The sequence below is a fragment of the Sorex araneus genome, chromosome 6, assembly GCF_027595985.1.
Source record: "Sorex araneus isolate mSorAra2 chromosome 6, mSorAra2.pri, whole genome shotgun sequence".
NCBI lineage: Eukaryota > Metazoa > Chordata > Mammalia > Eulipotyphla > Soricidae > Sorex > Sorex araneus.
In genome coordinates this window covers 147,706,389-147,985,020 of record NC_073307.1, presented here as the reverse complement: position 1 = coordinate 147,985,020, position 278,632 = coordinate 147,706,389, and the positions used below count along the sequence as shown (strand labels likewise).

The 278,632-nt window shown below is 48.1% G+C and overlaps 5 protein-coding genes, 1 non-coding gene and 1 pseudogene across 12 annotated transcripts; 4 read left to right on the top strand and 3 right to left on the bottom strand.

Moving 5' to 3' along the window:
* Positions 1-8,116: 8,116 nt before the first annotated feature.
* Positions 8,117-75,955, top strand: LRP4 (LDL receptor related protein 4). Its single transcript, XM_055142161.1, has 38 exons — positions 8,117-8,340; positions 24,595-24,741; positions 26,580-26,696; positions 26,858-26,971; positions 27,364-27,480; positions 29,054-29,182; positions 29,418-29,537; positions 30,100-30,225; positions 30,781-30,906; positions 31,099-31,233; positions 31,976-32,101; positions 32,370-32,600; positions 35,181-35,337; positions 40,306-40,523; positions 40,876-41,052; positions 41,605-41,727; positions 45,477-45,685; positions 45,869-45,950; positions 46,894-46,999; positions 48,957-49,158; positions 50,168-50,357; positions 50,459-50,590; positions 52,230-52,370; positions 53,702-53,788; positions 53,893-54,064; positions 55,361-55,523; positions 55,654-55,879; positions 56,788-57,091; positions 60,057-60,275; positions 60,442-60,576; positions 61,852-61,960; positions 63,519-63,663; positions 64,086-64,199; positions 64,797-64,926; positions 66,875-66,942; positions 68,204-68,291; positions 70,242-70,383; positions 73,558-75,955. The coding sequence occupies exons 1-38, from the start codon at positions 8,277-8,279 to the stop codon at positions 73,888-73,890; spliced, it is 5,724 nt and encodes a 1,907-aa protein (XP_054998136.1). The 5' UTR covers positions 8,117-8,276; the 3' UTR covers positions 73,891-75,955.
* Positions 75,956-90,618: 14,663 nt separating this feature from the next.
* CKAP5 (cytoskeleton associated protein 5) lies at positions 90,619-208,714 on the top strand. 7 transcript variants are annotated; one of them, XM_055142283.1, is made up of 45 exons: positions 90,619-90,707; positions 121,349-121,442; positions 121,885-122,078; positions 124,729-124,935; positions 130,939-131,110; positions 132,056-132,188; positions 133,042-133,142; positions 135,080-135,193; positions 143,717-143,821; positions 149,579-149,668; positions 149,779-149,943; positions 150,849-150,977; positions 151,614-151,793; positions 155,305-155,418; positions 155,601-155,711; positions 157,174-157,266; positions 160,363-160,548; positions 163,229-163,323; positions 166,143-166,200; positions 166,288-166,413; positions 168,062-168,201; positions 168,330-168,504; positions 170,422-170,535; positions 171,470-171,598; positions 178,487-178,681; positions 179,021-179,156; positions 179,681-179,769; positions 184,197-184,322; positions 185,183-185,332; positions 186,149-186,352; positions 187,977-188,112; positions 188,676-188,869; positions 191,671-191,843; positions 192,071-192,094; positions 193,825-193,998; positions 194,195-194,315; positions 198,965-199,144; positions 199,566-199,753; positions 200,688-200,763; positions 201,469-201,657; positions 201,750-201,887; positions 202,507-202,590; positions 202,679-202,838; positions 207,798-207,904; positions 208,001-208,714. In XM_055142283.1, exons 2-45 carry the CDS (start codon positions 121,386-121,388, stop codon positions 208,238-208,240), a joined length of 6,072 nt encoding a protein of 2,023 aa, XP_054998258.1. In that variant the 5' UTR covers positions 90,619-90,707; positions 121,349-121,385; the 3' UTR covers positions 208,241-208,714. The 7 variants fall into 7 exon arrangements, with proteins under 7 accessions (XP_054998258.1, XP_054998259.1, XP_054998257.1 ...); XM_055142282.1 differs by having other exon boundaries at positions 90,622-90,707; positions 207,998-208,714; XM_055142279.1 differs by having other exon boundaries at positions 90,622-90,707; positions 207,753-207,904.
* On the top strand, positions 188,375-188,484 carry LOC129406372 (small nucleolar RNA SNORD67). The gene has a single exon (XR_008630972.1). It is a non-coding gene; the product is annotated as a small nucleolar RNA SNORD67 (small nucleolar RNA).
* Positions 208,715-210,442: 1,728 nt separating the features above from the next.
* On the bottom strand, positions 210,443-222,503 carry F2 (coagulation factor II, thrombin). Its single transcript, XM_004619072.2, has 14 exons — positions 222,421-222,503; positions 221,946-222,109; positions 221,580-221,604; positions 221,320-221,370; positions 219,791-219,896; positions 219,573-219,709; positions 218,230-218,544; positions 217,878-218,009; positions 217,679-217,805; positions 216,363-216,530; positions 215,690-215,863; positions 215,044-215,225; positions 210,804-210,874; positions 210,443-210,696 (listed from the first exon to the last, which is right to left on the bottom strand). The coding sequence occupies exons 1-14, from the start codon at positions 222,497-222,499 to the stop codon at positions 210,556-210,558; spliced, it is 1,872 nt and encodes a 623-aa protein (XP_004619129.1). The 5' UTR covers positions 222,500-222,503; the 3' UTR covers positions 210,443-210,555.
* Positions 222,504-231,961: 9,458 nt separating this feature from the next.
* On the bottom strand, positions 231,962-249,406 carry ZNF408 (zinc finger protein 408). Its single transcript, XM_055143689.1, is given in 5 exon segments — positions 231,962-232,087; positions 245,398-245,708; positions 245,711-246,841; positions 248,154-248,388; positions 248,609-249,406. Coding segments are annotated over 4 exon segments (1,695 nt in total). The 5' UTR covers positions 248,281-248,388; positions 248,609-249,406.
* Positions 249,407-250,639: 1,233 nt separating this feature from the next.
* On the top strand, positions 250,640-276,519 carry ARHGAP1 (Rho GTPase activating protein 1). Its single transcript, XM_004619071.2, has 13 exons — positions 250,640-250,828; positions 257,165-257,343; positions 257,497-257,592; positions 263,900-263,987; positions 272,357-272,488; positions 272,699-272,785; positions 272,894-272,992; positions 273,224-273,331; positions 273,408-273,484; positions 273,595-273,672; positions 274,616-274,744; positions 274,827-274,930; positions 275,024-276,519. Exons 2-13 carry the CDS (start codon positions 257,211-257,213, stop codon positions 275,210-275,212), a joined length of 1,320 nt encoding a protein of 439 aa, XP_004619128.1. The 5' UTR covers positions 250,640-250,828; positions 257,165-257,210; the 3' UTR covers positions 275,213-276,519.
* On the bottom strand, positions 269,273-270,599 carry LOC105943362 (protein lin-28 homolog A-like; annotated as a pseudogene).
* Positions 276,520-278,632: the final 2,113 nt, after the last annotated feature.

The window sequence follows — 278,632 nt, the reverse complement described above, 5'->3', positions numbered from 1 at the left end:
CAATTTTCTATTCCTACCCACAAACATGTATCAGAGTTCCTTTTGCTCAACATCCTCACTGACACTTTGTTTCTGATCTTTGATGCAGGCCATTTGCACAGAATAAGAAAGGAAGTTAGTTTTTTGTTTTTGATTTTTTTTTAACCTTTCTTGGTAGTCTTCCCCAAATCATCTGTGCCTTTGTTTCTCTTAGAGCATGCGCCTTACAGTATGGGAGAGCGTTTACCTTGCACGTGTGAGGTTTTCAGTTCAATCCCCAGCACAGCAACAAAGACAAGTTATTTGCAGTGTATGACTCTTAGTAAGCATGCGTGTCATTCTGAAACATTTCACCTGCACTCCTGCTTGACTCTGAGCTCTTTGCAAGCATCGACTTTGGTTATCATCTATAAATGTCCAGGTTCAATGCCTGAAGAAAAAAATGCCTGGGTTCTGTTTGGTTGGTTGGTTAGTTGTTAGATTTGGGAACAACATCCAGCTGTGCTCAGAGCTTACTCCTGACTCTGTGCTCAGGGGACCATGTGGGGTGTCAGGGAGTGAATCACGATGACTCTGGGCAAGGCAAACACCTGACTCCTGTCTTCTCTCTACAGCCCAATAGCTGGTTAAAGAGTTTTTCTCATCCCCTCACCCCCCGCAAGAAATGAGGATCCCCTGATCCAGAGGACTTAATGGTTGCCTCAGGAATCAAACGTAAAACAGATTCATGAAACAAAAAGTCATAAAAACGTCAGGTATCATTTAGAAAGGAACTGGGAATGTGTCAGAAATCATTGACTTAGTCTATCCCCACCAAAATACTGTTTGTGACATGTTTGTATATCCTAAGGGATTCTCAGGGTAAAAACCAATAGTGTCAACAAAAGCCAGAGAGGCAACACTGCTTGTACTGAAGAGAATAGTTCAAGAGGGTGAGGCGGAATATACTAGAAAGCATGAGATAGTTTAGGATATGAAATGAAAGTTTGTGAATTTTAGAATATTAAGCAACAAGCTTCCATCTCTTTGTCTATTTTGTCTTAGCCATTCTCTATGTCTTTTTTTTGGGGGGAGGGTAGTTTGGGGGGCCAGACCCACCAGTTCTCAGGGCTTGCTCCTGACTGCGCTTAGGAAGGCACCATAGGGAGTTCAAGGAACCAATCCCAGGCTGGCTCTGTGCAAGGAAATGCCCTACCTGCTGTACTCTCTCTCCAGCTCCCTCCTTTACATTATTTTAAAGAGTTTATCACTTTGGGCTGGAGAGATAGAGCTTAAGTAGCTAGCCCAACTCTGGTTTGATTCCTAGCACTTCCTAGGTTTTTTTTTTTTCTTTTTGGGTCACACCCAGCGATGCACAGGGTTACTCCTGGCTTTGCATTCAGGAATTACTCCTGGTGGTGCTCAGGGGATCATATGGGATACTGGGAATAGAGCCCGGATTGGCCGCATGCAAGGCAAACGTCCTACCCTGTGTACTATCACTCCAGCCCCACTTCCTAGTTTTTAATTTTATTGTTCTACAATTCAAATGTGATCACATTTCTTCCTTACTTAAAAAGAGCTAGTGTGGCAGGTGGCATGGTCCTTGTCTTTCATACAGCTAACCCAAGCTTGATCTTCAGTATTGCATATGTTACCTCAAGCCCCACCAGGAGTGATCCCTGAGTACAGAGCAAAGAGTAATCTCTGAGCACAACCAGGTGTGGCCCCCCCCACATACACACAAAAACCAGCAAAGATGTTGCTGACTCATCAAGTTCTAGCATGAAGCAAAATTGAAGTCAAATTCCCTAACATGAGACTTATCTATCTCTTCAGCCTAGCTCCCACCTACATTCCCAGTGACCTGGCCAATCCCTCTTTCCTCCAATCAGAACTTGGTACTCGACAGACCCAAATATTCCAAGCTCTGTTGCACCTCACTTATTTATGCATGAACCCTTCTCTCTACCTAAAATTCTCTCTGATATTTTCTAATCAGTAAACTCTTACACACCTTCTAGGACCTAAGCTAAATTATAATGTCACCTCTATGAAAACTTACTCAGTTTGCAAAATAAAGTAGAGTACAGGCAGTGAGAGAACCTGACAATGCTATGGGGAAGGACGAGGCTTCTTACAGACCATTACAAGATGCTGAGCTGAGCCCAGCAATAAAAGGGCCTAGGAAAACAGCTAAGAAGAAAGAGACAACACACCAAGTTCTCAAACAGACGATGGACGGACAGACGTGCTAGCATGTCGCAGCATTGAAAGCAAGTCAGGGTGGCCAGAGCAGAATGAGTTAAAAATCTAGGCAGAGGTCAGACGCAAAGGCCTTGGGTGAATTACATTACATGAAGGCTCATGTAAGAATTATGGATCTTCTAAGTGCAATAGGAAGCCATTGCAAGATTTTAAAGTGACTAATGACATGATTTAATTTATGTTTTCTGAGGGGTCATTCTGATTGCTATATAGAGACTGACTTATAAAGGGGCAAGAACGGAAACAGAGAAACCATTTATAAAGATGCTTGCTCCATGCTTGTTATTAAATGGGTGTTTATTTGTCCACCCTTCTAAATATATCTTTGCTACTGAAATAAACATACCGAGATAGGTGCTGGACAGATTCTATTTCTACATGCCAGGTGTGGGAATAACAAGTTTTTCAGAGGGGAAAAAATGGTACTAGAAAGACCCACTTTTCCCCCAAGATAGGCCAGGGGAATGGATTAGCCTTGGACTCCGGAGCTTCACAGGAGTAATACTGCTAAACTGGAACGTGAGATGGTGGTGTGGAGAGTTTGCAATTAAAGAGAGCAGAGAAATGCAAATCACATTCTTCCCAGTACTCTCCACCCAGCCCCCCTTGCCTCCCCTGGACCCAGATAAAAGCACTCATTGCTAAAAGTTAATGACACTTTTCCATAAATCCTAAGGACTCTTTCTTGGCTCAGGGCCTTGGCAAATACTGTTCTTTCTGCCTAGGAGGCCCTCCCCATCCACTCTGAGCCCTGATGACTTACTCAACTACATGTCAGGGTTCCTGAAATTTCTTCCTTGACCCTGCCAAATCTAAATCAAACTTCTCCTCCTTTCATGGAACCCTGTATTTTTCCTTGAATGCCCCTATTATTGTTAGTTTCAAATTCATGGGTGGGATTATTCTTTTAATGCTTCTACATAGCGGTGACCTCCCCTTTACCACCATATCCCCATCAAACTGTCAGTTCCAGGGACCCTGTATATCTGATGACCACCGCCCCTTCACAGCCTGGCATGAATAAATCCTGCTAGAAGGAATCCTGAAAGCAGGCTTCCCTGCATGTCACACTCTTTGAGCAGCCTTTGCTCTTGTCTTCCTTTCTACAATTTAAGTAAGTATTTTTCCTCCACTCACAGTTGTCTTAAACCAAAAGTGATTTTAGAGAAAAGATGGAACCGTCTTTGCAGACTCGTGATCTTTTTCTTTGGCGGGGAGGACACACCCGCCTGTGTCAGGGCTTACCTCTGGCTCCGTGCTCAGGGATCACTTCTGACGGTGCTCAAGGGATTATATGCAGTGCCAGGGATCCAATCCAAGGCAAGTGCCTTACCCCTATACTATCTCCATAGCCCCCAAATTCATGTTCTTCAATTTAGAGCAGGGCCTCTCAACTTTAGTACTTAACATTTTGGATTTGGGCAATTTATTGTTGTAGTAAAGGGTACCCTGCTCATTGGAGGGTGTTTAACTTCATCCTTAACCTGTATCCATTTTCCCTGTTTGCAAAGTCACTATTTATTGAGAACTACTATTTGGGCCGAAGGGGTAGGATCGGGTAAAGTCACTTGCCTTGCATGCAGCCAGCCCTATCTCAATTTCAGCACTAGACACTATCACCTGAGCACTGACAGAAGTAACTCCTGAGTACAGAGCCAGGAATAGCCCCTGAGCACTGCCAAGTGTGGTCCAGCCCCAACCACTGTTTATTATTATTTTGAATTGTAATTGTAAACATTGTAATAAGAATTACAATGTTTAATTCTTTCTTTTTTTAATTTTTAAAAATTTTTACATGAATCACCATGAGGTACAGTTACAGACACAAACTTTTGTGGTTACGTTTCAGTCATACAATGATCTAGTACCCATCCCTCCACCAGTGTGCATTCTCCACCACCAATGATCCCAGTATCCCTCCCAACTTCCCCCCTTCCCCCCCCACCCCATCTCTGTGGCAGGGCATTCCCTTTTGCTCTCTCTCTCTTCTTTCGGGTGTTGTGCCAACCACTGTTTTATTTCTTTAAAATTTTTTTTTTGAGTTTTGGACCACACCCAGTGGCAATAAGGGCTTATCCCTGTGCTTAGAGATTATTCCTGGTGTGACTAAGGGCACCACTTAGGGTACCAGGGATTGAACCTGGGTCAGCATATGCAAGGCAAGAGCTCTACCTGATGCACTCTCTCTCTCTCTCCAACCTCAAGAACTGTTTTAAAGTGTGAAGCATAAGAACTTTGACTCTTTACAAAGAATCATGTTTAGAAATTCAGATTGTTGAATGGGACCCGGGTTATGAGAGCATTCTACCGACCCAACCAACTGCATCAAAATAGTGCCCATTTCAATTTTGCTGCTATAGCATCCCCTGTGTTTGCTTTGAAAGGACCATTAGTGATGGTCTAATTCAGGGCAATATTCTGATCTTGGAAATTCAGTTCCCCCGGATTGTCCTAGAAGGATGGGGAAGAGGGGTGGTGTTTCTGAGGAAACCAGTGCCTCTGAGACCCCTCTGGAATTGGCAGTTCCCTACAACTTTTCTGGGGGCATGTCCCAGAGGACAATAACAAGGGAGACAAACAGCCCATTCTGGCATGCTTTTCAGGATCTCTCACTCCAAACAAGAAAGTCTGAGAGGCCTGGTAAAAATAAATATGGCTTAGCACTCCTGGCACAAGAGCGGTTTCTGACAGCCAAGACTTAACTCACCCTAGGGGGTGACCCAGGCAAGGATTCGTTTCTACCCATTGATATTCCCAGTGACTCACAGCAGCCAGGGATGGCTCTGTGCACCAGAACTGAGCTGAACCATGGAGGAGGAGGCCTTGGGATGCACACAGCAAACACAGTCTCTCGAGCCTGAGTCAGACAGGGCCAGCCAGCCTCCCCCCTGCTTCCACAACCCCAGAAAAACAACACAAATCATGCTTTCTGGAAAGGGACCTGTCTGTCCTCTGCATACAGAGTGGAAACTGTTTCTAACTTCTTAATCCCCTGACATTGAAAGTATGGTGACCGCCTGTCCTGGATTTTTTGGACAAATGGATTCATTCTACCACATGTCTCTAGTTTTCATGTGGAACAAAATATGGTCTCCAGAATCAGATCTTTCTCAACAGGTTTAAAGGCAAGTCAGCAACTTATATTGAAACCCAGAGACCAAGACTGCATCAAAAAACATCTTAAGATGGGTGGGGGGACGGAGGGGCGAAGGGGGGCCGGAATGATAGCACAGTGGATAGGATGTTTACCATGCTCACAGCAGACCCAGGTTCGATCCCTGACATCCCATATGGTCCCAGAGCACTTCTAGAAGTTATTCCTGAGTGCAGAGCCAGGAGTAACCGCTGAGCATCGCTGAGTGTGGACCAAAAACAAACAAACAAAAAATGTTAGGTGGGATTGTGGGACGGACAGAACTGAACTTGTAGTGGCATACGCATATATATGTTGATTTGAACACGCATGATTTCACCACTGAACACATCTAAATATAAGCAGATCTGAAATTTTTATGATGTTGCAACGAAATTTCACTTAATTTTTTTTTCTTTTTGGGTCACATTTGGCGATGCACAGGGGTTACTCCTGGCTCTGCACTCAGGAATTACTCCTGGTGGTGCTCAGGGGACCATATGGGATGCTGGGAATCGAACCCGGGTCGGCCGCATACAAGGCAAATGCCCTACCCGCTGTGCTATGGCTCCAGCCCCTCACTTTAATTTTTTAAAAAAATCTGACAATTCTTTTTTTCCTTGGATTTCAGATTATGTGCAAGCTATTGAAGGCCTTCAGTCTCTCCTACCAGTAAAATCATGTAAACCTGACCTGACTCTACTGCCCCCTTCAGTCAGCAAGAAGAACTACACATATTCTGCAAAGTTCTCAGAAAAAGTTACCATGGAGATGCTTGTTCAACCACATTTCATTTGGGTGAAAATTTTCAGGCAAAACAGCATAGGAAAAGTATTGGCTAAGAAGGAGTTAACCACTTCATGGAGGGGAATGTTGCTTTTTTCAAATTAATGTTAGCTTTAATCAAAAATGGTTATTTCAAAGGGTTTGAAAACAAGCAAAGAAGAGTTTTCAACCTAACCTACCCTTTGGCAATATCTCCTAATATCTCTGCTTTGCACTATGCCAAGTTACATTTCTTTCAGCTAAATGAGGGTGTTTGGGTCTTCCACTTACATTTACTAGTAAGTGGAGGTGTTGGAAAGAAGCTTCAGGTTATCTGAAGCCAAGAAATTTTGACATACCAGCAGGGAAGCAGAGCTGATAGAATAGGATCCTTAAGGATGTACTTGGTAAAAAAGAAACATGACAGAGATCTGGGGAGATGGCTCAAAGGGATGATGGCATGCAGGAAGGGCAGGGTTTCATGCCCGGCTTGCGTATCTCAAAAGCATGATCCCCTGAGCACAGCAGGGTGTGGTCCTAAATTAAAAAGGAAAAAAAAAGTGACAAGACAAGATTCCAACTAGAAAATGGAAGATTCAACCTACAAAAGCAATCCACATGGTTATTTTGAGTTTCAGGCCATGCCTGGATGTACTCAAGGCTTAACTCCTGACTCTGGGCTGGTGGATGACTTCTGGAAGTGCTCAGGACCGGATGAGGTACTGGTTAGCTATGCGTCAGGCAACTGCCTTAACCTTTGCACTGACTCTCTGGACTAATCCAAATTATTAATGTGTTCCGGGAGACTCAGGCACCAAAGGTGTAAGAGGCATTTATAACTTCGTGTAGCACTGTAGCACGTCTTCCCGTTGTTCATTGATTTGCTCCAGCGGGCACCAGTAACATCTCCATTGTGAGACTTGTTACTGTTTTTGGTATATTGAATACACCTAAGGCTAGCTTGCCAGGCTCTGCCATGTGGGCGAAATAGTCTCCGGAGCTTGCAGGGCTTTCCTAGAGGGGCAGAGGAATTGAACCCAGGTCTGCTGCGTGCAAGGCAAACGCCCTACCCACTGTGCGATGGCTCATGTAGTAACCCTCAAATTCAATCTTGCCTGGAGGTCGATAGACTGAAACTAGGAGAAGGCTGATGTTTCAGGGACAAGTTCCAAACTGCAAGAAAGAACTTTTTGCCTTACTTCCCGGGAGGGGGGGGGTATTTTTTTTTTCTCTAAACGATGGAGAGACTATCAAGACTGATTTACCAAGACAGCAAGGAGGAACTTAATCTGTCTGGGCCAATTCTGGATGTCTGTGCTGGGGCCACTGGACGCAGACAACCACCTCAGGAAATGAGTAGATGAAAAGAAAGAAGGTCGTGGCGAGTGTGAGCCCTGGCCAGCGGGGGTGGGCGGGGAGAGGGGACTGAAACTCTCAAAGAGGGAATTCGGACGGTGAGAACGCTAGTTAAGAGACAGCCCCCCCGGACCCCCTGTCGCCCCTTGTTTGATGTCAGTAAAGACCAAGAGGATTATGCATTAGTCAGCCTTGCGTATTCCGACACATCAATAAAGTCTGCACTTGAGGCCGCTAGGGGGGCTGGGGTCACGTCCAGGCAACTTGGGTCAGGCCGGGTGCTCCCCCCCACTCCGCCCACGAGTTAGGTTAAGGGAGCAGGGCCCGAGAGGGGCCCCTTGGATTGATTTTTTTCTTTTTTTTAACTCGGGACACTGAAGCAGCCGCGATGGGGACGGGTAAGGGGCCCTTCTCTGGAGGGCGAGGAACGCAGGAGGGGCGGCGGAGAGCCGCAGAGCGGCGGGAGCGCTGCAGGCGCGGGCGGGTGGGGTCCGGGCCGGGGGGCGGGGGCCGAGGGCGGGAAGGGGCCGGGCCGGCGCGGGGGGCGGGCCCAGGCTCGGTGGCGGTGGCGGGGGCCGCGGCGCGGGGGGCGGGGCGGCGGGGCCCGGGACACCCCCCCCTGCTGGTCCCCTGGCGGGGCGGCCTCGGCGCGGGCGGCACTGCGGGCAGCGGCGGCGGGAGGGCGAGTGTCGGGGCGCGCGGCGCCGTGTCCCCGGGAACTTCCCCCGCTCGGGGCCCGTGCAACGACTCCCCGCGACGCGGGACCCCCGGGCCGGCCGCGGGTGGCCGCGGCACCATGAGGCGGCCGAGGGGCGCGCTGCTGCCGCCGCTGCTGCTGGGCGCCCTGCTCCTCGCGCACGGTAAGCGACCCGCCCGCCAAGTTTGTCCGGGGCTCCCCCGCCGCTTTGCGGGACGCCGGCTGGCCGGCCGGGGGACCCCCGAGGCCACCCCCTTCGCCTCCCCCCCAAAGGAAAGCGTGCGGGGAGGGAAACTTGCAGCGCCCCCCGGCCCCTCCGGGACGCGCGGCTGGGCCGGGCTGGAGCTCGCTCTCCTCGCCGTGGGGCTCTTGGAGGAGCCGGGGGCGGGGGGCGGCTTCCCTGTGGGGTTAAGACGGGGTCTGTGTGTCCTCGGTGCAAAGGAAGGCGTGCAAAGAAAAGGGGCGCGGGAGAGGACGGTGGCGAAGGCGGAGAGCGTGCACTCGGCTAGCCCGGCTTCCAGGCTCTCTCTCGCGCGGCGGAATCGGAATGCTTGAACTCTGGGGGGTGGGGGCTCCTCGGCTCCGGGAATAGTGCCCGGCACCCCAGACCTTGCTCCCACCCGAGGGTCTCGGGGGGCACTGCTTGGTCGCAGCATCTCCGCTTAGTGGTGTATTTGGGTTCCCTCTCTTGACCGCGGCCAATCAGCTACCTGCCCTGAGTCCTTACCGGAGGGGGTAAGGTGTGGGGGGGGGGGGTGGGGGAGAGAGAGGTTGGGGGGAGAAAAAGAGGGCAGAGAAGGGGAGAAACTGCTGGAAGGCGCCGCGGACCGTCCTGGAGGGGGGAGGCGGGTGTCCCCCGGCCGCGCGGTGACCCTCGGGGAGCCGCACGCATGGCAGCCGCACGGCGGCTTCATCTGCTCCTTGTTAATCTCGTGTTCGGTGCCCGGCGTCGCCGCGGGTGCGGACGGCGCCCGTGGGGATCTGTCTCCCCCGCGCCCCGGGCTGGCGTGCTGCACCCCGCGATTGTAGTAGCAGCTGCTCCTGCGTCTCGTCCCTGCCCCAAGATCACAGAACTTTGATCTTTGCACCCCAACGCAACCTGGTTGCGACTCTGCAGGCTGCTCGCCTCCGGGGATGAGTGGGAAGTGGGGTTCAGAATGGAGCCCCCCTCCCCAATCCCTACCCCACCCCCACCGGTCCAGCCTGGCCCTTCACCGGTTCTTTCTTTTCGGGGAGGAGAACGCCCGCCGCCGCCGCCGCCGCCGCCGCTGCCGCGCCGTGCACATTTCGGGGACTTGCCTAGCTGGGGCGTGGAGATGCCTGGGCACTTGTTTTAGAGATTGGTTCATCTCCCAGATCCCCCCCAGCAGCCCTCGTAGCCGTTACTGAAACTACCCGCGGGGTTTTAAATGACTTTTTTTTTTTTTCCACGCCGAAGTTGCTCTTTTCTCTCCAGTCTTCGCTGCAGCTTCCCCAGCCCTGGCCTGGCCGACCCACGTTCGTCTGTCTGCGCGCTGTGCTCTTCTTCCCCTCCTGTGCTCTCTCCTGCAAGGTTATTTGTAGCCTCTTCGGCGTGTTGGGACAGCGGCCCTACTGGGGTAGGAATGTGGCTGCTCTTCCCAACACATGGGCCCCTTAAAGGGACAGCTATTCATTTTGGGGGGTTTCCCCCTTCGGGCTGCAAGGGAAGACGATGGAACTTTCCTCTCGGCCCCCTGGAGGAAGTTTTGAAAAAGATCAAGGGAAATGGCATGGCACTAAGGAAAAAAAAAAAAGAAAGAAAGAAAGAAAAGGACTAAAACGGATACCAACAAAGCCAGAGAGGGGGAATTGTCGCCTCCCGCCCTAGGGAAGGAGGAACGGGTGGAAGGTTCTGGGCTGAGACTGGCCCAGAGGATTTCATGGCTCCAGAGCCTCCGGTCCCAAAAGCCAGCGCTGTATCTGCACTGAGAGTGAGAGCAGAGATTTGTGTGTATTGAGTGCTGCACATTAAAAATAATAAAAAAGGATAAAAGGGTTCTTGAGAACTCTTTTGGGTTCATTTTAAGGACAAATGCTTAATAGAACCTTCTAAACATGGGTGGCTGTGAGTGCCCGGGAAGAACAATGGACCAGTCCTGAAGGTCTGGCTTTCACCTGACCTGATTCTGGGCCATCCTTGGAGGATTCACGGCACCAGTGGAACTGAGCAGGGGCTTGAACCAAACATTCTCCCATGAGGATTCCCAACCCTGTTTTTTCAGGAGCTCAGGGAGAAGACTGGGGTGGTGGATCACAGCCCAGTTAAGCAGGCCTGACTTCTACTTGGAGGGAATTTAAGACCCCAACGTCTAAGACATTTGCTTAGATACTGCCAGGATGGACTTTTCTGGAATCCTCTAGCCTGAGCGTCACCAACCTTAAAGATTTGGGATGAGGGCCAGAGAGATAGTACAGTGGGTAGGGCACTTAACTTGCACATGTTGACTGGGTTCTAACCCCAGCACCCCACAGGGTCCCCTGAGCCCCACCAGGAGTAATCCTGGAGTGTACAGCCAAGAGTAGGCCCTGAACATGGCCAGTTGTAGCCCCAAAGCAAAAGCTTTGGGAAGAGAATGTAATTGCTGGTATTCGCCATGGATCCCTTCCTCTGGAGGGGGGAGGTGAGGCCTCAGATCATCTTAGCACCATTTTTTTTTTTTTTTTGCTTTTTGGGTCACACCCGGCGATGCATAAGGGTTACTCCTGGCTCTGCACTCAGGAATTACTCCTGGCGGTCCTCAGGGGGACCATATGGGATACTGGGGATCGAACCCGGGTCGGCCGCATGCAAGGCAAACGCCCTACTCTATCGCTCCAGCCCCACATCTTAGCACCATTTGTAGAGGGGAAAGCTTGCCTTGGAATGAAGGTTGGGAATTCCACCCTGGAGCGCTCAGGTTGAAAACGAGTGTTTTCTCAGGATGATCACAAATAGTGGGGCTGAGATGGGGACCCCTTTCCCTCAGGTTTTGTAAGGTTACCGGGTTGACCTTGTCCCAGATCTTATTGGGCTTGGGAAAGACGGCTTGGCTTGTCACTGATTTTGGACTTCCTCTTCTGGCCCCCACGGGATATCAGATGACATCTTTGGGACTTGCACATGGCATTAAGAGTGACAGGTGCAAGGGAACCAAGCCTGAACATGACCCACACAGAGCACGTTGGGCATGTGCATTTTCTGGGCCAGTAGGGAACATGGGAGGTTACGGAGCACCGGGTATTATGTAGGTCTTTGCTCACCCTTTCCACAAATTGACTCACTAATCCTGACCCATGAAAAGAAAATAGTGGGAGGGAAAACAAGACTTTGTTGCCTCAAAGAGAAGTTCAATACCAGGAGTTTCCTGAAGAGGAACAGGTTTGCGTTAAGGGGGCACCCTCTTTGTGTCTTTTCGGACTGGGCACATCTCATGATTAGCAGGCATGGTAGCCGGTTTCCGCCACAGCCTGTCCACATTCCTTGATGCCGTTTAGCCATGAGTTTTGTCACAGTTGCCTGGGCTTGGGGCATCTGGGCCCCAGACTTGGCTGGACTGCCAACTCATCGCCGGCATCAGGAGCCCTCCTCAGCCTGGTGGGATGCGGTGTTGAGGGGGAGACTTTGAGCTGCTGTGTTGGCCGCCACTGTCCCAGTGTGGCACTATAAATAGCTCGGGTGAATGTCTGTGCTTGCTGAGCTCCCAGTGTGTAGAGCTGGCAGGACCGGTGTGTGAGTGTGTGTGTGTGTGTGTGTGTGTGTGTGTGTGTGTGTGTGTGTGTGTGTGTGTGTGTGTGTTCCTCTCTGACCACGCCGGAGCATTCCAGACCTGGGGCTCTGCACCCATTCATTGGCTCATTCATTCAGCAGGCTCACATTTGTCAGGCTGTGATCTAATCACTTCTCGCAGAGCTCCGGGATTTGGAAGCATATGCAGGCGGGCCTGGGTTTAAATCCGGTTTTCGGCATTTCATCGTGACCCTGTGCAAAATACTTCATCGCCCTGAACTTCTGGGGCTCTCGTCTGTGAATGGAGCCATACTAAATGATTGACGGTAAAGGATCACCCGAGACTCTTGGGAGAAGTAAAGGAGAATAATATGTTCAGAGCGTTCAGGGCAGAGCCTAACAACTCCTGTGTTGCTATAGGCCTGAATAAATATTAGCTGTTTGTTAGCAAGCTTGTATAAGTGGATTAGGGGTAGTTCTTGCCCTTTTAGGATCTAGGTAAACACTAAATTATACTAGAGTGGCAGGGGTTAAAATGGAACCCGAAATTTTCATTCAACTTTTTTTCCCTGTTCTCTTTTGAAGACCTTGCAAGCATCCCCCCATTCCCGGCTGCCCCATATCTCGTGAAACCTAAGCAGAGTTCTCTCCTGTTTCAGAAAACTGTCACAAAGGAGGGCTCTTAAGCCAGCAACAGGTGAGCCTGAGGAGCCGTCTCTGCTCTAGTTGGTCTGGGCGAGGTCCAGGGTGAGGCCCTGGGAGTTGGCCCCCCGCTGAGCAGGTAGCAGTTGTCTCAATGCAGGGGGCTGGGTGCTGCCTTCAGCAGTCTGCGCACAGGGATAATTGATGTGGGTCTCAAGTCCCCAACTGACCCTCAACCCCAGCCCCTCCACCCCAGAAGCTTGACCCCTGGTGTCTCTTTGTTTCTTCCTTTTAAGTCCATGCCAATGATGTGATGTTTGGGAGGGGTGGGGGTAGGGGGTTCAGAAAGTGCCCGGTCACCCAGAACAGCCAGGAAAATAAGCTTGAGTTTCTTGGCAGCCTATGGACTCCAATTTTGGTTCTGCTTTTGTGATTTAGCAAGAAGCAAACAGCCCAGGTGCCCTTGGGCACCTCTTCCGTCCTTGCGAGCAAACTCCTTTCTTTTATGGCACGTAGGCTGTGCCATCCGGGTTCACGGCTGAGTGGACGGGGCGTGAGCCGGCCTCACGCCCCGCTGTGCCGGCTCTGGTTAGGAGGGGGAGAGAGGCGCTGCCCGTGCCCCCGCTGGGAGAGTCTGGCCATGACTGCAAGCCCCGACTTGGCCTTCTGATTTCCCCCCTCACCTCTGTGCAAAGCTGGGGATAAGAACTACCAGCCAAGCCGGAAACAAAAGACAGGGAGCAAACCCTCCCACCTGGCTGAGAGTGCGCTCACAAAGGTGGCGCTGCATAATTTATCACGCCAGGGTTTCTGGGGGGCAGAAAGCTCAGGGGTGTGTCCAAGGGAGAGTCTCCCCTGCCCCGTGGAGAGTCAGGCAGGTACAGAGGAGGGTCTTGGGGGGAGACGCCTTATTAGCAAGCGGAATGAGGGGGTGTGGGGGTCATATGTGGAGAAAGGAAAGGGGGTGTTTCCCGGTTTCTTCCATGACCCCGGCTTTGGGAACCCTGTCACCTCCACTGACCACTGACCATGCCATTGACGGTTTCCTTTGGCAAACCAGAGGGGAGAGGCAGGTTCTGATGTGCATGGGCCTTGAAGTCAGAAAGGGGGCGCTCTGCTCCTCCTTCCACATCCCCACCCCTTGCAGCTCAAACAAGTTTCAAGGAAGAGTCAGGGTGGGAGTGAAAGCAAATGACCCTCAAAGGTGTCACCCCCAAAGGAGTGCTTTAGCTCCTCTGGGAGTGAGACATTGGCCAGGGGGGACACCCTGGGGCCTGTAGTCTGTCACCTGTGCCCACCCGGCTGCTGGCATGTTCCGTCTCTCTCCATTCCCTGGCACCGTGGCAAGTCGCATGTGTGAACTATTCTATGTGGCAGCCTTCTGAGTAGTAGACGCTCTCAGCCTCTCCTCTTTTTTTCCCCTAAATGTTCTTTGTGGGGTCTCCCACGAGGCACTCTGCAGGCCTGGGGGCTTCTGGTGATTCTGAGTCACCCGGGCTGGCTGTCTGACGTGAAGGTCTGAGGATGCTGGCCGCTCAGGCTCTGGGTGCCAGGGATTCCCCAGGCCACCTGTGCTGATGCTCAGAGTGAGTACCGTGGGTGGCAGGGATCCAAACGGGGTTGGCCATGCAAGGTAAGCGCCTTGACCCCTGGACTATGTCTCCGGCCCCTGTCGGGTGCCTGTCTTACTCGTGGGAAGCTAAGTGTCAGCACTGTCCGCTCTCACTCGTGTGAGAGGACTGGAGCCCCGAGCCTAAACTGAGCCCAGGCTCCCTTGGAGAGAAAATATTTTCTATCCAAGCTGTCCCAGGAGCGCACGAGCGGAAACTCTGGGTTTCCTCTTCGAGGAATCTCTCCCCCCTTGGTTTTCAGTTATCCTCGGGGAAATCCAGGGCAGGAAGAACTCACTTGTCAGGTGCCTTTTGATGTAGGGAGGCTTTCCGAAGCTCCCCTCCGGGAGAAGGGCTTTGTGGCTCCCTGAATCCAGGTGTTCTGAGGGGTGGGGGAGAGGAGAGCAGTGTTTGAGTCACCCTTCCTCGAACGCCTCACGATCCATCTGACTTCTGTTGAATCTGTGAAAGTGGGGGGCGGGAGGAGGGGTGCGGTGTTTTATTTTAGTGGAGTTTGGGGGCTACACCTAGCAGAGCTCAGGGGCTTCTCCGGGGACTGTATGCAGTGCTGGGAGTCGAACTGAGGTCGGCCACTTGCAAGGCAACACCTTAACCCCTGGACGATCTCACTGGCCCCTGGATCTGTGACATGTTGACAGAGCCTCTGGGTAGGGTAAATCAAATTTTGAGGACTCGTACGAAGACGCCTAGTGTCAGAGCTCCTTGTTGAGAGAAAGGACACACTGAGATAAAACTGATGAGTTTCGTCTCATCAATAATACAAATGATTGCATTAATAATTTCATAATATCATCATCATCATTCACACACACATAGTGAATGACGATAAGAGTTGGCCTGGTTGGGGATAGGGAATACCGTGTGCTTTGGAGCAGGCGAGCAGGTCTCTTTGCTGTGGTATTTTCTCTTTATAGGGTCATTTATGCCACCATTAAACCCAGGGAGTGCCACTGCGCTTGGCCCACAGGAGGGGTTTTGGACATCTCAGCTCTGCCACAGAAGGTCTTAATCATTAACCCAACTGTCCTAACGTCTGGATAAGACAATTCATAGTGAATCTGTTTTAGTATAGCAATGGCAAGAACTTCAGTCCATAGAGAGTGGAGGATGTGCTAAATGCTTTTTTTTTAAGTCAACTCATTTAAAGCTCACGATCTTCATAAATTTCATGGCTTTGAGGCCCCACAACATCTTATAGCCTAGTTCTCTCTTGGAGAAACTGGCAAGCTATCAAGAGTTTCCTGCCTGCACGGGAGAGCCTGGCAAGCTCCCCGTGGAGTATTCATATGCCAAATACAGTAATAATGATGGGTCTCATTCTCCTGACCCTGAAAGAACCTCCAATGTGGCACCATTGGGAAGGACGAGTAAAGAGAGGCTGCTAAAATCTCAGAGCTAGGACAAATGGAGACATTACTGGGCCCACTCAAGCAAATCGACAATCAATGGGGATGATCTTCCTATGAGGCGAGGAGCTCTTACCTCCTGGAAAACTAAGGCCAAAAGAAATTCAGGAACGGGAGACCGCTCAGCAGGCCAGAGCTTGTGCTTTGCAAGAAGGAGGCACTGGGTCTGATCCCAACACAAGTCTCCCTCCCCGCACTCCAGCACCACTGGGAGTGGCCCCAGATCTCTGAGCCAGGAGTAACTCCCGAGCCCTGGCAGCTATGGCCCCAAAACAACCAAGGGAAAAAAGAGATTTGATAACTTGTCTAGGCTCTGACAACTAGGCATTAGATTAGTTTTGCTCCCATTTCGGGGGGGGGGGTTGTTTTGTGGGGCTGGCATGAGGGCTGTTTGGTTGGTTTTGATTTGGGGCCATACCTGGCAGTGCTCAGGGCTTAGTCCTGGCTTTGTGCTCAGGGACCACGCCAGGCAGGCTCAGGGGACCATAGGAGGTGCCAGGGATTGAATCTTGGTCAGGTGTGTGCAAGGCACGCGCCCTCCCCGCTACACTATTGCTTCTGCCCTGTTCCCATGTTCTTAACACAATCTCTTTTTTCTGCCTCCTAATGCGGGGGGCAGACCAACAAGAACTTCTTTTCTGTGTTGAAGAATAACAGGAGAGGACTGAAGTTGCTGTGGCCAGCAGTGGTGCATCTGCTGTTCCCATAGAGAAGGCCCTCCAGCGGAGGGCTTCGCCAGGTCCATTTCGGACCACCTAGGGAGAAATCAGTAGGTTCATCTGTATCACAGACTGATAATTTGGCTAGCGAAAAAGAACTCTTTGCTTGTGTGTGTGCATGTGTGTGTGTGTGTGTGTGTGTGTGTGTGTGTGTGTGTGTGTGTGGTGGAGGGGGTGCAGTCCTGGTGATGGTGTATGTTGGGGCATGCAGACCTGGGGATCAAACCCAGGGTTCCCTCATGTAAAGCATGTGCTTAGCCCATTGAGCCATCTCCCCCTCCCTTAAGGACAAAGAAAATGGACTTAACCTGGATGGAATGGACTAAGAAACTAAGAAACTGCCTTAAAAAAGATTTCTGGGGTCCAGAGAGATAGCTCATGGCTGACTCTATGCTTTGTCTCCTATAAAGGATACAGGCTTTTGATCCCTGGCATTACATGATCCCTTGAGCACTGCTGGGAGTGACCCACGAGTACTGAGCCAGGAGTAGGGAGTAGTCCCCAGTCACCACTTGGTGTAACCTCCTATTCAACCTCAGAAGAGGCAAAAATTAAAATTAATTTCCTAAAATTAAGACTTTTTTTTTTTTGCTTTTTGGGTCACACCTGGCGGTGCACAGGGGTTACTCCTGGCTTTGCACTCAGGAATTGCTCCTGGTGGTGCTCAGGGGACCCTATGGGATGCTGGGAATCGAACCCAGGTCGGCCTCGTGCAAGGCAAATGCCCTACCCACTGTGTTATCACTCCAGCCCCCAAATTAAGAAATTTCTGGGGCTGAAGAGGCAGTATAGCAGGGAAAGCATTTGCCTTGCATGCAGTGGACCCATTCACAGCACCCCATAGGGTTCCCTGAGTACTGCCAGGAGTGATCCCTTAACACAGAGCCAAGCTTAAGCCCTGAGCACCTCCCGGTATGGTCCCCAACCCCCTCCCCATCCCTCCCCCCAGGAAACAAATTAAAATATTTCTGTTTTCTTGAGTACAGGTTAAGCAAAAAAGATTTTTTTTTTTTTTTGCTTTTTGGGTCACACCCAGCGATGCTCAGGGGTTACTCCTGGCTTTGCACTCAGGAACCACTCCTGCACTCCTGGCGGTGCTTGGGGGACCATATGGGATGCCGGGGATCGAACCCAGGTCGGTCGCGTGCAAGGCAAACGCCCTACCCGCTGTGCTATCGCTCCGCCCCCCCAAAAAGATATTTTTATTATTGCGATTCACTCTTTCCATGGACTCCAGCTCTCACAGAGCTCTAGAGAAACAGCATTTGTCCATCCACTCACGTTACAGTTTTGTATTAATCATCTTCATTTCAAGCATTACATTATGCGCCGTGAATACAGAGACAAAGCCTTGCTCTCATATAATTCCTACTGCTGAGAAGCTTCTAGTCAGTGAGCAGTGATCCCAGAGTGGGTTAAGGAAAGGAGGTGTGGGGGTGGGACGGGGTGGGGGGCAGGAGCTCTGGCTCGGGGGACCTTCAGTCTAGCTCCTGGCGCCAGGTGGGCAGCGTCAGCTGAGAGTTCACTTCCTGGCCGCCTCCTGCTACCAAGCCTTTCCCTTTTTTGGTGTTCATTCTGTTCTTTCCTCTGCTAGCGCTGTCCTCTTCAGCAGGGTCTGTTTATGATACAGTTTCCAGGTACCTCCGGGATGAGCCAGCCCCCCACCCAGCCCTTCCTCTCCACATATCCATTGCGTCTTCCTCCACCATCCCTCCCCGCCCTTCAGAGCAAGTAGCTTTCTGAATGGGTCCAGGGATAGGTCCTTTGATTGGTGTGGACATAGCTGGGGAGGTCATTTCCTAGAACTCCCGAAGTAAGATTTATCTCCTCACCATTGCGGCCAGTGGACTGGAGCAGAGAGATCTTTTGCTTAAGGGAAATATCCTCTGCAACCAGAGAGGTAAGTCAGCGGGCAGGAGCACAGGCTGTGGATGCAGGAGTCTGGGCTTCCGGCCCTGGCACCACGTGCTCCCTGAGCATCCATCCGGCTGAAAGGAGTCCCTGAGAAGCTGGTTGTGGGCCAAAACCAGGCCCTAACAATAGAGGCCAGAGAGATGGCACAGGAGGTGAGGCGCTGGTCCTGTGTGCTGCAGTGGCAGCGGAGACCCTGATTGGAATCCATGGCATCATGTGGGGTCCCCTGAGCACCACGGGGGTGGGGGGATTACTCCTGAGCACAGAGCCGGGATAGCCACCACTCCGCCCCAAATCAAATAGCACTTAAGAACTTTAAGAGTGGAGCCGGGAGGCTGGAGCGATAGCACAGCGGGTAGGGCATTTGCCTTGCACGTGGTTGACCCGGGTTCAATTCCCAGCATCCTATATGGTCCCCTGAGTGCAGAACCAGGAGTAACCCCTGAGCATCACTGGGTGTGACCCAAACAAAAGCAAAAAGGAAAAAAAAAAGAACTTTAAGAGTGTATATATACAGGACCAGAGAGATAGTACAGCAGGTAAGGCGCTTGCCTTGTACGCGGCCAACCCAGATTTGACCCCCGGCACCATCTAGGGGCCCCCAAGACCTGCTAGGAGTGATTCCTGAGCACTGCTAACTGTGACCACAGAAAGTAGATAAACAAAAACGAATATATCCTCTACTTATCTGAGGATTGATTTTCTTTTCCTTTTCTGGGGTAATTCCTTCCACACTGGGGTGGACAGCATACCCCACACTCATTGGCTGCTTCTTCCTTAAAACCCCCCACCTTTGGGTTTTCTTTTGTTTTTAGTTTCAAGTCACAGTAGGCTGTATTCAGGGCTTCCTCCCGGCTCTGTGCTGAGGGATTCCTCCTGGCAGGTATCAGGGGGACCATATGTAGTTGTGGGGAGGAATCGAACCGAGGTTGGTTGCCTGCAAACGCTTTAATGCTCGGACTCTCTCCAGCCCCTGCCTTCTCACCTTAGGTTCAGCTTGAAGAAAAGCTGGTCTGGGACTAGAGAGATAGTTCAGCAGGGAGGGCACTTGCCTTGCATGTGGCTGACCCAGATTCAATCTTTGGCATCCCAAAGGGTCTCCACGCCCCTTCAAGAGTGACCCTTGAGCTCAGAGCCTGGGGTAAACCCTTGAGCATCACCCTGTGTGGTCCCCCAAAACAAAAACAAAACAAAAATAGCTGATCTGTAGCAGTGTGTGGTCACTGTCCCCTTCGGGCCTCCAGACTGCATCTCAGCAGTCTATAGATGATGGGGAGCAATGCCTCTCGAGCTTGGGGGGGTTGTCAGTGTTCCCTGGGAAGCTCGGGGCCAGTCTGGATTCGGAGTTTCTGCGTTCAGAGGAGAACACTGGTCTGAGGGTCAGATCATGGCAGCCATCCTAGCATCCTAGGTCTCCAGGAGCCTGCAAGTGAAGAGACCCATTCACTGTGCCCTAGAAAAATGACTCACGTAGGAAAGCATCCTACGAGAATACAGTGGGTGTGCAAAAGTGGCCTGCACACTGTCAAGAGAGTCTGCAAAATAGTAGTGACCATAGAGAATCCTGACTCGATCAATAGTATGGAAGCCCAGACCTACTCTGGACCAAGACATCATGGAGGCACTGGGTCAAAGGGTGTGCCTGGAGATGGCCTGTCCACTCCACACCCCACCCCCACCCCATCATGGACCTGCAGGCCTGGGAAACTGGTGTTGGGACTTAGCAGTGACTGGAACGAGACGTCACTGTTTGAGACACAAACTTGCCATCTGTTGCTAAAGGAAGCCTGTTGCAGAAAGGAAAGGAGCCAAGAGACTTTTCTAGATCTCTCTTTTCTGCCTCTCAGGGCTGGGGGAATTCTCATAGTCATGGTACCTTTTCCAGGGAGGCAGTGCAGTGAACAGGTCTAGAGCAGAGGCTCCGGGCTATGTGTGGACACTGCCCCCAACCTTCAGTACCTTAGATGGAAGGACAGATGTCCCCTGCACATCCCAGCGTCCTCAGCTGCCAGCTCCCAGCACGGTGGTGCAGACTTGATGACTGGCATGTGGAAGTGCTTGGAGTTCCCCTGGACCTCCAGAAGCAAGAGTGTGTTACTAAGAGGCTTTTTCTGTGAGCCAGCCCTGGGCTGAGCCATTTACCTGGATTATTTCATTCAGTCTTTAAAAAAATCCCTTAGGGGTGCTGGAGCCATAGTAGAGTGCGTAGGGCGCTTGCCTTGCATGCAGCAGACTCAGGTTTGATCCCGACATACCCCCTAGGATCCCCTGTGCACCCCCAGGAGTAACTCATGGGTGTGTAGAGCCAGGAGTAAATTCTGAGCATCGCTAGGTGTGGCCCAGAAACAAAAACAAAACTCTTGGCGGTGCAGTTTTCTTTCCTCCCATTATACAAATGAGCAAAGGGAGGCTTGAGAGATGCGGTTTGTGGCAAAACCAGGCTTTGATCTGGAATCTGCTCTCTGTTGCCATGGTCCCCTGAGTCCGGTGCCCCGTCAGGATGGTGCCCACCTTTGCCTCTCAGGGAAGGCAGTGACAAGTCATTGGGTGAGTGGTTGAGGTTGGGGAGCACCTGTACCCTTAACACCGGATGACTTGATGGTCGAGAATAATGAACACATTGAGGAGAGCGCTCTCCAGGTTGAATCGAATTAAGCCAAAGGTCTGGGCCCGTCTGCCGTGTGCTTGGCAAGCAGCCTGCGAGGCGGGAGCAGAGCCGAGCTCGCTAACTTCGCTCTTGGCTCACGGAAGACCAGTGTCCCACCCACAGCCGGTTGTTTCTATTCTTCCCTCTCCTTTCTTTTAGTTTGAAGAGGGTTAAAAAGCTGCCCTTTCTGATCACAGCCAGGATTGGAGTGAAAAGGCTGAATTCCACCTCCAGGGCTCCCAGAGGGGAGGTCACTCTGGGGAATCTAATGAGACTGTCGGTGGATGAAGGCTCCAGCTCAGGTTCTGTCCGACCTCACGGGCTGATACTCAGATGCTGCAGAACGGGCAGGAAGTCCTGACTCCTTAGCTGCCTGCACCGGACTCATGCCCACCCCAAGGAATGCTTTGTTCTTGGAATCTGCCAGGGGAAACCTGAACTTCTGTCATCACTCTGTCCAAAGCAGGGGAGGGCCGGGGCAAATGTCTTAAAAGACCCAGAGGGCCTTTGCATGCGGTACCTGGATGCTTCGTGCTCTCACGGTCCTAGGCCTTGGATTCCACTCAGGGGAGGGGGCCACTCCTGCCAGTGTTTGGGGGACTGTGTGGTGCCAGGGATTGGACCTAGGGCTCCCACATGCAAAGTACGTATTCCAGCCCTTTGAGCTATCTCCTGACCCTGGTAATTGTGTTTTTCATAGAGGTGACTTGGGGGAACTTGGGGTCACACCGGTAGTATGTAGGGCTTATTCCTGGCCTCCAGGGATACTCCTAGCGGTGGTGGAGAGGGGACCATATGGACTGCTAGTGACCAAACTGGGATTGGCCACGTGCAAGGCAAGCGCCTTAATCCCTGCACCGTCTCTCCCTGGCCCCAGTGCTTATGGTCTTCAAGCCAAGGTCTTCTGAAAAATGTCTTCCCCACTTCCTTATACCCGGCCCCCACTCCTGTCCTGCGTGTATCAAATACCTTCCGGATGCCAGGGCCTGGGTTAGTTTCTCCCCCATCCTGGGGACCTTTCACAAATGGGGAAACGGAGCCTTAGGGAGCCTGTGACTTACCTGAGGTGGCCCGCGGGTGTGGAACCCCATCTGGGTGCTCCAGACCCAGGGCTATCCCCTCTCCCCCTCCCCCGCCCCACTCCCTCCCCCAGGGCACTCTCACCCCAGTTACTCGGTGCCTCCTCACCCATCCCCGCTCCCTTCCGCCCACAGCAGCCCTCCGGAGACATCTGGGGCTGGGATCCCTGAGCTGGGACTGTGCTGGGCCCCGTGGGTTGTTGGGCAACTCCTGGCCCCTTCCCATGAGACTGGGAGGCAAACCCTCCCCTGATGGAGAGCGCCTGAGCTGGCCGTGCTCACCCTCCCCGCACAGAAACCACATGCGTGGAGGCTTTGGGGCTCCTGGTTCCGGCCTGTTGAACCCTGCGAGAGTGCCCTCCAGTCGATGCTCTGCACACTGCCAGGCAAGGCTGGGTGCCACCCAGGCTGAGCTGGCCACAGGACATTAGTGCTTCAGCTCTGGTACTAGGGTCTGGGTGGAGCAAAGCCCCCTCCCTTCTCAGGACAGGCCTGAGAGGCAGATGTGGGGCAGCCCAGGGGGTCTCGGGGAGGGGGGGGCTTGTGCTCCCTGGAGGAGGCTCCTGTGCCTGGTCGCCGCCTTCTTGAAGGTCCTCGGATGCCATGTCTCCGACAGCTTCCTCAGCTTCTCCAGGAAATCCCGCTCTTCCCGAGGGCAGCTGGAATCCTTTGCATGTGGAGGGGCGGGCAGGGCCTCAGTTCAGAGTCTGCTAGAAGATCTGGTCCTTTGTTCTAGAAATGTGCATTTTGCCAGTAGTCTCAGGGGTTTACTATCTAAAAGTCTATCCATTGGTCCATCTTTCCATCCATCCATCTGTCCACCCAACCATCTACTCACCCATCCATCCATCTGTTCATCCTCCCATTGGTCCATCCATCTTTCATCCACCCATGAATATGTCCATCCATTTTTCCATCCATCCATTTCTTCCTCTTCTTTTCCTCCCTCCCTCCCTCCCTCCCTTCCTTCCTTCCTTCCTTCCTTCCTTCCTTCCTTCCTTCCTTCCTTCCTTCCTTCCTTCCTTCCTTCCTTCCTTCCTTCTCTATTCCTTCTTCCGTCCTCTTCCTTCCGTCCTCCCTTCTCCCTTCTCTCTCTTTCTCTCTCTCTCTGTCTGTCTCTCTCTGTGTCTCTCTGTATCTGTCTCTGTTTGTCTGTCTGTCTGTCTGTCTGTCTCTCTCCCTTTTCCTTTCTTGTTCAGGAATCAATTCTGATTGACTCAGGGAACCATATGTGACTGTGATCGAACCCAAGGTGGCTGTGTGCAAGACAAGCATCCTACTGGGGTTGTCCTGTCCCTCTGGCCCAATCCATCCCTTTTCCTCCCTCCTCCCTCAGCTGCAGTTAGGAACCCCTGCCTCTGCTGACACTTCCCCTTGGGGTTGAAGTGCAGATGGCAGCATCTAGGACAATCCCCACTTTTTTTTTTTTTTTGGCTTTTTGGGTCACACCTGGTGATGCATAGGGGTTACTCCTGGCTCATGCACTCAGGAATCACTTCTGGCGGTGCTCAGGGGACCATAAGGGATGCTGGGGATCGAACCTTGGTCGGCCACGTGCAAGGCAAATGCCCTACCCGCTGTGCTATCGCTCCAGCCCTGCCATCCCTGCTTTTGGAGGGGTCAGCCACACCCTTTCCTCCTGGGCCTGTGCACTAAGTTGGGTTGTGCCGGAAGCTGAGGATTTACATGAGGGAGGGGGTCCAGAGAGTCTGGCCTGGGCCCAGAGAGGGGGAGAGGACCTGACTTTCCCCAGCCAGAGGGAGAGGCAAGGAGAGGACTAGGGGTGGTAGAGATGAGCTGCTTTCCCAGCTGCAGCTGCCCAGCGGGTTAGATGAATGCGGGCAGGGGGCAATGACCTGGCAGAACCCTTTGTTCCAGCTGAGGCTGGAGCCAGGGCACCGAGCCATTCACACGCCATCCTGGGGCACCCTGCTGGGCATGCTAGGCCCCGGGGCACAGCCGCTGGTCATGGGACTTGGCCTGGCAGGTCGCCGGGGCGCTCACCGGGACTCCCAGCTGCGCTGCAGAGGCGGGGCCTGTGCCCCCCCACACACAGGATGGCCTCAGGGGCCCCCCTCCTCCGGGTCATCCTTCTCAAATGCATCCTAAGGAGCCTTCTGAGCCGCCTGCACTTCCTGCCCCCGCCTCGTCTTGGAAGTGGCTCCGACCTTTCCTTTCCTATTTCTTGCCCTCTGTCCCCCGGACCCGGGCCCACTCAGCGCCAACCATGCCCTCATCACCCCTTAGTTGGAGAGAGAAGGAAACGGAGGCCTCCCGGCCACAATCCAGATGTCCCCTGCACCCCTCCCCCCAAGACCTCTGAGCCTCCCAGCTGGCCTCGTTTTCCTCTGGGCCTTTGGGGAGGGTGCCATTCCCGAAAGTTCTGTCCTAGTGGGAGACCCAGACTGTGAGCGTGGGGTCAGAGGAGGGTCTTCCTGCCCCGGGCATGAGCGTTTCCTGGGCCGCCACAGGGCCCCTCTCCCTGCTGCAGTGGCTCTGCTGGGGCGGGAGTGGAGCCCTCCTGGGTTTGTCTTTATTTTATTTTTCTCTGCCGTGCCGGGAATCGAACCTGGGGCCTCACGTTCCAGGGCAGGTGCTCACTGCACCACAGAACCCCGGCCCCAGCCTCACTGGCTCTGTCGCCCCACCTAGGCCATGCGGGCAGCCCTGAATGCGCTTGTGGCCGGAGCCACTTCACGTGCGCGGTGAGCGCCCTCGGCGAGTGTACCTGCATCCCCGCCCAGTGGCAGTGTGACGGAGACAACGACTGTGGCGACCACAGCGACGAGGACGGATGCAGTAAGAGCCTCTCAGAGCAAGGGGGGGGGGGGAGTGGGAGTGGGTCCAAGGCAGGCCCTGGGGTGTGGGCAAGGATGCTCTGACCTGGGGTCCTTCTGGGCTTCAGGTGGGTGAAGGGGAGGGAGGGAGGGGGACTCGCCAGCCAGAGCAGCCGGGGTTCATAGCCTGCTCGGCTCCCATCCTCCCGAAGTTCCCACATCCTGGGCACTACCTGTAGCTCGTCTCTTCACCAGACCTCTGTGTGTTTGTGAGGGGGTGTGTGTGTTTGACCTGGGGAGTTGTGCATCTGTGTGAGGTGCCGGGGAGCCAGCCTAGGGCCTCCCACCTGCAAAGCCTGTGATCTTCCCTAGACGCTCATCCCTGGCCCTATTTGTGCTGGGGTTTTTTTTGTTTGTTTTTTTTTTCTTTTTTGGGTCACACCCGGCGATGCACAGGGGTTACTCCTGGCTCTGCACTCAGGAATTACTCCTGGCCGTGCTCAGGGAACCATATGGGATGCTGGGATTTGAACCCGGGTCGGCCGCGTGCAAGGCAAACGCCCTACCCGCTGTGCTATCTCTCCAGCCCCTATTTGTGCTGTTTTTGAATGGTTTTTTTTTTTAGGGGGAAGGGGCCACATCCAGCTGTGGTCAGGGGCTACTCCTTCCTCTGTGCTCAGTGACTCCTGGCATTGCTCGGGGACTCTGTGTGGTAGGGGATGTAGACCAGGGCAAGTGCCGTAACCCCTGTACTACCTCTCCAGCCCTTGCATTTTTTGTTAAGTTTTGTAGCCACTCCCGCCCACACAGCAGAGCCTGGCAAGCTACCCGTGGTGTGTATTCGATATGCCAAAAACAGTAACAACAAGCCTCATAATGGAGATGTTACTGGTGCCCACTCGAGCAAATCAATGAACAATGGGACGACAGTGCTACAGTGCTTTGTTACCACACCCAGCAGTGCTCAAGGCTTATCCCCAGCTCTGTGCTCAGGGATCACTCCTGGCAGGCTCAGGGGACCATATGGGATGCCTGGGATCAAACCCGGGCCGGCCGTGTGCAGGGCAAGCGCCCTCCCCTCTGTACAATCACTCCAGCCCCTGCCGTGGGCGTTTTTAAAAACATGCTTCCTAGACCCAGACGCCTCTTATTTCTGTGTCTCTCACAGGGATACTCGGGTCACATTTTTGAAGCCGTAAGCTTTGCAAGAAATCTTATATCCCCTCCCAGTCTCCCCGGCCCCGAGTGGAATGCCGCAGGCCTGGTGGCCGTGGCTGCCCTGACTGGGCTCTGTAGAAAGATTTTTGCACTCGTCGTCTGGGTACAGGGGTGCAGCCTCCAACTTGCAGCACCTGTGTCTGAGGGTGGCTAATTAGTCTAATAATAAGAATGAAGCTACTCGGCCTGATTAACCCTAACCAACCGAGCTAATTGTGATGATGGTGAATGCCTGGCTTTCATGTAGCCCTTTCATACACATTATCTCCAAAGACCTCCCGCTGCCGAGTGCAATTATCCCATTGTCCTGAGAACCTCCGGCACAGAGCAGGTAACTGCCTCGCTGGCCATGATAAGTAGTAATGAGGTCTAGTGCGGGTGCCCGCACCCAGAGGTGCCCGCCATCATTCAGGGAAGAGAGTGAATGCTCTTCCTCTCACTTCTCCTGCTCTCTCTGTGGGTTCAGGTTCTTTGTTCCTCTCTCAGTGGGAGCAAGAGGAGGGGGGTCCGGGACCCAGCTCTGGTGGGGGCAGGAAGGTCCTTGGCACCAGGGGTGCTGGGAAAGGGTGTCTGAGCCTGGGGGTCCCCGCCTGAGGAAGGATCCCAGCCCAACGCCCTTTGCCCTTCCTCTCCTGGGGCCAGTGCTGCCCACCTGCTCCCCGCTCGACTTCCACTGCGACAACGGCAAGTGCATCCGCCGTTCCTGGGTGTGTGATGGGGACAACGACTGTGAGGATGACTCAGACGAGCAGGACTGCCGTGAGTGTCCGAGGGGCAGGCGTGGTGGGAGGGTCAGCCCCTGGGCCGTGGGCTGCTGGCGAGGCCTCTGTTGGGGAGATGAGCCCCCACTGGTGGGGGTTCTGTGGGGCTCCCTCCCCTGGCGTCCCCGGCCTGCAGCGGCCTCTCGGCTCTGCCCACAGCCCCCCGGGAGTGCGAGGAGGATGAGTTCCCCTGTCAGAACGGCTACTGCATCCGGAGCCTGTGGCACTGTGACGGTGACAATGACTGTGGGGACAACAGTGACGAGCAGTGCGGTGAGTGGGTGTGGGTGTGGAGTGGGGGGTTGCCAGAAGCCTGTCTGCAGGCTGGAGTCACAGGAAAGCGGGACAGGCATCTGCCTCATGTGCAGCAGACCCAGGTCTGAGCCCCGGCACCACGTTGGTTCTTCCGAGCCCTGCCAGGAGTAACCCTGGGCATCACCAGGGGTGACCCAGACACCAGCACAAATCTGCTGAGCTGCCCAGGAATGAGGGAGCAGCCGGGCAGAGCCCCCGACCCAGGCTCTGCTCGCCCCTGACCCTGGGGGGGGTCTTTGCAGGGGGTCGGGGCCAACCTGGAGACCCAATGGCTGGGATAGGGGAGAATGGGAGCACGGTGGCCTGTGGGGCTCCCTCAGGAGCGCGCCCCTGTCCCTCCTCCCCGCCAGACATGCGCAAGTGCTCAGACAAGGAGTTCCGCTGCAGCGACGGCAGCTGCATCGCCGGCCACTGGTACTGCGACGGGGACACAGACTGCAAGGACGGCTCCGACGAGGAGAGCTGCCGTGAGTGCCCGCTGAGGGCCGCTGAGCTCCTGGGGGCGGGGGAGGGCAGGGGCCAGGGGCACCTCCCCCAGCCTTTCTGGGGACTGTAGCAACAGCGATGGGGGAGGAGGTGGCACCCCCTGACAACGAGGCTTACACACGGGGTTCCAGGTCACTTGTTCCGGGGGCTGGCACGCATGTGGGACTAGAGCTCGCTGGGGGAGCACAGGGGTGTCTTGGGGCCAGCCCAGGTGGTGCTGGGGATGGAACCTCCACATGTGCAGAGCTGGGCCCCGTCCTGTGTGTCTCCCCATCGGCAGCAGGTCCTCAGAGGCTAAGCCAGACTTGTAACTGCTTCCCAGGTGGAAGTGGGGGGTCTCCCTTTGGTCCTCCTGGACAGGGCTGCTGGACCTTTTTCCATGTGTGACCCCATTCATTGCACCTGAGAAACTTTTTTTTTTTTTTTTGCTTATTTTGGGTCTCACCCGGCCATGCTCAGAGGTTACTCCTGCTCTGCACTGAGGAATTACTCCTGGTGGTGCTTGGGGGACCATATGGGATGCTGGGAATCGAACCCGGGTTGGCCGCGTGCAAGGCAAACGCCCTACCCGCTGTGCTATCTATCACTCCAGCTTCAACACCTGAGAAACTTTTATGCCACCCCAGAGCTGTGTAAGATAGGGGCCGGAGAGCGGTGCTGGCAGTGAGCCCCTTGCCTTGCATGTGGCTGCGTCGGCCACATATGGTCCCCCTCATGCAGAGCCCTGAGAACCAGGGGATGCGGGGTGCTCTCCCCCACATCAGAACAGCACTTGTTTCTCTTTTTGTCTTTTTTTTTTTTTTTTTTTTGCTTTTTGGGTCACACCCGGCAATGCTTAGGGGTTACTCCTGACTCATGCACTCAGGAATTACTCCTGGCGGTGCTCGGGGGACCATATGGGATGCTGGGAATCGAACCGGGGTCGGCTGCGTGCAAGGCAAACGCCCTACCTGCTGTGCTATTGCTCCAGCCCCCTGTTTCTCTTTTTTTTCTTCTTCTTTTTGTAATTATTGAATCACTGTGATACAGTTACAAAGCTTTCATGTTTGAGTTTCAGTCCATACAATGATCGAACACCCATCCCTCCACCAGTGCACATTTTCCACCACCAAATGTCCCCAGTATCCCCCTCCCTCCATCCCAACCCTCCCCCTGCCTCGATGGCAGACGATTTCCCCCATACTCTCCACTCTTGGGCATTATGGTTAATAGCGCTTATTTCAAGACCATTTTTCTCTACCCACCCCCATTCAATGACACACCCCCATAGGGGCTCAGAACCCCCAGTCAGAGTAGTCGGGCTCCTGGGGGCCTAGGGGTAGTAGAATGACCAGGGTGCTGGTGCTGGCCTTGCACGGGCCTCGAGCTAAGCTTTACCAAGAGCGATCCCTAAGCACGAAACCAGGAGTACGTCCTGAACACCACCAGGTGTGGCCGAGCTCCTGGATAGGGGCCGTCTCCTCTAAACCCCCACCCTCCCTGCACCAGAGGCCATCTCACTGGTGTGGGTGCTCCCCGCACCCGGTGCTGAGCGCATGCCCGATTGCCCTGCAGCCTCGGCGGTGCCGGCGCCCCCCTGCAACCTGGAGGAGTTCCAGTGCGCCTATGGCCGCTGCATCCTGGATATCTACCACTGCGACGGGGACGACGACTGCGGAGACTGGTCGGACGAGTCTGACTGCTGTGAGCACTCGGGGCGGCCGGCGGAGGCGAGGCAGGGAGGGAGGTCAGGCAGGAGGGACTCCCGGGGGGCACAGGGCACGCTGCCAGCTGGGGCAGGAGCTCAAGGGCCAAGTTTCCGGGGGGCCCTTGGTCCCTCTTGGGCTGAGAGGGAGGAGCCGGGAGGCCCTGGGCTGGCTGGGCCCTTTGGCCTGCCGGGGATCCCTGTGTGCAGCCGTTGCTCGCTGTGTTTCTCCAGCCTCCCATCAGCCCTGCCGCTCCGGGGAGTTCATGTGTGACAGTGGCCTGTGCATCAATGCGGGCTGGCGCTGTGACGGAGACGCAGACTGTGACGACCAGTCGGATGAGCGCAACTGCAGTGAGTGGGGACAGCCCCCCCCCCAGGGCTAGGGAGGTGGGGTGCGGGCTGTGGAGTGAGAGAGGGCACCTCCCCGGAGGATACGGCTCAGCACAGAGTGGGCAGTGGCCCCCCACGGGCAGTTGTGGTCCGCAGAGAGATGCTCTGGCCCGAGGCTTGCTGGTCACATGAGGCCGTTTCTCTGCTACAGCCACAAAGAGGCATCTGTGCGCCTCTGGACCGCTTTCCAGCAGGTGGCACTCCAGTGTCTCCCGGAAAGGCCAGCTTTCAGACAAAGGTGCCCGTCTAAGGGCTGGAGAGCAAGTCTAGCGGGTAAGGCGCTGGCCTTGCACACCCTCACCTGGATTCCATCCCCAGCTGCTCCCCCGAGCCCAGGCGTGGTCCCTGAGCACAGAGTCAGGAGTCAGCCCTCAGCCCTGCCAAGTGCGGCCCCCAACAAACAAACAAACAAACAAACAAAACCAGGAATTTCGTGGGTGCTGGTCGTGCAGCTTTGGGCGACAGGTTGGAGCTTCGCCCTGGGAAGGGACCCGCCTCTCACTCGCCCTGTGCTTTGTCTCAGCCACCTCCATGTGCACGGCCGAACAGTTCCGCTGCCGGTCGGGCCGCTGTGTCCGCCTGTCCTGGCGCTGTGACGGGGAGGACGACTGTGCCGACAACAGCGATGAAGAGAACTGTGAGAACACAGGTATGGCCCCGGGGCCGCCCCCTACCCCTGCCCCCCAGCCTTGAGTGGGGGTGGCAAAGAAGGGGTTAAGTGCAATGTCACCTGTGGGCTAAGGCGCTGTTCCTCCCCCGTCCGCCCCCCCACTGTCTCTCTGACCCATGACCCCACCCCTATCTCTGTGGAGGACAATTTTGGTTGGGTCTGGGAATTTCAGTGCTGCACAGAACTCTCAGACAGCTGTGGTGGCAGCCATCACGGCCAGGCTAGGACTGGCCCCCCCACCCCCCACCCCAACCTCCACTCCTCAGCATCGCCCTTCACTGGACGCACGTCTGCACCCCATCCTCCGTCCCCTGTTCCTCCCCCTCCCGCTGTGGCACCCTGGGGAGAAGCCGGGAAAGCAGACCTGGGGCCAGCCCTGTCTGAGCTGTTTCCTGCCCGGGACCCCAGTCCTCCCACCTTGCGTGTCAACCCTGTCCAGCTCGCCCGGGTAATGACAGGCTCCTGTCCCGGTGCTGACCCCAGCCCGGCCCCCCCCACCGTGCCCTGACTCTCCCGCCCGCCTTCCCTCCCCAGGGAGCCCCCAGTGTGCCTCCGACCAGTTCCTGTGCTGGAACGGGCGCTGCATTGGGCAGAGGAAGCTGTGCAACGGGGTGAATGACTGCGGTGACAACAGTGACGAAAGCCCGCCGCAGAACTGCCGTGAGTGTCCCTGCGGGCGGGCCGGCCCGTGGTCGGCGGCTGCACCCCACCCAGAGGGTTCAAAGAGAGTTCCTCCCCGGGGCCTCCGACAGCCCGGGGGAGCTGTTCTTCGTGGTCCAGGTGGAATGCCAAGTTGGCGGTCTGGGGGCAGGATTCTGGGCTCAGCTCCCATCTCTGCTTTGGCTGGCACAGGGCCGCGGACGGGCGAGGAGAACTGTGGCGTTAACAACGGTGGTTGTGCCCAGAAGTGCCAGATGGTGCGGGGGGCGGTGCAGTGTACCTGCCACACGGGCTACCGGCTGTCCGAGGATGGGCGCACCTGCCAGGGTGAGTGTGGGGCAGCGCTGGTCTCTGCGTCCCTACCCCAACCCTCGCCTCCTACTTTTCTCAGTAACTCTGGGAGGTGGGGGCCGGCCCTCCCATTTCACAGCTGGGGAAACTGATGCTCACTTTTTCTTTTTGGGTCACACCCAGCAATGCACAGGGTTACTCCTGGCTTTACACTCAAGGATTACTCCTGGTGGTGCTCAGGGGACCCTGTGGGATGCTGGAAATCAAACCTGGGTCGGCTGCGTGCAAGGCAAACGCCCTACCCACTGTACTATCGCTCCAGACCCAACCCACTTATATTTTTTTCTCCAGCTTCATACCAACTTCTTTATTTTTTTGGGGGAGAGGGGGGGTCACACCCAGTGATGTTCAGAGCTTATTAGTCCTGGCTGTGCACTCAGAAATTACTCCTGGAAGTGCTCAGGGATCATATGTGATACCAGGAGAAATCCCTGATCAGCCACGTGCAAGGCAAACGCCCCACTTGCTGTATTATCTCCCCAGTCCCTGGAGGCAGGTCCCTTCCTAAAGGCCACAGAGCGGGGTGGGGCGGAGCAGAGTTGGGATTCCCGCTCAGACTGGGCATGATCTCGGAGCCCTTGGCCACTTGATGGTCAGGCAGTTTTCCCACGAGGTCAGGAGGGGAGCAGCACCTGACCGGGTTTGGAGGAAGGGCAGGAGAGCCGTTCGCCCTCCTGGCCGCCGGGGGGCGCTGTCCTGACCACCTGCCCCCCTGCAGATGTGAATGAGTGCGCCGAGGAGGGCTACTGCAGCCAAGGCTGCACCAACAGCGAAGGCGGCTTCCAGTGCTGGTGCGAAGCCGGCTACGAGCTCCGGCCCGATCGGCGCAGCTGCAAGGCCCTGGGTAAGGGTATGACTGTAGGAGGTGGGGGTCAGACCGTGGAGACCCCTGGGCAGGGTGAAGCTGGGGGCGTTGGTGCCTTGGGGGAGTGGGAGGGGCCTGGGAGGATGAGGGCGGGGTCCTTGGGAGGCTCCCCCTTTTTTCGGATCCAGAGGCTGGTGGCTCAGGTCAGGCCCTAGTGAGCAAGGGGCCCCACCTGTCAGTCAGGGATCTGGGAGGTGCCAGCTCTGGAGTCCAGCGGGTCCCCCCCCGTTTCTGTGCCGTGCCCCAGGGCCGGAGCCGGTGCTACTGTTCGCCAATCGCATCGACATCCGGCAGGTGCTGCCGCACCGCTCCGAGTACACGCTGCTGCTCAACGACCTGGAGAACGCCATCGCCCTGGATTTCCACCACCGGCGCGAGCTGGTCTTCTGGTCCGACGTCACCCTGGACCGCATCCTCCGGGCCAACCTCAACGGCAGCAACGTGGAGGAGGTGGTGTCCACGGGGCTGGAGAGTCCAGGTAGGGAGGGTGGGCAGGCGGGCCCTGTTCCTTCCCCCTGGACAGAGGGGCGGGGGAGGGAACGGCGGGGCGTTTGCAGACCTCATGCAGCCGCCCGGCCTGTGCTCCCAGGCTGAGAGGCGGGTACTGGAAAGTCCGTACATTTCATAAGGCTCAGATTTCTCATGGTGGCTCTGGAGTGAGCTCAACAGGGGAGGATCGTGAGACCCTTGTGATGGAGGTAGCAACTCAGAACCAGAGACCTGTGGGCGATGGTTTCCGTTCTCCAGCATCTAGTTTTAAAATAAACAAATAAATAATGGGGGCTGGAGCGATAGCACAGCGGGTAAGGGCATTTGCCTTGCACGCAGCTGACCCAGGTTCGATTCCCAGCATCTTATTTGGTCCCCTGAGCACCGCCAGGAGTAATTCCTGAGTGCAGAGCAGGAGTAATCCCTGTGCCTCAGCAGGTGTGACTGAAAAAGCCAAAATAAATAAATAAATATTAGGGGCTGGAATGATAGTACAGCAGGTAAGGCATTTGCTTTGCATGCAGCCCACCTGGGTTTGAGTCCTAGCTCCCCATATATAGGTCCCCTGAACCAGTAGTGATCCCTGAGCACAAAGCCAGGAGTAAGCCCTGAGCATCATCAGGTGTGATCTAAAATCCAAAAATGTTTTTTATAAGGGCCCCATGCAGTGGTGGTTGGGGCGCCCAGGGATTCTCGCCCAGTGGTGCGTACCTGGTCAAAGTGCCACCAGCGATGCTCAGGGCAGTGTTTCAGGGCCTCCCAGGCCCAGCCAGGGGGCGCTCAGAGAACCGTTTGAGACGAAAACCACAACCTCGTACAGACTAGGTGCGTGTCCATCACTTAAGTCAGGACCCCAGGCCCAGTTTCATTTGGAGTTTGGTTTTTCATTGCTTACTATTAAGAAGATTCAGACTGGGGCCAGAGTGATAGTACAGCGTGTAAGGCGCTCACCTTGCGTGTGGCAGATCTGGGTTCAGTCCTTCGCACCCCACATGGTCTCCCAAGCCACCAGGGGCCACCCTGCATGTAGAGCCAGGAGTAAGCCCTGAGCACAGCCTAAGGTGGCCAGGAATAAGCAAACTAAAAGAATGTTTAGATTGGGGCTGGAGAGAGCACGTGTTCAGCAGAAGGACTGGATTTGATCCCCAGCACTGCCTGATATGACCCCCTTCACCCTCCCAAAAAAAAATCAGATTGACCCCACTAAATAACTCCATATGTTTACAGATTCAAACCCCACAACTCACCCTGCCATCTCAGGCCATTTAACAGTGGGTAGTATGAGTCAGAAGTTGATCCGAGGATATACAGTAGGGGGTAGGGGGTGGGGGCGGGGGGTATACTGGGGTTTCTGGTGGTGGAATATGGGCACTGGTGAAGGGATGGGTGTTTGAATATTGTATAACTGACATATAAACCTGAGAACTTTGTAACTTTCCACATGGTGATTTAATAAAAATTAAAAAAAAAAAAAAAAAGAAGTTGATCCGAGGAGCCAGAGAGGTAGTACAGCCGAGTGACGGACTGGGGAGATAGAACAGCGGGTGGGGTGTTTGCCTTGCACGTGGCTGATCAGGGATTGATCCCAGCATCCTGTATGGTCCCTGAGCACCGCCAGGAGTAATTCCTGAGTGCACAGCCAGGACTAATAAGCGGACTAGAGCAATAGCACAGCAGGTAGGGTGTTTGCCTTGCATGCAGCCGACCTGGGTTCGATTTTCAGTCTTTCTTGGAGAGCCCGGCAAGCTACCAAGAGTATCCCGCCTGCACAGCAGAGCCTGGCAACCAACCCATGGCATATTCAGTATGCCAAAAACAGTAACAACAGGTCTCACAATGGAGACATTACTGGTGTCCGCTAGAGCAAATAGATGAACAACAGGACTACAGTGCTACAACAGTGATCATCACTGGGTGTGACACCCCCCCCCCCAAAAAAAAAAATACACTACCAAAAAAAGTTGGTATGAGGCTGGAGAAAGAATATAAAGGGGTTGGGGCTGGAGTGGGTAGGGCCGACCCAGGTTTGATTCCCAGCATCCCATATGGTCCCCTGAGCACCGCCAGGAGTAATTCCTGACTGCAAAGCCAGGAGTAACCCCTGTGCATTGCTAGGTGTGACCCCAAAAAGCAATATATATGGGGGGTAACGCACTTGCCTTGCATCCTACCAACCCTAGTTCCGTTCCCTCGAGCACCTCCAGGGGTTCCTCATGAGCACAGAGCCAGGAATAGCACCTGCTCACCCCAAGGTCTGGCCCCAAATTTAGCGTAGAGAACAGGGGTGCAGACACGGGGGGTAGCCTCAGAAGTGCCTCTGTCAAGCCCCCCGCTGCTCTTTCCATGGCTGGGCCTGTGCTCAGAAAAGCTCGGCGCGCAGGCCCTGGAGCACATGTGGTCCACAGTGGCTGTGCTGACTCGTGGGCCTGGCTTTCTGCAGGACCCTGGGACCAGTAGTGTTCAGCGGCACGAGTGAGGCCGCTGGGGCCAGCGGGGCTGCAGGAATCATGGCTGCGGTCCCCACCCGGAGGAGTCCTGCGGAGTCTCTGACCAGGTGTCTCTCCCCCAGGAGGCCTCGCTGTGGACTGGGTCCACGACAAGCTCTATTGGACCGACTCAGGGACATCAAGGATCGAGGTGGCCAACCTGGATGGAGCCCACCGGAAAGTACTTCTGTGGCAGAATCTGGAGAAGCCCCGAGCCATTGCCTTGCATCCGATGGAGGGGTGAGTAAACCGGGTCCCGGGCAGCCAGGCCTTTCGGCCACCTCCGGGCTCGTTTGAAGGTTCTCCGCCCCACCCCACCCCCGACAGCTGGCTTGACTGTCGCAGGTGGGAAGCCCACACAGCCTGGATACGGAGTCGACTCCCGCTGTAACTGGCAGTGTGGGCCGGGCTAGTCCTCTCCCTGCCTCCCTTTACTCGTGTCTACTTGGCGATTACAAGAAATTTAAAAAAAAACCCTGGTCTCAGAGCTGCTGAAGATCAGATGAGACTCATCTTGGAAATTGAGGTGTAATTGACGTAGAGCATTACTTTAGTTTCAGATGTGCAGTAGGAGGGGCTGGTATTTGTACAGGCAGGTAGTCCGGACTCAGAAATGGTGCGAGTCCATTCCAGACCACCCCAGCTAAAAGCACCCAGTGCGTTTTTTTAAAAAATCGCATTTCTGGACAGGGGAGAGAGCGCGCAGGCTGCAGTGCACGCTTTGTACGCTTGTATTTTGGTCTCCACTGGATCCTCGGAACACGGCTGGGAGCAGCCCCTGAGCGCTGCTGGGTGTGGCCCAAACCCTCCTCCCCCAAATTATGTTTACTGGGATTGAGGATGTGGAATGCCACCACCCCTCTAAAAATACCGGGTGTAGCCCCCCAACAACTTAAATAGCATGTTTATACTCCATTGTGGTCTATTAAAAGGGCAACAAGGGGCAAACAGCATCATGTTTAAAAACAATGTACTTGGGGGCTGGCACAGTGGTAAGCGGGGAGGGCACTTACGTTGCATGAGGCCAACCCATGTCTGATCCCCCACAACCCAGAAGGTCGCACCAGGCGTAGTAGATCCTGAACACCACTGGGCATGCCCTCCCAAAACACACAAACAATGGACACACCTTATAAATGTGACACAGCCGTACCAGGCGGGCGAGGCTGCTGGGACAGGGGGCTGATGTACTTGGGGTTCCACTTTTTGCAATTTGCAAAAGCAAAAACGCATTCTCTCCGAAGCAAAAGCAAGCTGAGCACAAGGAAAGGAGGCTTGTCCCTATTGCCAAATGATCAGTTTAGCAGACACGCATCGGTATGGGAGCAAGGCGCAGACCGCCTGACTCAAACAAGTTAGTTTGATCCCGGCTACCACGTATGACCACCCACGCATGACCAGGAGTGCTCCCTGAGTGCAGAGCCAGGTGTAGCCCCTGAGCACTACGACTGGGTGTGGGTCCCCACCCCCACCACTGCTAAAAGACACACACAAAAAAGCCAAAGTCACACATCAGCATGCCTTACATTCTTTCCCTTGTGGCGAGAACTTCGGAGGCAGAAGCCTGCTGTGCAGTGCTTGGGGCTCTTTTGCGCCCAGGGCCACTCCCTCTGACACTCCACTCAGCTGGCAGGATGTTTCGGTGCTCAGGCCGGCGACGTGGCACTGCTAAGGCCCTGCCGTGTCCGAGGACACAGGGCCTCACGTGGGAGGGGGGCAAGCCGTGCCAAGGATCAAAGCTGAGGCCTTGTGTGTACCAGGCACTCCAGCCCGATGATAGGAATGTGCAAACGCTAGAGAGGCTCTTAAAGGAGTGAAGAAGGGCCAGAGAGAGCATTTAAGAGGCTTGGTTGGAACATAGCTGACCCAGTTCACCATAGGGGCACCACGATGGTCCCTCTGGCACCACCAGGAGTGAACTCCTAATACGAAGCCAGGAATAACCTTTGCAAAACTAAGCAAAATAGGGGGCTGGAGCAATAGCACAGCGGGTAGGGCGTTTGCCTTGCATGCGGCCGACCCGGGTTCAAATCCCAACATCCCATATGGTCCCCTGAGCACCGCCAGGAGTAATTCCTCAGTGCAGAGCCAGGAGTAACCCCTGTGTATAGTCAGGTATGACCCAAAAAGCAAAAAAAATAAATAAAATAAAACTAAGCAAAACAGATAAACAAGAAAAAAACATTGTCAGCTGAAAAAAAGTAAAAGTCCACTTTGCACACCTTTGTTTTGGTGGGGGTGGTGGGGTGGCCATGCCTGACTGTGCTCAGGGCTTACCCTTGTCTCTACACTCAGAAATCACTCCTGGATTGCACTTGGGGGACCATATGGGATGCTGGGGATCAAACCCAGGTCAGCTGCGTGGTCCAAGGCCAGCACCTGGCCTGCTGTCCTGTCTCTCTGGACACAGCACTTGGCACAGCCTTTTAATAGGTAGCACAGCATTATTGTCTGCAGTCTCCAGGCTTGAAGTGACTTCTCAGGTCAAGTTTACTTTATTGTTACAAGTTTGTACTTCATGAGCTATTTACTGACCCTTACATGAAATGCATTTTAAGTGGCTTACTTCCAGGAGTGTTGTTTTATAGTCTCTGGATGTTGGCCGTTGATGGAATTACACAGCACTGGGGGCAGTTTGTGGATGTGGCTGCCAAGCTACTGGAAAATGGAGGGTCTGGGTGAAGGAGGCCCAGTCCCGATCCGAGCAGGCTTGGAGATCTCAGCCCCAGGTCCCACACACCTGGGTTCCTCTGCCAGTTCCTTCATGCATGAAGCTCGTTTGAACTTGTGGAGAGGGGCCTAGAGCATGGCTGTGGCTGGGTTCCGGAGGTCTTCAGCTGCTGGGGCTCTGCTCAGGGCAGGGAGGGAAACCCAACCTGCCCTGCTCCAAGGGGCCCCAGTGAAGGCAGCCAGGCGTGGGGGCAAGAGACTACCTCTTATAGCCTAGTTTTCCCTCTCAGAAAACCTGGCAAGGTACCGAGAGTATCCTGCCCGCATGGCAGAGCCTAGCAAGCTCTCCGTGGTGTATTCGAAATGCCAAATACAGTAACAATGATGGGTCTCATTTCCCTGATCCTGAAAGAGCCTCCAATGTGGCACCACTGGGAAGAACGAGTAAAGAGAGGCTGCTGTGGGGCTGGAGAGATAGCACAGCGGGTAGGGCGTTTGCCTTGCACGCGGCCGACCCGGGTTCAAATCCCAGCATCCCATATGGTCCCTGAGCACAGCCAGGGGTAATTCCTGAGTGCAGAGCCAGGAGTAACCCCTGTGCATTGCCAGGTGTGACCCAAAAAGCAAAAAAAAAAAAAAAAAGAGGCTGCTGAAATCTCAGGGCTAGGACGAATGGAGATGTTACTGGCACCTGCTCAAGCAAATCGATGATCAATGGGATGACAGTGGTACAGTGATACAATGATAATACAGATTAGAAACATCGCAGGTGTTTAATATTTTTAATTTTAGCACATTTGGTTGAGCTGATTGTCAAAAAGTGATCATTTTCCCCCTTTCCTTTGTTGTTACTTAGATGACTGGGGCTCGGACACTAGCTCATGGGACTCACACACACTTAGCCATGGCCAGTGTGCTTTTCGTGGTGGCACGGGGAACCCGGAGGGCAGTGACACCTAGGTCACTCGTGATATGTGGGGTGACGCCAGGGATCAAACGCTTGGCTTCATGCCTGCAAATCAGGCGCTCTTCTGCTGTGCCACATTCCTGGGCCCGAATAGTAATTCATAATAGAAAAAAAAATATCCTGGGGCCAGAGCAATAGTTCAGTGGGTAGTGTGCTTGCCTTGAACGCGACTGACCCAGGTTCGATCCTGGCGTCTTGTATGGTCCCCTGAGCACCTCCTGGAATGATTCCAGGATGCAGAGCTAGGAGTAATACCCCTGAGCATTGCCAAGTGTGGCCTAAAACCAACCCCCCCACGCTCCAAAAAAGAAAAAAATATCCTGAAGTGGAAATCCTTTTAAAGATCTGCTTTTGGGGACTGGAGAGATAGAGTACATGGGATAAAGCATGTGCTGACCCTGGTTCAATCCTCTGCATCACATATGGTCCCCCAAAATCTAGCACTTCTGGGTGTGACCCCCAAAAAACAACATCAACAAAATAGGTAAATAGAAATCCACTTTGGGTTTGGGTTTGTTGTTTGGTTTTTGGTTTTTAGGGTTTTTTGTTTTGTTTTGTTTGTTTTTCTGGTGGTCGGGTGGGGCACACCTGGTGGTACTCAGGGCTTACTCCTATTTCTGTGCTCAGGGATCATTCATGACTGGGTTCAAGGGAATCATATGCGGTGCCAGGGATTGAATCTGAGCCAATTGCCTGAAAGACAAGTGCCCTACCTATTGTACTATTGCTCCAAACCAAAATTCCTTTTTTTTTTTAAAAAAAAAGGAAAGGTATGTCCTTTAAAATTCTGTGATAGGGGCTGGAGCGATAGCACACAATAGGACATTTGCCTTGCATGCAGCTGAACTGGGTTCGATTCCCAGCATCCCATATGGTACCTGAGCACCACCAGGAGTAATTCCTGAGTGTATGAGCCAGGAGTAACCCCTGTGCATCACCGGATGTGACCCAAAAAGCAAAATAAATTTAAAAAATAAAATTAAATTCTGTGATAGTGGGTCTGCTATTTTAGAAACCGCGTGTGAGGGCTGGAGTGATTGCACAGCAAGTAGGGCAGTTGCCTTGCATGTGGTATAGAGCCAAGACTAAGCCCTGAGCACAGCCAGGTGTGGGGGAGAGAGGGTTGGGGAGAGAGGGAGAGAGAGAGAGGGAATAAGTGGGAGGGAGAGAGGGGAGAGGGAGAGGGAGAAGGGAAGAGAGGGAGAGGGGGATAGAGGAGAGAGATTGTATCTGTATCCAGAGCACATGCCCAGCCCTTAGCAGACTCAGGTTCCATCCCCAGCATCCAGTATGGTTCACAAGCACCACCCGGAGTAATTCCTGAGTGCGGAGTCAGGAGTAACCCCTGAACACCGCCAGTCCCCAAACAAACAAAAATATCCCAAAGTGTGTTAGATGAATTAATTCCCTGCCTAGAGACACTTAAGTTCATGCATTTTCTAAAGCATTCTGGACACCACTGTGTCTCTTACCAGTTAGGTTAAATAGGTAACAGCCCCCTGCCTGATTTCTACCTTGTCACCTACTCAATGCTTCTTGGCCTGCCTCAGTTTCCTCTCCTCTCTTTCTAGGACCATCTACTGGACAGATTGGGGTAACACACCTCGCATCGAGGCCTCCAGCATGGATGGTTCCAGGCGCCGCATTATCGCTGATACCCATCTCTTCTGGCCCAACGGCCTTACCATAGACTATGCCGGGCACCGCATGTACTGGGTAGATGCCAAACACCACGTCATCGAGAGGGCCAATCTGGATGGGAGTCACCGAAAGGCTGTCATTAGCCAGGGTGAGGCCCTTCTTCATCTTTCATTTTGCTTCCACTGACCCCACCTCCCCAGCAGGCTTGGCCAGGGGTGAGATTTGGAATTTTTTTGGGTTCTTCTGTTTTTGTTTGTTTTGGGGCCACATCCAGCCATGCTCAGGCCACATCCTGCCTCTGCATTCCTGGAATTACTCCTGCCAGTGCTCGGGGACCATATAGGGTTCAGGGGCTCAAACTCGGGGCAGCCATACGCAAGGCAAATACCTGTACTATCTATCACTCTGGCCCCCAGTGGTGAGATTTGAGCAGTTGCCAGGGTTAGACCCAGCAGCTGCGTCAGGCTGGCAGGACTAAGCCTTTCCTGGACTCTCCCCAGGCCTTCCGCACCCCTTTGCCATCACGGTATTTGAAGACAGCCTCTACTGGACGGACTGGCATACCAAGAGCATTAATAGTGCCAACAAATTTACCGGCAAGAACCAAGAGATCATTCGCAACAAGCTCCACTTCCCCATGGACATCCACACCCTGCACCCTCAGCGCCAGCCTGCAGGTAAAAATAAGTGCCTCCAACCCCCTGGTGCACCTCGGGGCTCCTCAAACCTTCCTGGCATCTGTCTAGGTCTTGGCTGTGGTTTCTGGTGGGGAAAATGTGAAAGTTCAATGACATGGGCTCATTCCGCCCTCTGCTGGCCATCTAGGGTGGTGCACCCTCTGAACTGAAGGACTCATTTCTCTTGTGGGTACCCCCCATCCAACCCGCACAGCCTTTATGGGTCCTGTCCCCCCGGGCAGGCATTCCCTGTTGGGGTGATACAAAATCAGGCTAAATCCCAGGCTGCAGCTAATCCCTGCTCAGTAGTCTTGGGCTGCCTTAGTCAACCTTGGGTCTTAACCTCAACGTTTCTCAACCGTCACTCCCTCCTCACCTGGTTTCCCTCCTCTGCCCCCACCCCCCACCTTACTCGCTGGTCCCCTAGTCTGATTCCATGTCTCCCCAGTTTTTCACCTGTGGTTCCCTTGGCCCTGGGGGGATGCTTCCGAGAGGAGCTCCAGTTGAGAACTGCTGTTCATGTCTCCCTCTTGCTCTGGACTCTCTGAGCAGGCAAGAACCGCTGTGGGGACAACAACGGAGGCTGCTCGCATCTGTGCCTTCCCAGCGGCCAGAACTACACGTGTGCCTGCCCCACGGGCTTCCGCAAGATCAGCAGCCACGCCTGTGCCCAGAGTAAGTGGGTCCGGGGCTGTGGCCGCCGTGGGGGGCGGGGGGGAGGAGCAAGGGAGAGGAGTTGAGGGGATTTCCTGAAGGTGGCCCAGTGGTCCAGCACTGGCCTTGTCCGAGGGAGGCCCTGGCTTCTTCCATCTCTGACACTTAGAAGAAAATGCCTCGGGCTGGACACACAGTGCTGGGGTTAAATTGCTCACGCCTGACGTGCGGCTGACCCTGGTTCCATCCCTGACACCACGTGGGGTTCCCCCAAGTACCAGTGATCCCTGAGCACAGAGTAAGGGGTCAACCCTGAACACGGCCGGGTATGGCTCCCCCAAATAAAGCAAAACACAAAGCAAGTGTTTCCGTTCCCAGCACCACCACCCTCACCTCCTGCCCGAGAGAAAGCCGGGACTGGAGAAATAGCTCTGCCGGCTGGGTACTTGCTTTGCTGGCAGGAGGCCCAGGTTTGGTCCCCATTTCTGCGTGGGCTCTAGAGCAGCGCTGGAAATGGCCCGACAGTCCCCGAGCACTGAACCAGAAGTGAAGCCTAGGACCAATGGAAATAGCCCCCAAACCCCCATTCGCAGACACACGCACCCGCACGCGCACCCGCACATGCGCACACATACAGCAAGAGGCTGAGGGTTCATTGATCAGAGCTGAGAGCTGAGAACTCGGCGGCAGTATCTGAGGCTCCATGGCAGGGCCACACCTGGACGCCAGACACAGGCTTTTCTGCACTAGAGAGGGTGCTTTCATTAGAGGCCACACGAGGGCTGCCGACCCTTCTAGAATGGAGGCAGTGGCTTCCTGCCTCTTTGCCTTCAGCCCTACTGTGAAGCAGAAAGACTTTCGGCTCAAGAAGCAGAGAGCTGGGCTGGGCCGGAGCGATAGCACAGCGGGTAGGGCGTTTGCCTTGCACGCGGCCGACCCAAGCACCGCCAGGAGTAGTTCCTGAGTGCAAAGCCAGGAGTAACCCCTGAGCATCGCTGGGTGTGACCCAAAAAGCAAAAAAAAAAAAAAAAAAGAAGCAGAGAGCTGGGGCTGGAGCAATAGTATAGTGGGTAGGGCGTTTGCCTTACACTGGCCAACCCGGGTTCGATTCCCAGCATCCCATATGGTCCCCTGAGCACCGCCAGGGGTAATTTCTGAGTGCAGAGCCAGGAGTCACCCCTGTTCATCACCCCTGTTGTGACCCAAAAAACGGAAAAATAAATAAATAAATAAATAAATAAATAAATAAATAAATAAATAAGGAAAAAAGGATAAAAAAAAAAAAGCAGAGAGCAAGGAGAAGGTTCTGACAGCTGTGCACAGCAGCCCCGCATAAATTGGCCTCTAACTGCAGAAGAGGTCAATGATGACTCCGGAACTACTCTGTTGGCTTCCTTTGTGCCTGCAAGAGTGGCCTTGACCAGTTCAGAGCCATCGGGGGCCCTTCCTGAGAGTCTAGAGGGGAGCCGGCAGGCATGGGCCGCTCATTCCTCCAGGGCTGGGGCCTTCATTCCGCGCACACACTGCCACCCACCACTCCTAATCTTTCATTAAAAGCAGACTTCTGGGGGCTAGAGCGATAGCACAGCGGGTAGGGCATTTGCCTTGCATGCAGCCAACCTGGGTTCCATCCCCAGCATCCCATATGGTTCCCCGAGCACCGCCAGGAGTAATTCCTGAGTGCAGAGCCAGGAGTAAGCCCTGTGCATCACTGGGTATGATCCAAAAAAGGAAAAAAAAAAGATTTTTGGGATAAACAGAATCAGAATTTTTCCTTATTGGAAGCGGAGAGGGGGGCCACATCTGGCAGTGCTCGGGGTCACTCCTGAAGACACTCAGGGGACGGTGAGAGTAGAGGATTGAGCCGGGGTTGGCTGTAGTTAAGGTGAGCACCTTAACCCCTGTACTATCTCTCAGGCTCCAGCTCAGATTTCCGCTGGGACCTTTGCAGACAGTGAGGCGAGGGGCAGGATTCAGTCTGCGCCCACTGACTCCCCACATTCGTTTCTCTACGTTCTTGGTGCCCAGCTCTTCCCATATTGTCAGATGCAACAAGTTTCCTCCCGAGCTTCCTCTTGCGTGGAGAGTAGGGACTCTCTGGCCCAGAGACCTCAGAAAGCCCATGAAATCGCATGGTCTGGAGCATGACAGCACAGACACATATGCTTTGGGTCGGCTGCCTGTATTGTGTGGCCCAAGAGGGACATTGTCAATATCCAGATGCCCCTAACAGGAAGGAGCTGCCTCACCCCTGCCTCCAGGGGGTCTCAGAGGTTTAAAGAGAAAGAGCTGGGCTGGAGCCATAGTACACAGTGGAGAAGGCGTTTGCATCCCCAGCATCCCATATGACCACCCCCCCCCAGCACCTCCAGAGGTAATTCTTGAGTGCAGAGCCCGGAGGAACCCCTGAGCATCTCCAGGTGGACCCAACAAGCAAAATAATAAAAATAATTTTTTTTTTTAAATAAAAGAGAAAAGGTTGGTAAAACCAGGCAAGAAAGTGTCCTGGGACATCCTGCAACAGGCCACAAGAGGCGAGAAGTGGAGAACCAGCAGGAAGGAGGGGCGTGAGCAGAGCCTCTCCCTGCTATGAGACCCAAATTCAAGTCCAGGTGCTCTGATGCTTTATAGCTAAGGTGCTGGGCCTTGGCCTCTGTTGGCCTCAGCGTTGCTCATATAGAAAAGTAAGAATAACGGGAGCGGAGGCCAGAGCAATAGGACAGCGGGGAAGGTGTTTCCTTGCACAACGACAGTCCGGGTTTGATCCCTGCCATCCCTTATGGTCCCCTGAGCACCGCCGGGAGGAATTCCTGAGCACTAGAGCCGGGAGGAACCCCTGAGCACTGCTGGGCGTGGGCCCAAAATCAATAATAAAAATAATAATAAAGCATGATGGGGCTGGAGCCATAGTACAGTAGTAGGGTGCTTGCCTCTCATGCTGCTGACCTGAGTTCCATCCCCTACCCACCAGGAGTGACCCCCAAGCACAGAGCAAGTCCTGAGCATCACCAGGTGTGGTCCAAAAACAAAAAACAAAATAAGGGGCTAGAGCAATAGCACAGCGGGTAGGGCGTTTGCCTTGCACGCAGCCGACCCCGGTTCGATTCCCAGCATCCCATATGGTCCCCCAAGCACCGCCAGGAGTAATTCCTGAGTGCATGAGTCAGGAGTAACCCCTAAGCATTGCCGGGTGTGACCCAAAAAAGCAAAATAATAATAATAATAATAATAATAATAATAATAATAATAATAATGACAGGGTGGCTATGAGAATCAAGGAGATGAGGCCAATGAAGCAAGGAGCACTACTCCTGGCAAGGGGTCTCCTTTCCTATAAAACTCTCTAAAAAGAGAAATTCTGTCGAATACAGAAGGGCGAAAGGAGGGGCTCTTGAAGGCAGAGGGGCGCAGCCGAAGCCCTGAAGTCAGAGAGATCTGGGGGGGCTGGGAGTTACCCTGCTGGGGCACAGGACAGATTAAGCAGGAGCGGTGGGGAAAGCTGGGGTGCGCCCATCCAAACGCATCCAGGCTGCCTCTCTGGGCTCCAAATAGAGTCGGTTTCTGCCGAACCCTCAAAACTGATTGGCGGGGTTGCCCCGCGCTCCCAGGGGTCAGAGGATGGAGGCGGGGCACGCCGAGGTGTGACACAGAGGGAGAGGCAGATCCCAGGAGCTGTGACTGAGCCGATGCCCCCGCAGGCGAGCGTCTGTGTCTGTCACTCTTGCCGGATTTAGAGCATTAAAAGGAGACCCCTTTCGGCCTTTGATCAGGTCTTGACAAGTTCCTGCTTTTTGCCCGAAGGATGGACATCCGTCGGATCAGCTTCGACACCGAGGACCTGTCCGACGACGTCATCCCACTGGCTGACGTGCGCAGTGCTGTGGCCCTCGACTGGGACTCCCGGGACGACCACGTGTACTGGACCGATGTCAGCACCGACACCATCAGCAGGGCCAAGTGGGATGGAACCGGGCAGGAGGTACGGCCCAGCAGGGGTGCTGAGGCCGGCCCCCTCCCTACACACACACACACACACACACACACACACACACACACACACACACACACACACACACCCTTCTTGTGCCTTTGCTAACCTGCAAATTGCACCCACTGATGGGTGCAAAGTCCAAGTCCTAACACGGCTTTGCTTCCTGCCCAGGTGGTGGTGGACACCAGCTTAGAGAGCCCCGCAGGCCTGGCCATCGATTGGGTCACCAATAAGCTGTACTGGACGGATGCAGGTATGTACAGGGCACTTACAGGCCGTGGCCCGGCCTCCTGGCAGGCCTTATGTTTGAGATCCGGCCCCCTTCCGGGAAGGTCGTTTCTGTCCTCTGCTGCGCCCTTGGTAGCTCAGCTGTGGGGGGTCTGCCATAGAGAGGATGCTGGAAGGGGGCATCTGGGAGGCACTTGAGGATTTGGTGTTTCCCAATCCAATGGCGAGCACACCTAACCCACGGCTGGTGCTTGAGACTGTTTTGAGGCATTTCCGGTAAGGAAGCTCTGCCCTGGGAGTTCCCTTCCATCCCTGTCTTAGAAGCATCGACTTTACCAAAGTTTGGAGAGGCCAAACCAGGGGAAACCTTTCCACTAGAGCCACTCAAAGTGTTGCCCCCGGAGCCACATGTCAGCTCTCTCTCTCTGGGAGCTTGCAGAAATGTGGCTTCTTAGGGGCTACAGAAATAGGACAACAGGTGGGGGGCTTGCCTTGCACTCAGCCAACCCAGGTTCAATCCCCAGTACTCCATATGGTCTCCCGAGCCCTCCGGGAGTGACCCCTATGTGTAGAACCAGGAGTAAACCCTGAGCACAGCCTGGTGTGGCTCAAGAAAAAAAAAAAAAAGAGTAACTTCCTGGGTTTCTCCCAGACCTACAGAAGTAGCATCTCCAGTGGTTAGGCTGCACCGTCTGTGCTCTGACAGGCTCTCCTGGTGTTTCCGCACATGTAATCCTTGCTCAGAGGATGGAGTAGGTTGCTGGGGTTGAAATAGGTTTGTTCTTCCAAGAGCAGAACTGGTCACTTCCCGGCCTTGCTTCTCAGAATGCAGTTCACTCAATGTTCCACGCTTGTCTACGACAAAATAGCTCGGAGCACTAACTGTGGGCCTGGCTCTGATCGGGGTATGGGGAGTCGAGTGAATGACCGAGACTAGAGTTGATGCCATGACCCCTGCTTTCTGCTAGGGACAGACCGGATCGAAGTGGCCAACACGGACGGCAGCATGAGGACAGTGCTCATTTGGGAGAACCTGGATCGGCCCCGGGACATCGTGGTGGAACCCATGGGCGGGTGAGCCCCTGCCCCTGTGGTCAGACCCACCTCTCCGGCCCTAGACCTAGTTGGGGGATCCTGAGGATGGTGGGCAGGACCGGCAATTATTGGGACCCCCAGGAAGCAGGTGCAGCTGGAATATCAGAGAGTGGCCTCCCCCCTCTGGACAAGGAGCCATTTAGGATATTTTCAGAGCAGGGAGATAGTTTCAGAGCTGAAGGCCTGGGGGATGCCCAGGTTTGATCCTGGCACTGCCTCGTCCTCCCTCTTCTATCACCACTGCCAGGAAGAGGCCCTGAACCCCACTAGATATGACCCCCAAACAAAAATTAGGGTGCTGGGGATTACCTAGACTACCAAGTCATATCGGGGGCCTTTAGGTATACACCCAGTAATGCTCAGGGGAATGTATGTACCAGGCTTAGAACTAGCAGAGTTGACAGAGTACAAGGCATGTGCCCCAACCTCTGTTACAATCCCCCTGGCCATGGGCATGTCTGCTTATTTAGGCAACAAATATGCTTGTTTGGGTTATTTATTTTACTGTAATTATTTAACCCGACCAGAAAAGGAAACAGCTCTTTTTCCCCTTCCATGCTGCCTCCCTTTTCTTACTCCCAAATGTTCCTAAGGACACTCCTTGGGCCACTGGCACTGGTGCCTCAAGGTACCTTTCTAAAAAAAAAAGAAAACAACCTTTTTTTTTCTTATTGAATTAATGTGAGATACACAGTTACAGAGTTGTTCATGATTGGACACAGTTACAGAGTTGTTCATGATTGAGTTTTGTTCCAACACTCTTCCCTTCACCAGTATATGTTTCCACCACCAATGTCCCTAGTTTCCCTCTAACCATCCCCCTTCGAAACCTGCCCTGCCCCTCCTTCCTGCTCTCTCTTTCTCTCCCCTGCCCCCCTCTCGGGCACTGTGGTTTACAATACAGGTGCCGAAAGGTTATCATATAATGTATATCCCTTTACTTCCTTTTATCACTCAGTCCTTTTATTTTATTATTATTATTATTATTATTATTATTTTTGCTTTTTGGGTCACACCCGGCGATGCTCAGAGGTTACTCCTGGCTCTGTACTCAGGAATTACTCCTGGCGGTGCTCGGGGGACCATTTGGGATGCTGGGAATCGAACCTGGGTCGGCCACGTGCAAGGCAAACGCCCTACCCACTGTGCTATTGCTCCAGCCCCTCCTTTTATTTTTTTTCCCCGTTTTTTTGTATCACACCCAGTTATACTCAGGGGTCACTCCTGGCTCTGCACTCAGGAATCACTCCTGGCAGTGCTCGGGGCCATACGGGATGCCGGGGATCAAACCAGGGTCTGCTGCGTGCAGGGCAAACGCCCTACCCACTGTACTATGGCTCCGGCCCCATCACTCAGTTCTTGTCCAGAGTGATCATGATCATTTCCAGCTGTCATTGTCTCAGTGGTCCTTTCTCTGTTCTAACTGCCCTCCCTCTGCCCGCCCCCCACCCCAACACTGTGGCAGCTTCTAACCATGGGCCAGTCCTCCTGACCGTCCTTTCGTCTGTCTTGGGCTATTTAGTTTCATACTATGTATTTGTTTCATATCCCACAAATGAGTGCAGTCATTTTGTGTCTGTCTGGAGGTACCTTTGGAGAGTGAATCCAAGACTTCAGAGCCAGCTCTGAGCCCAGGACAGACCTGAAACTGAGTCAGAAAACTTGTACTTTGTTTTTTCTTTTGTGAAGCAAAATAATTTTTATTGAGAGAAATTTACTTAGACATGAGAAGGGGAGAGGAAGAGAGGAATACATGTTCAAGAGAGAGCATGGGCTTCTCCAGAGAGAGAGAGAGAGAGAGAGAGAGACAGACAGACAGACATGTTCAGCTGAGAACCTGGGCCTGAGAAAAGCAAACCCAGGGCAACTATTGGTACCTGAGATGATCGGGCCCCTGAGCCCCCCTGGGGCTAACACCCACCTCGCCTGTGCCCAGGAATATGTACTGGACCGACTGGGGTGCCAGCCCCAAGATTGAGCGTGCGGGCATGGATGCCTCGGACCGCCAGGTCATCATCTCCTCCAACCTGACCTGGCCCAACGGCTTGGCCATCGACTACAGCTCCCAGCGGCTGTACTGGGCTGACGCGGGCATGAAGACCATCGAATTCGCCGGGCTGGATGGCAGCAAGAGGAAGGTAAAGGGGTCCTGCTTTATCCTCTGTCGCCCCTGCTCCCGCCCCTACAGGCAGCTCACAGGAGTTGGGGGGAGTTCTGCATTCAGAAGTTACTCATGGTGGTGTTCGGGGGACCCAATGGGATGCTGGGGATTGAACTCGGGTCATCTACATGCAAGGCAGGTGCCCTACCCACTGCACTATCTGGCCCCACAATAGGTGATCTTCTGTTATCCTCACCCAGCCCTGAGAGCCAGGCCTCGTGGCCTCTCAGCACAGCGTGGAACACCAGACTGAGAGGTTTTTGTTTTTTTTTTTTTTTTTGTGGGCACATACCCAAGAGTGCTTGGGGGCAACTCTCAGCTCTGTGCTGGGGCGGGAGATGGGGGGAGTCATTCCCAAGTGGTGTTGGGACCATATATGGTGCTGGGGATCTGGGGTCTGCAGTGTGCCAGACACATGCCCTAACCCCTGAGCCATCCCTCCAGACCAGAATCCGAGCTTTTGAAACTTGAGTTTCACAATGGGGGTAGCTCAGTTGTACTTTTTTTTTTTTTCAAGTTTTTGGGTCACATCCAGTGATGCTCAGGGGTTACTCCTAGCTCTGCACTCAGGACTAAATCCTGGTGGTGCTCAGGGTATCATATGAAATGCTGGAGATCGAACCCTGGTCTTGGCAAAGGCAGGCACTTACCCCTATACAATAGATCTGGCCCCTGCATTGTATTCTGACTTAGTCTTTTTTTTTTTTTTTGCTTATTTTATTATTATTATTATTATTTGCTTTTTGAGTCATATCCAGCAATGCACAGGGGTTGCTCCTGGCTCTGCACTCAGGAATTACTCCTGGCAGTGCTCTGGGGACCATATAGGATGCCAGGGATCAAACCCGGTTCGGCCACGTGCAAGGCAAACTCCCTCCCCACTCTGCTATCGCTCCAGCCCCCTGACTCAGTCTTGATAGCGCTGCTCTGTATGGACAGACTTGGTGTGGGGGGTGTGTGTGACACGAATGTTGGGGTGCTGGCAGGTGCTGATTGGAAGCCAGCTCCCCCACCCGTTCGGGCTGACCCTCTACGGGGAACGCATCTATTGGACCGACTGGCAGACCAAGAGTATCCAGAGCGCTGACCGGCTCACGGGGCTCGACCGAGAGACGCTCCAGGAGAACTTGGAGAACCTCATGGATATTCACGTCTTCCATCGCCAGCGGCCCCCCGGTGAGCAGAGCGCGCCCCGCCCCGGGAGGCCCTGGGCACCTCCTAAGCCCGCCTCTGCCCTCATCCTCCCTCTTGAACCCCTCCTCCCTCTCCCTGCCCAGTGTCCACACCCTGCACCGTGGGGAATGGCGGCTGCAGCCACCTGTGCCTTCGATCCCCCAAACCAAGCGGCTTCAGCTGTACCTGCCCCACGGGCATCAACCTGAGGCCTGATGGCAAGACCTGCTCCCCAGGTGAGTCTCAGCGCCACGCTCCCCGAGGCCACTCTCTTCCGTCCCTGCAGATGGCTCCTCCCGTGCGCTGAGAAACAACGAGTCTTGGGGCTTCTAGAAGCTTCAGGGACCACACAAAGATCTCAGCAGAGAGGAGAGACCCAGGGGAGCAGGTGGGCAGGATGAGAGAGTTTCCAGCTAATTCTTGTGGAATCTTTGGTTAGGAAAAGAGGCCCTTCCCTGAACGCTTTATCTGTTAGAAGACTATGAAAATAAACTGGGGTCGCTGGAGGGGGCCAGAGAGATAGCACTGTGGGGAGGGCCCTTGCCTTGCACACGGCAGACCCAGGTTCGATCCCCGGCATCCCAGGTAGTCCCCTGAGCACCACCAGGAGTGATTCCTGAATGCAGAGCCAGGAGGAACCCCTGAGCTTTGCTGGGTGTGGCCCCCAAACAAAACAAAACGAAAACCACTGTCGTGGCTGGAGAGATAGTACAGGGCACTTGCCTTGCACTCACTGGGTTCAACCCCCGACACCCCGTATGGTCCTCAAGGCTCCTGAGTGATCCCCGAGTGCAGAGCTGGGACTCGACACTGAGCACTGCCAGGTGTGCCCCGCCACCAGAAATAACGCAATAATGAATAAAGTGCAGTCTTTGGTTAGCACACAGAGCCCTTCAGATCCATCATTTTGTTTGCCCAAACTTGGTCTAACTGAAAAAAAAAAGAGACCTCTTTAGTGCAGTGGCACCTCTCTTCACTGTGACACTGTCGTGAGGGCACATCCAACGCGACAGCTGGAATGGGGGATCAGCATGGCTCCCTGGGGCTCCTCTGAGGCCAGCTCTAGGAAATTTGAGGGAGGGAGGAACTGTAGTAATAGCTCCTTGCTTGGGGCAATGCCATCTGTAAGTGGCGTGAACTGTATGGTCCAGCAACCTCCTCACAGTCAGGTTTCTGTGCTTTTAATTTGGTGGGCAGGGGGAGGGCTTCAGGGGGGAGGTTGGGCCACACACAACTGTGCTTACTCCTGGCTCTGCACCACTCAGGGATCACTCCTGGTGGGCTCTGGGGATCAACTGGGGTGTCAGGTGTGGAACTTGAGTCAGCCACATTCAAGGCAAGTATCACACCTGCTGTATTGCCTCTCCTGCTTGTCAGGGAGATCAGTCATAGTCATTCTGATTGAGCCAGATGCCGTGCTCTGTCCTTGACCCTTGCTATTGTCCCCATTTTACAGAGCTGAAAACTGAGGCCAGGGGCAAGAGTAGGGCATTACAGTGGGTAGGGCGTTTTCTCTTGAACGCAGCGAGTTCGACCCCCTGCATCCCATATGGTCCCCAGGGCAAGCACCGTCAGGAGTAATTCCTGAGTGTAGAGCCAGGAGTAACCCCAAGCATCATCGGGTATGACCCAAAAAGCAAAAAAAAATTAAAATTAAAATTTAAAAAAGGAAAAAGAAAACTGAGGCCTAAATCACTTGTCCAGAGTCATGGCACTAGCAGCAAAGGGAGCAGGGCAGGAGCATCTGTCACACACATGCGCGCACAGACACACAGACACACACAGACACACACACACACACACACACACACACACGCCATCTCCTCTGTGGCCGCATTGGTGTGACCGTGTTGTCCCTTCTCTCCCGCTGGGCAGGCATGAACAGTTTCCTCATCTTCGCCAGGAGGATCGACGTCCGCATGGTCTCCTTGGACATCCCTTACTTTGCCGACGTGGTGGTGCCGATCAACATTACCATGAAGAACACCATTGCCGTCGGAGTGGACCCCCAGGAAGGTGTGAGGGGCACCCCCTTCCCGCCTCCCCCCTCCCTGCACGCAGACACTGCTCTTCTTCCTGGGCTGCCACTCTGCCCTGACTCTGCCCCGGGGACTCGAGCCCTCTCCTCGGACACCCCTGTTTCTCTAGTGCATTCTTTTTTTTTTTTGCTTTTTGGGTCACACCTGGCGATGCACAGGGGTTACTCCTGGCTCTGCACTCAGGAATTACTCCTGGCGGTGCTCGGGGGACCATATGGGATGCTGGGAATCAAACCTGGGTCGGCCGTGTGCAAGGCAAACGCCCTACCCGCTGTGCCATCGCTCCAGCCCCTTTAGTACGTTCTTTTTGGCTGTCGGGGCATGGCTAGGGGTCTTCCCTCCCTCTGCTGACAACTACTCTGTTCTTGTTTGTGGAAGAGTTTAGGGTGGCAGGGGGCAGCTGGGGTGGGGGCTAAGCCACACTTGGTGGTGCTCAGGGACTGTTCCTGGCTCCACATTTGGGGATCGCTCCTGGCAGGGCTTGAGAGACCATGTGGCTGGCGCTAGGAATCGAACCCAGGGCCCCTGTATGCAAAGCCTGTGCCCCTTTGAGCCAACTCCTGGGACCCAGAACAATCCTGGGGTTTTTTTTGTTTGTTTGGTTTTGGGGGTGTCACATGTAGCAGTGCTCAGGACCTACTCCTCGCTCTGGACTCAGGGATCACTCCTGGTGGTGCTCAGGGAGCCCTATGGGGTGTCGGGGACGCATGGCCTATATGTCAGGCAAGCGCCCTCCCCGCTGTACTGTCTCTGGCCCCCAACTAATACTTTTTTTTTATTTGTTTGTCTATATATTTTTTTATTCTTTTTTTTTTTTTTTTTTTGCTTTTTGGGTCATACCTGGCGATGCCTAGGAGCTACTCCTGACTTTGCACTCAGGAATTACTCCTGGCAGTGCTTGGGGGACCGTATGGGATATTGGGAATCGAACCCGGGTCGGCCACGTGCAAGGCAAACACCCTACCCGCTGTGCTATCGCTCCAGCCCCCAAATAATACTGTTTTGATAGTTGTACATTCCCCTTGGTTTCTTTTTTTTTTTTTCCTTTTTGGGTCATACCTGGCGATGCTCAGTGGTTACTCCTGGCTCTGCACTCAGCAATCACTCCTGGCAGTGCTCAGGGGACCCTATGGGATGCCAGAGTTTGAACTGGGTCGGCCGTGTGTGCAAGGCAAACACCCTACCCGCTGTACTATTGCTCCGGCCCCCCTCCCTTTGGTTTCTTCCCCAACAGGGCACGGGCTCTGCAGCGGGGCGGGCCCCTGCCGGGGAGGTGTGGGTCCAGGCTGAGCCGCCTTCCCTCTGCAGGGAAAGTGTACTGGTCAGACAGCACGCTGCACCGGATCAGCCGCGCGAGTCTGGACGGCTCCCAGCACGAGGACCTCATCACGACAGGTGGGCCCTGCCCCCCCCAACCCCGGGCCTGCACCTCAGGCCGCCGAGCAGGCGCTGGCCCTGTGCATGAAGGCACAGGTGCATGCTCTCCTGGCTTCCTGCAGGCCTGCAGACCACAGACGGGCTTGCCGTGGATGCCATCGGCCGGAAAATCTACTGGACGGACACGGGCACCAACAGGATTGAAGTGGGCAACCTGGATGGGTCCATGCGGAAAGTGCTGGTGTGGCAGAACCTTGACAGTCCCCGGGCCATCGTGTTATACCACGAGATGGGGTGAGCCCCGGCGCTGGGGTGCTGGGCGGCAGGATGGGCAGTGGGTGTGGGGAGGGCGGGCCGTGGAGGAGAAACAGAACAACCGGCCAGAACACTCTGGCTGTTGCACCCCCTTGTTTCAGGGACTCCGATTGTGGAGAGGCCGGAAGTCAGGAGCCCCAGAGTTAGAAAGCCAGGAATTCCTCCCGCCTTTTCGAGTTGTGTCTGTCACATTGGGGCCTTTACTTATTGTGTTTGGGGTTTTTTTCGTTGTTTTGTTTCTGTTTTGGGGCCACATGTAGCAATGCTCAGTGGTTACTCCCGGCTCTGCCCTTGGGAATTACTCCTGATGGGTTCCGTGAGACATAGGGGATGCCGGGAATTGAGCCCTGGTTGGCCACATGTAAAGGCAAGTGCTCTCCCTGCTGTACTATCTCTCCAGCCCCATGGGCCCGTTATTTAAACCTAGTGACCTCGCCTGTGAAGTGAAAGTGATGGTGAATTGACTTCCCTCTGGGTCTCCAGTGAGGAATAAGAGAGATCAGGCACGGAAAGAATTACTTGCTTTTGGGGCTGGAGCAATAGCATAGCGGGTAGGGTGTTTGCCTTGCACACGGCCGACCTGGGTTTGATTCCCAGCATCCCATATGGTCCCCTGAGCACCGCCAGGAGTAATTCCTGAGTGAGTGCAGAGCCAGGAGTCACCCCTGTTCATTGCCGGGTGTGACCCAAAAAGCAAAATAAAACAAACAAAAAAACAATACTTGCTTTGTCTTGTTGTTTGTTTGTTTGGGGCTACACCTGGCAGGACTCAGAGGCTATTTTAACTCACGGCTCAGGGATTGCTGCCAGTGTACCAGGGACCATGTGGTGCTGGGGATCAAACCCAAAGTGGTCGTGTGTGCAGAGCGCATGCTCCAGCCCCTTGTTCCATCCCCTCAGCTGCATGCAAGCCAGCACATTGCTTCTTTGCCATCTCCCTGGGCCAGCTTTAGTAGTTTCAAGTGTCTTCGTGTTATTGTGGAAAAGAGCTCGAGAACTTTCTCACCCTGTTATGTCTGAAAATGCTATACCAGTACACAGCTCTGCCTTTTTGCTCATCACAGACTTTAACTTTAGGGGCTGCAGAGATAACACAGTGAGTAGGGCACTTGCACAGTCTCAACTTTGATTCGATATAGTCCCCCAAGCACTGCCAGGAATGATCTCTGAGCATCACCAGATGTGACCCAAAAAAAAGACTGTTGGGTATCATGTTCGTTCTCATGGCACACTGTTGCTATGGAAATGACCTGCTGGTTATCCATCCGCGTTCAGGTTCATGTACTGGACGGACTGGGGGGAGAACGCCAAGTTGGAGAGATCTGGAATGGACGGCTCCGACCGGACTGTTCTCATCAGCAACAACCTTGGCTGGCCCAATGGACTTACCGTGGACAAGGCCGGCGCCCAGCTGCTCTGGGCTGATGCCCATACTGAGGTGGGCCTCCTGCTCCTGCCACATCCCTGCAGCCTGGGGAGACGGGAGACGCCCGTCTTGGCTGCCCCCTGGGGCCTCCCCAGGGCTGACTGCACCCCCTGAGGACCCCCACCCTGCCCTTCCTCTACAGCGCATTGAGGCTGCAGATCTGAATGGAGCCAATCGGCACACGCTGGTGTCCCCCGTCCAGCACCCGTACGGCCTCACCCTGCTGGGCTCCTATATCTACTGGACGGACTGGCAGACCCGCAGCATCCACCGTGCTGACAAGGGCACCGGCGGCAACGTCATCCTGGTGCGATCCAACCTGCCGGGCCTCATGGACATCCAGGCTGTGGACCGCACTCAGCCACTGGGTGAGGAGATATCCTTGGCTCGGGAGCCTCCAGGGTCAGGAACCTTCTGGAGCACAGAGGCCGCTGAGCCCCGGCCGGAGAGCGGGTCCCCTTTCCAGGCTCCAGCCACATTCCTCAGGGTCGGGCGGCCATGGCACCTGTTTTCAGATAACTCCTGTGAGTTGTCCCTGCACCTTTTGCTCCATCCCTGTGAGCCACAGCGTTCTCTCCTGAAAAGCAGGCGCCAGGCTCAGCCATGCGGCTCCACGGGGGCAGCTCCAGCACTGGTGTTGGGTGTGACCCTGGTGGGCCCCTGTGCACTGGGGTAGCCCCCTCATTTTTTTTTTTTGCTTTTTGGGTCACACCCGGCGATGCACAGGGGTTACTCCTGGCTCTGCACTCAGGAATCACCCCTGGCGGTGCTCAGGGGACCATATGGGATGCTGGGATTCGAACCTGGGTCAGCCGCGTGCAAGGCAAATGCCTAACCACTGTGCTGTTCCTCCAGCCCCAGCCCCCTCATTTTTAAGGTGAGGGTTGAGCCCCACACCCAATGGTGCTTAGGGCTTGCTCCCTGCTCTGTGCTCAAGGGAAACTGTTGGCGGGCGCTCAGGGGACCATATATGATGCCGGGGACCAAACATGGGTTGTCTACATGCAAAGCAAGTGCCCTACCTGCTGTCCTCTCTCTCAGCCCCCATCGAAAGAGATTTCTGGTTATCTCTGGGCAGCAGGGATATCGCTCAGGGTTTGAGCTCCTGCCTTGCCTAGGTGAAGCTCTGGGTTCAATATATCCCCAGTCCTGCAACAATAAGTAAATGAAAAAGCAGCGGGTGGTCCGTCCCCCCGAGATGACAGCCTTTGTAAGATCCAGACAGGATTTGAGACTGGGCACCAGCACTTGAGCTTTTATCCTCCCCCATCCTCAGGCTTGAACAAGTGTGGCTCCAGGAATGGCGGCTGCTCCCACCTCTGCCTGCCTCGGCCCTCCGGCTTCTCCTGTGCCTGCCCCACCGGCATCCAGCTTCGGGGTGATCGGAAGACCTGCGACCCCTCCCCTGAGGCCTACCTGCTCTTCTCCAGCCGGGGCTCCATCCGGCGGATCTCGCTGGACACCAGTGACCACACCGACGTGCACCTGCCCATCCCTGAGCTCAACAACGTCATCTCCCTGGACTACGACAGCGGGGAGGGGAAAGTCTATTACACCGACGTGTTCCTGGATGTGATCAGGTATGAGGTCCCCTGAAGACTGCGAAGGACCCATCCAGGCCTGCTTGTGTCGCTATCCGGGGCAGGGGTCTGGGGCTGGGGATCTGTGCAGATTTCTTCCTGCTCTGAGCTACTCAGCGACCTAGACAGTCACTTAGAAGCCAGCTCAGCCACTTGGAGGTGTCATCATAGCAGCATCCCAGACATTGGGATGTTTATTTCATTAAAGACCCTGGGATGGAATGAATGTACTCATTTGTTGGGATATGGAAAACTCAGGATGAGACTAATACCCAAGGACAGTAGAAACAAGGGCCAGGAGGACTGGTTCTGTCCCCACAAGACAATGGCCTTTGGAAGCTTATCACAAGTGGGTGGGGAGACAGTTAGGACAGAGAAGGGACCGCTTTGACAATGATAGTTGGAAATTATCACTCTGGACAAGAACTGGGTGCTGAAAGTAGGGGAAGGGAAGTACACGATAACCTTTCAGTACCCATATTACCAACCATAATGCCGAAAGGAGGGCTGGAGCAATAGCACAGCGGGTAATGCGTTTGCCTTGCACTCGGCCGACCCGAGTTCAATTCCCAGCATCCCATATGGTCCTCTGAGCACCACCAGGGGTAGTTCCTGAGTGCAGAGCCAGGAGTAACCCCTGTGCAACGCCGGGTGTGACAAAAAAAAAAGCAAAAAACAAAAATGCCGAAAGGAGAGAGAGGTGGGGGAGAGAGAGGAGGGAGATAGAGAGGAGACAGGCTGGGAGGGATGGGGGCGGGAGGTGGAGGGGGGAGATAGGGAGAGGGAGGGAAACTGGGGACGTTGGTGATGGGAAATGTATACTGGTGAAAGAACATTACATGACTGAAACCCAATCATGAACAACTTTGTAACTGTATATCTCACTGTGATTCAGTTTTTAAAAAGAGAGAGAGGGGAAAAAAGACCCATGGAAGCTCAGCCAGTTGAGATACACAAACAAAACCAGAAAGAGTCAGGCTGGGGACCTGGAGCCTCCTCTCTCTTTCCCCTGGGGCCCGCGGGAGCTCTCGGCATCCCAGCATCCCCAAAGACTCAGGGGAAAGACGCCAGCACTCAATCTTTTATCTGTAATGTCAGCCACAGCTCATGGTGGCTCCCAGGGCTGAGGGGTTCTTGCTTTTTAATTTTTTTAAAAATATATATAGTTTTCATTTTTTTCTTGTTTGTTTGTTTTATTTTGAGGACACACTAGAAAATAAACACTCAGGGGTTACTCAAGGGTTACTCCTGACACTGCACTCACGAATTACTCCTGACACTGCTCTGGGGGCCATATAAGATGCCTGGGTGGGCCATGTATAAGGCTTATTCACTGTACTATCTCCCTGCCCCCCCCAAAATAGTTGTTTTGATAACAAGTTAACAATAGTATCAACATTTATGGTTTTGATATGCAGTAACTGCACAGCACCATCACCAAAGTACCCATGTCCCTTCTCTCCTTTCTACAGCTCGGTAGTCTCGGCTGCAGTCACAGACCTAGGGCTTGACCTGGTTCATCACTGTCTATTCTCCATTTGTTTCTCTCTAGACCACAGATGAGTGAACTCACCCGGGTTTCGTCTTGCTCCCTTTGACTTATTGACTTAACATGATACCCTCTAGTTCCATCCAAGTTGCAGCAAACTGCAAGATTTCTTCTTTTCTTATGGCTGCATAGTATTCCGATGAGATTTTTTTTTCTTTTTAATTCTTCTTAATTTTTCCCCCCACCAGTGAGGAAGGGGATGCTCCGCCAGCAGTCAAGAGGTTGGCGGAACCTCTCACACAGAAGAGCCTCTGGGATGTAGAATAGTTTAGAGATGTCCCCACTTGCTTGTGCCAGGCCCCAGGCTGCGGGTGAACAATCTGGTTTAGGGATTCTGTAAAAATTCAAGGTGTGGCTGGAGAGATAGTATTGCATGTAGAGCACTTACCTTGTATGCAGCTGACCTGGGTTCAATCCCCAGAGTCACACATGGACCATATGTGCACCATGTATGGGTTCCAGTTTTGACTGAGCCCCACCAGGAGTGATCCCTGAGCACAGAACCAGGAATTGCCTCTGAGATTTTGACAGATATTTCTTTTCTTTGGGGGGGGAGGGGAATTCCTAAAACTGTTCTCAGGGGGATCTGGAGACTATATCCCACAACACTTGGCCGTTTGGGTGAGACAGTGGATACTGCAGTGCCACTCTGCTCCAAGAGTGCTCGGGGCCAGGGGCTGGAGCGATAGCATAACGGGTAGGGCGTTTGCCTTGCATGCGACCGACCCGGGTTCGATTCCCAGCATCCGATATGGTTTCCTGAGTGCAGAGCCAGGAGTGACCCCTGTGCATCGCCAGGTCTGACCCAAAAAGCAAAAAATAAATAAATAAATAATTTTTTTTTTTTAAAAAAAAGAGTGCTCAGGACCAGGCAGGACCAGGGATTGAGCTTGGGTCTTATGCATGTCAGGCGTGCACTGCTGACCTCTGTGCTGTCTCCCCTGCCCTCATTTTTTTTTCTTTTAACCTTTGCACTGCACCAGATTCCCTGCTCAGTCCTGGGGTGCTCCTGCTGGTGCTCTGGGGATGATGCAGTGCTGAAGATGATGCGGTCCCACGTGCAAAGCATTCTAGCCCCCCGAGCCATCGTAATACGTCTCTCTTATAATCACCAGCCACAACCCTTGTCTCTTCCCTAGGTGTCAGGGGAATTATTAACCTGATTTCTGGCAAGACAAGAGTCCAATCTGTTCATAGCAGGAAACACTGACCTCCTGAGGATTTGTTCATTAATCGTGCACATGTTTTGCGGACCTCCGCTGTCCCCAGTGCTCAGTGCTGAAGAATGTGCCTGCAGTCTTGTCGCTGCGTGCGGGGAGCCTGTTGGGTTCCAGTTATGGCTGCAGGGATTAAAGGGGACTGAGTCTACCCTGGTCTGTCAGGGTCACTCATCTAACCCCTTGGTGCTTCTTCCAGGCGAGCGGATCTGAATGGCAGCAATATGGAGACGGTGATCGGCCGTGGGCTGAAGACCACAGATGGGCTGGCAGTGGACTGGGTGGCCAGGAACCTGTACTGGACAGACACAGGCCGAAACACCATCGAAGCCTCGAGACTGGACGGCTCCTGCCGCAAAGTGCTAATTAACAACAGCCTGGATGAGCCACGAGCCATTGCTGTCTTCCCCAGGAAGGGGTAAGCTCAGGCCAGCCGAAAGGGGACCCAGGGAAGAGGGATGTGGCAGAGAGGTCCTGGCACGCTGCCTCGGAGAACGGTCTCTGGGCGTCTGCTGTGTATGCTCAGCCTTGGGGTGTCATCCTCTCCTGCCCTGGGGATGACATCGGGGTCTGTCACCCCTCAGGTATCTCTTCTGGACCGACTGGGGTCATATCGCCAAGATCGAGCGGGCGAACCTGGATGGCTCCGAGCGGAAGGTCCTCATCAACACAGACCTGGGCTGGCCCAATGGCCTTACCCTGGACTATGACACCCGCAGGTGGGATCCCTGTCCCCGCAGCCTTCTGGACACCAGGCAGGGATTAGAGAGGCTGATGGAGATCCAAGCAGTGAATCCAAACAGGAGGTTCCCTGGGGGGTGGGGAAGAGAAAGGGTCAGAAGGATGAGCGAATGCGGTTCCTGAATCCAACCCGAGGTGGGTTTTGCTTTTCAGGCTCATAGATTTTTTTGGGGGGTGCAAGGGCCAGTGCACAGACATCAGTGCCTAGGGTTGCTCTCAGTGATACCTTGATTGAACCTGGGACTCCCGCACGTTGAGGTGCCCTGTAGCCCCTGAGCTATCTCTCCAGCTTGCTGTACATGGTTTGTATTATTTTTGTTTATCTGATTGATTGGTTTTTATGTTTCTGTGGGGTTTGAGCTGAGGGCCTTCCCTGGCACTGCGTAGGGGTTACTTCCAGCTTTTTGCTCAGGGTTCACTCTCGGTATTGTTCTGGAGACCATGTGGTACTAGAAGTCAAACCCGGGGCCTCCCAGATGCACACCCCGTGTCTCACCTATTTCTCCGTTAATTAGAATGTCATTAGCAAAGCATGTAGCGTGGCTGGTCACACTACCTCCAACCACTTAAGGGTGGATTCTTGTCCTCTCCTGATCTCATCAGACACTGAATTGGCAACTGCTGATAAAGTGCAATTTGGGTGCTGGAGTGATAGTAAGCCAATAGGGCACTTGCCTTGCAAGCAACTGACCCGGATTCCTTCCCTGACACCCATATGGCCCTCTGAGGCCCACCAGGAGTAAGCCCTGAGCACTACCAGGGATGACCCCAAACCCAAAGAAATAAAAATCAAGTGTCATTCCTAACTTTGGGGGCGGGTCACAAATCTGTCTACCTCAGAGCAACCCACATCTCCCCACTGGACTCCCCAGCTACTCTCCAACTCCTCATCAACACGTTTTCTTTTCCTGACTTTTTTTTTTTTGGTGGGGTGCAGGGAGGGCGGTGCTCCAAGAACTCAGGATTCATTGAGCTTCTTGTCAGTGGATGAGGGAACCATGGTAGATGTTAGAACCTGAGAGGTGAATAAAACACGGACCCAAAGGTAGTACAGTGGCTAGGGCACTTGCCTCACACATGGCCAACTGGGTTCGATCAACAGCATCCCACAGGTGGTACTGAGAGTCCAAGGAGTGCTGGTGGTCGAACCAGGACCTTAATCTAATGTGGCTTCTTAAGTGCTCAGGGAGAGACAGACGGCTCCGGGATTCCCGGGGGTTCCTAGAGCTACCCTTCCCTCTTTTCCTTCCCAGGATCTACTGGGTGGACGCGCATCTGGACCGGATAGAGAGCGCTGACCTCAACGGGAAGCTCCGGCAGGTCCTGGTCAGCCACGTGTCGCATCCCTTTGCTCTGACTCAGGTACTGGCTCAGGAGAGAGGCAACAAAGCTTGCGTGATGGTCAGTTTCCTGGGGGTCCCCAGCAGCAGCCTCAGCCCTCATCACTAATGACTGAGCCTGCTAGGGTGGCAGCTGTGCACTAAAGCCTTGCTGTCCTGGGTCCGGTCACACCTCTCCTCCTCGTCCCCCCACCCCCCCCCCACACACACTTGTGGCTAGCATTCGAGGCAGTGGCTCTTGCAGAATCAGCAGAGGTGCTTGTGAAAGTTACAGTGTAGCCTCCTGGGTCCTGGAGATAAGGAATCGGTTTTGCGGGGCTTGGGCCCAGTGATGCACATTCTTTCATAAAGTCAGTCTTGAGGGGCTGGAAAGATAGTACAGTGGGTAGGGTGCTTGCCTCACATAGGGTTGAATCAGTAGCATCCCACATGGTCCCCCAAGTTCGGCTAGGGGTGATTCCTGAGTGCGGAGCCAGGAGTAACCCCTGAGCATAAATGAGTGTGATCCCCAAACAAAATGAATAAACAAACATCAGTCTTGAGTTAGCTTGTTGGTGCTTATTGAGCCCCTCGAAAAAGGCTTGCTAAGTGGATGCAAGTTCTGCCTGTGACCTTAAGCTTTGGAGGAGACACTGAATGGCTCAAAACTGCACTTACTGTGAGATAAATGTGTTGAATGACAGCGTCTTCCTCGAGTCCACACAAAGCATTCACAGTAGCTAACTTTCTATGCACATCATTCCTACCATGTGAATTATTCTTAGACCTGACTTTAGAGCTTTTGAGCCCTGTCAAATAGTTAGGGAAAGAGAAGAAGATTTACCTAGCCTGAGACCCAAACAGAGATTCTTAATCATTCAAAAATCACTGTTCCTTTGGGACAAACGCGCATTCTTATTTCCTGCGTTGTAACCTACTGGCCAGGTTTTGTCTGACTTTACTCAATGACAGCCTTGCCCCCAGCCCCCAGCCTCCAAATGTAAAACCATAAAATAATAGTGAATATGGATTTCCCATCTACCAGTTACCCCTGGACTGTCTAATGTGTTTCCCAAGGGATATACCACTTTCACTGGTCCTCTGGTTGAGAATCTCAGGATTACTGCCGTCCACATAAGACATCATATCAGAAGAAGAGAGTTTGGTCCAGGGTTCTGGGGAAAGTTCCAGAAGAACAGACACTGTAGAAGGAACTTCCAGTTGGCTCCTATTTGCTAGATAAAAGAACTCATGGATTTATTGAGCTTCTTGTCAGTGGATGAGGGAAATATAGGAGGTGTTAGAACCTGAGAGGTTCTTGTCCTTGGGGCACTTCTTTTGGCTTAGACAGACATTAGCAATGGATGTTTCAACCCACTGGTTGAGGCAAGGGCCAGGCACAGAGCAGCCCAGAGTGGAGACAGGCTGTGTCCTTATGGTCTGGGGGCGATCTAGACAGAGCCCTAGGTGGGGGTGGATAAGAGCAGCAGAAGATCCCAGCAGAGGGAAGGCACGTGCTGAGGTATAGAAGCTGCACGGTTTGACTGGTGAATCAGATTTCCCTTTTTTGATTTTTCTTTCGGATCACTCTGTTTGAGCAGCAGGACCGGTGGATCTACTGGACAGACTGGCAGACCAAGTCGATCCAGCGTGTTGACAAATACTCAGGGCGGAGCAAGGAGACAGTGCTGGCCAATGTGGAAGGACTCATGGATATCATCGTGGTCTCACCTCAGCGGCAGACAGGTGGGCTCCCGGTGCCTGCGCCAGCTTCCTTACTCTGACTGGGGGTGGCCTGTCACCCCAGGACCATTCATGATCAAGACAGCTAGAGGGGCCAGAGCCATACTACCACAGATAGGGCATTTGCTTTGCATGCGGCCGACCTGGCATCCCATAGTGTCCCCCAAGCACCGCCAGGGATAGTTCCTGAGCACAAAGCCAGGAGTAATCCCTGAGAATCGCTGGGTGTGACCCAAAAAGAAACAAAAAAGACAGCTGAAGCTGTCGACATCCTTTTGGTGCACATTCCAGGCTCTGATGCCTTGGCAGCCACCAGTCACCTCCTCTGCCATCACCGGGTGGTGGGTAACCCCTTGGATCTCTTATTTCATTTGAGAAGCATCAGACTGTGAGATCAGACACTCATCCTGCTTTGCTCTCCCCAGGAACCAACGCCTGTGGTGTGAACAATGGTGGCTGCACCCACCTCTGCTTTGCCAGGGCCTCCGATTTTGTGTGTGCCTGCCCTGATGAGCCCGATGGCCGTCCCTGCTCCCTAGGTGAGCTGCGCAGAACTGCCTCCTGGGACAGCAAAGCCCCTGGAGGGACAGGGGATCCGCAGCTTCAGCTGTGTCCTTCCGGATGGCATTTCCCTTGGGGTCCTTTGGGATAATAACTGGGATAATGAGTGGGGTTTCGAATGGCACAGTTCTGCATTGGTCTGGAACTTTCTAGAATGGACCGCAGGTCTCCTAATTTCCTGATCCCCGCCGCTGCCTGTGCATTAGTCATTATTCTTCCTGACCTTTGTGGGCTGGCCAGCCCATCCAGGGCTATCAATATTGGACCCAAATGCTCGTTATTGATGGGATGAAGAAGTACCTCTAATGAGGGTGCTAGGATCAGGGGGCAGAAAGGGTGCTTGGGGGCTGGGGCAATAGCATAGTGGATAGGGCGTTTGCCTTGCACGTGACCAACCCAGGTTCGATACCCAGCATCCCATATGGTCCCCTGAGCATCACCGGGTGTGACCCAAAAAGAAAAAGAAAAAAAAAGGGCATTTAGTCAAGTTCTCCACCGTGACTCCTGGGGGCCGTCCATAGAGATATTAGACTCCAATAGCCCACAGCAGTTGTTGTTTATTTTTTCCTGTCCAGTTCCTGGCCTAGTGCCCCCAGCTCCCAGAGTTACAAGCATGAGTGACAGGAATCCTGTGCTACCCAACACACTCCCTACCACCCTGCACTCCGAGACCAGCCAGACCCACACATCCCTGGAGGAAGGAAGGTAAGTGGGTTCCACTTGTGACTGAAGGTCCTTTCATTCATATCCTCTGCCAGCAGAAAGCCTGAGTTTGGGCTTAATAACTCTTACTATGTATGTGTGTGTTTGTGTGTGTGTGTGTGTGTGAGTGTGTGTGTGTTGCGTGCACTCCAGGGATGGAACCCAGAGCCCTACACATGCATGGCAAGCACTCGACCTCTGAACCCCATCTCTGGCCTGTCACTTTATAATTCTTGATAATATCGGCTGGGGGGAGTTAGATCACAGCGTGAGTCAGCAGCCCTGCCTCATTGGATTGGGAGATAATACTTTTTAGGGGTGAGGAAGGGATGGGGTTGGGCCACAACTAGTGGAGTTTGGGAGAACGTGTGATGCCAGGGGTCAAACCCATGCAAAGCATGCTTTCTGTCCCTTGAGCCATCTCTCTGGCTCCCATGGAGATGCCATTTAGATTTGTAGATTGTCACGTGTGGTAGACTTTTAGCCCTGTGGGCAGGAGACTTTAAGGGCAGCATTATTGTGGGGCAAGGGTCACACCTTGAGGTGCTCAGGGCCTGTTCCTGGCTCTGTGCTCAGGAGTGATCTTGAGAGTACTCAGGTGACCAGATGCAGTGCTGGGATCAACCTGGGATTGGCTGTGTTCATAGCAACTACCTTAACCCCTGTTCTATCCCTGTCCTCAGAGATGCCTGCTCATCAAGTATCCCCTTGAAGTTACTTACCTTCCTGTCATTTCAAATTAGTTCTGTGAACCCTCCCTCTGGGTGTCTTGCATATTCTCTTGTGAAAGAATGAAGGGGATTAAAAACATTTTTGGGGGGGGGCCGGAGCGATAGCACAGCGGGTAGGGCGTTTGCCTTGCACGCGGCCGACCCGGGTTCGATCCCCGGCATCCCATATGGTCCCCCAAGCACCGCCAGGAGTAATTCCTGAGTGCAAAGCCAGAAGTAACCCCTGAGCATCGCTGGGTGTGACCCAAAAAGCAAAAAAATAAAAAATAAAAAATAAATAAAATAAAAACATTTTTTGGGGGGTGTCACACCCTGCGATGCACAGGGGTTACTCCTGGCTCATGCACTCAGGAATTACTCCTGGTGGTGCACGGGGGACCATATGGGATGCTGGGAATCGAACCCAGCCCTACACGCTGTTTGGCTCCAGCCCCAAACATTTTTTTTTTTAGGTCATTAGACCATGTAATAATCTTTATACAATCAGCTTGGCTGGTAGCTTTTTCAAACTATTCCTGGTAGTTCAATAACGTTTATTAATGATACTCTTAGCATTCTTTCACCTCCCAGTCCTCTCACTTCTCAGAGGAATTCCAGAGCACAATTTTGATTTTTGTTGTTGCTTTTTTGGGGGGAGGCGGGGCTGGGGAGCTATGGGGAGGCACACCTGTGGTGCTCAGGGCTTACTCCTAACTTCTGCCAGGTCTCTGGGGGCCATATGTGGGGCTGAGGATCAAACCTGGGTCAAGTGAGTGCAAAGCAAGTGCCTTATATGCTATAAGAGTACGTATTTTAAAACACATTTATCCACGCTAGAGTGTCTTGAACAGATGAATCACAGTGGTTTCTCTATTTTTGTTTTTTTGTTGTTTTGGAGCCATGCTTGGCACTCAGGGGTTACTCCTATCTATGCACTCAGGAATTACTTCTGGCAGTGCTTAGGAGACCATATGAGATGCCAGGAATCGAACCCCGATCGGCCGTATACAAGGCAAATGCCCTACCCGCTGTCCTGTTACTTCAACCCCTCAGTGGTTTCTCTGCATCTCCTGTCCTGCCCCCTCCATGCGGCTACTTTCTCCCACCTGCTGCGTATTCCACATGGAAGCCCACCCCTAGACCTTTCCCCCTGTCCTCCACAGGACTCTTCCCCCTTCTCGGAGGAGGACAAAGTCTTGAGGGAATACAGAGGCTTCACCTTCAGTTTCTCTGCCCCACAGATGCTCGGAAAAGGATGCCCGGCTGGGCCTCTGTGCACATTCCAATGAGGCCATACCTGCTGCTCCAGGTAAGTCGAGGGCTCGCCTATTTGGAAAAGATGATATAAGAAAACCAAGTCTCCTCTCCCAGAGACCTTCTGGAAGTTTCACTGGGACTCCTGGGATGGATGAACCCCGCTCTTAGATTAAACACAGAGAAAGTGAGTCATAACAGCACACTGATACTGGCATTTTAAGTCATACATGTATGCACATGCACACGCGTGTGTCTGTGTATATCTTTTAACCTCCACTAGTCCCTGTATTTGTGTTTTAATGGAATTTATTATTGATATGTAAGTAATGAGAAAATATAGGTTTAGAAGTTAAGTGACTTGAGGCTGGAGCAATAGTACAGCAAGGAGAGCACTTGCCTCTTACGCAGCTGACCCAAGTTCAATTCCCGGCACTGCATATGACCCCCTGAGTCCACCAGGCATGGCCCCTAAGCACAGAGCCAGAGGTAACCCCTGAGCATCACCAGGTGTGTCCTAGAAACAAGGTTAACCAAGGGCCTGGAGGGAAGTCAAAGAGGTAGGGCTCTTGCCTTACATGAGGCTGACCACAGTCTGTCCCACCCTTGTGTAGTCTTGGAACACTACAGGTGTGATCCCTGAGCACAGAGCTAGGAAGAAGTGTCTTGTCTTTTTCCTTTTTTTTTTTTTGGCAGGAAGGGGAATGTCACACTCTGGCAGTGTTCAGACTCCCCTGTGTGGCATCAGGGACTAAAGCAAGGTTACCAACCTTAACCCTTGTACTATCTCCCTGTCCCTTGAATGTCTTTCCTTCAGTTCCATAACTAGTCAGTGGTGGAACTGGGGTTGGAGATGCTGGGCTGGAGAGAGAGGGCAGTAGGTAAGGTGCCCATCCTGCTCACAGCTGACTCAGATTTAATCCCTGGTGCTACAAAAAAGAAAAGAAAGGGGCTGGAGCGATAGCACAGCGGGTAAAGTGTTTGCCTTGCATGCGGCTGACCCGGGTTCGATTCCCAGCATCCCATATGGTCCCCCGACCACCGCCAGGAATAATTTCTGAGTGCATGAGTTAGGAGTAACCCCTATGCATTGCCGGATGTGACCCAAAAAGCCAAAAAAGAAAGAAAGAAAAGAAAAAAGGTACCAACAGTGAGAGGTTTCCTCTCAGCACCCAGAGAAGGAGTCCCCTACCCACCCTGGGATGATTTGAGATCCACCAGCCAACAAAGGAGTCTCCATATTCCCCTGCACCCCTCTTAATACTGACCAGAAGATCTTGGGTGGCCCCCACTTATTGTTTCCCTGTTTTCTACAGGGGAAGGACTTCACGTCAGCTATATAATCGGAGGACTCCTCATTATCCTGCTGATTCTGGTGGTGATAGCTGCTTTGATGCTGTACAGGTAACTCAGTCTTTGGGCTTCCCTCACACTCAGGGGACCCCTGACACCCTAATTGTTTGCTGATCTTCCCTCTAACCAACCTTATTTCAAGGCTGGGTCCCCACTCCGAGCAGAAGGGCAGGGCCGATTGCTGAGTTCTGTCTTCCTCCCCGGTCACAACCCAAGGGGTTTCCCCGTTTTCTGATAACGGCCACCCTTGGGATGTTCTTCAGAGACTGAGATGCGGGCACCCAGGAGGTTGCCTTGTGCACTCAGCAAGAAACAAAACTGTTTGTTCTGTCTTCACATTTTTCCACCACCCACACTACCTCAAACCACCGGAAGCTAGAACTGATTTTCTTTTCACATAAACATACCCTTCGCTATAACATAGATTGATATATCATGTCTCGGCAGGGAACATCCTGGGCAGGGAGAATGTGTATTTTCCAATTTAGAATCTTTTTATATCTCTCTTTCTCCAATTTTCTTGTTTGTTTTGCGCCACACCCAGCAGTGCTCAGGGCTTGCTCCTGGCTCTGTGTTCAGAGATGGTATCACTCCTGGCATGCTCAGGGGACCATATGGGGTGCTGGGATCAAAACCAGGTCAGCCGCATGCACGGCAAATACTTTAGCTGCTATGCTGTCTCTCTGGCCTCATCTTTCTCTAATATTTTAACTACAGATTTTAACCGCAAAATATTTGTGGTTTGCAGCAAAAGTAGAAGGATTTTGCTGCTGCCACTATGGTTCTGGCTAATAATCACAACAAAAACATTCATCTAGTGAATATGTATCAATGCCAAAACAACCTTGTAATGTGGTGATATTATTCCTCACTTCCTAGCTGAGGCTCTGAAGGTCAGATAATAACAGTTAGCTTATGTCCACCAAGAACCCAGCCAGTGGGACTAGAGAGACAGTACAGGAGGTAAGGTGCTTGCTTTGCAAGCAAGCAGCCAACCCTGGTTCAGTCCCTGGCACTAAATATGAGTCACACCAGGAGTATCTCTTGAGTGCAGAGCCAGGAATTAGCCCTGAGTACAACCAGCAACCAGATGTGGCCACAAAACAAAACAAAATCCTAGAAAGTAAATGGCAAAAATGGGATTGAAGCATTGTCTTTCTGCGGTAGAGGGTCAGGGGTTTGGCCCAAACCCCCATAGTGCTCAGGGGTTACTCCTAGCACTGCACTCAGGAATTAATCCTGTTGGTACTCAGGAGACCATATGGGATGCCGGGGATAGAACCCGGGTTGGCTGCCCTACCCCACTTAACTATCACTCGCGTCCCTGAAACATTGTCTTATCTGAAATTAGATAAATATCTGTTACTTCTAACAAATGATACCCAAACGTAGCAACTTACAGTGACAACTTCTATTCTCTCACAGTTGCAGGGGGTCAGAAATCTCAGTGCCACTGGGTTGGGTGCCTCTTGTCAAGTTCTCCAGGGTGGGGGGTGGGGGATAGGGGGCAGAAAGTTCAGTCTTAGCAGGGGCTGCAAGCAGCTTTGCCTGAAGGTGCATAGGAGGCCAGGATTCCCTGCCAAGCACACTCGCATCCTGCTGGCAGGAGTGAGTTCCTCCCAGGCTGCAGGCCTGGTGGCCTCAGCTCCTTGCTGCTTGTTGTCTGGAGGTCCCCTCAACGCAGGGCAGTTACAAAACAGAAGGCAACTTGAAAAAGAGCGATTTGCTTCCCCCTAGAATTAGAAATAAGGGAGGGAGGGCAATCTGAGACGAAAGTTCGTTTCCTTAGAATCGAATCTAGGGCGAATGACTTCTGTATATTCTATTAGTGGCCATTGCATCCCACACTCAAAAGGCAGTTCAGAAGGTGCGAGAAACAGAAGTGTAGGGTAGGGGGTCACTGATGGAGTGATGGAGTCATCCATCCCACAGGCTGCACCTTCCCTAGATCTTATCCCTGTAACCATCTGAACTCATTTCTCGTTACCTTTTCTCCTCAAGACACAAAAAATCCAAGTTAACCGATCCTGGAATGGGGAACTTGACTTACAGCAACCCCTCCTACCGAACTTCCACCCAGGAAGTGAAAATCGAAACAATCCCGAAGCCTGCCATGTACAATCAACTGTGCTACAAGAAAGAGGTAAAACTTCAAATTTGTATTCAAGGCTGTTTGGGGGGGTGAGAGGGAGGTAGATGAGTCTAGATTGTTCTATTCTAATTACCAAACCCACTAGTATGTGTTGATAAGCAATCCTATGTTCCATTTTGGAAAGGATAATGACCAAATGTGACTTGGGTTTTTGGAAAGACCTAGAATCTCAGCTAGAGAGATTGAAAGTGGGTCCCAGAAGTTTTAGGTCTGAAAGGTTGTAGGTACGTGGGCACTTTGCTGCTGGGAGATGGTTCCCAGGCTCCTAGTTCTTGGGGTTGTCATTCCCCTAAAGTGGAGGTTTTGCTCCACTGAAAAGCCACAAAACTTGAGCTCCAAGACTCACTTTTTTTTCCCTTTCTTTCTTTCTTTTTTTTTTTTTTTGAGGGAGGGAGAGGGTCATACCTGGCCGTGCTGAGAACTGACCCCTGGCTCTGTGCTCAGGGATCTCTCCTGCCATGACTCAGATCATATGGGGTGCCAAGGAGCAAACCTGGGTCGGCTGGGTGCAGGAAAAGCTCCTTACCTGCTACACTATTAGACCAACCCAGGAACTCAATTTTTCTAACGTCTGATGCAAGCTCTGGCACTGATGGCTGGAATAGATGGTTTTTGTGATTTGTAGTTATGCTTGTTTATTTATTTTTTGGCTCTCCTATCTTTTTTTCTCAGTTTTAAAGGATATCTCTAGAATTCAGTGGGTTTGTGTGCTTTCTGTTATTTTAATTTCTACCATTGCTTCAATGAAAAATGGTTAAATGTTTAGATACAAAAGTAGTCCCATTTCCACAGGGATCTAGGCATGGTATTTCACATTTTCACAGCCTGATGGCTTTTTTTTCCCCCCTCTCTCTCTAAAAAATCTGTAATTGGAAGTTACCTCTTATGAACTCACTCGCTCTCTTGGCCTGTCTAGCACAGTCAAAATCAGCACTCACACCTTCAGACTCCTAGGCTTAATAAATGCCCTATAATGAGTGTATTAATACACTTTACACAATCATCATGTGCTTTCTGGAACCATGCTTTCCCATATTTAAAACATCCCACGAACTGAGGAGATAGTAGTGGGCTGAACAGGGTTTAATTCTCAATCTCTCTAGGAGTAATTCCTGAGCACAGAGCCAGGACTAACCCCTGAGTGTCACCACATGTGACCTAAAAACCTAAAAATAAATAAATAAAAGCATTTTCACTATAAGCCAGAACAGAACCTTCAAGAGTAGACTTCAGTTTAGGGATGATAGACTCCTTAGATTTTTTGTTTGTTTGTTTTTTGAGCTAAGCCTGGTGGTGCTCAGGGCTTAGTCCTGGCTCTGTGCTCAGGAATCACTCCTGGTATTGCTCAGGGGACTATATGGGGTACGAAGGATCGAATTTGGGTTAGCCGCTGCAAGGCAAGTGCCCGACCCACTGTATCATCTCTCCAGCCCCATATTTTTTAAGAAAAAGATTCTTAGGTTCTGCAGTATTTTTTTTTTCTTTTTGGGTCACACCCAGCGATGCACAGGGGTTACTCCTGGCTTTTGCACTCAGGAATTACTCCTAGCGTTGCTCAGGGGACCGTATGGGATGCTGGGAATCAAACCTGGGTTGGCCACCTGCAAGGCAAACGCCCTACCTGCTGTGCTATAGCTCCAGACCCTGGTTCTGAAGAAGGGACTTAGGTTAGCACCGAAAATTATATGACTTCTTTCTTCTGTGTATGCTTTTTTTCCTCAGCAGCTCTTTCATCCTTCCGATAGTCTTTCGCCCTTTCTCTTCTGATCTCCTGATTTCAGGTACCTGTTGTGTGCTTGTACAGGAAATGGTTTCCTCCAGATTGCTAGCACCATAACCCCCGCTTCTCCCTAACTTCACTGATGTGTCTCTGTATTAAAGGCAACGAGTGGCCCGCCTCACCTTGCACTCATTTCAACTTGTAGGGTGCCTGTTTGTGTGCGTGTGAGCATGTGTGTTTATGCACTGTCTCTGTCTCTCTCTCTGCTCGATGGAGGGAACTGTCACTCAGAGGATTGCAGCGTGACTCTTTAGATTGTGAGTCATCAAAGTCTCCTGCTTCCTGCAGGGGCTCAGTCCGGATAGGTGGTGTTGAGTTGCTACTGAAATAGAGCAGCAGTGGTAGGGCGCTTGGCCGGAGCACTCTCCCAGGGACGCAATCCAAGCCACGGCCCATTTTCTCCTGGCAGCGACGGCATCTGGCTTGGTTTCCCCCAGAAACCGGGATTGAGGCTACCCTTTGAGGAATGCACAAAGGGAGAAGCCCGAGTGGAACTGAAGGCTGCCCTTGGAACTATCCCAGCTTGCTTGGGAATAGCCCCAAGGGTCGTGGGATCAGAGCTCCAGTAAACCCCGCAGAAGTGTTGTAAGTTACAGGAATCCAGGGAGCTCATATTTAGAACCCACAGAAGAGCATGTTCAAGATTCCCTCCTGCCTGGGTCAGGGAGCTAGACTGATCCACCCCTGAGAGATCCCCTGAACCTCCTGTGTTCTGCCCAGCATCTCCAGAGGTCACTCCCGAGCACAGAGCCAGGAATAGCCCCTCAGCGCTGGCTGGAATGGCTTGAATTCTCCCCCTACACCTCCCCCCCACGCAAAGAACAAGGAAAACAAACAAAAGCGCCCCCTTCTATCTAAGCTCCCCCAAAGTTTCTTCCTTAATAAAACTAGAAGAGAATTAAGAATAAAACAGCACAACCTTCATTAAAATCCTGAATAAAGACGTCCATTCTGTCTGTTACTCTTGGGCATGTGCATTGGCGTGTTGTCCCACTGACAAACCACAGTGACAGTCTGACCACAGTTCACATGTTTTCCTGTGTTTCTGTGTGGCATGCACACAACTAATTGTCTCCTAGGCATTAATCCTTTTCCCCCTCACAGCAGATGGTGGCGGGAACTGGAGATGTTAAATAACGAGGCCAAGGTGCCTTAGTCCGTGAGCCGCGCCAGCAGGATCCCAGCAGAGCTACTGGTCTTCCTCCCCGGAAATTCCAGGAACAGTCCCCAGAGCGGTGTCTCTCATGCACTGCATCCCGAGTTTCCTGATAGTTATCAGGATGTTGGTGCCCTTCACACCCCTTCTTCCCCACTTCCTTCCCCAGCTCGCCAGGGGATCCTTCCCGGAGCACCAACTGACCGTGTCTCCCCGCTCTCCATCCTAGGGTGGGCCGGACCATAACTACACGAAGGAGAAGATCAAGATCGTGGAGGGAATCTGCCTCTTGTCCGGGGACGACGCCGAGTGGGATGACCTCAAGCAGCTACGCAGCTCCCGGGGAGGCCTTCTCCGGGATCACGTGTGCATGAAGACAGACACCGTGTCCATCCAGGCCAGCTCCGGCTCCCTGGATGACACGGAGACAGAGCAGCTGCTGCAGGAAGAGCAGTCGGAGTGCAGCAGCGTCCACACCGCAGCCACGCCCGAGAGACGGGGTTCTCTGCCCGACACGGGCTGGAAACACGAACGCAAACTCTCCTCCGAGAGCCAGGTCTAGAAGCCTGTGTTCCCTGCCCTCCCTGCCCGTTTCTTTTCCTTCGTGGACTTCCGGTCCTTGTGCTCGCTTAGCAGCAGGCCCCTCCCCGGGTGTCCGCACTGCGCGCCTCCTCCCACCCATAGCTGCTCCCAAGCCCTCCTGGGGAGCCGTCCGCGGCCAGGTCCATAACTAGCTGTACACGAGAGGAGGTGGCACCTCCGAGAATTCTGGGTTTTACCATGAACCTCACCTCTTGCACCCAGACTGAGCATCCTCTGCTCCCACAAACTAGGCTCAATAATGTTCCCTCATCAGTGCAGCGGTCCACTTTCCCTCTTGGGACCCTCAGAACATGCCCCCACAAGAGCTGATGACCCGACACTGTGCAGTTTCCCCCTCAGAGGCGGCCTGACAACTTCCCTGAGAAAACTTGTTCAATTGGCTGGGATTGTGACAAAAAAAGAGAGATGAAGGGTAGAGGCTGAGAGGAGGAATCAGCCCAGCTGGTATGGGCATTTGGGGAGCCCTTCAGCCTCAAGTGTTGGTAATCTGAGTGGGCTTTTGAAGGTCGCTGGTGGACCTAGTGGTCCCGCCCATTGCTGGTGATGGCTTATTATTCTCACTCCAAGTGTTGCTATTTCCTCAGATCTGGGAGTGGCAGGGGACGGTCTCCCACCTATTAAAATGTCTGGAGCCTTGTTCACCTTCAGATGACCGGAGACCCCTCTCACATGGTTGCTGGCTCACAGGATGCCTGGAGCCACCACGGGCCAGTAACTTTTCTGTCTTCAACATGAAATAACTTGTGAGCCAGTAGCTTGAATGAACATGGGGCCCCGAGGGCTGAGTCTGCAATGGCTCAGAAGTGCCACCCAGTCCCAACACAGCATTTCCTCTGAACTTGAACGTTCTGTCACTCTCGTCCTCCTCACTCTCTGGATGCTAAGCGCAGAGAGCCCGAGAAAGCTGTTGAAAGCAGGGCCAGGTGTTTTCTTAAACAACCAACATGATTGGTTTAGATGTGGGGCTCCCAGGGCCTAAAGGGAGATATCCAAGAGGTTGAACCCCCTGTGTTTTCTCTCAAGTGCTCAGGGATCTAAGTGGCTAGACAGAGAGCCTGTGACAAAGGGGAGGCGAAGTTCCCAGTCCGACTCTTCTTCCCAGCTAAGTGACCCACTCACATTCCACCTGTCATTGGATTCGTGCTCGTTCACAGAAGGAACTTGCATCTCACATTGGTATCAAGACAATTGAGAACCCCCCCCACACACACACACACACAGATACATACAAGTAGTCTCGGCTCTGCCTGACTTGCTTTTTCTACGGTGAGGAGGCCTATACAAGATGCAAAGTGGTGCGCCAGACATGACTGAGGGATGCCCTGCCACCCCGGGGTACAGACTGAGGGGAGGGGAGGGCTCCTGGGGGGAGTTTCTCGGGTGTGAAACATCCTTTTGGGTTTAGATATTGAGGACTCAGCTGCCAGCTGTGGCAGTGAAGAGGGAGGGCAATAGTCACCCTTTTTTGGCCTGTTCCCAGAGTCCTGGAGTCTCTGCCAAGCCCTGAGGTCTGCTCTCAGTAGCCTGGCTGGGGCCCGCACAGGGCAAACAAGCCAGGCCAAGGAGATTCTTCTAGACACAGAATGAGAATGGTGCCATTTACACCGGGAGAAAAGGGGCACATTACAAACTTGATTGGGGGGGCGCTCCAGGGGCTGGGGGTGGGCAGTGAAAGAAGGAGCACTTTCTTCCCCTCCCTTCAGGGTCCTGGTTGGGAAAGCGGAGAATGTGGAAAAGTGGCGTTTGCTCACTGGGCATGGGGGACGAATCTGATTGCACTTGGGCTGTTCAGAATGTAGAAAGGACATATTTGAAGAAATATCTATTTGAGCACTGATTTACTATGTAAAAAAAAAAAGCAAAATCTCTCTGTCCTAAACTAATGGAAGTGATTCTCCCCGCGCTCATGTGTAATGGTTTTAACGTTACTCACTGGAGAGATTGGACTTTCTGGAGTTATTTAACCACTATGTTCAGTATTTTAGGACTTTATGATAATTTAATATAAATTTAGCTTTTCTTAATCATCTTGCCTGGCTTGAGTCATGACTGATCACGGTAACTGCTCTTTCTCACAGACTCAGACTGTGGGAATCCTGTTTGCACACATTACCCTTAAGTCTCTAGGGCATGTGGGGGATAATAAGGAAAAATACAAGGTATGGGATTCCTGGCTGAAGCTTCAGCTCATCTGCAGAAGATAGACCATGACCAGTGTTCACTGACTTATAAAATTCCATTTCCAGGCCAAAGAGTTGGTACAGCAGTAGGATTCTTGCTACTAGCCAACACCGGTTCAATCCCTGGCACCCCTTATGTCCCCCAAGTCCTGCCAAGAGTGATTCCTGAGTGCAGAGCCAGGAGTAACCCCTGAGCACTGCCAAGTATGGCCCCAAGACAAAAAACAAAACAAATTCTTTTTTTTTCTGGAAGTTGGCAACTGGCTTACTCTTTCTTTTTTTTTTTAAATTGAATCACCGTGAGATGCAGTTACAAAGCATTCATGTTTGAGTTTAAGTCATACAATGATCAAACACCCATCCCTCCACCAGTGCACATTTTCTACCACCAATGTCCCCAGTGTTCCTCCCCACCCCGCACCAGTCCCATACCTCCCCCTACCTCAATGGCAGACAATTTCCCTCTTTCTCTCTACTTTAGGTCATTATGTTTTGCAATATAGATACTAAGAGGCCATCATGATTGGTTCTTTATCTACTTTCAGCACACATCTCTCATTCTTAGCAATCCCTCCAAACATCATTGATTTAGTGATTCTCTTCTCTATCCCAGTTGCTAACCCCACCAGCTCATGAGGCAGGCTTCCAACCATGGAGCAAATTTCCTGGCCCTTGTCTCTATTGTCCTTGAGTGTTAGTCTCATATTATGTTATTTTATATTCCACAAATGAGTGCAGTCATTCTATGTCTGTCCCTCTCTTTCTGACTCATTTTACTTAGCATGATACTCTCCATGTTCATCCACTTATAAGCAAATTTCATGACTTCATCTTTTCTAATAGCTGCATAGTATTCCATTGTGTAGATGTACCAAAGTTTCTCTAACCAGTCATCTGTTCTTGGGCACTCAGGTTGTTTCCAGATTCTGGCTACTGTGAACAGTGCTGCAATGAACGTACAGGTGCAGATATCATATGCTTTTTTGCACCCCCAGGATATATTCCCAGAAGTGGTATTGCTAGGTCATAAGGAAGTTCAGTTTCTAGTTGGACCAGTTGGCATTCCCACCAACAATGAAAGAGAGTCCCTTTCTTCCCACATCACAAATAAGCTTCTTCTTGAGTGTCAACTCTGATTGGTTGGTGATAGCTGTCCATATTAAATGGGAAAAGTCTCATGATCATTAATGACATCTTCAGGCATGGACATAGACATGGATAAGGACATGCCATGTGTAACCACCTGTCTTGTTTCTGCTGTAAATCACTGAGGACTTCATATCACAGAACTTGACTTTGCCTTGCCATGATTATCCCTGGCAAGGCTGCTCAGTACAAGAAAAGGATTGAACTGATACAGGAGGGCTAATTTCAGTCTCTGCTCTGCCACTAGCTCTGTCTGATCTTCCTCAAGTTTCAAGGTTATTCTGAGAAAGGATCAAGTGAACACTAAGTTTCCTTTTATTTTTAACCAGCTCTCTTCTCATAGCTCATCACTATATTTTAAGGCTAGAATAAAGACTGAGGAAGCCCTTCTTGGGTTCTTTGGACATGGTGCCTTTCAGGGAAGATTGGGAAGCATGGAAGTCTCAATGTCACAAAAAAGCAGAATTGGATGGTAAGGCTCAATTGTTAATTTTCTAAACCACAATCCATTCACAAGAATAATGCTCCTATTTATCCATTCATCTCCCACTGAGGGCCAGGCACTGCCCAAGCCTGACCAAGACAGACAGAGTCTCACAGAGCTGTAACACATACACACCCTGAAATCCCAAAATGCAAGAAAGATGAAAAACCTCCTGCTTAAGTAACAAGAGATCTGAGTATAAACATAGCACATAAGTCTGCCCACTTTACTGTATTGCAGCAAAACAAGTTGAAAGCCATCTTTTGGTCCACATTTTTTTGTTTGTTTTTTGGGTCACACCCAGCAATGCTTACTTCTGGCTCTGTACTCAGGAATTACTCTATATGGGGCAGGCTTGGAAGATCAGATGGAATGCCATGGATTAAACCTGGGTTGGCCACATGCAAGCAACTGCCCTACCCCTTAACCACTATATCTCTTGGCCCCCATTCTACTGTTCTTTTTCTAAATGTGGGTGGGGGCAGAGTTGGCAATGTTCAGGGATTACTCCTAGCTCTGTGCTCAGGGGACCATATGCAGTGCTGAGAATCCAACCAGTGTTGATCACATGTAAGGCAAGTGCTTTAAACTCTATACTAGGGGTCAGAGTCTCTTGTCCCCATGCCTGGCTGTCTTTACCAGGGCCCCCCAGAGGGGGTGGTTGAGTTTCCCTCCCCGCCCCGAGCAGAGCCCCGGCAGCCAAAGACCTGCGGAACAGCCACAACCATGCTCAAGGCCCCTCTCCACACATTGGACAAGCCTCACGCATGAAGGAACTGGCAGAGGAACCCAGGTGTGCATGTGTGGGACCCAGGGCTGAGATCTCCAAGCCTGCTTGGATCAGGACTGGGCCTCTTCCACCCAGATCCCCATTTTCCAGTAGCTAGGCGGTCACACCCAGAAACTGCCCCCAGTGCCGTGTAATCCCATCAACGGCCAACATCCAGAGACTATAAAACCAAGCTCCCGGAAGACATCTTATAGCCTAGTTCTCCCTCTCGGAGAACCTGGCAAGCTACCAAGAGTTTCCTGTCTGCATGGGAGAACCTGGCAAGCTCCCTGTGACATATTCATATGCCAAAACCAGTAATGATGGGTCTCATTCCCCTGACTCTGGAAGAGCCTCCAATATGGCACCTTTGGGAAGGACGAGTAAAGAGAGGCTTCTAAAATCTCAGGGCTAGGACGAATGGAGACGTTACTGAGACTGCTCGAGGAAAATCAATGATTAACGGGATGATGATGATGATGATGATGATGATGATGATGGTGATGATGATGATGATGATGGTGATGATGGTGATGATGATGACGACGACTAGGGGCCAAAGCAATAGTACAGCAGATAGGGCATTTGCCGCATACAGGCCAACCCAGGTTTCATCCGCAGCATCCCATATGGTTCCCCAAGCACTGCCAGGAGTAATTCCTGAGCACAGGGCAAGAAGTAACCCCTGAGCATCTCTGGGTGTGGCCCCAAAAGCCAATAAACAAAAATAAATTTGGGGCGGAGTGATAGCACAGTGGGTAGGGTGTTTGCCTTGCACACGGCCGACCCGGGTTCAATCCCCGGCATCCCATATGGTCCCCCAAGCACTGCCAGGAGTAATTCCTGAGTTCAAAGCCAGGAGTAACCCCTGAGCACCACTGGGTGTGACCCAAAAAGCAAAAATAAATAAATAAAAAAATAAAAATAGATTCTATGCTATCTTTCTGGCCCCTCTACCATGTTTTTTTTTTTTTTGCTTTTTTGGGTCACACCTGGCGATGCACAGGGGTTATCCCTGGCTCTGCACTCAGGAATTACCCCTGGCGGTGCTCAGGGGACCATATGGGATGCTGGGATTTGAACCCGGGTCGGCCGCGTGCAAGGCAAACGCCCTACCCGCTGTGCTATCTCTCCAGCCCCTCTACCATGTTTTGAAAACAACAACACAACACACACAAGAGAAAAAGGTTTTATAATCAGACAAAGCACAAGCAAAGTACTTTCTCCTCAATCCAGGATCTGAGTAGTGATCACTCATACTTTGAACACATCAAGAACTTTTCAGGTGGCAAGGCAAAATTTAACTCATAATTCAGCTAGAGTGATAGTACAGCAGGTAGGGCGTTTACCTACTGGGTTTGATTCCCAGCATCCCATATGGTCCTCCGAGCACCACCAGGAGTAATTCCTGAGTGCAAAGCCAGGAGGTAACCCCTGTGCATTGCCGGGTGTGACCCAAAAAGAAAAAAAAAATTGACTCATAAGCACATAACATTTGCTTGGAAAACTGAAGATCTCTTTGGGAGAACAGAGTTTAGTGAACACATTTTGCCACCTTATGACCATGCCAGCCAATGCCATCAGGTTTTTGGCACTATCTGCATCTTGGAAGTCCCACTGACCTGTGACTGTCCAGGATACAGGAAAAGGGAGATGAAGCTGGTTGATGACCCACTCTTAGCAAGAAATTGCCTATTGTCAAGTGAAAATTTAGTACCAAAATCATGGATGAGCACCTTATTTGAGCTTTTATTTTTTTTTATTTTTTAAAAATTTATTTTATTGAATCACCATGTGGAAAGTTACAAAGTTCTCAGGCTTATGTCTCAATTATACAATACTCAAACACCCATCCCTTCACCAGTGCCCATATTCCACCACCAAAAACTCCAGTATACATCCCACCCCCTGCCCCCCACCCTCGCCTGCGTAACTGATAAATTTCACTTCATTTTCTCTTTACCTTGATTACATTCCATATTTCAACACAAAACTCACTATTGTTGTTGGAGTTTCCCCCCAAAAAAGACAGCCCTACTGCCAAGGAAGCATTTGATAATTAGTTTTCCATTGCTGAGAATGAAGAGATATGAAGTCCCGCTGTTCCAAGTACATAACTCTTTTTTTTTTCTCCTTCCCGCGCCACCAAGTTTGTGCATGCTTAATAGTCCTCACAATATGGCTGACGCCATGCCGCCTGACAAGGGAAAAAACCGAGAAAGAAGAATATTTCCCGTCCTCGGCCGGTGTGAGGCTATGGCTTAGTTCACAGTCTAGAGACATGGCTGCAAGCAGTTTCTGGAACCAAAAGTAGTCTAGTTGGCCTCCAGATCCTGGTTGATCAGCAGCAAAGCAGGCGCACAAAAGTGTGGCCACCCGGGTCGAATCTCGGCGGAGCGTGCGCTGGTATCGGCCCCGGCCCAAGACTGCCCAAGCATCCCGCTGTTCCAAGTTCATAACTTTTTTTTCCCCTTCCGGCGACACCAAGTTCGTGCCTGCTTAATAGACCTCATAATATGGCGGACGCCATGCCATGTTTCTCCCCGAAAAGGGAAAAGAACCGAGAGAGAAGATATTTCCTCTCCTCGGCCGGCATGGGACTATGGCTTAGTTCACAGTCTACAGAAATAGCTGCTACTTTGATTACCTTCAATATTTCAACAAAACTCACTATTATTGTTTGGAGTTTCCCCCCAAAGGCAGACCTGCTAAAAAGGAACCATTTCACATTGCTGACAATTAAGAGATATTAGGTTTTGGATTTCTATATAAAGTACAGGGAAAGTTCTGCCAGAAATTGCATCACTGCAAGCTTTTACTTCCCTTTTGTAGTGCTCATAAGATGGAAAAGCCTGGAGAGAGAAACACTTCCCCACTGGCGCCACATGGGGCAGTGGCTCAGTTCACAGTCTGGAGGCATTTCTGTGAGCTGCTCGTGTCCAAAGTAGTTCAGTTGGCCTTCGGGATCGTGCTCGTGCAGCAGCGTAAGGACCTTATTTGAGCTTTTAAAAACCCACTGGCTCTTCACTTCCTGCTCAATAAAATGAAAATGTTAAAACCAAGGACTGGAGCGATAGTACAGAGGGTAGGGAGTTTGCCTTGCATGCAGCCAACCCAGGTTCGATTCCTCTGCCCCTCTCGGAGAGCCCGGCAAGCTACCAAGAGTATCCCGCCCACACGGCAGAGCCTGGCAAAGTACCCATGGCATATTCGATATGCTAAAAACAGTAACAAGTCTCACAATGGAGACGTTATTGGTGCCCGCTCGAGCAAATAGATGAACAACGGGATGACAGTGCTACAGTTAAAACCAAATGGTTGCTAATCCATTTCAGGCCTAAACGTTGTGTTTATGTACCTTTTAGGAAATCTCAGGAATGAAACAAGAATTGAGAATTCCTTAACTTGTCCTCTATACATAAACTATGAAATGGACAAGTAAGAAGAGAGTGAATCAAATTCTAACTGGACATATTTTTGAAATTATAATTCCTGGCCTTCTTTTTATATTGTCTGAACTGTAGATTATTTTTTAATTTTTTAAAAATTGCATAAAGTAGTTCACAGTATTTGATTACATTTAATATTCAAACACCAATTCCACCACCATTGCACCTTCCCACCACCATATTTCAGGTGTTTCGATCCTGAACTCCAATTCCTGCCCCAAAGCAGAACCAAAATAATATAATATTTCCCTCTAAGGTTGTTTTCCTCCTACTTTGAATCCTATCAAATGTGGTGCGGTACTCTTGGAGTATGGGTAGGGTGTGTCCTGTGAAATGTCACGTGACTGCATGGTTCATAAAAGGTTCACTCATGGGTGAGGCTTGGCCCGAGCATGTGGAAGGTGGCCATGAGCAGTGTGGCAGTTGAGTTCTGGAGGTTTTCGGCTGCCAGGGCTGGGTCCCTTGGGGTGGGGAGGGATCTCACTTACCCCCCTCTGGGGCGACCTTAGTGGAACAGCCTGGCACAGGGTCTGGTGGCATGGTTATGGGCAAGCATCATGTTGCTCCCTTCCAGGAGAGAAGGATGTGTGATCTGGATGGTGGCCGATGATGAGTCTATCAAACTGTAGATTCTTAAGATGAAGAAATATGACTTTAATAGAGAGGTTTCCAAGGAATGAACTGAAGACTTCACCAAACCTGGTCTGAAGTAAACAATGCTGTGGTCCAGGGGCCGAGGTGATTGTAGAGCAGGTAGGGCACAGGCCTTGCATGCTGTTGACTGAAGTTCAATCTTCATGCAGTGCCCTAAGCACCACCAGGAGTGATCCCTGAGTACAGGGCCAGGTGTAAGCCTTCCGAGTACTGCCAGGTATTACTCAGAAAACCTAAAAAATATAAATAAATAACTGAAGGAAACACAGTGCTGCATAGGAACATAAGAACAGCATCCATAAAAGCTGAGACTATACAAGAATGTAAGTGTAAAGCACTACATTCCAGGGCATCCTTGGATGTAAGCTTTGGGTTTTTTCTACTAGGGACCTCTTTTTTTTTATTCTTTTATTGAATCACCATGTGGAAAGTTACAAAGCTTTCAGGTTTAGGTCTCAGTTATACAATGCTTGAACACCCATCCCTTCACCAGTGCACATATTCCACCACCAAGAATCACAGTATACCTCCCCCCCTGCCCTTCCACCTCCCTAGTCCCCCACCCCGCCTGTGTAACTGATAAATTTCACTTTACTTTCACTTTGCTTTTATTACATTCAATATTTCAACAAAAAACCCCTCACTATTATTATTTGGAGTTTCTCCCCCTCTACTAGGGACCTCTTAAGGAAACAAATGATCCAGCCCTTTTTGGGGCAAGAAGTTTGTTCGTTATTTTTTTTCCCCTCAAACGTGAAGACAGCTCTGGATCCAGTTAATAAGGATATATATTTAAGGATGTCATGGGCAGCTTTTGTTTTTGAAATATTCCTTCACTTGCTCATTTATTTTTCTCTCCAGACCATCTCCCATTAATCAGCTGGCTAAGCAGAGCTCAACAGAGAGACAGAGTTTCCAGTCAAGGCTCCAAAGCATAAGTCTAGTTTCCTTAATATGATGTTAAAGCAGATCCAGACAGTCTAATTAAGGGTCCAAGCTTAAGACTCAAGACTGAATAAAAGTAGCCCCAAGCTACACATCTGCTTATTTCATTTTACAAGACACAAAGAGCCCAAAACTCTCAAGTATCCGGCCCTTGTCAGTGGTTTTCCTTCTGGCCCTAGAAGCTTGATGTCAGCCTACTAACAAATTTCCTATCTCTCCTTTCTGTCCCCTTCCTTTGGGGCTAGGCTGATGTTTCTGTGGTCAGAGTTCTTCATTAGCCTACGTTAGATGGCTTTGGAGAAAGGGGCTATGAAAAGAAGGTAAAAAGAGAGACAAAAAAGAGAGACGATTCATTCCTTCATTCAACCAGCATCTATTAAATGCAAACAAGTGCAAGCTAGGATAGGCTTTATAGTTTGGGAGGATGAGCAAGGCACTAAAATCCATAGTGATATCTATATCAAATCCATTTGATATCTCTGTTAATATCTCCACTGCTAGATCCAGGGACTAATTCAGGTAAAGTCGAAAAAATTTCAACTACTGAAATAGCGTTTCTGAGGCTAGACATACAGACCTGTGTCTCAAGGTGAAATATTTTAACCAGAAATGTAGGGATGTTTCCAGATGTTGACCAGAATGTAGCTTGTGATTATGATGCAATGAACATTGTTTTAAACAACCCTGGCAGGCTTTTCAGGAATGGCTAGGAAACTTCTTCAGCAGATATATTTGGCAGTTGTTTCTCTGTTTCCAGTTGCAATTCTATAATGGGACAAGGGTTTTACTACAAATTAGTAATGCCCTTCTTAAGAACTATGAAGATGCCCCTGGAATAAAGGACATATTAACTAATAAATACATAGACAACTGCAAGTTGATGATTATCCTGGACACCAAAAGATTGAGCTACCATCTATTAAATCAATCTGGAAAAGGTATCGTATGAGATTTCCACAGGCCCTGTAGCATTGGCCCCATTCCTCCCTATATATCTGTCAAACCTCATCTATTACCGCCTATTAACTGCTCTGCTCAAGTAATACTGGCCTCTAAGTTTCTCAAACTGTCAGGTCTATTCCTAATTTAGGAGCTTTGCCTCCATGTTCCCAATAACTGGCACATTCTTCCTCTATCGACATCCATGGTTAACCCCTTCACTGCCTTCCATCTTGGCTCAGATGTTATCTTCATGGAACTGCTTTGACCTCCCTTTATAAAATTTTCAGCTGACTTCCTAATAAATATTTAAAAAAACATTTATTTATTATATGCTCAAGGCCACTCTCCACATGTTTGGATGAGCCTCACACATGAAGGGACCGGCAGAGGAACTCAGGTGTGCGGCCCGCAGGGCTGAGATCCCCAAGTCTGCTTGGATTGGGACTGGGCCTTCTCCACCCAGACTCCCCATTTTCCAGTAGTTTGGCAGCCACACCCACAAACATCCCTGGTGCCGTCGGGAATGGCCAACATCCAGAGACTATAAGACTAAGCTCCTGGAAGTGTTTGGTCTAATCATCTAATACCTTGTTCTCCCTCTTGGAGAATCTGACAAGCTACTAAGAGTCTATTGCCCACACGAGAGAGCCTTGCAAGCTCTCCATGGCATATTCATATCCCAAATACAGTAAAAGATATAAACATTCCTCTCAGAGAGCCCGGCAAGCTACTGAGTATCCCGCCCGCACAGAGGTGCCTGGCAAGCTCACCGTGGCATATTTGATATGCCAAAAATAGTAATGATAGGTCTCATTCCCCTGACCCTGAAAGAGCCCCCAAGTAAGGAGAGGCTGCTAAAATCTCAGGGCTGAGTGTAATAGTGACGTTACTGGTGCCCGCTCAAGTAAATCAACAAACAACAAACAGGGATGACAATGATATAGTGATTTATTTTTTGCTTTTTTGGGTCAAACCTGGCAATGCTCAGGGGTTACTCCTGGCTCTGCACTCAGGAATTACTCCTGGCGGTGCTCGGGGGACCATATGGAATGCTGTGAATTGAACCCAGGTTGGCTGAATGCAAGGCAAATGCCCTACCCACTGTGCTATTGCTCCAGCCCCACATTTCCTAATAACTTTTACCACTTATCTTTTTCATTTGCTCATAATATGTATTATCTAATAATATACTTCATAATTTATATATGATCTGTATTTCCTATTATGTGAGTTTTCTTTTTTTTTGGGGGGGGGTCACACCTGGCGATGTACAGGGGTTACTCCTGGCTCTTCACTCAGGAATTATTCCTGGAGGTGCTCAGGGGACCATATGGGATGCTGGGAATCGAACCTGGGTCGGCCGCATGCAAGGCAAACACCCTACCCGCTGTGCTATTGCTCCAGCCCCTATGTGAGTTTTCTGAGAGGAGGAATTTTTCTTATTGTCTACTTTGTTCTTTTTTTTTTATGGGTGGGCACACTCAGCGGTGCTCATGGATCCATGGATCACTCCTGCAAGCTCAGGGGACCATATAGAGTGCAGGAGATCAAACCCAGATTGAGCATGTACAAGGCAAGAGCCTTACCCACTATACTATCACTCTGGCTCCATTATTGTCTATTTTGTTCACTGATTATCCCAAATGTTTAGAATGGTCCCTGCACATACTAGATGCTTAGTAAATACCAGTTGAATGAATAATAAAATCAGACATCTAATGCCTGCTTTTTAGTAGGTCTACATCTAACTTAAGACAAAAGGATTTGCCATCTTTTGGGAGGAAGTAGGTTGTAGGGAGCTCACAGGGCTCATTCACAGTCCTCAGGAGCCCCTGGAGCCCCGTCAGCAAGTCTCAGCCAACTGGGCCTCACAGTTCAATGCAAGGGTTAGAGGATGTGATGCTACTTATTTTCCGTGGTGCTGGGGATTACATTGGCCATCCCAGTGGGCTGCATCCAACAATGCTCAGGAGACTATGTGGTCCCAGGAATTGAACTAAATCAGGCTTATGCTAGACATGTGCCTTAACTGCTAAACTACCTCTTGGCCCAATTTTGCTATTTTGATATAAAATTCTCCAGAACCCAGAAAACATTTGCAAGCAAATTACAGATCGCCATCACCCTTTCCTTAAATGTGACTTTTCATTTATTTCCTAAAATATGAATATACCAATGGCTAATGACTAAAGACTGTTTCCTAATTCACTCTCAAAGGCTACTGTAATAAGCTCTGTTAGATTCCTCTCTCCTTCCCTACCTATCCTATGTCCCTCAAATCCTATTTATCCCACATCTCTGCAAGGTCTCATTCACTCCCATCTTTCCACTCTATGGAGGTGATCCCCAAATCTATATCCCTTGAGTTCTAGTTTCTTCTCTCAGTTTTCTATTTCCAACACCTACTTAGATGAGTCTTAAATGTCCATTGTTATCTAAAAATAAATATGCCTAGGGCTGGAGCGATACTACCAGTTTAAGGCACTTGCCTTGCATACAGCTGAGCCAGGTTCAATCCTCATCACTGCATATGGTCCCCAAATATTGCCAGGAATAGCTCGTGTACAACATTGGGTATTGATCCCAGTCCAAAATAAGCAAAATAAAAATTGAAAAAAATAGTCTAAAGCACCCTGCCTCAGTTAGGGAAGTGGCTCAGAGGATAGAACACATGTATTTCATGTATAAGACCCCTTTAAGTAATGCTGGGTGTAGCCCTGTGGCACTTACGAGGAGTGGCCCCTATAAAAAGTTTACAAAACACTATTCCTTCCTTTGAGACTGGTTTCTCTGGACTTTCTACTTCCACTTGGGCAATCACCACTTCCCAGTCCCTAGGCTCAAGTGACACTTTTTTTTTCTTTTTGGGTCACACCCGGCGATGCACAGGGGTTACTCCTGGCTCTGCACTCAGGAATTACTCCTAGCGGTGCTCAGGGATTCTGGGATGCTGGGATTCGAACCCGGGTCGGCCGCGTGCAAGGCAAACGCCCTACCCGCAGTCCCTCAAGTGACAGTTTTTTGAATCTTCTTCCTAACTGGGTCCCACCCTTGCATCAATTCTAATATGTTCCCAAATCTACTCCATTCTCAGCATTTCCACCACTCATGTCAGGCAGGTACTTACTAGGTTCCCAATTCTAACCCACTTTTTACAGTCAAACTAATTATTGTTCCTAAATGGAATTCTGGGACTGCAGAGAGCTCAGTAAGCTAAGTGCAAGCTTCATATGGTCCCTGAGCACTGCTGGCTCTGACTTGCAAACCCAAAAATAAATGAAGTAAAATACAATCCTGATTTTCTTATACCCTTGCTCAGAAACCTTCGATAGTTTCCACATTCCTACTTAATAACAGATACATATTCCTTAGGGCTTCTCAACATCGAATCAATTTGTTAGAAAACCAAAACTACAGGGGCTGGAGCGATAGCATAGCGGGTAGGGCGTTTGCCTTGCACATGGCCAACCCGGGTTCGAATCCCAGCATCCCATATGGTCCCCTGAGCACCGCCAGGAGCAATTCCTGAGTGCAAAGCCAGGAGGAACCCCTGTGCATCGCCAGGTGTGACCCAAAAAGAAAAAAAAAAAAGAAAACCAAAACTACAGTCAAATTCATATCAATGATGCCCATTCTAGGCAGTGTCCTCACTACAGCTTTTCTCAATAAAAAGAAAAATCAGCATGTGAAAGGTGAAAAATAATTCCTTTGTCTCCCCACCAAGGCCCTCTATTGAATAGCCTCCTAAAATCCCAGGCATGTTTTTTCTCAGGCATACACACAATTTTCACATACACACATACATTTCCCATGGACATGTTTTCCAGGTTTTGTATAACACCTCCCTCACATGTTAAGCAATGCTGCAGTAATTTTCTCTATATATTTTTTCTTTGCATATTTTTTTCTTTGTATATGCGTGTGTGTGTTTTGTTTTTGTTTGGGGGCCACACCTGGGCTTATTTCTGGCTCATTTATGGCCGACTAGTGTGGTGCCATGGATTGAACCAGGGTCAACCGTGTGCAAGACAAGCACCCTACCTGCTGTACTATTGTTCAAGCCCCAGTGATATTAGCTATTACTAGGCTGGCGATTATACACATTTTACCTTCTATTTTGTCAACAATAATAATAAAATTATTTTATTATTATTAAATAGGGAGAGGTAGGTGTTTGGGCCACACCCCCAATACTCCACACACTTAGGGCTTACTCTTGGTTCTAAGCTCAAAGGTCACTTCTGGGAGTTCTAGGAGACCATATGTGGTGCTGGGAACCAAGTTAGAGTTTGCTGCTTTGGTCCCCCTACATTTTACATTTAGAAAACTGCTTAATTGTCCTCATGAAGCTTGCAACTTTTGTGCTTACTTAACGTGTGTTTACCTGTTTATCAATTTTTTTTTGACAACTATGAGAAGTTAAACTTTTTTTCACCTTGGCCAATTTGATTTCTTTGAAAAAGAAATTTAAAAAAGACTTTAAAAAGTGGGTTTCTCTTTTACCTATCCTCCCCATTAAAAAAAAATTTTTTTGGGGTCACACCTGGCGATGCACAGGGGTTACTTCTGGCTTTGCATTCAGGAATTACTCCTAGCAGTGCTCAGGGAACCATATGGGATGCTGGGAATCGAATCCTGGTCAGCTGCGTGCAGGGCAAATGCCCTACCCGCTGTGCTATCGCTCCAGCCCGTGTTTTATTCTTTTTTTTGAGGGGGCCACACCTACCAGTGCTCAGGGCTTACTCCTGGCTCTGTGCTCAGAGATCACTTGTAGCGGTGCTCAGGCACCATATGGAGTGCCAGGGATGGAACCCCATTCTGCAGCGTGCAAGGCAAACGCCCCACTCTCTGTAGTATCTCTCCGATCCCACCTACTCCCGTTTTATTTTTGTTTTTAGCATGCTGGCTATTATATATCCCTTAAATCCCAGTGTAAAAGTCCAGTGCTTGGTGGAAGACTAGGACAGAAAGAAGGCACTCGCCTTGCATGCTTCTGACCTGGGTTTGATCCCGGGCACCACAGTTGGTCCCCCAAGCCCCTCCGGGCAAGATCTCTGAGAATAATGCTAGGAATAAGCCCTGGACACAGTTGAATGTGTCTCAAATACGGAAAAGGAAAGAAAAGAAACAAAAGCAAGAAGTATTGTTTCGTGATGGAAATGTGAAACACCAGACCTGAAAAAGACAGGAAGGTGGGTGCGGAGAGATGGCAGAGAGGTTAAGTCACGCAGCCGACCCTGCGTGCAGCCAGCCTCTAGTTCTATGCCTGGCACCAGGAGCGATCCCCGAACACAAAGCCAGGGGTAAGCGCTGCGCGCATTCGGGCGCGGTCCAACCAACCAAACCTAAAAATAGAACTCCGGCCCCATCCGCTTCATCCTCATCAAATCTCCCTTCTCTTGCCATCAACAGCTTTTCTTCCCCGACTTCTCACATGTCTTGGCACCTCAGTGAAGAAACCTGTGCTTTTTTCCCCCCTCGGACCACCGGTCCGCACAGTCCTAGGCGGTCTGGACCTAGGTTGGTTCTTCACGGGAGCACGGATCGCCCAGTGGGTGGAGACGCAGTCTAGAGACTCGCCGAACCACGCCTGTGCTGCTGGCTGTGCCCGAATGACAGGCGGGGCGGGCGTCGGCCGCGCGCGGGGCGGTCAGTAATCGGATTCAGCGACTGCCCCACGCCCGTGTGCAAGGACAACGTTCTTGTCTTGTTGGGCCGGCGAGGAAGCACCGGTGCACCGGAGGAAAGCGGCTGGTTCGGACCGGCAGCCGGCGTCCGGGCTCCCTTCGCGGCGCCTTCCAGCCGAACACACCCCACCCTCCTCTCCCGCACGCCCTCAGCCGTTTTTGGGAAACGAAATGGCTTTTCAAATTTGGCAGGTGATGACAGCCACTTGGCCATCCCGTAGGCAAAAACACGCCGACGGCTGCGGACGCACGGTTCTCCACACGCCTTTTCGCTCCTACTCTCCAGAGACGCTCAAGCCCAGAGAGCCCAGGACGCCGGCTCCTGAGAGGAAACATGGCTGCGCACGGCCCCTTTAAGGCTGCGGCCGGCGCGTGCCCACTCGCCTTTCAAACGGACCAATCGGCGGACAGGGGGCGGTGCGTCCGGGACCAATAGGCAGCGAGGACACTGCGGGGTGTGCGGCGGCCCAAGCGGTTTCAAACGGCTTGGAGCAGGCCCCTCGGTTCTGACCCGGCGGAGGTGAGTGGGTAGCGGGTCCGAGGCACCCGTTCTGGCCCGGCGGATCCGGACGTCTCGCGGCGCCGAAGGGTCCTGAAGCCCGGGCGGGCGGGGCGGGGTCGCTCGCGGGCGCGCGCCTCCCTCGCCTCGAGACCCCGGCGCGTCTGAGGCGGTGAAGCGGGGCGGAGGCCCGGGCCGCCGCGGGAGTGGGGGGGCGTGGGCGCTGGTGTGCGGCGGCTGAGACCCGCGCTGGGATCCGTGGAACCCGGGGCGCGCCGCGGCGGGCGGCGGCCTCCGTCACGGGGGAAGGACGGGGCGCGGGGCCGCGCCGTGCTGGGTGGCTGAGGGTTGTTCCGGGGCGCGGCGGGTGCCCGGCGAGCCGGCCCTGCCACCCTGCCCCTCACGTGACGGTGAAATGAATGAATGAGTGAATGAGTGAGGTGGAGGCCGTCAGAGCGCTGCGCGCGGTGGGGCAAGGGCTGGGTGGCCCCCGAGGAGGGGACCGTCCGGCACGCCGGGGCCGGGGCCTGTCCGCGCACCTGAGGTCCCGCCACCCGCTTTTTTTTTTTTTTTTTTTTTTGGAATTGCGCATCTTTTCGAACCCTTCGCTTCGGCTCGGCAAGCTCCGCCCTGGCGCCTGGCTCGCTCTCTCCAAAGGGGTCAGTAGCGTACCGTTCCGGCCCCGGAGGTTTGGGGGGGCACCACAATAGGTCCGAGCAGGCCTGAGGACCTGAAAGGCGGGGCGGCGCGGCCAGCCCGAGGCTCCTTTCCAGCCCTTTTGCCGCCCGCTTGGCTGCGCGTCCGAGCAGCCCGGCCGCCACCGCGGGTCTGTCCCTGCCGCGCCGAGATCCACCGCTCCTCGGGTCGTTTCTTGGAGCAGAAAGGATAAAGAAGCGATGTGGCCGGAGCAGCCACGGCGAGTTGAGGGGAAAAGAAATATGCGTGTCGATGATTCGATTTTTTTTTTTTTTTATTTTATGCAGCGTCAGTAAGAGGGTGAAGTGGGTTCTCTGCAGAACTTGCCCCTAATTTATGCACGGCTCTTGATTTAATTCTCGTGGGAGCCGAGGCACAGAATCTTGGCCCAGAAATCCTGCCGGGCTGCTTTTGTGCATAATTACAGTAATTGGAAAACACTTTTTTTTTTTTTTTTTTTTACCCTCCTCGAGAGGTGAACGCCTCATTTTCGCCATCACCCTTCAGATCCCTTCTTTGACCTAAAGAGCCGGTGAGTTAAGCTAACAGTCTCGGGAAACTTTCAAGAAGTCGGAAAGGGTGTGTGCTTTTCGTGCGTGACTGGACAAATGACAGCTCTCTCCTTCAACCATAAGTTGTACGATAAATTTTGTGATCTGGAGAAAAGCGAAATCAGTTCTGTTCGTGGGGGATTAAACCTTGTTGGTAAATTCCCGAGGAAGATTTTTCAGCACAGCCGTCTGAATTAGGTTTACTGCTGTTGAAACTCTGCTGCTGAAAAGGAACTGTGGGTTACAGAAGGCTTTAGTGGTTGATACAAAGTGATCAAAACTTTAAAAGTAGTTGCACTGGAGAGTTAGTACAGCGAGTAGTGCCTTTGCCCTGTATGTGGTGACCCAGGTTTCAATCCTCAGCATCCCATGTGGTCCCCCCTAGTGCTGCCAGGAGTAACTACTGAGCATCACTGGGTGTCCCCGCACCTGCCCCCCCCCCCCAGAGAAAGAACAATGTAAATAAAAAAACTTTAAAATTAGTATAGAAGTGAGTAGTAAAGTGGGTTAGGTGCTTGCCTTGCATGCAGGCGACCCTGGTTCTATCACTGGCATCCCTTATGGTTTCCTGAGCCCACCACGAGTGGTTCCTGAGTGCAGGACCAAGAGTAACCCCATGTGACCTAGAAACAAAAGCAAAAGTAGTAACTTCCCACGAGATTAGATAGCAGGTAGAGCTCAAGTTTTGCACTCTAGGGTGATTACAGAACATAGAGCCAGGAGTAAGCGCTGAGCACTGCTGGATGTGGCCCCAAACCCTCTCCCCCCCCCCAAAAAAAAGTAATAAGACATAAAGCATATTGACTTGGAATACTTTTCCTTGCCACTACCTGAGTAAAGAGACTTTTTTTTTTTTCTTTTTGGGTCACACCTGGCGATGCACAGGGGTTACTCCTGGCTCATGCACTCAGGAATTACTCCTGGTGGTGCTCGGGGACCATGTGGGATGCTGGGTTTCGAACCTGGTTCGGCCACGTGCAAGGCAAACGCCTTACCTGCTGTGCTATCGCTCCAGCCCCTAAAGAGACTTTTTAAGTGTACCTTGAGGTTATGAACACTTGAAGCTTGGAAGAGGCTATTAAAAACCATAAACAGAGGCCAGAGCAATGGTACAGCAGGTAGGGAGGGCATTTGCCTTGCATGTGGCTGATCTGGGGTCTATCCCTGACACCCCATGGTCTCTCCCACACCCCCCAGAGCCAGAAATAACCCCTGAGCATTGCTGGATGTGACCCCAAAAAACCAAAATAGATAAAAACCGTAATCAGCTTTAACAATAACTTGGAATATTGTTACATTTTGATGGGAAAGAACAACTTTTATTCCTATTAGAGTAAAGCCAAGTTCTCCTAGGATCCTTTGCCTTCATGGAGCCTCTTTCACATTCATTTGACCAGTTTGGGATTGATGCCTCTGTGTGTTAAACATTGTTCTAGATCCTGGAACTGGCTGCTGAATCTCTGAAAAAGATCCTCTGACCAAAGGGAGTTTGACAATTTGCAACTTGTTTTTGTAATCACTCAGACAGAGCTCTGGTCCTTAACAAAATAAAAGTCCAAATAGTTTTGTTAGCATTAACTAATGTTTATTGAAAACACAATTGTTTACAGTATGTAGAGTCATTCTTTTTTTTCTTTTTTTTTGCTTTTTGGGTCACACCCGGCGATGCACAGGGGGTTACTCCTGACTCTGCACTCAGGAATTACCCCTCGCGGTGCTCAGGGGACCATATGGGATGCTGAGAATCGAACACGGGTTGGCTGCATGCAAGGCAAGCACCCTACCTGCTGTACTATCGCTCCAGCCCCTGTAGAGTCATTCTTAAAAAAAGTTGCTAAAAATCATACAACTGATAGAGATTGAATTTGAGCCCAAGTTAATCTGTGTCCAGAGATTTTGCTACTTATTTTTAAATTTTCATTAGTAGGGGGGCTATTCCTCACTTGGTACTTGGAGAACCCTGTGATGTTAAGGATCAAACCCAGGCCTTCTGTTTGCAAAGCATGAGCTCCAGGCCTCCGAGCTGTCTCTCTGACCCTTATTCTAATGTTTGATTGAGCTATATGAATTAATATAAATCTGTTAGGAAGAACCCAGGACCATTTTCTGGTAGTTTCACTGATTTTTTTTTTTTGGTTTGGTGTTGGTTGGCTCCAGGAAATGAACTTAGGACCTTATGCAAAATGCTTGGCACGCACTCTTACTGCTTCAATTGTCTCCCTGGCCCTATAATATCTTTTTTCCCCAAATATTTCGTATCAAAGACATAATAAAATATGAATAATAGTTGTGGTTTTTAAAGAGAAAACATGGGACAGTTCAAAACAATATTTACAGTGTAGGAGATGGACCCTTTGAATGGGCTAACAAGAAGATAGAAACTAAGATCTTAATGTGATTATGCTTGATTGATTCCTAGTAGTGTAGGAGAGAGATTTGAGATTTGGGGAGGTCCTTTATTTGGGGTGCCACACTGCATGTGTTTGGGAATTACTCTTGGCAGGGCTCACAGGACCATATGGGATGCTAGGAATTGAATCTGAGTGGGCTGCTTGCAAGGCAATTGCTTTACGTGCAGTACTATCTCTCTGGCTCTTGGTTTGGGATTCTTAAATCTCAGAATATTATTTAGCTCATTTCTGTTAGGGCAGTTGCACTGTCTGCTTAATATATCTCAGAAACATTTAGCTTATTTGTTCTGGCCTTTGTGTTTGTTCTCTGCTGGGAACTTCCCACTCTACTCTAGCCAGTACCTCAAGCCTGTCTTTGTGTTACAAGCTCCATCAGGTTTCAACTCAAATGTCATCTCCTTAAAGAGACTTTTCTAAGCTCTTAATTAATGTAGTTTTGTAGGTCACATCTAACTCACTTTCCTTTTCTGTTTGCTTAAAGAATATTTATTGCTATCTGACAAATCACTTATTGTTTACTTGTATATTGTCTAATTTCCTCAGAAGTGAAATATGAATGTTGATTTTCCTCCGTGAGGTTATCTCAGAGCCTCAAATAATTCTTGAAACAAAGTAGTCTAAAATATTGTTGGACAAAATTGGCCAAAACTTTTGTTTTCTTCTCTATGTGATAAAGTGTTGAACATAAGTATGTAACCAGTTGGCTGCGTGTCTTTGAATGTTGACAGGGCTGGGGAAATGACCTATGGGGCTAGAGTGCATGCTTTCACATTGGAGCCCTGAGTTCAGTCCACACTACATGGTCCCATGAGCACCTCTGGGAGTAGTCCTCAAGCACAGACAAGCAAGTATGGCCAAAACCCAAAAGATGTGAACAGTATTTTAACATACAAATTGATCTGGTTTGGGGGTCATACCTGGTGGTGTTCAGGGGTCACTCTTGGCAGTGCTCAGAGGACCATATGTGTTGTCAGGGATAAACTTGAGTTTACCATATTTAAGGTAATTGTCTATTCATGATACATGATACTATTTCTCCAACCGGAAGGAAACACACTAACCTTGAAGGTTTTTTTTTTTTTGCTTTTTGGGTCCACCCGGCGATGTACAGGGATTACTCCTGGCTCATGCACTCAGGAATTACTCCTGGCAGTGCTCAGGGGACCATATGGGATGCTGGGAATTGAACCCGGGTCGGCCGCGTGCAAGGCAAACGCCCTACCCGCTGTGCTATTGCTCCAGCCCCTAACCTTGAAGTTTTTAACTAAGAAAATTGGGGGGGATGATAGGGTTCAAATTTGTGTTAACAGGGACAAATTTCCCCTTCCAATATAAAAAAAACTTTCAACTCTAAAAATTTTAGAGGTATAATGATCAAAAGTATATTGTAGATATCATTGTTGGAATTTGTCGGATACCTTGTGTTTAAAGGTTTTCTTGTGAAAGATGGTGATAAAATGCTGTCTTCATCATATTAAGGTACACATTATCACTTAGCTAAATTAGTGCTTGTTAGTTTCTCTATTGTAAAATTACTTACCTTTTAGTTTTTAGACTTAAGCCCCTGTAGTGCTCAGGGCTTATTGCTGACTCTCCTCAGGGATCATAAAGATATTATATATGGGTGTGTTTTTTTTTTGTGGTGCCAGAATTAAACCTAGAAACTTATGCATGTGAGACAGATACTCTGCCTCTGAGTACATCCCTGACCCTCAGTGACTATATTAAGTAAAACAAAAGTTCTTTCTGATGTCTCCCAATTTGAATCCATTGCAGATAGATTATTCTAGGCACCTTCCCTTGCTGATCTGTAACTTTCCAATTCAACAGTGAGAAACCTGGTTTCTACTACTGAAATCATTTACTTAATTGTTCAATTCCAGTATTCATGTAAAGTAGTATCAGAATTATTAACTTGTATTCCCATGGGAAATAGCTTAATCAGCTAGAATATAGATAATGCTTATGTGCAGTTCCTTTCATCTTTATTTAGTTTGGTATTTGGGCCACATCTGGCTGTGCTTAGGGCTTACTCCTGGCTCGGAACTCAGGGATCATTCCGACGGGCTCAGGGGATCATATGTTGTGCCAGAGATCGAACCCGGGTCAGCCATATGCAAGGCCTTACCCCACTGTACTATCACTTTGGTCCCATGTCTTTAGTTTTTTCCATTCATTTATTCGTGAAGTTTCTTAGAATAGCACCTTTTCTCCTCTCCACTTCAATAACATGCTTTCGCATTATTTCTAATGCAACTCGATTCTCTTGTCATGGTCTGCATTCTTTTCTAGGGTTTTCTTCAACCTATATAAATGACTTTTTAAAATTATTTTATTATTTTTTGGGGGGAGAAGATTAGGCCTCACTGGTGATACTGGGGACTACTCTCAGCTCTGTGCTTAGGGTTTGCTATCAGCACAGCTCAGGGGATTGTGGTGCCAGGAATGAAATCTGGGTTGTCTGCATGCAACACAAGCATCTTGTCCTTTATCTCTGTCATTGTAATTTTTTAACTTATTTTGTTTTGGGGGCTGCATCTGGCAATACTTAGGCTGTACCCCTGGTTCTGCCTTCAGGGATCACTCCTGGCAGTGCTCAGGGGACCGACCATATGGGGTGCCAGGGATCAAACCTGAGTTGGCCACATGCAGGGCAAATGCCCTACCACTTGGTCTGCTATTACTCTGGCCCCAGTGATTTTCATTTTTATTATAATTTAGATAAATGATTATAATAGTTTAGTATTTATGATTTTGATGTACAAAGTTACTACACTCTCACAACTAAGACCTCCCAGGTACATCACTTTTAGTCCTCCTCTTCTACTTTTGCCATTGCTTGGTAGTACTCTTTATGTTGTAAAGTGATTATGATAATACATAGGTTTTGGGCAGTGCATAATGTAATTAATACACCATTACGATATCATTGAGATTAGTTTCTCTGCTCTGAAATGCTCCTATATTTCCTCCTTCGCCATCCCCTAGCAACTACTGATGTTTTTTACGATCAGCACAGTTTTTCCTCTTCCAGAATGTCATGTAATTGGATTCATACAATTGAGGGATATATCTTGGTCTCTTCTATATAATTGTCACTTTACAACTATAAACAAATGTGAAGGCTATGAACATTGATGTGCACACTTTCATGTATACATAAATTTCAATTCAAAACAAAACAACAACAAAAAAGAAGAAACACTACCGTTAGGTCCATTGTTGGTCTTTACTTAGGACCGAGTAAGACAAGTTCTCACTGGCTGAAACAAAGAGCTTTTTTGGGGCTGAAGAGATAGTTCAGCAATTGAGCACTTGCATTGTATAAGGCTGACCTGGATTTGATCCCCAACTCCCCATATGGTCCCCTGAGCCCTACCAGGAGTGATCTCTGAGTGCAGAGTCAGGAGTTAGCTCCGGGCCACACACAGTGATGCTTACGGGTTGGTTACTCCTGGTGGTCCTCAGGGTAATGATATCTGAAGATTGAACCTAGGTCAGCTGCAAGCAAGGCAAGTGCCCTTCTGGCTGTACTGTATCTCCAGCCCCAATAGTACTGTTCTTATATCAGAAGACTGAAATTTGGGTTGTAAGTCAGATTTCAATCTAAAAATACCTGAGTGATTCTGATGATGCTTATAATAACAGCACAATCACGATAACTACTGTTTACCGGGTGCCTGGTGTTTGCCAGCCAATCTTAATTGCATTGCACCTTGTATAAAGTCACTGAGTTTGTATGATCTCACCTTTCCAGCCATCACCCTCCCCCCTTAACTGTGTTCTAACTGCATGAGCTAATTTCATTCTTTACTCTTACTTTCAAGCTTTCACAAGTGTGCCTGCAGTTGTTTTTGTTACCCCTTCTCACGGACAAGAGCAATAGCACAGCGGATAGGGCATTTGCCTTGCACACAGCTGACCCGGGTTTAATTCCTCCGTCCCTCTCGGAGAGCCTGGCAAGCTACCGAGAGTATCCTGCCCGCATAGCAGAGCCTGGCAAGCTACTCATGGCGTATTCAATATGCTAAAAACAGTAACAACAAGTATTACAATGGAGACACAAAATGTGTAAATCTGTAACTGTACCCTCAAGGTGATTCACTAAATTAATAATAAATAAATAAATAAATAAATAAAAAGAATGTCTAGGAAATACAGAAAAGGAAAGCCTGTTGTACTGGCCCAAAAAAAGGAAGTGAGACTTTGGCTACTAAATTTTAGAAAGTGAAAAAAAATTGGGGTGTGGGTAGCTCGATCGTAGAGTGTGTGCTACGTGTATGGGTCACATGAGTAGCTATTAAAGTGTTAAGTTCTTTGGCTCATCCTTAAGACACATTTCTTAGAAGGTAACCATAATTTTTAAAAATATGTTTTGGGACCAGAGAGATAGTACAGCTTGTAGGCCATTTGTCTTGCACAAGATCTAACAAGGTTTTCTATTGGGCACCCCATATGAACCCCCCCCAGCACTTTTTGCCTTCAGGGTACTCTGCCACTGAGCCACCTTACCAGTCCTTTCACCCATTTAAAAAATTAGTTTATTTGGGGTTTTATTAAATGATTTCTACATATTTTTTGCTTATTAACTCTTTATCAATTATATAGTTTGCAAGTATTTTTTCGCCATTCTTTCAGTTGGCCTTTTTACTCTGTGTTCTGTGATGTACAGATGTTTTAAAGTTTTATGTCTTCCCTTATGCCCTTTTTGCTTTGTGACCTGTGCTTTTGGTGTTATATCCAAGAAATAATGGGCAGATACAATCTTGTGATGCTAATTCCCCTGTACTTTCTTCTAGGGGTTTTATAATTTTAGATCTTACATTCTGATCTTCAGTGCATTTTTTTTTCTTTTTGGGTCACACCCAGAGATGCTCAGGGGTTACTCCTGGCTCTGCACTCAGGAATTACTCCTGCCAGTGCTTGGAGTACTGTATGGGATGCTGGGAATTGAACCCAGATTGGCGGCATGCAAGGCAAACACCCTATCCACTGTACTATTGCTCCAGCTCTTGAATGCATTTTGAGTTAATTTTTGTACATGGTACATGGTATATCTGCATTCTTTTGCATGTGGATATCCAGTTGACCTAGCACCATTTGTTGAAGAAACTGTCTTTTCCGCATTAAGTGATCTTGTCTCCCTCCCCCCCTCCCACCCCACTGTGAAGGATAATTAGTCTGTGTATGTGAGAATTTATTTTTGAATTTTTTCTTAAAAGATAGTCTATTTATCTTTATTCTAGTATCACACTGTTTTGATTACTCTAACTTTGTAATGCATTTTGAAATCAGTAAGTGTGACTCTTCCAGCTTTGTTTATTTTCAAAATCATTTTGGTTGTGCAGGGCTCTTGGGTATTCTGTATAAACTTTAGAATAAATGTTTCTATTTCTGCACAAAGTGCTGTTGGGATTTTGATAGGGATATTACTGACTTTGTAGATCATTTAGAGTAGTACACATATCTTAATACTTGGTCTTGCACACCATAGATATAGGCTATTTTATTATTAGTGTGTCTTTAATTTCTTTCAAGTTTATAATTTTCAGTGTCAACTCTTTCATCCTGGTTAGATTTTTTTAATGTAATTTGTTCTTTTTAATGCTATTGTTAATTTAATTGCTATCTTAACCTCCTCAGATTATTGATTATTGGTTTGTAGAAGTGCAGCTGAGGTTTTTATGGTTTTTTAGCCTGCAGTTCTGCTGAATTAATTTTAATGATTTTCTTTTGTGGAATAACTAGGATTTCTACACACAAGGTCATTATCTGTGACCAGAGATAATTTTACTCTTCTGTTCTAATTTAGGTTCCCCTTTTCCCCCTTTTTCTTGCCTAATTGCTCTGGCTGAGACTTACAGTACTTTAGTGAAGAGGATTAACTATCATGACTAGTAATGGTTAGCTTCCTGCCTTGCTCCTGATCTTAGAGGAAAAGATTTTATCATTGAGCATGCTCTTGACTGTGGACTTTTCTGTTCTCTTTTTATCCTGTTTGAAACTTTATTTAAATACCATGATTTACAGAATTGTTCATAATACAGCCATCTCAGGTATTCAGTATTCCAACACCAATCTCACCACTAATGTCCCAAGTTTCCGACCCCTTCCCTCCTGCCCCCATGCCCAGTCTATCCCTTTAACAGGCAGAAAATAATTTTTGTATAATTTATATTACCTGCTATAGCACATATCTCATAATAGTGTTACTAAGGTTATTGTGAGAGGATTTGCTAAGCTCTTAAGTGCTATTGGTTAGTTGTTAGTTGAGCCTTCTGTGCTATTTTCTCTAATTGAGCTTAGTGGGCTTCTTCCTGCTGGGCTGTAAGACACTCTTGCCACTCGTGTTCGGTGCTCTTGAGCCGATGTATATGGACTGGATTGGGATGGCTCCTCCTTGTGCTCTGTTTCTTTGTGTGCCGCTGTGCTCTCTTCTGTCTGTCTATCTCTGTCTCCGTCTCTGTAGTCTCTCCTATGGTCTCTTCCAATCTCTCTCTGGAGTCCTTCTGCTTCAGTCTCACTCACTTTTGCTTCTGACTCTGACTCTGATTCTTCCTCAGTTTGTGCTCTTTCTTTTCCCTGCTGCTGGCTCCGATGACTCCCTGATTCTCTTTCACTCTGTGCTCCACTTCTGTGTCTTCTCTCTACTTCTGTGTCTTCTCTCTCCATTTGTGCTCTGCTTCTGTGTCTTTTCTCTTCTGTGTCTTCTCTGCTGCTTCTGTGTCTTCTCTGCTGCCTTCCCCCTCTCCACTTCTCTTTCAGTCTTAGTTTATATAGCAATCACATAGGGTGGTGACACAAAGGTGGGTTGAACATTAACAAATCAACAAAGAGGGATAAGACCACTCCTCCAGGAGATTAACAAAATCTCATCTAAAGAGATTACTCCAGATTACTACTCATAGTAATCCGTTCGAGGGCGGGATCCCATCCCGGGTGTGTTATTTTCTTCTTTCTTCAGCCAGTAATCCACTTAAATAGTTATAGTAAATTTACTTCTAATATTTCTGCAATGTCATTCTGTATGAGCACAGTAAGAGATATATCAAACTTAAAGTTTGGTTCTTTCTGAGGATATCTCACTACATATTCCAGACCACAGTCCTCAGGCCAGGTTAGTCTTTCTAACCCCAGCAGGGTCCTAGTCTTGCCGTTACTTTTGGATCATGACAGCATTTGTCTATGAGCATGCTCTCAATTTATAGTTGAGTATTGTGGCGCTTTGGCCTAGCCCATTTCAGTGCCAGGGTAGCTCACAGCTTGCCCTGGGTCCATGCTGTCTCTCATCGGGACCCTGCTTTTGGGGTGCTAGGAACTAAGGGCAACTGAGTCGAGATAGCAGATGCCCAGGAGTAACTGATTGGAGTCAATCAGCTCCAAAGTTACAAAGCATAATATTAACTGTCTTCCTGTGTCCATACAGAAAGGACATTGCTTTAAGGTAAACTAAGTTCCGTGTGGCAAGGCTAAAAGGACAAACCCAGTGTTATCCTACACACTCGCACTGCTGTGTCACTAGGATTATTCAGTACCATGGCTTTTTGGGCCTACAAGGTTTGAAGCTTGGCAGATTCTCTCCAAGATTGGTCATGAGGCCAGACTGTTGAAATGCCAGTGAGGGAGCCAGTGTGAGTGGGTGGAGTGCTGAGCCCTCCAACAGGGCAGGGACTCAGCCTGCACAGTCCTGAGATAGCTCCAGTGATCTGGGCCTGGAAACCAAGCATACGAGGTTCTGTGCAGCAGCACCAGTGGCTTTTCTCCACTTGTGGGCTTTTTTTTTTTTTTCTTTTTGGGTCACACGTAGCAATGCACAGGGGTCACTCCTGGCTCATGCACTCAGGAATCACCCCTGGCAGTGCTCAGGAGACCATATGGGATGCTGGGATTTAAACCCGGGTCGGCCGCTTGCAAGGCAAATGCCCTACCCGCTGTGCTATCACTCCAGCCCCTTGTGGGCTTTTCTTAAGTGACTTTTATTACAAGTAACTTTCAGTATCTTTTATTCAGTAGTCTTTTTGGTTGGTTGGTTTTTTAACTATCTGTATCTATCCTCCTGTGCTCAAGGATCACTCCTGACCAGGATCGGGGACCATATGTGGTGCCTTGATTGAACTCTCTGGCCCCTGTTCAGTGTTTTCATCAATGGAGGGTATTTAAACTTGCCAAATGCTTTTTCTGCATCAGTTGAGATGATGTGGCTTTTGACCTTTCTATTAATGAGAGACAATATTATGGTGTGCTATGCTGATTTTGGTATAGTTGAACCACCCTCACATTCCACGGAATAAATTCCACATGGTTGTGGTGTATCACCAAATTAATAAATGTCATTTGCCAATGTTTTGTTGAGGATTTTTGCATCAATATTTATCAGCAGTATTCATCTTGTCGTGTCTTTGGCCTTGTTATCAGGACAACATTGGCCTCATATAAATTGGAAATATTCCCTTTTTTTTCTTTTTGGGAAGAATTTCAGGAGAATTGGTGTTAATTATTTAGGTGTGTGGTAGAGTTTCTCACTGAAGCCATCTGGTCCTGGACTTTTTTTTTTTTTTTTCTTTTTGGGTCACACCCAGCGATGCTCAGGGGTTACTCCTGGCTTTGTACTCAGGAATGACTCCTGGCGGTGCTTGGGGGACCATATGGGATGCCGGGGATCGAACCCAGGTCAGCCGTGTGCAAGGCAAACGCCCTACCCACTGTGCTATCGCTCCGGCCCCTGGTCCTGGACTTTTTTTTTTTTTTTTTTTTTGCTTTTTGGGTCACACCCAGCAATGCACAGGGGTCACTCCTGGCTCATGCACTCAGGAATCACCCCTGGCGGCGCTCAGGGGACCATATGGGATGCTGGGATTTGAACCCGGGTCAGCCGCGTGCAAGGCAAACGCCCTACCCGCTGTGCTATCACTCCAGCCCCTGGTCCTGGACTTTTAATGTACCACTTTTAAATCCTTTTCCAGTAATAGTTGATAGATGTGGAGTGTCCTGAGTACAGGCCTTAGGAAGCTCTGCTTTGAAGGTGATACTACACTTGTTCTTGATACCACAAATTGTGCTAAATATGAGTAGATATCTTGGAAGTTCTCATTCTTGGCTTATATTATAGAAAAGGGAAATCAGTTCTTATTTCTGACTTCTTAATCAGTGTTTTTACCTCTTACCACATATTTTCCCTTGTCAGGTATAAGAAACTGATCATTAAAACTTTGCATTTTGAGAGGCCTTTATCTCCCTACCCTACCCTAACATTTTTGTTGGGTTTTAGTTTTCGTCTATTTCTGGCTTGGTGCTTAGAGTACTTAGCAATTTTTAGGGATCAGACTCAAACCTATATGCAAATTGTGTGCTCCAGTCTCATGAGGTAATTCTGTTCCCTGAATAACTACTTTTTGAATAAAGTAGTATTATTTTAGTATTATTTTAGTGTAGTGTCATCTTTTTGAATAACTAAGAATGGCGGATTAATGTCTTTAAAAGTAAAATGATAGTTCAGCGGATAGGGCATTTGCCTTGCACGCAGCTGACCCAGGTTCCGTCCCAGGCATCTCATATGGTTCCCCTGAGCACTGTCAGGTGAGGTAGAGTTAATTTTTGTGCTAACTGGTTTTTCAGTAATTACTACATTTTCCTCCCTAACTACATAAAGCAACTACCATTCTTTTGTGATAATTTCATCCAGAACCAATAAGAATGTGGCTGTGCCACTTTTGTCACTAAAGTAGATGCACTTCCAAAACATTTAATATTAACTGCAGATCTTAATACTAAAAAACTTGGGATTGCAAGTATGCTGTTTATTAGATATAATTAGTTATAGAACAGTTTCCTTAAATTTTAAGGATGGGAGAAGTGTTTAATATAAACCTCTCATTTCATATATGGGGATGCTAAAGCCTCCTTAATATTAGATGATTGAGGTCTCAGTCCATGGCAGATCAGGGATTTGAGGGTGTAAATTTCTTTCTCCTCTCAGATTAAAAACGAAGATTGCTTTACATTTCTGCTTGAAGATTATAGTAGATTTATAATCTAGTTGATGGTGGAGTTTTATACATACATATATATATATATATATATATATATATATATATATATATATATATACTTTTTAAGTAGCCAGTTGGTTTTTTGTTCTGTTTTTGTTTTGGACCACACCTGCTGGGGTTTGAGGCATCATATAGAGTGTAGAGAATTGAATCTGGGTCATCTAAATACAAGGCAAATACCCTATCTCTTATACTGTCTCTCCAGCCTCCCTTTATGTTCTTACCATTAGATTAAGAAATGGATTTTTCAGTCCTCTTTGATTGTAATTAGGATTGTGTTCCCTGCCATTTTCTATCCTTTCCTTACCTGCATTTTCAGTATAATATTTATTCCGTGAATTTCCCATAGCTTTGTTTGTTCATTCTGCTTTCAGTGGACTTTTTAATTATAATTTACATATCGTAGTATATATCCCTTTGAGGCATTCAATTCTATGTTTTGTTGTTGTTGTTGTTGTTTGTTTGTCTGTTTGTTTTTTGCATTTTGGGACACACCTGGCAATGCTCAGGGGTTACTCCTGGCTCTGTACTCAGGAATTACTCTTGGCGGTGCTCAGAGAACCATATGCTCTGGCTCTGTACTCAGAAATTACTCTTGGCTCAGAGAACCAAATGGGATGCTGGGAATCAACCTGGGTTGGCCGTGTGCAAGGCAAACGCCCTACCCGCTGTGCTATTGCTCCAACCCCTCTATGTTTTTTTTTTTTTTTTTTTTTAATAAAATAAAATGGTTGTACAAAGTTTGTACAACCATCACCACTAATCCTGGAACATTTTCATCTCCCCTAAAAGAGACTTCATACCCACTAGTACACTAGTACTTTTTTTTTTTTTTTTTTGCATTTTGCTTTTTTGGGTTACACCCGGTGATGCTCAGGGGTTACTCCTGGCTCTGAGACTGAGGAATTACTCTTGGCATTGCTCAGGGAACTATATGGGATGCTGAGGATCGAACTCATGTTGGCAGCGTGCAAGGCAAATGTCCTCCCTGCTCTACCTGCTGTACTATTGTGTGGCCTGCCACTAGTAATCTTTTCTCATTTTCTCATAGTGGCCTGCCACTAGTAACCCTTTCCTTTTTCTGCGTATACCTTACCTCCTATTCCTGGCAACCATATCCACTACCTGTTGATTTTCCTAATCTGAGCATTTTATACCAATAGAGTCATATAATTTATGGTGTTTCCTGGATTCTTTTACTTAAATTATTGTTTTCAGGGTTAACCCAATTTGTAGCTTTATGAGCACTTTTCTTCTTATTGTAGCTAAATAATATTCCGTTATATGGGTAGGATACCATTTACCCATGTAAACAAAATACATTTTGTTTACACTTTCTTATGTTAGTGAACACTCAGGTTGTTTCTTCTTTGGAACTATTATGACGTTATTAATATTTATGTACAAAATTTTTAGTGGACTCACACTTTGAATTCTTTGGGTTGGATCAATATCTTGCTTTCCTAAATGAATTTATTGGTTTATATGCTCAGCAACAATGTTCAGAAGTTCCAAAACCTCACCCCCCCCCCTTTTTTTTTTTTTTTTTTTTTTTTTGCTTTTTGGGTCACACCCAGTGGTGTTCAGGGGCTACTCCTGGCTCTGCTACTCAGGAATTATTTCTGGCAGTGCTTGGGTTGACCATATGGGATGGCAGGGATTGAACTGGGTTGGCCACATGCAAGGCAAACACCTGCCCACTGTACTATGGCTCTGACTCCCAAGTCCCCTTTAAAAAGCAGGTTTTTTGTTGTATTAGATATAGTATTTATAAATTTCTTAATATTTTCCTCTGCCATCTTGTTTCCTAATCAAAAGTTATAATTTGATTTTTTTTTTAATTTCACAAGTACAGTGTGTGTGTTGGGGGGTGCTCCACATGATTACTTGGTTTATGGGCCATACTTGGCAGTGCTCAGGTTTACTCCTGTCAGGGCTTGGGAACTCTTGGTGATATCAAGGATCAAACCCAGTTGGCCAGGTTCAAGGCACCACCCTACCCCACTGTACTTTCTCTCCAGCCTCCTCCCAGCTATTCTTTTTTTTTTTTCTTTTTATTGAATCACTGTGAGATCGTTACAAGTTTTCATGTTTGGGTTACAATCACACAATGATCAAACACCCATCCCACCACCAATATCCCCAGTATACCCCCCTTACCCACCCTCCCCCTGCCTCTATGGCAGAAAATATGCCCTATACTCCCTCTATACTTTTGGCCATTATGGCTTGTAACACAGACACTGAGAGGCTCCCAGCGATTCTTGACTGACTACCAAGCCAGTGGATTAATGCGAGAGACCGAGAATGCCAGTGCTTCAAAGTCCAGCAGTGCCAGGGATTACCCAGGCTACTGTGGCAGTGCTGGGGGGCCTCCAGGCTTGGATACTGACATGCTTACATCTTGTGGTGCTAGGAATCAAGCTGGGATCATTCATGTAACTCATACTATGTTCCTCCAAACCTGGATAAATATTTTCACATGACTTCCAATGTAAAAAATGATACTAGTCTGATGGATGTGTAATATATGATTTGATTTGTTCTTACTAGACTAATTTGTATTGATTCGTATAGTTTGTTGATTGAGACAAAATGACCCTGGTTTAATTATCCCATGAATGAAATTTTGAAGTGATATTTTCATTGATAGTTTCCTTTGAAAGTGGTAGAAAAACTAGATCTAAGATTCATAATGAGGGGCTGGAGCAGTAGCACAGCGGGTAGGATGTTGCCTTGCACGCGGCTGACCTGGTTCAATCCCCAGCATCCCATATGGTCCCCTGAGCATTGCCAGGAATAATTCCTGAGTGCAGAGCCAGAAGTATCCCCTGTGCATCGCTGGGTATGAGCCAAACAAACAAACAAACAAAAAGATTCATAATGATCAGTGACTTTTTAAACTAGAGTACATTATGGAGTGGGCTGGAGCAATAGCACAGCTATTGGGTGGTCGCCTTTCACGTGGCCGACCCGAGTTCTATTCCTCCACCCCTCTCGGAGAGCCCGGCAAGCTACCGAGAGTACCGAGCCCTCTCGGCAGAGCCTGACAAGCTACCTGTGCATATTGGATATGCCAAAAACAGTAACAATAAGTCTCTCAATGAGAGACGTTACTGGTGCCCGCTCCAACAATATGGAGTACTATTAATACTAAATTGAAGAAAGAACTGGTAGGGTTTTTTTCTATGTGTTTGTTTTGGGGCCACAATCATCAGTGCTTGGTGACTACACCCAGGTAGGTGCTTAGAGATTGCTCCTGTTGGTGCCCAGGGGACCTGGCAGTGCTGGGAATCAAGTCTAGCCCCTGGTATGCAAAACACAGATGCAGACCTTTCAGCTCTCTCCCTACCTAGGCCAGAACTGATTTTTTTTTAAATAGAGCTCTTGATGGCAGTGCTGGACAGTGCCCTGGGGACCACTTCCATAGTGCCAGCCTGACTGTTTAGAGCTGTGATGATGAAATGCTGCTTAGACCTAGCAGTGCTGGAAGCCACCAGAGTCATCCCAGAGCCATGACAGGCAGCTACTGCTGCTATGCCCGGAGGGGAGGTGGCACGCAGTGCCAGGGATTGAATATGGAGCTTCATGCGTATGCAAGGCATGTGTCTGTCCTTTGAGCCATCTCCAGAACTGACTTTAACTCACAGGAATAAAAATACAGATCTATACTGGAAATAAGTGTTTAGAAATACAGTTACACTTCAGTTTGCATTCCATTTGTGGTGGAGGAGATGTGCAAAATTGTTCATACTGCCACTTTGGAAAACAGTTTGACAGTTATTTATAAAATTAAACATACACCACCTAGCATTCCTACTCCTGGGTGTTTTCCTGGAGTAATGAAGTTTATATTTATACAAAAACCTGTAGCGATAGCATTTTCCCTAAGTGCTTAAAAATTTTGTGTGGGCAGGGCTGTGGGTAGGGTGTTTGCCTTGCACGTAGCCGACCCGGGTTTGATTCCCAGCATCCTATATAGTCCCCGAGCACTGCCAGGAGTAATTCCTGAGTGCAGAGCCAGGAGTAACACCTGTGTATTGCTGGGTTTGACCCAAAAAGGAAAAAAAATTTTTTTGTGTGGGAATTGCCTTACTCCTAGCTGTGTTCTGGGATCATTCCTGATGATGTTCAGAGGACCATATGCAATGCCGGAATCCAACTGGGGTTAGCCACAATGCAAGGCAAGTGCTTTCTTTATTCTTGCTCTTCAGCTTCGGTAACTGCTAAAAACTTAACCCACATATCCTTCAAGAAATATATTGATGAAGGGGCTGGAGCGACAGCACAGCGGGTAGGGCGTTTGCCTTGCACATGGCCGACCCGGGTTCGATTCCCAGCATCCCATATGGTCCCCTGAGCATTGCCAGGGGTAATTCCTGAGTGCAGAGCCAGGAGTAACCCCTGTGCATCGCCGGGTGTGACTAAAAAAAAATATATTGATGAAAAAACTGTATTAAGACAAAAATGGGATAGTACTCAGCAATAAAATTGAACAGAATATTGATATGAACCAACTGTATAGAGTATCTAAATTGTATTATACTATGAAAAAAAAGCTCAGAAACCAACACTCTATCATTCTTTCTTTTTCTTTTTCTGCTTTTTGGGTCACACCTGGTGGCAATGCACAGGAGTTACTCCTGGCTCTGCACTCAGGAATTACTCCCCTGATGGTGCTCAGAGGACCATATGGGATGCTGGGAATCGAACCTGAGTCGGCCTCATACAAAGCAAATGCCCTATCCGCTGTGCTATTGCTCCAGCCCCCTCTATCGTTCTTTTTATATGACACTGTGGATAGGTAAAAGTAGGAGAAGTATATAGATCAAGTGGCTGCCCTGTGGAAGAGAAGTAGTTGATTATCAAAGGACAAAAGGAAATTTTTTTTGTCTAGTGGAGATGTATTTTTTGTTGTTGTTAATTTTGGTTTGTATGTTTGTTTGGAGACTACACCTGACTGGGCTCAGGGACCATGCACAGAGGTGCTTGGGAGACCGAATTGGATGCCAGGGATCAAACCTGATTAATTGCTTGCAAGGCAAACACTCTATCTGTGCACTTTCAGACCTTCACCTCAGATGTTTTTGATTGTGACAGTCGATGCATGAGTGTGTTTGTCAAATATCGCTATGTATCAAAAGGAATGAATTTTAATGAATGTAAGTTATACCTCAGTAAATCTCACTTAAAAGCTTTTAGGCTGGGAACCTGCGCTCTCTCTCTCTCTCTCTCTCTCTCTCTCTCTCTCTCTCTCTCTCTCTCTCTCTCTCTCCCCCCCCCCCCACCCCATTCTCTCTCTCCTCCATTAATAGTGTTTCTATCTACTGTGAACAGGGAGCTGGTTACAGGGGGAGCTAGTGTAGGTGGTAGAAGGGGGAGGTGTATTTGCTTCTTTATTTTATTATTGGGGCCACACCTGGAAGTTCTTGGGAGTACTCACAGCTCCATGCTTAGGGAAAAATGAGTTGCTGCAGATCATATCTATGCCTTTCATATGCAAAGCATGTGCTCATTCTTTCAGCTTTTTTCTGGCCCTGCTTTTTAGTTTTAAAAGGAGTAATATAGGGGCATTTGTCTTACACCGTACACACCAGGGTCTGATACCCAGCATCCCATATGGTCCCCCGAGCATCTCCAGGAATAATTCCTGAGTGCAGTTCCCAGAGCATCTGAGCATCCCCAGGTGTATTTCAAAAAAACAGAAAATAACATAAAAGGACTGGGGTTGGACCGATAGTACAGGGGGTAGGGCTTTTGCCTTACACAGCTGACCTGGGTTCGATCCCGGCACCTATATGGTTCCCCAAGCACCAACAGGAGTAATTCCTGAGTGCAGGGTCAGGAGTAACCCCTGAGCATTGTCAGATATGACCCCAAAAGAAAAAAAAAGTATAAAAATAAAAGGACTAAGACAGGGAGCAGAGATGTAACTCAATAGTTAAGCATACCCAGGTCTCACCTGGGTTTTATCTATGGTACCTACAAAAAATAAAAATATGTAGGACTATTGTAAGACAGTATTTGTTGAAAATTGTATATTTTATGAGGTTAACTAAAGGGAGGACTTTATTCTGAACAATGTTCTAGGTGTTTCACAAATATAGTAAACATAACTTATTTCATTCTATTAACCTAGCGAGGTAGTTACTATTATATCTCCCATTTTACAAATAGAAAACAGAGACCTTGAGAGTTAGGAATTTATCCAAGTCCAAATAGCTAACAAGTAGAAAAACCAGGATTTGAATCAAGCATTCTAATTCCAGACTACATATTCTTAATTGCTAACTTGGCTTCTTTCCTTCATTGAATATAATCTAATAAAGAATTCCAGTTAATGCTTAAAACTTCCCTTTGTCTCTTTGGCTATAAGTGCATTCAGTGTATTTTTTTAGTTGAATTTGTTGTAGAAAATCATTACAATGAAGAAATGTGATTTGGTCTTCTTTCCAAAAAGTGCTACCTCTCAAATAACAGGAATTGCTATTGTTTTTTCATTTTTTTTACCCCATTTTTGTCTTAAATACACATAATAATTAGTAAATCTTTTCTAAACAGTCATTACTTTACTATATTAAGGAGAGTATTGTTGGATAACATTGGTTTGTCCTTCTAACACAGGGAGTTTAAGTTTATTGAGTTACTCCCACCACAGTGCTCCTGAGGCACATCTAATTTCATCAGGCACTAATAATCCTTGCTATTCTCTTTCCTTTAGGCCCTTTGAATAGTTTAACAATGTCCTTTTTGTATAGACACAGGAAGACAGTTGATGCTATACTTTTGTGACATGGGAGTTAATTGACTTCTGAATAATATTTGCTCCTGGGCATCCATCATATTTACATGACTTAAGTCTCAATTGCCCTTACTTCCTAACACTCCCAAAAGGGAGAATCCAGGTGAGGGATTGGATGGATCCAGGGCAAGCTGTAGTCTACCCTGGCATCAGAAAGGGACAAGCTAAGCATCATAAGAAATATAATAAGTTAAGAGCACAGTCATGGAACAAACTCTTGTCATGACCCAAAAAGAAGTAACTGAATAAAGACCCTACTGGGGTTAAAAGACTAACCTGGCCTGAGAACTGTAGTCTGGGATATATAGCGAGATATCACCAGGAAGAGCCGCACTTTATTAAGCTTAATATATCTCTTCCTGGGTGTATACAAAATGACTAGAAATATTAGTATTCAATATGATTATTTAAATGGATTACTAAGGAAAGGAGAAAGCAATATGCCTTTAGATGGAATCCCATCCTTGAACAGATCTGCTAATAATCTTGAGTACTGAACCCCCAATGAGATTTTTTTTTTTTTTTGCTTTTTGGGTCACACCTGACGATGCACAGGGGTTACTCCTGGCTCTGTACTCAGGAATTACTCCTGGCGGTGCTCAGGGGACCATATGGGATGCTGGGGATCGAACCTGGATCAGCCGCGTGCAAGGCAAACGCCCTACCCACTGTGCTATCGCTCTAGCCCCCCCCCCCATGAGATTTTGTCCTTGAGTTAATCTAGAAGAACGTCCCCTGAAGGAGGGGCTTTACATTTGCTTATTGTTATGATGTTCAACCCCACCGATGTGTACCCTCACCCTTTCTGATTTCTATATAACTACACTGTAAGAGAAGTGGGGAGAAGAAATAGGGGTCACTGATTACCTACCAGCCTGGGACCTTTTTCCTCTGTCCCTTATTCCTTCGTCTGTTGCCGTCTGGCTGGTTAGGAGAATGGTTTTCGGCCACTGAACGCAGTTGTCACATGTCCACACATTTTTTTTTTTTAAATTCTTTTATTGATTCACCATGTGGAAAGTTACAAAGCTTTCAGGTTAAAGTCTCAGTTATACAATGCTCAAACACCCATCCCTTCACCAGTGCACATATTCCACCACCAAGAATCACGATATACCTCCCCCACCTCCCCAGCCCCCTACCCCGCATATGTAACTGGTAAATTTCACTTTACTTTCACTTTACTTTGATTACATTCAATATTTAAACAAAAAAATTCACTATTATTGATTTGGAGTTTCTCCCCCCTAAAGTCGATCTGCTGAAAAGAAAGCATTTGGTAATTTGTTTTCCATTGCTGAGAATGAAGAGATAAGAGGTCAGGAGGCCGCACTAGCAGCAGCATAGTTTTGGATTTCTGTATTTTAGTATTTTAGTAACTAAGTCCAGAGAAATGTCTGCCAGGAATCGCAACATTGTAAGCTTGTACCTCTCAGCTACTTTATATTCCACATATGAGTGCCACCTTTCTATGTCTGTCTCTTTCTTTCTGACTCATTTCACTCAGCATGACACTTTCCATGTTGATCCACTTACATGCAAATTTCATGACTTCATGTTTTCTGACAGCTACGTAGTATTCCATTGTGTAAATATACCAGAGTTTCTTTAGCCAATCATCTGTTTTCGGGCACTCTGGTTTTTTCCATATTGTGGCTATTGTAAACAGAGCGGCAATGAACATGGAAATGCAGATGTCATCTCTACTATACCTTTTTGCCTCTCCGGGATATATTTCCAGGAGTGATATTGCTGGGTCAAATGGGAGCTCAATTTCTTTTTTTTTTGGGGGGGGGGGGCCTCAATTTCTAACTTTTTGAGAATCGTCCATATTGTTTTCCAAAAGGGCTGAACCAGTCGGCATTCCCACCAGCAGTGAAGGAGATTCCCTTTCTCCCCGAATCCACTCCAACACCAGTTGCTTTTGCTTTTTGGGATGTGGGCCAGTCTCTGTGGTGTGAGATAATATCTCATTGTTGTTTTGATCTGCATCTCTCTGATAATTAGTGATGTTGAACATTTTCTCATGTGCCTCTCAGCCATTCGGATTTCTTCTTTGGAAAAGTTTCTGTTCATTTCATCACCCCATTTTTTGATTGGGTTGGCAGTTTTCTTCTTGTGGAGTTCAACCAGTGCATTGTATATCCTTGTTATCAACCCTTTATCGGATGGGTACTGCATAAATATCCTTTCCCATTCTGTAGATTGTCTTTGTATTTTGGTCACTGTTTCTTTTGAGTTGCAGAAGCTTCTTAGTTTGAGATAGTCCCATTTATTTATCTTTGTTTTCACTTGCTTGGCCAGTGGCGTGTCCACACATTTTGAACTCACAGTGTACTACTGCTTGGTAATTTGAAGTATGAAGTAATGAAAGTATGACTGTTGTACATGTCCAATTTAGTCTCTTCATGCTGTTATAAAAGGAAGCAATAACCCAGATAAGATGGGCTGTCTTTGGACTTTATATTTGGTAAGATATCTAAAAATCATATGTGAGAATGAATGTATGTTTCTGATAAATGTTAGAAATCCCTAGAATAGTAATTGATCTTTGATGTCAGACTGAGCTGGACAATCAGTGGATCTTTTTCTCTAACTTTTAAATCACTAATAAACACAGCACTGGGTATTTTCCATTTGTGTGAGTATACGTGTATACTCATTGCACTATACTTATAGACATTACTTGGACTCTGCTGAAGAAACTGCTGGTCATATTCTTAGCGGTATTTGTTCACTATTGTTTTATGAAATTACAATGTGAAAAACAAAGATGATTTAGATGCATTCAACCCTTATCCTTGGGCTGCTCAATCTAATACGAAGGCTAATCTGCAACTATTACCTTCAGAGCTGTGATAAACTTGATGGGGATAGAATATAAGGAAAGTATTAATTCAAAAAGTTAATTCAAAAATATTATTTCATTAAATACAGTTTAGAATGAGATTTTTCTTGACGGTTCAAAAGGATACTTCAATTTGAATCAGTGTCTCTTAGTTTCAGCCTTCGCTTCCAATTTTTTAATTTATTTTTGCCTAGGGCTATACCCAATGCAACTCAGAGCTTCTGGCTGTGCTCAGGGGACCATATGGGTCCCTGGAATCCCACCAGGGATCAAACCTGGCTACATCTTGTGCAAGGCAAAGGCTCTACATATTATACTATGTATATCTCTAGCTTCTAAAATTCTTTAAATCATTCAGAATAGGGTAATCTGGGTCTGTACCCTAGAAGAGTAGTCTTAATTGCATGTCCTTTAGACTGAATTTCTTTTTGAACCTGCTGATCAGGAGAGAAGCTGCTATAACCCTTATAAGTGCTCTTAGCATCACTAAATTGCTTCCCATACTAGTCTGATGATGGTTTTAGGCATTAGTAAAATATACTTATTCATCTCACTTAGATGGAAGAATGCAGCTCAGTAATTTATTTCTCTCTTGAAAATATGGACACAAAATGTAATCAAACCTTTGAAATTAATGACAAATTTATCTTCGTAGCACTGTCACTGTCATCCCGTTGTCCATTGATTTGCTCGAGCAGGCACCAGTAACGTCTCCATTGTGAGACTTGTTGTTACTGTTTTTGACATATTTATCTTATGAAAAGAAAATTAAAACTCAGTGTTATCCATGAAGAGCCCAGAAACCATTGTTTAATTCCATGAGCTTTTAATTCAGTTTTGGTTATTTTTCTCGACCTCCTCATAAAAATAAATCTTTACATCACAGTTGTATTTGAATGCAAGATTTCTTTACCCACAGAGACGTGGGGTGAGTTCCTGGCCAATTTTTCAATCGTGTATTTTATTCATAAATAGTAGTAATGTTGCTGTTTTGTTTCACTATTACTTCACTACCCTGTCTATCATTTTCTGGGATTCCTTGTGTTGAGGGAGAAAGAAGTGAGCAAAAGAGCCAGGTGAAGCAATGCAAGCTGCCAGAATTTTTTTCTTGGTCTTAGAATTGCCATCTAAAGAACACAATCAGCTCAAGATAATGAAATAAGCATCCTTACATAATGGAATCTATATATTCACCCAAATGCTTTGACTATTTCATGTAGCAGTTTTTTTCATGCCTGGAGATATTTGGATTTTTATGGCAGGGACTGGACATCTCCTTTGTTTCTGGGTCTGTGTTGCCACACAAAAAGTTGTCCACCTAAACCACGGTGGAATTAATAGTTCTTCATTTGCATCCATCCTATTTTCAAACCATGGGCTACAAAGGAACATCCTGGAATCCTGTAGTCCCCAGACGCCGGTACGCATTGGCCCCTTTAAACCGGCAATGTGCGCTGGTTACTGGGCGGAGGTGGGGCGGGCTGTGGGGCGGGCGCTCTGACAGAGAGATTTGGTCCCCGCCCTCGGAGGAGGCGTTTCCCGGCCCTAGCACCAATGCCGCTGCCGCCTGCTCTGTATTCCTGCTGATTCTCCTCGGACCTTAGGGCCCCCGACCTCTCCCTGCTTGGGAGCGTAAGTGTCAAACAGCAGGTGAGGGTCAGGCATCCCTTGCCCATGCCGGAAGTCGTGGTAGACAGTACTAGGGACTTTACCGGCCTATCAGAGGCTCAGGCTGTAGAAGAGCGTAAACAATGCCGGCTGCAGTGAGCTAAAGCCTAGGGCATCTGTCCCACTTCTGGGTGGTGACATCGGCTCCAGGGTGCTCGCTGGATATGCAGTGGTTAAGCGGTGCCCACAAGCTGGTTTTGCCTCAGCATAGTTCCGTCTTGGGGTGAGGAGAGGATTTCTTTGACCAGAGTAAAACCCAGTTGTGCTTGATGGGTGGAGCTGAATCTAGTGCCCTGGGCCTTGGGACTTTAGCCTGGGATTTGGAGACCTGGGTAGCTTCAAGATGAGTAAGCATTAGGTTTTCAGCACTATGGTACCATTGAGCAGACTCTCAGAGTTGACCTAATTAATGTATGGTGAGAGTTTTCTCCTCAAAGATCGTTTATATTTATTACTCCCGCCCCCACATATTGATAGTAATCATCCAGGGAAAGTCTAGTTAACCTTTCCTGCTAATATGAATAGGGTGAAGTTAAATAGCTTTTTACCCTTCCCTCTCCCTGAAGGAATTTATGAGACGCCACCGTCCCAGGACTAGGGCAGCAAGAGTACCCAAATTTGTTGAGTTTACCTGCTAGAGAAAGCAGTTCAGATTGCTGGCTACCAAATAATGCAAAATAATACCCTAGTTAAAGAATATATTTGTTCTTAATAATGTGAATTGCCTAGAGGCAGGGTGTTTCTGTTTTTTTGTTTTTACCACCTCTCCCCCCCACACACACCAGTGGTGCTTGGGATCATATGGGGTGCCAGGGATCCAGATGAGGTCAGCTGAATGCAAGGCAAGTGCCCTGTCTACTATACCATCTCCAGCCCATGGAGTTGTGTGTGGAGTTGGGTTTTTTTTTCTTTTTCTTTTTCTTTTTCTTTTTTTTTTTTTTATAGTGAAAGACTTCCCTTTTTTTTTTTTTTAAATTTTATTTATTTTTAATTAGAGAATCACCGTGAGGGTACAGTTACAGATTTATACACTTTTGTGCTTATACTTCCCTCATACAAAGTTCGGGAACCCATCCCTTCACCAGTGCCCATTCTCCACCACCCGTAAACCCAGCGTCCCTCCCACCCTCCCCAATCCCATCTCCCCCCCACCCCACCCTGCCACTGTGGCAAGGCATTCCCTTCTGTTCTCTCTCTCTAATTAGCTGTTGTGGTTTGCAATAAACGTGTTGAGTGGCCGCTGTGCTCAGTCTCTAGCCCTCATTCAGCCCGCAACTCCCTTCCCCCATATGGCCTTCGACTACAATGTAGTTGGTGATCGCTTCTCTGAGTTGACCTTTCCCCGGAACGTGAGGCCAGCCTCGAAGCCATGGAGTCAACCTCCTGGTACTTATTTCTACAGTTCTTGGGTGATAGTCTCCCACTCTGTTATTCTATATACCATAGATGAGTGCAATCTTTCTATGTCTGTCTCTCTCTTCCTGACTCATTTCACTCAGCATGAAACTTTTCATGCCCATCCACTTAACTACAAAATTCTTGACCTCCTTTTTTCTAACAGCTGCATAGTATTCCATTGTATAGATGTACCAAAGTTTCCTCAACCAGTCATCCGTTCTGGGGCATTCGGGTTTTTTCCAGATTCTGGCTATTGTAAACAGTGCTGCGATAAACATACATGTGCAGATGTTGTTTCGATTGTACTTTTTTGCCTCTCTGGGATATATTCCCAGCAGTGGTATTGCTGGGTCAAATGGGAATTCAATATCTAATTTTTTGAGAGTCGTCCAAATTGTTTTCCAGAAGGGCTGAACCAGTCGGCATTCCCACCAGCAGTGAAGAAGGGTCCCTTTCTCCCCACATCCTCTCCAACAGCGGTTGCTTTTGTTCTTTTGGATGTGTGCTAAGGACTTCCCATTTTTGTTACTGAGAGAAAAGATTTTGTCTGGCTTAATCAAATAATAAAAGTCTTAAATTTTCTGTGACAATTTCATAATTCAGTTGTCTTTTAATTCTTTAAATTATTTAATTAAGCTTCTTCAGTTGTCCTTCTTAGATTTGGTTGATTAAATGTATCTGGGCATGTATGTATATCCTATTTTATCGATGTGGGTTTTTTTTTTTTTTATTTTAGTCGGTACCTTTTTCATCATCCAAAGAAAGCTACTTTTTGAGTGGACAAAAATGTTTTCTCACGCTTTCTTAAGACTCATCTCATCATATGCTTCTACAGTAGCATTTCCCTAGTCAAAAGTGAGTCTGTGAATAATAAACAATCAGATTCAGATTTCTTGTGTTGTGATGGCAAAGAACTTTCATAGTTCAAGAGCTTGGGAATTATACCTAAAATTGTATTGCAGTTACTTTTTTTCAAGTGGAAAGCTAAAACAATCTGTTTAGTAGCTGCATAATTCTTATCGAGATGGTCATGGCATAGGAATTTAAAATAAAAGGATGCTGTATCTGGACCCATGGGTGGAGCAGTGATGGACTGAGAAATAGGGGGCATGGATTCTTGATATAGATAGGTTCCTCTTTGAACTGTCCTCATGACTTAATCTTGGTGTCTTTTGGTTGTCTGATGAATAAGAAAATGCATAGATATCTGTGGTCTTATATTTTGATAGTACAGATGATATACTTGATAGGCATTCAATTAAATGCCAAACTGAAAAGAATTGTATTCTAACTTCTGCCTTTATATATGACCTTAAAGTTATATATTTTTTTAAATCTGTGGTATGATATAATCGATTACATTTAAACTTTTTTAAAAGATACTACCAGTGGTATAAGAGAGCTGATCTCCTTGCCCTCGCCTCTGTTATATTGTTTTCATTTTATTTTTTTATTGAATCACCATGAGATACACAGTTAAAAAGTTGTCATGTTTGGGTTTCAGTTATACAGTATTCCAACACCCATCCCTCCACCATGGTACGTTTCCCACCACCAGTGTCCCAGTTTCCCTCCCACCACTTCCCCCCAAACCCTTTGTCTCTGTTTTAAGCTAGAATAAAATCTTCAAGGCCTTGACTAGAAACTTCTGAATATTTGTAGCATGGCTGGATTGAGGAAATCTTAGCAAATATATATTTCAAATTAATTTTATTAATGCTTCCCTTATTTGGCAATTTTATCCACTCATCTTCAAAACATTATAGTTTTTCATTTATATATACACTTATAAACAGAAAGTTCATCCCTGGTGTCATGTTTCTGGCTTTGTTGCTGTTGTTTTTAGTTTATGGGCCCCACCCAGTGATGCTCAGAGGTTATTTCTGGCTCTGCACTCAGGAATGACTCCTGACTATGCTCAGGAACCATATGGGATGCTGAGGATTGAACCCAGGTTGACCGTGAACAAGGCAAGCACCCTACCCACTGTACTCTATCTCCAGCCCGTTTCTAACTTATTGAAGATCGTATTTCTCATATCTAAAACCAAATTCATCATCTTCTCCATCTTGCCTCTCTGCTCCTTAAAAAATCGAGAATAGCCCAGAACTACTTTGGAGCAATAGCACAGCGGGTAGGGCATTTGTATTGCACGAGGCCGACCCGGGTTCGATTCCCAGCATCCCATATGGTCCCCTGAGCACCGGCAGGAGTGATTCCTGAGTACAGAGCCAGGAGTAACCCTTGAGCATCGCCAGGTGTGCCCCAAAACACAAATAAACAAACAAATAAAGATAAAAGTAATACATGTATCTAAATGAATGGTGTAAGTTGTTAAAGGTTGTTGACTATAAATCTCACTAGAAGTAGTTTGGAACAGGAAAGATAGTATAATAGTCAGGGACTGTATGAGGGAACCTGGGTTCAATCCTTAGCACCCCTTATGGCCCCCAGTACATTCAGGAGTGATCTTTGAGCACATCATCATCATCATCATCATCATCATCATCATCATCATCATCATCATCATCATCATCATCATCCCGTTGATCGTCGATTTTCTCTAGGGGTCTCAGTACCATCTCCATTCGTCCTAACCCTGAGATTTTAGCAGCCTGTCTTTACTTATCCTTCCCAAAGGTGCTGCATTGGAGGTTCTTTCAGGGTCAGGGGAATGATACCCATCATTATTACTTGTTTTGGCATATGAATACACCACGAGGAGCTTGCCAGGCTCTCCCATGCGGGCTGGAAACTCTTGGTAGCTTGCCAGGTTCTATGTATTTCAGAAGAATAGGTGATTTTTTTTTTCAGAAATATGCCTATCTTCTATAATGAAAACAATCTATCCAAAATACCCATCCTTGAACCAGCAGAACTTTCCTAATCTAGCCACAAGACCCAGCTTTCAGTATTCCCCTGTAAGAAATACAATTGTTTACTCTTCTGTAGAAAAGGAAAATGGCCAGGTGACAGGGTAGCTAACAGGTCATCTTCAGAAAAGGAAAAGTGGCCAAGAGTAAGAAGCAGAGCATGGCAGAGCCTTGAGTCAAGGGAATCCCCATGAAAACATAAAGGCTTCACTGTGTTCTAACAGATCTCAGGGACACTTTTCAAGGTGTGCCGTGAAGATCACTGGCTCCAAACTGCATTACTCTTCAAAGGGTAACTTCCAAAATCTTACTTGACTTTGAGCACACACCAATAAATAATAAAACTAAAATGGTTTAAGTTTAGGCAGATTCTCTATCTTAGAGATTAGTCTGCATCTTAACCTGATATTTGTACTCTCTAGAAAAGCTCTTATTTTTTTCTCTTTTCTCCCCCCATGAATCTCCTTTGTCTGTCATGGTCCCCTTTCCCCCTCTTTCTCCCCGCCACTCTCCTCAATTTCTCGAAATCAAATTTTTAGTTCACAAACAATTTGGTTTAAGTTTATAAAGGAATAATTCATTCAGTGATTAATTCTTATTTGTTTATTTAAATATTAATAGTTGAAATTGAGTAGAGTGCTGGCTAGCATCAAGATTTTAATATACTGATTTTTTTGTTTGTTTTGTTTTGGGGCCATGCCCAGTGGTGTTCAAAGGTTACTACTTAATCTTTGTTTAGGCATCATTCCAGGTATTGCTCAGGGAACCATATGAGATGCTGGGGATTGAACCCGGGTCTGCCACATGCAAGGCAAATGCCTTACCTGCTGTACTATTATAGCATCAGCCCTTATACTGATTATTTTCTATAAAGAATTTTAGGGTACAGTTGAGTTGGAACTTTTCTTTTTCTTTCTTTTTTTTTTTTTTTTTTTTTTTTGCATTTTGGTTTACACTTGGTGATGCACAGGAGTTACTCCTGGCTCTGCACTCAGGAATTACCCCTGGCGGTGCTCAAGGGATCCTATGGGATGCTAGAAATCGAACCCAGGTCGTCTGCGTGCAAGTAAACGCCCTACCCGCTGTGCTATCACTCCAGCCCAGAGTTGGAACTTTTGTTGCTTTTCACAAAACTCAGTTGTTCAGCTTCTCAGTTTTTATCTCATTTTGCCATATACTTAAAATTTTCATATTTGAGAAGATGCATCAACATTGTTTTTAAAAAATTGTGTGTGTGATAACCAAGGAATAAGCACGCAACATTTGTTATTGCATGCATGTTAACAGTAATGATCTCAGAAAAGTAATTTTGTTTTGAGACTTCTTGATTGCTGGACTTAATGGTTCTTGATTTTAATCTAACCAGGAGATACTCTTAATCCCAGAGAGAAACTGGAAGCACAATGGGAGATGACAGTGAGTGGTTGAAACTGCCGGTTGATCAGAAATGTGAACACAAGGTAAGATTTTTAAGATGCAGATTTCAGTGTTGGCTTGTTTAGATAATAGGAATATTGTATAGTTATAAAGTTGCCTAATGATCACACAGTAATACTGAAACACAACATATTTGGGAGACTGTTTCAGCAGGATGATTTTCTTAAGTTTAAATTGTTACATTCAAAATTATCTTGTAAAAAAAGTAATAACTAATACTTGGAAACAAAGTGAGACATTTATAGTGGCCTATTGGAAATTCTGTAAGGCCTTGTAAAAAAATATAAATATGAAACACTTTTCTCATTAAGGTATTGGAATTTCTTATGGGTCCTTTTTTTGTTACTGATCATGGACTCCTTTGTTTACTTGGTATAAGTAAACACACCCCCCCCACAACTCTCAATTAACAATAGATGATAATATCATTAAATTTTGTTTTATTTCAAAATATGTTTCATTTAGCTATGGAAAGCAAGATTAAGTGGTTATGAAGAAGCCCTGAAGATCTTCCAGAAAATAAAGGATGAAAAAAGTCCAGAATGGTCCAAATATTTAGGATTAATAAAAAAATTTGTGACAGATTCCAATGCAGTGGTTCAACTGAAAGGATTAGAAGCTGCACTTGTTTATGTTGAAAATGCTCATGTCGCAGGAAAGTAAGTAGTTTCCAGTTATTCTGGTTTTAAAAAACACACACACAGCACTGGTGCTATATAGATTATGTATATTTGTAGTTCATTGTCCCTAGTTCTAACACTTTCAGAAGAGATTCTTATTTTCATAGCTGCTTGATTCTTTTTTTTTTTTTTTTTTTTTTTTTTTTTTTTTTTTTTTGCTTTTTGGGTCACACCCGGCGATGCACAGGGGTCACTCCTGGCTCTGCACTCAGGAATCACCCCTGGCGGTGCTCAGGGGACCATATGGGATGCTGGGATTCGAACCTGGGTCGGTTGCGTGCAAGGCAAACGCCCTACCCGCTGTGCTATCACTCCAGCCCTTCTGCTTGATTCTTAATTATCATTTACTGTTCTGTTCTAAGAAGTCTAATATATTTAGACTTTTAATATGTTTAGAACAAATAATGTATTCTGTAAAGAACAAATTAAAAATCAGATCCTTATTTGTTAACTTAAAATTTGATGAGCAATTTGTTTTCCTTATAAAGCTTTTGTCTGGGATTACTCAAGTAAGAGGGAGGATCTTTACAAAATTTTAGAAGAAACTGAGGTTGTCAGCAAAGGAATTACCATCTGTTTTCACTGAAAACATTCAGGCATTACAAAAAATTTTTTTACAAAGATTCTCAACTTTGAAATCTTAGAATAACAGCCCTATTCCCTTCCCATCCCTCCTCCCTCTCCCTCACCTAGCCCCCTTCCAAGTTAGGTGTTTTTATCTTAGCAGTAATGCTGATCAGACATCCTCTGAAACCCAGCCTGTTGACATCAGCTCCAGGTGGTAGAGGCATTTGGGCACCCAACTGTCCATACCTCTTAAAAACTTGGGGAGGGGAGGTGATGAGGGCACACCAGGTGGTGCTCAGGAGTTATTCCTGGCTCCTCTGCTCTCTGGGATCACTTCCAACAGGCTCAGGGAACCATATGAAAAACCAGGGATTGAATTGGGTTGGATGCGTGCAAGGCAAGCTCCCTATCTGCTGTACTACTTCTCCAGTCCCAAACCTGTTTTTTTGAACTGTAATCTGTGTTTAATAGAAAAGAACCTTCCATTCTCCATTTTAGAAAAGGATCAGGGAATGTGGCTCAGTGGTAGCTACACTCATACCTCACTTGGGGAAAGCCCTGGGTTCAATCTCCTGACACCTTGAAAAAAGGAAAATTAAAAAATGAGAGGCCAGAACAGTAGGTCAGCATATAGGGCACTTGCCTTGCACACAGCCAATTCTGGTTCAGTCCCTGGCACCACAAATGGTCCCCTGAGCCCACCAGGAGTTATTCTGAGCACAGAGCAAAGTTTAAACCCTGAGTACATGGCTAGGTGTGGCCCAGAGACCCAAAATAAATGAAATAAACTTAATTTTCACATCAAATAAATATTTATTTCAAAGATTATACCAATGAGGACACTTGTTAACTTGAGAGTTTTGTTAGCATTGTGGAGTTGTCTTGCCACTAGTGAAATCATTGCTTTTTTAAATTCATTTTTCTTCCAGTACCAGAAACTTTTGACAAATGGTGCATGTAATCCCAATTTACTCAGTTATTCTTCATCTCCAGTAGTCCAAGTTTTATGCATTCCATAGGGGTCTCTTGTGTATACCAGAATATTACAAGGGGTCACAGGTGAAAATCATATAATTGGAGGCCACAGCATAAGACTTGGAAGCCAACCAACGTGGGGGTGGCACTGGAAGGAAACAAGGTAGGAAGGGGGTCACAGCTGGAAAAAGGTTGAGAAACATTCCTCTAAAGTTTGGCCAAGGCATTTTGGCCTCTCACTATTAAGGGTACATATATATTTTGTCTGGGAAGAAATTAGCTTCTTCTAATAAGTGCTTATAGTGACCTAAAATTTTCAAAAAAGCAAGAACTCTTACTATTTTTCTAAAATCTGTCCATATCTTTTTTTTGTGTGGGGATGCCACACCTGGCAGTGATCATGGGCAGTGATCATAACCATACAGTATCAGTGATTACCTGAGACTCCTCACAGCCCTTTGTGACACCTTCAGGCTCCTTTTTAAAATCTGTTATCTGTCCACATAGGACAGTGTAAAAGAGAGATTCCTAAACTTACTTGGGCTCCCTCTCTCTCTTTATTTGGAGGGAAAAAAAATTACTTTATACTCCCTTGGAAACCTATCTTTAAGTACCTAAGGCTACCACTCCACTTGATTGTTGGAGCACCACCAGTTCAGCAATATCAGACTAATAAAAGTAGTTTCTCTGTCTATAGGGATTTCAAGGAATTTTTGCTTTCTTACTGGCAAGCTCCCCATCGAGTATTCGATATGCCAAAAATTGTAACAAGTCTCACAATGGAGACGTTACTGGTGCCCGCTTGAGCTAATCAATGAGCAACGGGATAACAGTGACAGTGACTGAATTTTCTGGATTAATAAGCAGAATTTGGTTCCTTTTCTAGTGGACAATGTCATAAACTTGTGACTTGCATAAGTTTAATGTCCTTAAACATAATTTTTTTTGCACTTTTGACTTGGGTTTCTTCATTTGTAAGCATTTAAAAAGCATTTGTCTACCCTTTTCACAATATTTTCCCAGCTCTTTCTACTAAAGCTTGTTTTTTGCACATGTGGTAAGTAGTCATTTCTGATTTATATTGCAGAACTACAGGAGAAGTTGTGTCAGGTGTTGTAAGTAAAGTGTTCAACCAACCCAAAGCCAAAGCCAAGGAGCTAGGCATTGAGATTTGTCTTATGTACATAGAGATTGAGAAAGCAGAGGCTGTACAAGAAGAACTCCTGAAAGGCCTGGACAATAAGAACCCCAAGATCATAGTAGCCTGTATAGAAACTCTGAGGAAAGCCTTATGGTAAGAGTTTTTATTTTTGCTTTAACTATATTTAACTAGTCTATCTCCGTTGAACATGGCCTCGTAGTTTCAGCAGAATTTAAACTGCAGAACTTGTCAATATCACACCAGCTGGGAAAGTGATCTGGAAAAACACAGGTGATTCCTCAAGTTTAGCTCTTCATATCGTCATTTTAGCCTTCAAGTTCTTTCATTTAAATTCCTCTCTGTCCCTCTTCTTTTTTTTATCTTTTTCTTCACGGTTTCTTTTTTTTTTTAAGAGGTTGCTCCTGACTCTGCACTCATAAATCATTACTGGTGGGGCTTGGGATCATTTGGGATCATATGGGATGCCAGGGATTGAACCTGGGTTGGCCACATGCAAGGCAAGTGCCCTACCCACTATGCTGTAGCTCAGGCCTACTAAATCACTTTCTAATGAAGATGTACAGGACGTATTCCCCACCTGTTATCAGATTGTGACTGTATCTCTTTGTGGAAAAGAACTTTAGGGTATTTTATTTTATTTATTATTATTATTATTATTATTATTATTATTATTATTATTATTTTGCTTTTTGGGTCACACCCGGCGATGCACAGGGGTTACTCCTGGCTCTGCACTCAGGAATTACCCTTGGCGGTGCTCAGGGGACCATATGGGATGCTGGGATTCGAACCCGGGTTGGCCTCGTGCAAGGCAAACGCCCTACCCGCTGTGCTCCCTTTAGGGTATTTTAAAACTCTTTGTCTCTTGGTTATTTTTTTTTGGGGGGGGGGCAATTTTTGTAATTAACTCACCATGAGATGCACAGTTACAGAGCTGTTCATGATTGGGTTTCAGTCATACAGTGTTCCAACATTCATCCTTTTTACCAGTGTATATTTTTTGCCACCAGAGTGTCCTCAGTTTCACCCCCACCTCAGCCTGCCTGGGACACCTAGCGCTCTCTCTCTCTCTCTCTCTCTCTCCTCTCTCTCCCCCTCCCTCCCTCTCCCTCCCCAAATCCCCCTTAGAATGATCATTTCCAACTCTCATTGTCATAGTGGTCCCTTCTTTATCCTGACTGCACTCTTTGCCCCCTGCTTCCTACCATGGATCAGTTGTTCTGGCCTTGTTTATACTGTCTTCGGGAATAATTCTTATATGTTTTTTATATCCTGCAAATGAATGCAATAATTTTATGTCTGTTCCTATCCTTTGAATTCAATTCACTCAGCATGTTACTCTTCATATCCATCCATGTATAAGTAGATCTTGTGACATAATTTTTTTTCTAACAGCTGCATAATATTCCATTTTGTAAATGTACAATAGTTTCTTGATCCACTTATCTATTCTTAGGTTCTCTTGATTATTCTTGAGTTTAAATTAATGTATTTTAAATACTGACTTGGCATTCTGTCATATTTATTATCTTAGAAATTTAATGAATTGTTTTGTTTGGTTTTTGGTTCACACCTGGTGGTACTCAAGGCTTATTCCTGGCTCTGCACACAGGAATCACTCCTGATGGTGCTCGGGAGACCATATGGGATGCTGGGAATCAAACCAGAATTGGCTGCATGAAAGGCAAACACCCTACCCACTGAACTATTGTGCCTAGCCCCTGTCAACAGCGTTGCCTGTCCTTAGCAGCATTGTAGCACTGTTGTCCCATTGTTCATCGATTTGCTTGAGCGGGCACCAGTAACATCTCCATTGTGAGACTTGTTACTGTTTTTGGCATATCGAATACACCACGGGTAGCTTGCCAGGCTCTGCTATGTGGGAGAGATACTCTCGGTAGCTTGCCAGGCTCTCCAAGAGGGACAGAGGAATCGAAGCTAGGTCGGCCGCATGCAAGGCAAACGCTGTGCTATCACTCCAATACTTTAGTAATCTCTTCAAATATAAATTACACTATAATCTTTTAAATTAAAAATTTCTAATCTAGAAAGCTGAAGACAATCTTTTTTTTTTTTGTTTTTTTTTTGCTTTTTTGGGTCACACCCGGTGATGGCACAGGGGTTACTCCTGGCTTTGCACTCAGGAATTACTCCTGGTGGTGCTCAGGAGATCATATGAGATACTGGGAATCGAACCCGGGTTGGCCGTGTGCAAGGCAAACGCCCTGCCCACGGTGCTATTGCTCCAGCCCCACAACCTATTTTTTTTTCTTTTCTTTTTCTTTTTTTTTGGCCACAGCTGGTGGTGTTCAGGACTACTCCCAGCTCAGTACTTGGGGAATTGCTCCTTGCAGTTCTCAAGAGGCTTGAGAACATATGTGGTGCTAAGGGAGCCCAGATCTCCCTTGTACAAAGCATGTGATCAGTCTTTTGAACACTCTCTCCAGTCTCCTGGCTGTTTCATTTTTAAGTTAATAAGAGTAGGGAGAAACTATTTACTTAGCTTTTAATGCCTGACTTATTGATGTTGGTATTCACTCTCATTCTAATAGTTTTTTCCTAAACAACCTTAGAATCTTAAAGTGAATCTTGACCATTTAGGGTGACCTTTTAGGAATCTTGAGGCTACAATTCTTTATCCTAGCTTCCAAAACTCCTCAAGTTATTTATAATAGAGATAAGGATACCAGAAAATTTTCCAATTAGAGAGATAGTTCAAGGGCCTGGGTTACATATTTTGTATGCAGAAGTCTGGGTTTCATTCTTGTCACTATATGATCCCCAAACCCTGCCAGTAATAGCCTCTGAGCACTATCTGGTATAGTCCAAAACAATAGCAGAAAGAATACCAAAATATTCTTTGACCTCTGAAATTTAAAAAACCTTTTGTTTATAAAAGGACTTAAGTTTTACTGTTCAGTATTGTATTAGATGGGGAAGGGGTTCGGGGATGGTGGTACTCCTGGCAGTGTGAAGCTTACTTTTGGTGGTGCTCGGGGACCGGATGTGGTGCCAGGGGTTGGACTAGAGTCAGCTGCATGCAATACAAGCACCTTAACCCCTGTACTGTTTCTCTGGATTTTGTTTTGCTCCTGTCTGTTTTTTTCATGTGGAATTGCTTTGTCAGAGTTGGGGGAGAGGGGGTGGTGAGGGGTTTTGGTTGCTTTTGATTTTCAGTATCTTTCAGAAGTAGGCCAGCATATAGAGAAATAGCAACAACAACAAAATCATGAAATAGTTATAAAAGATTGAGATTCTTTCAGGCAATATAATGAAAATTCTTGTGGCATTCATGCCTAATTCAATCAGCTTAATCAATGGCTGAATAATAACACAACTCCTACGTGAAATTTTTATTTAATAAAAAAGAGAATTCTGAAGTGAATGGTTTAGAGTTGAATATAAATGATAGCCATACATTTTTACTTTTCCTATAAAATTTATCTAAACCAAGTTAAAACTTTTTTTTTTTTGCTTTTTGGGCCACACCTGGCGATGCTCAGGGGTCACTCCTGGCTTTTGCACTCAGGAATCACTCCTGGCGGTGCCCAGGGAACCATATGGGATGCTGGGAATCGAACCCAGGTCGGCCGCGTGCAAGGCCTACCTGCTGTGCTATCGCTCTAGCCCCCAAGTTAAAACATTATTATTGGTCACTGGGGATGTGGCTCACTGGTAAAGCACATTTCATATATCCATGAGACTTGGGTTCAGTATCCCTGCACTGTAAAACAAAAAACAGAACAACGTTCTTTTCTATGCTGGAGAGATTGCACATCGGGTAGGGCATTTGCCTTGCACGTGGCCGACTGAGGTTCGATTCCCAGCATATATGGTCCCCTGAGCACCACCAGGGGTGATTCCTGAGTGCAGAGCCAAGAGTGACCCCTGTACATCGTCAGGTGTGACCCAAAAAGCAAAAAGAAAAGTTTTGTTGTTTTTTTTAAAGGAAATCATAGAGATCATCTTTTTTTTATTACTATTATCTATGTTTAACTATTTATTCAACCAGTTGTTCTGCTAAATATCACAGGGAGGTAATATCTGAGAAGAATATCCTCATAGTCTAATTTTAACCTGTCATAATAGTAGCTATTATTAAAAAGTTTGTTCATTTGTTTTTTGGGGTTATTGGTAGTTTTTGTTTTTTATTTTTGTCTTCTGGACTACACCCAACTGTGCTCAGGGGTTATTACTCCTGACTCCATGCTCAAAGATCACTCCTGGCATATCTCATATGTGGTGCTGGGGATAGGACCTAGGTCAGCCAGGTGCAAGCAAGCACTCTACCCACTATACTGACCCTTAGTTTGTGTGTGCGTATGTTTTGTTTTGATTTTTGGGTTTTTTTTGGCCATGTCCAGTGGTGCTCAGCGATTAGTCCTGACTCTGCACTCAGGCATTATTCTTGGTAAGCTTGGAAGACCATATGGGGTACTGCGGATTGAACCTGGGGTGGGTTTGTTGTGTGCAAGGCCAACACCCTACCCACTGTGATGTTGCTCCAGCCCACTTTTTGTTTTTGTTTGTGATTGTTGGACTACTGACAGTGCTCAGGACCTACTCTTGATTTTTTGCTCAGGGATCACTCCTGGTGGTCCTTAGCAGTGGTCCTAGGGAGGGATCTAACTAGGACTGGCCACATGCAAGGCAAGCACCCTAACCTTTGCACTTATTCTCTAGCCCTTAGAAATTTTTTTTTTCCCAAAAAATTACTTTGGACTCAAGATATTAAATATTTTTGGAAGACTGTTCTTTGAAGGGGCTGGAGCGATAGCACAGTGATTGGGCTTTTGCCTTTCACGCGGTCAACCCGTGTTCAATTCCTCCGCCTCTCTTGGAGAGCCCGGCAAGCTACTGAGAATATGGAGCCTGCATGGCAGAGCCTGGCAAGCTACCCGTGCGTATTGGATATGCCAAAAACAGTAATGATAAGTCTCTCAATGAGAGACGTTACTGGTACCCGCTCAAACAAATCGATGAGCAACGGGATGACAGTGACAGTTCTTTGAAGAATGATAGCTACATATAGATGTGGTTTTGATAACCTAAGTACCTGAGAACAGATGACTGGATAAAGAAACTATGGTACATCTACACAATGGAATATTGTGCAACTGCAAGTAAAAATGAAGTCATGAAATTTGCTTATAAATGGATGGATGTAGAGAGTATCATGCTGAGTGAGCCAGAAAGAGAGTGACAAATATAGAATGATTGCATTCATTTGTGGGATATTTTTTAAAAAAAAAAAACATAGTATGGACTAATATCCAAGGACAGAACAGGAGCCAGGAGGACTGGCCCATGGTTGGAAGCTTGCCTTGCCACAGTGTGTGGAGGGAGGAGGACAGTTAGGAGAGAGAAGAGACCACTCTGACAATAATAATTGGAAGTGATCATTCGGGACAAGAACTGAGTGCTGGAAGCAGGTAAAGGGATATACATGATAACCTTTTAGTACCTGTATTTCGAGCCTTCATGCCCAAAAGGATGGAGAAAGAAACAGATAGAAGAGGTGGAGGGAAACTGGGGACATTGGTGGTAGGAGATATACACTGGAGAAGGGATGGGTGTTGGAACATTCTATGACAAATCCAATCATAAACAACTTGATAACTATCTCATGGTGATTCAATAAAAAATAAAAATAAATAGATGTGCTTTTTAATTTCATTTTTTGCTGCTGTTGTCTTCAAAAATCAGAACAGGGGGCTGGAGCGATAGTACAGCAGGTAGGGCATTTACCTTGCACGCAGCCAACCCGGGTTCGATTCCCAGCATCCCATATGGTCCCCCAAGCACCACCAGTAGTGCAAAGCCAGGAATAATCCCTGTCCATCGCTGGGTGTGACCAAAAAAAAAATTCTAAAAACAAAATCTAAACATTGTATTTCACTGTGTAATCATCGCAGATCTTATGATAAATTTTTGTTCAAAGGCGGGGTTAATGAACTTATGTTTGCTTTTTACTCATTTTGCTGGCATTACTTAAAAACAGGATATAATAATGATCATGCATATCAATTGGTATTTATATTAATGTACATGTATGGATATATGAGTGAATAATAGCTAATATTTTGCCACACATGTTGTTTGTTGACAGATTTTTTTCTTCATTTTTACTTCTAGTGAATTTGGTTCCAAAATCATCTTGCTTAAACCAATTATCAAAGTGTTGCCAAAACTCTTTGAGTCTCGAGACAAGGCTGTTAGAGATGAAGCCAAATTATTTGCTGTTGAGATTTACAGGTGGATTCGGGATGCTCTGAGACCCCCATTACAAAATATAAATTCTGTCCAGGTGAGACATAATGTTTTCATTGTCTTTGCATGAGATGAAGATGAACAGATTTCTGTCATTGTTGGTATCGTTAATAATTTTCCTTTTAATTCAGATTAGTTGATTTTTCTGAGCACTAGTGAACCATCTCTGCTGTTTTGTCCTGAAAAGTTAAATGCCATGCATTCATTAATCTTAATGATAGTGCTTAATCTTTTTTTTTTTTTTCTTTTTGGGTCACACCCGGCAATGCACAGGGGTCATTCCTGGCTCATGCACTCAGGAATTAACCCTGGTGGTGCTCAGGGGACCATATGGGATGCTGGGATTCGAACCCGGGTCGGCCGCGTGCAAGGCAAACGCCCTACCCGCTGTGCTATCGCTCCAGCCCCAATGATAGTGCTTAATCTTAAGCAATTTTTAAAAATCCCTTCATCATGCAGTTAAATTCATCTTTCAAAATTGCAAATAATTTTGCAAACTATCTCATGAGTATATCTGAATTCATTTTGTTTTATTTTTTGCAGTATGGTGATTGAACTCAGGGACTCATACTTGAAGCATTTGTTCTATCACTGAGCCACATCGGGCCATGGTTTTTGTTTTTATATGAACTGATGAACATGTCCTATATGGAGGATTTTGTTCTTTTAGGGGTGGGATGGGGTTCTGTCTACATTCGGCAGTAGTTACACACCAACAGGGGCACATACCATGCCCCTAGTGCTCTGCAGGGACCATATAAAGTTCCAAGGACCAGACCAGTGTCTGCTGCATGCAAGTCACCCGTCTTAGTTCTATACTATTTCTCTAGCCATTGTGTTCCCTTCAAAAGCCATATAAATAAGATAATAAATTAAAATAATAATAATTAAATATGATAATAAATCTAATACATTAGTAAATATTAAAATTATGTTATCTAATAGCGGATATACACGTATTTTAATATTGTAATTTTTGTAGTTGAAAGAACTAGAAGAAGAATGGGTCAAGTTGCCAACAGGTATTCCTAAACCAACTAGATATCTGCGTTCCCAGCAAGAATTAGAAGCTAAGTTGGAACAGCAACAGTCTGCTGGTGCTGATGCTGATGGAGGTAAGCCACCTTAAACACTGTTTTTTTTTTTAATAAATTTATTTATTTTTAATTAATGAATCACCATGAGGGTACAGTTACGGATTTATACACATCTGTGCTTATGCTTCCCCCATACAAAGTTCGGGAACCCATCCCTTCACCAGTGCCCATACTCCACCACCAGTAAACCCAACATCCCTCCCATCCTCCCCAATCCCATCTCCCCCCACCCCACCCTGTCACTGTGGCAGGGCATTCCCTTCTGTTCTCTCCCTCTAATTAGCTATTGTGGTTTGCAATAAAGGTGTTGAGTGGCCACTGTGCTCAGTCTCTAGCCCTCATTCAGCCCACAACTCCCTTCTCCCACATGGCCTTCGACTACATTATAGTTGGTGATCCCTTCTCTGAGTTGCCCTTTCCCCAGAATGTGAGGCAAGCCTCCTAGCCATGGAGTCAACCTCCTGGTAGTTGTTAAACACTGGTTTTTATACAAATTACTAATGCCTGACCTTTCTACAAGTCACATTTTCTCAGACTGTCATTGAGCACAATGCAGGTTGTCTAACATTAATAAATTCTCCCTTCTGTATTACAATTATATCAGAAGTGTGAAAGAATTAATAACTGGTTCATAAGAATATTCATTCTACTTTGGGGCGGTGGGGAGCTAGGGGTCATACTTGGGGTCATACTCCTGGACTTCCTCCTGGCTCTGTGTTCAGAGATTACTTCTGGCAGTGCTCAGAGAAACAATATTAGGTGCCAGGGATTGAACCCAGGTCAGCCACATGCAGAGCATGTGCCCTACCTGCTTGTACTGTTACTCCAACCTTCAATCCATTCTTAAGTTTTATTTTATTTTCTCTGACAGGTGGTGATGATGGTGATGAAGTACCACAGATAGATACTTATGAACTTTTGGAAGCAGTAGAAATTCTTTCCAAACTTCCCAAGGACTTTTATGACAAAATTGTAAGTTAATAGTTTACTTTGTTTAAGTAACTACTTTTGTATAGAGAATGCTGTGGGGGTCCCTCTCTGGTGCACTCCCATCCTTTATTTTCTGTAGTAGAACCATTCAGTTACTTATACTTCTCTAATTATGTTGTTGTAATTTCTCTCTTTTATTTATTATTCTCTGGTTTTACTTTCAAATATTTCTCAGGTTCATTGTTTTTTTTTTTTCTCCATCCCACTGCCACTGCTTTACACACCCTTTCCCTCAGTTTCTTGACCTTGGCATTTGTTGACATTTTTCTTTTATTGTGGGATGTCTAGCAGCATCTCTATCCTTTCCAAGTCATGATAATCAAAAGTGTCTTTGACTTTGCCAGATGTACCCTGAGACAAACTTATTGTCAATTGAGAAATAGTTTTGTCAAGTCACCATCACCATCATCTCTTACCTTTCATGCTACAGAGGTTTCTTAGACTTCTTGTCTCATCTCTTTCCCGTCATTATCTCACGTGTAATTTGAGGTGAAGTTTTTGATGCACTCAGCTCTTTAGAGCTCCCTCTCTAGCCCCTCTATCTACTAATAAGTGTTAATTTCTACTTAGCACTTATTAGAAAATGAAAATGCCAGTGACACACATTTGCTTATAATAGCACTTTATAGAGTTATGAAGCACCATGAAAATATTTTTGTATATAGATAAAATTTTATGAACAAAATGTTGTAACTGGATGTACAGTTATGCAAATTCCTTTCAAAAATTTTGTGAAGGATAGTTTTTTTTCCCATTTTATTTAAACGCAGTTCATGATGCAGTTGTTACAGGCATTCAATATTCCAACACCAATCTCACCACTGTGACCTTCCCTTCATCAGTGTCCCCATTTTCCTAGCTACTCCTCAAGTCTGCCCTCTAGCAGTCCCAAATAATTTATTTCATATTGCTTGTTACCACTAAATGACTAATGGAACTATCAGAAAATACTTCAGTAAAAGAAAAATTGTGAAAATTGTTATATTTCACCATGGAACATTAAGTCCTTGTCTGGAGGGTTTACTAAGCAGTTGTTGCTAGTTGAGCCTTCTGTGTTAACTTTTTTTTTTGGGGGGGTTACACCCGGTGATGCACAGGGGTTACTCCTGGCTCTGCACTCAGAAATTACCCTTGGCGGTGCTCAGGGGACCATATGGGATGCTGGGATTCGAACCCACGTTGCCTGCATGCAAGGCAAACGCCCTACCCGCTGTGCTATCACTCCAACCCCTGTGTTAGCATTTTTTAATTAACTGAGCTTAGTTGGTTTCTTTGTTACATTCCCATCCAATCTGGTTTGCTCCTACTGGGTTGTAAATATTATAGAGTTTGGAGAGGTCACATATCCCTGAATGGGGCTGTGCACTTCATAAAACCCATAATATTTAACTAGGCAGTGAATATGTTAGCTGCTATTGTGCGGTATGGACACCTACTCCCGGGGGCTTGGAGAAGTACAGGAAAGCGGGGAAGCTGCCTGCCTCAAATCCTAGAAGCCCTAGAGTTCTCAACCAAACAAAACTCGGTGTACCTGAAATTTTTGCAGTTTGATGTCTCTGCCACAAGATAGTTTTTATTGAACTAAACTTACTTAGAAAGATAGAGGGGAAGATGGGAAGGAATACATGTATAAGAGGAATACATGTACAAGAGCAAGCTTGAAAAAGCAAGCAAGCAAGCAAAGAGATATAGTATTAGGAGAACACATAGGCTTAAAAGAATATGTAGCAAATGAAGAGACAAAGAGACAAGAGAGAACTGTCTTGAAAAGTCTTCAATTTTGTTTTTAAGTTTCTCTAGAAAAACTTTCTGAAAACAAATAGTAATTAGTATTTGCATTAGCATTAGCAATATCGGCATACAAGAAATAGACATTTTGCTTTCTTATTTTGCTTCACAAGTAATTGTTTTTCTTGCAGGAGGCAAAAAAATGGCAAGAAAGGAAAGAAGTACTGGAAATTGTTGAAGGACTAGTGAAAAACCCCAAACTAGAAGCAGGCGATTATGCAGATTTAGTAAAAGCATTGAAGAAGGTAAGTTAGTGCTATTTCAGCATTGGCATTCCAAAAACATACCTTGATTTGAAATTTCTCTTCATCAAAAAGTCCTTTTTCTATCACAACTACATTGGATTTATGGTTTTCAATTATAAGCATACCTTTTTTATAGATTGTTTTAAATTATTGTCCTGTTGTCCTAGATTGTCTTGGAAGGATTGATTTTTATCTCTGTTTTATTTTCATTTTGATTTTAAGGATATCATTTACAGGCCTAAGAGATGGTACAGCCAGCCAGGGTACTTGGCCTTGCACAGGGCTAACCAAGGTTCGATCTCTGACATCCCGTGGTCCCCTGAGCACCTCCAGACTTGTCCCAAGAACAAAATGTCATTTCTAATTTGGATGAACCTCTAGTAAAAAAGGTCTCTGTAATCTAAAACCAGATGTTTCAGGGGCTAGAGTTGTATTACAGAGGGTAGGGTATGCTGCTGACTTAGATTCCATCCACAGCACACCAGAAATGATTCTTGAATGCAGAGCAAGGACTAAGTTCTGAGCACAGCCAGGTGTGGTCCCAAAAACAACAGAACAAAAAATCAGAAGCAGATATTCTTGTTTTATAATTCTGTAAAATAAATAGTTTAAATTGGCTCTGTTTTTTGAGGCTAGGGTGTATAGCTCAGCAGTAGAACTTGTACATGTCAGACACTAGTTAAATAGCTAGCACCATAAAAGTAAAGTGAATTAGCTCTATTTAATGGAACAAATATGAAGGTTGTTCTTTTGTTAGGTAGCAAATAAAGCAATACTGCATTATATCAACATGTAAAGGATGTGAGGGTATATAATCAATTTAAAAGCAAGAAAGTACTACAGAAAAAAAAACTTAGGAGTCAGAAAGATAATACAGTGGGTAAGGCTTGAACCTTGGTTCAATTCTCATGACCCGAATATGGTCCCTTGAGCCCATGAGGAGTGTTCCCTGAGCACTGCTGGGTGTGCCCTAAAAACAAAATCTAGAAAAACTTTTAAAAGCTCCTTTTATATTGCTTAGATTCAGCAAAGCTTAATACTGCTGGGGGAGATTTTCATACGTGGTGACTTCTCCTAAAAATATAGATCAGATATTGTGGAGAATAAGGTAGAGAGCTGAGTGTGTGGTTCACATACCAACACACCAGGAGTTCACTATCAATTCCTGGTACACATGGTTCTCTGAACACAGCTAAGTGTGACCCAAAAACAAATACTGTGAATATATTAGGATCAGAGAGGAGTCCCAAGTTCAGTCCATATCTCCGGATGGTCCCCCATGCACCCGTGGGAACATCTCTGAAACACCTGGTTGTGACCCTAAAAGGAATGTGGATATAGTTGTAAAGCTCAGAAACAAACTCTGAAAACATCTTTTTGTTTGTTTTGTTTTGGGGCCAAAGCCAGCAGTGCTCAGGAATTACTTCTGGTTTTGCACTCAAGAATCACTCCTGGCGGTGCTCGGCAGACCATATGGGGTACTGGGGATCAAACCCAGGTCCGCCGTGTGTAAGACAAATGCGCTACTCACTGTACTGTTGCCCTAGCCCCTGAAGATATGTTAAATACAAATTCAAAACTTTGATTTGTCTCCCTTTTCAACCTGAAATTTCCGAGGATGAGAATGTTAACTACTCTAATGCTTATTATTTGTAGTTAGTGATAATCTATAAAGTCTAACAAACACTGATTTAGTGAATACAAATTGCCTTTGGTTTTTTTTAATTTTTTTTTTTTTTTTTTTTGCTTTTTGGGTCACACCCAGCAATGCACAGGGGTCACTCCTGGCTCATGCACTCAGGAATCACCCCTGGCGGTGCTCAGGGACCATATGGGATGCTGGGATTTGAACCCGGGTCGGCCGCGTGCAAGGCAAACGCCCTACCCGCTGTGCTGTCGCTCCAGCCCCTTAAATTTTTTTTTTAATTGAGTCACCATGAGAACAGTTACAGGGCTTTTAGGATCAAGTCTCAGTCATACTATAATCAAACACCCATCCCTTCACCAGTGCACATGGTCCACCACCAAGAACTCCAGCATGCCCCCCCCTCCCACTCCCTCTCTGCCTGTGTGGCAGATGATTTTCACTGTACTCTCTCCTGATTTTGATTACATTCAATTTTTGACAGAAACTCACTATTAATTATTTGGAGTTTTTCCCCCAACAGTCAGACCTATTGGAATGACATCTATTGTCGATAGCAAAGAGCATAAGATGTTGCACGGTTGCAAAAGTGGCCACCCAGTTTTGGGATTCTGGTATTCAGTCCATGTGTATTTCTGCCAGCAGCTGCTACATTCCGAGATTGGTTTGTGTGCCTCTGGGATCATGGCTGTTCAGGAGCAGAGGAGCTGTTCGTGGGTGATCGCTCTGGGTCTCATTTGGGCAGGAGACAGGGCCAGTTCGCCACCCCCCCATCTCGAGATTCCCCATGCTCATCACTGCATGCTGCTACCTCTCTAACCAATTGGTTCTGAACAGTGGCAGTTGCCATGCTGCCGCAAGGGGTAAAGGCCGAGGGACAGAAACCCTTCCCCTCCCGGGGCTGCACGGGGCCGTAGTTCAGTTGATAGTCCAGAAGTATATCTACCAGCAGCTGCTGTGTTCCGAGATTGGTTTCTGTGCCTCTGAGATAATGGATGCTCAGGGGTGGCGGAGCTGTTCCTGAGCGGTTTTTTTGTATATCAGGAAAAGTTTGGAGAAATATCCCAGTCCCACGTACTGGAGCTGTGTTAGTAGAAGCTCAGTGTCGCCAGGGGTCCATCTGGAGAAGCCAGGGACACTGTACCTTCTCCGTCTGGCATCCCGGTGTTGTTGGCCCAGTCTGGGGTCCGGAGCATTCTCCGGCTTGCGGTGCCTGCCGGCCCAGATTCTTCACTGCTGAAATTGCCTTTTGTTTTATGCCACAATCAGTGATGCTCAAGGAAAGAGAGGGTCAGGTAGCATGGGGAGAGTGGCCCCTACATCCAACAGTGTGCTGGGGCTACTTCTGACTCTGTGACTGGGTCACTTCTCGTAGTACTCAGGGGATCATAATCAAACTAGTGTCTGATTTGTACAGGGCAAGTGCCAATACTACTTCTCTAGCCCCTGTAACATTTAGATCACATTTTCAACAACCAAACACATATAATTTGTTTTGTTGTTTAAAGATGTCTTATTTAATATATATGATTCATTAACATGAAAATATCAGCTAATAGCTCTGTAACTCAATTCTTTTTTTTTTTCTTTTTGGGTCACACCCAGTGATGCTCAGGAGTTACTCCTGGTTCTGCACTCAGGAATTACTCCTGGTGGTGCTCGGGGGACCATATGGGATGCTGGGAATCGAACCCAGGTCGGCCACGTGCAAGGCAAACACCCTACCCACTGTGCTGTCGCTCCAACCCTCTGTAACTCAATTCTAAACAAAGCTTATCTAACTTTTTTTTTTTTCACAAGTACATCAGAGACTTTTGGACCCTTTGGAATGCTAGTCTACAGTGCCATTTTATGTTAGTTTATTTTGGTTTGGGGGCAGCATCCGGTGGTGCTCAGGGATCATTCCTGGAGAGGTTTGAAGGACTGGTGTGCTGGGGATTGAACTCGGGTCACTTGCATGCAAGGCCAGTGCCTGACCCACTATACTATACTATTTCTCTAGCCCCTTGGAGGCGTTTTTTAAATGGTGGAGGCATCAACAAAACACAAAAATCAAGACTTTCCACTAAACAGACCATGAAAAAGGTGCTTATTTTCAGCTGAAAGAAGGCAGTGTGTGGCTTTGTTTCATCTCAGCTGGCAGTGAATACATCAGGCAGCTCAGAATTTTTACAGCTCTCTGGGCTTGTCTTTAAAGGAGTGGAACTTGCCACACATATTTTATACTTATAAATGAGGGGTTCTTTTGGGATATTTTTTTGGGGGGTAGAGTGGGGCACACTCGGAGTAAACTCAGGACTTACTCCTGGTTTTGTGCTCAGGGATCACGCCTACAAGGATTTAGGAGACCACATGGGGTGCTGGGGTTGAAACCCAGTAAGCTGCATGCAAGGCAGATGCCCTTTCCTCTGTACTATTGTTCTGGCCCTACTATAAACAAGTTTTAACCAGTAGGTAAACTTGCAAATAGGAAATTAGTGTATAATGAGGATCATTTTCTTATAGTGAACCTTTTGTGCTTTCCTTTAAGTTTGGAAACATGAATCTGGTTTCTCAAAATCTTTTTTTAGTCATCAGCCTTACATCTTGAGAGCCAGAACCCAGGCTAGATAACTTTCCTGTTTTCTACCTCTTAGGAGTGCTAGGGAATCATGGGTTCAACTGCTTGCAAGGCACAAAGCAAGTGCTTTAACCCTTACATCATTTTTGCAGGCTCTGGCTGAAGAACTTAAAAGGGAATTAATTTCATAAAACTGGAGCCTGGGAAGAAAGAAGAGTAAATAGATGGCACTATGACTGGGGAAATGAGACTCTAGTGACCTTGAAAAGAACATCAGATTCTTAGTATATTTTTTAAATCAGGGCTATTATTGCTCTGTCAGGGAATTTTCAGTGTCCCAAATAAAAGCTTTTTTTTTTCTTATCATTAATATTTGATGTTCTCTGCATGCATTTTCTTGGGATATTAGCTTTTCAAATAAAGACTGTTGTTCTATAATTTTCATGGTACTGTGAATTTAAATGGAATCTCTCACTGTATTCAACAAAAGGCTCACAGACTTTATATTTGGGTAGATAGAGGCAACATATTTTGGTGACATCCAGTTTAGCAGAAGACACTGAATAGTAGCACAGTGGGTAGGGTGTTTGCCTTGCATGTGGCTGACCCAGCCCGGGTTCGATTCCTCCGTCTCTCTCGGAGAGCCTGGCAAACTACCAAGAGTATCCCGCCTGTACGGCAGAGCCTGGCAAGCTACCCATGGCGTATTCAATATGCCAAAAATAGTAACAAGTCTCCCAGTGGAGATGTTACTGGTGCCCGCTTGAGCAAATCGATGAACAATGGACTACAGTGCTACATGGTAGAGTAGGGACTTTCAGTGAAAGGCTGCACATTAAATATAATTTGGTGAGTGAAGTATTTGAAAAAGTTAAAAATTCGTCTCAGTTATATAAATTAACATGAAACTTGACATTTTCATTTTTGTATCTTACATTTGATTTTACTGACCAGGTAGGGACATCAAAACTAAATGGAAGAGAAGAAGATTGAAGAATTGAATTAGACTAATCCCTTCTTCCTTCATTGTCTCTTCTATGGCACAACTAATTTCCCAATATTTTTCTTTATTACAAAAAGTAAAGAACTCTGAATTTAGAAACTACTAATGGTCTGACTAAAAGGCATTTTTTCTTCTTAAATTCTTTTTCATAACCCGATTAAACATATTTTGTAGGCTGTACTGTTTTTACAGGTTATACTTTTTTATGCTTTTTTGGGGGGGAGTCTTACCAACATTGCTCGAAAGCCTAGTAATACTGACAATGCCAAGCATGAATAGTGCTTGGAATACAACCATCGGTACATAGAGGGGCATCAGTACTGGATACTGAGCTTGGACCTCATATAAGGCATGCACTCTAGCCCTTTGAACTCTCAAGATCCCCAATCCCTATGGTACTTTTAAAAGATGTCTTCCTTATTTCCTCCCTCCTATTCTTCAGATAACTTAGAAGTTATTTTGCCTATCAACTATGAATGTTGATTTTCAAGGTTTTTAATTATATAATATAATTGCTTGACTTTCTTCGTGTTCTAAACTTTTTTTCATTAGGTCTTTTGATTCTCCCCTCCCCCCTGCCCTCCTGCCTTGATTACTTATAATTATCATTTTTTAAATACAGTAATTATGAACTTAATTGATTTCTTCCTTTGTCAACCGTGTTTTTGTATACTTGCTATTAACTAGAGATTAATATTACTAAAGAGAAATACTAATTGTGACACCAGGAATATATCTCAGGCAGCGCACTTGCCTTGCGCATGTGAGGCCATGTTTTCAATCACCAGCACCACCATAAAAGGAAGAGGGAAAGGAGAAAAAGGCGAGATAAATAGTATTTAATAATTACTTAAAGCACACCACAAACCTAGATTTATGGAAAAAAATAATTGTAGAATGCTTTCCATTTAGGGGCTGGACAAATAGTATAATAGGTAATTCATTTGCCTTGCATGTGGCCAACCTGGGTTTGATCCCTGGCATCCCATATGGTCCCACAAGCACCACCAGAAGTGATTTCTTAGCGCAGAGCCAGGAGAAAAACCCTGCGCACTGCCCCAGCAAAAAAAAATCAAAAAGGAATACATTTCATTAGATTCCCTTATAGTTAATATTGTGAGCTCAAGCTTAATTTCCATAGTTGAAAGTCACTGAGTCTTTTTATTCTTTGTGTTTTCACGCACTGTTTTTCTTAAAAGCACAAGTTGTACTGGAGAGATAATGTATAGCATGTTAAGGCGCTTTCCTTGCGTGTAGTTGATCTAGGTTCAGTTCCCAAAACCATATAAAGTCCTTCAAGCACCACCAGGTGTGATCCCTGAACACAGAGCCAGTAGTAATCCCTGAGCACTGCCTGGTGTGGCCCAGAAATTAAACACAGACTCATATATTCTCCACTTCTCATTCTTAGTTGGAAACTAGTCAAAATTAGGTCTGATGAATATTGATAGGAAGGTATGATACCAAGTGTCTAGTCTGTTACTATCTTTGCATTCATTCAATGTTTGCCACCTTGAACTCTAATAGACTCACAAGATCACTTTCAGTACTTAACCAATAGGATCTCCAGCATCTCAGCTTCAGCTGCTGTTGGTTTCTGCTCTAATTGTGGGTAGGGAAATGTATTTTCCTAAAAATGTGCTTGAGTGATGACTTTTATTTAGAACAGTATAACAGAATCACCTTTTGAGCTATGTTAAAATATTAGAATTTCTTAGAATGGAGTCTGGCATCTAAATAGTATATGAGAGGTATAGTAAGTAGTAATCTGAGTATTTACAAATGCTACTAGTGAGTTGAATACAGAACTGGAATTTTTTCTTCTTAGATTTACACAAATTAAAGATTCGGTAAAATGTTAATTAAGATCCTGATCTTTTCAAAAGGATAATATATTTGCCATAACATGTTTTGAGGGAGTATATGCTTTTTAAAGAAAGCAAAGGCTTTTTTAAAAAAACTGGTTTTTGTTTGAGGGCCAGACCTAGTGATACTAAGGGGTTACTCCTGGCTCTGGGCTTAGGAATCTCCTTGCGCCACTAGGGAGAGCATATGGGATGCCAGGCATTGAACCCGGGTCAGCCATGTGCAAGGCAGATGCCCTCCTCATTGTACTATCACTACGGCCCCAGAAAGCAAAAGCTTTTACAGCATGACCATTCACTATAACTTTAAGCAAATTTATCACTTCTTGTTTTTTGAATGCTATTTGGTCGGGGGGGAGAGGGGAAGGCTGAGGGTTTTGAGTTTTACTTACCTGGCAGTGCTCAAAATCTGACTCTGTTGTTCAAGAGCGACCTCTGGCTGTGCTCAGGGGACCTCACGTAGTGCCAGAGATTTGAACCAGAGTCTGCCTTTATAACTGCATGCAAAGCAAATGTCTTATCTCCTCTGTCTCTCCGTCCCCCTTTTTAATTTTTTAATTAAATTTTTAGTTATTTATTTTGGATTTTGGGCCATGCCTCATGATGTTCAGGGATTACTCATGGTTCTGCACTCAGGAATCACTTCTGGTGGAGCTCACGGGACCATATGGAATGCTGGTCATCAAACCTGGGTTGGCCACATGCAAGGCAAACACCCAGTCCATTGTACTATCTCTCTGCCACTCTTGCCCCCCCCAACAGACACACACCCTTTTAATTTTTGAAAACTACAAAATTGAGATGATAATATTAATATCTACTTTCTAGGGTTAGGTTGAAAATTAAATAAGATTACAAAATTTCCAGTGGATTATGGCCTCTCTATTTTTAATAAAATTTCATTTATTTTCTTAGCATGTAGAGAGTAATGTAGGTGCCAGCTAGAATGTCATTGTTTAATATGTGTTATGGGTGTTTTAATTCATGGAACACCACCACGTATGTCCCAAACACCAAGTAAACAACCACAACACAAACACAAAAGATACTTTTTTTAGGGGGAGGGGGTGTCACACCCAACGATGCACAAAGGTTACTCCTGGCTAATGCACTCAGGAATTACTCCTGGTGGTGCTTGGGGGACTGTATGGGATGCTGGGAATTGAACTGGGGTTGGCCACATGCAAGGCGAACCCCTACCCGCTATGCTATCACTCCAGCCCCACAAAAGCACTGCCAGGAGTGATTCCTGAGTGCAAAGCCAGGAGTAACCCCTGAGCATCACTGGGTGTGACACATAAAAGCAAAAAAAAAAAAAAAAAAATTTTACTTAAAAGAATAAATTTCAGGGCTGAATTGCTTGTACAGGGATGAGGAACTTGGCCTTACATGCAGCAGACCTCAGTTCTATCACCAGCACCATTTACTTTCTTTTTTTATTTCTTTACAGGTTGTTGGAAAGGACACCAATGTCATGTTGGTGGCTCTGGCAGCAAAATGTCTTGCTGGCCTGGCTATTGGGTTAAGGAAGAAATTTGGACAATATGCAGGACATGTAAGTAACACTTCTTTTTAAATCATAGTAACATTATCAAGAATGCCAGGCTTAGTTTGTTTTATGCTTTTTATACAACTCTTTTGCATAGATCTTCATATATCATGCAGAGTTTCTAAGTTATGTAAGTCATCAACATAGTTCCTTACTTTTCAGCAGAAGATCAGTTATATTTAAATTTATTAGCTTTACGTAGAAAATCGGGCACTTGGCCTTATGTACTTATTTAAGTTGATTTATTGCTTATCACTAGCTTGTTTTGTTCTTAGAACACTGAAGCATAATATATATATGAAACTCTAGCTAGTAAGGGTGAGTGGGAAAAATAATGCCCCAAAGATGTCTTACTGGTAGATCATCTGCCTAGCAGGGATGAGACTAAAGAGTTCAGTTTCTAGTATCCATTCCACTGCCATCTGAGATTGATCCAGAAGGTACTGCTGTTTGGGATCCCCAGCATATGACAGCTGTTAGTACAATCCCTGGTAATTGCAAGAACAGCAGCAGCAAAGAGAAGGAGGAAAAACAAAAATGAAAGACATTTACAATTTTGTTGAATTTCAGGAGTTTAGCTTTGTTCATCTACATTGTGTAGCTATCACCACCTCCGCAGTAGGAAAAAAATCTTTTTTTTTTTTTCAGATGCAGGATATACAGAAACATAGTAAGGGAACAGGGAACAACACATGGCCAAACTCATCAGGAGATTTTGTTTATAGGAAGGGAGGGTGGCTGGGAGGGAAGCAGGTACTCTGGCAGTGGGTCTGGTATTGGGATGACGTATGCATAAAAAGTACTTTTAACAATATTGTAAATCTCAGTTCTTCAGTAAAAGTAATTTTAAAAAGGAAAGAAAAAAAGCCAAATAAAGCTAGAAGTGAAATTTATGTGATGTGTTTTGTAGTATTTTTCTATTTCAGAAAATAATAATTATACTTAAGGCATTTTGAATCATTGTTGATATATCAGTTTAACTTTGGGGAGGGCACATTCCTTGTTCTGTGCTCAGGGGTCACTCCTGATGGAGCTCAGGGCACCATATGAGGTGCTAGATATCAAGTCCAGGTCAGCCCCATGCAAACACCTTACCTACTATACTATATCTCCAGCCCTTAATTTATTTCTAAGATCACCAGACTGGAGACATCCTTGTTGCATACACTATTTTCTTTTTTTCTTCCTTTCTTTTTTTCTTTTTGGCTGAGGAGCACACCCAGCAATGCTTAGGGGACACTCCTGGCTCTGTAACTCAAGAACTACTCCTGGTGGGTTCAGGGGATCCCATATGGGATGCCAGAGATCGAAACAGGTTGGCTCTGTGCAAGGCAAGCATCCTATCTGCTGTACTATCTTTTTGGCTCCTATACTGCTTTCTTCATGTAAATTTGGGAGCAATCAAGTTTGATAATTTTAATCACTGTCATCCCATTGCTCATCGATTTGCTCGAGTGGGCACCAGTAACATCTCTCATTGAGAGACTTATTGTTACTGTTTTTGGTATATCCAATACGCACGGGTAGCTTGCTAGGCTCTCCTGTGTGGGCTTGATACTCTCGGTAGCTTGCAGGGCTCTCCGAGAGGGGCGGAGGAATTGAACATGGGTTGGCCGTGTGAAAGGCAAAAGCCCAACTGCTGTGCTATCGCTCCAGCCCAATTGCTGTGCCATCGCTCCAGCTGAATTTTAATAGATTATTAAATTATTAAATTTAATAAATTAGATTTCTTTTCTCTTGAACTGTGGCATCAGTTAGTAAGCCTCTAGATGCTCAGTTATCCCTGAGGATTGAAAATTGACCTCAAGGGTTTAACTTACTAGCTAGTTGATGTTTGAGTTTCTGGATTGATTTAAAAGTCTCCTTATAGTAGCCAGTGTGAACCTAGGATTTAACCTCACATGAATTACAGTATTTGAAGCTTCCTTACTCATACATTAAAAATAATTTCAGAGAATACAACTGAAAAAAATAACAGCCAAATAAAACATGACCTTTTGTTATACAACTTGAAGATAATCTCTGTGTGTTATGTTTTTTAAATTATTTATTTAACTAAAGAACTATGATTTCAAAGTTACTGATAGTTGAGCTTTAGGTATATAATATTTCAACACTAATTCCACCACCAGTGTCAACTTCCCTCCATCAGTGTTTCCATACTCTGTCCCCACCCGTCTCTTCTCACACACCCGCACACCCCCACCTGCCACCTTAACAGACACATTACAGTGTTTGGTGTTTGCTGCTTAAGACTTATGTTTTCAGTGTTGTTGAGTGTGTATGTTAATTTTGAGGGTTCCTTCCTAAAAATTGTCTCATATGCATTGTTGGTATTGAGCATGTTCAGCATTTCTTTTAGTTACAACGAACTTTTTTTTTTTTTTTTTGCTTTTTGGGTCACACCTGGCGATGCACAGGGGTTACTCCTGGCTCTGCACTCAGGAATCACTCCTGGCGGTGCTCAGGGGACCATATGGGATGCTGGGGATCGAACCCGGGTCGGCCGCGTGCAAGGCAAACGCCCTACCCGCTGTGCTATCACTCCAGCCCCCTACAACGAACTTCTTTTGACTATATATATTAAAGTAAACTTTCAGCTTTTTTTAGCTGCTAAAATATCTTGTTTTATGAGTAACTCTTAATAGTCACTAACTCCAAATATTAAAATATTTTTTATATTTCTCCATATTCCTTCTGATCAGTATAGCTTCTGTGATAATTTGGGGATAATTGTTAGAAAACAAACCTAAAAAATGGTCACAGGCTGGAGTATGTGCTTTGCATGTAGGAGACCTAGGTGTGATGCCTGACATTTAAGCACTGCTCGGAGCAACCCCTGAACAGTGAGCTGGGAATAGTTCCCAAGCACTGCCAGATGGGGTCCAGAAACAAAACAAGATGTTATTAGAGGCCATTGACGTGGCTCTTTCTTTCTTTCTTTCTTTCTTTCTTTCTTTCTTTCTTTCTTTCTTTCTTTCTTTCTTTCTTTCTTTCTTTCTTTCTTTCTTTCTTTCTTTCTTTCTTTCTTTCTTTCTTCCTTCCTTCCTTCTCTCTTTCTTTCTTTCTTTCTTTCTTTCTTTCTTTCTTTCTTTCTTTCTTTCTTTCTTTCTTTCTTTCTTTCTTTCTTTCTTTCTTTCTTTCTTTCTTTCTTTCTTTCTTTCTTTCTTTCTTTTGCTTGTTTGCTTTTTTGTTTTTGGGAAACTCCTGGCAGTGCTCAGTGCTTACTCCTGGCAGTGCTTTGGGGACCATATGTAGTACTGGGGAGCAAACCCAAGTCAGTTACATGTAAGGTAAGTGCCTTACTCATTGTATTAACTCTCCTGCCTCTTGACCTTAATTTAGTTTCTTTTGGACCTTAATTTACCTGTTAACCCAGTGTGGCACTCATATATTAGGTACGAATAAGTACAGATTAAATAAAATAGGCATTTAGTGAATTTGTGGTAGTTTTCCATAGTTAATTTTTTTAAACTCCTATTTAATGATCTTGGTTCTTGGATAAGAAGATATAATTGTGATTTTTAAATTGCTCTCGAGACTGGAGAAATAGTATAGTGGGTAGGGCTCTTGCCTTGTAGGTAGCCAACCCAGGTTCTATCCCTGGACCCCTGCTATGAGTGATCCCTGAACACCCCCAGGTGTGGGCCAAAAACCAAAAATAATAACAATAATAAAATTGGTATGGTTTCTGGTACTATTCCTTTTCTCTTTAAGTGAAGGGGTAGTAGACATCCAAATATAGAGATGCATATTAGAGTCTTGGATGGGAAATAAGATTTATATACTATACTTATTTGCCTATTCTAAACATACCCATTTGAGAATCATTTTATCTAATAAGAGGTATAACTGATATAAATGTTGACATGGTTACATATAAGGTATAAAAGAAGTGAGAGATATTGCTACAATAGTTCCTTCATATGATTTTTGTGTCCTTCAAAAAAGGAAATAACTTTTTAATTATGTGGAAACCGCATAATTAATGGCTTGGTGGTTTGTAATGAAATCCCAGAATCTCAAACAAGTAAGGCATGTGCTCTTACCACTTGAGCAACATCTCTTAACAAGACAATGGCTTTTTCTTTTTTTTTATCAGGGCCTCCTCAGCAGTGTTAGTGGTCCTGATGCCACTCCTGCTAATTAGTCCTTGGAGATTCAATGCTGCTGGGACCTAGTAATGCCAGAAAATGTATCTCTTAAAGTATATGATTCAGTGGTGTTAGTATAGTCACAGGGTTGTATAATTATGATAATGCTGCGTAATCCCAGAACATTTCAATACCACAAAAAGAAACGATGCCTATTACTAGTCACACTTCATTCCTTCTCCCCCTAGTATCTGACAACCACTAATCTTTCTGCCTCTGGATTTGACATCTTATTGTTGTTTTTTTTGTTTTGTTGTGTTTGGGGCAACATCCAGTAGTGCTCCTGGCAGTACTCAGGACACCATACAATGTTGGGAATCAAACAAGGGCATCCAGCATGCAAAGCTATAGGCCTTGAGCAGGCTCCCAGGCCCAGATAATCATTCATAGAATCATATTTACATGATCTTGTGTGACTGTCTTCTTTACCTTTGCAAAATGTTTTCAAGGTTTGCCCATGTTGTAACAGTGTTTTTTTTTTTTAACTTAACACCCTCCTTCTGCTCCCCCCCCATACCTTAGTATTGTTAATGTTTGTGGTTGCAGTGACTAGGGATTGCACACACCTGACTCTAGTACTCATAATCTCTCTTTCTTCCTTTCTTCCTTTCTTCCTTCCTTCCTTCCTTCCTTGCTTTCTTTCTTCTTTCTTTCTTTCTTTCTTTCTTTCTTTCTTTCTTTCTTTCTTTCTTTCTTTCTTTCTTTCTTTCTTTCTTCTTCCCTCTTTCTTTCTTTCTTTCTTTCTTTCTTTCTTTCTTCTTCCCTCTTTCTTTCCCTCTTTCTTTCCCTCTTTCTTTCTCTTTCTTTCTTTCTTTCTTTCTTTCTTTCTTTCTTTCTTTCTTTCTTTCTTTCTTTCTTTCTCTCTTTCTTTCTTTCTTTCTTTCTCTCTTTCTTTCTTCCTCTCTTTCTTTCTTTCTTTCTTTCTTTCTTTCTTTCTTTCTTTCTTTCTTCTCTTCTTTCTTTCTTTCTTTCTTTCTTTCTTTCTTTCTTTCTTTCTCTCGTTCTTTCTTTCTTTCTTTCTTTAAATTTATTTATTGAATCACCGTGAGAACAATTCCAAAGCTTTCGGGTTTAAGTCTCTGTCATACAATGATAAAACACCTGTCCCTTCACCAGTGCACATTTCCCACCACCAAAAACCCCAGTATACCCCCCATCCCACAACATCCCCCACTTGTGTGACAGATGATTTCCACATCACTCTCTCTCTCCTTTGATTACATTCAATATTTCGACACCAGATCCACCATTATTACTTGGTATTTTCCCCAATACTCAGACTACCAAAAATGCAACATTCAGCAATTTGTTTTCTATTGTTGATTATGAATGTTTTCTATTGTTGATATGATGTCATGCGGCCGCAATACTGGCCACGCAATTTTGAAATTCTGAAATTTTAATAATTAAATCTTGATATATTTCTGCCAAAAGCCATTGGTTTCTGAGGTTCATTCATGTGTCTCTGGGATCATGGCCATTAAGCAGCTTAATCAGTAGCCAGAGGGGCCATTTGTGAGCGGCGACTCAGGGTGTCACTGGGGCAGGGGAGGACAAGGTTTATTTCTTTTTTATTGCCATATAATATTACAACTATTTACTTTTAAAGGTTGTGCCAACCATTTTGGAGAAATTCAAAGAGAAGAAACCCCAGGTGGTACAAGCCCTGCAGGAGGCAATTGATGCCATCTTTCTTACTGTAAGTGAACAGTACAAGTTTGTGGTTTTGTTGAAAGTAAATTTTGTTAGTGTAATATTTGGTGTTTCTTCCAGTTGCAAAAGCTGACTGAACACATTTTCTTTCTAAAGACCACACTCCAGAACATCAGTGAGGATATTTTAGCGGTGATGGATAATAAAAATCCAACCATCAAGCAACAGACATCTCTTTTTATTGCAAGAAGCTTCCGCCATTGCACTGCTGCTACCCTGCCAAAGAGTTTGCTAAAGCCCTTCTGTGCTGCTCTACTAAAGGTATAGATTTTCTTTTAAATTGGAGGAAAGTTTTCTTCCTTTTTTAATTAAAGAACTGTGATTTACAATTATTGACAGTTGAGTTTTAGGTATACAGTATTTCAGCACCAATCCCATTACCACTGTTTGCATCCCTCCACCAGTGTTCCCATGTTCCTCTCCACCCACAACCCTCACCCCGTTCCAGCTTGTCAACTTGACAGGCATATTACAAAGTTCCAGTGATTGCAACTTATTTTCATGTTTTCAGTGTTGTTGAGTCTGTGTTTTGGATATATGGAATACCACTCTCCCATATCATCAGTATAACTGATGTCCTGGTGCTTGTTCGCCCTTTACTCTTCGTTCTCTTCTTCCACCCTAGATGAAATTGAGAGAATGTGTTTTACTTAGGAAGGGTTTAGTTTTCACTTTACCCATACATTGTTGTACAATTGAATCTGGACTAGCATAGGAAATGAGGGAGTATTGGAAGGTCATTTGAATGTCAGGCTTTTTAGATAGAAGGAAAGGGAAAGGGAAGCATACGTTACTTTGCCAAATGCTTTACCAAACATGTTCATCACCCAAAAAGAATTTGTGAAAGAGTAACTGCTAATTGGCTAAAAAGGGGTAGGGACATATGCTTAGTTTGGGTGAATTGTCAAAGGAATTTGTTTTGTTTTGGGGCCACACCTGGTGGTACTAAGTGCTTACTAGTGTCTGTGTAGAGGGATCACTCCCGGTGGGCTCAGGGGACAGTATAGGATGCCAAGGATTGAACTAGGATCAGCCTCATGCAAAGCAAGCCCCGTCTCCACTGTACTATCTCTCTACCCCCCTCAAAGTAAATTCTTTATTCTATGGCTATCACTTAAAATCAGTAATAAAGTATTAATACCTTTTTGCTTACTTCTGGACTACAGCACATCAATGACTCTGCTCCTGAAGTGAGAGATGCTGCATTTGAAGCTTTAGGTACCGCTTTGAAGGTGGTTGGTGAGAAAGCAGTAAACCCCTTCCTCGTCGATGTGGACAAACTCAAACTCGATAGGGTTAGTACAGGATTCTAATAAGATTAGAAAATAATGTTCTTTGACTGCATTCTGGTTTTGTCTCTTAAAGTAGTAGTGCTTCCTGCATCCTTTTGGCCATAATTTCTTTTTTCTTAATTTCTTCTTGTCAGAATTTCTTTATAAAAAAACATATGCATATATAACATTATAACAGTAGATTACTTAAAGCTGAATGAATAATCTGTAGAGAATGTGAAACAACGCTTTTATTTATTTATTTTTGGGTCACACCCGGCGATGCACAGGGGCTACTCCTGGCTTACTTTACTCAGGAATTACTTCTGGTAGTGCTCAGGGGATCATATGGGATGCTAGGATTTGAACCCGTGTTGGCTGCATGCAAGGGAAATGCCCTACCCACTGTGCTATTTCTCCAGCCCCGAAACAACGCTTTTAAATGAACTTTTTAAATTATAATTTATGTAGGAATAAAAAGTAATACATTATTAATGTATTGTCTGCTATCATAAGGTCTAGATCATTTATCTTTGTTATAAAAGAAACTTTGCTCTCTGATTTCTTGTGTAGTTGTGGTTTAGAAGTGTCTGATTAATAATGTAGTGATTTTGAGTCAAAGCGGGGCTTAATGATGTTCATCTCAATTTTCATCTCCAGATCAAAGAATGTTCAGAAAAAGTAGAGTTGGTACATGGGAAGAAAGCTGGACTAGCAGCTGATAAAAAGGAGCTGAAGTCTGTGCCAGGAAGAACTGCTTCTGGGGCTGCGGGAGATAAGGACACAAAGGATGTTTCAGCACCCAAACCAGGGCCCTTGAAAAAGGCACCTGCTGCCAAGGTTAATAGATAACTTGGAAAATCATTGTATCACTGTCATCCCATTGTTCATCGATTTATTCGAGCGAGCACCAATAATGTCTCTATTCCTCCCAGCCCTGAGATTTTAGCAGCCTCTCCTAACTCGTTTTTCCCAGCGATTGGATTGGAGGCTCTTTCAGGGTCAGGGGAATAAGACTTATCATTACTGTTTTTGGCAATCAAATACACAGGCTCTGCCTGTGCGGGTGGGATACTCTCAGTAGTTTGCCGGGCTCTCCAAGGGGTATATATATATATTTGCTGCTTCTCGGTCCGGAAACTGGCCTGGAGTGTGGCGGTGGTTGGGTAGTGGAGGTCGGCTGCTGGGCCTGGGTCCCTTGGGGCGGGGAGGGTTCTCACCCGCCCTGCTCTGGGGTGCCCTGTGTGAAAATTGCCTGGCACAGAGTCCCAACTTTGAAAATATGGCTTAAGACATCATATTTTAGAATGTTTAGAAAATCCGCTTTAAAAATCATACAAGTATGAGTCTCAGCTTGATGTTCTTTCGATACTATTTCTTTTGAGAAACTGTCTCATCACCCTACTTAAAACACAGCAGAATGTCTCTGTACAGGGCATAGTGTTCAACATTGGTTATTTGAAACATTCATAGAGATAAAAATGGTATAAAGCTACATGAGTGCATTTTAAAGGATTGGAAAGTATCATTGAATAATGAGCTACAGTGGTGAGGCACTTAGCACTAATAATATCACCGTGGTCATTTTTCTGATGCTGCCGAATCATATCACAGAGTCTCCCTGCAGTCCAAATATTATCACTTTTGAACAGTGAGAAAAGGTGAAAATGCCCAAGGGTAGATAATGACATTCTTTTTTTGGATTCTAATTTTGTGGATTCTTGAGCATGAAGTGATCTACTACAGATGCAAAATGTTTTCTTGCCCTGAATTCCAGCATGGAGTTAGATTTTGAGAATGGATATTTAGTGAGTATCATTGTTGAAGCGTAATAATATTCTCATTTAAATATCATAACCCTTGAAAAAAGTGTTTTATGACCTCTGTTAGTTTTAAAAAGAAAAAAGTTAAGAGTCAAAAAGGCAGAGTCCTGGGCCACAGTGATATTACAGTGGAGAGGGTTCAATCATACTTGTGGTTCGATCCCTAGTATCCTTTATGGTATCCCAAGCCTCACCAGGAATGATTATTGAGCGTAGAGCAGGAGTAAGCCCTGAGCACCACCAGGTGTCTGTCAGAAGAACAAAAAAATAATAATAATAAAAGGAGTTTTATTATTATTGTAATTCACTTTTTTTTTTTTTTTTGCTTTTTGGGTCACACCCGGCATTGCACAGGGGTTACTCCTGGCTCTGCACTCAGGAATTATTCTTGGCGGTGCTCAGGGGACCATATGGGATGCTGGGAATCGAACCCAGGTTGGCCACGTGCAAGGCAAATGCCTACCCTCTGTGCTATTGCTCCAGCCCTATTGTAATTTACTTTGATTTTGTTTGTTCCATCTCCTGACAGTGTACTGTTTCTTTGTTTAGTTTCTAGTTTTTATGTTTGGTTTTGTTGTTGGGGGGCGGTATTTTTGTTTTGTTTTTGGGACCACACCTGGAAGTGCTCAGGACTTACTCCTGGTTCTATAGTATATTTGTTAACTGCATTTGCAGAATTAGGAAGTGCGAACCCAGGTGTCTGTAACTATATGTATTTTTTTACATATGTAAATACGTATGTAATTGGGGGGTTTTTTTTGTTTGTTTAGTTTTTTACACTTTATTTCATATGATTCTGTCTCTAGCTGTTTAGTGTAGTGAGTTGGCGGTTATTTTTACTTATCTTTTTTTGGTTTGGGGAATTCTAGGACTCATACCAGAATTCTCATATTAGTAAGGCAAATGCTTTACTACTGAGACACATCTTCAGCTTTATCTTCACCTTTCTTAATAGCTTCTGCCTCTCTAGACAGTGACCTGGATACGCAGCAGAAAACTCAGATCAAAAGGCAGTCTTTTTTGCCTTTTACTCAGATCTTCCTACCAGACACCATTTTCTTTGTATATTGTTCAACCCTTCTAAGCAAGGTGGAAGTTTTCTTATTAATAGTTGGTTGAGTTGGGACTGGAGAGAAAGTACAATGGGTAAGCCTTGCTTGCAGCCGACCTGGGTTCAATCCTCAGCATTTCATATGGTCTTCTGAGCCCTGCCAAGAGTGATTGCTGAGTGAAGAGCCATCAGTAACCCCTGAACATCACCAGGTGTGGCCCCCAAAAGAAAAGTTGATTGGGTTTTATTTGTTTAAGGGTTTGTTTTTTAAGTCTTAGAAGGAGGCAAACTACCTCATGTACTATTTTGACTTCACTGCGAGTTCAAGATGATGCTCAATGTCACATTTGGCTCTGTCCAGGGGCCAGGGCAAAATTACCCTTTTGTGTGTGTGGAGTCAGTACAAGTAAGCCTACTGAAAAACTCACTATAAAACTAGAAGCATCTGATGAGATGACTATTTTCAAAATAACTAATAATCTGAGATTGCCAAGAAAGAATTTCTTTTCCCTCACAAATTAGTTCTCAATAAATGATACATTCTTCTCTTACTGGGGTACCTTGTGAATAAGTATTGAGTAAATGTTATAACTTTGGAACTGTTTTTATGTTTTTTGTTTTTAATTTTAGGGTTTCGGAGCCACAGCTGGCAGTGTTCAGGGCTCACTCCTGGCTCTGCATTCAGGGGTCATTCCTGGAAGCACCCAGGGGACTGTATGGGGTACCTGGATCAGCCACTTGCGAGGCAAACACCTTACCTGCTGTACTATCACTCTGGCCCCTGGAACTATCTTTTTATAATGTAGAAAAGGTTTTAGAGGTATTTAAATATGTGAGACTTTCCTTAAGTCAGTAAACATAGTATAATTTAAGTTTATATTTATTTTTTGTGTAGCTCATTTAAGGTTCTAAACATGGGCTCTGCAGATTCCCCCATGAATGGCTTTTGTGGAGTCATTCTGCCTCTGAAACTGTTAAATTCTGTGAACACAAAAATGAGTGTATTTTTTGGTTGGTTATGTCATCCCTTTTTTTTTCCGTTTTGCTTTTGGATCACCCCTGGTGATCCTCAGGGGTTACTTCTGGCAGTTGGCAGGGGACCATCTGAATGCCAGGGATCAAACCTGGGTCCACTACGTACAAGTCAAGCGTCCTACTCATTTTACCATTGCTCCTTCCCGAGGTCAGCCCTTTTTAAAAATCAACTCCTCAAGGATTCTTTGACACTTCCCCCACCCCAAAGATAAGAACTACTGTTGGGGTCTGGAGTGATAGCACAACAGGTAGGGCGTTTGCTGTGCCTGGGTTCAATCCCTGGCATCCCTTATGGTGCCCCAAGCACTGCCAGGAGAAATTCCCAAGTGCAGAGCCAGTAGTAACTCCTGAGCATTGCTGTGTGTGACAAACAAAACAAAAACAAAGAACCACTGTTCTAAATTCCTAAGTGGTTTGATATTTGTTTTTCAATTGCTTTTAGGCCGGAGGGCCCCCTAAAAAGGGGAAACCAGCTGCGCCAGGAGGCTCAGGAAGCACTGGAACCAAGAACAAGAAAGGTTTGGAGACCAAAGAAATTGTGGAACCTGAACTCTCGGTTAGTTTATGCCTCACATTCTTAACCAGGAAACTAGTTATCTATAAAAAGTGTTGAATAAGTTTTTTGCTGAATTCTGCACCATAACAGTATCTTCGGTATCTTTCAGCTTATTGAAACTTTGCCTTGAACACATTTTCTTTTACAGCAGTGATTGGAAGCCTATTGCTTTTATCTTACAGATAGAAGTATGTGAAGAAAAAGCTTCCGCTGTCCTTCCTGCTACTTGTATACAACTTTTAGACAGCAGTAACTGGAAGGAAAGACTAGCCTGTATGGAAGAGTTCCAAAAAGTAAGTGGTAAAAAGAAATGAGTTCAATATAAAGAAAATTAGATTATATAAATGCAAGAAAATTGACAAATGCAGGACTTCTCCTAATTGCAGTGTTTCATGTAATTAAATATGTTTGATGATGTTAGGGAAAATAAAGTAGCATGTTCTTATTTTGTTATTTACAGTTGTGTAGTGTTTATGTTTTAGCCTCTGCTTTCTAAGACTTCTATAAACTCATAATTTAGTATTAAAGTAAATTTAATTATGCAGCTTATTTATTCAATTTGCTTATCCAACAACTCTCCATTTAAACCATCCTTTGTTCATTTCTATATTTTCCTCTTGTAATGATTCTTTTTTGTGTATATTACATTTTATACATGTTTTATTCTTACAGTATTATAAGATAGTATAAACAGAAGGTAATTTTTAGTTCTTGTGAAGCACAGCTTAAGACAAACCAAAAGTTTGTGAACATTATGTCCCACAACATGACTACAAAAATCTGCACTGAACTTTTTATTTAAAACTAAGAGAAAGAGAAAGCTTATGAGCCAAGGACTCATCTCCTCTATAGTATTAAATGTAACTGTATCTCATTTACTCATGAGAATTTTTGCTGGCATTGTAATGATTCTTATAAGAATATATTATTTGATATGGAATAGTTCTTCAAAATCACTTGGAGAGAAGGAGCATGGTTGCTAAATCGGCATGTAGCCCACAGTCCCAATAAGTTGGGGTGTGAAGAATCTAAAGGACTGCTAGAACAGTGCTCCTGGTTTCCTTCAGTTTCACAACTGCGCTGCTTAAGTCGAGACTTCAGTTTGTGCACCATTTTTGTTTATTTTGTGGCTCCACCCAACACTATTCAGGGCTTACTCCTGGTGGGCTGTGGGGACCATACGGGGTCCCAGGTTTGAATCCAAGTTGGCAGCATGAAAGACAAATGTGCTACTGAACTAGCACTCCGGCCCCGAGTCTTGCTATGCTTTTAAGAAGGTAATTTTAAAAGTTTTGCTATGTTGGGGCAGAGTAATAGAACAGCGGTTAGGGCTTTTTTTGCCTTATATGCAGCTGACCTGGGTTCGATCCCCAACATCCCATATGGTCCCCCAAGCACCACCAGGTTTCTTAGTGTAGAGCCAGGAATAACCCCTGAGCATTGCTGGGTGTGACCCAAGAAGCAAAAAAATAAAATATAAAAGTTTTGCTATGCACCAGGTAAAATGAAAATGGTTATTCTTTCCTTTGTGCTTATTATTTATAATTCCTGAAATGAGGAAGGAGATTCAGTGGTATTTGTATAGCAACCATATGCCAGACATACCATTGAAGAAATAAAGCATTATAACACGAACTATATAAGCTTCCTTTAGAAACTCTAATTTCTATTTCCCTCCCTCTTTAGAAGAAACTGCTTGATTTGGGTATATGTTATTCCATCCTCAATTTTTTTACTCTCCTATTTTACTTCAAGGCTGTTGAATTAATGGATCGAACAGAGATGCCATGCCAGGCATTAGTGAGGATGCTTGCCAAGAAACCTGGCTGGAAAGAAACTAATTTTCAGGTATTTTTTAATTGAAGGTGGAATGTCTTTATTTTGCCCCCCGATCTTTATTTGAGCACCATGATTTATAATACTGTTAATAACAGAGCTTAAGGTATATAGTATTCTGTCACCACAACCACTACAACATTCCTCCATCCATTGTCTCAAGATCCCCTGCCCATCTCCCCTTCCCATCTCCTTGGCAAATTCCGTTCTGTAGATTGATTCTCAAGGTAATGTCTTTTTTTGAAATCATTTCCATTACTTCTTTTGAATTAATAGAGAGGTGCCATATTTGTAATGATTTTTTTGCTTTTTTTAAATCTAGTCAAGATGTCGCCTAATTTTAAGTACACAGTATGTATTTGACTACACACAAGAATATAACTGTAGTTTGTATATTTTGTATATGTAGATATTTGTATGATTTAAGTGTATGCATTTTCCCTCTCATTTATATATGCCTAGCAGCCCTCTCTTGTAAAGTTTACACTTTGAAGGCACTGTCACACTGTCATCCTGTTGTTCATCAATTTGCTCAAGCGGTCACCAGTAACGTCTCCATTGTGAGACTTGTTGCTGTTTTCGGCATATCGAATATGCCATGGGGAGCTTGCCAGGCTCTGCTGTGCGGGCGGATACTCTTGGTAGCTTGCCGGGCTCTCCAAGAGGGACTGAGGAATCGAACCCGTATCGGCCAGATGCATTGCTCCAGTCCACACATTGAATGAAGGGATTAAAAATGAGATAATCAGGGGTGGAGCAATAGTCAGCAGGCAGGGTTTGATTCCCTAGCACCACCTACCGTACTACCAGTTGTGATCCCAGATCCCAGACCGTACAGCCAGGCATAAGCCCTGAGCACCACTGGGTATGGCACAGAAGGGGTGGGGTGAGAGGGGACTAAAACAAAACAAAAATTTATTTGTATTTGTTTTTGTTCAGAGAAAAAAATTAATGCATTCTTTAAATTGCCAATATAATACATAAGTTAGCTCTTAACTGATACTAGTAATGAAATACTACTAACAGGGCTGTTATTTCATCTGAAAAATGGGTATATGGGCTAGGGAGATAACTCAAGTGGTAGAGCACATGGTTAACATATCCAGGCCTCCCTGAGTTTGAACCCTGGTATCACATGGTCCCCTGAGTACTGCTGATCAACATCAAGTGTCACCCCAATGATAGCCAGGCCGGATGCTAGGTATGGCTCTGGTAGGGTCCAAACTAATTGCACCAGCCCATGTCTACCAGACCTCTTTGAGGAGTGGCCCTGAGTCACCAAGCACTAATGGGTGGCTGTATAAAGGAAGCTATGGGAGTGCTGTACAGCAAGGAAATTGTGAATCTTTCTTTTCCAAGTATACATAAACCTCATCCTTAATGAAAGTGTAAAATGTATTAGGTTTATTTTCAGCATCCTGCTGATCTCTCTCTCTCTCTCTCTCTCTCTCTCTCTCTCTCTCTCTCTCTCTCTCTCTCTCTCTCTCTCTCGGCTGCTTTTTTGTCACCTCTTGTTCTCTGCTAGATTCTTTAGCTTCCTTGCTCACTGTTTTTCTATAGCGCTTTGTCATGTTATTTTGTCCATTCCAAAAATGTTCTCTTGCTGCTCTTTTCCCTTCATAGCACCACTTTCAAAACTTCAACTTCTGTGATAAGTAAAAGAAGCACTCATGGGGGTCAGAGTGCTAGTATAGCAGATGGGGTGCTTGCTTTGCACAGGGCCAGCCTGGGTTCGATCCCCAGAATCTCATGTGGTTCCTTGAGCTTGCCAGGGGTGGTCACTGAGTACAGAGCTGGGAGTGAACTTTAAGCACTACCAGGTGTGGCCGCCCAAACAAAATAAAATTTTAAAAGGAGTAACAATATGATTTGATACCTTTAGTAGGTTAGATGTATAACATGAAATAATTTTTTTTGTATCAAATTTATTGAGATTTTGAAGCTCCATCATTTGAAGGTTGGTTGAGTTTTGAGGCCATACCCGGCTGTGCTCAAGGGCTATCCTTAGCTCAGTTCTTGAGTGTCACTATCATTAGCTTAGTGCTTGAGTGTCACTCCTTTCTGAGCTCAGTGTCAGGCACCTGGACCTCCTGTATGCAAAAAGCACACACTCTAGCCCGTCCAGCTGTTCCTCTAGCCCAAAATGTACCATTTTAAAGTGTACAGTGCAGCAACTTTTACTGTGTTCACAGAATTCTGCAATTACTATTACTTTCTAATCTTAGAATTATTTTTCTATCATTCTCACCCCTCCCCCCCAGAAAAACCATGCCCATTACTAGCCACTGTATTCTTACACTGCTCTTCCCCAGTTACTAGATTACTCCATTTTCTATGTCTGGGTTTACATATCTGGGACAGTTCGTATAAATGGAGTTCCAAAGTAATCTTATATTTATAATGTCAAAGTTGGTTCTTTAGCCAAAAATAAACGGAGGTCAGGGCATGTATTTTGCATACATGGTACCTGGTTTGATTCCCAGCACCACGTGCCCCCTACGCACCACCAGCTGTAGCTGGACCCCAAACACTGCTCTCTGGCCATCCATAGCTATGAAAGATAAAAATATTATTATTATTTTTGTTTTTGGTTATTTGGTTCACACTGGGAATAAGCTCAGGGCTTATTCCTGGCTCTGTGCTCAGGAATCATTCATGGTGGTGCTCTGGAGACTATATGAGGTGCCAGGGATAAAACCTCTGTTGGCGAGGTGCAAGGAAAGTGCCCTAGCCACTGTATTATCACTGCTACCCCAAAGGTAAAAATTTTTTAATTAAATTTTGGAGACAAGAAGATAGCCTAAGGATCTGGTGTACATGTTTTGTATTCAGGAGACCTGAGTTTGATTTCCGGGCATAGCAGGAGCAACTGCTGAGCACCAAATTGGGAGTAGCCCCTAAGCCCTACAAAATGTAACCCCCCCATATAAAGCTAACAAAGACAAAATAAAAATTTGAACATTGCTAAAAAAGTCTAACAAAATCAAAACAAAATAAAATTTTTCTATTCTGAGCTGTAACTTTGTTCAGTCTTTAGGTTGCTGAAAAATAATTTTAAAAAGGCATATCTGGCTTACTCATTGCTTTTTAATCCTTGTCTATGTTCAGGTGATGCAAATGAAGCTTCACATAGTTGCTTTGATTGCACAGAAGGGAAACTTCTCCAAAACTTCAGCTCAGATCGTCTTAGATGGCTTGGTAGATAAGATTGGAGATGTGAAATGTGGGAACAATGCCAAAGAAGCCATGACAGCAATAGCTGAGGCTTGTGTATTGCCGTGGACTGCTGAGCAGGTGAGTGACTCAAGAGTTCGCTTTCAAAAGTCCCTCTAGTTTCCCAGAAGTTATAATGCTTACCTATTCAAGTGAAAACTTTATATTTTGTTGTATTTTTTTGTTTTACCTTCCCTTTTTTTATTTAAGGCAGTGCTTATAAGACCTGGGAGCCTATCCCAGTGATGCTCAGCCATCCAGGCCAGCAGTTCAACAGGAGGTCTGAACTGCTACCACTGTTGCAAGGGCCCTGAGGTAGCAGGAATTATCCCCACAGTACCCTGCATGGTGCTGGGGACCATTCAAGGCATACATCTTTAACCCTGTACTTTCTTCTCCCATTCGGTTTTTGTTTGTTTGTTGTTTGTTTGTTTGTTTGTTTGTTTCTAGAGTTACAAAGCTTTCATGTTTGAGATTCAGCCATATAATGATGGAACACCCATCCCTCCACCAGTGCACATTTTCCACCACCCACATTCCCGTCCTCACCCTGCCTCTATAACAGATAATTTACCCAATTCTCTCTCTAATTTTGGATGTTATGTTTTGTTTGAAATTTCCCACCACCATTCAAGCCTACCTGCCAGGGGCAGGCGCTAGATAATTTATTTTCCATTGCTCATTTTGAGTATCATGAGAGCTCGCACAGCCACGATTGTAAATGTAAACCTCTAGATTGTAAATGATTGGGATCCAGAGATATCTCTGTATGGCACTAGTACATTTTGGGATTCAGTTGGGAGTCTCTGGGCCAGGGTTGTTGGTGCTCTAAGATGGAGCCCAGAGGCAAATTTTGGGCATGACAGCCAGTCTGGTGGGTGAGCGGGGACCTAGTGAGGGCCAGCCCAGGTCCTCTGCTGCCATGTAGCCTGGAGATTCAGTCCTGGAACCCACATAACTGGGCCTTGCTTGTGGAAACTCTTGGCCACTAGGATTTCATCTGGAGTAGGCGGATAGACTACACCTGCTCCATCTGGGGTGCCCTGGTGAAATTGGCCTGGTATGGGTCTTGGAGAGATCTCTGGCACTATGGTGTCTTCCAGGACTCATCTCTGTGTTTCTGGGCCAGGGCTGTTGGCGCCCTAAAATGGTGCCCGGAGGCAAATTGTGGGCGTGACACCCAGTTTGCTGGGTGGACAGACCCTGGGAGGGACAGCTCGGGTCCTTTTGCTGCCATGTGGCCTGGAGATTCAGTCCTAGAACCCGCATACCTGGGCCTTGCTTATTGAAGCTCTTGGTCACTGGGATTCCATCTGGACTTGCTGTTGTATCTCTGGGTCAGGGCTGTTGGTGCGCTAAGATCCAAATTACAAATAGATATAATCTATTTTCAGTAGCTTATATCTTGGTGAGGTTCGTCCTGAGAGGTGGAGTCAGGCCAGGGATATGGCGGTGATTTTGCTCTTTTTTTTGGGGGGGGGGGGCGGTCACACCCAGCATTGCTCAGGGGTTATTCCTGGCTCTGCACTCAGGAATTACTCCTGGCGGTGCTCAGAGAACCATATGGGATGCTGGGAATCGAACCCAGGTTGGCCGAGTGCAAGGCAAATGCCCTACCGGCTGTGCTATCACTCCAGCCCCTGGCAGTGATTTTGGGTTGTGGAAGCAAACAGCTGCTGGGGCTCTGCTTGGCAGGCCACCACGCCATCCCGCCCCCTCCAATTTACCCAGTCTGTTCAGTCATGTGGGGGTCCGAGATTAAATTCGGCTTTGGATCTCTTTCGAGATTAATGCATGGGTCTCTGAAATAAGGCCAGTAAATGAGCTTGTGTAGCTGAGCTGGAGGTGGTTTGTGGGTGTGGCTCCCACATACCTAACTTTTGGCTGTTTGATTTCTAAGTAAACTTGATCTCAAGTTGTTGGGGTCTGGCCATAGGCACAGCACTCGCCCTGCAGGTACAGGTTGACCTGCTGGCAGCACCATATCCCTAGCCCCCATTAGTTGTTGTTTTTTGTTTTTTGCTTTTTGGGTCACACCCAGTAATGCACAGGGGTTACTCCTGGCTCTGCACTCAGGAATCATCCCTGGTGGTGCTCAGGGGACCATATGGGATGCTGGGAATTGAACCCGGGTCAGCTGCATGCAAGGCAAACGCCCTACCCGCTGTGATATCGCTCCTGCCCCTAGTTTTATCTTTAATAAAGCAGTACTGACAGTGTCAGTGGGAAATAATATAACAGTCTTACACGTCTTAAAATTTTTCTTAGAAAAGTAATTTTCTCTATTCTACATTATAATCTAGAAGGATCCCTAATGAAAATTTTTAATATTCTAGAATACTTTTTTTATTACACTTTTTCTTGTGCAACTTAAGTGTTTCATTGCAGAAACAATCCTGCTAGCGGGGTGGTGATAGTACAGTAGGTAGGATGCTTGCCTTGCATGCAGCCACTAGGTTTGATCCCTGACATCTTACATGGTCCCCTAAGCCCTGCCAGAAGTGATCCCTGAGCACAAAGCCCTGAGCACAGCTGGGTGCTCCCCCCAATTTTTGTTTTTAATCTTTCTATTATTTTTAACATCAGTAAAAAACAGTTGAGAACTGATTAGATGGTAGAGCACATATACCCTGTTTGTGTGAGACCCTGGCTTTGATCCCTGTCACCACAGAAAAGGAAAAATGTGTATCTTCCACTGCCTTAATGTCATTCTGTATTTCTATTAGATAACAGATCTGTTGATCCTTATTTTCTCCTCCAGGTTATGTCAATGGCCTTTTCACAGAAGAATCCTAAGAATCAATCAGAAACTCTGAATTGGCTATCAAATGCAATAAAAGAATTTGGTTTTTCTGGGTAAGTCAGAAACAAATTAAATACAAAATGATTGAATATCTTGCCATCCTCTGACTAGTGGTATTTGTCATGACATTTTCTCTCTCTCTCTCTCTCTCTCTCTCTCTCTCTCTCGCTCTCGCTCTCGCTCTCAGTCTCGCTCTCAGTCTCGCTCTTGCTCTTTCGCTCTCTCTTGCTCTCCTTATTTCTGAAAAACCAATGCTGGGTTGTTTCTGTAAACCAAAACTTCATTCTCCAAACTGACATTGACTCATGCAACTCCATTTTATGTCCACAATACTAGTTATAAGACTGAGGATATGGCTCAGCGCAAGGGTGTATTTTTGCCTATGGAGAGTCCCCAGCAACCACATGGTGTCTCAATACTGCAGGTGTGGTTAAGAAACAAATATAAGCTATCCAGTACTAAAGTCAAGTCCAAGCACTTAATATTTTTGTTGTTGTTGTTTTTAATTTTGGGCCACACCCCGCAGTGCTCAGGGCTGGCTCTACACTCAAAGGTCACTTGTGGTGGGCTCTAGACCATATGGAATGATAGGGATTGAACCTTACTTGCTGTATTGTCACTCTGGCCCCTTGCTGTGGTCCATATAGACTATTTTGTGTTTTACAATAACAATATATAATTGCATTTGTTTGACAGTCTATGTTGGATTTGGTGAATTGACTTCCAGAGGTGCTGCAGCAAAGCCTATTCAATGCTAATAGCTCATTTGATTAATCTTCACAAAAATCATGTGAGATATTATCATTTTTTAGATGAAAAAACTGAAACATTGCTGATCTAATCTGCTTAGGTTACATCTAGGAAGTAACAAATCTTTCATTTCAAGAATTCTAGTTCAGGGCTGGAGCGATAGCACAGCAGGTAGGGTGTTTGCCTTGCACGCGGCCGACCCCAGGTTCGATTCTCAGCATCCCATATGGTCCCCTGAGCACCGCCAGGAGTAATTCCTGAGTGCAGAGCCAGGAGTAACCCCTCTGCATCGCCAGATGTGACCCAAAAATCAAAAACAAACAAAAAATTCTAGTTCAGGGGCCAGAGTGATAGTACAGTGGGTAATGTGCATGCCTTGGATGTGTCTGACCCAGGTTCAATTCCTTGCACCTGGTATGGTCCTCTCAGTACTGCCAGGAATGATCCCTGAATGTAGCATAAAGGCCCTACCTGATCAGCCCTGAGCACTGGCTGAGTGTATCCCCAGCTTCTATTCTTCTGTTCCCTGCCAAAAAAGAATTCTGGTTCATCGCACAGATACTAAAACCAGCTATTCTATATGGCTTCTGTGACATTCTGCTTTTGACAGCATGCCTTTTATAAAAGGATATTCTGTATTCTACAAAATGAGAAGAGCAGCTGCTCTAGAAATTAGTTAGGATTTATTCAAGCGTATTTATTCAATAATTACATATTATGTCAATATTTCTGATAGCCTCCTTAGTGGAAGCTGCTCTTAATTGTAGTTTTATTGGGGCATGGGAGGCACACCTAAAGTTGCCAGGCATCAAGCTCCAGGCTTTCCACATACACTCAGTGGGTAAGGTGCTTGATTTTGTATGCGAATGACCCAGGTTTAATATCCCACACCACTGAATTTCATCATCACCAGAAGTCACCCAAGTACTACTGGATGTGACCCAAAAACCAAAATATAAATAGGACTGAAGAGATCATTGCAAAGATCTGGAGTATATGACTTTCATAAACATTTTTTGGGTTCTGTCTCAAGTTCCACAAGGCTTTCCAAGTACTTACAAGTATAGTCCCAAAGGCTTTCTAAGCACTGGAGTGTGCCCCCAGGATCCTGAATTGAAGCAGTGTCATAGTGCTGGAAGTTACCCATTTTGGATATCTTCCTGGGTCACATATGTTTTCTTTCTACATTCACTTAAAATGGGCCCTAAGAGATTGAAGAGATAGCTCAGAGGAATAGTGTATATATATGCTTTGCATGCTAGATGAGGGGAAACATTGTTCCTGGTTCTGCCCTTAAGTAGGAATCATTCCTGGTGGCTTAAGGGACCATAAGGGGTGCCAGGATTGAATTCAGGTCACCCATGTGCAAGGCAAACTCCCTACCTGCTATACTCTCTCTCCAGGCCCAGCTTGACTCTTCTTCCTTCCTCCCTCCTTCCCTCCCTCCCTCCGTCTCTCCCTCCTTCCCTCCCTCCCTCCCTCCCTCCCTCCCTCCCTCCCTCCCTCCCTCCCTTCCTTCCTTCCTTCCTTCCTTCCTTCCTTCCTTCCTTCCTTCCTTCCTTCCTTCCTTCCTTCCTTCCTTCCTTCCTTCCTTCCTTCCTTCCTTCCTTCCTTCCATGCACAGGGGTTAGTCCTGGCTCTGCACTCAGAAATTACTCCTGGAGGTGCTCAGGGGACCATATGGGATGCTGCAACTCGAACCCAGGTTGGCCACGTGCAAGGCAAACGCCGTACCTGCTGTACTATTGCTCCAGTCCCTTGGCTCCTCTTTCTTAGGTTCAATATATTATTCATTCTGGGGCCGGAGCGATAGCACAGCGGGTAGGGCGTTTGCCTTGCATGCGGCCGACCGAGTTCGATCCCCGGCATCCCATATGGTCCCCCAAGCACCGCCAGGAGTAATTCCTGAGTGCAGAGCCAGGAGTAACCCCTGAGCATCGCTGGGTGTGACCCAAAAAGCAAAAAAAAAAAAATATATATATATATATATATATATATATATATATATATATATATATATATATTATTCATTCTACTGTGAAGATATATCCTAGTCTGGCTTTATAAAATTCTATTGAGTATTTCAAGGTATTTATTTCTTTTTAATTCCTTTTTTTTCTAGATTGAATGTGAAAGCTTTTATTAGCAATGTTAAAACAGCACTTGCTGCAACAAACCCAGTGAGTATAATCAGTGTCTATAGGAATAGCACCACTGTTTTTATGATTTTGTTCTCATTTAGAAAGTTCTTTTGTTCTGTGTAACAGGCTGTGAGGACTTCAGCTATCACCCTGCTTGGTGTGATGTATCTGTATGTTGGTCCTTCATTACGAATGTTCTTTGAGGATGAGAAGCCTGCTCTCCTATCCCAGATAGATGCAGAATTTGAAAAGGTATATGTTCCACAAATGTACAGTCCATTGATGAACACAAGAATGTTTATAATAGGTTAAGCATATTAGATTAAACCCTTTGGAATCAGTGTATGTAGTGTGTGTGTGTGTGTGTGCGCGCGCGCGCGCACGCACGCACGCACGCGCGAGAACACATGTATATGGGTGTGGTGTGTGTATTTGCTTCTTGTACATCAGGTATCTCCAGGAAGACTTCATAAGGAAATTACTACTTTAGGGAAGCTACTGGGAGCTTGCTTTTAAGTCTCTGGATGTTGGCCGTTGTTGGGATTACACACACCTGGGTTCCTCTGCCACTGCCTTCATGCGTGAGGCCTGTCCGAACATGTGGAGAGGGGCCTTGAGCATGGCTGTGGCTAGGTTCCGGTGGTCTTCGGCCGCTGGGAGCTCTGTTCGGGGCAGGGAGGGAAGCTGGAGCCCATCCCCTCTGATGCCCCGGGGAAGACAGCCAGGCATGTGGGCAAGAGACTCTTTTTAAAAGGATATTAAGATATTAAGATTAATAGCTCAGTGGGCTAGGGCACGTGCTTTGCATATAGAAGGCCTGGGTTCAGTGCTTGGCACTAAATGATCTTGCAGGCGATACCAGAAATGATCTCTAAGCACTGAAGTTGCAGTAGCACCTGCAAACTGCCACTTGTGGCCCCTACAAAAACACAGATCAAAAAGAGTAGATCAGATATAACACTTTTAAATTTTAAACTTTACTGCCCTTGAATAAACTTTCCAGTCAAAATTGCTATTTGTTAACATACTTCTCTGCATTTTCTTGAGCAGAGTAGTCAAAAAACTATTTGATTCAAAAAATGATTTTTTGTTAGAAGACAAATTCTAATGTTTGTATATAAATACCTTGTTCTGGGGGGCCAGAGTGATAATGCAGCAAATCGGGCACTTGCTGTGTATACACCTACCACAGGTTTGATCTCCAGCATCCCATATGGTCCACAGAGCCCTCTGAGAGTGATCCCTAAGAGCCAAGCCAGGAATAAGCCCTGAGCACCACTGTTAGTGGGCCAAAAACAAACAGAAAAGACCTTGCTAGCCAGAGCAATAATACAGGGGTCAGGGCCTTGCATTCAAGTCACCCTGGTTTGATAGCTGGCACCACATGTTATTCCCCAAGAACCTACCAGAAGTGATCCCTGAGCATAGAGCTAGGAATTAAGAGTACTAGTCAAAGTGGTTCCAAAACAGGGACAACAAAAATACTGAAGAGATGACTCAAGGGGCTAAAGAGATAATTCAGCATGTAGTGCATTTGTCTTTCATGCAGCTAGCCCAGTTTCATCTCTGGCATGCTATGTGGTCACCTGAGTACCTGGGGTGTGTGCCTAAAAACAGAAAAAAAAAATTAAGATTTGGCTCAGTGGTTAGGATAGGTTTCTTGCATGCTGCTGCCCTGGGTTCAGTTCCCAGCAAGTATTGTACTGCAGGAGCAGTCCCTGAGAACCCACCAGCTATGATCAAAAAACAAAAATGATTTTTTGCCATGTAGTTTAAAATTGGAGCCTGGAAACTGAAATACTGATTGTGTAAATATTTTAAATTATGAAAGAATATGAAAGTTTGATGGACATTTTTTAAATTTGATTTCTTTAACCCTCACTCATTTGCTTGTGTATAGATGCAGGGACAGAGCCCACCTGCTCCAACTAGAGGGATTTCCAAGCACAGCACAAGTGGCACAGATGAAGGAGAAGAAGGAGACGAACCAGATGATGGGGGCAATGATGTTGTCGATCTTCTGCCAAGAACAGAAATAAGGTAAGTTTCACTCTGAAATGACTCATTTGATTCATTGTACTGAATTTTTTGGAAGCTTTCTTTTTCTCAGTCAAAGGGTAATATTTTAGAAGTCTGGAATTAAGGGATCTGTCTTTGTGTTTTTTTAGTGATAAAATCACCTCAGAGTTGGTGTCTAAGATTGGAGACAAGAATTGGAAGATCAGGAAAGAAGGCCTTGATGAAGTGGCAGCTATTATCAATGAAGCGAAGTTCATCCAACCAAATATAGGTGAACTTCCATCTGCCTTGAAGGGTCGACTCAATGATTCAAATAAAATCTTGGTAGGTAGAGTATATGCTTCTTGATTTTCCTCCCCCTCCTGTGTTATAAGAGTGTACTTCCCGGTGTGACCTTTACCGGGAAAATAATGAGGTTGTTACTTTTTTTGCTTTGAACTAGAAATAGCTTTCTTTAATTTCCTGTGTGCGTCGTGATACATGACAGATGTAGTAATCAAATTTTCATGAGTCAGATTTGCTGTTTTTGCAGTAATATAATTTTAAATATTCTTTATATAAGACTATTTGTGGCATTCCATCACTATCTGTGATGTAAAGTGGCCTACATCACAGCTTGGGGTGTTAATATTTCTCTTTTCTTTATGGGACTTTCTGTGCTCTCATACTTCCTAACACAAATATTTGCTTTACTTAAATATATACATGTTGGGGCTGGAGTAATAGCACAGCAGGTAGGGCATTTGCCTTGCATGCAGCCGACCCGGGTTCGATTACCAGCATCCCACATGGTCCCCTGAGCACCGCCAGGAGTGATTCCTGAGTGCAGAGCCCGGAGTAACCCCTGTGCATTGCCAGGTGTGACCCATAAATAAATAAATAAATAAATAAATATATGTGTATATATGTATGTATGTTTATAATAATACCTGCCTGATTTTGTAAATCTAGGTTTTTTTTTTGTTGTTGTTGTTCTTATTATCACCAGAGATCACACAGACCTGATTGTGGTGCTCACTTACTTGATCGTGGTGCTTGCCATGGCACACAATTTTATTGTTTTTTTATTTGGGGATTGATGAGTGAGGTGTATACCAGCAGTTTTCAAGGCTTACTCCTAGCCCTATGTCCAGGGGTCACCGCTAATGGTGCTGGGACCATGTGTGATTCTAAGGGATCATACACGTTTTTGTCTTTTCATTTTTGTTTCTGGACCAGACCCTGAAATGCTCAAGGGTAACTCCTGGCTCTGGACTCAGGAATCATTCCTAGTGATACTTGGGGGACCATATGAGATACCGGGAATTGAACCCAGGTCAGCCGCATGAAAGCAAACACCTGACCTGCAGTACTGTTGCTCCAGCCCTGGGGGGTCACACACTTTAATTGTGCTTGCACACATACTCATCCATTGTCACACTCATTTACTGTTGTGCTTCTCCAAGATTTACACTCCTTGTCTCTGTGTTTGAGCACACTTTGCTGTGCACTGGAGATTGCCAGGTCTGATCATACACTCAATTGCACACTCAGTGGTCCCAGTCAGTAAGAACTGATGGCATTGTGTTCAGCACACATTATGCTTACAAAGCAAGTGTGTTTTTAACCACTGAGCCATTCCCTAAATTTGGATTTTTATGTCAGGATGTTTTAAACTAAGTTTAAATTTAAAATTATGAAGCAATATGCTGTCTGGTCTAAAATTTGAATAAAAACTAGAACTCTTACTTTGTGAACTCATTATAAAAGGTGTAGTAAAAAATAATACAAGGCAAAAAGGAGTAGTGGACTGGACTATAGTGCACTAGTAAAACTTATGCTTTTCATATGTGATGTCCTGTGTTCAGTTCTGGTATTTTAAGAAAATCATTGGGGTCCAAGAGTGAGCACTGAGGGTAAGGCAGTTTTCTTGCAGACTGTCGATACAGGTTTGATCCCCAGCATCCCATTATAGTGTCTGAACTTGCCAGAAGTGATCCCTAAGCACAGAGCAAGGAGTATAGCCTGAGTAGTATGAGGTGTAGCCCCAAAACAAGAATGTAGCCCGCCACTTAAGAATGTTCATAAGCATCTAATTAGAATAGCATTGGAGCAAACTGATTCTCTGTATCCTGACTTGGCCATAAACCTACTGTGTTGACTGTATATACAGCAAACTTAACTGTATATAATAATAAACTTGAAAAACACTAAACTCAGCTTGCGTATAGATATAACAAAGTGTCTGCCCTTTTCATTCAGGTGCAGCAGACTTTGAATATACTCCAACAGCTGGCAGTGGCCATGGGGCCAAACATCAAGCAACATGTGAAGAATTTAGGCATCCCTATCATCACTGTCCTTGGAGACAGCAAGGTAAATCTGACTCTTCACCACAACTCCATTCTGGAGTAGGCTAGCCACATGTTTGGACTAAAAATAAGTTGTCTTTTCTAATGTACATGTAAACATTTTAATAGAAATGAAAATATTAGAAAGGCAAATAGTAAATTATTATTTTTTTATCCCAGACAATATGAGGTGACTATATGTAATCACATACTACCCTTATAGTCTCTAGATAAATTGAATTTAAATAATTTATCTGTGAAGTTTGTAATTCTCATAAAATTAAATAAGATTCAAGATACCTATGCCTGTCTCATACAGTACTCATTAAGTCATTGTTCATATGATTGTGACTTCATTGCTAACAGTATTGGTATAAAGAGTGAATAAATATTTTCTGTATTTCCCCCACCTTAATTATAAGATCAAGGAACTGCAGGATCTTTTGTTACTTGAGTAAGCCATCTCTCACGGTCCTATGATGAGTGTTACTTAACGAAATAATTAATACATTTATCTTGAGGAATTGGACTGCTTTAATATTGTTGGATCAATAAGTGCTTCTCATTCTGTGAATATAAATGAAAGTGTTTGCTCATATTGTCAGGATTTTTTGTCTATTATGATTCCTTTAAATGTATGTAGATTTGAGTTCTTTATCAGATAACTGTGGATATAAGAGCCCATTGAGATGTCTGGAACAAAATGTAATCATTATTCACCTTATGTGATAGTTTATGCCTTATGCCTAGGTCACTGTTTGGCCTAATTAACTGAGCCCAGAACCTTTATAATATGAAGTTTTGTTTCTGCTTTATTTTGGAGTTTTAGATTAACCATAGAATTTGGTTCTGTTTTAGAAAAAATGATTCTAAATCAGTTCATGTGAAACTTTAGAAATCCAAAAAGTAACAAGCTTTTATAGTTGACATTTTCTTTACTGATTTTCTCCTCCATTCAGAACAATGTTCGAGCTGCTGCCCTAGCAACTGTGAATGCTTGGGCAGAACAGACTGGCATGAAGGAGTGGCTTGAGGGAGAGGATCTTTCTGAAGAGCTAAAGAGGGAAAATCCTTTTTTGAGGCAAGAGGTTAGTACTACAAATAGTCATGTATGTGTGTGTCATTTATCTTCGTAGAAACTTGGAACTGCCTGGTAAGAGCTTCTTTATAAAGTAGTTAATAAAAACAGATTCCTGGAACTTTTGTTATTAATGTGCTGCTTTTTTATTCATTTCATGTCTCACAATAAAACTTTTGTAGGGACTAGCCTTTTGTGAATTTTCTCCCCTTTTTTGAGTGGATGGGGTTGGAACCACACTCAGTGATGCTTAAAGGTTACTCCTGGTGGGGTTAGGAAACCATGTGGCGTGTGGGGATATAGTCTGGGTAGGTTGCATTCAAGGCAAGTGCCCTACCCACTGTACTATTGTTTCAGACCATAGATTTTTCTCCTTTCTTGAACTCTTAAAATGAGAGATTTTAATCATAATATAAATACTGAGCATCTATATATAATCAAACATACTGGTAGGCCAAAGGAGAACTATGTGGTCATGTGAGTTGACATAGTAAAAAAGATTTGAGAAGAATCCAACACCTATTCTTTGTGATTTTTAAAAAAGCCTCAACAAGTAATGGAAGAGTTTTACTTTAATAAAAAAAGTCTGTAGGAAATCTCTAAAGGGCCAGAGAGATAGTACAGCAGGCAGGGCACTATCTGGTGATCCCCAGCACCCATATGGGTTCCTCCAAGCCCCAACAAGAGTAGGCCTTGAGCACTGCCAATGTTGCCAAAAAACAAAATAAAATTATCTGTAGGGACTAGCAAGATAGTACAGTACATAAGATACTTGCCTTACGTGCAGCTGACATATATTCAATCCCCAGCACCCCATATGGACCCCTGACAGAACCAAGAGTGAGCTCAGAGCCAGGAGTAAGTCCTGAGCACTGCAGCTGTGGCCCAAAAACAAACAACAGCAAACAGAACACTTTAGGAATGATATCTTTAATGGTGAAAGTCTGAATGTTTTGTTACTCCTAAAATTGGAAATAAGACAAGGATATCCACTTTTACAGCTATTCAACTTACTACTGGTAGTTCTGGTCACTAATATAGGACAAGAAAAAGAATTGTAAGGCATAAAGACTGGAGAAATAATAAATGTGTCCCTAGTTGCTGATAAACTGACAGTAAGATTGGCCTCGCTGGGCTGGAGTGATAGTACAATGGGTAGGGCATTTGCCTTGCACATGGCCGACCCTGGTTCAATCCCCAGTATCCCATATGGTCCCCCAAGCACTGCCAGGAGTAATTTCTGAGTGCAGATCCAGGAGTAACCCCTGAGCATCGCCAAAAAGCGATGACCCAAAAAGCAAAAAGAGGGGCTGGAGCAATATCACAGTGAGTAGGGTGTTTGCCTTGCATGCGGCTGACCCAGGTTCGATCCCCGGCATCCCATATGGTCCCCCAAGCACCGCCAGGAGTGATTCCTGAGTGCAGAGCCAGGAGTAACCCCTGAGCATCACTGGGTGTGACCAAAAAAAGCAAAAAAAAAAAAAAAAATCCAAAAAGAAAAAAGAAAAATTTGGACTTGCCGTGAATAATTGAATTCAACTAAGAGTGCGGTATACACAGTCAGTTTACAGTTAATTGTATTTCTTTAATTGTGTATGCGCATACATACAACCACTCAAATTAAAAACATAATACCAAGGGCTAGAGAGATAGTTCAGTCGATTGTATGTTTTGCGGCTATGTATTCATACCCAGCACCATATACTCTCCTGAGAACCAAGCTGGAGTAGCCCCCATGTACTGCCAGTTACAGTCCACAAAAACAAAAAACCTCAGAAATGAAAAGCCATTTACTGTCTCTTCAGAGAAAATTTAACTTTAAGATATGTACTTAAACAAAATAGAGGGTGCCAGGGAGGTTACTCAAGTGGTATAGTGTATGCCTAGAAAGTACAAGACCCCTAGGTTCAATCCTCAGCACTCAAGCTTCCCAAATATGGCCAGGTATGAACCTGTAAAAAAGAAAAAAAGGGCAAAATATAATAAAAATTACAAAGTGCTGGATTAAAAAATTGATGAGGACCTAAGTAAATGAGAAGAACCATGTTCATGGACTGGAGATTATATAGTAGATATATCAGTTCTCACCAAATTGATCTATATATTTGATGTAATGCTTATCAAGTTTTGGCTTTTTTTGCGGGGTGAGGGGGAGACCATACCTCTAAGTGCTTAAGAGATCATGGGATACCAGGAACTGAGAGTCAGGCTTCCTTCATGCAGAGCATGTGCTCAGTCTTTTGACTTATCTCCCCAGCCCAATCTTAACAGGTTTTTTTTTTTATGGGGGCAAATTTGGGGGGTGAGAGGGTGTCATATATGGCTGTGCTCAGTCTTTTCTCCTCGCAGCGCAAGGCTCAGGGTATAATATGGGATGCCAGGGGATCATCCCATTATTGGCCAGGTACAAAACAAGTGCCCTACCCACTATGCTGTTTCTTCAGCCCCTCAGTTTTAAGAAAAGACATCACTACCATATGTATTAATAAGGTTTCCTATATTGATAATGTACGTCATTGCAGTGAAAGGATGAAGAATAGATATCTTGATCATTAGAACAAAAGAAGAAATCAGAAATTAATCTACACAAATATAATCAACAACTTTTTGACAAATTGCTGAACTTATTAAACAGCACTTTCAAACCATTATTCTGGGGGCACTAGGGCTTGCTTTGTATACTGGAATTCAGGGTTCAGTCTCTGGCCCCACATGTTCAACCAGGCACCACCTGGAATGTCATCCAAGGACCAAGCCAGAAGTAACCACCTAGGCACTGCCAGGTGTGGTACAGAAAATAAGAGAAGAAAAAATAGAAAATAAGCAAATGAAACATGTTCAGCATTCTTAGTTGCAGGGAACTACAAATTAAAACTACAATGAAATAATCATTTCACAGCTGTCATAATTCTAAAATTAAATGTAGGGTTGGAAATGTAATGATTCTTTAAAGGGGTTTGATCCCTGACACCATGTACACTCCGTCTTGGCACCTGCAGGTAGCCCCAGAGCACTGCCTGTGCTGGCACCCACTAGCATGATTACATCAATAGCAGCATTATTACAACAGCAAAAAGGCAAAAAGTGCTTATCACCAAATGTTGGTGGAGAGGTCAAGCAACTTGAACATTCTCCTGGTGGAAATGTAAAATGGGACAGCTGCTCTGTCATGTATGACTGTAAACATACAGTTACCATCTCACCCAGTATTTACAATCCTGACTCTTATTCTAATATTTGGGTATGTATGTGCCACGAAACAAGTATTATTTCAGAGAAATTAAAATATCTATTATTCATAATGGCTTCATTCATAAAAGCCATAAACTGGAAACAGCTGAGTGATCCTTCGATAGAGAATGGTTAAACTTTTCTATATTTGCTTGATAATACTGTCTAGCAATAAAATGAAATCAATTACAGATACAACTATTTTGGTAATATTTTTCTGCAAAAAATTATGATTAACAAAATCAATCCCAATTACATACTGTATGATTCTATTTATATGACATTTGAAATGACCATTATTATAAATGACTCAGATATCACTAGTTTTCAGGGCGTGGGGAAGGTGAGTTTAGTGGGATGATGGGTGTGATCATAAAGGGGGCAATAAGGAGAGATGCATATGATAGAACTGTTCAAAATGTTGGGCCCAGAGAGATAGTACAGCAGCTGGTAGCGCGATTTCCTTGCATGCAGCCAACCCAGGTTCAATCCCTGGCATCCCATATGGTCCCCTACCCCCAACTTGAGTGATTCCTAAGTGCAGAACCAGAAGTAATCCTGAGCATCAAAAGAACAAAAATAATAAACTGTTTAAAATCTTGATTGTGATGGCAAATGTACTAATATGTAATAAAATTACATAGAATAAAACTTAATCACACTGTTGAGTTAAAGTAAAGTGAGGGCAGTCTGGAAAAGACCAATGTCAGGCCCTTCGTTTTAATACGTCATTTTGCTTTATAAAATGCTACTATTAGAGAACACTGATCATTGGCTAAAGAGGTGCATAGTAATCTTATTTTAACTATAGGTGAATATAATCATCTTCTAAAACTCAAGAAATAAATACATGAGGTTTTGGGGGGTGTAATTTGTTTTAGTTTGGTTTGGGAGTCACACCTGTTGGTTCTCAAGTCTTATTCCTGGTTCAGTGCTTAGGGTTCACTCCTGGAGGAGCTAGAGGACCATATGGGGTGCCAGGATTGAACTGGTTGGCTGCATGCAAGACAGGTGCCATACCCACTGCACTATAACTCTGTCCCCAGGTCTTAAGTTTGTTGTTTGGTTTTTTTTTCCCTTTTTGGCTCATACTTGACAATGCTCAGGAGTTATTCCTGGTTCGAACTCAGTAGGGACTCCTGGCTGTGCTTGGGTAATCATAGAGGATTCCAGGGATTGAATCCAGGTCTGCTGCTCTGAAGCAAGTGCTTTATCACTGTGCTGTCTCTCAGGCACTTAGAATTTTAAGTAAAATTTTTATCATGTTAGCATTAAGAACTATTAAAGATTTACAGCTCAGAGAACAAACATGGGGAGCACTAAGTAGTCTGACTTGAAAATAAACTATAAACACAGTCATCAGAATATTGTGATGAATTGGTGCCAGAGTGACAGTAGACTGGATAGGGCACTTGCCTTGCACTCACCCAACCCAGGTTCAATCCCGGTCCCCTATATGGTCCCCCAAGCATTGCCAAGGGTAATTCCTGAGTGCAGAGCAAGGAGTAACTCCTGAGCATCATCAGGTGTGGCATCAAAGCAAACAAGCCAGAAAAATCATTATGGTTTGAAATTGAAGTAAATGCATGGATTTAAGAACCCAAAAATAAGTCCATATATATACAGTTTACATCAAAAGAGCTAAGAGTGGGGCCAGACTAATAGTACAGCTGGTAGGGTGTTTTCCTTGCATGTGGCCAAGAGCCAAGAGCATGCAATGGAGAATGGAAAGTCTCTGCAATAAATAATGCTAAGCAAACTGGGCATACACTTCTAAAAGAATGAAACTGGACCACTGTCTCACAACATACACAAAATTAGTTCAAAACAATGACTTTGGAGGTAATGCCAAAAAAACATAAAATGCATAAAGGAAATGAAGGCAAACATAATATTGGCTCCAGTGATCTCTTTGAAGTACCAACTCCAACAGCAAAGGAAACAAAACCAAAAATAAAGGATCTGAGAGATAATTCAGCAGGCTGAAGCACATTCTTTACCAGCAGAAGGCCTGACTCAATGCAAGTTCAGTTTCTGGCACTGTATGAGCCAGAAGTAGCCTCTGAGCACTGACAGATGTAGTCCAGAACAAACAGCCAAGAACACATCACACAAAAAACTTATAGAGAGTTAATGAACTGTCATTAAGGCATAAAAATGTCATACAGAACAGGAGAAAATATTTTCACAATGAAGCTCCAGTATCTCATGTGTATAAAGAACTCTAAAACCCAGCAACATTAAAAACAAAAACAAAAAACACTCCATCAGTAATTGACAGGAGATCTGAATAGATACTTTTCCACAGAATTGTAGATGACCATTAGGCATGTGAGAAAGATGCTCATCATGTCTTACCAAGGAAAATCAAACAGTGAAATACCACCTCATACCCCTGGAGATGGTCTATGTCACAAAGACCAACCTTGCTAAATGATCTGGCAAGGTTGTGGAGGAAAATGAGCCTTCATGTTAATGGTAATTTAAAGTGGTTCAGCCTCTTTGAAAATCAGTATTTAAAATAACAACAACAACAACAAAAAAATAGGGCTGGAAAGATAGCCCAATGGGATGAGCACATGTTTTGCATACAGGAAGTTTAGATTTGATGCGTAATGCAGCATGAACCTTAGAAGTGACCCCTGAGCATCATTGAATGTAGCCTAGAAAACAAAAAAAAAGGGGGGAGCTTTTAAAAGAGTTTTCGAACTTTTAAAAGGTTTCCCAAAAGAAAGGGGGGAAAAATAAAAGTAGATTTGCAGTGTAATCTAGTAATTCCACTTCTGGGTGTCTGAAAAATATATAAACACTAGTTGAAACGTTTTTGTGTATTCTTATGTACACACTCTGTGTACCTATGTTCATTGCAGTGCTATTGACAGTTGCCAAGAAACAACTCATTTAATGACATAATGCTTGAGTGCAAAATGAAGAACTGAGATTGCCAGTAGGAAAGAGTAGAGAGGGTACAGAGAGTTAGGGGGGGTGTTGTGCATGTTGGTGGTTGGTATATGGCATTACTTTTGAAAGAAGTACATAAAAGCACTCTTGAAACATACGATGATGTAAAAACTATGTTACCTCAGTCAAAATAAGAAAAGTTTTAATACTAATAAAGCTTTCTAGAGCTAGATATTTAGTTACACATGGCCAACCCAGGTTTGCTCCCTGGCACCACATGTGGTCCCCTAAGCAAAGAGCAAGGTGTGGCCCCAAACACCTCTCTTCCCTCCAAATAAAAGCTTTCTAAATTAATATTCAAATATAATCCAAAGAATTCTTCAAGATGACTACAAACATTGCATATACAATAACTAGCATTGTTTTTTTGGGGGAAGTTTTGTTTGTTTGTTTTTTTGTTTGTTTGCTCTCTGGGTCATAGCCAGCAGTGCTCAGGGACTCCTCTGAGCTCTGCACTGAGGAATTACTCTTGGCAAGCACCATCTTTGTTGTTTTTCCCTTTTGTTCCCTCTGTGATGTGTTAACTTGGGGTTTCACATACATTGCTCACACATTTTAGTTGTGGTGTAGCACAACTCTCAAACTATGAAAATTACTGATTTCAGATTGGAAAATTAGTGTTTAATACTGATGAAATCATTAACTTGAGGCTTACTTGGATAACTGGTCTTAATTTATTTTATTATTATTATTTTTTTTTTGGCAGCTTCTGGGCTGGCTGGCTGAAAAACTACCGACTCTTCGTTCCACCCCCACAGACCTGATCCTTTGTGTTCCTCATCTCTACTCCTGCCTGGAGGATCGCAATGGTGATGTACGGAAAAAGGCCCAAGATGCCTTGCCATTCTTCATGATGCATTTAGGATATGAGAAAATGGCCAAGGCTACTGGGAAGCTCAAGGTATTACTCCTTGTTATTGCTACTGTTGCTTTTAAAAATCATTAGACAAATATTGAATGTAAATTTATGTAATACAAGAAATCATATTGTCTCCTGCAAGATTCCACTTGGTAATTTCAATGAGAGCAAAAATAAAATATTCAGCAGTGTAGAACTTCTAAAGAACCTTCAGAATCTAAAGAGGTGAAAACTGTCTTCTAGAATGGTAGCTATTTTAGCATGACTTCATAATGTGTCACTAGGAGTTTGAGGATTAGTTCAATAGTAATGAGAGATGGCTTAGTCTGAATATATCATTTATGTGGCCTCTTACTTTTGGTATATTGTTTGTCTTCTTAGCCAACATCTAAAGATCAGGTATTGGCCATGCTAGAGAAAGCCAAGGCTAACATGCCGGCCAAGCCTGCTGCACCTGCTAAAGCAACTTCCAAACCCGTGGGAGGGTCGGCCTCATCCAAATTCCAGCCTGCCTCAGGTAACTCTGTTCTGAAAGTATTCGAGGGTAAGGATATAAATAGGCTAAGAACTCAAGAGATAAATCTAAATTCACTTTTTATCATACTTCCTTACAGCTTAGATTCCAAGCCTCCCTCCCTTTCTCCTTAACCGATTTTTGATAGACATTTGTTGGGTACCTATTTTTTTGACAAGAACTGTGTTGCAGTTACAAAGATGAGTAATTTGGCTTCCATGCAAAAAAGAAGAGTTTTAGAGTAGCACATTGAAGTAATCTAGAAACCCAGAGTTTAATCGGCAGTGTTTAGAAACCATGTGATTGGTCAAGCCCAAGTCTCCCTTGCAGAGCATGCACTCTGTCCTTTGAGCTTTCGCTCTAGTCCCTGGCTCCTATTTTCAAAGGTTTCCACGATTATTTTCTGTTGTTAGAAATGCTTTGAATGGTAATTGGGAGAGAAAAAAGATTTGGAAAATAATTAACTGGAAACACCAAGAATAAAGTGAGATCAGTCTGTATTTACATTGAATGTTTTTTCCTCAAAGCACCTGTGGAAGATTCCGTTTCCAGCATTGTAGAGCCCAAGCCTGACCCGAAAAAAGTCAAAGGTGTAGGAGTTTCCTCTAAAGCAAAGGTGTGTTAACTCTCTATACTTAAATGTAGAATTGTCTTTAGCCATATTTATACACTGAATATGGAAACGTTATTCTAAGGAATGTTACTGCTTTTAATATTGCAAAATATTTAGTTTCTGTGACTAGTTTTTAACAAGGTTCAGAAACAGATACCCGTTCTCAAGAAATGTGTAGCAGTAGTTTCTGTCCTGCAGATCTGTGAGAAAGAGAAAGGTTTGTAGTAGTGAAAAAAGAAAGAAATTATCAGCTCTGGGGGGGAAAAATTCCATAAGTTGTGTTTGATTTGAGAAAAGAAAGATGGTCAACTTCATTCAAACCTGTCTCAGGTCTTCATGCTAGAAGGTGATCTGTTTCATCTATAAGGAAAAGTACCTTCTGTTGATGTAGAAAAGAGTTTATTTTGATGTATCATCTTAGCCTCCAAAGCGGTTGGACAATTTTAAGAAATGTGTTTGTTTAAATGCTCAATATTAAATGTCCCCTGGTTATTTGAGTATTTTAGTAACTGCAAATTGTCATCTTTTTCCGTTTCAAGAATTAGAGCTTCAGAGCAGGATAGATAGTAGTGAGGGCAGAGTTCTTGCCTTGCTTGTGGCTCATCTGGGGGGGATCTTGCCTTGTATGTGTCTGACCTGGGTTTGATCCCCAGCATCCCATATAACCTCCCGAGCCCCACCAAGAGTGGTCCTTGAGTGCACAGCCAGGAGTATGCCCTGAGAGCTTCACAATGATCAATGAATTGGTTATTTGATACTAGCACTGCACTGTAGCACTGTCGTCCCATTGTTCATAGATTTGCTAAAGCGGACCCCAGTAACGTCTCCATTGTGATACTTGTTACTGTTTTTGGCATATAGAATATGCCACAGGTAGCTTGCCAGGCTCTGCTGTGTGGGTGGGATACTCTCAGTAGCTTGCCAGAACAAAAGGAAAATTGTGGAAAATTGTACATCTGCATTAGTAACTAGGGAAAAAAAACTTAAAGTAACTACAAGTAATAAATGATAAAAATATATTTGTTTCCTTCCCTATGAGTGGTCACTTTAATTCAGTGAGCTTATTTAAGTAAAAAATTATCTTCTAGAGTCTGAAGCAGCAGTACAGTGGGCTAGGTGCTTGCCTTACACATAGCCTACTGATCTTTGATTCAATCCCTGGCATCCATATGATCCCCTGAGCCTGCCAGGAGGAGGCCCTGAACACAGCCGAGCGTGGCCAAGAAACCGGGGCGGGGCGGGGGTGGGGTGGGGGGCACTCGGGATTCTTCTAAATTATCCAGTGAAGCTATTTTTATCCTGAACACCGTCCTGTCCTAATCCCACATTTTTCATTTTGGGCCTACACCCATCAGTGCTCAGGGCTTATTCCTTGCTCTGCACTCAGTGATCACTCCTAGTGAAGGCTCAAAAGATCATATGGAGTACCAGGGGTCAAACCCAGGTTGGTTGGATGCAAGGCAAGCATCCTACCCACTGTACTATCTCCCAGGCCTTTGGTTTTGGGGCCACACCCCAAATTGCTCAGGGAACTCCATGGAATGAATGCCAGGCATCAAACATAGTTGAGCCACATCAAGGCAGTCACCCTACCCACTGTACTGTCACTCTGGCCCTATAGTTTTAGTATTTTAGTGTTGTGAAATATTTTTTATTGTATTCTTATGTCAAAGACTAAAAGACTTCTTTTAGTCTTTTACACCTTATAAAGCAGTATCACATAAATGAGCTTATACCTGTTTTAGCATTAAAAATTCTGTTCTAGGGGCTGGAGAGATAGCACAACGGGTAGGGCGTTTGCCTTGCACGCGGCAGACCCGGGTTCGAATCCCAGCATCCCATATGGTGCCCTGAGCACCGCCAGGAGTAATTCCTGAGTGCAGAGCCAGGAGTAACCCCTATGCATCGCCAGGTGTGACCCAAAAAGCAAAAAAAAAAAAAAAAAATTCTGTTCTACTAGAAATAGTGGAATTGGGTTTTTTTTTAATTACATAAGTTATTTATGATTACATTTTAGGTATAAAATGTTCCAATAACATTGTTTGACTGAAACACAATCATGAAAGTCTCTAAGTCTGTAAATGTATCTCACGATGATTCATTAAAATAAAAGAGAGAAAGAGAAGTAAAATGTTCCAATATCCAAAAAATAAGTAAAATGTTCCAATACCAGGCCCATCACCAGTATCCCCGTCCCTTCACCAGTGTCCCCAGTTACCTGCCTGCCTCTGTGCTCTATGATGGGCACTTTTTCTTTCCCTTATTAGGCACAGTGGTATACAGTACAGTTACTGATAGGGCGTCACCTCTTTTCAGCACCTAAACCTTAGTCTGTCCAGAGTGACCACTTCCCTCTGTCATTGCCATAGTGGTCCCTTCCCTGATCTGTGCTCCCTTTCTCTACAGTGGCAAGTTTTCTACTAAGGACTGGTTCTCCTGCTCTTCATTTCTATTGCTGTTGTGCACTAGTTACTCCTTTACTATGTTTATATCCTGCATATCATTCTGTGTCTGTATCTATCCCTCTGACTCATTTTACTCAACATGATGCTCTCCAGATCCATCCATGTAGCAGCAAACTGCATAAGTTCATCTTACTGCCAAGTACTATTCCATTGTTCATAGGTACTATAGCTTCTTTATCCAATCATTTGTTCTTGGGCAGTTGGGTTGTTTCCAAATTTTGGCTATCGTGAATAGTGCTACAGTGAACACAGGAGTGGAGATGTCTTTTTTGTATTGTATTTTTGAGTCCCTGGAGTATAGTCCCAGGAGTGGAATTGCTGGGTCATCAAGAATCTCGGTTTCCAGTTCTTTGAGGAATGTCCATATTGTCTTCCAAAGCTGCTGAACCAATCAACATTCCCACCATCCAGTGAATGAGGTTCTATTTTCCGCGGCATCCACACCAACACTGGCTGCTGTTCTTTTTGGTGAACAGTCCCTGTGATGTGATGTGATATCTCATTGTTTTGTTTTATTTTGTTTTTTGCTCTCTTTTTTTGGGGGGGGTCACACCCAGTGATACTCAGGGGTTACTCCTGGCAGTGCTTGGGGAACCATATGAGATGCATTTTCCTGATGATAATGATGTCAAGCATATTTTCATATGTATTTCACTTGTATTTCTTTTTTGAGGAATTTTTTGTTCATCTCTTCTCCCAGTTATTTGATAGGCTTGATGTTTTCTTGTAAAGTTCTATCAGTGCTTTACATATGTCCTATATTAATTCTTTATCAGATAAGAAGTAAACAAATAATTTCTCCCAGGAATGGATTATTTTTAAAAACTTTTTTTTTTTGACCAGATGTAACAGGAGTTAATGCTCTTAGCATGTTTGCAGCTAATCTTGGTTTGATCCCAGACATTTGTCCCCCAAGCACCACAAGAATAAGCTCTGAGCACTGCTGGGTTTGGCCCAGCCACCCCGTTTAAAAAAAAAAAAAAAAGCCACTTTAGGAATTTAAGCATTGAAAAGTTTCTGATAACTTTCTCTAGAAATCGACCTACAGGGTCTTTAGTTTTGCAGTGTTATGATAGTAACTTTTATATATGAAAACAAAAAATCTTGGGGGCTGGAGCAATAGCACAGCGGGTAGGGCGTTTGCCTTGCATGCGGCCGACCCGGGTTCAATTCCCAGCATCCCATATGGTCCCCTGAGCACCACCAGTGGTGATTCCTGAGTGCAAATGTAAGCTTTCATTAATACTGAAAGCTTAAGTAGCATTTAAGATTTCATTTACTTATTTTTATTTATTTGTTTTTACCTCACCCGACAGTTCTCAGGGCTTATTCCTGGCTCTGCTCTCAAAGATTATTCCTTGTGGGCTCAGGGGACCAAATGACCAAATGTTGTGCCAGGGATTCAACCCAGGTCAGTTGCATAAAGGCAAATGTCCTGCCCACTGTACCATTGCTCTGGCCCCAGCCTTCAAGATTTCAGTTTTAAAAAGGAATTATTTTAAAAGGAATAAGGAGGGCCACAGTGATAGTACAGCAGGTAAGGTACTTGCCTTGCATACATCTCACTCAGGTTCTATTCCCATCCCCCTTTATGGTCCCCAAGCCCACCAAGAGTGATCCCTGAGTACAGAGCCAGGAGGAAGTTCTGAGTACAGCCGATGTGCTCCAGAACCCAAAAATAAATCAAACTAATAAGGTCAAATAGCCATGATCATGAACTAAGGTAGTAGCTACTTTTCCAGTCACATTATATGTCAGTCCAGGAACTAACCAATAGTTAATTAGGAATGATATTAAGAGTTTCTAGAAAACCCATATAAATACCAGACATTAAAGATTCTATATGTTATTGGTTTCTCTCACGTGGGATATGGTGTTAAATGATGTTTTTGACTTGCATAGTGAACTTCCTGGGCAATGTCATCATATTCCCACTAATCTGTATTCTTTCAACCTTGATTATAGAGTGCACAAGGGAAGAAAGTGCCAAACAAAACCAGCTTAAAGGAGGATGAAGATAAATCCGGTCCTATTTTTATTTTTGTTCCAAATGGAAAGGAGCAAAGGATGAAAGATGAAAAGGGATTAAAGGTAAGGAGAGGATAAGAATCTTTTGGGGAGCTGGAGAGATAGATAGGACAGCGGGTAGAAGATTTGCCTTGCATGTAAATCTTCTTGGGTTTGATCCCCAGCATCTCGATATGGTCCCCCAGTCACTGCTAGGAGAAATTTCTGAGTGCAGGAGAAAACCCTGAGTATCGTCAGGTGTGACCCCAAAAGCCAAAAAAAAAAAAAAGAAAAGAATTTTTTTGATGAATCAGGGATATAACTTCAGGGTTGGAGATAATACTTTGTATGCGGAAGGCCAGATTCCATCTCCTTCACTATGTGGTCCCGTGATCATCAGCAGAAAAACCCAAGTACTATACCAGGAGTAGCCCAAAGCATGCAAAATGTGACTCCAACACCTCCCCCCTCCCCATCACCACCACCCAGTTCTTTTTCAGGAGCCGTTTACTTGTTTAGTCTTATTCTTTTAATTAACAATAATTTTCCTAGTGGGATCCTGACCCCTGCCACATTCCCAGATACAGCACCATTCAGGGAGTGACCCCTAGGACTCCAAGCACTGCTGGGGCTTAAGCTAGGAAAACATAGGGGAGTGAAATATGCCTTGGTGATAGGGTACATGCCTTAGGTATAAGTATAATAGGCACTGGATTTGATTCTCAGCACTACCAAAAGAATCTGTCATCAGAAATTCATACGGCTTAAATGATAGAGCAAATGCCTCCCATATATATGCTTGTGAGACCCTGAGTTCATCTCAGGCTCCATAAAAATAAATGAGATGCCTAATCACATTTAATGATGCAGCTGTTTTAAGTAGAATTCTCTGCTTCTTTTCAGTTGAACACATAGCCCCTCCTCACACTTTCGTGTTTTTTCAGGTTCTGAAGTGGAATTTTACTACCCCACGGGATGAATATATTGAGCAACTAAAGACTCAAATGTCTAGCTGTGTAGCTAAATGGTTACAAGATGAGATGTTTCATTCAGACTTTCAGCATCATAACAAAGCCCTTGCTGTCATGGTTGATGTAAGTTTATAATAGAAAATTATGCATGTGTCTTAGACATTTGAAAATTTGAACCCAGTGAAGTGATCAAAGTTTGACTTAAAAGAACCCGAGTTCAGGGGCTAGAGTGGATAGTACAGCGGGTAGGGCTTGCATGCGGCCGACCCAGGTTCGATTCCCAGCATCCCATATGGTCCCCTGAGCACCACCAGGAGTAATTCCTGAGTGCATAAGTAATCCCTGTGCATTGCCAGGTGTGACCCAAAAAGTTTAGAAAGAAAGAAAGAAGGAAGGGAGGGAGGGAGGGAGGGAGGGAGGGAGGGAGGGAAGGAGGGAGGGAAGGAAGGAAGGAGGGAGGGAGGGAAGGAGGGAGGGAGGGAGGGAGGGAGGGAGGGAGGGAGGGAGGGAGGAAGGGAGGGAGGGAGGGAGGAAGGAAGGAAGGAAAAAGGAAAGTCTGGCACATGCCCTTTAAGCCCATATTCTCCCTTAAGTATGAATCTCATTTGTCTCGATGTTTCTTTACTTTCTTATTTCCACCCCGTAGAAGCCTGTGTTCTCACTTAAACACACACTTCTCCCTCACTCTCTCCTCACATCTTTCTAAATAAGTTTCACTAAAAACTATTCTTGCTTTACAAAAATAAAAAATAAAAAATCTGGAATATACTGTCTTTAGAACTATCTTGTTACTTGATAGAATAAATAATGGTGTAGCTACAATTTTGCATCTGAAAATGGAGACGTAAAACTCAATCTTTAACCTAGTAAAATTTAAGAAGTGTTTGCCTAACAACATGTATGGTCTTATTTTTGTTATTTTTCTTGTTTGGTTTTAAGCACTTGGAAAGTGAAAAAGAGGGTGTGATAGGTTGCCTGGATCTTATCCTAAAGTGGCTTACTTTGCGGTTTTTTGACACCAATACAAGTGTCCTAATGAAAGCCCTGGAATATTTAAAACTGCTCTTCACCCTGCTAAGTGAAGAGGAATATCATCTCACTGAGAACGAAGCCTCTTCCTTCATCCCCTATCTCATTCTCAAGGTAACATGGATTGTTTGGAGGGTATTTTGGCTGGGGGATGAGGGGTGGTTTTGTTGTTGTTGTTTGTTCCCTCTGCCTCTCCGTCTTCCCTTCTTTTTTATTGCTATCTTTCTGTAACTGAGAGCTGCACACGTGCCTTGCCACAGTGCTTGCACATTTGCTCAGCAGGGCTCCGTTTCGTACTTGAGGTATACTGCAGCCACTGTGGTGCTCACACACTTGCTAGCCAACAGTCACGCCTCTGACGGGAGCCGTCACACATCTCTTTAGCTGCAACACACACTCCTTTTTGTGGTGATCACACACACTTCGCTGAGCTGCCAGGTTCATGCTAAGCTCATGTGGAATATCAAGTATTTGAATGTGTAGCCATACAGCTGCAAGGCAGACACTCTGAGCCTTTGTGCTATCCCTCTAGGCCCTAATGTGGTGGGGTTTTTTGTTTGTTTTAGAGGTGTGTGTCTGTAAGTGTTTTATGATGGTTGTTTGTGGTACTAATAGAACCCAGGGCCTCACATATGTAAAGGAAATGCTAAGCTATATCCTTGGCCTCTATTATATTGTTTTCACACTAGAAGACTTAAATTTCTGGCTGCTTAATTCTTTTTTGTTTTCTTTCCCCCACCTTTCCCCCTTCCCCCCCACACACCTCCCATACCCATAGGACCTACTTCAGACTCAGTGTTCAGGATTTGCTCCACAGATAATCAGGGACTGTGCAGTGTTAGGATTAAACCTGGACCTTAGAGCTGGAGAGACAGTGAAGCAAGTGGGCTGTTTGCCCTGATAATAGCCGACCCAGGTTCAATCCCCTGGTACTCCTTATGGCCTCCTAGCCCTAGCAGGAGTGATCTCTGAGGACAGAGAAGCCTTGGACACCACTAGGTGTGATCCCCATTAAACTGAACCTGGATTACATGCACTCAACTTATTGAGCTACCTCTCCAGCCCTTAAAAAACCTTAGTTCTGAAACCTTTTTCGTCTTGGTTCATCTGACGGTACTCGGGCATCTCCTGACTAAATGCTCAGGAGACTGGGTGCCAGGATTAATCCCAGGGTTCCTGTATGCTATACTGTCCTCTAGCCCATTGAGTCATCTTCCTAGTCCTATTTCTTAAACTTAGGTTCTCATTCTCATTTTTTTTTGTTACAAGTTGATACCTTTCACCACACAGTCTGCACCTTTTTTTTCAAGATTTTTGGGGGCCGGAGAGACAGTACAGCAGATAGGGCATTTGCCTTGCATACGGGATCTCCAGCATACCATATTGCCCCCCAAGGCCCACCAAGAGTAATTCCTGAGTGCAGAGCCATTAGTAACCCTTGAGCATCACCAGGTGTGATCCAAAAAGAAAGAAAAAAAAAGGTTTTTTTTTTTTTGGATGCTTGAGAGATAGTATAGTGAGTTAAGTGTTTGCCTTGCACATGACTAACCAGATTTCATATTCAGCATCCCACATGGTCCCCAGAGCAACACCAGGAATGATAGCAGAGTGCAGAGCCAAGAGTAACCCCTGAGGCATCACTGGATGTGGCCACAAAACAAAAGAGAACAAAAATATAAAAATATAATTTTGTTCCTGAGAAGTTGCTTCACTTTATCATCGTTTCCTTGTTGACTAGGTTGGAGAACCAAAGGATGTCGTTCGTAAAGATGTCCGTGCCATCTTGGACCGGATGTGCCTCGTCTACCCAGCCAGCAAAATGTTCCCATTCATTATGGAAGGAACCAAATCCAAAAATTCTAAGCAGAGAGCAGGTAAAGCAACAATTTAAATTGAGGGCTCGGAGCAATAGTGCAGTGGGTTGGGTGCTTGCCTTGCACAGGACCTACCCAGGTTCCATCTTCAGCATCCCATATGGATCCCTAAGCACCACCGGGTGTGACCCAAATGCTAATAAATAAATAAATAAATAGAGACATGAGTCTTTCCAACAGTAACCTTAAAAGAAGTCGTTTCTAGGTGGGTGGGAAGTATCTTCAGTGTCTGCATGGTTGATTCTAGCTTTCTGAATTGTGCTGTGAGAGTGATGAGTTGCACACTGGTGGAGCCAAGTATCAGGTGATACAGGCACCACTCAGTATCACCCTGTTGACAAAATCAAGTGCACAGGGGCCATCTGACTCACAAGCATCCCTTCCTTCCACAACTACTGCTGCAATACTGTTTTATTGTGTGGGGAAGGCATTAAATAAGGGAGAAATCCAGGCAAAACCAGCTAATGTTTTAATCCATGTATACCAAGAGAAACTAATCTAGGTAGGTCTTTGTGCCAAATGTATTTTACATCTCAGTAATTTAATCTTTCTCCTACCAACAGAGTGCCTGGAAGAGCTTGGGTGTCTAGTCGAGTCCTACGGCATGAATGTTTGCCAACCCACCCCGGGAAAAGCCTTAAAGGAGATAGCAATTCACATCGGAGACCGTGACAATGCTGTCCGCAATGCTGCCCTCAACACCATTGTGACAGTCTACAATGTGCATGGGGACCAGGTGTTCAAACTGATTGGAAACGTGAGTGACTTTCCTCTAAATATGACACCATATTGTAAAACAAATCTCAAGACTTTTTTTAGGTGTTAGGTTTTATGTCATCTCAACTATAGCCAATTTTTTTTGACCTATCAAAGTATCCTAGAATCCTGATAATAAACCCTCCAGGGTGTAGGACAGTTAGGCTGTATTTTACTGTACTTCACACTTCCCTTTGAATTATCTACTCCTAGCAATTTGCTTTTATGAAGGAGAGAAATTTTTGAAGCAAGAAATCTAGGCCACTCGGGGATTTTAATTTTTCTTAGCAGTCCGCAGTGAATCTTTTGGGGAGGTTTTGGGGGAAGAAAGTGAGGGAGGACTTTCAAGCAAGGCTCAAGGGCCTGAGGCCCCCTGCTCAGCAATTCTCAGTCAGCCTAACCGGCAGTTCAATGTGTGAAATGAGAATTGGTTCTGCAAGGCCCTGTCGGTGCTAGGGTTTGTTCAGACCACCCAAATGGTATTCACAGGTCTCAGGGGCTACACTGTGTTGCTCAGGGGACTTTGTGGCTGCAAGGGCTCAGTCTGAAACTCTCTATTGGACCGTACTCAGTAAACCTTAATATGTTTTGTTTTTTATTGAACCAACTACTCATTTGTGTGTATTGTGAATACTGGTACCTGTCAGATCAAGATCGTTTTTTTCTTTTTTGGGGGAAGTGGTAGTGAATTGAGCCAAAATCAGAGGTTATGCCCAATTCTATGGGTGTAGGGGCTTCTGGTAGTTTTCAGAGGACCATACGATGACTAGACATGAATCAGGGTCAGCCACACGCAAGTTAAGCACTTTAATCCCTGTACTATCTTTCCGGCTCCAGAATGGGAATCTTGAGCTTCAGCAATAGTTAGCCAGACTCTACAGGCGCATTAGGTTCAGCTTCTCACTCCCTACTACTTTGAACCAGTTGCTATTTTGGCAGGACCTCAGTTCTTCCCTTCATTTACCTGTTAGCATCACACATATTCACAGTATGCTTAAATATTTATACTTGTAAGGGTCAGGGATATAGCTCAGCATTAGAGCACTTACTTAGTATATGTGAGATCCTTGAATAAATGTAATTAATTCTCCACCACAGGCCAGTGAAGGAAATAGAGCAGCTATGATTTCTACAGATGGTTATAAGTGAAATGTCTCACCATGTGGTCCCATAGCTAGTTAGTAACACAACCAAAATAGGGAAACCTTCATTGCATGTTTGCAGCTATCTCCTTCTTTCATATGTTTTCTTATATAGCAAGGTGTAAAAAATACAAATGCACACACGTGCGTGCAGAGGAAGGTGATGTGATGTGTGGTGTTCGAGGGCTCTCGGGGTGGCGCTCTCTCCTCTCTCGCTATTTACGCTCGGTGCTCTCAAGCCACTGTATGGACCAGATCAGGATGGCTCCTACTTGTACTCTGCTTCAGTGTGTGTCTCTATGCTCTCTTCTCTCTGTCTCTCTATCTCTGTCTCTGTAGTCTTTCCTTTGTTCTCTTCCAACTTCTCTCTGTCGTCTCTCCTCTGGTCTCTTCTGACCTCTCTCTCTCTCTCTCTCTCTCTCTCTCTCTCTCTCTCTCTGTCATCTCTCCTCCTCTTCTGTGTTTTCTCTCTTGCTTCTGTGTCTTCTCTCTCGCTTCTGTGTCTTCTTTCTTGCTTCTGTGTCTTCTCTCTCCCCACTTCTGTGCCTTCTCTCTTGCTTCTTTTTCTTCCTTCTTGCTTCTATGTCTTCTCTATTTCTCTTACAATCTTAGTTTATATAGCAATCACATAGGGTGGTACACAAAGGTGGGTTGAACATTAACAAATCAGCAAAGAGGGGTAAGACCACTCCTCCAAGAGATTAACAAAATCTCATCTAAGGGTATTACTCCAGATTACTAGGAGATCCGCTCAAGAGCGGGATCCCATCCAGGGTGTGTCACTTTCTTTTTTCCTCAGCTAGTAATCCACTTAAATACTTATAGTAAATTTACTTCTAATATTTCTAGCAATGTCATTCTGTATGAGCACAGTAAGAGATATATCAGATGTAAAGTTTATTTCTTTCTGAGGACATTCACTATATATTTCAGACCACAGTCCTCAGGCCAAGATTAGTCTTCCTAGCCCCAGCAGAGTCCTAGTCTCATCATTACTTTTGAATCATTACAGCATTTGTCTATGACCATGCTCTCAACTTATAGTTGAGTATTATGGCGCTTTGGCCTGACCCATTTCGATGCCAGGGTAGCTCACAGCTTGCCTTGGGTCCATTCCGTCCCTCATCGGGACCTTGCTTTTGGGGTGCTAGGAACTAAGGGCAACTGAGTCGAGAAAGCAGATGCCCAGGAGTAAATATTATTGGAGTCAATCAACTCCCAAGTTACAGAGCATATTAACTGTCTTCCTGTGTCCATATAGAAAGGACATTGCTTTAAGGTAAACTAAATTCCCTGCGGCAAGGCTAAAAGGACAAACCCAATGTTATCCTACAGCAAAGCAAGCATTGATTTAGGATACAGTGTTTTGAGGGTTGGAAGGTGTACGGGAGGGGAGATAATGACACTTAACTTGCACACAGCCAACACATAGTTTCCATGGACCACCAGGGGTCATTCTTGAGCACAGATCCAGAAGTACCTGAGTACCACAGATGTGACCCAAATTTATCCCCCACCCCAGTCAAAAAGATGTGTTTTGAGAGTAAATGTATTTGCTTTGATGTAAAAGAAGGTATTCTTGAGTCTTCCAGTTAGGGTTTTAATTTCCTCTTACTCCTGTGAGGGGTGTGCTACTAAATTTAACTCGGCCTCTTTATAGCTTTCTGAAAAGGATATGAGCATGCTTGAAGAAAGGATCAAGAGGTCAGCTAAGAGACCTTCTGCTGCACCAATAAAACAGGTGGAAGAGAAACCTCAACGCTTACAAAACATGAACTCCAATGCCAACATGCTCCGCAAGGGACCTGCTGAGGACATGTCCTCCAAACTCAAGTATGTAGATGGAGTAAATCAGAGGATCTTTGTGGACTTTGCCCTGTGTGCTCAGAGCTTATTCTGTCACATCTTACGTTCTTGTAACCATTATCATGCATGACAAAGTGTCCTAGTAAATGTCTTGTAAACTATTGTTTAACCTTTGTTCTTCATTGTCTTTGTCTTTGTCTTAAAACCACTTCTAAATAGTCTTGTGCCTTCTTTCACTGCTTTTCCGTGGACAGAATTATGTATCGCACTTATAGGATGTAAGTACTGCCTGCTAATTTCTCATTAGCAGGGCTCTTATATCTTTCTAACTTCTGACTTGGATTCATCCCCTCTGGAGGGTGTTTGGTGTCAAGTTTATAATCAGGGTAGATGGTGCCCATAGGTATCCAAAAAGCAAACCATCCACAAAAGTTCACTGACTATGGGGGCTGGAGAGAGAGTACAATGGGTAAGGCACCTACCTTGCACATGGCTGACCCATATGAGTGATTCCTGAGTGAAGAGCCAGTAGTAACCCCTGAGCATTGCGAGTGGGGTCCCGAGAGAGAGAGAGAGAGAGAGAGAGAGAGAGAGAGAGAGAGAGAGAGAGAGAGTTCACTGGCAAATAGGAATGGCAAGTCAATGTCATGCTAAAATATTAGTTCACCTTCTTCCCTTGTGTTGTATTTGATCATGCTTAGATTCCTGTTTTTCAGATTAGGCTATATAAAATATATGCAACCCAGAGTTGGTTAGGGAACTCAAAATACTGCCTCTAGGCAGGACGTCTCTATTTTGCATTTTTTCATGAATTTAATCTTAAAGCAATTTGATTGAAAACCTTGAATACATATTGCTTGGATATAATGTTACCCCTGACCTATCATTAGTGAATATTCCTAAACTAGGTGACCTGACTGCCCCCTCAGAGTATAAAATATACTGTATAATGTATGAAATGATGCTTCTGATAAGAAAAACACAAACATGGTTAATTTGGAAGTGGAAAAAAAACTAATCAATCTAGATTTGTTTTAAATTTTTGCTGAGAAGTAGTAAACTTTGTGGTGCTGAAGAGTTAATAAAGGTGTCTTGCCTTGCACTCAGCCAGCCCAGATTCTACCCTGGACACTGTATATGTTCCTCAAGCACCACCAGGAGTGGTCCCTGAGCACAGAGCCAGAAGTAAGCTCTGAGCACCACTGAGTGTGGCCCAAAATACACTCAGTGGTATAGGAAGGGAGATAATAAACAAAATATCAATACTTCTTTGTCTTCCCTGCCAGACAGGTAATGGCAATACAAGGTTTGTTGGCTTTAGTGAACTTGAAAGAATAGTTCACTGTTCTAGGGGCAGAGAGATAATGTATCGGCTAAGACCATTGCTCTGCACATGGTCTGCCTTGATTCAGTCCCTGACACTGCATAGTTTTGGGTCCCCCAAGCAACACCAGTTGTGACCCCTGAGAACAGAGCCAGAAGTAGTCTCTGAACACAGCCAGTTTTTGTAGCCCAAAACATAAGAATGATAAAAGTTTAAAATTGGGCCCAGAGTGATAATACTTCTTTACACTCGACCAGCCCGAGTTGATCTCTGGTCTTATGGTCTTCAGCCTGGAGTGATTTCTGAGTGCAGAGCCGGGAGTAAGATCTGAGTAAACAGCTGAGCATGATCCAGGTGGGGTGGGAAAAGGTTTAAAACTTTTCAGGTGCTATACAAGTTAGAGTCCATGGGCAAGAGAGATAGTGCAGTGGTTGAGGTAGTTGTGCCTCCGCCCTACCACCCCCCATCCCTAAAATATGTTCTTTGCACTCTCAGGATATTCATGAAGCAGGGTGATTGACATTGAAGCCACTTGATTAGATTCAAGGAACTTAAATCTTTCAGCGGGGCTGAAACCAGAAGTTGAACATCTGTCTTGAAGCTTTGGGGCAACTGGCAATGTTACTCTTGCCGTTTGCTTAAGAAGTCTCTTATAGTTCAAGAGCTTCCTTTTGCTTCCCCTAGCCAAGCCCGAAGCATGAGTGGGCATCCTGAGGCATCCCAGATGGTTCGCCGAGAATTTCAGCTGGATCTTGACGAGATTGAGAATGACAATGGTACAGTCCGGTGTGAAATGCCAGAACTTGTTCAGCACAAACTGGATGATATTTTTGAACCAGTCCTTATTCCTGAACCCAAGTAAGTTGACCTCTTTCATAGACTTATAAGCAGATTGTGATTATCAGAGCACATAGCATGAACAGAGTTCCGTGTACAATTTAAACATTTTTATAACCATTCTTACTAATAACAGTTCTTTAATAGGGAATTATATAATTTCAACTCAGTTGTTTTGTGATAAAGTTTGAATTTTTCCCTTTACTCTGCTGTCTAGGATCAGAGCTGTTTCTCCACACTTTGATGATATGCACAGTAATACAGCATCCACAATTAATTTCATTATCTCCCAAGTAGCCAGCGGTGATATCAACACAAGTATCCAAGCTCTGACTCAGGTATGTACGGGTTGCTACCAATGACAGTGATTCCACTGGCCAACATATTCTATGAGAATAATGAGTTTTACATGCCTTAGGAAGGCAGGTAGTTATTACTTGCCTCAAAAGATACAGATCTAGATATTGAACATAGCATTTTTATAACTTTATTCACCGAAGACTGAAGATATACATTCAGTAGGTAATATGGACCCTATTTCCTGGAATTCCACTTAGATTTCAGTGGAAATAAGAAAATCTCAGGTAATAGCAATTGCTGTCTAACTCAGAGGCTAGGCAGTTAACTAAAAGAGCTATAGCCTGTGCTTTGCATGTAGAAGCACTCGCTTCTGTACCCAGCCCTGCATGTTCCCCCGGCCCCACTGAAAGCATACCTGCACCCCAGGCACTGAGGCAGGAATAACCCTCTTGCCCTGTCAGGTGTGGGACAAACAAACGTACATATGTAATCTCAAATAGGATGATTGGAGAAAGGAATTCTCTCTTCCCATCCCACCCCAGTTTTTGATGATGATGATGATGATGATGATGATGATGATGATGATGATGATGATGATGATGATGATGATGATGATTGATGATGGTTGGTTTTGGAGCCATACCCAATGGTGCTCAGAACTTAGTCCTCTCTCTACACTCAGTGATCACTCCTAGTGGAGCTCATGGGACCATGTGGGGTGTCAGAAATCAAACCACCTTCAAAGACAAGAGCCTCACCCCCTGTACTGTTGTTCCGGCCCCACCTATTAGCAGTTTTGATGTTGGAGGAAAATAAACTGAGGGGATGGGAATCCTGTAAAATAGTGACTTGAATAAATGTTTCCCCACTTCCCTTTATGTCAGCTTCGATTCAAACCTGTAAATTGACGATGTAGTCCTTGGGGGCTGCTGCTGCTACTGCTGGACGTGTGTGTGTGTGTGTGTGTGTGTGTGTGTGTGTGTGTGTGTGTGTGTGTGTGTGTGTGTGTGTGTGTGTGTGTGTGTGTGTGTGTGTGTGTGTGTGTGTGTGTGTGTGTTGCTCGCATAGTTGTAGACCATCTGAAGGGGGTTGAGGTAAGGTGTGATTGGTCATTTATATAGATAAACATTTGGCTGAGGAAATTCTCTTTTTCTTTTTTTTTTCTTTTTTTTTTTACTTTTTGAGTCACACCTGGCGATGCACAGGGGTTACTCCTGGCTCTGCACTCAGGAATTACCCCTAGCCGTGCTCAGGGGGCCATATGGGATGCTGGGATTTGAACCCGGGACGGCCGTGTGCAAGGCAAACACCCTACCCGCTGTGCTATCTCTCCAGCCCCATGGCTGAGGAAATTCTCTTGGGGAGATCAACTCAAGGAGACACTTTGTCTCCCAGGGACATCTACATTGTTTCATCTTTCCTTCTAATTGTATTAATTATCAATACTTGCCGTTGTTTGGATAAACACAATAAGAGACAAAGATCCCAACACTTAGTTCTCTGGGCTGAGAGCAAGCAAGGCTTTTACCGTAAATCACAGACTAAGTTCTCAGGCAGTTCAGTTTGTCCTTCCCCATGGGGGTCCTGTCTCTTAGGTTGTCACAGTTTGCATCAAGACCATGCATTTATGCTTTCTATAATGTCCCATTTCGATGCCGGGTAGTTTTGCCACTCACCCTGGGTCCATCCCAGTCCCATGGCGGGATCTCCCTTTTGGGATGTTAGGAACTACAGAAACTGAAGCTTGAGTCAAGTAATTATGACCAAGTAATTATTCCCAGGAGTAGATATATTTCAGCATCAATCAACTCCCAAATATTAGCATAGCATTAATGGTCTTTCTGTGTTTAACCAAAGAACATTGCTGTATAGTAAAATATAAAAAGGCTATAGGGGAAATAGAAAAGCAGGTACAAACATACAACACTTCAAATACAAAGCAGTACAAATACAAGTTCAGAATTACCAGTAAGTTTTGGCTTATAAGTAATCAAGACTGACTTGCAGAATTGTGACAATGAGAGGTGAAATGCAAGGGAAAAGTTAAAGATAAACTTTTAACTAAGTTAGGGATGTTAGCAAGGGCATATTAAACTTCTCAGGAAGGAAGATAGGGTGCAATTGATTGATGAAGCCTAAAGCACTTAGGGTTAATATCCAACACAAAGCAAAGGTTGAAGATGGACTTTAACCAAATTAGATGTTAGCAAGGGCATGGTAAACTTCTCTGGGAGGAGGAAAGGGGCAATTCACCGGTGAAGCCTAAAACACTTAGGGTTGATATCTAACACAAACCCATCCATCTTTTGAGTAGATGCTACTGCTTCTGGTAGATTATAAATGAAGTGGGTATGGGATAAGTCCCAAGCTCAGTCTTGAAAAGGTAGAAGATAATTCCAACACCAAAAATCCTGAAGAGAGAGACCTCTCTTTATTTTGGGGGGGTGGGGGGTAACACTTTTTTTTAATAAAGTTTACAATATTACATTCAATATTTCAGTCCCAATCCCACCACCTTTGCACCTTCCCACCACCATTATTTTACCAACACCACCCAAGCCTGCTCCAAAAGGCAGATACTAAATAATTTATTTTGTATTGCTTTTTATGAATAGTCCACTAAAAATGATCCAAAAAGGTTTCCTTAGAGGAAAGTATGTGAAAATTGTTGTAGCTCACCTCAGAGCCATTAAGGCCCTATATAAGAGATCACTAACATGTTATAGCTTGAGACTTGTGTGCATATATGTGCATATATATACATATATGTGTGTGTGTGTGTGTGTGTGTGTGTATGTATATATACTTTATCAAGATCAGTTGCCTTCTACCTTACATTCCATCAGATGTGGTATGCTACTCTTGGTATATCAGTGGCATAAAGTATGAGATGTCACAGGGCCACGTTTATAGCTGTGCACTCCAGGAATTCTAAAATTTTTAATTGGGTGCTAGAGCTAGAGTTAAATTTTTAACTGGATGGTGATTTGGGGGTCTGGAGGCATCTCTGTGGCTTATTGTCCTCTTAGATTTATTTGTGAGTCTCTAGATCGTGGCCGTTAATGAACTTATATAGCATCCAGAGGTATTTCTTGCGCATGACTGCCAGACACCTGGAAGCACACGGAGATGGTGGGAGGGCGCCCATTCCCGACTCCGTGCAAGCCTGGAGTTTCAGTCACAAAACCCGCATACCTGAGCTTTTTAGCGGATTTCTTCTCATGTATGAGGGGCACATCCCAAACCTATAAAGATCAGCCATGAGCATGGTGGCCATTGAGTTCTGGAGTTTTTGGCTGCTGGGGTTCTGTTGGGGCAAGTGGAGGAGAGATCACTCTTTGGAGATAATTAGGTTCTGTAAAGAAGAACAACATTGGCTTGTGTAAGTGTTAGTGATTGGACCTGGTGATTGCCTGCCCTCCACGGATCTCTGTGGAGCTGGATCATAGGTTGAATTCATTGTCTGAGGATACAGAAACTTAGTTTTGTACCTTCAGCAACTGAAGAGCAGGATGGCTTCACTTACCCTGTGTCAAATGATAAACTGCTTGCCAACTGATTAACCACCAACAACCAGGACAGAGCTTGGTATCTCCCACTATTCTCAGATTTCCCTAGTAGAGAGTTTTCAAAGCCAAGGGTTTTGGAAGCAGGCTAAGAATGAGTCCTAAATAAGTGAACAAGAATAATATAAAGGACCACACTTGGGGCTGGAGTGATAGCACAGCGGGGAGGGCGTTTGCGTTGCACGTGGCCGACCCGGGTTCGATTCCCAGCATCCCATATGGTCCCCTGAGGACCGCCAGGAGTAATTCCTGAGTGAAGAGCCAGGAGTGACCCCTGTGCATTGCCAGGTGTGACCCAAAAAGTTAAAAAATAAATAAATAAATAATAAAGGACCACACTTTCCAGTTGACTGGAAAGAATGACCAAATAACCAAAATGCACATGGAAAAAATGAATCTGCTGAAGGAGACAAGATGATAAGGGGCGGAAGGGAATATGTAGAAATATTTAAGATTATATCCTTGTAGGAATTTTTCTCAGTAAAACAAAACCAAAAGAGCACCATGATTTTAGAGCTCTTTATTTGAGTAGATAAAAGAAAGAACAGATAATACAGAAATCAGATTAGGGCCGGGGAAATAACTCAACAATCTAAGGTCCGTGCTTTGCATGCAAGAGGCCCAGGTTTGATCCCCGGGACCACATGGTTCTCTACACACCATAGATGGTCTTTCCAAACCACATAGCCCCCATCACCACTTAACATAAAATAAATTAATTAAATTTAAGTTATTTGGACAGTTAATCTTGAATATGACTCCTTTAGCAATAAGGTCTATTAGTAACTTGCCTATCTTATTTCAAGATAAACTGTTGGAAGTCCTTGACTAGGAAAGATCCTCAGACTGGAGAGAAACTATAGAGATCAAAGCAATTGGGTCACACCCGGCAAATAAAGATTACTCCTGGCTCTGCATTCAGTAATTACTCCTAGTGGTGCTCAGGGGACCATATGGGGTGCCGGGGATCATCCTGGGTCTGCCACATGCAAGGCAAAAGCCCTACCTGCTGAACTATCGCTCATGCCCCAGAAATACCCTTTTATTATCTTCCTGCTACTGAGAAAGTGTGAAGGTTGAAAATTACATGTTGGTCTTTTTGTTGTTGTTGTTTTAATCAGATTGATGAAGTCCTGAGACAAGAAGACAAAGCCGAAGCTATGTCCGGCCACATTGATCAGTTTCTCATAGCCACATTCATGCAGCTGAGACTCATTTACAACACACACATGGCAGATGAGAAATTGGAGAAGGATGAGATCATCAAATTGTACAGCTGTATCATTGGCAACATGATTTCAGTAAGTCATCTCCGCAGGTGTCCTGGGCTTTCCTTTAATCCCTTCTCCCTCCCGGGTTCTAAATCCCAAGTCAGTCAGGTGTCCTAGTAAGTCTTTGTCACTTGTAGGATTTTACATGCCAGCTGCTACATCCAGTGGGATTGGGTGGCACTCTGGCTACTTTTTGTTAGGAGGCTTAACTACCTTGAATTGTTTCTGTCACTTTCTTCATCTGGCATGGTGGATTCTAACTGACTTCATATAATATTTATGATCTTACAAGGAAGGAAGCACTATAGTAAGAGTTGGGGGAAAGGTGATTATGTCTTCATAACACTCTGAAATTTAAGAAATCCATTTGTTTACTAGATTATGCCAGTTGTGTTACCTTCCTTGCTGTCTATTGATGTTCATGTCTCCCTGACACCATTTTTATTGATAGCTGTTTCAGATAGAGAGTCTAGCCCGGGAGGCCTCCACTGGAGTACTGAAAGATCTGATGCATGGCCTCATCACCCTGATGCTGGACTCTCGAATTGAAGATCTGGAGGAAGGACAACAGGTGATCCGATCTGTAAACCTCTTGGTGGTGAAGGTTCTGGAGAAGTCAGATCAGACCAACATTTTGAGGTATATCGGTACTCTCCACTTTAGAGCCTAGAGCATCCTCTCTTCTTGTCTTTTCGTAGGAACCAAAAGTCACTAGATTATTTGTAACTTGAAATTTCCCTAGTAAATTGATTTCTTTCTTTAACTTACAAACTAAAGGTGTTCTAACATGAGTCAGCAGATCAAATCTGTAACAACTTCAGCAAGCCAGTGCATCTCACAAGTTTTCTAAAAAAGACTAAGGTTTATCAGCTGACACCTTTTCCTTGTACATCTCAGTATTTTTCTTTCTCAATTACCAACAACAATGAAAAATAACTTTATTATTTATAAAGTGGCAACTTAGAGCGAATGAATGATGTTATTTTCTTAATAACTGAATATCAAATAATCAAAGATAATTTCTGGTCAATGAACTCTTTGTAAAAAGTTCTTTGTGGACCACACCCAACCATGCTCTGGGAACACTCCTCAGGGATCACATGGGGTGCCAGGGATTAATTCTAGGTTGGCTGGGCTCAAGGCAAACATCTACCAACTGTGCTGTCTCTCCAGCCCCACTCTATGCTTTAAATGGTTAGAGAATGTTTACATTTGGTCTGTCCTTGATTAATTGTAATTAGAATTCAGGCTTGAAACTTAGTCTATTAATGGATTTTTTTTTAATTAAATCACCGTGAGTTACAAAATTAGAGTTATTCATGGTTGAGTTTCAAATATACAGTATTCCTGCTCCCATCCCTTCGCCAGTGTTCCATTTCCCTCCACCAGTGTCCTAAGTCTCCCTCCCGTCCCCCCAAGCCTGCCTCTTTGGCTGACACTTTCTTTTTTCCTTTCAGGACTGGTTTGTAGTACTCTTACTGAGAGGATATTATGTATATCACTTTACCTCTTTCAGCACCTAGTTCTCATCCAAAGTGAGCCTTTATCATTATTGGATTTTTTTCCCTTTTAGTGCCCTACTTGTTTTGCTTCAAGACAGCCTACTAGCAACAGCCAGTTCTCCCAAATTCTCAGAGCTTGTTATGAAGGTAAAAATTCATTTCTTTCAAAAGAGCAATGTTTTGTTAAAGTATGGTGGAAGAGGAGCTGGAACTAAGATTCAAACTATGACACATCTGAAAATAATTTGTCTCCAATTTTCCCTTCCTCCAATATATACTCAAAGCTCACACCTAAGTATCTCATGCACTGAAAGGAAGTGCTGTGATAAATATCTCACCAGTATGGCAAAAAACTGAGGCAAACTCATTTATTTGTAGGGAAAATATGCACAGCTCTGTAATATTTGGGTCTTTTTTTGGAAGATGCCACCTGTTTCTAAAATATTATAATATCATTAATATCCTTTAATAATATAAAATATTTGGTCTTCTTGGTTTAGATTTGGCTAAGTAACATAATTACTCTCAGTGTTCAGCAAATCCAGGAGTTTGCACATTTTCTTATCATTTAGAAATTTTCTCTTTAGGGAGTGGGAAAGAGTTTACCTAGTGATAATTACATATATATCCTTGATCCTGCTTTAGAAATAGTTCAGTGCTTAGGAAGGTGGAGACAAATTCTTCTCATTCTTCAGTTATTCCTCCTATACCCAACAGTATGCATGGGCTCATCCTGAGTGTGCTCAGGACACCATACGTATATGGTGCCAAGGATCAAACCAGGCTCTGCTGTATGAAGTCAAGTGCTTTAACCCTGTACTCTCTCTCTCTCTTCCTTTTTTTTTTTAATAGTGTCTCTGGAGAATGGTTCGATTGTTACCTGATACCATCAACAACATTAATCTAGACAGAATTCTTTTAGATATACACATTTTCATGAAGGTTTTTCCCAAAGAGAAATTGAAACAATGCAAAAGTGAATTTCCCATAAGGACCCTAAAAACATTGCTGCACACTTTATGCAAATTAAAAGGACCCAAGGTGAGTGAGAACAGGCACTGGTTCCTGAGGGAGCTTACGGGAACATGCTGGAAACAGCATTGCTACCATTTGAATATTCTTGTCTCCCACAGATCCTCGACCACCTCACAATGATCGACAACAAGAATGAGTCGGAGCTGGAGGCCCACCTCTGCCGCATGATGAAGCACAGTATGGACCAGTCAGGGAGCAAGTCTGACAAGGAAACCGAAAAGGGAGCATCTCGAATAGTGAGTGCCCTGAGAGTCCATTTATCATGAAGATACAGCATTAGTCCTGTCTCTAAGCACTCAGTCCCTCCTACTATGTATGACACTGACCCATTTCTACCTTGGAACCTTTAAACAGGCTACAAGGATGAAGCATTATGAGGTATCCTTTGTTCTAAGGACAGTTTTGTGTCCAAGCCTAAGGCAACTAGTAACTAGATGGAGTGAGTGTAGGCCCAGTTTTCTCAGGGAGGAATGGGCCAGTTCCTTCCTCTTCAGCTGAGTGGTTCTGCTGCAGAGCCTTAACATTGGTGCTTCTGTTTCAGCAGGAACATACCTCTAAGAATTGAAATTTGAGGGGCTGGAGCAATAGTACAATGTGCAGAATGTTTACTTTGTACATAGCCAACCCAGGTTTCATCCTCAGAATCCCATATAGTCCCCCAAGCACCTATAGGAGTAATTCCTGAATGCAGAGCCAGGAGTAACTCTTGAACATCACTGGTGTGGCCCCCCCAAATTAAAAAAATTTAAAAGGAACTGAATTTTGAGACCTTTTCCATTCTTAGGCTATACCACTTGTTCCTAAGTTCAGCCTAACCAACCAAGCCTCCTTATTGTCTGTCTTTTAAATTTTCAGGATGAAAAATCATCAAAGGCCAAAGTAAATGACTTCTTAGCTGAGATATTTAAGAAGATTGGTTCTAAAGAGAACACCAAAGAGGTGAGAAGGAAGAAGTTGGGTTCAGTGGGGCCATTTTGGAGAAAGGATCACTAATTACCAATCATCCCACCTCTTTTTGTTAACCTAGGGCCTAGCAGAGTTGTATGAATACAAGAAGAAATATTCAGATGCTGACATTGAGCCATTTTTGAAAAACTCCTCACAGTTCTTCCAGAGCTACGTTGAGAGAGGCCTCCGGGTGATTGAGATGGAGAGGGAGGGCAAAGGCCGGATTCCCACTTCAACAGGTAATTGTTTCCTCAAGTTGTTCCCAGAATGAGGTCAATAGCTTAGGAACCAGCAACTTCACCAATTATATCAGTTCCCTCGGTTCCGGTTCCCGGCCCCTCGGCATTAGCCGCTCCTCTGACAGTGGTCATCTCTTGGTTTCCTGACTTGACCTGTTGTTACTTTGTGCCATGGGTCAGACTGCCTCTAGACAGTTCATCTGAGAGGTTCAAGCAGAAGTACAGTGGGTAGGGCGTTTGCCTTGCAGTTGGCGGATCCAGATTCAGTCCCCAGCACAAGCATTGCCTGGTATGCCATCCCCACCCCACCCCCACCCCCCAAAAGATAATAAAAACCCTTCACCTAAGACCAGGAAGGAGGGCTAAGGGGTTCAGACAGAGTCCTGTGACTTCCAGTCCCAGTGCTGCCTACCTGCGCCAGAGTGACCCTGACACTCCCTCTGCTGCGCTCTCCACTGGGGCTGGGGCGGGGGGCTGGGTGAAGGAGCGATTCCTTTTGTGGCTTCTGGTCTGTGTTCCCTTGGTTTCTTCCAACCTTGCTGTTCTTTCTGGTCTCTTTGTTTCTTTTCTCTGAGTTTTTGTTAGTATCATTCTCAGAGCTCACTCACATCTATCTGCACATCTCTCAGCTTCACAGTCACTGCTCCAGGAGATTACCCACTTCCCTGGATGCTGGAGGACTAGCCCCCATCTAACTGCTTTCCCGATGTATAATATCAAACATGTCACGGACATTTTCTGAAGCCTCTCCTTTATTGGTTGGAATTTTTTTTATTTCGGTCTTTTGTTTTGTTTGGGGGCCACACCTGGCAGTACTCAGGGCTTACTCCAGGCTCTGCACTGAGAAATCGCTCCTGTTGGCACTCTGGAGACAATATAGGATGCCAGGGGTCGAACCTGGTTGATCACATGCAGATCTAGCATCCTACCCACTGCACTACTGCTCCAGCTCCCTCAAAGTCTTTTTCATTGAGGAAAAGCAGAGATCTCCTTATTGCAGCCCTGTTATACCCATCTCCTGCTCCTTGCCCAGAACCTCATTCCACTTCAGTCCCATTGCTAATTTGCGGTGTACACCAGGCATATATCTTCTAGGGCCTTTCTTGTTTTGTTCAGTGTCTTTGTTTGGGGGCTATATCAGCAGTGCTCAGTGCTCTGCGCTGAGGGATCACTCCTAGCTGGTGTCCGGAACCATATGGGATGATAGAGATCAAACCTCAGTCACTATCAATGAGAAAGCTCCTAAAACTTGCAACTCTGGCTGGAGAGAGAATTCAGAGGACCAGAATACATATTTTGCATTCTGTACACCCAGTTTAGTCCCCAGCAGCACATGGTCTCCCTAAACCGTGTTAAAGTTCTCCCCTCAACAAATTTTTTAAATTAAAATTTGTAAAAATATTTGTTTGCAGGGCCTGAGAGATGACCCGAAGGGTTGAATACGCTTTGCTGTCATGCATGGCAAAAAACACCTCAATAATTTTTAAATGAGGGGCTGGAGCGATAGCACAGCGGGTAGGGCGTTTGCCTTGCATGCGGCCAACCCGGGTTCGATTCCCAGCATCCCATATGATCCCCTGAGCACCGCCAGGAGTAATTCCTGAGTGCATGAACCAGGAGTAACTTCTTTGTATTGCTGGGTGTGACCAAAAAAGAAAAATAATAATAATTTTTTTAATGAAACTTGCTACCCATTTCTCAACCCTCTGTAGTACTTAACTACTCTTAACATACCATGTAATGTATTCTTAGGTTGTTTGATGTCTGTCTGCTAGAATTTAAAATACCCAGGTGTGGCCCTGGAACTATAGTACAGGATGTAAGGCATCTGCTGTGCATGCAGCTGACCTGGGTTTATCCCTAGCATCTTATATGGGCACCTGCTCCCACTAGGACTAATTCCTGAGCACAGAGCCAGGAGTAAACACTGAGCATAGCCGGGTGTAGGCCAAAAACAAAAAATAAAATACCCAGGACTAAGGGGTTTTTTCCTTTCACCTAGCATATGATAGGCATTCAGTAGTTATTTGCTAAATGAAATGAATGAATGCCTATGCTGGACTGAGCTGTAGTGGAAAAGGAGAGTAACTAAATTACTGTGCATAGGATAGGATCTGGAACAGAAGAAAGTAGTGAGAGGTGGCGGTTAAAGAAAACAACTGTCAACAGCTTTAAACCAAAACAGATATTCTCAACTTCAGAAGTTCCCACTCACTTTTTTGCTGTGTTTGTTTTGGAGGAAGGCTTTCTTTGAGGAGTGGGGGATGGAGAGCACACCTGTTGGTGCTCAGGAGTTACTCCTGGCTCTGCACTCAGTATCACTCCTGCCGGTGATCAGGGAACCATATGGGATGCAGGACTCAAAGCAGGCGCCCTATTCGCTGTGCTATTGCACTAGCCTCTGTTCCCACTCACTCTTAAACTTGCTGAGCTGGAGTTTTGAATTTGGAGTTTTGGTCTTAGTTTGGCGGGTCAGCCCTGAGAGTATTCAGAAGCCACTCCAGGTGGTGCCCAAGGGACAGGTAGTACCAGGAATCAAACCCAGGGCTCTCCGTACATTTCCACCCTTTGCTCCCTGCTAGGCTGATGTGTTTGATTTTATTTCCTAAAGTGTACTGAGCAGAATGTTTAATCACCACACATGAGCATCTTATTGTTTGATCAGAGTCAGGCTTTCTTTTCTCATTTCTAGGTAAGAAATCTGGTGATATCCACCATCTAATTGATCCTTTTGGCCTTTTTGGCACCTCGAAGTATACACATGTGTCCCACCGATTATATCATGTCTTTCTGATTAAACAGTCATCGGGGCTGGAGCGATAGCACAGCAGGTAGGGTGTTTGCCTTGCACACGGCCGACCTGGGTTCGATTCCCAGCATCCTATATGGTCCCCTGAGCACTGCCAGGGGTAATTCCTGAGTGCAGAGCCAGGTGTGACCCCTGTGCATCACCGGGTGTAATCCAAAAAAGAAAAAAAAAATTAGTCATCTGCTCCTGCTGTCATTTACTTTTTTCTTCATTTCTCACCTCTTCAGGTTTTCATACTTCCCAGCCTGGGAAAAGGTGAAAACAGTTTTTCCAATGTCTGGGACACATGTTTTATCTGCAAGAACCCTACATTTGATCCTTGGCATCATTGGGAGCAGCGCCCTGAGTACCCATGTCAGGAGAGCTCTAAGCCCCTTCATGTGTGCATCCCTCCCAACAGAAGGGCTCCCTTTCACCCTACAAGAACCTCTTTCACTTTTCTGCTTAATCACAAGGAAATTTTTCTTCCCAGGACCTCAACTTTTTGGTGTATGTAATAAATTTTCAGTATTATCAAGTTGGCTATTTTTGTTTGGGGGTCTTTTTTGTTTGTTTCCTGGGCCACACCTGGAAGTGCTCAGGGATTACACATGTCTCTGTATTTAAGGATCAGCGCTCAGGAGATCATATAAGGTGCTGGGGATCTAACCCCAGCCACATGCCAGACAAGTACCTTACCTAGTTAGTGTACTATTTCTCTAGCCCTGATTTTCTATTTGTTCTTCTTTATTTTGAGCCATACCTGGCAGTTTTCAGGGCCACCTTCTGGCTTTGCTGAGGAGTTGGTCCCAGCAGTGCCCCCCACCCCGCCCGCCCACACACACACACGCATTACACCATACCTACTCACCCACCTACAAAGCATGTGCTCATCCTGTTGAGCTTTCTCTGGCTCCTAATTTTGGGGTCACACCTGGTGGTACTTAGGCCTATTCCTGGCTCCATGTTTAGGGAGTCACTTGGGTGCGGGTGATGTGCGGTGCCAGGGATCAACCAGGGCCTCCAACATGCCTGGTCCTTTGATCTGGCTCCCTGGCCCAAATTGGGTTTCTTTGTTTTGGGGAATTTGTTGATTGGCTGGGGTAATTTTTTTTTTTTTTTTTACTTTCTTTTTAGGAATGTTTTGCTTTTGGCCCAGACCATATGCAGTGCTAGGGATCAAACTAGGGTTGGCCACATGTAAGGCAAGCACCTTACCCCCTGTGTTATCTATCTGGCCCTATCATTTTGATAGTTCCCTACTGATTAGCATGTAATGGAGAACAACTTTTCATATACCTACCAGAATGCCTGGAGTTTTTTCTGTTTGTACTTTTTGGATTTCTTAGTTTGCTTTTTGGTTTGGGGGCCATACCCAGCAGTGCTCAGGGCTTTTCTTGACTCTACTCAGGGATTACTCCTGGATCAAACCTGGGCCGACCGCATGTGAGGCAAGTGCCCTACCCACTGTACTATCTCTCTGCCCCCCCACCCCTCACTGCCTTTATTTTTCACTTATTTGAAATTTAGGTGCCATGATGGTGGTATGGTTTTGATTTTCCCCTCTCCTACCAAAATAGTGATTTTCATGTTGGGGGTTGTAGACACTTGAATTCTTGTGCCTTTTGGTATGTTTTCTGAACACCTCAGTTTCCCCCCTTCCTCCCCGCCACCCCCCTCCGTGGTGCTGTGGGTCAAACTCAGGGCCTGGTGCGTGCAGGCATGTGCTGCAGTCCTTTGTGCTGTCGCCCCAGGTTCTGTCTGTGCTCCTTGCCCCTCCCCTCTTTGCATGAGAGTCTCCTTACAGCGCCTGTCGCACTCTCGCAAACATTGGCAGTCCTTAAGTTCGTTAGTTGCACAGTCACAGAGTATGTCGGAGCGGGTTAGCTGTCTGGATCGCAACACTGGCCCAGCTAACTGTGTGCCTCTGACTCCGTTCCAGAAGCTCACACTCTGCCGATGTCCCGTACTTCAGGACACCCATTGTCCCCGACTCCAGGTGGGGTTTTGGGGCTTTTAGTTTCCAGCCTCAGCAATCTTCAGGGCCCAAGCAGTTCCCTTGGGTAGCTGGGCCTTAGGAGCTGGGGCGTGTGTCTGTCTGAACAGTCTTTCTGTGCGTCCTCTAGGCATCTCCCCACAGATGGAGGTCTCATGCATGTCCACCACCACAGGCACAGTGTCCTCCATCGTGAACTCAAATGGAGAGGAGGTGGGGCCCTCCGTCTACCTGGAAAGGCTGAAAATCCTGCGGCAGCGCTGTGGTCTGGACAATACCAAGGTACTGACCCCTCCCTGCCGGGGCCCGAGGTGGGGGGTGTGGTTGTCCAGCCGCCTGCGGGCCGGCTGAGCCGCTGTCGGCTTCTTCTCTTAGCAGCAAGACGATCGGCCTCCGCTCACTTCTCTGCTCTCCAAGCCAGCCGTCCCTCCCGTGGCCTCGTCCACGGACATGCTGCACAGCAAGCTCTCCCAGCTCCGCGAGTCCCGAGAGCAGCACCAGCACGCAGAGCTGGACTCAAACCAGACTCACTCCTCAGGAACTGTGCCCCCCTCCTCCACGGCCAACATCGACGACTTGAAAAAGAGACTGGAGAGAATAAAGAGCAGTCGCAAGTGAAGCTGCCGTCCCCGGCACCCCGCAGCTTTAGTTTACTAAACTAGAAGTCCTCATAGTTGACGTGGCCTTGGCAGGCCCGGCGTACACAGACTGGTTGTATGTATCATACGTGGACCTGGGGGGAGGAGTTGTTGTGGCACAAGTACTTGTACATACTCTGCTTCTCCCGCCAGCGTCCTGCCGCGCTAGCAGACTGTCTGTGTAGTAGTTTAGTGTACAGACTTGTAAACAAGCGCTGCCTCCTCTCAGCTCAGCCTAGTTTTACTGTCCTATTTCTTTGATTTGTAATTGTTTATTTGTAAAGTTGTCCTAATCTTTCCTTACTACTAGAAACTCTTTTAATAGTTTTCCATTCAGTTTGTGAGCTCTTTCCCTGTAGCCCCAAGGGGTCACTGTATTCTGTATGAAAGCATGGCATGATACAACTAATTTAAGAGTCTTTTATAAATAAAGTTTGCATTAACTATAACCATCTCCCCAGACACTCCACGTTTGCGAATTGTGCTCAGGGACCAGATGGCTCCTTGGTCCGTTAGAAGCAGCCCTTTTCTTTGCTGCTAAGACTTTTACTCCTGTGGAATAGGAGGAATTCACTTGCGTGCAGCTTCCTGGGCTATAGAGATGGTCATTCCTCCTCCCTGCTTATAGCTTTGGTTGTGAATTCCCCTCCGCCGCTGCTGGCTCCAGAATGATCTGGGGCTTTTTTTTTTTGGTAACACCTGACGATGCACAGGGGTTACTCCTGGCTCATGCACTCAGGAATTACTCCTGGTGGTGCTCAGGGGACCATATGGGATGCTGGGAATTGAACCCGGGTCAGCTGCATGCAAGGCAAACACCCAACCCGCTGTGCTATTGCTCCAGCCCCTCTGGGGCTTTTTGACCAAGTATATGTGAGATTGTGTTGGCACTGCAGCTGGATTTGGATTCATTGGCCCAAGTTGAGGTGAGCCAGTCCAGTGAGCCGAGGAACGACCTTACCCGCCCTGACCTACGCGTGATAGATTTCCTTTTTTGGAGGTGGGGGAGGAGGAGGCTGCCAAGCATGCTTGGGGAACCTGAAGCCGCCCTGAGGAATATTCACCTAACCAGCCAGATGGTGCAGTGCTCACATCCAGCAGTGCAGTGCTCCAGGGCTACACCCAGTGTTGTTCAGAGGCCACATGGCACAGGAGATAAAGATGGGAACCTTGTGAATGCCAGGCCTGCACCTCTGACCACTGACCTATCTCTCTGACCTCAGGAGGTTATTTCTTTTGCTTGCTTTTTTTAGTCAGGTTTTGGGGCCACACCTGGCAGTACAGAGCTGACTCCTAGCTCTTGGCAGTCCTCAGAGGACCATCTAAGGGGCCAGGGATTGAGTCCAGGCTAGCCGCATGCTAGGCAAGCATCCTACCTGCCATACTAGCAGGTAGGCTTGGGCCCATTTTTGCTTGTTTTGGTTTTGGGTTTTGGATTACACCAGGTGGTACCGGGGACCATGCAGTGCTGGGAGTCAAAGGCGTCCAGCATATACTCACTGTCTTTGACCTGGCTCCCTGGTGAGTTCATTGTTGTGATTTGGGTGGGGTGAGGATAGTTTGAAGGCAGTTTCATTGGTGCTCTGAAGCTAGCCGTAGCTCAGTGCTTAAGGGTTGATGCCACTCAGAGGACCATCTGGTGTTGAGCGTCAACCCAGGCCTCTCACATGCAATGCTCTGCTCCAACCCCTTGAACCATCTTCTCCACCCTCTTAAATCATCTGTGTTTTCGGGGCTGGAGCAATAGCACAGCGGGCACAGTACGGTGTTTGCCTTGCACATGGCCGACCCGGGTTCGAGTCCCAGCATCCCATATGGTCTCCCAAACACCACCAGGAGTAATTCCTGAGTGCAGAGCCAGGAGTAACTCCTGTGCCATGCCAGGTGTGACCCAAAAACAAACAAACAAAATCATTTGTGTTGGTTTTTGGTGGAATTTTTGTTGACTTGTTTTTTGTTGTTTTGTTTGTTTTATGGTTCTGGGAACCACACTTGTTGCTACTAGTGTTTACTCACAGTTCAGTGCTTACAGGTCACTTCTGGTGGGGATCAAAAACCGAGCCTCCCGTATGCAAAGTCTGCATTCAGCCCACTGACTATTTCTCTGGCCCCTAGTCCGTTTCTAACCAACAGAAGCACTGGGTTTTTTGGAACTCCCGTGAACAGCATGTGGAGAGGCTCATTGATAGTGTTCCTTTTATTTCCTTTCATAGTTTTAGAACCACAACAAAAATAATTCTTTGACTTGGTTGGTTTCTTGTGGTTCTGGAGTCAGGGATTAGCATGGAGTGGCCCCTAACCGTACCGATCAATAACCTTCTGCATCCACTTCTTCAGGCGGAACACATGTGTGTAGAAGCCGTATTTTCCGTCCCTGTCACAGCCTTCACCCCACGAAACAATGCCCATTTGGTACCAGCGATTATTATAGGGACTCTGCGGAAGAAATAATAGGATTTCCAATAGTCCCAGGTTGTGCCAACACTGTCCTATCAGGTTACTATCCCTCACCACCCTTTGCACCCCCCAGAAGATCTGCTTACCTTCATGACAAAGGGGCCCCCACTGTCACCTTCACAAGAATCCCCTCTCATTCCTTCATGTGGCTTATAGCCTGGCGAGAGAACAGAGAGAACAACTGTACTCAGGACCAGTCCCAAAGCCCTCCCAGGAGACATAGCTGGAGGCTGGCCACACATAACCTCCCGTCGGCCTGGATTCTTCCCATCTCTTCAGCTGCTCTTCCCATCCTTGAGCATTTCTGTCATCTGTCTTCAACCTAATACCCCAACTCCAGCAACTTGTCTCCCTAACCAGATCATGTATAACCTTGCCCTGAATTATACATTTCCCTAATCCAGCTTCATTCATTTTCTACCCTGCAGACCAAACAACTTTGGAAAAAATCTGTTCGAGATGCCTGAAGATAATGACAATTACTTTTTTTTTTCTTTTTGGGTCACACCCAGCAATGCTCCAGGGTTACTCCTGGCTTTGTACTTAGGAATTACTCCTGGCGGTGCTCAGGGGACCATATGGGATGCTGGGAATCGAACCTGGGTCGGCCGTGTGCAAGACAAACACCCTACCTGCTGTGCTATTGCTCCAGCCCCAATGACAATTACTTTTATCAGATATACCATACAGTGAAGAACAACTACACGATTATGCACAATAAAATAAAAATAAGACACACACATATACAAACACCTTCATAACTAAGGAATCCTAAACTTGAAGTTCATTACATTGTTCATCGAACATTAAAATGTAAGAGATGAGGATGCTGGAGCAATAGCACAGCGGTAGGGCGTTTGCCTTGCATGTGGCAGATCTGGGTTCGATTCCTCCGCCCCTCACGGAGAGCCTGGCAAGCTACCAAGAGTATCTCACCTGCACGGCAGAGCCTGGCAAGCTACCCGTGGCATATTCGATATGCCAAAAACACTAACAGAAAGTCTCAAGATGGAGACGTTACTGGTGCCCGCTTGAGCAAATCGATGAGCAACGGAATGACAGTGACAATTACAGTGACAAGAGATGAGGATGGAAAATAAAAGATGCAGGTGCAATTGAATTAGGAACCTTGGAAATCACCCTACATATACGAAATGAATAGATGAAAACAAGAGCTCATACAAATGCACTAAAGAAAAACACCTCAACCATGAAAAAGTCACCAAAACACACCCATGAAACAAGAAAACTAAATGAAATATCCTTGAGCAGGGGCCAGAGCATAGGGTGTTTGCCTTACACATGTCCATACTGAGTTTAATCCCCAGGACCCCATCTGGGCACCACTGACCCCACCCTCCCAAAAAACACAAGTATCCCTGATCAAATTTGGGGTATATGTAAATGACCTTGGATGTACTACGTACCCCCAAGTGTAGCCCTGGGGGACTCCAGCACCATAGGGCCTGAGCATTGACCCACCCACCCAGTGGGCACTTGGGAAGCTGGCCCGAAAAGTGAATGATGGGTCAGGATATAGCAAGGGGAGAGCACACGTGACCCAGTACCACCCCCATCACCCCACAGGGTCCCTCAAGGGCCAGAAGTGACCCCTGAGAATAGAGCCAGGAATAAGTACTGAGCTCCCCTGGGTATGACTCCAAACCCAAAGAATAACACTCAGTTTCCCAGAGCAGAGTGTAGGTTTTGCACCCGGAGGCCTGGGCTCGGTCCCGAGGAGCACAATCCCTGACCACCAGCCTGAGTTGTATCTGGGCACACTAGTGTGTGGCCTCAAACAAAACAATTCACTAAACTGCCCACTGAGAAAGTTATCACAAGAATGGAAAATGGCCAGAGAGTCCAGCATGTAAGATGCTTGCCTTGTACGTGTCCAACCCAGATTCAATCCCTGGCACCCCATATCATCCCGTGAGCCTGCCAAGAAGTGATCCCTGAGCGCAGAGCCTGGAATAAGCCCTGCCAGGTGTGGCCCAAAAACAAAGCAATAAAGTTTTAAAAAGAATGTAAAACACGCCGTTAACGTTTTTCTGGGGCGACTCCCAAGCCTTGCAAGAGAGTCCTTTCCCCTGTACTTGGGGGCTGCTCCCAGAGGTGCTCAGGGGACCAGGGAGTGCCTGGCATTGAACTTGGGCATCCTGTATGCAAACCATGCTCTCAGTCCTTTGTTATTTCTCTGGACCCCGACTCCCATCTTTTAATTTTTTGATCTTAGAAACACAGTGTATCAGCCCCACCCCATCGGAGAGCCAATACCATTTCCTAGGCAGAGCCACTGTTCTTCCCTTACTATGTTTCTTTATTCTCCACATGAGAGAAATCATCTGGTATTTGTTCTTCCTCTGACTCACTTCGCTCAGCCTGATGCCCTCCAGTTCCTTCCTGGCGAACTCTTAGATTTCTTCTTTGCTATAGCTATTGTGTATATTTTTCATTGTGTATATATATATATATTTTTTTTTTGGTTCTCTACAGTACTGGAGATATATAACCCAGGTCTCAGGCATGCAAACTCTGCATTATCACTAAGCCAAATACTTGACCCTAAGGGAAAAAAAATTAAAAGTTAGCCAGGGAGCTAACTCAGAGACTGAAGTACATGCCTGGCATGCTTGAGGTTCAATTCTTTTTGCTCATTTGTTTTGGGGCCACACCTGGTAGTACTCAGGCCTTACGCTCAGGGATCACTCCTAGCAGGGCTCTAGGGACCGTATTGGGTACTGGGGACTGAGCCCAGGTTGGTGGTATACAAGGCAAGTGCCTTACTTGCTGTGCTGTCTCTCGAGACCCTGGGGCCCAGCTTTGTGTCCTGAGTGCCACTGAAGTGCCTTGAGGCACTGAGCACAGCTGGGCATTTTCCTCCCAGCAAATAAATGCAGAAACTGGGGCTGGAGTGATAGCATAGCCGGTAGGGCATTTGCCTTGCACACGGCCGACCTGGGTTCAAATCCCAGCATCCCATATGGTCCCCTGAGCACCACCAGGAGTAATTCCTGAGTGCAGAGCCAGGAGTAACCCCTGTGCATCGCCAGGTGTGACCCAAAAACCAAAAAAAGAAAAAAAAAAAAGCAGAAACTAATAAAATACAGAACTGAAAAACAATAGGCTAATTCCTAAGCCAAATTGTATCTTTTCGGTTGTTTCATTTTTTTTTTTTTTTGCAACCTTCACTAATTTGCTCAAGAAAACTAAGGCAGAGGCTGAAGCAATAGCACAGTGGGGAGGGCATTTGCTTTCACGCGGTGGACCCGGGTTCCAGCATCCCATATGGTCCCCTGAGCACCACCAGGAGTAATTCCTAAGTGCAGAGCCAGGAGTAACCCCTGTGCATTGCCGGGTGTGACCCAAAAAGCAGACAGAAAAGAAAGAAAGAAAGAAAGAAAGAAAGAAAGAAAGAAAGAAAGAAAGAAAGAAAGAAAGAAAGAAAGAAAGAAAGAAAGAAAGAAAGAAAGAAAGAAAGAAAGAAAGAAAGAAAGAAAGAAAGAAAGAAAGAAAGAAAGAAAGAAAGAAAGAAAGAAAGAAAGAAAGAAAGAAAGAAAGAAAGAAAGAAAGAAAGAAAGAAAGAAAGAGAAAGAAAGAAAGAAAGAAACAGTCCAGAAAGATATATGCCTTATTTTTCTTTTTCTGGCTTCTCTCTCCACCCGGCCCCGCCCTTCAGCAGTTTCATCTCAGAAACCCTCCAGCCTGGGAGAAGCACCTCCAGGGCCTGCCTGCTTCCTCCCCGCTGCCCCGCCCGGGCCCAGGCCAGTGCACACGCCCTTCCTGGCAGGGCCTCTGCACCTGTCGCCTGCTACCCCTTCTCCGTTTCCGCCTGGCCCTCCGCAGAGGCCTGGCACGCATATTCCTTCCTCTCCAAGCTCCGGCCCAGCGGGGCTCCGTTTCATGTTCAGACTCGCTGGTCTTCGAGGGTGGGGCCACACAGGATTGTGCTCCTGGCTCTGTGCTCGGGGATCACTGCTGGTAGGACTCAAGGGACCTAGGACTCTGTCCAGACACTCCCTTCCTCCAGGGGCACCTGGGGGTGTCCCTCGAACACTACCAGTTACAGGATTGGCACCCCGTAGATTTTTCTGGGTGAATGAATACTGAACAAACGAACGAGTGAACAAATGGCTTTTCCCCCACCCCGGCCTCTCTGGCTGGCCATTATCCCCTGCCATCCAAACAGGAACCATCCGGCCCCCATTTGCACCTTCCCGGGTCCCGCTGCTCTACCCCGAGACAGATGGCTTGTAATGGGAGAGCCTGTGCACTGAGCACGCCCCCTGGCCCCCTGCTCTGCGCCCCCTGCGCCCCAAGACTTGCCAGCACAGAACATGTTGTCGGTGACCCGGATCCGAGTGGAGTCCTTGCAGGTCTGCCGGTCCACGATGGGCAGGTTGACCACCTGCAGGGCGCTGGGCAGCAACCCCTCGGAGTTGGAGGTCCAGGTCTCCCTCAGGTTGCCCCAGCCGGTCACCCGCCCTTTGTAGCCAGCCTGGAGCAGTCTTTGGGGAAGGGAGAGAGAACAGCGGGAATCTGAGCCTCCAGATCCTTCCTCAGAGACCTGCGCCTAAGTCAGGGTGTGGGGCTGGGGGTCCGCTCCAAAGACTGAGCATGCAGGAGGCAGGGGCTCTAGCCACGCCCCCAATCGCCCCCCCAGCACCATCAGGCCTGGCCCAACCCCTCCTTCCAAAATAAACACAGACAGTGGGGGGCTGGAACCGTAGCACAGCGGGTAGGGCATTTGCCTTGCACACGGCCAACCCGGGTTCATTCCCCAGCATCCCCTATGGTCCCCCGAGCACCGCCAGGAGTAATTCCTGAGTGCAGAGCCAGGAGTAACCCCTGCGCATCGTCCAGTGTGGCCCAAAGGGAAAAAAAAACAAAAACAAAAACAAATACAGAAAGGACTGTAGGTTTCCTGCTCGGACCGGGGCCTCAGAGTGGGAAGGGGCGGGGGCCCGCTCACCGGTTGGCCGTCTGCTTGTCTGGCAGGCACACGGGGATGATGTAGTCACTGAAGGTGATGGGCTTCCTGAGCTTCAGCAGCGCAATGTCGCGGTCCAGGGTCTCCCGCCAGGTGTACCGGGGGTGGATGATGATCCTTTCCACCATGGAGATCTTCTCGATGTTCCGCTCGTACCTGCGCACAGCCCGGTGAGGAACAGGATCACTGGCCCAGGCTCCCCGGGAAGGAGCTACCCGCTCCTACTTGGCAGCCCCCTGGCAGCCCCTCCCAGCAACTCTGAGTTGGCCCGGGGTACGGGAACCCAATCCCCTGGACAGAGCAGGAGAAAAGCCAAGTGGGTGACCAGGATTACCTTCTCTGCCCCCCACCCAGCCCCATGGCCAGATGAGTTTTCTCACAGCAGCTGCTGTGCTTTGTGTCTGGGAGACAGAGACAGAGAGACAAAGAGAGGAGAGACAGAGAACAGGAGGGGACTCCAGAGCTGCCAAGAGAGCCCTCAGGGCATGCAGGAGACCAGGGGGTTAAACCCTTGACCGGAGGCTTGTGAGGTTGCAGCTGCTGAGGTTCCTGCTATGAGAGCAGCCGCCACCTAGCCCGGTGCCCTGCGACCCCTCCCAGGCTCTCTGGGGGCCTCAGAGCCCTGCAGCCCCGGCACCCTGGGTCTGTTTCGTACTTGGTGCGTGAGTGCTTGCCAATGCGCACCAGCAGGTCACTGGCGGTGAAGTTCTTGTCCCAAGGGGGGTATAGCAGGCAGTGGGCAGCTGTGAGGACCCATCGGTCACTGAGGAGGCTGGCCCCACACAGCAGCTCCTGGGGACTCTTCCGGAACAGCATCACCTGCCTGGGGGTACCAGGGAAGGGTTAGGAGCTGGCGGGGGGCGGGAGGGGGGCAGTCCCCTAGCTCCGCAAGCACCAGAAGTGGGAAAGCTCTGGGGCTGGAGTGATAGCACAGTGGGTAGGGCGTTTGCCTTGCACGCGGCCGACCCGGGTTCGATTCCCAGCATCCCATATGGTCCCCTGAGCACCGCCAGGGGTAATTCCTGAGTGCAGAGCCAGGAGTAACCCCTGAGCATCGCCAGGTGTGACTCAAAAAGAAAAAAAAAAGTGGGAAAACTCAGATTTAAGAAGGAATAAGGGGGTGGAGAAAAGGAATCAGGGAAAATTAAAAAATAAAGGAATCACAGGATTACAGGGCTGGAGCGATAGCACAACGGGTAGGGCATTTGCCTTGCATGCAGCCAACCCAGGTTCGATTCCCAGCATCCCATATGGTCCCCTGAGCACGGCCAGGGGTAATTCCTGAGTGCAGAGCCAGGAGTGACCCCTGTGCACTGCCAGGTGTGACCCAAAAAGAAAAAAAAATAGTACAGAGTACAATGGATGGAACGTTTGTTTTGAACGCGGACAACCCAGAGTTTGATCTCCGGCACTCCATAGGGTCCCCAGAGCCCACCAGGAGTGATCCCTGAGCACAAAACCAGGAGTAATCTCTGAGCACCATTGGATGTGGTCCAAAAGCTGGGGGGGGGGGGGCAGAAAATTTCAGAAATATTTGTCCTGGGGCCAGAGAGATAGTACAGCGGATAGGATGTTTGTCTTGCACACAGCTGACCTGGGTTCAATCCCCGCCATCCCATACGATCCCCCAAACACCGCTAGGAGAAATTCCTGAGTGCATGAGCCAGGAGTAGCCCCTGAGCATCGCTGGGTGTGGCCAAAAAAGCAAAAAGAAAAAGAGAGAAATATTTGTCCTCTGAGCCTAGCCCCCAACTTGACCCGAGTCCCTGGGGTACTAGAGTACCCCTGTCCCCCCAAGAATCTTCTTCCTGTTTCCTACACTTAAAAGCCAGAGCTCACAGAGGCCAGCACGGGTCTGAGGAGCCAAGTGCCGGGGTTGAGTCCTTGGAAAAGCTGAACAGTGAGGAGGGAGGTCGTGGCGGGAGGTGGCCCGGGGCCCTGAGGGTGGGGGCGGGGAGGGCTCACACGCACCAGGGCGCCAGGCCGACCTCGGCTTCCTGACCCCCCACGATGCGCCCTTGGATGTAAGACTCCAGGAGCTCCTGCTCCGACTCGTCCTCCAGCTGCCTCTTCTCAAACAGAGGCCGCAGCCCGCAGTCTGCCGAACGAGGGGAGCGGTCAGGGGCGGGCCTGGCCCCCACCCCGCCCCCACCCCGGCGCCCCGCGTCACCTGTCTCCCCATGGCCGAACGTCTTCTCATCGAAGAACGGCTGAAAATCATCGGACACCGTGCGCCCCTCGATGGCTGTTTCCAGGTCCGAGTCCAGCATGTCGCCCCCCTCCTCCTCCTCCAGGGGCTCCTCTGCGGAGACCCAGGCACAGGCTCGGCGCGGGGCTGGGCCCCGCCTCACCCATCTCTCAGGCCTCCCCAGGTCCCCGGCTGGCCCGGGAGACCAGGCCTCGTGCCAGTGCCTCGATTTACTTTGGCTGGAAAATAGGGACACTTCTGGAAGGCTGGAACGGGCCTGCTGTCCTCGCGTGCTCAGGGCCCCGGCCTCACACCCCCTCCAGGTCCTCCTCACCACAGTAGTTGAGGTCACAGTACTCGAAGTCACCCGGGCCCCTGGCCACGTAGCACCACGCGCCCTCCTGGTCCCCGTCAGGGTTGCGGCAGAAGTTCTCCAGCAGCGGCACCTCGGGCCGGAAGTCCTTGTCCTTGCTCAGGGTCTGGGCCTGGCCGCTGGCCCAGGGCAGGCAGGGGCTCCCGCTCATCGTCACCGCCAGGCGGCCCTGGTAGAAGCGGCCGCGCTCCGGCACACACGTGGAGGGGGAGGACGAACTACTGGTGCGGAGGACTGGTTTCTGAGGGGCCTCCGTCTGCGGGACCCCCTTCTGGCCTGGTGTGGAGGAGACAGAGGGGCAGAGTGTACAGGGGGCCATGGGTCCCCGCCGCCGATGGCCTCTTGTTTCAGGGAACGACCCCGCTGGCCTTCAGTTTTGCTCTCTCACCAATGCGGCGACCAGGGGACCGGGGCCACCGCACAGCCAGCAGGGGCTCACTTTGCACATGGCAGACCACACAGGGTCCCCCCAACCAAGCTCCACGAGGAGGGACCCCTAAGCGCAGAGCCAGGGCCATTTGTCTGGCAGCGTTAGCATGGTGCCAGCTAAGTGCCACACACGAGGATCAGAGCGCAGGCTTCGTGCACAGGGGACTATGCGGGGCTAGTGCATGGGGGCGGGGGGCGCAGGCAGGGGGGCTGGAGAGTTGGGGGACAAGATGAGCAGAAAGAAAATCTGGGATGAGTCACAGCCTGCTTTTCCAGGAAGCGGAAATGGGGGGGTCGTCGGGAAGCAGAGATGGGGGATCATTAGGAAACAAAGCTGAGGGTCACCAGGAAGCAGAGATTGAAGATCACTAGGAAGCAGAGACAGAGGGTCGCCAGGAAGCAGAGATGGAGGGACACCAGGAAACAGAGATTGAAGACCACCAGGAAGCAGAGATGGAGGCTCACCAGGAAGCAGAGATGGAGGTCACCAGGAAGCAGAGATGGAAGGTCACCAGGAAGCAGAGATGGAAGGTCACCAGGAAGCAGAGATGGAAGGTCACCAGGAAGCAGAGATGGAGGCTCACCAGGAAGCAGAGATGGAGGCTCACCAGGAAGCAGAGATGGAGGTCACCAGGAAGCAGAGATGGAGGCCCACCAGGAAGCAGAGATGGAAGGTCACCAGGAAGCAGAGATGGAGGCCCACCAGGAAGCAGAGATGGAGGCTCACCAGGAAGCAGAGATGGAGGCTCACCAGGAAGCAGAGATGGAGGCTCACCAGGAAGCAGAGATGGAGGCTCACCAGGAAGCAGAGTGGGGAGGCAGCCAGAAGCCGGGGCCCTCTGGTTGGCGACTTCACTGTCCCCGGCCGCACTCACCACACACGGGCACGCTGCACTCCTCCCTCCGCACCGTGGGGTTCGTGGTGTAGCACCAGGGCCCGGTGGTGCTGCTGTCTGGGTTGCGGCAGAAATTCTCCTGCAGGTCGGCCCAGGGGTGGGTGGTGGCGTTGATTCTGGAACGGGAAACTGCTCAGCGGGTGGCCGTGCTCCCCCACTCCCCGGGTCTCAGGGCTCTGTTCTGGCCCATCACTCACTCAGGCTTATGCGGGTAACGGCTCCTCCAGAGCTGGCACTCGGTGCCCGAGCGGGTGATGCTCATGTTCCCTCGGTAGTTGGTCCCCAGTCCCTCAGCGCAGTTGCCTGCACAGAGCCCAGCACGCCTCTTACTCGTGGGATCCGGGCCCCTTCTCTGCCTGCTCCCCTGCTCCAGTTCATGCCCTCCTTTTCCTTTTTGCTTTTTGGCTACACCCAGCAGTGCTTGACTCAGGGGCTGGTATGCTGTGCTGGGGATCAGCCCAGGGCCAGCACCCTAGCGGTGGTACCGTCTGGCCTCAGCCCTCTGGGGCAGGGAATCGGAGCCGGGTGTCCCACATACAAAGCAGCTTGTTGAGCCATCGGCTCAGCCAGCCGTCCCCAACCCTAATCTGGGGTCTGCTCAGTGCCTCCCTGACGTCACTCTCAGGGGCTCCTCATGGCGGCTGGATGAAGAGAACCAAGTTCCTCCCTCTGGGCCCCTGTCCTATGTTCTTTTTGGATTTTTTTCCCTTTTTTGAGCGGGATTTTGGCACATCCAGTGGTGCTCAGGTTTACTCCTGACTCTGTGCTCATCCCTGGTGGCCTTGGGGGACCCTCTATGGTGTCGGAACCGAAACTGAGTAGGCCACATGCAAGGCAAGTGCCCTGCCTGCTGCCCTGTCTCTCCAGCCCATAGCTCCTCAGCTGTTTTAAATATTGTATCTGTCTGTTTTGGCTACACCTGACTGTGCTCCTGCTCCTAGCTCTGAGTTCAGGGATCATTCCTAGTGGGGGGCCATATGTGATGCGGGGGATTGAACCTGGGTTGGTTGCATGCAAGGCAAGTGACCTCCCAGCTGCACTGTCCCTCCGGCCACTTGCTCCTTAGTTTCTTAAAGCCACCAGCGCTTGATCTAGTGCATGGCCCAGAGAAGGGTCTTGTGAAGTAGCTGTGAGGCAGGTAAGGCCATGCATGTGTATCACTGGGGGTCCACAGTCAGCCTAGAGGTGCTCAGAGAGGGGATGGAGCAATAGCACAGCGGGAGGGTGTTTGCCTTGCACGTGGCCGACCCAGGTTCGATTCCCAGCATCCCATATGGTCCCCTGAGCACCGCCAGGGGTGATTCCTGAGTGCAGAGCCAGGAATAAACCCTGTGCATCGCCAGGTGTGACCCAAAAAGAAAAAAAAAAAATAGAGGTGCTCAGAGAGTGTGGCCCTGGACCAAGTCTCACGAAGGCCTGGGAAGAGGACAAGGTGATCAGGAAGTGGACCCAATGGAAGTGGAAGTTTCCCGCAGAACAGGCCATGGGGTCCCAGTTGGGCCCGGGGCAGACAGTGCAGGGCGCCAATGGGACCAGGGTGGAGTTTTACTGGGCGGGTGCGGATGAAGTCCCAGGGGAGAGAGAGCCCAAAAACCTGCTTTCTGCCCCACTTATTCTGCCCCAACATCAGTCCTCTTCCTGCCATGCTGGGATACACAGACACATGCCAGAGGCCAGCCCCCCCTACCCCCAGCCCCTGCTCCCCGCCCAGCCCCTCACGTCTCACCTTCCAGACATTCGCTGAGCCTATCCCGACTTGTCTTCACCGAGTCACAAACTGGAAAAAGACAGAGACCCTTAGGGACTGGTGTGGGGAACAGGATGGGCTCATGGGGGGAGGAGGACAGAGATGGACAGAGGGATGGATGGATGGACAGAGCAGAGAACGGGGAGAGGCTGGATGGACAGGAAGGTTCTCTGAGGTAGAACACTCTACCGGCGTCCCAGACCCTGCGCCCCAACCCTGCCCCCGTGTCCCGTACTCACGCGTGTACTTGGCCCAGAATGCATCCTGAAAGACAAGAGCCCGGCATGAGGTGGGGTGGCGGGGCGGGGGGGGGGGAACCCCGCTTTGCTCCATTCTTTAATACAAACTTCATCTTCTCCCATGCCCCCTCTGTGGGGGCCACGCCCCAAGGGGTGGAGCAGTTTCCTACTTCAGCGGCTGAGGAGAGCGGAGACCCCGGGCCGCCCCGCCAAGACGGAAAGGGATCCCAGGGTGGGGGGGTTGGGGGGGTCCACAGGGGAGGACAGACAAGTGGAAGCTGTGAGGCCACATGGGCCAGAAAGCCCCGCAGCGCCGAGTGCGGGGAACCACCCGGCCCCGCTGAGCCTGGCCCCGTGGACCCTCACCGTGGCCTGGACGGACTCGATGGCCTCGAAGGCCTCCTCGTAGTTGCACACCTCCTCCAGACACTCGCGCTCCAGGTTCCCCCGGCGCATCTCCTCCAGGAGGCCGCTGTTGGCCCTGCGCACCCGCGACAGCAGCGCCAGCGCCTGCTGGGGGGCCAGGAACACTGCAGGGGATGGGCACGGGCGTCTCGGCCTTCAGGGGGGCAGGAGCCAGGCCTGGCCTGGCCCGCTGGCCTCCGAAAGGGGAGCCCCGGGGGAGGGCAGCAGACCCCCCCCCCACAAGAGCTGCGGGAGCGTCCAGCCCAGCCCCTCTGTCCCCTGGTCGTCCGAGAGAAGCCGGGCGGGGGCCCCCCAGCACTGAGCACCCCAACCCTCGTTCACGGGCCTGCGGGCGGGCTCTGGGGTGTTGGAGACCCCAGTATCCGGGACCCCGTCACCCTCCGCCAGGCCGCCAGGGGTTCTGAGCCCCCCTTACCATGCTGGCAGTGGCCGAAGCTGAGCAGGGCGGCCAGGGCCACGCAGCCCGACAGCCACAACCGCCGGACGTGCGCCATGGTGTGTCGGCTCCTGGAATGAGGGCTCGTCCTGACCCCCGCGGTTAATGTTGAACCAACGTGAAGAAATCAAGGCAGCAGGGAGGTCAGCAGGTCAGGGCCCGCGGGCAAGTGGAGAGGGGCCATCCCCGCCATCCGGGAGACATGGTTGGGGGAAAGCAGGAAGGAAAAGGCCGCTGTGGCTAAGACTGTAAAGCTAGCTGGGCCCGTGGGGGGCACCTGGGGGCCCTATGCCCCAGCATGAGGTGGCCTCGGTTTCTGCATCTGGGCAATGGGAACTGTGTTCTCTTGTGAGGACTCGGGATGAGGAATGCAAAGTCAATGAAATAGGATGGTTATGGCTTTGGCTTTGTTTTGGGGTGCTCGGGAGTTGCTTCTGGGGGTGTGTAGAAGACCGCTGTTGGGGATCCAATTAGGCCTCCGGCTGGCAATGCACATACGCTTGCATTTGGCCCTAGACGCAAAGTATGTCCAGGGTGAGAGTGATCCAATAGACTGAGGGCAGCCTTTGGATGGGGAGGGTTCTGACTCGATCCCCGGCACTGCCTGGTCCCTCAAGCACCTGCAATAGGCCAGGAGTTGCCCCCAGGACTGCTGGGTATGGCCCCGGATCTCGAGACAAGAATCATCAGCTGTGTGGCCGTTCACCAGCTCGTGTGCTGCCCTCTCTCCTGTCGCAGGGCCTACTGCTGAATCTAGAGGGTGCCCGCCTGAACCTACAGATGCCCATGGCGGGGCCCTCCACCCAGATCTTGGCCTGGAGACCATCCCTCCCCCACTTCCTGTTTGTGGTGGACAAGGTCAATATTAGCCTTGGGTCCAATGAGAGCATAAGGACAAAGAGCAGGAACACAGGGGCACAGCCTGCTGCCTTCACGTCCAGGAAGCCGGGCCATTTGGAACCCAAAACTTGGTCATGTTCTGTCTAGGAAGATCAGAGAGGGGGGTAAGGCAGAGAACTGGGAACCAATACCCCCATGAACTCACTTATCCTAGGGTGGCACCATTCCTATATTTATCTTTACAAGTATCTATCTATCTATCTATCTATCTATCTATCTATCTATCTATCTATCCCTGTGTATATATACTATTTTTCTTTTTATTGAGGCAATGAGATTTGTAGCAGTTAGTACTGCACCCCAATCAGCAGTACCCCAATATTCCACCCCCACTGTATCTAGACCTTACCTTTTTTTTTTGGGAGGGCCACACTTGGGTGTGCTCAGGACTTACTCCTGAGTCTGCTCAGGGATCACTTCTGGTAGGACTCAGGGGAGCATTTGGGGTGTCAGGGATCAACCTGGGTCAGTCAAGTGCAAGGCAAGCACCCTGCCATTATACTATTGCTCTGGTCACCCCCCATCCCAGACACCTCATCTGCCCACCCTACCCCCACCCCTGCTTGGCAGACTCAGCTCTATTGACAGAAGCACAGGGTTTGTCTGAATTCAGCATTTCTCAGCTGTGTGACCCACCGCCCCCCACAATTTAAAAAATCCTTTTCTCATTACACGAGTGCAGCACTTTTTCATGATCCTCTCATAACCTGCAGGATGGGCAGCGGGATTTGTTCTGTTTGGGCTGCGATACAGAACACCCGAGTGCAAGTCTCGGGGGCAGACGAGCACAGGGCTCACTTGTTACAGCCACGGGGATGGACTGGCAGGAGCGCTTTGCTTTTGGCGCTGGCAGTGACTTGCAGCCCCTGTGCCAGCTGGCGCATGCTCCATCCCGGTGCTCGCTGCCTCCGTGACTCTGGGTGCTCCATCCGCTTCAACTGACCTCCCTGGGGCTTTCATTGGCATTCCCAGTTGACAAATTAGGTTACACCTTTTCCATCAGTTAAATATTGAGTAAGGGATGGCAGGGGCGGCGCTAAGAGGTGCTCTTCATCCTTTCTGCCCTGTGGCAGCGGATTCTCCTTTTTTCTTAGGTTTTTGGGGTACACTGGGTGGCAGGGGGGAAAGCAAGCACCTTAGTCCCCTCTTCTCGCTGGCCCCCTTTCCTTTTCCCGAGAACAGCTTAGGCCAGAGCTGAGTCAACCTGGTGAAGGGGATAGGACCCTGCTGCCAGGGAGTACCAGCCCTGCTGACATTGCCCCTCCTCTGACAAGCTCAGCCCTCTGGGGACATGCACGCGTGATGAGAGGGCACCAACAGAGGGGGGATCTGGCTGAGGCTGGGGCCTAGGGCAGCCCCTGAGAACCTTGCCAGGGGCAGCTGCTGAGCACAGTTGGGTGTGGTCCCAAGTAAACACACACAGCCCTTGAGGTACAGCCTCTGGTCTGACTGCTCCCTTATTCCCTGGCTGGCAGAACTGGTCTCAACAGGCATGAGATTGCTGAAGGAGAAGGGTGGGTCTTCACCTTCGCTGTCTGTAAACTTAGAATTGCCAATGCAACCTCAAAATCTGGCTGTTGGGCCTAAGATCACCCTGTACCTTTCCTCTCTGTGGGTGGAGATAGGGGGGAGCAGTCAGGGGGACTCAGGGATCAGGTGTGTCAAGCCTCTACTGTTCTCTGGCTCCTGAGTTGCAACCCTTGGGACCAGGGAGAACAGCAGGCAGGGCACTTGCCTTTCATACAGCCATCTCAAGTTCAATTTCTGGCATTCAAGTTCAATTTCCTATTTAGTCATCAGGCACCACCAGGAGTGATCCCTGAGCACCGCTATGTGTGGCCCCCTCAGAAAAAGGGTTGTCAGGCTGTGGCCATGGCATGTCCAGTACAGAGAAGGGCATGCACAGGCAGAACTTGGATTGTGTCTTTTCCATGTTGCAACTTCAGTTCTTAATAGCACAAGGACAATGAGGCTTGCTTATAAGGGCTCCTGCTCTGACTTCCTCCTGGACCTAGCTGTCAGGGTGATGAACTGACATGCTCTATTACTAATCAGTGGCAAGTCTATTTTAGGGGAGACCTCTGAGGATGAGCACCTCAGTTTAAGAATAAGGGTACTGGCGCTGGAAAACCAGTATAGTGGCTAAAGTGCTTGCCTTGCAATCGGGTTGACCTTAAAGTTCGATCCCTGGCAACCCATATGGTCCCAAGTACTACCAGGCATGTTCCCTGAGTGCAGAACCAAGAGTTAGCCCTGAGCACTGCTGGTGTAGCACCCCAACAACAAAATAATATGGGTACTGATGTCTCATCATTTGCCCTTCGCTTGGCTGAAACAGTTGGATGAGGCCAGAGAGAGGTCAGGAGTTACGGCCTTGCCAGCAATTTGAAGGTGGCACTTCATATGATCCCCCAAGCGCAGCTAAGGGACACGCCTGAGCAAAGACAGGAATAGTTGACCTCCCTGGCTGGGCCTGGGAACGTGGCTCCGTGGTGGAGAGTTTGCACTGAAAGCATGGCCTGGGTTCAACACTGGTGCTGGCATTAGGACCCCTGCAGCCATAAGGATGACTTGGTGTACTGCAACCAAGTGTGTGACACACCACACACACACACACACGCACACACACACACAAATAAGGGGGGGCTCTTCTCAGACAAAATTCAATTATATTGGATTTGTAAAAAGTGTTATTTGTAAAAGGTGAATCTAAAGCAACTAAAATAAAGCTTTATTCAGTCTTAGTTTTCACAAGACAAATTAGGACTAAAGATGCTTTGTGGCCCACACTTTGATTTTTGGTTCATCATCAATAAGCACGGCATGAGTAAAAGTGCACCTGGGCAAAGGCACCCAGCAGCGACGAACTGTTGGGGACTGTTCAGGACCCTGAACAAAAGAGGGCCCCGCAACCTTTACTCTGGACAAACCAGAAAATTCCATTACGAGCATTTGCATAACCTGAGGTACAGGTGCCCTTGTGACAAAGGAAATAGCTAAACTCAAGAAGTAAAAGTAGCCCAGGACAATTAACCACGAGACCCCAGGGCCTGCAGAGTAGAATACCTTCCTTTACACTAAAAGCCTTGTACATTCCTCCTGACAGATGTTCCTGCCAGATAAACCCTTGTCTTCCCCTCCCCACTATTTCTCAACAGACTCTTAGAGAATATTGTAGCCATCCAAAGAACGCCCCGAACTTTTCCTTATTTGGTCTGAGAAGACACTTCCCTGATGATTGACAACTCAGGTATCAACCCCCTGCTAAGAAAGGTATAAAACCAGCATGGCTGGTAATAAAGACGCTCTTGATCAGCAAGTGTTGTCTTGAGCCCCTTTCTTCCTAACCTCACCAGTTTTATTTTCAGGTCGGGACCGCTCATAGAACCCACCCAATTAGGAGCGCTTTCCACTGTTGTCTCTCCGTGGGCTGGAGAGATCTCCGGGGAAACGCCAAACTGGCGCCCAGCGTGGTTTCGTGAGAAAGACCACCCGATCGGACGGCAGAGGCGATGAGTCCAGAGCCCTCTTGTAAGGCGTCAGGTAAGCCCCATAGGGTGACGCGGAGCTGGGTTAGTTTATTAAGGTACCTTTTCACCGCCGTCCCATTCACCCCTCTTAAAGATGGAGTCAGGTTTAGCCAGGAAGTTGAATTTATTAAAGGCATTCAGGAAGAATTGCGTGATAGATATATCGAGGTTAGGAAGAGGGATGTTTTAAAGTTCCTCCTTTTTGTTTACAAGATTTGTCCCTGGTTTGTTGTTACTTGTCCCACGATCAATTGTGTTTCTTGGGAGCGGGTAGGCTTCGAGCTCACTTCAGTTTTTGCTTCTAAAGGGTCGGAGGCTGACAAAAGATTTATGCTCCAATACTGGTCACTCTTCAAATCCATTATCACTAGTGCCCACAACAACCCTCGTTTGGCCCAGATTATTAGCACGGCCCAAGACCGTTTAGAGGTGGTCTCCAGGGACTGTTCCCATGCCGCCTCTCGCGCCCAATCCCTCTCGGACCTTCCTACTGTTGCTTCTGATCCCTCCCCTCCGAAACCCAAATCCCTGCCCCCGGACAAGGGCATGATGACTTTAGAAATCAACGGGAAGGAGCTTTCGGGTCTGATTGACGCTGGTGCAGATGTAACAATCAATGCCAAAAAAGACTGGCCAAAAGAGTGGCCCCTCACCCCCTCGCTGATTCACCTTCAGGGTACAGGCCAATCCCAAAACCCTAAGTTAAGTTTGTCCCCACTTGATTGGCGCACCAAGGAGGGCAAATCCGGGACTGTATGCCCTTATGTTCTGCCTGGGTTCCCTGCCAATCTCTGGGGCCAGGATATTCTCTCACAAATGGACCTTTTACTAATTGACACCAAGGGCCCCTTCCCATTGAAAAATTACAGGCTGCCAAGTTGTTGGTGCAGGAACAGCTCGGCACCCCACCCCCAAAGAACTCACCCCCTCTCCCTGGAACACACCAAAAGAAAAATGGCAGTTGGTGACTGCTACAGGATCTATGAGCAGTATATAAAACCATGGTCATTTTTTGGGGTGCTTCAACCTGGACTGCCGTCCCCAGCAGTCATTCCTTCAGAAATGTGTAAGACAGTACTCGATTTAAAAGACTGCTTTTTCTCAATTCCCTTGCATCCTGATGATCACCCCCGCTTTGCCTCTAGTTTGCTAGCTTCTAATTAGAAAGAGCCCAATGTACATTGGAGCAACCCCACTGTCAGGGGGATAAGACCAAAGGTAATGTGGACGCCCGTAGGGCAGGTTCAGGAATTTCAGTGTGAATGTGGTGAGTGGGGTGCGCACCCGTGTGAAAGAAGGACCGGTCCGAGCGAGTGCAGGAGTGTGCTTTGTGCGTATGCCTTTAGTGTGTGTGTATTTATCTCATTATCTTTCTCTTAGTTCTGCTTATTATTATCAGCAGAGAAGGCAGGAAAATGCAAGATCATGTGGTTAAGTGTTTAATAATATCAGGAATGAAAAGGTATATCACTAAGGTAGCCTATCCCCAAACCTGATAAGAAGATACTAGTTCCCTGCCTCACAACTAGTCTTGACCAAGAAAGAAAATGCTAGCATCTGACCACCTTAGGTTTCTACAATGTTGAAAAGGTTTTGCCGGCTTATATCAACAAAAGCGCTTTCTTGACCCATTTTTAACAGGCAGGAAACTGGCTGGTCAGGCAGAGAAATGGGGAGCACTGTTCCCAATCGGCCGGCAGGGCTTAACTTTGCCCTGGGGACTGCTCCTTCCTTTCTCAGTCTGTCAGTTTTCTCCCTGCCATTTCTGAAGGGTCAGATCGATAGATCAACTGCAGATGTGTGCACATGTACGTGTGGTGTTTTTAGTGAACTTATTGTCTGTCTGTCTGTCTGCCTGTCTGTCTCTCTATATGGAACACTTGAGTGCTGGAGCCAGAGTGAAAATCAGTAGTAAAAATTAGGCCTGTGGAAAGCAGGATCATCTCAAGAGATCAGAGTGATATGCAGTTCAGCAATTTAAAGGATCTATGTGATTTTGGAACCTGTTAGACCAGATTTAAACAAAGATTTCTTATCAGAATGTTGAGCCTAGAAAGAAAGCAAAATTCTCAATCTAAATTTCTTATTGGAAGAACATTAATAGTCATTAACAGTTGAAATTCTTTTGAATTCCAGTATCTGTACTATCTAGAAAAAGCTACAGAACTAGAGCCAGAAAACTAAAAGTGAAATAAGAATTCAGAGAGTGCAAGGTTTATCTTATAAGCCTCAGCCAATTTTAATGAGGAATTTAGCTGTTTTTCAAGCAACAGAGGTACAGAAACCCTCAAAATAAACAAAGTTTACTTGTGTTTCTATAAACATTTGATAGTCCAAATTTTTTTTCTATACTATTATCAAAGTTTGGTTAAAAAAAAAAATATATATATATATATATAAATACCCAAAGGGCTCTTTCTGTATTTGAAAGCATGTTTGTATTGTGGAATTGATAAAGTTAGAAAGCTCATGATTTCAACTAAGGTACAAGAACTGTTGAACTTAAGCCAAAGAAGGTCTACTCATGTTTCATAAAAATTGATGGTTTAAAGGTCTTATGCTGTTGTGTCTATGTACATATACATCTGCATTGGATTATTAGAATGTGAGCTGAAATAATTGTAGTAAAAACAGGTTCGAAGAGTAATGATTTAGTTAAAACATGAGTCTTTTAGAGTTCTAAAATTGGTTGCAAAACTTGTCCTACCAGTGTTTTATTTGATCTGAGATTTTTTGATAACAAAAATTTTTTTTAAGCTACTTAGCTCAGGGTTATAAGGAGTTAATCTCAGATGTCAGTTGAGAGTTTTTAAAGATTTCCCTGGATCTACCCATCCCCCTGCATTCCCAGCTCTGCCCCAGTCAGACTGGATATGCAGATCCTCCCTAACCCCAACAGTGAATTCTAATCACACTTTTGCCCAGCAGATAAGACTTGCTAATTCAGTTTCTTAACTCTTCCAAGAATCTGGTTCTTGCAACTTTGTAAATGAGAAAGGGCTTGAGAAACAATTGATTCTTATTTGCATTAGAACACACAAAAAAGAAATAGTGGAAAACCTCCTTGTAGGAGGAAAAGTCTATGCTTATATTTTAACAGATAACACCTACTTATGTACTCCTGGTCCTGCTATGGCTTCATCTGGAGTAAACTTCATCCTCCTGGTACTGACCCAGACTCCACAACCCACAAGGTCCTGCCAACCTGACTGCTGCGGTTCTCGACCCCGCTGACCCCGTCCAGGACACCGTGACGCCCGACTCCCCTGTCCACCATGACGGGGCTCATGCTTCCACCTCCCCTGCTCCCTTATCTCCCCTTTTCCCATCTCCTTCTGATTTTTAGCCCCCCCTTTTTTTTTGGGTGCCTCCTCTGTTTCCTACCAGATTTTTTATTTTTACTTGGCAAGTCCTTTATGAAGCGGGCGATGTTGTCAACTCCATCTCCACATTGTCTCCCACTACACCCTGGCCCGAGCTCTGGGTAGACATCTGCGCCCTCCCAACACCCAGCAGTTCCTGGTCTCTCCCTGATTACGCTGGCGGCCGCGCGCCCAATGACGTTCCTGGCCGTAGCGTTACTTCTGGCTGCTCCACACGCCGCCACCGCCAGGAAGTTCTCTCCGACCTCATCTATGTTTGCCTTGGCGGCCGCCATAGGCAACAACATGACCACTCTCTTGCCCACACTTGTGGCGATCGCCCCGATTTTTTTGTGCTGCCTGGGGCTGCGAGACCACGGGCGACACCTATTGGAAACCTTCCTCCTCCTGGGACTTTATCACGGTCCGACGAGCAAGCACCCCGCACACCCTCTATCTATTGCAACCGTGCGTGTAATTTCCTCACCATCCAATTCACTTCTGCTGGCAAACGGCATCCCTGGTCCAATACTTTGTCCTGGGGTCTTCGCCTATATCACCTCAACTATGATAAAGGCTTCACCTTCTCCCTTCGCCTTCTTAAAAATGCCCCCACCTCACGCCCTATTTCTTTGGGCCCCAATAACGCCCTTCACCATCATCGCCCCCCTGCCCCCCGTCCCTACCCACAGGCGCCTTCCGGGTCCCCGCCACCCACATCCTTCTTCCATCCTACTCTGCCTGCAGGTCCAGCACCCTCTTCTCAGCTCATCCTGGATATGGTCAACGCCTCTGCTGCCGCCATCACCGGCCCCGCCTATGACCAATGCTGGATCTGCTACTCCTCTCAACCGCCATTCTACGAAGGCATTGCTGTCCTCGGCTCTCCATTGAACGTCTCTGACGCCAACAAACTCCGCTGGGAAGTGGAGCCCACGCACCAGTTGACTCTGGGACAGGTGGTGGGATCCGGACTTTGCCTGTTGGGGCCCAATATGCTCCCCCCCTATGATTTAGAACCCGTTTGCCATTAGACTCTTGTTATATCCAATTCCTCCCTCCACGTTAATGCCACCCTCTATCCTTCCTACGTCTTGGCCCCCAATGCCACCTTCTTTGCCTGCTCCTCTGGCCTGACTCCTCACATTGTTACATCTGCCTTTCTGGCACATAGAGATTACTGCGTTTTGGTTCTGCTTTTGCCACGCCTCATGGTTTGCCCTGCCGATGCCCTGCTCTTCTCCTCTTCTTCCTCTCTCCTGCGCCACCGACGTGAGCCTGTTACTGCCATCACCATTGCCCTCCTCCTCGGCTTGGGTGCTACAGGTGCCGGTACTGGCATCTACTCCCTTGTCTCCTCTCAGGAAAACTTCCACCAACTGTCCCTTGCTGTGGAGGCTGATGTCCGAGAACTTAAATAGGGCCTTCAATACCTAACTGACACTGTTGGCTCTCTGGCTGAGGTCATGCAACAAAACAGAGGCGGCCTTGACCTGGCCTAATTTGAGAGAGGGGGGAGTGTGTGCCGCTCTTAAGGAGGAATGCTGTTTCTTTAAAGATAAGCTTGGGCTAGTTAAGGATAGCATTAGACGAGTGGAAGAAAGCTTAGAGGAAAGGAAAAGATTGAGAGACCAGGAGGAATCTTGGTATAAAAATTGGTTTTCCACCTCACCCTGGCTCTCGACCCTGTTGCCTAGCCTCCTGGGACCCTTCATTGGGTTCCTACTGCTAATTTCCCTTGGCCCATGGGCATTCCACCGACTCACAAATTTCGTTAAGAACCAGGCTGATGAGGCAACTAAACGATCTGTTCAGGTCCACTATCAGCAGCTCTCCCAACTCGACCCCGATGGGCTAGACAACTCGGAAAAGCCCACACTTCAGCCCCTGAGCTTTGCAGAGTTTGAGCATTTGGCGAGCCGCCCCCGCTCATTCTGGTCCCGGCTATGGAAATGCCTAAGACGGGGATAGCTTGGTGTCAGTATCTGGATTCGAACATGGCACCACCTACACTTTTTTTTCTCTAACCTTATTCGGTCACTGCCATGTCCAGAACTGGGAGCCCACCAAGTAACCTAAGACAGGCACTCCACCCACTCGCTCATTATTATAATAGAAAGAGGGGGGAGATGTTGGGGACTGTTCAGGACCCTGAACAAAAGAGGGCCCCCTAACCTTTACCCTGGACAAACCAGAAAATTCCATTACCAGCGTTTGCATAACCTGAGGCACAGGTGCCCTTGTGACAAAGGAAATAGCTAAACTCAAGAAGGAAAAGTAGCCCAGGACAATTAACCACGAGACCCCAGGGCCTGCAGAGTAGAATACCTTCCTTTACACTAAAAGCCTTGTACATTCTTCCTGACAGATGTTCCTGCTAGATAAACCCTTATCTTCCCCTCCCCACTATTTCTCAACAGACTCTTAGAGAATATTGTAGCCATCCAAAGATCGCCCCGAAATTTTCCTTATTTGGCCTGAGAAGACACTTCCCTGATGATTGACAACTCAGGTACCAACCCCCTGCTAAGAAAGGTATAAAACCTGCATGGCTGGTAATAAAGACGCTCTTGATCAGCACGTGTTGTCTTGAGCCCCTTTCTTCCTAACCTCACCAGTTTTATTTTCAGGTCGGGACCGCTCATAGAACCCACCCAATTAGGAGCGCTTTCCACTGTTGTCTCTCCGAGGGCCGGAGAGATTTCGGGGAAACGCGCAACGAACAGCACCTTCCCCTACGGCAAGGAGCAGAAGCCAAGTTAAGACTTACAGGGTGCACTCAGAAATGAATTTTGGACAGCAGCTCGCCACAGAGATGTCTCTAGACCCCTTGCTGAGCTTGATTTCACCGGGGCGCCTCAGATGGAGCAGGCGTTCTCTCTGCTTACTCTAAACGAACCCCAGCGGCCACAAACGACCAGAAGAAAAACCCGGGTATTCAGAATAGTGACTGCAAACTCCAGGTCACGTTTTAAAGTGGGTATGGGCCGTCCCTCCCCACCTCCCGCCCATCCCGTGATTTGGCTGTCTTGCTCACTGCCTCCGGGCACTACTTAAGAGCAGTGATCCAGAGACTAACAAATCAATCTCTGTGGGGTCCCCCCTGCGGGCATCATCCTGTCCCGCAGGGAGCACCTTTCGTGGGGCTAAGGAGGGGACGCAACCGAACGAAGAGACGCAGAGCCAGAAGGAGGAGGAGGAGAGAGAGAGAGAGTTTATTCTACTGCAGTTACAATACTTATACCTCTTGGTGGGAGGGGATGGTATGCATGCTTGGAACACAGGAACAATAGTAAAATGTTGATCAGGCATGGCCATTGGCTAGTGAGACAAGTGGTGAAATGATAAGATTACAGGAATCCCAATCCCAAGCAGCCTCCGCTTGACTAGACGATAAGAGCCAAGCTCTGTAAAATGGCTCCCTACAAATCTCAAGACGACACCTTGCCACAGAGAAATCTCCGGACCCCACTTATTTAAAGTTTTAGACATTCTATACGATTCATAACAAGCAATACAAAGTAATTTAGCATTTGCCTGTGGTGTAGGCTTTAGTGGTAGTGAGAAAATTTGAAATAATGGTGGAGGGAAGGTGTAATGGTGGTGGAATTGGTATTGAAATATTGAACTCATTAATCACTGTGAACAACTTTATGAAAACAAAATTGAAAAATTTAAAAAAAAAATCCTTACAGGGAGTTACAGAGACAAGGACTGGGAACATAGGAATTTTCAACATTATGAATAAGGATTTTCACTCGGATTCTTGGCACCACAAAAGGTAAAAACAAACAACAAAATCTAAACAAAGGAAATTCCCTGCTCCAGGGCCAGGATTTGGTTGAGTGAGAATCCTCGGGGCTAGTGTGACAGCACGGGAGGTAACGTGCTTGCCCTGCTCACCAATTTGGGCTTGATCGAGTGCAGAGCCAGGAGTAAGCCCTAAGCACATCTGGGGGTGGCCCAGAAAAACACAATAAATAAAATAAATAAACACAAATAAATAAATGAGTGGAACACTTGTCTTGCATGTGCAAAGTCAGGTGGGGACCAAAAGCAAAGAACAAAATTTTACAGTCAGGACCAGGAGATAGCTCAAAGGGCTAGCGTGCAAGTGTTGCACACCGGAGGAATGTCAGTGCTCCACCCTCAGCACGATGGGGTGCCCCAAGCACCACCAACAGCAGACCCTGAGCGCCCCCAGGAAAAGTTCTAAAAAGCAAGAGAAAAGGGAAATTTCAGCACCAATGGTGACTGCCTTTGGCCTCAGTTGGAAGGGAACTCAATTAAGGCGAGAATCAAGAGTCCCGGGGCCCATCCCAATTCTGCCATCAACTTGTGTGTCCAGCCAGTATGGCCCACAACTTGCCTCCTGGCCTGTCATCTCATTCCATGGCTCAGAGTTGGACCAATGCCCAACTGGAAGGTCACCCACCCGCCCGACTGCCAGCCCCCCCCAACTCCCCCCGCCAAAAACACACACCTGAGGCTCCGCTGTCTTGGCTCTCTCCTTAGGCTTAGAAACATTCTCCATGTGCAAGGAACTTCCCTCCTCCTCATTCAGAGTGAAAGCCGGACAAAGGGCAGTGGAGGCTGAATTTTAGCTAAGTATTTTTGTGTTTTGTTTTGGGATCTCGGCATTGATGGTTTGCTGCTCCCACCGGTGCTCGGGGACAACATGGTGCCAGGGAGGGAATCTGGCCTCCTGGATGCTAAAGCCCATTCACTAGCCCTGAGTCAATCATTAGCCTGTAGGAAACACCATCTAAGATGTGCTCTCGACACAAGCCCAGCACCCTGTGCTCCTGTCTAGTCCTTACTTAGCCCCTTGCACCGTGGTTGGGCAGACTTGTAGGTGAGGCCAGACACATGACCTCATCCATCTTGGGCTTTCTTTGGACCAGGAACGCAGGGCCACTAGGTCTGGCCCTGGCCACCTCCAGTGAGTCTGGATCCTTGTGCAGCCACTTCCCAACTACCAGGAGAAAAGATGTGAAAATAATCCCAGTTGGAATCAGAAACATGCAGGCTGGAGCCCCGTTAAGGCCGTAACTTTTTTTTTTTTCTTTTTGGGTCACACCTGGCGATGCACAGGAGTTACTCCTGGCTCTGCACTCAGGAATTACCCCGGCAGTACTCAGGGGACCATATGGGATGCTGGGAATTGAACCCGGGTTGGCCGCATGCAAGGCAAACGCCCTACCCACTGTGCTATTATTGTTCCACCCCTAAGGCCGTAACTCTTGAAGGACACAAGGGGCCCAAGGAGTCCAGCACCAAGCACCCGACAGTGCTGCCCATCAGCCCCGGGGAGCTCACTGGCACCATGTCTAAGAAATGGACACCCAGTAGTGTTCCCCAAAAAAGGCAGACAGAGCTCCACTTAAGTCAGTAAAGGGACTCGGAGGGGCGCAGCTCAGAACCCCAGACCTGCCCGAGCAGGGCTGCACCGCCAGGCTGTTTCACTATGGGCGACCCCTGGACACCACTAGGGAGGCCTAACACTCGCCCCCATCCAAACCAACCTCAAATCAAGGTTTACCAAGGTTCTGAGAAACAAGGTGGTCCCTAAGCAGGGAGGGCAGTCCATGGTCGAGAGGTCAGGTGCCCACCTCCACCTCTGTTGGGGACTGTTCAGGACCCTGAACAAAAGAGGACCCCAAAACCTTTACCCTGGACAAACCAGAAAATTCCATTACCAGCGTTTGCATAACCTGAGGCACAGGTGCCCTTGTGACAAAGGAAATAGCTAAACTCAAGAAGGAAAAGTAGCCCAGGGCAGTTAACCACGAGACCCCAAAAAGCCCATAAAGTAGAATGCCTTCCTCTACACTAAAAGCCTTGTACATTCCTCCTGACAGATGTTCCTGCCAGATAAACCCTTGTCTTCCCCTCCCCACTATTTCTCAACCTACTCTTGGAGAATGTTGTAAGCCCACCAAATAACACCCCGAACTTTTCCTTAGTTGGTCTGAGAAGACACTTCCCTGATGATTGACAACTCAGGTACCAACCCCCTGCTAAGAAAGGTATAAAACCAGCATGACTGCCAATAAAGACACTCTTGATCAGCACGTATCGTCTTGAGCCCCCTGTTTACTATCCTCACCAGTTTTATTTTCAGATCGGGACCGCTCATAGAACCCACCCAATTAGGAGCGGTTTCCACTGTTGTCTCTCCGCGGGCTGGAGAGATCTCCGGGGGAACACGCAACTGGCGCCCAGCGTGGATTCGTGAGAAAGGCCACCCGATCGGACAGCAGAGTGACGAATCCGGAGCCCTCTCGTAAGACGTCAGGTACTTTCTCTAGGGCAACACAGAGATGGGTTAGTCTAATAAGGTACCTTTCCACCGCCGTCCCATTCACCCCTCTTAAAGATGGGGTCAGGCATTAGCCAGGAAGTTGAATTTATTAAAGGCATTCAGGAAGAATTTGCGTGATAGACATATCAAGGTTAGGAATAGGGTTATTTTAAAGTTCCTCCTTTTTGTTCACAAGATTTGTCCCTGGTTTGTTGTTACTTGTCCTACAATCAATTGTGATTTTTGGGAGCGGGTAGGCTCTGAGCTCACTTCCTTTTTCGCTTCTAAAGGGTCGGAGGCTGACAAAAGATTTATGCTCCAATACTGGTCGCTCCTCAAATCCATTATCACTAGTGCCCATGACAACCCTTGTTTGGCCCAGATTATTAGCACGGCCCAAGACCGCTTAGAGGTGGTCTCCAGGGACTGTTCCCACGCCGCCTCTCGAGCCCAATCCCTCTCGGACCTTCCTACTGTTGCTTCTGATCCCTCCCCTCCGAAACCCAAATCCCTGCCCCCGGACAAGGGCATGATGACTTTAGAAATCAACGGGAAGGAGCTTTCGGGTCTGATTGACGCTGGTGCAGATGTAACAATCATTGCCAAAAAAGACTGGCCAAAAGAGTGGCCCCTCACCCCCTCGATGACTCACCTTCAGGGTACAGGCCAATCCCAAAACCCTATGTTAAGTTTGTCCCCACTTGACTGGCGCACCAAGGAGGGCAAATCCGGGACTGTATGCCCTTATGTTCTGCCTGGGCTCCCTGTCAATCTCTGGGACCGGGATATTCTCTCACAAATGGACCTTTTACTAATTGACACCAAGGGCCCCTTCCCATTGAAAAATTACAGGCTGCCAAATTGTTAGTATAGGAACAGCCTGGCACCCACTCCCATTTTTGTGATAAAAAAGAAATCCGGTAACTGGAGGCTCCTCCATGACCTCCAGGAAATAAATAAAACTATGATCCCCATGGGCGCTGTTGGAATATTTCCCCTTTTTCAGCTGCCTTCTGGAGATAATTTCAGAGGCAGTTTCCCTTTTGTCACAGAAGCCTAGCTGATCTTTGACAGGCAGATCTTAGGTGCTAGCCAGGCTTGACTTGACATTGTAGATTCCAGGCTCTGGCCCAGCCTAGTCTTTGGGATGTAAATTTCAGGTGCTGCCTAGTTTGTAATTGACATGTAGATTTCTTGCTGCAGCCCAGCCCGGTCTTTGGGATGTAAATCCAAGTGCTTTCAGCCCAAGGAAGGCTTCCGTTTTGGTTGGGGGGGGGGGCCTAGATTAATGGCCTGCAGATACAAGAGAATTATGTTGCCTCAATGTTCTTCCTGTAAGATCTTTTGGTGCCTTTGGTGATGTCAATGTATTGTGCTCTTTGGAAGGGCCATGATCAATAAAAGGGGTTGGAGAGAAGGTGAGGGGGCGGAGAGTGTGTAGAGGGAAGATTGGAATAAACTGCAAGTGAGACCAACCATCTTGGCTCCGTTCCTTCCTTCGCCTGCCACATCATCGCCATCAACCTCCCCGGGGTGGGGAAGCGGCCAGAGACTATCGAACTCGGGTGGGGCGGGAGAGACAGCTGCTGCCCTAGGCCCTGTGCCTGGCTCGGTGCGGTGAGGCGTCCCTTCCCTCGCCCGCGCCTTTTCTTTTTAGTTTTACACAGGCGCCACACAGCCTGGCTTCCCTTGCCCGTCGGCTATTCCCCATGGCAGCTCTAAGATTGTCCTTGATCTTAAGGATTGCTTTTTCTCCATTCCCCTCCACCCACAGGATTGCAAGCGTTTTGCCTTTTCTCTCCCTGTCACAAACTCTGCTGGGCCCCAGCCCTCGCTTCCATTGTAAAGTCCTACCCCAAGGCATGGCCAATAGCCCTACCCTTTGCCAAAAATACGTTGCTTCCATAATTTATCCTTTTCGCGCTCTTTATCCCTCCATTTATTTTGTTCATTACATGGAGGACATCCTCTTGGCCGGTGCAGCCGCTGACCTGCTTCACTTGGCTGCACAGCGTCTGACTCAGACGCTGCAACACAGGGGTTTCCGCATTTCCAAGGATAAATACAGATGCACCCTCCCCAGCTTTTCCTTGGTTTTGAACTTGCTGCCGTGTCCAAATTATTTGCCTCGACCCCTCAACCCTTTAATCTTTATACAGATAGCTTTTATATTGCCATCCCCTCTCCCTGGAACACACCAAAAGAAAATTGGCAGTTGGTGACTGCTACAGGATCTATGAGCAGTATATAAAACCATGGTCATTTTTTGGGGTGTTTCAACCTGGACTGCTGTCCCCAGCAGCCATTCCTTCAGAAATTGTTAGGGCGCGGATCGAGATCTCCCTCTAACGACAAAGAGACTCCAGAGACTGCAAACAGCAAGCAGGGTTTATTGTAAGACTGGCTAGCCAGGGTCCAGCCGCCTACACGGACACGCAGGTCCAGCAGGTTGGGCCAAAGACCCCGAGCTTCTCCAAAGGAGATCTTATATAGGCCTTCCCCGGCCGTTACAGCAGAGCCCACGCATTTCATAGCCAATAGATTTGTAATATTGCAAACTTTCTTAACCAATCCATTTAAAAGGACATCACTCCTTAGCCTATGGTTTTAGAGATCAGTATTCGCGCCAATATTCAGGAATGTCCCGGTTCTGGGGGCAGTCCTGGGTCTTGTGATACGGGTCATGTGATATGGGTCTGGTTATCTGGTCTGACCACCACCCTTCTTGCGAACCGGGGTGCCTGTATCTGAGTTCCTTGCTCAGGGGCAGAAAATCAAGTTATTCTAGAATTCGGGCTCCTGTAAAAAGAGTCTTAAGAAAGCTAAATAGATTCCTGTGGTCTGTCCTGGGCTAGATCCCCACAAAATGTGTAAGACAGTACTCGATTTAAAAGACTGCTTTTTCTCAATTCCCTTGCATCCTGATGATCACCCCCACTTTACCTCTAGTTTGCTAGCTTCTAATTAGAAAGAGCCCGATGTACAGTGGAGCAACCCCATTGTCAGGGGGATAAGACCAAAGGTAATGTGGACGCCCGTAGGACAGGTTCAGGAATTTCAGTGTGAATGTGGTGAGTGGGGTGCGCACCCGCGTGAAAGAGGACCGGTCCGAGCGAGTGCAGGAGTGTGATTTGTGCGTGTGCTCTTAGTGTGTGTGTATATTTGTCTCAATTATCTTTCTCTTAGTTCTGCTTATTATTATCAGAGCAGAAAAGGCAGTGATGTCGGTGGGCCCACGGGTGACTTATGTGAAGTGGGGAGGAGAAAGACGGTCACTTTCTCCCCAGCTGCCTCTACCACCCGGGACCCAGGGTTACTGGGTTCTTGTCTCGCTCGGGGAAAAGAATTTCAGGAGTAGACAAGCAGTGAAGTAAATAGATTTTACTTAGAGGTTTCTGAGGGAAGGAGGAAGGGATAAGTGGAAAGGAAAAAACAGTAAGAGTAACGCGCTCAAGAAAGAATGCGGGCTTCTCCAAGGGTGGAGGAAGCTCTACACATATCCTAGCACTGGACATGAAAGCATGAAAGTACAGATCTCAAGGGGGGGAGATGCGGGTGACACATGTGCTTGGGCACCACATGTGCTCGGCCACGTGGGCACAAGCAGCACATGGGCTCAGGCAGCATATGCGCGCCCTTCCTTTGTTCAAGGTGGCCTTTATAGGGTTTCTCCAACCTGCCCCCACGTGGGGCTTCTTCCCAGGTAAAAGTCCATTGCTAAGGAGGTTACCAGGGAGGATGGGTCTTCTTTAGGCTGGATCACATTTTAATCAGATTAAGGGAGAGGTTGACAGAATTGAGGAACTTCATGGGGAGGGGTCCAACCTCCTCAGGGTCTGCTGAAGGTCTTATCAGGTCCGGTTCCTGTATCCACAGGGTGGGTCAGTCTCAGGATTCTCCTCCCTGGAGACTCTGATAATCTAAGTTTCATTGCCAGGGGCCTTTCCCTATCTACCAGCCTATATCAGCAGGAAATGCAAGATCATGTGGTTGAGTGTTTAATAATATCAGGAATAAAAAAGTGTGTCGCTAAGGTGGTCTATCTGCACGGTTGATAAGAAGATACTAGCTCCCTACCTCAGAAGTAGTCTTGACCTTAAAATTGTAACATCTGACAACTTAGGTTTCAACAACTTTGTCATGGATTGTTTTGCCGGCTTATTTCAACAAAAGCGCTTTCTTGACCCGTTTTTAACAAGCAGGAAACTGGCTGGTCAGGCAGAGAAACGGGGAGCAATGTTCCCAATCCGCCGACAGGGCTTAACTTTGCCCTGGGGACTTGTTCCTTCCTTTCTCAGTCTATCAGTTTTTTTCCCTGCCATTACTGAAGGGTCAGATCGATAGATCAACTGCAGATGTGTGCACATGTACGTGTGGTGTTTTTAGTGAACTTTTTGTCTGTCTGTCTGTCTGTCTGCCTGTCTGTCTCTCTATGTGGAACACTTGAGTGCTGGAGCCAGAGTGAAAATCAGTAGTAAAAATTAGGCCTGCGGGGGCTAGAGTGATAGCACAGCGGGTAGGGCATTTGCCTTGCACGCGGCCGACCCGGGTTCGAATCCCAGCATCCCATATGGTCCCCTGAGCGCCGCCAGGAGTGATTCCTGAGTGTAGAACCAGGAGTAACCCCTGTGAATCGCCGGGTGTGACCCAAAAAGCAAAAAAAAAAAAAAAAAAAAATTAGGCCTGCGGAAAGCAGGATCATCTCAAGAGATCAGAGTGATATGCAGTTCAGCAATTTAAAGGATCTATGTGATTTTGGAACCTGTTAGACAAACAAAGATTTCTTATCAGAATGTTGAGCCTAGAAAGAAAGCAAAATTCTCAATCTAAATTTCTTATTGGAAGAACATTAATAGTTATTAACAGTTGAAATTCTTTTGAATTCCAGTATCTGTACTATCTAGAAAAAGCTACAGAACTAGAGCCAGAAAACTAAAAGTGAAATAAGAATTCAGAGTGCAAGGTTTATCTTATAAGCCTCAGCCAATTTTAATGAGGAATTTAGCTGTTTTTCAAGCAACAGAGGTACAGAAACTCTCAAAATAAACAAAGTTTACTTGTGTTTCCATAAACATTTGATAGTCCAAATTTTTTCTATACTATTATCAAACTTTGGTTAAAATATATATATATATATATATATATATATATATATATATATATATATATATAAATACCCAAAGGGCTCTTTCTGTATTTGAAAGCATGTTTGTATTGTGGAATTGATAAAGTTAGAAAGCTCATGATTTCAACTAAGGTACAAGAACTGTTGAACTTAAGCCAAAGAAGGTCTACTCATGTTTCATAAAAATTGATGGTTTAAAGGTCTTATGCTGTTGTGTCTATGTACATATACATCTGCATTGGATTATTAGAATGTGAGCTGAAATAATTGTAGTAAAAACAGGTTCGAAGAGTAATGGTTTAGTTAAAACATGAGTTTTTTAGAGTTCTAAAATTGGTTGCAAAACTTGTCCTACCAGTGTTTTATTTGATCTGAGATTTTTTGATAACAATTTTTTTTTTTAAGCTACTTAGCTCAGGGTTATAAGGAGTTAATCTCAGATGTCAGTTGAGAGTTTTTAAAGATTTCCCTGGATCTACCCATCCCCCTGCATTCCCAGCTCTGCCCCAGTCAGAGTGGAAATGCAGACCCTCCCCAACATCAACAGTGAATTCTAATCACACTTTTGCCCAGCAGATAAGACTTGCTAATCCAGTTTCTTAACTCTTCCAAGAATCTGGTTCTTGGAACTTTGTATATGAGAAAGGGCTTGGGAAACAATTGATTCTTATATTTGCATTAGAACACACAAAAAGAAATACTGGGAAACCTCCTTGTAGGAGGAAAAGTCTATGCTTATATTTTAACAGATAACACCTACTAATGTACTCCTGGTCCAGCTATGGCTTCATCTGGAGTAACCTTCATCCCCCTGGTACTGACCCAGACTCCACAACCCACAAGGTCCTGCTGACCTGACAGCTGCGGTTCTCGACCCTGCTGACCCCTTCCAGGATGCAGTGACGCCCGACTCCCCTGTCCACCATGACGGGGCTCATGCTCCCACCTCCCCTGCCCCCTTATCTCCCCTTTTCCCGTCTCCTTCTGATTCTTAGCCCCCCCCCTTTTTTTGGGTGCCTCCTCTGTTTCCTACCAGATTTTTAATTTTACTTGGCAAGTCCTTTATGAAGCGGGCGATGTTGTCAACTCCACCTTCACATTGTCTCCCACTACACCCTGGCCCGAGCTCTGGGTTGACCTCTGCGACCTCCCAATGCCCAGCAGTTCCTGGTCTCTCCCTGATTACGCTGGCGGCTGTGTGCCCAAAGCCGTTCCTGGCCATGGCGTCATTTCTGGCTGCTCCACCCGCCGCCACCGTCAGAAACTTCTCACCGACCCCATCTACATTTGCCCTGGAGGCCGCCATAGGCAGCTACATGACCCCTCTCTTGCCCACACTTGTGGCGATCGCCCCGATTTTTTTTTTGTGCCGCCTGGGGCTGCGAGACTACTGGCGACACCTATTGGAAACCTTCCTCCTCCTGGGACTTTATCACGGTCCAACGAGCACCTCACACGCCCTCTATAGATTGCAACCGTGCGTGTAATTTCCTCACCATCCAATTCACTTCTGCTGGCAAATGGCATCCCTGGTCCAATACTTTGTCCTGGGGTCTTCGCCTATATCACCTCGGCTACGATAAAGGCTTCACCTTCTCCCTTCGCCTTCTTAAAACTGCCCCCTCCTCACGCCCTATTTCCATGGGCCCCAATAACACCCTTCACCATCATCGCCCCCCTACCCCCCCCCGTCCCTACCCACCGGCGCCCTCCGGGTCCCCGCCACCCACATCCTTCTTCCATCCTACTCTGCCTGCGGGTCCAGCACCCTCTTCTCAGCTCATCCTGGATATGGTCAACGCCTCTGCTGCCGCCATCACCGGCCCCGCCTATGACCAATGCTGGATCTGCTACTCCTCTCAACCGCCATTCTACGAAGGCATTGCTGTCCTCGGCTCTCCATTGAACGTCTCTGACGCCAACAAACTGCGCTGGGAAGTGGAGCCCACGCACCAATTGACTCTGGGACAGGTGGTGGGATCCGGACTTTGCCTGTTGGGGCCCAATATGCTCCCCCCCTATGATTTAGAACCCATTTGCAATCAGACTCTTGTTATATCCAATTCCTCCCTCCACGTTAATGCCACCCTCTATCCTTCCTACGTCTTGGCCCCCAATGCCACCTTCTTTGCCTGCTCCTCTGGCCTGACTCCTCACATTGTTACATCTGCCTTTCTGGCACATAGAGGTTACTGCGTTTTGGTTCTGCTTTTGCCACGCCTCATGGTTCGCCCTGCCGATGCCCTGCTCTTCTCCTCTTCTTCCTCTCTCCTGGGCCACCGCCGTGAGCCTGTTACTGCCATCACCATTACCCTCCTCCTCAGCCTGGGTGCTACAGGCACCGGTACGGGCATCTACTTCCTTGTCTCCTCTCAGGAAAACTTCCACCAACTGTCCCTTGCTGTGGAGGCTGATGTCCGAGAACTTAAACAGGGCCTTCAATACCTAACTGACACTGTTGGCTCTCTGGCTGGGGCCGTCCAACAAAACAGACTCGGCCTTGTCCTGGCCTTTTTGAGAGAGGGGTGGAGTGTGTACCACTCTTAAGGAGGAATGCTGTTTCTTTAAAGATAAGCTTGGGCTAGTTAAGGATAGCATTAGACGAGTGGAAGAAAGCTTAGAGGAAAGGAAAAGATTGAGAGACCAGGAGGAATCTTGGTATAAAAATTGGTTTTCCACCTCACCCTGGCTCTCAACCCTGTTGCCTAGCCTCCTTGGACCCTTCATTGGGTTCTTACTGCTAGTTTCCTTTGGCCCATGGGCATTCCGCCGACTCACAAATTTCATTAAGAACCAGGTTGAGGAGGCAACCAAACGTTCAGTACAGGTCCACTATCAGCAGCTCTCCCAACACGACCCCAAAGGGCTGGATAACTTGGAAAAGCCCACACTTCAGCCCCTGAGGTTTGCGGAGTTCGAGCATCTGGCATCCCGCCCTGCTCACTCTGTTCCCGGCTGTGGAAATGCCTAAGATGGGGATAGCTTGGTGCCAGTATCTGGGTGCGAACATGGCACCACCTACATTTTTTTTCTCTAACCTTTTTTGATCACTGCCATGTCCAGAACTGGGAGCCCACCAAGTAACCTAAGACAGGCACTCCACCCACTCACTCATTATTATAATAGAAAAAGGGGGGAGATGTTGGGGACTCTTCAGGACCCTGAACAAAAGAGGACCCCGAAACCTTTACCCTGGACAAACCAGAAAATTCCATTACCGGCATTTGCATAACCTGAGGCACAGGTGCCCTTGTGACAAAGGAAATAGCTAAACTCAAGAAGTAAAAGTAGCCCAGGGCAGTTAACCAGGAGACCCCAAAAAGCCCATAAAGTAGAATGCCTTCCTCTACACTAAAAGCCTTGTGCATTCCTCCTGACAGATGCTCCTGCCAGATAAACCCTTGTCTTCCCCTCCCCACTATTTCTCAACCTACTCTTGGAGAATGTTGTAAGCCCACCAAATAACACCCCGAACTTTTCCTTATTTGGTCTGAGAAGACACTTCCCTGATGATTGACAACTCAGGTATCAACCCCCTGCTAAGAAAGGTATAAAATCAGCATGACTGCCAATAAAGACGCTCTTGATCGGCACGTATCGTCTTGAGCCCCCTGTTTACTATCCTCATCAGTTTTATTTTCAGATCGGGACCGCTCATAGAACCCACCCAATTAGGAGCGGTTTCCACTGTTGTCTCTCCGCGGGCTGGAGAGATCTCCGGGTGAATGTACACACCTCCACCACCTCTGCCCAGCTGCTGAAGCCCTTGTGGATGAGCACCAGGCTGGAGGGTGGCCCTGGCGCCTCAGGCACCACAAAGCACTTCCCGTGGTCCTCAGTGAGGGTGACTTCAATGACGTCCTGGGAGCTGCCCTGCTGGCCCCCGGATTCCAACAGGCTGGGTTCAGTCTGCAGCAGCACCACGGCGGGCTCAGCTGCAGCTGGACACCCCTGGACGGTGGACATGGGCGTCCTAGGCTGGTGACTGAGCTGGTGCCACTTGAGGTTTTGGGGCAGGGTGTAGCCCATTCCACAGGTGGTGCAGCATAAGCCTTGTCTCCCAGGTGTGACTTGAGGTGGCACCTGAGCTTGGTGGCCAGGGTAGAGGCGCGGTCACACTGGGGGCATGGGAAAGGCCTCTCCCCCGAGTGCGGGCGCTCATGGGCTTGCAGGGTGTGGGGGTCCCGGAGGGCCTTCCCGCACACGGGGCACAAGTGGGCCTCCCCTGTGTGCGAGATGAGGTGGCGCCGCAGCTCGGGCCGCTGAGGGAAGGCGTCGGTGCAGTGCGGGCAGCGGTAGGGCCGCTCGCCCGTGTGCAGCCGCAGGTGGCCGCGCAGGCTGCCCTGCTGGAGGAAAGCCCGGCCGCATTGCGGGCACAGGAAAGGCTTCTCGCCCGTGTGCAGCCGCATGTTGCGCAGCGAGCCCGGGTTGGCCAGCGGCCGGCCACACACCGGGCAGGGGCAGGGCAAGGGGGCGGGGGTGACTGGCATCTGGTGGGTCTTGCGGTGCAGCCGCAGGGAGGGCCGCCGGGCAAAGGCCTTGTCACACTGGTCATACGCGAAGGGTCGGGCCCCCGAATGCACCACCTGGTGCTCTGTGAGATCCCGCCGGGTGCCGTAGGCCTTGTCGCACTGTGGGCACGGGAAAGGCCGCACACCACGGTGACCCAGCGTGTGGGCCTTGAAGCTCTCCTCGGAGCTGTAGCTCTTGCCGCACTCGGTGCACAGGAAGGGCTTGTGCCCCGTGTGCACGAAAGCGTGCTTCTTCAGGTGGCACAGCTGCAGGAAGGTCCTGCCACACTCCCCACACTGGTGCTGGCGCCCCCATTTGGAGGAGCTTCCCATCGGGCAAGGAGGGCCCACGAGACAGTCAGAGGGCAGGGCCCCTGGCTCCACGGGCTCCCTGCTGGCTGGGCAGCGGGCACCGGGGCTACAGGACTTCTTGCTGGGGGAAGAAGGTGGCTGGATGCCCGTGGTGGGAGAAGCAGCACTGGCCTCGCTGCCCGGAGAGTCAGACGGCATCTGGGGCTGGGGTGAGTTTGCCAGGTCTGTGTGGCTGTCCTGAGTGGAGGGTGCAAGAAGTGGGCACACCCCAGAAAGCTGGACCGGGACTTGGACCTCAACTTCCGAGTTCAGCACACACACTGCTTGGATGCCAGGGGGTGACCGGCAGGCAGGATCTGCAAAGCAACAGTGGGGCGCCAGGGTGAGCAGTGCGGGGAGAGGAGGGAGGATGGAGTGTCCCCAGGAAATCCCAGGAACGCATCTCTTCCTCCTCAATCCCTGAAATTCAGTGGGAATAAGGACATATATCCATTCCCTACCCCCCTGGGTCTGAACCAGGCACCGTGGAGTTCACCTGTTCCGTCTCACGAGCTCCTGAGGATGCCCCCCAGGAGCTGGATAATCCCTGCGTAAATCCAACCTCTGGGTTCCCTTCTTCTCTCCCTCTAGAGACCAGGAAGAGGAATTAACATCAACTTCCCTCCTGAGCTAGCCTGAGAAACAAAGACAGCCCCATCTCACTCAGTCTGGTTACAAACGCAAACTGGAAACCTTGTCCACAGCTTTGTCTGCAACAGGAAACTTAGAGACAGAAATATTGCAAATATGTTAGGGGCCCAGCAAATATCTTGGGGGCAGAGGAGATAGTATAGGGGTTAGTTAAAGCTCTTTTTTTTTTTAAGTTTATACCTGGGTTCCTCCCAGGTTTGATCCCATCAGCATGTTCTCCTGGCCCAGGAAATCACCAGCACCGCTGGGCCCCAGCAACACTGCATCCTCTGGCCCTGCACTGAACCGTGGTCCAGTTGGCCAAAAATCACTAGGATTGAGCACTGAGCACAGCTTGGGAGCCCTCATAACATCAAGCCCCCTCCCCCCCAAAAAAAAAGTAATAATTAAATAATTTATTGTTCACTCTCAGGAAAAGATCTATCATTCCTCAACAGAAAATAACAAACGACAATTTACACATCAAATTATTTTCTTCTTTTGGGGCTGGAGCGACAGCACAGCAGGTAAGGTGTTTGCCTTGCACGCAGCCCACCCGGGTTCGATTCCCAGCATCCCACATGGTCCCCCCAGGCACCGCCAGGAGTAATTCCTGAGTCCAGAGCCGGGAATTAACTCCGGTGCATGTCCAGGTGTGACCCAAAAAGGAAAAAAAAAAATTGTTTTCTTCTTTTCTCAACTTTAGGGTTACACCTGGGGGTGCTCAGGGATCAAACCAGTGTTCCACCCTTTAGTTATGTCACTGTACCCCCCAAAATCTTTGAACCTCTTACTTGAAAATTTGCCCACTGCAAGGGTAACCAAACCTAAAGTGTCCCTTATCATGACCTTCAGTCGACCCTAAATAAGCCCTATTCCTCTAACCCACACTGAATCATTTCCCTAATTCCAAACTTCACAAAGCCATCGGATTAGCTTTGTTTCTGGGGGACGGGGGTGGGGGGTGGGCAGGGAAGCCCACATTCACCCACCACATACCTGTGCCCAGGTCTGCCTCCTCCCTGCTGGGAGAGCCCATATCCACTTCTCTGGGGGACTCCACATCCATCACTGTAGTCAGGGCTGCCTCTTCCTCAGGCAAGGGCTGCAGGGGGCTCATTGCCATCCAAGGGTGGCCTGGATCACAGAAGCACTTCGGAGCCTGGCAGTACTGGCTGGTACAACTGACGGTGGAGTCGCTCCCGGACCCACACAGGGGCCACGCTGCACCAAACTGCAAAGCAGGGTAACAGCTAGGTTGGGAGACAGTCTTCGAGCAGCCCTCCCAGAAAACCCCCAGCACGGGAGCCCATCAGGGTCCAGAAGGACCATAGGCCATGGGCAGACTCAGTGTAAAAGATCTAGGTGGGAATTCTATCAACTGCCCATTTCATCCTGCACCGTAAGAGAAGGCCTCAAAGCGGCGATCGCCCAGCACTCACTCCAGAACTCACCTAGTCCAGCCTGAGCGCTGCTCACAAGCATCGACGTTTTCCCAACAGCCGATGGGCACATCTTGAAATATACCAAAGAAAGTCCTTCTCCATGGGAGATGCATGCCAAAAGCAGATAATGGACCAAACATGATGACCTCTCAGGGTCTGTATTGCAAGCCATAATGCCCAAAAGTAGAGAGAGAGAGAGAGAGTGTATGGGGAAAAGTAAATCTTTTTTTAAAAATAAAGTCCTTCTCCATGTGTCTGAGGGCATCAGAGGAGGGCATCAAATAAAGACATCACCTGAGTTGAAAGCCCTGCACCTTAAACATCCATGGTCCCTTTCTTCTTCTGGAGTCACATCCAGCAATGCTCAGGGGTTATTTCTGCACTCAGGAACTATTCCTGGCCATGCTCAGGGGACCATCTGGGACTTTGGGGATTGAACCCAGGTTAGCTGTGTGCAAGGCATGAACCCCACCCTCTGTACTAGCTCTCCAGCTCCCCCGACCCCTTTCCGTGCCCTGGTTCTACTTCTGCAGAACTGTGTCTCTTGAGTTCTCATTCAGGAAAGACCCTAACGACTGTCCTTACAAACCCTCCCTCACCAAAGTGTGAAGGACTAAAAGACACCCATTCCTCCTTCCAGGGAAGCACTGAAAAAGTGGCAGAGGAACATCACTTGGGAGAAGGGGGTATTGGGAATTTTTTTTCTTTTTGGGTCACACCCGGTGATGCACAGGGGACCATATGGGATGCTGGGAATTGAACCCGGGTCGGCCGCGTGCAAGGCAAACGCCCTACCCGCTGTGCTATTGCTCCAGCCCCAGTAACAGTAACGGTAATTTTTATGCAATGTTCATGACTCCTCCAAAGAACTCTGGGGAACTAAAATAAAGGCCATAGATATCTAACAAAGAGAGAGATGAACAATGAAAGGGCCACTGAACTAGGCAAGAGATTAGATTGGGATTTTTATTCCTTTTCCTCACGGACTTCTAATGCCCCAAATTTTTGTTCTTGACCCTCATCGCTAATGACCACTGTCCTAACCCAACTTTTAACAATGTTTTGCATTTCGATTTTTTGATGTCCAGTGAGTAGAAAGTCAAGGACCAAAATCCCACGCTGCTGGGACTCCGTACTGCCGCTTCTAAGCATTTGGGGGGAGGCCGGCTGTGGGGGACGGGGGGTTGTCAGGAAACATCTGAGCCTTTATTTTTTAGCTTTTTGGGTCACACCTAGCAATGCACAGGGGACACTCCTGGCTCATGCACTCAGGAATCACCCCTGGCGATGCTCAGGGGACCATATGGGATGCTGGGATTTGAACCCGGGTCGGCCGCGTGCAAGGCAAACGCCCTACCCGCTGTGCTATCACTCCAGCCCCACATCTGAGCCTTTAAACAAACTTCCAATCCTCTCGAGACGCGACGAGGGCCTGGGTGGGCGCGGGCGGGGGGCTGTGGGGAGACGGGGAGACGCGAGGGGAAGCGGCAGGTGCGAACGGACGGTCCGGAGAGGGCTCGGGGGACCGCACGGGTTAGTGTGAGGGGGCTGGGGTGAGGTTCGAGGGCGTTCGAGAAGCCCCGAGAGACGGAGGGCGCCGCAGGAGGAGAGAGTCGAGGGCACGGCCGCAAACGCCGCACGTCCCTCACCTAACTGTCCTCTCCCCTCGTTCAACAACGGCCCCCCCGAGCTCCACCGCGGCGGCTCAGGAAGCCTTCTCCCGCCGGAAGTGAGCGTCGCCTTCGCAGCTCCCCCCGGAAACAGTACTGGACTGATTACGTTTCCTCGGAAGAACGAATCCCAGGCGTCACACACATTGGTGTCCGGGACCGGGGGGGCGGGGAGTACGAGCGAGGCACACCTCTGGGCGGGTGTAGTAAGAAACTGGGATTCCGGAGCTTCCCCAGAGAGCCGGGTGGCGGGGGAAGCGGAACCAAGAGCGGCGACCACCTCCTTCTGCGGGGGGAAGGGGGGCGGGGGACGCGTCGGACTGGCTCGCGCTTTCCTTCCGCCTCCCTAGGGGCCCTGGGGCGGGGAGGTGCCGGAAGTGGGCGGGGCGCGCTTGCGATCCGGCGGCGGCCGGCGGAGGGTCGGAGGTGTGGCGGAAGTGGTGCGCGGCGGAGGGAACTGGGAGGGGGCGGTTCCCGTTCAGTCGCCCGGCCGGATGTCAGCCCCGTAACCCGTAGCCGAGCCGTGACAGGCGTGGCGGAGGGAGTCGAGCCGACTGCGGTGAGCGGCTGGGTTCGGGTGCCGGGACGCCAGGGGCTGGGTCGGGCCATCCGGAGGGATGGGTTGGAGGCAGAGGGGCAGAGGAAGGATGCGAGGAAGGGGACGCGGGCGGTGGGATGGGGCCCTCGGAGCCGTGAGAGCTCGTCGCCTCCTCTGCTGCTTTCTGCCTCCTGCGGTTCGCCCCAGCGCGGAGTCCCACCTCTTAGCACGATCTCTGTTCAGTCGGGGGGAAGTGCTCAGAACGAGAAATCGGGGAGGGGCGGGGGACCCTCCCGGAGATAGGCCACGCTTTCATCTCTGTTGCTTTTGTTTTTGTTTTTGTTTGTTTGTTTTCGCGGGGTGGGATCAGCCCCGGCTATGCTCTGGGCTCACTCCTGGCTCCACGCTCAGGGAATCACTCCTGGTGGGGCTCAGAGAGCCATAGGGGGCGCTGGGCATCGAACCCAGGTTGACCCAGTGCAGGGCAAGTGTCCTACCTTCTGTCCTACTATCTCCCCGGGCCCGTATTTCTGTTTCTTCATCCGGAAAATGGGATAATCACACCCAGCTTGGGTTTCGTAAACCACGAAACTCAATGCTGCTATGATGGTCGTTGGGAGTCTTGCCGCTCAAGGCGGGATGTTGTGGTGCTGGAACCCCAAGGAGAAGAGAGCGTTGAGTGCAGAAAGTACCATTTCAGGTTTTCTTGGTTCTTCCGGGAAGAGATTAGGGGAAAGGCTTACTTCGTCTTCAAGTAGGACCTCCCTGAACCTTGAGAATCCGACAATGGCAAGTCACTTAGCCACGTGGTAGAAAAAAATTTTATTTGAGGGGGGGTGGAGGGGGACACATCTCCAGAGGTGCATGAGGCTTACTCCTGGCTCTGCACTCAGGAATTACTCCTGAGGGGCTTGGGAGACCCTACGGGGTGCCTGAAATGGAACCTGGGTTGGCTGCACGCAAGGCAAGCACCACACCTGCTGCTCTGTGTCTCCAGCCCCCACAGTGTGGGAAAATCTTGGCTCTGCTCTATGACCCTAAGCAATTTCTTGTTTTGTTTTCCTAAGCAATTTCTTTCCTTCCTTCCTCCTCCCTCCACCCTCTGTGCTCTTTGTAAAGAGAAGAGTTGTTAAATGAGCTCAGTAAGTGCGTGTGCCACTGGTGGCGTTGTACACTTAAAGTTGTGTCTGGCTAATGGTGCTGTGTGGGGTTTTCAACAAGTGTTGGTTCCCCGCTTCTCACTGGAGATTCATTGATTTTTTTTTACCCATTCAGCAGATAGTGATAGAGCATCTACTATGTGCCGAATAGGTTGGGGTTCTGAAATCGGTTCTTACAGAGCCTGTGACACACCCTCTTCCCTTTAATTGCATGCAAGATTTCATGCGTGTGCCAGTCTTGGGGGAAAAGTCTGCAAATTCTGCCAAGATTTTGGAGAAGCCCAGGACTTCCCAAAGTCATCACCTTTACCTACAGTGAATCCCAAAGATGTTTATAGAGTGAACTGCTTTACCTATTGAGAAAGAAACTGCACCTCACTGTAGCATTTTGTACAGAGTGGAGCTGAACGCACAGGGACTGGGGGGTTTTAGGTGGTGGCTGGGGTATTTTGTTTTGACTCCCTTCCGGTAGAATTTCCCTCTCCACAGGCCCCCACCCCCACCCCTTCCCTTGCTTCCCCAGGGAATGTGGCGCTTTGGGCACAGGGTAACAGGTGCGGACTTGAGGGTGGGGAGAGAGGCTAGTGGATTGAAAGGTGAGAACAACTGGTAAGTTGTTAGTTAGGCTGGGGGAGGAGAGTATGAGGTGGGGGAGGGCTCAGCTCTCCCTGAATGCTCACAGGGTATATGGGTGGGATGGGTGCCGTGGAAAAGAGGAGGTGCAGTTCAAGTTGGGCTCCCAGCTTGGGGGGATTCCTCTCCCTCTGTGACATACCCCAAGTTCCCAGCAGCCGCTCCTCATCCTGTTGCTTTTTTCAACAAAGAAATTTTAGGGGCTGGAGCCATAGCACAGTGGGTAGGGCGTTTGCCTTGCACGTGGCCAATCCAGGTTCGATTTCCAGCATCCCATATGGTCCCCGCTGGGGTAATTCCTGAGTGCAGAGCCAGGAGTGACCCATGTGCATCGCTGGGTGTGACCCAAAAAGCAAAAAAACAAAACAAAACAAAAAAAAACCCAAAGAAATTTTATTTGTTTTGTTTTTTTTTTTTTGGAGGGGGGGTTGTGCTCAGAGTTTGCTCATGGCGCTGTGCTCAGGGATCATGCCTGGCAGTTCTCAGGGGGCCCTCTGTGGTGCCTGGGTCAATGTGTTCGAGGCAAGTGCCTTACCTCATGCTGCTGTACTGTCCTCCAGCCCCTCAGCACAGCTGTGGCAACGCAGGAAGTAATCACACTGCTGGGAGTACCTGCGCTTCTCCCAGGGAGGGGAGGAAGGATGTTTCCAGATGGGAAAGGCCTTGCCCACACTCATATTCTCTTTCTCTGTCTCTGTCTCTCTCTCTCTCTGTCTGTCTCTGTCTCTGTCTCTCTCTCTCTCTCTTTCTCTTTCTCTCTCTCTCTCTCCCCTTCTCAGTTTATGAGGAGTGAGTGAATGAGAGAGTGTGTTAGAGTGTGAGGAGAGGGTGTGTGAGTGTATATGAGGAATGTGAATGTGTATGAATCTCTCTCTCACTCTCACTCTCTCTCTCTCTCTCTCTCTCTCTCTCTCTCTCTCTCTCTCTCTCTCTCTCTCTCTCTCTCTCTCTCTCTCTCTCTCTCTCTCTCTCTGTCTCCCTACTCAGACTCTTTGAAACCCGTGGTTTAGGGAGGACACAGACTTGACCCTCCCATGCCTTTTCAGTGCCTCAGACTCCTATTTGGGGGCAGGACTTTTCCTTGTGACTGTGGGCCGGCAGAAGGAGCTCTTGCGGCCCGGGCAGTGACAGAACGTCTGGAGCCTGGGTTAGGGTGACCTGGAGCTGAATTTTTGTCCCTGTAACCTGGCTTGGGGCCCCTTGAGGAGCCTTCAGAGTCTGCTGGTTGAGTGGGGAGGTGTCTGTAGCAGACTGGGGTGGGGACCCTGAGACCAGGCGGTCCCGCATTGAGAAGTTGGAGTATTAGGCTTAGTGATCCCACAGAGATAGGCGTTCTGGAAGGGGAGAGACTCGTCTCTGAGCTTGGAGAGGGACTGAGGTTTCGGTTAGAAGGGGGAGCGGATACGGTTCGCACCGAAGGCACAGGGTGAGGAAGAAGAGGGGGGTGTGTACGTGGGGTATGTGTGTTTGAATGTGAGTGTATGTGAGGACTGTGTGTTTATGAGTCAGTACATTGTGTCTCTGTGTGCGTGCGTCTGAGGAGTGAGCTTGTGATGAATGTGTGTACGTGGAGTAAATGTGTGAATATGTGTGTGACTATATGAGGAGTATCAGCATGTATGAAGGTGTGTGTGAGAGTGTGTGAGGAGAGTGTGTGAGTGTGTGAGTGTGTGTGAGGGATGAGTATGTGAATGTGAGTGGGTGCATGTGTGAGGAGTTTGTGAGAGTGTATGACGAGTGAGTAAGAGTATGAGCGTGTGAAAGTGAGTGTACAAGGAGAGAGGTGTGGTTAAGTGTGTGAGCACGTGTGAGTATGTGAGAGTATGTGTGAATGTACGAGTGAATGTGTGTGGGTGTGTATGTGTCTGAGTGCATGAGTGTGTGTGTGAATGTAAGTTTCTGAGTGTATGAGAATGTCTATGAGTAGTGTGTGAGGCTGTGTCTGAGAATGTGTCTGAGTGTGTCTGAGAGTGTTTGAAGAGAGTGTGTGTGTGTGTGTGTGTGTATGTGTGTATGTGTGTTTGTTTGTTTTGGATGGAACAAGCTTTTGTTCACTTGCTGTAGCCGCCTTTGCCACTAATGCTATGTGGTCGCCCTGGAACAGGCGGTTGTTGCTAGGCGCTGGGAGCCTGAGGTTGCCGCTGTAGCCTGTGCGGGAGACTGTCACGGTGCTTGGAAGCCCTGAGGTGTTGGGATCTAGCTTTCAGCTGGCTGCTCTCCCCTCTTCTCTCCGCAAGCGCCTGGGTCTCGTCAGCGCTTCTTATCTGCAAACTGCCGATTCTCTGCCCATATATGTCATTTTTTGGACTCTGGGAATGCAGTGAGTTTAGCACAGCCTCCTGTCAGGGCTTGGACTGAGAGAGCAACTTGGAAGTGCCCCTGCCTGCCTCCTTGGGTGAGCTAGAGACGGGGAGATTTGCTTTCCTCATGGCTGAGTGCCAGAGGTGTGTTCCATGCCATGCCAACTGCATCCTAGAGTCCACGCTTTGATCTCTGTCAGTCCCTGTCAGATCCTGTCAAACCCTGTCAGACCCTGTCAGACCCCATCAGACCCCACTCAGACCTTTTCAGCCCCTCTCAGCCCTCTCTAGACCCTGTCAGGCCCCCTCAAATCCCCTCAGCCCCTCACAGACTCTGTCAGGCCCTATCAGACTCTGTCAGATCCTCTCAGGCCCTCTCAGACCCTGTCAGACTCTGCCATGTCCTGTCAGATCCTGTCAGAGGGACCCTCTCCGATTCTCTCAGACTCTGCCAGGCCCTGTCAGACCCTGTCACAGACCCCATCGGACCCCATCAGACTCTCTCAGACCCCATGAAACTCCGTCAGATCCTGTCAGACTCCATCAGACCCTCTCAGACCTTGTTAGAAATTGTCAGCCCCTCTCACATTCTGTCAGACAGATCTGTCAAATCCTATCTAGACCCTCTCAGCCTCTCTGAGATCCTTTCAGCCCCTCTTAGACTTTTTCCGACCTTCTCAGATACTGTCAGACCCTCTCAGACCCCGTCAGACTCTTTCAGATCCTGTCAGACCCTCTCCGACCCTGGTGGATGCTGTCAGGTCCTGTCAGACTCTGACAGACCCTGAACAGACTCTCTCAGACCCTGTCAGACCCTGTCAGACCCCGTCAGGCCCTCTCAGACCCTGTCTAATCCCTGTCAGAATCCTGCTGCCGCTCTTGCCTTTTCCACCTTCAGTTCTTCCATGCTCGCTGTCATGGGCTTCCCTGTCCCATCTACACAGTCTGCGGGAAGCCTACTGACCTGTACCCCTGGAGCCAGCCTCGGGAGCTCCCCTAGAGTTGTATAGGCCTGGAAGCCCCACTGGGGAGGACACATTCCACCCCCACGCCTGGTTCCTATCCCCAGTGGGCAAGTCGGGCTCCCCGCCATGGCCTGGGGTCACCTCTCCTTCGTGGATCAGGGTTGGGGTGTGGGAGCCGGGTCCCAGCTGACCAGGGTTATGGAGCCGCCTGCTGTTCTTGCAGCCTTGTGGCCCTGCTGGAGCCTCAGGAACCTTCCAGTGGCCCCCCAGGACCGTCTCCCCAGGTCTGTGGCTGGGACTCAAGGCCTCCCTGGGCCCAGCTCTTCCCTCGCAGCTGGTGGACCTGAGGGCAGGCCTGAGCATGCTGTGCTCTGCCCCAGCTGCTGTCTCTGGCCCAGTGCCCAGTGGTGGTGAGTGAGGAGGCCCCGGAGGCAGATGGCACTCTTGGCCGGAATGAGAAGTGGAGGAGCAGGGCCAGGACGCCCCAGGAGACACGCGCTTGTGTGTGTGTGTGTGTGTACAGGGTGACTCTCCCCTCTGAACTGACAGACAGGCAAGAGCGTGTGTGTGTGTGTGTGTGTGTGTACAGGGTGATTCTCCCCTCAGAACTGACGGATAGGGGCTGGAGTGATAGCACAGTGGGTAGGGCATTTGCCTTGCATGCAGCCGACCCGGGTTCGATTCCCAGCATCCCATATGGTCCCCTGAGCACCACCAGGAGTAATTCCTGAGTGCAGAGCCAGGAGTAACCCCTGTGCATGGAGGAGTGTGATCCAAAAAGCAAAAAAAAAAAAAAAAGAACTGACCGACAGACAAGGCAAGAGTGTAGAGTGTGTGTGTGTGTGTGTGTGTGTGTGTGATCCAAAAAGCAAAAAAAAAAAAGAACTGACTGACAGACAAGGCAAGAGTGTGTGTGTGTGTGTGTGTGTGTGTGTGTGTGTGTGTTGTGTACAGGGTGACTCTTCCCTCAGAACTGACATACAGGCAAGGCAAGAGTGTATGTTTGTGCGTGTGCGCGCTCATGCACGCACATGTGTGTGTGCACACACATGCACGTTTACATGGTGACTCTCTCCCCCCCCCAGGAGCTGACAGGCAGGTGTGTGTATGTGTGCACGCACACGCACGTGTGTGCGTGCACACACATGCACATGTCTACATGGTGACTCTCACTCCCCTAAGAGCTGACAGACAGGTGTGTGTGTGTGTGTGTGTGTGTGTGTGTGTGTGTGTGTGTGTGTGTGTGTGTGTGTGAGAAGTCAGGGGAAGAGAGAGTCACTGACAGCCCACCCCTCTCAGCTTTCTCCTCAGGTTCTGCAGGGTGAGGCCGGGGCACAGACTGGCCATGGACCCGCTCTCGGAGCTGCAGGATGACCTGACACTGACCGATACCAACGAGGCCCTGAACCAGCTCAAGCTAGCGTCCATCAATGAGAAGAACTGGCCTTCGGACGAGCTGCCCGACTTCCCCAAGTCAGGTCGGTGGGCGCCTTCCTGGAGAGACCCCTTCCTTTCTGCTGCAGGGGAGCAGGGGGGCCCCCAAGTGGGGCTGGAGCCTGCCCTCCGGGTGTATTGTCAGGCCGCCAAGAGAATGCTGGGCGAGTCCCGCCTCACTCTCCCACTCTCCTCAGATGACTCCAAAAGCAGCTCCCCGGAGCCCGTGACACACCTGAAGTGGGACGACCCCTACTATGACATCGCCCGGCACCAGATAGTGGAGGTGGCAGGTGAGCGCCCTAACTGTGGACCCCGCAGCCCCCACCACAGCCCCCACTACAGATAGACCCCTACTCTGGCCCTCTACTTCAGACAGCCCCCACACCAGCTAGCCCCCCACTCCAGTCTCCCGTGTGGGCCAGCCCAGAGTTTGATCCCTAGCACCACGGGTTGTGGCCCAGGAAGCCCCCAGGACCGAGCGGCTCAAGCACGGCTGGGCTGAGGAATGTGGGTGGCCCCCAGACTCCTGAGTGCCCATCACGGAGTCAACGAGCGAACTCCGACGGCCGGAGCGCATGTTCCGTGTGCCGGAGCCCCAAGCTCCATCCCCAGCAACCCCGAGAGCAGGGCCCCAGCGTCTCGTACCGTGTTGGCTGCGTGGTCTGCTCCCGTGCACCCCGCCCAGCCTGTGACCCGTCGCTGGCCCGTGGTGCGGAGGGAGGAGTGTGGCCGAGCGGCTTGTCTCGATCCGTGCCCAGCTCTGCTCTTCGCTCACCCACTTCTCCCAGGGGGCAGAGAAGACCCCCATCCTGACCATGTCGAGGCTCAGCCCAGAGCAGAGGTCTTCCCAAGGAGTGTCCCTGACCTCCCTCCCTTCCCTTTGCTCCCCCTCTTCCTTGCCTGGGCAGCCAGGAGGGCCACCCCAGGAAACTCCTGTTCCCAGGAAGTGGAGAGTGGCCAAGTGACCTCCCGGAAGAGAGGGGCCTTGTGACCCCTGGGATCCTAAGGCTCCCTGCAGAAGTGCTCCCCTGAGAAAGTGCTCCCCTGAGAAAGGGGTGCTGCATCCCCCTGGGGTGTCACTGTCTCTGTTTCTTGTGGTGCAGTACCCACAGATGCCAACGGCCAGGGGTGCTGGGGACAGGGGGAGCTGAGATGGGGAGTGGGGGGGTCTGTTTCACCCTGCCTCCTGCTGGGAGAGGAAACTGGAACCGTCAAGTCTGTGGTCTTCCCCACCCCCACCCATGGCTCCTGAGGTCAGGAGTGGACAGCCAGGGTGCAGAGTTGGGGAGGGGATCCAGGAAGCGCCAGAGCCCTGGAACCGGGGTGGCTGCCAGTTGAGGGGGCCAGGAGGGTGCACCATCTCCCTGGAATGTGGGGCTCAGAGCTGAAGGGCAGCGCTGAGGAGCTCATCCCCAGGTCCGAGGAGTGTCCACAGCAATGTCGTGTGTGTCCCTGTCCCCCGCCTCCCCACCTCCCAAGGTTCAGGGCTCTGGCTAGGCCATGACATCCCTTCAAGGTTCAGCCCCCAGCACCCCTGAGACAACTTGGTCAGAGTGTCTGGGGTGACGAGGCGCCTGTCCTGGCCCTGCTAGCCCAGTGTAAAGGCCCAGCAGGCAGGCTGCCCCTGCACCCCATTGGGTGACCCCCGATACTTCCTTCTGCAGCCAGAACACACTGGCCAGGGAGGAGGGAGGTGTCCTTCAGGCAGATTGCGAATCCCAACCCCAGGAGGTGGGGCCTGCTGAATTGCACCCCATTTGTGTGAGCAGGAAGGAGCCAAGGACTCAGGAGGGCGGGCGCAGGAGACTGTGTGGGGATTTGCACGTGCCCCTGGGGGTGGGGATGGGGAGTTCCCTCTTGGCTCTCTGACTACCCAGGAGTTTGGGTGAGCAGTGCCTGAGTGCGACTGTCCGGTGTCAGACCCCGGGGACCCCGGGCAGGCCAGTGTCCTGAGTGTGAGAACCAGAGACACACCCCGGGGCTCGGCCTCCCCTGGCCTGCATCAGCCCCCAGGGCCCAGCGTGACCTGACCCCGGGGCTCCTCCCGCGGGTGCTGGGAACCAGCTCCCAGAGGCGCCTCCGGAAAGGCAGGAAGGGCTGTTATTTGTGGATCCAGTTTCTCCCCCAGCAGAGTTCAAACCCTAACACCGTGTCCGCTGGCTCCCAGTCTCTCTGACGGTTGAACATTTTAACCAGTGTGCCGGGGTGGGGGGGCGGGGCGGGGGGTGCACTGTCTCTGCCCTGCCCTGCAGGTTGGGGGTGGAGCTGGGAGCTGGCCCAGCTCTTTCCCAGCGTGTCCTGCATGTCCGCCCCGCCCTCCCCCCAACTCCCCACTCTGTTGCTGATTAACTCCCGGCATCTCTTCTGGCGCTTTCCAGGTTCCTGGGCCTGTCTCTAGGGCAGAGTGCTGCTCTCTGCAGGATCCAGGGGGGATGTCAGGGCCTGGGGAAGAGTCCCGCCTGCCAGCTGGGGCACTGGGCCTCCTGACCAGGGGAGGCGACCAGGGAGGCGAGGGCTGCCCAGAGCTCCCCCCGCCCCGTTCCCACCCCGGGGCCTGGGAGCCTTGCCAGCCAGCCCCGCCCGGATCCCTGGCCTGCCCTAGCCCCATCCTGACGGCCTCCAGCGCGGGTTTCCAGGCACGTTCTCTGGAACCAGCCTGTGGTTGGCAGCCTCAGGGGCTCCGGGAGGGAAACCACTTCTCGCCAGCGGCGAGTCCACGGAGGAGTCGTGGCGGGGAGCACGTCGCCCTGGTCTCTGCGCGTGGAGGGTATGCTCGGGGTGGCCCTCTTGGCCCAGAAGCCGTGTGTGGCTGTTTCGGACACTTCTCAGAGGGCGTAGGGGCACTGGGTGCCCCGCTGGCTGGAAAGCCAGCTCCTCATTTAGGGGGTCTTTGTGGGGCACGGCGAGATGGCACGGCAGACTGCGGGTCCTTGCCCCGGCTGCGTGCTTAAATGGTTACCAGGTAGCAGCTCTTGAAATTCCAGAGCGAGTGAGCTCAGCCTTCCACCCCACCTGCCTACAGATCTGCCAGTGCAGAGGCTGCGTGCAGCTGGGGGCAGGGTGGAAGGAGGCTTTGGGGCTCCCCCCTCCCCCGCGCTCCTCTCACATCCCCCACATCTGGCATTTCCACTCCCCTGGCCCCTGCCCACACAGGCTGGTACCGGGAGCCCAGGGGATCTGAGGGCCTGATTTGTCCTTGAGCCTGGGTTGCCCTGTCTCACTCTATCCCTGACCGTCTGCTCTGTCCTCCCTCAGACCCCAGGGCCGTGTGCAGCTGGCCTGGCAAGAGCCAGGCTATCCCCATCTTGTTTGTTTTTGTTTGGGGGCCACACCCAGTGGTGCTCACGGCCAAGACTTGGCGCTGTGCTCAGGGATCACTCCTGGCTCCTGATGGTGCCCAGGGGACCATATGTGGTGCCAGGGTTGGAACCTGAGTCTGCCATGTGCAAGGCAAACGCCCTACCCACTTTACTATGGCTCCAGCCCCCCACCCCCATCTCGAGGGGGTGAAAGGAAGTGGAAGACTCCAGATCAGCCTTTCAGATCGGCCTGTGGGAGGGCGAGCTGCGTGTCAGCTCCCTGAGCCCTGGGTCCCACCCCCGGCACTGACAGGTAGACACATCAGAGCAGCCCCCCTCGCCTTCACTGACACTGACAGGCTTGCCCAGGGCTGCGTCTCTGCTTGTCTAGAAGATTCTAGAAGATTGTCTAGAAGAGTCTAGAAGATTCTGTGCCAGGCCCCTTGAGACCCCCCTGTTTGTAGCGATCTGGTGACCTGGATGTTGGGAGGTCTCATGCTAAGGGCTGGCTCAGCAGGAGGGCACGTGTCTGGCCTGGGTGACACCCTGGGTTCAATCCCTGGCACCATCAAGCAATAAAGGGAATCAAACTCCAAGTTGTCATGATGCCAGCGGTGGCTGTATTCATGCTTCAGGCTATCACGGGACCCTGTGACAAGCTGAGCTCTAGGCCAGCAGGAGCGAGTCCCAGGTGGCCGAGAGACCGTTTCTGTGTTCATGCTGCCCTGCACACCACGTCCCCTCCCCAGCCTGCAGAGTAGAGGGACCCATAATCAGGACAGAGTCGGACATGGATGAGCATCAGTCCATCTGGGGCGCCTGGAAGGGGCAGCTGCCCAGCCAGTGGGAAGCAGGTGGAGGCACGGGCTTCCGGGAGGAGACCTCGCCTGGGTGAGTGGGAGAGTGGTTGGAAAAGGGCGAGGCCTCACCAGGGAGAGCTGGTGACCCGGGGTGGACACAGCGTGAGCTGGAGAGGCCTGGAGGCGGGCTCGAGGGGACCAGGTGGGTATGCGGGTAGAGGGACGTGTCCTCCCGGATGGGAGCGGGACACCCCCCAGCCATCCTGGGTTTGCTGGGCAGAGCCTCACACCCTCCCTGGACCAGATTCAGCCTGTCCTGGACAGAGAGATGGGATGGTGGGAAGGACCCGTAGGGCTGGGCATGGCAGACAGTGGGGACCCGTAGGGCTGGGCATGGCAGACAGACAGCCTGCTGTAGCCCCGGGCTGCGTGAGCTGCATTGTGGAAGCTTCCTTACCCTGCCCTTCCGGGCCTGCCTCAGCCCTGGTGGAAAGGGCCAGCGCCTCTGCCTCGGTTTGGGGGAGCAGTGACAGCTGGGGTGAGGGGGGCGCCGCTGCTGGCCCAGAAAGACTCACATCACCCGTGATTGACAGTTGCACATAGTTGATGTTTTGTTGGGGAGGTCATGGCTGACAGTGCTTGGAGATGACTCCTGACTCTGTGCTCAGGGATCACTCCTGGTGGGGCTTAGGGGACCATATGTCGTGCCGGATCAAACCCGGGTCAGCTGTGTGCAAGGCAAATGCCCTCCCTGCTCTGCTATTACTCTGCCTCTCCTCCCCACAGGCTCCATGACTAATTTTTTTTTTTTAGAAGTAAAGTAGTTTTATTTAGGGGTCTCTGAAAGGAGACAAAGGGAGAGAGGGAGTGTCACGGAGTAAAAGAAAGTAATTGTCAGGGCGGGAGAGATGATAAGGAAGGTGGGTAGGGCACATGCTTTGTAGGTTGCTCAGCTGGGCTCAATCCCCAGCACTATGTATGCTTTCCCGAGCCCCGCCAGGAATAAGCCTGAGCACCGCCAGAAGTGGCCCCCAAAACAAAACAAACAAACAAAAAAAACAGTAGAAGGGAATTGTAAATCTCAGGCTGGAGTGTAGGCAGTTCCAGAGTGGAATGCGCACCCCCCCAAAAAAAAAATGAAAATAAAGACAGTGTGGTACTGTTGCAATGGTGTGTCCGGCCAGAGAAGAGGAATGAGGCGTGGAGACATTTTTGTCATCAACAAGTCTCAGAAGCTCGCCAGGAAGAGAAGGCTGGCACAGGAGGTGACTGCCGCATGACCAAGCCCATCCCAGCTGTGCACGGGAGGCGGAGCAGAGCGCAGTCCTGCAGCCTGGCTGGGCGGGCAAGCGGGCGGCGTGGAGGAGGAAGCACATCCGGGTCAGGGCTGCGCTCCGAAGGAGGACAGGGGGCATTTTTGGAAGCAGCTAGAAGTGGCATTGGCACCAGGTTGTGAATGGACATGGCACTCCTGAACTGGAAGTTTCCAGAGGAAGCATCTTGTTTCTTTTCTTATTTTAATAGAATCCACACCCAGTGGTCACTTCCTGCCTAGCAGTCTAGCCCTTGGGGCGTCCCCACTGTGCCACTCAGTCACCTGTGGTCATTGAGTTTGTCCCACACAGGGTTCTGGTGCCTGTGCTCATGTTCTCAGGGGACTGACCATGTTCGGGTCAGCATTTGGACATGTTCTAGGTGGGGTGGGGTGGGGGTATGGGGGAGGCAGCGCTGGTACCAGGTGACACACCTGCTCCCCAGGGATGACTTTCTGGCTGGAAAACCTACACATTTCCCTCTATCCATTCCTCCAACGATGAATTTGAGGGTTGTTTTCCTAGGGGTGACATTTATTTATTTTTAAAAAATGGTTCTTTGGGAGCTGGGGTGTTCGTACAACAGGTAGGGCGCTTGCCTTGCATGCTGCCAACCCAGATTCGATTCCCCAACATCCCATATGGTCCCCTGAGCACTGCCTAGACAAGTTCCTGAGTACAGAGCCAGGAGTAAGTCCTGAACATCACCAGGTATGGCCCCTAAACAAAAACAAGTTTCTTTTGGCACTGGGGGGCCCCCTGTTCAGCAGTGTGAGGGGGCCTGTTCCTAGCTTTGGACTCTAGGGAAGGTATGTGCTGGGGCTGGGCCCCAGATCAGCTGCATGCAGAGCTGCTGCCTGAACCACTGGGCTGTCCCCAGTGTCAGCTGCAGTCAGGTTATTCCAGTTCTTTGCGTTGAGGGGCCCCCATCTGGCTGTGCTAGGGGCTGACTTCTGAGGATGGACCCGGGGACTGAACTTGGGCAAAGCAAGTGCCCGCCCCGCTGAACAATGTCTCCAGCCCCAGGCAGGTTATTTAGACCCAAGTCATTGTCAGTGACCCTGTCCCTCTATCCTTTGGTGACGTGTCCTGAGCACAGGCAGCCACTCTGGGCCGGGACCCCAAGGCCCGAGGGTTCTCCCCTTTCCCCATCAAGTCCTCACATCCCTCTGTCCCCACCCCCAGGGGACGACAAGTATGGCCGGAAGATCATCGTGTTCAGCGCCTGCCGCATGCCCCCAAGCCACCAGCTGGATCACAGCAAGCTCCTGGGGTGAGTGCCCGAGGGCATCGGGCTTGCTGAGGGGTCCCTGGTGGTCCCCACAGCCGCGGGGTATCAGGCTGTCTCCTTGCTGCCCCTGCTTTCCCCAAGCTGTTGATACAGGAGCACTGGGCAGGGAGTCAGGCCTGGTCTTGAAGCTTTGGCTTAGTTTTGGTGTCAGTGTGGAAGAGGCCCAGGCTGGCCCCGGTCTCACCTCACCACCAGCCCTGGCACCCCGTGGCCTGAGTAAGTGCGTCCGTCCATCCCAGTTAGTGTCCTAACTTGGGGTTAGTGGTGCCACCCTTCCTTCCTCCCAGCACTGGGGTGCCAACTCTCCCGAGAAGACCCTTGGCTCCCCCTGGCCCACTCAGATTGCCTCATAGAAGAAGGATCACGGGGGCTGGAGCAGTAGCACAGCGGGTAGGGCATTTGCCTTGCGTGTGGCCGACCCAGGTTCAATTCCCAGCATCCCATAGGGACCCCCGAACACCGCCAGGGGCAATTCCTGAGTGCGGAGCTAGGAGTAACCCCTGTGCATTGCCGGATGTGACCCAAAAAGAGAAAAAAACAAAAGGCGGCTCACGTGCTTCTGGTGTGGTGCCCTGTGTGCCGTCCACATGAGGCACGTGTATGGTTCCCCGTCCATCTCCTCTGCCTTGGGCCAGTGTCCAGCCCTGTTGCTGCAGCTCCATGCTCTGTCCTGGGCTGCTCGAGACTCCTAGAAGTGAGGCGCCCCTGCACGGGCCCTCATTCTAGGGCTCCCTGAGGCAGGGCCCAGCTGCCCGCTTCTGCTGCATCCACGTGGGGCTTCCCAGGCAGCTTCTCTGCTGGCCTGTAGGAGCTTTGCCCACCCCGCCTTGGGGGCCCCTGCAGGGCTGTGTGTGGAGGGGCTGGGCTGAGTCGGGGACAGAACAGGGGTGTGGCCACGGAAGGGGCCGACCCTGGGTGCCTGGGTTCTCTCTGTGCCTTCCTCCCCGCCACACCTCTGCAGTACAGGTAGCACCTGGAACAGGCCATCGTGTGGGCCTGGCTGGTACCAGCTAAGGTGCTTGCCGACCACAGGGAGAGCTGCTGGGGGCGGGGTGGAGGGGGAGGCAGTCAGGAGGGGCTTGGTCAAGTGCCCAGTTCGGTTCTCCGGGGAGAGCTGGGCTGAGGGAGGCTGCTCCCACACTCCCTGCGCCTTTTGTGGCTTCAGGGCAGCCATCCCATCAGTGCTGGCCGTTCTCCTCCTCCCCCGCAGCTGGCCGCAGTGCCTGCCGGGAGCAGGGCGCCCGCCCTGGCCAGTCCCGCCCCCGTCATCAGAATGTCTCAGACTTAGCTTCTGTCCACGTGGTCCCCAGACACGGGCCGAGCGCTCGGATGCTGCAGTTCCCCTCTGAGCAGCGGAGCGCTGGGGCCCAGGGTTCTTGGGAGCCCTAGAGAACTAGGAGCTGTACTGCCTGCTGGGTGGTCTTGGGGTCAGGAGAGGTCACGGACATGAAATGCCATGGTCTGCCTTGTAACAAAGGACATCGTTCGAGAACCTCCAGTCAGCAGGACCGGGGACATAGCAGTTTGATCCCCGGCACCCCAGAGCACCTGAGCCCCGCTAGGAGTGAGCCCTGAAGCACTGAGAGCTGTAGCCCCAAACCTAAACCGAGCCAGAGAGAGGGAGAGAGAGAGACAGAGACAGAGACAGAGACAGAGGAGAGAGACAGAGAGGGGAGAGAGGGGGAGAGAGGGCAGAGACAGAGAGAGGAGATAGACAGAGGAGAGAGAAGAGAGAAAAGAGAGAGGAGAGAAAGAAGAGAGGGGAGAGAGAAGAGAGAGAGAGGAGAGACAGGAGAGAGAAGAGAGAGAGGAGAGAGAAGAGAGAGAGGAGAGACAGAGGAGAGAGAAGAGAGAGAAAGGAGAGACAGAGAGAGAGAGGGGAGAGAGAGGAGAGACAGAGAGAGAGAAGAGAGACAGAGAGAGAGAGGAGAGAGAGACAGAGAGAGAGAGGAGAGAGAGAGACAGAGAGATTGCTCTAGGGGATGCTGTTCCACGTTGCCCAGCACTGTTCCCCCCACCTCCCCCGGGGTATAGAGCTCCACGGGTCCTTAGCCATCCAGAAAAAGCACAGGCAGCTGTGAAATCCCGTCTCACGTCGGCCTGGCCCTGGGCAGGCTGGTCACTCCCACTGCTGTTTTCTTTTTTTGGTTTCTGGGGCCACTGCTGGTCTCGGGGCTGCCTCCTGGCTCCGTCCTCGCCATCAGTCCTGGCGAGGCACAGGGCACCCGATGCGGTGCCAGGGTTCGAACCTGGATCACCCCCCCACCCCACCCCCCAACTGGCCTCGCTATCCTGCCCTTCCAGCCCCCTTCCCGTCTTTTTTTCTAGGCCACACACAGACTCTGCCCTCGGCGTGTGTTCTCGGGTTCTATTTTTTTCCCCGAGCACCGAGCCTTCACGAACATGCCTCCACAGCCGCCTCGCAGACACGCACACGCTGCAGGAATGTGCGCGCCTTTGTCAGCCGCTCCATGAATTTTCCAGGCTGTCGCCCTTTCCCCTCCGCCCCCCCCACTTGCCTTTGTTTGCCCATCGGTCCCCTGAGGGGGGCCCAGCTCTGACAGCTGACTTCTCAGATGAGTTCTATCTGTGGACACATCCTGTGAGAGGGTCTATTTATAGCCCGCAGTGGACGGCCGCCCTCCTGTCCTGGGGCGGGGGGCTGGACACTCCGTTCTTTTCCACTGTAACTAATCTCAGGGAACAAACTCCAAAATCATTTCTTATTTTGTTGTTGTTGTTGTGGGGGGCCACACCCTGTGGTGCTCACACGTTCCTCCTAGCTCTGCGTTCAGGAGTTAGTCCTGGTGGGCTCGGGGGCCCATATGGCCTGCCCGATACAGAACTTGGGTCATCTGCGCCCTCCCTGTTGTATTAGCTCACACCCTGCAGTGCTCAGGGCTCACTTCCGGCTCTGCGCTCAGGGCTCACTTCTTTTTTTTTTTTTTTTATTTATTCATTGTATTTTCCCAGGGTACAGAAAGGGAATGGGAAAAGGATCAGCATGTATGTAGCAAAATGATTGCAAAAGGGAAAGGAAGTAAACCCATACCACAAAATCAACCATCAAATAAACATTTCCCAAGGATGGGGTCACCGAAGCCCATGGGCTCCCATCTCAGCCCATGGGATGAGGGAAGGGGATCAGGTACATGCTTCCCTACTCTCCCGCCCTCCCTCCCCAGAAATTCAAGATTTCACACAAAGCTTTGGTTTCTAGCAGTAAACATGGAGTTACATTCGTCCGTCTCCTATTAAACAATCTTGTGGCCACTTTGACCTAAGTTTCTTGCACCTGCACAAAAGTTCCTGAGTGACTTGGATATACATTCATCTTCCCTTTCCTTGCTTTCCTGATCCCACTTTACATGGAAGGTCCCCTCATTGCTTCTCCACCCTAATATTCAAAACTAAAGTAATACAGCAGCGCATGTTTGGCATAAAAGATAGCAAGTGATAGTCCTCTCTTCAAAGACTGGGTGCAAGGAATAGAGTGTTCTGAACTTCTAAAGGACTTTTGTAAAAAATCACTTTAAGACTTGTGGGGATACACCACAGAATTGCAAGGTTGTGTGGATTGGTGGGGGGGGGGCTAGAGGGGAATGGAGGAAGTGGGGGTAGAAGGGGGAATCAAGGAGGTGGTAAGAAAATTCAGGAAATGGTAAAAGTTTGAGGAACAGAAGACCTGATTCAAAATAGGAAATAAGGGCAGGTGAACACAAGAGAAAGGGTGGTTCAAGACCCCCATTTCAAGAAGGGTCCCCAAGCTTGCTTCAGATCCTTTTACCTGGTGCAGAACCTTTTGTCAAAGATGCTTTGGCTATTTTTCTTATACAACAGTTTTGTAAACAATAAAACCCCAAAATAACATGGAGAAGACCAACACATTATATTTACACAAACTAGGCCACCTAGAAATCACCAAATTAGCTACTCATAAGTTCTACAAAGCCCAGACAAATACAATAACTAGAAGGGGCTGCAAATTGGGGGAGAACAAGAACCCAGGATCAGACACAAATCACCCAATGCGGTCTATTGCATTTGCCCCGTTTCAACACAGTGAGGTAGAGGTTTGCAGGGATCACAGCACGTAAACGAACGCCCACCCCACCCTTTCTCCTTTGGCTATTCACCATGACGTGAATCACTGATACCGCAGGGCAGGACACTGGCTCTGGGCCCCAAAAAAGGAGACATCAGGAAGCCAAAGAGTTAAAGGATCTGGATTTGGTCCCCATTTCGTATCCATACCTGGGCATCTCAAAGTGGATACAGAGATATCCTCTGAAAACTATCCTTATGAACTCAAACTTTTTTGGGTTTTTTTTTTTTTTTTTGGCAAGCACACATTCACCCTGTTGTGCATGGTAGGCCTAGCCCAATCCAGTGAAAGATGGAGCTGGGATGTCAAGAGTCCTGTGCCCTGGGGTTAGAGGTCTGGGACAGCAATCCTCCATCCCAACACAGACCTCACCTGATCTTGGCTTCCTCTTGGTGCCTTTAACCTGGCCCAGCTTCTCCTAACCTCTCTGCACCACCTTTCCTGTTCAGACCAGTTTCCAATCTTGGGGAGGAAATCAAGTCACAGGGCACCCAGGGAAAACCTAGCCCCCCCCACCCCCATGAGAACATTGAAGATGGAGGGTTTTCAAGACAACATCACAGCAGAAAAGTCAGCTCACAGTTGGCCAAAAAAAAAAAAAAAAGAGAATATGAGGTAGTTCAATCCACTTCAAATAGTTTTTCTCCCTGCTGATCAAACAACAAAAGGTATTCCTGCTGTGCAGACCCGGAGCTGCCGCTGACTTATCCCTGAGATTGCTCATGTACCTGAGAACACAGTGCAGGAACGAGGGCCTTAGATTAAAATACACAAAAATACAAAACCAGAATATTTATATTACGGAAAAAAAAATTAAAATGCACAAGATACGTCATTCGCACACAGCTAGTGCAGTTGGCATCCTGGAGAAGGTGGGACCACGGTGCAGCAATCCAAGGCAGCAAATAAATAAAATCATATTGGCCCAGAATGGGGAGGGAGCTTAGGAGCAGATAGGTCAGCGCTGTTCCAGTCCCCCCTTGGCCTTTCATCACAATCCATGGCTTGGGACAGTTCCCAACACTCTAACCCAAGAGTGTTGGGAGGCAAGATGTAGAGAAAGCCTGTCTTAGCCCTGAGATTCCCTCCCACGGAATGCAGAAGCTTGTGGGTTGGGCCTATTAATCTGGTCTCTTGTCTGATCAATCTTTTCACTCTGGCATGGAAAATAGTTACACAGCCTTCTTTAAAAGGAAAACCACTTCCGTGTCCAGAACATTTCAAAAGCAAGAGATCCTGGGCATAGAGACTCAGATAAAGCATGCAGAGGGGGTCAGCCCCCAAAGCCCTCAGGTGCATTTTAGACAGCGTGGTTGGAGTTCCTTTGCCTCACCGCCTCCCCCCTGCCAAGAGAGGGTGAAGCTCTGGACCCCGGCCTGAGATATGTACATGGCAGTGCCAGCTGCCCCCTGCCCACCCTGTTCCCACTTTCTCCTCTGCCGATTGATGCCTGCTCCTTGAAACTTGCTGATCGCAAAAGGATAACCCCCACCCACTGGCTCAATTTTGGGCCTCAGGCAGCAGGGCAGGGGAATGGATCTCCTCTTCTTCCTCCCGGAAGTAGGCAGGCTTCCCCTGGGAGCTGGGGGCTTGCTGGGCCTTCAGTGGACAGGAGGCTACCATATGGTTGATGCTTGGGCTGGGGTGGCAGCTTGCACTCTTTGGCATGATGGTCTAGACCATCATGGGGGCACCTGTCTCCCTTAGATCTCCGCTTCTGCATGTTCTTCCCTTTGGGCCGCCTCTCACTTCCAATACAGAACACCCCACCAGGACCAGTAACTCGAATAGATTCCAGGCCCTTGGCGGACTTCTTAGAGGTGAATTCCACTGCCTCCCCCTCCTTCAGTCTTCGGAAACCCTCCATGTGCAGTTTACTCTGATGCACAAAGACGTCCACTGGGGGGTCGAGCGCGACCCCGGCGAGGGCGGTCATGGACAGGAAGCCGAACCCCATGCGCACATTGAACCGCTTACAGATGCCGGCCCCGTGCAGCAGCTGCGGCTCCTCGGCCAGCCGGGCCCCGCGCCTCCTTGGGCGCCTTAGCGCAGCCACCTGCAGACTGCTGGTTTGACACAGAGCCCACGGTCGTCAGCTGAGCCCGCGGCCCCGGGCTCCAGGTCGGGCGGCTGCTGGCCCCAGAGAAGTCAGGGCTCACTTCTGATGGGCTCAGGGGACCATCTGGGGTGTCGTGGATCAAACCCTGGTCTGCCCGCGTGTGTGCGAGCGTGTTTCCCACCGTACCATCACCCCAGCCCCTCCAAAACTGCTTCTGTTCATCTCAAATTCCTTCCTGCAGATCCGCGCCAGGCCCTGTTCTGATTTATCTGGGGGTGTGCGTGCGCAACTCTCAGCCCTGCTGGTGGGGGACCTTCCCTTCCTCCCCCCGACCCCGGGGAGGGCTCCCAGGGCCCAAGCTCCCCAGTGAGTCACGTGCCCAGCAGGAATGTGTTTCTGTCTGTCGGGGCAAGGAGCACCAACACTTCATGGTGCCTGATCACCAGCGCAGTGTCGCCTTCCGGAGGCCGTAATATAATAGCCTCCCAAGAGACGCTTTTCTCTTTGCCTGGTGCTTAGGGAATCACAGTCCGACGCTGCCCGCATGTGTGAGGCCCCGAATTCCAGCCCCTGCCACCTTATGGGGCTGGAACACACACACACACTCTCTCTCTCTCTCTCTCTCTCTCTCTTTCTCTCTCTCTCTCTCTCTCTCCTCTCTCTTTCTCTCTCTCCTTTCTCTGTCTCTCTTCTCTCTCTTTCTCTCTCCTCTCTCTTTCCTCTCTCTCTCTTTCTCTCTCTCCTTTCACTCCTCTCTCTTTCTCTCTCTTCTCTCTCTTTCTCTCTCTCTCCTCTCTCTCTTTCTTTCTCTCTCTCTCCTCTCTCTCTTTCTCTCTCTCTCCTCTCTCTCTTTTTCTTTTCTTTTTTTATTTTTTTCAAATTTTACACATTTTATTTTCATAAAGTAGTTCACAATAGCTCATTACATACAATAATTCAAACACCAACCCAACTAGCAAGCATGTTCCCACCACAAAAAGAGGGAAGTGTGTAAAGTTTGTTGATTTCATTCTGGGGCTATTTAAGCTTTTATATAAGAGAATACAAGAAAATATGTTAAAACCAAACACATGTGTGTTGCTTTTTTTTTTTCTTTTTTTTTTTTTAATTTTTAAATTTATTTATTTTTAATTAGAGAATCACCGTGAGGGTACAGTTACAGATTTATACACTTTTGTGCTTATACTTCCCTCATACAAAGTTCAGGAACCCATCCCTTCACCAGTGCCCATTCTCCACCACCCATAAACCCAGTGTCCCTCCCACCCTCCCCAATCCCATCTACCCCCCACCCCACCCTGCCACTGTGGCAAGGCATTCCCTTCTGTTCTCTCTCTCTAATTAGCTGTTGTGGTTTGCAATAAAGGTGTTGCTCTCTCTCTCTCTTTCTCTCTCTCTCTCTCTCTCACACACACACACACACACACACACACACACACACACACACACACACACACACACACACACACACACACACACACACACACACACACACATCTTTCTCAGCTAGGTCAGGCCATGTCTGGAACCTAATCAAACCCTGGGGTGCTTCCCCAGCCTCATTGCCTCCTGCCCTGCCTGCCCGCCCTCCCCAGCTCCCCTGCGGGGGAAGGCAGTCTGCTGCCCCCCACCAGTCAGAGTCTTCTTGGGGCCCCTCTCCTGGTCTGGGGCTCTGCTTTGGTTCCCTGTCTGCTTCCCACCAGGGGGGATAGTGGGCCTCTGTGAGACTGGGCGCCCGGGGTCCCCGCAGCCCGTCACCGGCAGTCTCTGAGCCTGCGCCTACACGGAACTTCTTTCCAGGGAGGGTTCGGGGTGAGAAAGGGAAGCCGAGGTGGGGCGGGGGGCACACGCTCCCACATGTGCCGGAAGCAGGTAACTAGGAGCCACCCCACTCCTGGAAGGGTGGAGGTGAAGACATGGGCCAGGTGGCAGCAGGACTGAGGGGGGCTGGGGGCCCTGGGGCCTCTGGGGAGATGGTGGGGGGACTGGCTTTGTCACGGACTGGTGAGTCTTCGTGGCGCTGTCCTGCCGTGCTCCTTACAGGCCCACGGGGGCGTCCCTGACAGCATCCGGGGGTGCAGTCTGACCCCTGCACAGCCTCCCCAGCCACCCAGGCTCTGTCTTCCTGGGGGCCCCCTCGTGCAGGGCCCGGCCTCACGGGCCCCGCTGTCCCCTGTCCGCCCCCAGGTACCTGAAGCACACCCTGGACCAGTACGTGGAGAGCGACTACACGCTGCTCTACCTGCACCACGGCCTCAGCAGCGACAACAAGCCGTCCCTCAGCTGGCTGCGCGACGCCTACCGAGAGTTCGACCGCAAGTATGTGGGGGTCCCGGGGCCGGGGCCAGGGACGCACCGCGACCCTCAGAACAGCCTGGACTGAGCCCCGAGATCTCCAGCCCCAGCTTCTCCCCGGGCCCACCCCCCCTCACCCCCCGCACTGTTGGCCCTCACCTGTCCAGCTGGCCACTGCTCAGAGCCGCCCCCCATGGCCTGAGCCGCTCCTGAGCACCCCCGCCCACCCCGCAGGTACAAGAAGAATATCAAGGCGCTGTACATCGTGCACCCCACCATGTTCATCAAGACTCTGCTCATCCTCTTCAAGCCCATCATCAGGTGAGCAGGCGGCACTGCACCCGGGCTCCCGGGACAGGCACCTGCAGGGGGGAGTGGGGGGTGGTGCCCAGCCTCAGCCTCACCCTGCACCTCCCCCCAACTCCCCAGCTTCAAGTTCGGGCAGAAGATCTTCTACGTGAACTACCTGAGTGAGCTGAGCGAGCATGTGAAGCTGGAGCAGCTGGGGATCCCCCGCCAAGTGCTCAAGTGAGGGGCCGGGTGACATGTGGCCGGGTGACATGTGGATTTGCATAGGGAACCAGTGGGATGGCAGAGTCCTCACCCCACCTTGTACTGAGGGCTGTGGCTCCGAGCCCATTCGTGTGTAGAAAGGAGGGCAGTGGCAAGGGTCGGTGGGGGCCCCGGGGGCTGTGCTACACTGGCCGCCAGGGTGGGGCAGCCGGGGAGGGGGCCTGAGTCTCCCGCCTGCTCCCCCAGGTACGACGACTTCCTCAAATCCACCCAGAAGAGCCCCGCCACGGCCCCCAAGCCCATGCCGCCGCGTCCGCCTCTGCCCAACCAGCAGTTTGGGGTTTCGCTGCAGCAGTGAGTACGCGCGGGGCGCAGGCCAGGGCGCCCGGGATGGGGGGCCGCAGCCCGGCTCACTGCTCTGTCCCCGCAGCCTCCAGGAGAAGAACCCCGAGCAGGAGCCCGTCCCGCTGGTGCTCCGGGACACCGTGGCGTACCTGCGGGCCCACGGTGAGTACGGGCGCGGCACTGCTGCCCGGCGGACCCCCGAGACCCTTGGGGAGGGGGTTCTGCACAGTGCCCCGAGCACCAGCACTCATCAGGTGCCCCTGACCCCCCAGCTCTCAGCACGGAGGGCATCTTCCGGAGGTCGGCCAACACCACGGTGGTGCGGGAGGTGCAGCAGAAATACAACATGGGTGAGTGTGGGCCTTGGATGGGGCGTGTGTGTGTGTGTGTGTGTGTGTGAGAGAGAGAGAGAGAGAGAGAGTCCATGTATGAGACCATGTGTGTCTATGATTGTCGCTTTGTTTTTTTTTTTTTTTTCTTTTTGGGTCACACCTGGCAATGCACAGGGGTTACTCCTGGCTCATGCACTCAGGAATTACTCCTGGTGGTGCTCAGGGGACCATATGGGATGCTGGGAATCGAACCCGGGTCGGCCGCGTGCAAGGCAAACGCCCTGTGCTATCGCTCCAGCCTTATATGATTGTCTCTTTGTCAGAGTGTCTGGGTGTATGTGTGGTGAGTGTGTGTATATTTATGTCTCTGTGTCCATGTGTGACTTTGTGTGTGAGGCTGGGTCTGCTTGTGATGGTCCCCGTGTCCCCGGGTGTGGTGTGTATTATGCATGTAGTTGTGACTGTGTGTGTGAGTGTATATGTAGTGTGTATTGTGTGTCCATATGTTTCTCTGTGAGTGTGTGTGTAGTGTATTTTGTTTATGTGTATATTTTGTGTCGTGTGTCTCTGTGTCCATATGTGCCTATGAATGGTGTGTGTGTTATGTGTATGAATGTGTAGTTGTGATTGTGTTTGTGTTTCTGTGCCCTTGTGTCTGAATGTGTGTGTGTGTGTTTGTGTTTGTGGTGAGTGTGCGTCTGTGTTGTGGGATGCCTGTGACTTGTGGGGTGGTCTCTCCCTTCCATGGCCTTGGGACAGTTCTGCTGCCCAGGGCTCTGGGGTCATCAGGGCTCACCCTGCCTGGCTGCCCCAGGCCGCGTCCATCTGGCTCCTGGTTCTGGGCCAGGATCACTGGAGGTGAAGAATAACTCGTGTATGCTGGGACCACCCCCAGGAGCGCACCTGTGTCCCTGTCCTGCTCCCAGGGGCCCGCCCGACACCCCTGCCTTCCTCCCCGCAGGGCTGCCCGTGGACTTCGACCAGTACAACGAGCTGCACCTCCCGGCCGTCATCCTCAAGACCTTCCTGCGGGAGCTGCCCGAGCCCCTGCTCACCTTCGACCTCTACCCCCACGTGGTGGGCTTCCTCAGTGAGTGCCCCTCTCGGCGTGCAGCAGGACACCCCCCAGTGCCCCGCGCCTGCCTGGTGACCCTGGTCCCCCTTCCTCACAGACATTGACGAGAGCCAGCGCGTGGAGGTGACGCAGCAGGCCCTGCGCACGTTGCCTGCCGAGAACTACCAGGTGCTGCGCTTCCTGACCGCCTTCCTGGTGGAGGTGAGCACAGCTTCCCCCCGAGGCGGGTGGATGGGGAAGGTGGGGAGAGGCTCTGCACTACAGCACTTCCCCCCCCCCCCACTCCCCCCACAGGTCTCTGCCAACTGTGAGCAGAACAAGATGACCAACACCAACCTGGCCGTGGTCTTCGGCCCCAACCTGCTATGGGCCAAGGACGCGGCCATCACCCTCAAGGCCATCAATCCCATCAACACCTTCACCAAGTTCCTCCTGGACCACCAGGGGGAGCTGTTCCCCAGCCCCGACTGCCAGGGGCTCTGAGCCTCACCCCAGCCTGTCCCAGAGAGCCCCACTTTGGACTCCGAGCTTCAAGGGGCCATGAGTGCCCCAGAGCTGGAAGCCAGGCGCGTCAGCTGGTCAGCTGCGTTCCTCCTGCCCCGCTGTCGCCCACCTCAGTCCTGGAGGCCTCGCCATGACCGCAGGGCCTTGTTCTTCGCCTTATACTTCTCACTGCCTCCTTGGGTCCCCGACTCCGGCCAGGCTCTGCAGAGCCAGCCTGCCTGCCTCTCCCGGGAGAAGGACCAGCCCCAGCCCCACCTCTCTGATACCACCCCCCACCCCCTAAACTCCCCGCCTCTTTCTGAGGCACTGCCAGCTGGGCTGGTCCTGCTGGGTGATGGAGGGCTGAGGCGGGGCGGGGCTGGCTGAGCTGGGCTTCCAGCCTTTGGGGATTTCCAGGACTCAGGAGTGACAGGCTTCTCCGCATCCATGTCCTGCGACGGCCTTCCCTCCCGGGACTGTCCTGGCCCTGGACTTTCAGGCTGCGCCCAGGCCTGGTTCTGCCAGGACTGGCATCTTGGAGGGCTGGGCGGAGTCCCAGCAGCCTTCTGAAACAGACACCCCAGTCCTGCCCCCAAGAACCCCAGAGTGTCTGGGGGGGTAGGCTTATAATAAGCCTTACTCTCCTCACCCCCCCAGGCGGGCCCCCACTTTTAATTCAGCCAGAGTCTCAGCCTAGAAGCTCGCAGACACGTCTGCTGCGGGCAGGCAGGGCCCTGCTCTGGCCGGAGGTGACGCCTTCCTCCAGGGATGCTGCTGGGTGGCAGCTCATCAGATGGGCCCCTTCCCCCTAGAGCAGCCTCCTCTGACAGTTGATGACCCCCCCCCCCATTTTAGTGTATCTCTTAGAATTGGTCCTTCCTGGTGAGTCCTGGAGACCCCCTTCCCCTTTCCTGGGGCCTTATGCCTTGGCAGTAAGGGAAGGACCTTGGCAGAGATTCACTGGGTTTGTGTTTGCTGGGTATGGGGTCATCACTGAAAGTCCAGCCCCGTGAGCTGGGCGGGCTGGAGCCTGCCCTCCCTGTGGGTCCCCGCGTCCACCCGAGCGGCAGCTGTGTCCCTGATCTGTCTGGCCCCAGCCACTGCTTCCTTTCCCTTTGTATGTCAGCCCCGTTTACCGAGGGGTCTGGGGGCTAGACTTGGTCTTTTCCCGAGGGCCCCTCTTCAGCCCTGGGGTGGGCAGGCATGTGCTGTGGGTCTGTGTTGGCCGCCCCACGGCCCGACTTCCCAGCACCAATCATGTATTTCACCTTTGCACTTTTGTATTTCAATAAAAACACGGAAAACTGCCCGGCTGGCTCCTAGAGAGAAAGTGAGTGTGGTGGTTCCCTCCCACCCAGGCAGAAGCGTCGCAAATGCATGACAGTGAGTGCCGCTGGGGACTCTGTGCCAGGCTGTTTTCACTCGGGGTGCCCCAGAGGGGGGCGGGTGAGAGCCCTCCCCACCCCAAGGGACCCAGCCCCGGCAGCCGACCTCCACAACTCCACCGCCGCCACGCTCCAGGCTGCCTTCCACACACTCGGGCCGAGCTTCACGTATGAGTGAACATACTCCTAAACATCGTCAGACACTCCCTATTCATTTTCCATAATTGCCACACCATATTTGATTGGAGGCAAGGTGGCGCCGCTGCCGCCTGAACCCCTCGCGCTCTCCTGAACCCCGCTCACCATCTCACCTTAGACAGCGCGCAACTCAGCACGACAGGCATGGAACTCTAGGTGTGATCCCTGCTGGAGCTCTACACCTGATTCCTGATGGACATTGCCAGCTGTTTTGCAAGATTGGGACAGAATGGCGTTAGCCGGGCACAGAGAAACTGTGGCAGCGGCCGCAGCATCGCCACCTGCCCTGGCCGGGCCGAGTTGCAGCGCCATTGGACATGGAGCCATGGCTAGCAGTGCGCACAGTGGCTTGTCCACTGTGGGGTACAGTCAGCCAACCACCTGGTGACCTGGGACTCAGTGCAGGTGTTCGACCTGCCACAGGCCCCCCGAGATAGGGTCCTGCTCTGCCAGCTGCTCAGCAACCTCCGGGCACACTCCATCAACCTCAGGGAGATCAACCTGAGGCCACAGATGTCCCAGGTGCTCCCCAGAGATGCAGGCAGGTGTGTTTTGTCAGTGTGCAGATCATTACAACATACCAGTCGACCAAAAGCTTACATGTGGTAGACTGGGAACACCTGTAAAGGCAATTAGAGGCTACCCCAAAAGCCTCCATCCCTCTTGGAGAGCCTGGCAAGCTACCAAGAGTATCCTGCCTGCACGGCAGAGCCTGGCAAGCTACCTGTGGTGTAGTCGATATGCCAAAAACAGTAACAACGACGGTTCTCATTCCGCTGATCCTGAAAGAGCCCCCAATATGCTATCGGGCTACAAGCAACAGGGATGAATGGAGACGTTACTGGCACCCGCTCGAGCAAATCGATGAACAACGAGATAACAGTGATACGAGTGTCCTGTGGCAACTCTAGTGGGTATGCTCATGCCAACCTGGCATCGCAGCTGGGGCCCTCCCAGACAGGTGTGCTGCCCGCCGCTCTCCATTGAGAGCCTCAGTACTTGCCCCCGCAGTGCGTTCCCACAGAGGCGGCCCCTTCCCAGGCTTTCCTCTGCCACAGGTTTGCTTTCGAGGTGGAGATGGTGGGGATGGTGGGGGAATTTCCGCAGTGTGTTTGCACTTTTTTTTTTGGGTCACACCCGGCAATGCACAGGGGTTACTCCTGGTTCTACACTCAGGAATTACTCCTTGCGGTGCTCAGGGGACCATATGGGATGCTGGGATTTGAACCCGGGTCAGCCGCGTGCAAGGCAAACGCCCTACCCGCTGTGCTATTGCTCCAGCCCCAGTGTTTGCACTTTTTAAGGAGCTGGTTTGTTAGTGCAAGGAAGGGCAGGCCAGAATTTCACTGGGCTCGCTGGTCAAGGTCCTGTTGGGTGCTGTTTGCTGACTGCAATCAGGAAGCCCTCTGCGCCTCAGCTGGGCCTGCTCTTCCTCTTCCTGATTCCCTGTGGGATCAGGAGCCTGATCCCAGCACAAGAGCAAGCAGTGGTTTTATTTTGTTATTGTTTGGAGGGCCCCCAGGAGCACCCCGGAAGAAGACATCACCATGGCCTGAGCAGGGCCCAGCCTGCCCACAGCGGACATGCCCGCAATCTTCTAGGCCGAGATTCTGGCTGAATGAAAAGGGGGCTCCTGCTGGGGGTGCGCAGAGAGTGCTCATCACTAGATCCCTCAGACACCATGCAGTTGTCTAGGACTGAGGTGTCCCGGCAGTGCTCAGGGGCTTCTCTGCAGAACTTGGGATAGAATCTGAGCCTCCTGTCCTCCCGGCCCACTGACCGCTCTCTGGCCCCAGAGCTATGCTGCTAGGTGACCTTCCTCCTGCCAGCGTTAGCT

Coding starts and splice junctions, on each gene's coding strand:
- LRP4 (XM_055142161.1), top strand. CDS start 8,277: ATGAGGCGGCCGAGGGGCGCGCTGCTGCCGCCGCTGCTGCTGGGCGCC. Junction 54,065..55,360: donor GTGTTATACCACGAGATGGG/GTGAGCCCCGGC, acceptor ATCCGCGTTCAG/GTTCATGTACTGGACGGACT. Junction 60,276..60,441: donor GCTGTCTTCCCCAGGAAGGG/GTAAGCTCAGGC, acceptor GTCACCCCTCAG/GTATCTCTTCTGGACCGACT.
- F2 (XM_004619072.2), bottom strand. CDS start 222,499: ATGGCGCACGTCCGGCGGTTGTGGCTGTCGGGCTGCGTGGCCCTGGCC. Junction 219,710..219,790: donor CGTTACCCGCATAAGCCTGA/GTGAGTGATGGG, acceptor TTCCCGTTCCAG/AATCAACGCCACCACCCACC. Junction 218,010..218,229: donor CTGTGACCTCAACTACTGTG/GTGAGGAGGACC, acceptor GGGTCTCCGCAG/AGGAGCCCCTGGAGGAGGAG.
- CKAP5 (XM_055142278.1), top strand. CDS start 121,386: ATGGGAGATGACAGTGAGTGGTTGAAACTGCCGGTTGATCAGAAATGT. Junction 163,324..166,142: donor AAAGAATTTGGTTTTTCTGG/GTAAGTCAGAAA, acceptor TTTTTTTTCTAG/ATTGAATGTGAAAGCTTTTA. Junction 178,682..179,020: donor AGGCTACTGGGAAGCTCAAG/GTATTACTCCTT, acceptor TTGTCTTCTTAG/CCAACATCTAAAGATCAGGT.
- ARHGAP1 (XM_004619071.2), top strand. CDS start 257,211: ATGGACCCGCTCTCGGAGCTGCAGGATGACCTGACACTGACCGATACC. Junction 257,593..263,899: donor CCAGATAGTGGAGGTGGCAG/GTGAGCGCCCTA, acceptor CCCCACCCCCAG/GGGACGACAAGTATGGCCGG. Junction 272,489..272,698: donor TACCGAGAGTTCGACCGCAA/GTATGTGGGGGT, acceptor CCCACCCCGCAG/GTACAAGAAGAATATCAAGG.